Genomic DNA, 254,789 nt, shown 5'->3' with positions numbered 1-254,789 from the left:
ATTTGATTCAATTCCCAGAAATCTAAACAGTTACGGAGACCGCCATCTTTCTTCTACATGAAGGAGAACCCTACCGCCACAGGCGAAGATGAGGGTCTGGTATGTCCCTTCTCCAGACTCTCTGCAATTAAATCCTTCATGGCTTGTCCCTCAGGGCCAGAAAGATTATACAGTCTGGACTTTGGTAGTTTAGCTCCAGGGGTCAGGTTAATAGGACAGTCATATGCACGATGAGGAGGCAAATCCTGACACCCCTTCTTAGAAAATACGTCCTCAAAACCAGACAAAAATGGTTAAGCAGTTCCCATGGCAGTAATCTCCCCATTCAAGAATTTCTCTGGATTCCCAATCCACTATCGGATTATGTTTCACCAACCAGGGTAGACCCAGTACAATTGGAGTGGGAAGACCCTCCAGGACATAACAAGGAATTATCTCACAATGAACAGTCCCCACCCTCAGTCTCACATTATGTACAATCTGAGTCAGCTTTTCGTGAAAGTGACGCTGAGTCAATGGCATAAATAGGAATGGGCTTAGCTAAAGTACAGCAATCAAGCCCATGAGTTCTCATAAACTCAGCATCAACCAGGCTGACCCCAGCTCCACTGTCTACAAACACAGACATTTTTTCAGTCCTGCTCTCTAGCATCACCTCTGCTGTCAGGACAAACCGAGAACAGCAGGTTGACGACAAACACACCCCCTGATTATCCAACTCCAGACTACCAAGGGTTAATAGAGTTTCTTTTTGCTTAGGAATCAAGGGATAGGCCCCAATAAAATGTCCCTTTTTTCCACAAAAAAACACGCCCTTTCTTTTTGCGGATCTCAGGGTAAACATACAATGCAGAGGCACTCCCTAACTGCATGGGTTCTTCCACCTCCACCCGTACTGCTTCACCCCGGACCACACCTCCAACCCCCCTGGGGCATTACCCTGAAAAGAAGTCTCCAGAGAAGGTGGTCTCACCCACCTATCCCGCAGGCGTCTATCAACACATATAGCCAATGACATGGCCAACTCCAAGGACTCCGGGGTTTCATACACTGCCAAGGCATCTTTCAATCTTTCAGTAAAGCCTTGACAAAATTTGCTTCTAAGAGCCGGGTCATTCCATTTGGTATCATTTGCCCATCTGCAGAATTTGGAGCTATATGTCTCCACTGACCGATTCCCCTGCTGAAGGCGACACAGCCTGGACTCAGCCAAGTAGATTCAGTCAGGATCATCATAGATGAGGGCTAGAGCCCCAAAAACCCCTCTACTGACTGGAGGAAAACAGGCGCCTGTGGCTAAGAGAAAGGATTGAGGATCTCCTTGCAACAGTGAGATCACAATCCCCACTCGCTGCTTCTCATCTCCAGAGGAGTAAGGACAAAGTTTAAAATATAATATGCAAGCTTCATTGAATACAAAAAAACTTGCCCATACCTCCTGAAAACCTGTCCGGGAGGGCAATTTTGGGTTCAAGCTGGACCGACCTACCCGCAGAGTCCCCAACATTAGGAGTCTGCAGCCGCTGCTGCTGCTGAACCTCAGAGCAAAGGTCTGTCACCTCCAGTGACAGCTTGTGAACCTGGTATGCCAGCATTGCAACGGGATCCGTGAACCAAGGGAGAAGGAAAAAAAAAACACACAAAAAAAAGACGACGTGTCAGTTTTTTTAATGTATGGCCGTTGATAATGTCACGCAAGGTGAGGGAAGGAACAAGTGTACAATGACGGGAAGAGGGGGACGGGAGCCCAACAACTAGGGAAAGGGGGATTGGAGACCCCTAGGCAGATCTAATATCGTTATGACTACCCTATCGCCCCTAAATAGCTTCCGCACCTATCACCGAGCAGGAAACCTAATCCCTGAATGTCCCTAGAGCTAGGTAGCACTAGTCAGGCCCCACTATAACTAAAGACAACAAGGTAAACAAACAAAGGGGATATAGCTTGAGCAGACACCAGAGAGATCACACCAACTGTCCTCCAATGGACCCAAGAAGAAACTAGCCAACTACCAGTACTCCAAATCTGGACAAAGGAACAAAGAACTATCATCAGTGACTCCCGGGAGAAACTGAGAGTTTTTAACTACCAAGCAAGGGTGTGTCAATTAGCAGCATAAGGTGGAGGTCGCTGCTGATTCCTAAAGGGAGAAGGATATCACTACACTACAGAGGTGAGAAGATCAAGAAGGCGTCTGCAATACCAAGTGCAGTGACCTTCTACAGCCGGATCCAGAGCGACTGTCTGTCACACTTGATACACCCGTAACACAAACAGAACAAGACAAGTGTGAACACGTGCAAGCTGAGACGACAAAGTCAATTAAACTAAAAAAAAACAGCTGCACTCTGAAATGCTACACTTGTCTTGTTATTGTTATAATCTGCAACAAGTACTAAGGAAAGATAGGGGAAAGCTGTCCCTACAGTAAGACTAAGCTGAATCCCTACGATGTAGCGGGCTGCCTGTTCCTTGTGAACAGACCCGCCTTAGTCCTCGGCTAGTCTGAATGAAGACCTATAGAATTAAGGGAGGGGTCCCTAAATGAACTAAGGACTGGGACAAAAATGGGACACCTCCTAAACAGAAGTTGTTGCAGAGCACAAAAGACAAACTGACAAAAAGTACTAGAGGTCCCAGAGGACCAAGCGAACTGACAGAGATAGGCACCGAAGCACCTGGCTAGAAAGACAGTCAAACAACACTGAAGTCCAGCAAAGCCAGAAGGGCGGAGCTGGAATATATAGGCAGATGGTCACGTGACCGCAAAACACAAGATAGAAAAAACTAACAGGAGGGTTCTAACAGTACCCCCTCTTCTATGAGGATCCTCCGGATCCTCCAGGCCCAGGCCTATCAGGAAACCTCCTGTGGAAAGCTTTAACAAGCCTAGGAGCAGAGACATCATCCGTCCTTACCCAGGAGTTGTCTTCGGGACCGAAACCCTTCCAGGAGACAAGATACTGTAATTTCCCTCTATGCCATCTAGAATTCAAAATACGAGAAATTTCATATTCGCCGTCTTCCACCACAGGAGGAACTGTGACAGTGGCGTCCCTATTAGATACGTCAGCCTTTTTCAACAAGGAAACATGAAACACAGGATTAATCTTCCAGGAAGTAGGGACATCCCACCTAACAGCAGACGGGTTAACAACCTGAAGCACTTTAAATGGACCCACAAACTTAGGACCCAGTTTTTTAGAGGGAATCCTCAACTGCAGGTTCTTCGAGGACAACCAAACGATGTCACCCACAGTAAATAAAACCTCTTTACGTTTCCTGTCAAAATACTTCTTGGACTTCTTGTTAGCCTCTTGCAGGTTACAACGTACATTAGTCCAAACTCTCTCCAAATCACCGGAAAAATTCTCCTCCTCTGGCACCGCCGACCCCAATTTGGAGAACGAACCAAAAGACAGATGTCTCCCAGTACAACAAAACAAAGGAGAACACCCAGCAGAGGAGGATGTATGATTGTTAAGAGCAAATTCTGCGAGAGGCAGAAACTCAGACCACATCTCTTGATTGTCCGCCACAAAACAACGCAAAAACTGTTCAACATCCTGGTTCTTTCTTTCAGTCTGTCCATTCGACTCCGGATGATAACCAGACGAAAATGACAAATGGACTCCCAACCTGTCACAAAAAACACGCTTAAAGCGAGCCACAAACTGAGGTCCTCTATCAGAAACAATATCCGTGGGAACGCCATGGAGCTTGACAATCTCCTTAACAAATACCTTAGCGAGTGTCTTGGCGCAGGGCAACTTAATGAATGGAACCAAATTACACATCTTACTAAAACGGTCCACGACCACCCAGATGACAGTAAAACCCTCGGACACAGGAAGATCAGTAATAAAATCCATAGTGAGATGCGTCCAAGACGCACTAGGAACCTACAGAGGGCAAAGCAACCCCGCAGCAGGAGTATGTGAAGCCTTTGACCTAGTACACACAGTACACTGACGCACCCACTTGATGATTTTCTTCTGCCTTCCAGGCCACCAAAAACTGCGACTGATAAGTCTCTTAGTCTCCAAAACTCCTGGATGACCTGCCAACCGAGATTCATGACACTCCACAAACAAATCTCTCCTAAACGCTCTAGGCACGAGCAACCTCCCATGGGGAGTGTTAGATGGAGCATCATCTTGAGCATTCAGAATCCCATTCTCCAAAACGGTGTCCAAAGCCGCCACCACAACTCCTTTCTGGAAAATGCTCTCCTCCTCCTCGGCACAGACCGTAGGAGAGAAGCTGCGAGATAAAGCATCGGGTTTAACATTCTTAGTACCAGGGATATAGGTAACAGAAAAATGAAACCGAGAGAAAAAAAGTGCCCACCTAGCTTGACGGGCATTCAAGCGCTTGGCAGCATCCAGATAGATCAAATTCTTATGATCTGTGAAAACCTGAATAGGAAATCTAGCGCCTTCCAAAAAATGACGCCAGTGTTGAAACGCAAGTTTAATAGCCAGCAACTCCCGATTTCCAACATCATAATTCAATTCGGTTTCCGAAATTTTTTTCGAAAAGAAGGCACAAGGATGTACTCCACCCTTGTTCTCCTGAGACAAAACTTCTCCGACCCCCACTGATGAAGCATCGACCTCGACCAAAAAAGGCTTGGTCTCATTAGGCTGCAAAAGGATAGGGGCAGAACTGAACCTCTCTTTGAGATACTCAAACGCTTCAATGGCCCCAGTAGTCCACTGGGCCGTATTCACACCTTTCCTGGTGAGATCGGTTAGAGGTTTAACAATTACAGAAAAATTCTTAATGAATTTCCTGTAATAATTGGCAAAACCCAAAAATCTCTGTATAGATTTCAAACCAATAGGCCTAGGCAATTCCTGCACAGCCTGAACCTTCACAGAGTCCATCTCAAAGCCCTCGCTGGAGACAATGTAGCCCAAAAAACTAATTTTCTGCACAGCGAACTCACATTTCTCCAGCTTAGCAAAGAGTGAATTATCACTCAATAACTGCAAAACTTCACGTACACTCTGCCAATGGGACTCTAGATCTGGTGAATAAATCAAAATATCATCCAAATACGCAACCACATTCTTACCAATCAAAGGTCTCAGGATGTCATTAATAAGGTTCTGAAAAAATGCAGGTGCATTGGTAAGACCAAAAGGCATCAACAGATTCTCAAAGTGACCTACCGGAGTGCTGAAAGCAGTTTTCCATTCATCACCCTCCTTCACACGTAACAAATTGTGTGCCCCCGGAGATCAATTTTGGAGAACCACTTGGCTCCCACTAACTGGTTAAACAAGTCAGGAATTAACGGCAATGGGTAGGAATTGCGTACGGTAATCTTATTAATTTCACGAAAATCCAGACATGGACGTAAACAGCCGTCCTTTTTTTTTTAACAAAGAAGAATCCAACTGCCATAGGTGACTTAGAAGGTCTAATGTGACCTGCAGCCAGGATAGTCTGTATGTATTCCTCCAAGGCCTTTCTTTCAGGGATAGTCAGATTAAACAAGCGACTCTTGGGAAGAGTAGCACCCGGAACAAACTCAATGGCGCAATCATAATCCCTATGAGGAGGTAAAACTTGCGACTCCTCCTCCGAAAAAAAACCTCCAAAAATCTTGAATAGGTACCAGTAATTCCCCTTTTTCCACAGCCGCAATGCGACCATTACAACATTTATCTTAGCACTTCGGACTCCAAGACTTAATCACATTAGTAGACCAGTCCAATAAAGGATTGTGCAGTCTTAACCAAGGCAATCCAAGAACAACTGGAGAGGGCAAATTATCCAAAACAACCAAGTCCAAAATTTCTTGGTGACCTCCATTGATAGTGAGGGGAAATGCAGCAGTCTTGTGAGTAATACATTTCAAAGGAGTGTTATCAATTGCAACCACAGAAATAGGTGATGACAAAGGTTTGGATTTCAATTTAAAGTTTTCCAAAAACCCTTTCCCAATCACATTAAGTGTTGAACCACAATCCATAAATACCTGAAATTCAATCAAATCTCCCTGCAGAGTAGTACTCCCAGAAAGAAACACTCCTGCAGAGCGTAAACAGGCTATATGGGCGTAACTGACCCTTTTTTTCCTTTACTTAAACGACGCTCACAATACTTAATCAAATGGTCAGCTTTACCACAATAAAGACACAAACCCTCGGCGAATCTCCGATCTCTTTCCTGAGAACGGAGTGACATCGCCCCAACCTCCATTGGTTCTCCGCTGTCAGAGCAGATTTTCTGGGAACTAGGACCTGAAGTTACAGGAGTTTTTACATCATTAACCCTGGACCTCAGTCTCCTGTCCACACGAACAGCTAACTGCATAGCTTCCTGCAGAGTCTCAGGTGCAGGGAATGCAATTAGCAAATCCTTAACCCTTTCACTCAGACCAGCAAGAAATAAACATCTCAGCGCAGAATCATTCCATTTAACTTCTGAGGCCCATCTCCTGAAGTGTGTGCAATAATTTTCAACATCACCTGACCCTTGATTCAAACGCCTGACGAACATGCCCGGGGAATTGCTGGATGGGAGGCAGGCTTTTGGAATACAGGAGTGAGACGCGGAAATCTTCTCTCCCAGGTAGTCTCCTTGGCACGTTCCTGAAAACGGATGTCAATCCGGGTAGCTAATGACACCAGGTTGTCCAGGGTGGTAGGGATGTCACGACCGGCTAACTCATCCTTGATCCGTCCGGAAAGACCCTCCCAGAAGGTGGACACCAGGGCCTCGTTGTTCCAGGCAAGCTCAGATGGGTTCGAAAATGTATGGCATACTGGCCCACGGTGAGACTCCCTTGGTGGAGACGGAGAAGTGACGAGGCAGTAGAAGATTTTTGTCCAGGCTCATCGAAGACCTTCCGGAAGGCAATGAAGAAAGCCAGAAAATCGGACACCAGGGGATCCCCTCTCTCCCACAGAGGGTTTAGCCATGCCAATGCCTCCCCGGTGAGGTGAGACATGATGAACGCCACCTTGGCCCGGTCGGAGGGGAACTGATGTGCCAGGAGTTCAAAGTGCAGCGTGCACTGATTTAGGAAGCCCCAACATAAGATGGGGTCACCACCAAAAAGGTTGAGACGCAGAGAGCCGAGGTCCAGAGTCGGGTGCCATAGCGCCAGTAGGTTGAGGTGCCACCGGAGCGGATGCCACTCGGCTAGAGGTGGACACAGATGGGGTGGACAGCGTGTCCAGGCGGGAATTGACATTCCGCAGATAGGTCAGGATAGTCTCCTGGTACAGGTCAGAGAGCTAAGGAGCCTGGGGGCCACTGGGTTCCATGGTCCGTGCAAACTGTTATGGATCCGGGTGGTGGAACCTCTGTGCTGCGGTGCTGCGGTGCAAGGAGGGGCATGACTAAGTACCTACTCAGCCTGACCAAGGTTGCACGGCGACTCAGTCGACTCCGTGAACCAGGGAGGGACTGAGCAGGGGGACCAGGTGCCACTCTGGGACCGACCTTGTATGAGAGCAGGTGACTCCCATGGGTCAGATGACAGGAACAGACCGGTACAGCGGATAAGCAGGCTGATTCGGCTGATAGCCAGACGGGTGCTCCGGGTAGGCAGGCTGGTGGGCACAACGGATAACTGGCAGGTGATTCCAGGTAAGCAGGCTGGCGGACACGGCAGGTAACTGGCAGGTCCTTCCAGGTAAGCAGGCGGGCAGAGCCCATAGACCGGCTGGCGGACTGGATTGTAGACAGACTATCGGGCTGGATTGTAGTCAGACTGGCGGGCTGGACTGAAGAACAGACTGGCGGACAGGACTGACTTACAGAGGGACCTGAGGGCTGAAGCAACAGTAAGAACATAGAGCACTAACCTTGCATAGACACCTCCATATTGGAGGAGGTGCTTTAAATAGGGAAAGTCCTCCGGCCATTGGCCGGGGACTTTTAGGAAGGCGAGCGCGGCCCCTTTAAGAGGGAGGGAGCGCGCGTGCCCGCTCCCTAAGCACAGTGCCCGGGAAGCTGCGTGCACCAGCAGCAGCAGCAGGGAGGCCGGAAGACACCGGACCATGACCGCGACGGTAAGGGGGACGGCGTCTCTGCCTGGCAGGGGGCAGAGACGCTGATGCTACAGGCTGCAGGTAGGCACTAGGTACTACTCCTAGGCAGTCCCCAGTATTGCAGCTGCAGACACGGAGAGGACTAGTGCTCTGTTCAGACTAATAGGTTCTGGATCCTTTGCAGAACGGTTACTGACCCTGACTCAGGCTTCATTTAGATCAGACTACTAGGTTCATGATCCACTGCAGAACAGTTACTGACACGGAGACTCAGACAGGGCTGATTTAAAGACTGGTTGTAGCAGTCCAGATATATGGGGTACATGGATAGACATGTTAGTTAATCATAATCACTCTGAGTTCTAGGAAATGTAGAGGTGAGAATCTTGAGGGGTGTCAAGGAGGTTAAGACATTTACCATAGTGAGACAACTGTGAGCTGAGTTAGGAACAATGATGATTGCGTGGTGGAATCTGGCAACCAAACTGAGGTGACAAGGAGATAATGTCACCAGAGTAGGAGTGTGGTGGCCTCGGTGATTAAGAGTGGAGCCAACATCCAGCTATAAGATCTTCTGGGGGCAGATCTGATTTTTCTGTGGTCAGCTCAGGAGCATGTAATGCCACAACTGCTGTTGGTGGAGGTGGTGGAGGCTCAACAGTCCCCGAAAGCTTTTGTTGTGATAATGGTGGTGGTAAGTCATACCATGTGGGCATCTGACGTGTGTAAATTATCATTTGATTAACTAATCTAGTAGACAAAAGTCCTATAAATAGTGAACAAATATGTACACCTATGCATTTAAAAAGTGTTTTAAGGTCTTATTCACATGTCCATGTTTCACGTATGTGTGCTATCGTTTTTTTTTTCATGGATAGAACATGTACCTATTATAATCTATGGTGCTATTCACAGTTCCAGGTTTTTTCATTGACCTTGTGTCCATGCAAAACTCTCAGGCCTGTCTGTTTTTTTCCGATATCATGAATGAAAAGAGCCAAATACAAGTCTATAGGTCCATGAAAAATACGTACAGAACACAGATGGCATCTATGTGTCATCCATGTGCTGTATATTTAACATTGGAAAGGATAGGAGAAGCTTTTTAATTTATCCATCTATGAAAATCACTGATGACATACTGATGAAAAAATGGACTCACGGACTAAACCCTATGACACACTGATCCAAAACACTGATGACACCTGTACCATTTTTTCATGTACTGTATTTGTATAAACATGTGCATGAGGCCTAATAGTCTTACTAAAAGAAAATCTATTGCAGGTACATTTGAAAAGAACCTTTCACCAAATTTTTCATGATGAGCTGGACACACGATGTAATAATGGCTTCAGACCAGAATAAAAGTTTTTCTTTTTAATTTCACTTCTCCGTTGCGAAGATATTAGCAATCAAAGTATTTGGCACTTAAAGTGACAGTATAGCGAATCACAGTGGTCTCGGATCATGTCTAAATTGGTGACTTTCTTGCAGTGGCTGACGTGGACACAAGTATTCTTACCTTTAAGCTTAACAGACGTAGGTACAATTAGCTGCACATGATAATGGCCATCATATCTGGGTTCCAGACTCCTCCGGACGTGTCTCTATGTCACAATTCAATCTCTTGGTTAGAGCTTATGTGAATTTGGGTCCGGGACTGAAGAAAAAAATACAATGATGAATTATGTTAATAGTCACAGTCTCTCATATGATCTCTGAGTGTAGGATCTGTAACTGTTGTGGGAAGTACATTTCTGTTTTAGGCGCTTGACCAAAAAGCTCTTCATAGGAACTCAGTGAAGTTTTCCTATTGAGGGTAGTTTGTATTGAGTACAGGGGTATCGGAAGGCATTCAGGCCAGCAAAACTTTATTTCCTGTATAGTTTTTTGAAGCTTTGGTTTTATTGTTAATTGATCTTTTCCATGTTTTCACTACTCTGTGGTTGATATGGCGTGTGAAATGCTTGACTAATGCCTATTGCAGTCAAGGTTTCCTTTAAAACCTCTCCAGTGAAGTGTGTACATCTGTAGCTTTCAATCACCTTGGGTACTCCATACTTGTACACTACTTCAATCAGCAGTTTCTTTGCTGTATTCTTGCCATTAGCAGCATTCACAGGACAGGCATCCGGCCATCTTGAGCCAGAGAGGAGATCCATATATAGCAGGACAGTCTCATAATTACCCACCTTTGATAATTATATGTAGCCAATCTGCAATCTCTGAAATGGGCAGTCTGCCTGGGGTCTACACCGAGAAAGCATCTTCTCTGTTCTACAAGGGTTATTTCAAGCACAAATGACAAGCCTGCAAAAACCTTATTGCTGATTTGTTGAAACCTGGAGCCAACCAATGAGATGACACAATACAGCCTCCTTACCGGTATGAGTGGGGCCATGGACTAACTGGACCAAAGGGAGAGGTGGAAGGTGGAAGCTGCAGGCATCCACTAGACATGAAAGTTTGTCACCACTCCGCAGTGTGAGAGTGACATCAGTAGATTTACGGTGAAGTAAAACAGTACACCTCTCTGAACAGTGTCTGGGAGGCTGCGGTTGATGCTGCCCAAAGAGTTGATCGTCAACAAATTAAGAAACTGACCGACTCCATGCATGGAAGGCTTACTGTATGACTGTTATTGTTAATAATTAATGGGAAAGGAGTAATAGGAAAGGATGTGCATGTGCAAATATTTTTAAAATATAACTTATTTCTATTGATATCAAATTTATACTAACATTGGATAAAATACATAATTAGTAGCAGTATAGATAAATACCTTAACTGGTAAATTAAACCCAGTTTTAGTAGGAAGTCCCTGTTAGGATATCTTATTAATTCAGAGCAAGGGACAGATGTCTTAAATTGAATTATATCAGTTGTAGCGGCAGCAGAGTAGGGTTAACAGGTTTGACTATGCATTACTTGTTGTAATTTGAAAACATTCAACCCTGTCATTGCAGGCTGTCCTTATATCTGTAACCCATTTTCCATTAATTATAGGTATAATCAGTGGTGTACACTATTGTGAATGTTCACTGTGAAAGCATAGCAATCCTAAAAACGTAATATTACTATATTGGTCACGGTTTCGCTGATAATTTTTTTGATATGTTACAAATGTATTTTTGGACATTTTGAGTTGTTGTTTTTTTTTTTAATCACACTTTAACAAATTAAAATATACAACTGAGATGGGAAAATTTCCATTTTTCATTTAGTTGCCCAATAATTCTGCACACATTCTGTAGATATTCTCCAATGAAAGACAAAATTTCACTTTTACTTTTTTAAATAATCAAGTTTATTAACTTTTTGGACTGACCAACAGCACTCCAGTTGTTCAATAATAATCATCAAAAATACAAATTATCTAATAATTGTGCACACAGTATAGTAGACGGTACACAGCTGCCATCATTTAAAGTGAGTTTGATTAACCTCATATAAAGTTTCGCTGTTCTAATAGAAAAATCCTATGTTCTTAGTTTAATTTACAGCAAAAGCCATGGTCCCTAATCAGCTTACATCACAGCAAAGGGATCTCATTGTTCAAAGTTATCAGTCAGGAAAAGGGTACAAAAAAATTTCCATGGCATTAGGTATACCATGGATCACTGTGAAAACGATCATCAAGAAGTGGCTTAAATTTGGCACAACAGTAATGATTCGGTCGACAGGGGTAGGGGTACTCGGATACCGGGATGGATGGGTTACTTCTGTGGGGATCACGGTTGGTTGGTTTCCGGTTCCGTGCCCTGGACCGTCAGTAAAGGGATGGGGGTGAAGATGATGGGAGTATTGTGTCCTGACGCCTCCTGTGGTAACTGGTAAAATCGGTTACCAGCGCTGTGTATGGTTGCTGAGGTGATCGGCATACGGCTTGTACGAACGCTATAGGCAGTAATGTCAAAGTAGGCACACACACACATTAAGTCTTTGTTTCAGTATCTTTCTTTTACTGATGTCCGGTAACAGGTACAGTTCAGGAGGGTAACCAGGTTTTCGGTGCAGGTAGAGATATTCACCCTGGAGATTTGTGAGGCCTCCTCTAACAATGTGTGCGTTGTTTGGGATCAGTCCTGCCTTAACCTGAACCTGCCACCTTTTACTTTCTTTGGTGTCCTTCTCCACAACTCAGGGCTTCACTGGTCCTCAGCCAACAGCTCTCTGTGTCTCTCTCCTCCTTCACCCGTCTGTAGACTAACTGACTGCCGCTTTTCTCCCTGGAAACTGACTCCTCCCCTCAGACCTGGGGTGGAAGGTGTTGTGTGTGCCCAAGTGTACATCTCCCCCTCCACCTATGGATTCTGTGGTAATCCCCCGCAGTGGTGCCACAGTAACACTACCTAGAACGTCTCTCAAAACTCGATGAAAATATAAAAAAATTGGACTGGGAGGCTGCCAAGAGGCCTCCAGGAACATTAAACTAACTGAATTTATTTCTGGCAGGTACATACTGGTTGTGCCCTATATGTGACGACAATCTCCTGCATTCTTCATATATCTGGACTGTGGGGTAGGATGGCAAGACGGAAGCCTTTTTTTTTTTTACTAAGAACAACATCCCAGACTGCCTATCTGTCAAAAGCATGTTGGAAAACATGTTGTTATTGTCTGATAAGACAAAAGGTTGAACTTTTTTGGCCATAATTCCAAAAGGTATATTTGATGCAAAGCCAACACTGCGCATGACCAGGAGAATACTATCCCTACAGTGAAACATGGTAGAGGCAGCATTATGTTTTGGGGCCTTTTTTTCAGCAGCTTGAATTGGGGTATTATTCAAAGAGGAGTGAAATATGAACAGTTCTAAATACCAGTATATTTTTCAACAAAATCTTAAGGCTAAAAAGCTGAAGATGAATTTCACCTTTAAGCACAACAATGGCCCTAAGCGACCTCCAAATCAACAGAATAATGGCTTTTGTAGAAGAAGATCAACGTTTTGGAAACCCCAGCCAGAGCCCAGACCTGAATCCAATTGAAAATCTGTTGGATGACCTGAATGGGTAGCAGGACAAAGGAGATACTCAAGCATTCTGACAGATTTGGATCTACAGCAAGGACGAGTGGACATAGATTGCCAACTCTAGATGCGCCATGCTTTGTTTTTATTTTTCCACACAAAAAGATTTCAGTTTATTTTTCAATTGCATTGTACAGATTATGGGCAACATTAAAAGGTGGACAAAATTCTGAAATGATTCTTCTCAGTATGATTTTTTATTTACATCGCAAAAACTTAGCATTTTAAACAAGGATATGTAGACTTTTTATATCCACTGCACATGGCTGAAATCATATAGCCAGTGTCTGATACATGTTGCCCATGGTTTGAATAACATGTGTGCGGTGTCATCTTACCTTTAAGTGAGACAACTGTTGAAGGAAGACTGAGAAATAACTGTCCTTTCACCCTTTGGAGAAACAGGCTATTTCTCGAAAGTCACTATGCAGCAAATTTTGATATTTTAGGCTAATAAAACTAAAACACACTATTAAGCTTTAATTAAATTAATTTACTATATCAGTTTGTGCCAAGATACACTTTTGAAAACCTGTATTGTGAAGATAAGACTGATAGATCCCTGTTTTTTAAAGAGTAACTAAACTTTCAAGACATTTTTCATATTTGACAGGCAATTTAGTTACTGAATAGTGAGGAGAAAGCTCAGGAGAAAAAAGTGCTCAAATCTTCTCTAAGCACACAAAGAGCGGAGTACAGATTCAATGGAAAGCATAGGCTTCATAGGCTGTGCTTTCTATTGAATCCGTACTTTGCTCTGTGTATGCTTTCAGACAGGAGCCGAGTGCTCCTGTCTTCTGGACACTAAACTGTTCAGGGGTCTATTTAACGATCAATAGTGGTCTCAGAACCCAGATCCACTGATCTGAAGCAATTAAATCGCCTGACAATTAACAAAGCCTATTTTTTTTTTTATATATTTTTTTTTATTTGCTTCTCTTTATCTACTTTTAGTACTTGTGTGAAAATCGGATTTGGTTTAACATCACATTAATGCATATTTTATTACTGTTATTAATATATAAATATTTAATGTATATTTTCTGTATAGGTGTATTTGGATTTTATTTGATTTTCAATCATTTAGTGCACTTTCTCAGGTACACATGAGACTTCACGTCATAACTGTTGCATTTTTTCCTGGTCAATTTGTCAATAAATGAGTTTAGAAAAATGGCTACTTCCCTGAGTGATTTCTTTGAAGTTAAGAGGTGACTTTAATTCTGAACATGAATATTCTTTCTTCCGAGTGTTCATTCTTTGATGTACAATTAAAGTTACTTTCTGGTTTAAAAAAATCCCACATTAGGGGCATGAAATTGTCTTCTCCCCTGTGTGACCCTTCTGATGTTTAATAAGTTGTGATTTCTGAATAAAACATTTCCCACATTCTGAACATGAAAATGGTTTCACCCCTGTGTGAGTTCTCTGATGTGTAACAAGTTGTGATTTCTGATTAAAACATTTCCCACATTCTGAACATGAGAATGGCTTCTCCCCTGTATGAATTTTCCGATGTCCATAAAGAGTTGATTTATCTGTAAAACATTTTCCACATTCTGAACATGAAAATAATTTTTCCCCTGTGTGAATTCTTAAATGTTTAAAAAGATGTGATGTTTGATTAAAACGTTTCCCACATTCTGAACATGAAAAAGGCTTTTCCCCGGTATGAATTCTCTGATGTGTAATAAGATACGATTTAGTGCAATAACATTTCCCACACTCTGAACATGAAAATAGCTTTGGTCCTGCGTGACTTCTCTGATGCCTAATAAGATATGATTTACTGAAAAAACATTTCCCACATTCTGAACATGAAAATAGCTTCTCCCCAGTGTGAATTTTCTGATGTCTAAATAGGTATGATTTCTGAGTAAAACATTTCCCACATTCTGAACATGAATATGGCTTCTTTCTTTTGTGACCTCTTTTATGTTGAACATCTCTTCTGCTACTTTTCTTTGACTTAACAGTCTGCAATGGATAGGAAGACTCATATGTATCCGGTGGGACACCCTGATCATCTGCAAAGAATAAAACTGAAATTTTTTTTTTTTCAATAACAATTCTTTGAAACAATAATAATTATTCATACTATGTTAATATATTTTATAATATTTACATGCAAATTGTAGTAAACTCAATTATCAATGAAGACAGTGGCAGAAACAATACACCTTAAAGCAAGGACCAATAGAGTATGATGCACGCCTATTAAGTTGAGCTTTCAGTTTTTTCACTTCTCTATTGGAGCCAACTACTTCATAGGTTAATGTTTTTTGTGCCCATCACCAATCCTTTATTGTGAATCTTTTAGTGGACACTAATAAAAGGGGACTAAGTGAGTGCTATTAGGTGACCCACTCATCCACTCCCAAACCACTAGATGCACCCCAGCACAGAGCACAGCACAGGGCAAGAGCAGTGGGGTCATGTACAAGTACGTCATGAGTTTGGAGCAAGTGTAGAATTTAAGTTGCAAATACATTTTTTTCTTATTTTTGCAGAAGTTAAAAGTGGAAGGTTAGTTTTTTTATGTGAGAAAAGCTTATGAAAACATTGGCTTCCAGGACAAATATGGGAACACTGTGGAACTGAAAAAAGACTTTACAGCAGCAACCAATACAAGCCATGTCCATCATCTGACAAAAATCATAAAGACCATAAGAAGAAGCACTCAATTACAAGGCCTAAATCTCTGGAACTGTGTGGCAGATTTAAAAAAAACAAACGCCAGTGAATGAGTAGAATCTGTGACTTCTCTGCATTTAGTGGTTACAACTCACCTGAATCGCTGTCTGTAGGAATCTCCACTTTAATCCACTCCAAATCACTTCCATATGTACCAGTATTATCAATAAAGGTCAGATCTTCAGCCTAAAACAAAAATATTGTAAAAGCCACAGACAAATGAAGTCGTATGAAAATAATTAATTTACGATCTTTTCTTCTAACACGATGACCAAAAATGACATGACAGCCGTAGTTATCACACAGATGTAAGTCTCCTGTATAAATCCAACCCGTCGGCTCCTAATTCTAACCAACAGTCTCCATAACCAGATAATTGTGAGAAGATCCAGACAACATCTAATGTCTATGATCAGCTTTATCCTGTCGTCTCCACCAAGTATAAAATATACAATGAATGGCCACATTAGAGACACCCATCAAGTTGCACGTTGGGTCTCCTGTGGCCCTTTAGAATCTCAGAAATTCATCATGTCATAGATTCTACAAGGTGATGAAATTATTCTGCAGTTCTGGAGGTGTTCAGATAATGTTTCGCAAATTTACGCAGCCTCGTGACTCCTTTAATAATAGCGTCACTTTTCTTAATCAAGTTAATCCCACCAAATGAACAGCAGAAGATTAGGAAAGAACAATGCTTACTAAACAAATTTCTGTTGAAGAGGTTATTAATGCCATTAGATCTTTTAAATTACATAAATCTCCTGGCCCCAATGTTTTTGTTTAGACAAATTCTAAAACCAACACCCAAAACCTTCTTACGTTTTTTTTAAAGGGGTATTCTAAAGATGCCTCTTGAGCAGCTAAGACCAGTGCAGTTTCCTCACTTCCTAGTTTGTGACAGGGTGGGCTCTCTTCCTTCGGTAACAGTTCTGGTTAATAGCAGAGCTTTAGTATTAGTAAAACTATAAAGCTCAGCACAAGTTCTGCTGTAACACATTCAGCCATCAGTGGTTTGTTCTACATCTACATTTATATCATTAAGTTTAAACATAAAGATAACAAGACAGTTGGACAAGCACACTGCTAGAGCAGAGCCATGATTAGGCTGGCTATGAAAGCTGCTGGCGGGTGATGTTGCAATGGAGCCGAAACTGCTCCATAGAAATCAATGGGCTGGAGAGAGGTAGCTGGTATGTTAAGAGTTAAATTCTCTCCTGCAATGTAGCTACTGCACACTGTCAGCCAGGCTTTAGAGGCCGAGCTCCATGCAAAAGCGTTCTGCTGCTGTAAAAGATAAAATCTCTCATTGCAGGAGAATCAAAGCAGGTAGATAAAGCAAGTAAATTTCAAAGTTGCTCATTGCCATGCTGTATAACTAATTAAAGCAGTATAAGAACACCCCTTTAATTAAAGTTTTGATAATGAAACCATGTATGATTTCTATAACGAATCTCCCTATCCGTATTTCATTTTATTTATTATTTCTCTTACTCCCAGGGTCATATAGACCAATCTCTCTTAATGTTGATTTTAAATTAGTAACTAAAATTATGGGACTCCAACCTATTTTTCCCAGTATTGTAACATCTTCCCAGATAGGTTTTGTTGAAGGTCATTCTATTGCACATAACATTAGGTCAACATTTGTTGGAATCATACAAATCTTTAAAAAAAATTAAGAGATGACATTGTAATCAGCCTTAACGCACATAAGACATTTGATAGAAAAATATTTAGATTTGAGAGTCCTCAGTGGTTGATACCTTTTAATGGCCAAATGAAAAGATGGTAACAGGTTACAAGCTTTTGAGGCTACTCAGGCCTCTTCATCAGGCTAGTATAACCCAAAATCTGAAGAGTCACATATTTATACACATTAGGACACAGAAATAATGCAATAGATGAGACAGGTAACGTTAAGCAGAGGTATTACTGTGGGAGAAAGATAAATAGTTCTGGCTGTAAATATTGGATTGGTTCATAGATAAGGACTGTTATGATGACCCCAAAGCTCTGAGGAGCACATTCCTTAGTTGATGTAGAATTACATAAATCCATGCGACACATTCATTCCTGCTCTGAAGGTGTCAAAGGTCACCATTAGTTTATATTCTGAGACTCTTCTGTCTCTCTGAAATTTGAAGTTACCTTTTAATAAAAATAATTTCATGTCTGTGATGTTGTGATCAGGTTAACAAAAATGCTTGGCTACAGGTAGATCTATTTTTTCTTCTTTTATTGTGTGGCGATGATGATTCATCCTTGTCCTAATTTTTTGCCCTGTCTCACCTATATACAGATGGATATTTGTTGCATATAATTAAGTATACTACATTAGATGTGATATAGCCGAAAGTACCTGGGATCTTGTATTCCTGATGTGAGTTGGGTAGCTTTACCTTGTCTGTGGTCATTATAAATGGACAGGTTTTACATTTTTTTCTGGTTGCAGGGAAAGGTACTTGTAGCTGGTGGAGATGACAGGGAGCTTCTGACAATGATGCTTCTTAAATTTGGGGGTTGCCTGAAACACAGAAGTGGGGGATCTGGAAATATGGATTGTAATCGGGTATCTTTTTGTAGTAAGGGTTGTAGTTTCCGTGCAGCTCTCCTTGGCACCTCCAGATTTGGGTTGTAGGTGACTACTAGAGGCACCCGGTTGCTTTCTTGTTTAGTTTTGTAATGTGGGAGATGATTCCTTGATATTCTGGTGGCTCTTGTTATCTGGTTCTCAATTGTTTTAGATGGTAGCCCTGATTCAAAAAGGTCTTTCTGAGGCCACCAAGGTGTTTTTCTCTATCCATAGGGTTGGAACATATCCGATTGTATTTGATGGCTAGGCTGTAGACAATAGAGTTTTTTAATTTTTTCGGATGGAAACTGTCCCATTTAAGGTATGTTGGACTGTCGATTGGCTTCCGGTACAAGGATGTCTCTATTTCATTGCTCTGTAGCTTGATGATAGTGTCCTAAAAGTTAATTTCAGTACAGAAGTAGTTGAGTGTTAGATTGTTGGTGGGATGAAATCGATTAAAGTGTTCATGAAACGTCTTCAGCTGTTGCTCAGATCCCGCCCAGATGATTAAAATATCGTCAATGAAACGATAGTAGGTTAGAGGCCAGATGGGACATGAGGACAAAAAATCACTTTCAAGTTTGGCCATGAAAAGATTTGCGTATTGTGGAGCCATTTTAACTCCCCATCACTGTACCAGTCTCCTGTAGATATATGTTGTTATCAAATTCAAAGTAATTGTGGGTGAGGATGAATTTTGTAAATTTCACCACAGAATCGGCAATTCCTGTATTTTCCATTAAGATTTTTCATGCATTTAATCCATCCTGGTGTGGGATATTAGAGTGCAAAGATTACACATCCATGGTGGCCAGGATGGCTCCTTCTGGTAGAGGACCTACTGCTGATAGTTTATTCAGTAGGTCCGTCGTGTCCTGAATGTAGCTGGGGGTATTCTTTACCAGGGGTTTAAGAACACCCTCTACACATCCAGAAACTTGCTCAGTAAGGGTGCCCACACATGAGATAATTGGTCTTCCTGGATTACCAGATTTGTGGATTTTGGGGAGCATATAGAATGTCCCTATTATTGGACTCTCTGGTAACAGGTCATTGGCTCTTATGGATTAATCAGGCAGACAAGATACCAATTTGTTTAGTTCCTTGTAATAGTCCTGTGTAGGATCAGACTCCAGTTTTTTGTAGTAGCATGTGTCCATCAGTTGTCTGTTCGCTTCCTTCATATAGTCTGATGTGTTCATCATCACTATTGCACCACCCTTGTCAGCAGGTTTGATGATGATTTCTTTGTTGGTTTTCAAAGATTGTATGGCCTTTCTCTCCTGGGCACTGATGTTGGATGCTTGTCTCCTGTTTGTGTCTATGAAGGAGGATTTTATCATATGTCTGAAAGAGTCTATATATGTATCCAAATGAGGGTTGCGCCCAGGTGGAGGTGTCCAATCTGACCTCTTCTTGGTTGTCAAGATCCCTTTTCCTTCAGTTCGGGTCAGTTCTGAATCTTCTGTAGCATTGAAGTATTCCCTCAGGCGAAGTCTCTTGAAATAATTTTTCATATGACTGCAGAGTTCAGTTTTATCTAGGGCCTTAGTAGGACAAAATGAGAGTCCTCTAGAAAGCACGGTCAGCTCTGCTTTGTTGGGTGTATAATCTGAGAGATTGATGACACAGTTAGAGGCGTCTGTGTCTGGAATGGACTGGTTGTCCAAGTTGTCAGGTTTTGGCTTTGTTTTGTATAGGTTTGTATAGCGTCCTAAATTTAGGCGCAATCTGTATAGCTTCTTTTCCTTGTTATGAATCAGAAGGGTCCGTAGTTTGTTGTAGTATTGCTGTAATTTTTGCTATGTGTTTTCTGTAAGTATTTTCCTCAGCATTTCAAATTGCCCTTGGACTTTACTCTTGATGCTGTAGAAGGCATGCAAAATGTGGTTCCTTAGTCTCTCAGAAGTCCTGTGACAAAGGTTGTGTGCATAATGAGCATTGTAGGTATGAAGAATTGGGTTTGTAATCCAGAGTCCTTTCGAAATTAGATTCTCCTTTTTGCATTTAGATAAGAAAAAAATGTCGCTGTCCAATTGTGCACGTTTCTTCAGAAATGGCTTAAGTTCCATGAAGATGTGGTACATTCTGGTATCCTCCATTTTGATACAGGGAAAAAATATATATATTTTTGTACCGTGTTAGCCAGTAGATAGAAAAATATCAGTGGTTGATACCTTTTAATGGCTAACTGAAAAGATGGTAACAGGTTGCAAGCTTTTGAGGCTACTCAGGCCTCTTCATCAGGCTAGTATAATCCAAAATCTGAAGAGTCACATATTTATACACATTAGGACCCAGAAATAATGCAATAGATGAGACAGGTAACGTTAAGCAGCCATAAAGTAGCCATTATTAATTGGCTAATGTAACATACCTGGCGGCGTCCTTGCATAGTGGTCCATCTCCCACTGTGCAGGAGCGCGCACTTGATCTCCTGTCCAGAATGTCTCTCTGGCTTCCCTCCATGCTGTCTTGTTTGTGTCTGTGTCTGTTTCTGCTGCTTAAGGGCGGCGCCCGATCACTTCCTGCCTTTTGTACCTGCTGTGGGTCACACCCCTTGTGCGTCCTCAGCCTATCGCTGTCTGTCTCTTGGTATATAGCTCAGCAGCTCCCTTCTATCCCGGCCTGAGCATATGTGTTTCTTTCAGTGTGTGCTTGCACTCTGAAGGTGCCAGGTCCCGTCTTTGTTTCCCTGTCCGCCTTTCCTGGAGGCTTGTTTCCAGGCCTGTCTGAACTAAGTCCTGTATGTTTCCTGCCTTGCGGTGTCAGCTCCCGTGTCTGAACTGTGTCCTGTATGTCTCCTGCTTTACGGTATTAGTTCCCGTGTCTGAACTAAGTCCTGTATGTCTCCTGCCTGGCGGTGTCAGCTCCCGTGTCTGAACTGTGTCCTGTATGTCTCCTGCTTTACGGTATTAGTTCCCGTGTCTGAACTAAGTCCTGTATGTCTCCTGCCTTGCGGTGTCAGCTCCCGTGTCTGAACTGTGTCCTGTATGTCTCCTGCTTTACGGTATTAGTTCCCGTGTCTGAACTAAGTCCTGTATGTCTCCTGCTTTGCGGTATTAGTTCCCGTGTCTGAACTGAGTCCTTTCTGTGTATCTTGTCTGTCCTGTCTGAACACGCTCCTAGCCTGTTCCTCCCGCCTTCTAGGGGCCGATTACCTAGACCCGCTCCTGTATCTTGTCTGTCCTGTCTGAACACGCTCCTTGCCTGTTCGTCCCGCCTCTCTGGGGGCAGTATTCCCAGACCCGCTCCTGTATCCCGCTGCAGTGTCGGTCTCCTCCGTACACTCAGTTCCAGTCTGAACTCTCTCCTATCCTTTACCTGTTTTTCCTCTATGTCCGTTCCCTTCCTTTTTCTGCAGAGTCTGAACTCGTACCTAACTCCTGCCTGTTGTCTCTGTACTCCTGTTTGTGAGTTTGAGGTCCACTCGCTACTTCACTGCAAGTACCCTGTGGGTGTCTGGCTCTGTCTTTCCCTTCCTGTCTGTTCCGTGTGAACAGAGTCCTGTCCTGCCCTGCTTCTGCCCGCTGCTCCGGCAGTCCTGTCCTGCCCTGCTTCTGCCCGCTGCTCCGGCAGTCCTGTCCTGCCCTGCTTCTGCCCGCTGCTCCGGCAGTCCTGTCCTGCCCTGCTTCTGCCCGCTGCTCCGGCAGTCCTGTCCCGCCCTGCCTGTACCCTTCTGCCTGTATTGTTCCTGAGTCCCGGTGTGTACTGGGTCCTATCCCGCCTGTGTTCCTACCTGCTAGTGCCTCCCTGTCTGCACTCTTGCTGTGCTTGCCTATACCCCCCTGCCTGCTTACCCGCCTGCCTGCATACCAGTCGTGCCTGCCTATACCCACCAGTCAGTGTGCCAGCCTACCAGTCTGTTCCTGTATTCCCCTGTGTGGGTCAACAGCCGTGTCCGGGGTCTGTCCTGGAGTAGCACCTGGTCCCTCTGCTCGGTTCCTCCTTGGTGCACTGGCGTCGTATGCCGTCGTGCGACCCTGGTCGGATCGGGTGAATACCTAGTTACGCCCCTCCAGGCATTCACTCTCCGGCACGGTCCAGTGGAATCACTACCAATCACACGCACACGCCGCTTAGCCCGGGCGTGTGCATAACAGCTAACACGGTACAAAAATATATAAAGACATTTGATAGAATTTCCTGGTCACACTAAAATATTGTCTTTTTGGCATTCCCTGTATTAACATTTTGTGTACCATCTATTCTAGCCCACATCCTCCTCCTTGTGGATTAAGGAAAACAATCACATTTACTCTTTATCAAAGAATAAGACAGAGATTTCCGCTCTCCCCCTTTACTTCAATCTAGCTTTAGACCCGTTCTTTTAAAGGCATATCTATAGAGAACTGTTTTGAAGACTTTAGCTTTTGCGGATCATATCCACCTTTTTGTATCCAATCCTAGAGTAACCATGTCCGACATTATGTCAGCATTTGATAAATTTGGCCCTATATCACGTTTCAAACTTCATTGATCAAAATCTCAAGCCTTTGCAAGTATTAGGCAAATTACAAATGATTGGGTAGGGTAGGGAGGAGGTTTCCACTTAATTGGAAACAGATGCAATTACATACTTGGGAGTCAGGCTGATGGCAAACCCTCATTTATTCTATAAAGAAACATTTTATTTGATTTTCTCTAAGTTTATGCAGGAGATTCATTCTTGGGAACCTTAAATGATCACCCCAATTTGTTTCCCAAAACTAACCTAAGGTGGGTATGGAAAGTATTCAGACCCCTTTAAATTTTTCCCTCGTTGTTTCGTTGCAGCCATTTGGTAAATTCTCAAAAGTTCATTTTTTTTCTCATTAAAGTACACTCTGCACCCCATCTTGACTGAATAAAACAGAAATGTAGAAATTTTTGCAAATGTATTAAAAAAGAAAAACTGAAATATCACATGGTCATAAGTATTCAGACCCTTTGCTCAGTATTGAGTAGAAGCACCCTTTTGAGCTAGTACTGCCATGAGTCTTCTTGGGAATGATGCAACAAGTTTTTCACACGTGGATTTGGAGATCCTCTGCCATTCTTCCTTGCAGATCCTCTCCAGTTCCGTCAAGTTGGATGGTGAACAGCCATTTTCAGGTCTCTCCAGAAATGCTCAATTGGGTTTAGGTCAGGGCTCTGGCTGGGCCAGTCAAGAATGGTCACAGATTTGTTCTGAAGCCACTCCTTTGTTATTTTAGCTGTGTGCTTAGGGTCATTGTCTTGTTGGAAGGTGAACCTTCGGCCAAGTCTGAGGTCCAGAGCACTCTGGAAGAGGTTTTCATCCAGGATATCTCTGTACTTAGAAGCATTCATGTTTCCTTCAATTGCATTCAGTTGTCCTGTCTCTGCAGCTGAAAAACACCCCCATAGCATGATGCTGCCACCACCATGTTTCACTGTTGGGATTCTATTGGGCAGGTGATGACCAGTGCCTGGTTTTATGCACACATACTGCTTAGAATTATCACCAAAAAAGTTCTATCTTCATCTCATCAGACCAGAGAATCTTATTTCTCATAGTCCGGGAGTCCTTCATGTGTTTTTGAACTAACTCTATGCGGGCTTTCATATGTCTTGCACTGAGGAGAGGCTTCTGTCGGACCACTCTGCCATAAAGGCCCAAGTGGTGAAGGGCTGCAGTAATAGTTGACTTTGTGGAAATTTCTCCCATCTCCCTATTGCATCTCTGGAGCTCAACCACAGTGATCTTGGGATTCTTCTTTACCTCTTTCAACAAGGCTCTTCTCCCATGATTGCTCAGTTTGGCTGGATGGCCAGGTCTAGGAAGACTTCTGGTGGTCCCAAACTTCTTCCATTTAAGGATTATGGAGGCCACTGTGCTCTTAAGAGCCTTGAGTAATGCAGAAATTCTTTTGTAACCTTGGCCAGATATGTGCCTTGCCACAATTCTGTCTCTGAGCTCCTTGGGCAGTTCCTTTGAGCTCATGATTCTCATTTGGTCTGATATGCACTGTGAGCTGTGAGGTCTTATATAGACAGGTGTGTGCCTTTCCAAATCAAGTCCTATCAGTTTAATTAAACACAGCTGGACTCCAATGAAGGAGCAGAACCATCTCAAGGAGAATCACAAGGAAATGGACAGCATGTGACTTAAATATGAGTGTCTGAGCAAAGCGTCTGAATACTTATGAACATGTGATATTTCAGTTTTTCTTTTTATTAAATTTGCAAAAATTCCTACATTTCTGTTTTGTTTTCAGTCAAGATGGGGTGCAGAGTGTACTTTAATGAAAAAAAAATGAACTTTTGAGAATTTACCAAATGGCGGCAATGAAACAAAGAGTGAAAAATTTAAAGGGGTCTGAATACTTTCCGTACCCACTGTATATAAATTAATAAAATTTGACAAGCTGAGACTCTATAAATCCTTCATAACGCTTATTTGAAAGGGCAACTAAAGTAGCCATATTTAATTAAAACTATAGCAGTCCAAAATTTTAGCTGGCCGTAATATTGCAGCCATTATGAGAAATGCTATAGATTGGACGGGGCAACAGGTCTTTCACTGCTAACATACAAGTAGATGCTTGATTTTGAAATCTCATTAATCGTCAAGCATTTTTAAATATTAAAATGTCTAGTATCCTGGCATGCATCAAACATAACCCCTTTATCTGGAGCACCATACTAGCTTGGAGGGCCTGTAAGAAAACTTTGTAAACTATGAAACTATCCTGGCACCATTCATAGGAAACCATAGAGTTTCACATGGTCTGACAGTGACTGGGTGTGAAGGTGAGTTTGATATGTTAATTAGACACCTAAACAGAATATCGCATGAGGGGCCTAATAAATAGAGACAACCAGAAGACACACAGCCCCCCTAAAAAATACCTTTTATTAATAATCTCTAAAAAGGACCCGAAAGTCCATAGACAAACAACAATGATACTCTAAATGATAGGACATATAGAATCAGGTGATACACCGACCGGGAGGGAATACAAATTAAAGCTGTCCCTGTTATGTCCCTAAATCCTGTCCCTACCTGACAGCGGAGGTTGGCACCCTAATTTGTACTTTGTGGCGCCCCCGCTCAACGTCGGTATCCCTAATGTCCCTACAAGGACCCTTGTCTTAAATTAAACAAAACCACAATGGTGAGAAAGGGTAGAAAAAGTGAACGTACAAGTACAGAAGCCGATAATGAATCAATGGTTATAAATGGCCAAATTTATTTCAAAGAATAAACAGAATAAACAGCATGTGCAGCAATAAAGGCACCCCTAATTAATACTTGGTTGCACATCCTTTGGCATTGCTGACAGCCTCCAAACGTTTCTTGTAGCCATCTATAAGCTTCTGCCACTTCTCAGCTGGAATTTTCTCCCATTCTCCGTTTGCAGTTTGCTCAAGCTCTTGAATGTTTGCAGGGTTCTTTCTCCCAATGGCAGATTTAAACTCACCCCAAAGATCTTAAATGGGATTGAGATCAGGACTCATTGCTGGCCATTTTAAAACGGTCCATTTTTATTTTTTCAACCATTCCACTGGATGTGTGCTTTGGGTCCATGTCTTGCTGGAAAACACATGATCTTTGACTCAAACCAAGTTTTCTTATACTGGGTAGGATATTTCACTCTAAAATCTCTTGATAATTCTCTAATTTCATGATTCCTGTGATACAGTCAAACCTTCAGTACCAGACACAGCAAAGCAACCTCACAGCATTATGGATTCTACACCATGCTTAAATGTTGGTAAGGTGTTAATTTCCTTATAAGTTTCATTGCGCCCTTTGTAAACAAACTGTTGCTTTGCAATGTCAAAAAGCTCTATTTGTGTTTCATCTGTCCACAGAACATTTTCCCAGAGGGATTGTGGTTTGTCAAGGTACTCTTTGGCAAAGATCAGTTGTTCCTTTTTATGTCTTTTCTTCAGCAATGGTTTCTTCCTTGGCCTTCGCCCATAAAGCACTGCTTGGTTTAGTAAGTGGCATACGGTACTTGTTAAAACCATGACCCAAGACTGTTCCAGGTTGGCCTTCAGGTCTTTGGATGTTTGACGTGGTGTTTTTTCCACCATTCGCACCAACCTTCAAAGACATCTCTTGTCAATTTTCCTCTTTCCCCCATGTCCAGGGAGGTTCTTGATGGTTCAGTGCTTGGAAACTTCTTAATAACATTGCGCACTGTTGAAACTGGGATACCAATGTCTTTGGAGATGGCCTTCTACCCTTTGGAAGTCTTGTGTTTGCTAATAATACCAATTCTGATGTCCTCAGACAGCTTCTTTGTCTTCATCATTGTGACAAAAGAACAGGACTTACCATGTGGCAGGACTGTATAACTTTAGCCTTTGATTGTATTCATTGGATTTTTGCATTCCAGACTTTAAAAAAAATGTAGTTTTGCTAACTTCATTTTGGATGCAATCAAAGTGATATATATGCCACCGCCTTAACAGTTTATACCAACAATACCTTTTATAATTAACAGCCTTCAGCTCAATCTTGAGTCATGGCAACTTGACAGATGAACGATCTGTTGGAATATTGAACTTGCCTAGATAGGTCCACCAGGGTCTTCTCCGCCATTATCTTGATAGTATAAAGCCATCGGGTTGCTGGTCTTCCTCTTTGCTTTGTTCCTTCTATTCTTCGGACCATGATGTCCTTCTCCAGTGATTGCTGTCTTTGTATGATGTGTCCAAATTAGGCAAGTTGTAACTTAGTGATACTTGCTTTGACTTTGAAGGACATGTCTAGGTTGGTTTGTTTCAAAATTGATTTGTTTGTTATTCTTGTTATCCATGGTATTGATAACATCCTTCTCCAGCAACACATTTTGAAGGCTTGGATTCTTCTTCTGTCTTGTTTCTTTATCATCCAAGTTTCATATCCGTATGTTAAAACAGAAAAGACCAAACTACGTACGACTTGTGTCTTCATCGCCAGTGAAATGTTCCTCAATTTGAAGACATTGTACAGTGATTGACTTAATTATTGATATGCCCATAGCTATTCTCCTATTGAATTTCGTTGAACTCCTTTACAACTTAAAATTTGTCGCAGTCTGATATGTGCCCCATCGTACCTGACAGTAGTCAATATCTTTGTCTTCTTTGTATTGAGTAGAAGTCCCACGTTCGGGCTTTCCATCTTGACACTCCATAATAAAAGTCCTTCATTCCATCTACGCTTCTGCTATGAATGTTGTATCATCTGCGTATTTAAGATTGTTGATGATTTGTTCAGCAATTTAGATTCCTTCTTTTCCGGCAAGTCCAGCCTTCCGGAAAATAGTTTCTGCATATAAATTGAAGAGAAATTATGACAGGATGCCTTTTCTGACGCCTCACTGCACTTTGAACCATGCTGTGCCGCCTTGTTCCGTTTGGGCTGTTGCTTCTTGTTCGATGCAAAGGTTCCTCCTAATGAGCCTGGAAAGATGGTTCAGCACACCCATATCCTTCAAAGTTTCTGGTGAACAACACAGTCAAAGGCTTTGCTGTATTTGATGAAGCAGAAATAGATCTCCTTGTTGTATTCTTTAACCTTTTCCATTATCCATCTAATGTTAGCGATCACACCTCTTGTTCCTCTGCCTTTTCTGAATCCTGCTTGTTCCTCTGGCAGCATTTTATCAAAGTAAGGCAGTAACTGTCTTTGTAGGACATTCAGTAGTGTTTTGCTGGCATGAGGTATGAGAGCAAATAATTTCAACAGTGGGTAGCACCTCCTTTCTTCGGAATAGGAATAAACATGGATCATGTCTAGTCTTTGGGTCAGGTGTGTGATGACATCAACTGCTGCTTCAGAAAACTTTATTAGCTCTATAGGAATATTGTCACATCCAGGCGCTTTGTTTTTTGATAGAAGCTCTATCACAGCAACGACAGTCTTTCAATATGTTCAGTTCGCTATAATTTCCAGTGTTTGTTTCTTCCCATATCACCGAGTTGCTCTTGTAGAGGTGCTCCATGTATTTTTTCCATCTTTCCTTGATCTGTTCAGGCTTTGTTAGTTTGTTCCTGTTGGGGTCTTTCAACATTCCCACTCTTGGTTGAAACTTTCGTCATATCTCTTTGATCCTTTGGTATGCCTTCCACGTTTTGCCCTTCAGATGTTTGCTTTCTATCTCTGTACATATCTTTTGGCAATAAAGTTTTTTGTCTGCTCGATTGGTTCTCTTTAGTCTTTTACTGATGTGGTCTTCATCCTGCTTGTTACCTTTTGCCATTTGTCTTTCTTTGATGATCTTTAGGGTTTCTTCTGTTAACCATGGCTGCAGGGGCCATGGTTAGCAGAAGAAATGTCTGCCTTTTATTTATTTTCTTTCTGGCTTCTTCAGTAATATTAGTCTTTACTTATTACAGAGTGTCACAATGGAAATCTCAAACATGGGACTCCTACTTATTACAAGGAAGACAAAGATATTGACTACTGCCAGGTACGACATTTGAGATGGACAACGACAAACTGGAATTTGTAAAGGACTTCAACGGAAGTCAATAGGAGAATATGTATGAGCAAATCAACAACAAAGTCACTGGACCAGGTCTTCAAATTGAGGAACATTTCACTGGTGACGAAGACATGGCTCATACATAGTTTGCTACATAGTAGTAACATATGGATGCGAAACCTGGACGATAAAGAAACAAGACAGATGAAGAATCAACGCCTTCAAAATGTGGAGCTGGAGAAGGATATTATTAATACCATGGATGACAAGAAGAACAAACAAATCAATTTTGGAAGAAATCAAGCCAGACATGTCACTCGAAGCAAGGATCACAAGTTAAGACTTGTCTACTTTGGACACATCATACGAAGAAAGAAATCACTGGAGAAGGACATCATGGTCGGAAGAAGAGAAGGAACAAAGCGAAGAGGAAGACCAGCAACCCGATGGCTTGATACAATAAAGATAAAAGCGAAGAAGACCCTGGTGGACCTATCTAGGCGTGCACAAGATTGCTCTTCCTACAGAGCGTTCATCCATCAAGTCGCCATGACTGCAGACACTGAGGCCCCTGATCGAGTCAGTTGTGCATTTGGACAGATTTGTATTTGGCTGCAATTTGCATGTGCACTGCTGGTTCTCAGAGTGATTTTTACATCCTCCTAGGACTCCTTTCATTGACGAGTTGTTTATGTCAAAAAGATCCCATTTCATTGGATGTTTATTTTTGAGCCTAACATCCTCCATACACTCGCCACACTGTTACGGTTTTCAAAATACTGCTGCAGGCTAGTCTAGTAATAATGACCAAACAGCATCTCTTTTAAACTTGATTTTTAAATTCTAAAATTTATAAGGATCCTGAATAGGATCTGTACATAACATATACCCTATGGGAATAAACAAGCTACAAATAGGAGGAAACCACTGTGGCTAAATAGAGCTGTAAGGGGAGCAATAAATGCCAAAAAGAAAGCGTTTAGAGAACTAAAGCAAGAGAGGAGTGGCGAGGCATTAAAGGGGTTGTCCACTACTTTATATGATCCCCTAATGTATTCCCCCAGTGCCCATAAGTGTTTCTCTAAATACCTTGTGGTGCCTTTTTTGCCTCTGAGCGGCGCTATCACTGGCCGCTCACAGGCCTCACGTGACCCCCGGCTGCAGCCGGCTCTGACATCCGCTGATGCAACGTCAAGTTCCGGCTGCAGCAGGGGGTACTCACTTCTGCGTTCCACGGTGGATGCTGGGCTGTGGGCGGGGTTAACTAGCACGTCACACCCGGCATCCATCAAGCGCTCTCCCTCTCCTCATTCACTGGGAAAGCGCGCAGTAGATGCTGGGTGTGACGCATGGGGTAACCCCGCCCACAACCCAGCATCCACCGTGGGGAGCACGTCACTGATGTCACGCCTCACTTGACGTGACATCAGGGACGGGTCACGTGATGCCTCTGAGCAGCCAGCGATAGCGCCGCTCAGAGGCAGAAAAGGCATCGCTAGGTATTTACAAAAACACTTCTGGCCCCTGGAAGATACATTGGGGGTTCATATAAAGTAGTGGACAATTCTTTAAATAATTATAGAAAAAAAATTGTGTAAACATCAAATCAAGGCAGCAAAGAATGAGACTGAGAGACTCATTGCCAAAGAAAGTAAAAATAATCCAAAAATATTCTTCAACTATGTAAATAGTAAGAAACTGAAAAATGATAGTATTGGTCCCCTCAAAAATAGTCTGGGTGAAATAGTGGAAGAGGTGAGGGAAAGACCAATCTGCTAAACTCCTTTTTCTCTTCAGTATTTATACAAGAAAATCCCATGAGAGACAACATGATCAGGGATACCAGAAATCTCCATTAAATGTCACCTGCTTAACTCAGCAGGAAGTACGGCGCCACCTCAAAATCACTAAAGTAGACAAACCCATGATCTTCTGCGCAGGGGAGTCACTACAACTTCCTCCCATAGAAGACAGGAAGAGGTATGGATTGTGAAGGGAGTCCAGGGTGCAGGTGCTAGATTCCAGTGCCACAACTGCAAGTCACACAATACTGTGACATGCAGGGGAGTGGGTGGCATTATAATGAAGAGAGGAGGTGTGGATTCCTTCCAGGCCCCCTACGCCCCAGGGCCTGGAAGGAATCATTAGCATAAAGATATAAAATACGATTTCATAACAACAAGACCATTAATATGAGGCATACATGTAGGACTAGTTTAACATTTCTATCACCTGTATGCCCATATTAATAGGTTATATACGTCCCAGGGGGTGACAGATTCCCTTTAAAAGAGGCTCATATTGAGAACATAGTTTTGTCTCTATACAAGTCACTAGTGCGGCCACACTTAGAATACTGTGTACAATTTTGGTCAGAAGGATATAGCTAAAGTACAGCAGGTGCAAAGCAGAGCAACAAAGGTTATTAAGGGAATGGGTGGACTGCAATACCATGACAGGTTATTAAACTTGCCGTTATTCAGTTTGGAAAAACAAAAGCTTAGGAGCGATCTTATTACAATGTACAAATATATGAAAGGACAGTACAGAGATCTTTCTGATGATCTTTTTACACTTAGGCCTGCGACAGGGACAGAGTGGCATCCTCTATGTCTAGAGGAAAAGGTTTAATCATAATCACAGATGCAGATTCTTTACAGTAAGAGCAGTGAGACTATGGAACTCTCTGCCGCATGATGTTCTAATGGTTGATTCACTACTAAATTCATGAAGGGTCTGGACGCCTTTCTTGATAAATATAATATTTCAGGTTATGGGCACCAGATTCTGTGATGGGGCATTCATCCAGGGAACTAGCCAGATTTCCGTATGTAATCGGGATGGAATTTTTCCCTTAATATGGAGCCATTAATGTCTGCCCCATGAAGTTTTTGCCTTTTCTGGATCAAAATGTTAGGCTATAGGTTAGACTCGATGGACTTAAGAAATACTTCAACCAAGAAACTAAAATGTGGATTCACATTAAAACTTATGCACAGAAAACTGATCACTTAATTTTATGCTGAACTCCGGGGTCAGTGGTCTAATTTCTATACAGATGTATTATACACTAAATGGCCAATTTATTATAGACTAGGGGATAAAATTGAACACTGAAGACCTTCACAGCCTTCTGCACATCATAGGTTTCATGACAACTACCTGATGATCTTGAGGAACATTGGGATCTTCTTCTGTGCAGTCCTGTGGAAGAAGAGGACGGGGACATCTCTCTGGTGTTGTCCTCGTACAGGATAGAACTGGAAGAAACACATACAGGGACTGAATTCATGCATTACATACAGATAATTATAGGCCATGTGTATTTAGTCCTGTCCATTACCTGGTGATGTGAGGGGCTGGGGATCCTCAATCATGACGTTCTTGTACAGATCTTTGTGTCCTTCTAAATACTCCCACTCCTCCATGGAGAAATAGATGGTGAAATCCTGACACCTTATAGGAACCTGACACATACAATGATACCGTCATCCCCCAATCCCTTCATAGTGTTACTGTATAATGTCCCAGCATTCCCAGCAGTGTCACCTCTCCAGTCAGCAGCTCAATCATCTTGTAGGTGAGTTCTAGGATCTTCTGGTCATTGATGTCCTCATGTATCAGGGGGTGAGGTGGAGGCCCCGTGATTGGGCTCAGGGGTCTTCCCCATCCCTCAGACACAGGGTCCTGACAGCGCTCACTAGAGGTCTTCTTCACTACTGTGTAATCCTGGTTATGGAGAGACACATTAATAAATCTCACTACAGACATTTCCAGAGTCCTCACCTCTCCAGTTCTGTCCATCTGTTATTCCCATAGATAAGAATGATGTAATGTGACGTCATCAGAATCTCTCACCTCTCCAGTAAGCCGGAAGAGGATCTCTAGGGTGAGGTGTAATATCCTCTCCGCCATCTTGTCCCTGTCCCTATCCATCCTTGATGGGTCAATCAGGAAAATTCTCTTATATAGAAGATCTCCACTGAGAGGATCCGATATTGTAGGGACCTGAATGGGGAGAAGATGACGATGTAACATCATAAAGATCCCATGTAAGAAATCTCCGGAACTGTTACCGGCTTCACATGATCACTACATCCAGTCATGGCCCCGTCCTGCCCCCGGTATAACACACAATCACATTATAGTCACATACAGGGATTTATCACAGGCTCAGCACTGAGGGGGTTAATAGTAATGGGGAATCTCCACATACCTCCACCTGCAGAGCCGCACACTGGATATATGGCTGTTCTGTGCGCACAGGACCTGTGATGAGGTCACAGGAGGGGAGGAGTCAGGGGTCACATGATCAGGGGCCTCAGTGGATGCAGGACTCTGCTGTGCTGGTTGTCATGGTGCTGGATGAGGAGAAGTTTATGTGTGGGGTCAGGAGGGGTTTACAGGGTGGATGGAGCAGAGGCGTGTGTGTATGGTGTGTATGTAGCAGAGGCGTGTATGTACAATATGTACGGATCGGAGCCGCATGTGTATGATGTAAAATCATAAAAAATTCCATGTAAGAAACCTCTGGAGCCTGTTCTACCAAAAATTCAGAACAGAAGACATAAAGGTATAAAGTGCAGGGAACATCTCCAGAGATCGGGACGGCAGAATAGGGGATGTCAGTAGCCATACCTTTCAACTTTTGAAGAACAGAACGCCCCTGGCCACACCCCAATCCATGCCCATTTACCAGTTCTTTCTCCCCCGGTAGAAGATGTCAGAGGGGCGCTGGTAATGAAGGGCATTCAGCAGATGCCTGAAACTGCAGGGTGTAGACCCATATCCAGGACTCTCCGCTGTATCCGGGACAGTTAGAAATAGAGATGAACGGATGGATTCCCTGGTCTCTGGTCCAGCATCCAGGTCAGTGCTACCTGGTGATTGGACGGGAGGCAGTGAATATAGAGCTAGGCCCTAAATAGGAGAGGGACAGGGTGAGCACTAGTCAGGTCCCACTACAAACTAAAGACAACAAGGTAAACAAAGGGGATACACTTACAGTGCCGGCAAAAAAAATCTTTAAAAATTCAACGAAACCACAAAATCTTAACGTTCAAGTGTTTTATTGCGGATATTTTGTTACAATTAGTATTTTAATTAATTAGTATTGATATTTACATTTTACTAAGCCAGTTTTGCTATTATATAGTTTTTGATTATCTCCTTCATTGTGTGCACTTTTAAGAAGTGAAATCATGATGCGGATTTTACACGTAAAGTTTTTTTTTACTGCACAAATGTAAAGATTTTTTTTGCCGGCACTGTAGTTTGAGCAGACAAAAGAGAGATAATGCCAACTGTCCTCCAAGGGCACCAAAGACGAGGCTAACCGACTGCCAGCACTCCAAGTCTGCACAGAGGTACACAGAACTATCACTGGAGAAACTGAGAGGTTTTAACTACCAAGTAAGGGTGTGTTAATCAGCAGCAGAAGGTGGAAGTCGCTGCTGGGTCCTAAAGGAAGAAGGATAACACTATACTACAGAGATGAGAGGATCAAAAAGGCGTCTGCAATGCCAAGCGCAGTGACCTTCTACAGCTAGATCCAGAGCGACTGTCTGCAACACCTGACACACCCGTGACAGTGCCCCCCCTTCTACGAGTGACCTCCGGACAATCAGAGCCAGGATTCTCAGGACAAGAGGTGTGGAACAAACGAACCAGCCTAGGAGTATTCACCTCTGATGCTGAAACCCACATCCTTTCGTCTGGATTATAACCTTTTCAGTGCAAGTTCTTTAGGGAACAGCGCTAGAGATGAAAATCTACAATCCTCAAAATTTGAAATTCCAAATTACCGTCAACCATGATCGGGGGCGGCAGCAGGGGAGAGGACTTAAGAGGTTCTACATATTTCTTGAGCAGAGACCTGTGAAACACATTGGCCTGAGATAGCTCAAGATGAAACGCTATTGAGGTCCCAGCTTCCAGGAAGGAATCTTCAACTTGATATTCCTGGTGACAACCACACAATGTCATTCACACTTAGGTCCGGACCTGGCGAGCTTTTCCTGTCAGCCATACGTTTGTACCTGTCTCCCATGATCTTCAAATTACTCAGAACCCCCCACCACACAGAGGAGAGTGACAAAGCAAAACGTTCCTCCTCAGGAACTCCCGAAGCCCCTCCCCCACTAAAAGTACTAAACTGTGGATGGAAACCGTATGCGGGTATGCGATACTTTAGAATGCGCGCAAATAATACAAGCAGACACATGTTCAACCATATCCCTATGCAACTCTGGCCACCAAAAACAACGAGAATGGAGTTTGCCTTACCACCTGCATGACCAGCAAGCACAGAGTTGTGATGTTTCCTAATTACTTTACTGCAAAATCGGGCCAGGGTTCTCATGATCACCTCCACCAAGGAAGCTTCAGGACAAAGTATCAGCCTTGACGTTTTTGACTCCTGGATGGAAAGTGACAACAAAATTAAACCTAGTAAAAAACAGGGACCATCTGGCTTGCCTAGGGTTGAAATGTTTAGCTGATTGACGATATGACAGATTCTTATGGTCTGTGATAACAGTAATATGATGAACAGCCCCCTCCAACCAATGTCGCCATTCTTTGAACGCCAATTTAATCGCTAAAAGCTCCCTATTACCCACATTATAATTTCTCTCAGCTGAAGATAATTTCTTGGAAAAGAAAGCGCATGGACGCCATTTACCAGGGGACGGACCCTGAGACAACACAGCCCCAACCCCCACCTCCGACGCATCAACTTCAACGATAAAAGATTGAGAAACATCGGGATGACTGAGTATAGGTGCTGTGGTAAAACAACTCTTTAGGGAGGAAAAAGGCTGCAGGGCAACATTCCACCATATAGAAAAATCAGACCCCTTCCTTGTCATGTCACTGAGGGGTTTCACAATTACCGAATAATTTTGGATAAATTTCCGGTAAGAATTAGTAAAGCCCAGAAAACTATGTAAAACCTTCAGGTTCTTGGGATGGTCCCAATCAAGGAGAGCACGGATCTTCCCCGGATCCATCCGAAAACCCGAAGATGACAACAGATACCCCAAAAGCTGCACCTCCTGGACTGCGAAAACACATTTTTTTTAGTTTGGCATATAGTTTGTTATTCTTTAATATCTGAAGCACCTGTTTAACATGCCCCCGAAGTGTCTCAAAATCAGGTGAGTAAACCAAAATATCATCCAGATAGACCGCCACATACCTGCCCAACAAATGAAGGAAAATATCATTTATGAAATGCTGTAACACTGCATGTGCATTAGTCAGACTGAAAGGCATAACCAGACTCTCGAAATGCCCCTCAGGGGTATTGAACGCGGTTTTCCATTCATCCGCTTCTTTGAAACTAACCAGATTGTAGACTCCCCTTAAATCCAACTTGGAGAATACTTTAGCTCCCACAAACTGGCTGAACAAATTTGGAATCAGAGGAAGAGGGTATGGATCTCGGATGGTAATTTGATTCAGTTCCCGGAAATCTAAACAGGGATGGAGATCTTTCTTTTTCACGAAGAAGAACCCTGTTGCCATGGGCGAAGATGAGGGTCTCATAAGTCCCGTCTCTAGACTTTCTGCAATTAAATCCTTCATGGCTTGTCTTTCAGGGCCAGAAAGATTATACAGTCTAGACTTTGGTAGTTTAGCTCCGGGGGTCAGGTTAATAGGACAGTCATATGCACGATGAGGAGGCAAATCCCGACACCCCTTCTCAGGAAAAACGTCCTCAAAACCGCAGGTAAGGTCTTTGTAGAGACTGCAGAAAGGGAAATGTTTAAACAGTTCTCATGGCAGTAATCTCCCCATTCAATAATTTCTCTGGATTGCCAATCCACAATCGGATTATGTTTCATAAACCAGGGTAGACCAAGTACAATTGGAGTGGGTAGGCTGTCCAGGACATAACAAGGAAATATCTCACGATGAACAGACTCCATCCTCAGTCTTACATTATGTACAACCTGAGTCAGAGCTTTCTGTGCAAGTGGCGCTGAGTTGATGGCAAAAATAGGAATGGGCTTAGCTAAAGTACAGCAAGAAAGCCCATGAGTTCTCACAAACTCAGCAGTAACCATGCTGACTCCAGCTCCACTATCTACAAATATAGAAATGTTCTCAGTCCTGCTCTCCAGCACCACCTCTGCTGTCAAGACAAACAGAGAACTGCAGGTTTACGACAAACACACCCCCTGATTATCCAACTCCAGACTACCAAGGGTTAATCGAGTTTCATTTTGCTTAGGAAAGGAGGGACAGGCCCCAATAAAATGTTTCTTTTCTCTACAAAAAAACACATGCCCTTCTTTTTGCGGATCTCAGGGGAAACATACGATGCAGAGGCACCCCCTAATTGCATGGGTTCTTCCACCTCCACATTTCACCCTCAGACCTCCCCCTGGCTAAGGGGCATTACCCCAAAAAGAGGGCTCCGAAGAAGGTGGTCTCACAGACCTATCCCACAGGCGTCTATCAACATGTATAGCCAATGACATGGCAACCTCCAAGGACTCCGGGGTTTCATACACCGCCAAGGCATCTTTCAACCTTTCAGTAAGGCCCTGACAAAATCAGTCAGGCCCCACTACAAACTAAAGACAACAAGGGAAACAAACAAAGGGAATACACTTAGCTTGAGCAGACACCAGAGAGATAATGCGGTTCTCCAAGGTCACCAAAGACAAGACTAGCCGACTGCCAGTACTCCAAGTCTGCATTACTCTACATGAAACCTCATTTGCCAAGTGTTTGCCCATTCAGTCATCTTATCCAGATTGTTTTGCAATATTGTAAAGTCAAGATCAGATTTTAATATCCTACATAGTTTGGTGTCATAAGCGCAGACTGACACTTTACTGTCAATCCCATCCATAAGATCATTAATAAAGAGGTTAAAAAGAATCGGTCCTAGCACAGATCCCTGCAGTCTCCACTGCTGACTATATCCCATTTAGAGAAAGTTCCATCTATGACGACTCTTTACTTCCTGTCATTCCTTACCCATCTGCATATAGTTCCCCCAAATCCTTCCTTCTGTAGCTTCAGTATAAGGCTGCTATGAGGTACAGTATGAAATGTCTTTGCAAAGTCCAGATAAATCACATTAGCCACATTACTTACATCCAGATTTGCACTTACCTCCTCATAGAAACCCAACGTGTTGGTTAGACATGACTTATCTTTCATGAATCCATGCTGGTTGTCTTTTATTATATTATTCTCTGCAATATAACTCTGCAGGTCATCTCTTATGATGCCCTCAAAAACTTTGCAGACTACTGATGTCAGACTTACCAGATGGTAGTTACCTGGATCCACCTTCTTACCTTTCTAAAATATCGGTACCACATGAGCCATCCTCCAATCCTGTGGCACTGCCGCTGTTACCAGAGAGTCTAAGAATATGAGATACAGCGGTCTGTCCATTACTGAGCTCTGCTTTAGATGTATCGTACACATGTGGCTCTGCTCTGTACATTTTACTCACATGACTGCATTCTGGACATGTAGTACACATACGAATCCACTCTGCACACATCATAAAGGGAGAAGATTTGGGATTTGAGGGAAACACTGGGTGGCAGGGGATCTTGGTGAGAATAAAAGAGACAGTGGTTTTAGGGGATCTTGTTGGGGAATAGAGAGAGACACTGGTTGGCAAGGGATCTTGTTGGGGATTAGAGGGACACACTGGGTGTCAGGGGATATTGGTGGGGATTAGAAGGAGACACTGGTTGGCAGGGGATCTTGATGGGGATTAGAGGGAGACAATGGGTGACAGGAGCTATTAATGGAGATTAGAAGGGAACTCTTCCTGGCACAGGCTTTTGAGTGGAGGAGGGGCCACTGAAAAACTGATGTAATTGATATAACTACCTGTACAGAAAACAGGGAGGCAGTATCTGCATGTGCTCCATGAGGTCTATGTCAATTTACTTGGTAAAGCAACTGACCTTTGCAATCAGCTCAGTCATGCAGAGGAATCCATTTATATTGTCAACTGGGCTGTAAGGACTCCTTATGCTTCCCCTCTTCCTTCGGCAATGCAGACTAATTTTACTATTGGCCAGAGGGTCTGTGTTACAACACCAGAGGGAGGTAGCATTGCGATGCTGCCATTTATTGGACACAATGATGGGGAGGGACAAGGATAAGATGGCGGAGAGGATATTACACCTCACCCTAGAGATCCTCTTCCGGCTTACTGGAGAGGTGAGAGATTCTGATGACGTCACATTACATCATTCTTATCTATGGGAATAACAGATGGACAGAACTGGAGAGGTGAGGACTCTGGAAATGTCTGTAGTGAGATTTATTAATGTGTTTCTCCATAACCAGGATTACACAGTAGTGAAGAAGACCTCTAGTGAGCGCTGTCAGGACCCTGTGTCTAAGGAGATGACCAGCTGCCATGTTGCCACTGAAGACCTCAATGCTGCTGTGGTATAGAATGTGAATAATGTTTTGTTCCTGTTATGTTTCTTTGTGGGCTGCAGTATTAAAAAACGGCCACAAGATGTCACTGTCTAGAATGTAGGTGAAAGTTGAAGTTTGCCAGTAACATTGCAGGCATTTAGACAGTGTGAAAGTTAAAGGGGTTGTCCACTACTTTTATATTGATGCCCTATCCGTTGGATAGAGCATCAATGTATGATCGGCCGGGGTCCAGCACGTGGCACCACCGCCGATCAGCTGTTATTGGCCGCCGGCCGAAAGTCCTTACCTGCGGGTCTCGGCTGTCAAGTTTGCAAATCTCTGGGTAGTTTTCAGAAGCTGGAAGAAGTGAGTTCAGTCAGTGTTGTGCAGTACAGTGACAAGCCACCAGTAGCAGGCTCTCGTTAGGGTCTGCAAGGGACGTGAGCCTTGAATCCCAGGCAGTGGATCGCCAGAGAACCCGTCCGTACGATTCCCCTTAGCCAGCCTGGGAACCTCGAGCTAGACGTCGGGGCCTCGGGGCACATTCTGTCTACAAGGCTGCAGAAGAAGATATAGGACTCATACGCTCAGAAGGCGGAAATGGGATCCAGATATACTGTCAATGGTGTGGAAGTATCCCTAAGGCAAAGGAAAAGTGCAGAAGGGATGCTTCACCTTGATCGGGAACCAGGGCTGAAGGTGTATCCGGTACCTATGGGGAAGATGACAACCCATTGGGCCTTATCCTTTATACCTGCCTGTAAATACAGTATATACTGCCAGTTAAAGTTTTGGATGTTTTTATGAACTCTGTGTCCTATGAATTGATTGCTGCCCTGGTTCCAGAAGAAGGATTCCTAGAGTCAGAAGAGGCCTGCTGACCAGAAGTGGGAGACACCATATACACAGCAGCACACCAAGACATGGGACACACTTTGTCTATAGGATACCCAAGCGAATGGAAGCAACAGCTCGCCAACGACTACCTCACTTGGGAACCTTACATCTGAGGGATGGGGAAGACCCCTGAGTCCAATCACGGGGCCTCCACCTCACCCCCTAATACATGAGGACGTCAATGACCAGAAGATCCTAGAACTCACCTACAAAATGATTGAGCTGCTGACTGGAGAGGTGACACTACTGGAAACACTGTATGCTAACACAATGAAGGGATCGGGGGGATGACAGTATCATTGTATGTGTCAGGTTCCTATAAGGTGTCAGGATGTCACCATCTATTTCTCCATGGAGGAGTGGGAGTATTTAGAAGGACACAAAGGTCTGTACAACGACGTCATGGTGGAGGTTCCCCAACCCCTCACATCACTAGGCCTGTATCTGAAGGTAAAGAATGAATTCAGTCCCTGTATGTGTTTCCTCCAATTCTATCCAGTAAGAGGACAACACCAGAGAGATGTCCCCGTCCTCTTCTTCTACAGGACTGTAAACAAGAAAATCCCAGTGTTCCTCATGATCATCAGGTAAATGTAGAAGTTTCATTAAATCTTGCTTACGGAGTGTAGAAGCTGTGAAGATCTTGTCTTCAGTGGAGCTTTATCCACTAGTATTATACACTGAATTATGTAAGACACCGACTCTCTCCCAATTTTTCCTGTGTGGAAATTAGAACACAGAGAAGTAGAAAATCAAGTTTTCCATGAATCAGTTTCCATGAGAATCCACATTAGAATGGCATAATCACTGATACTAGGACCAGGACGGGTATTAAAAAAAAAAACCTGCCTACTTTGTGGGGTTTTTGCATTCTGTGTGCAAAAGAATTAAATCACTGAGCAGTGGAAATACAGTGATGCATCCAGATAGCTACTGCACAAAGGGATAATGATGTGAGGGTCAGAATTTGGCACAAGCATGTTTTTTGTATATTTTGTATATTTGAGTTTAATTAGTCATGCTAATTAATCATGTTACCGGTGGTGACACCAGAACAGGAAACTACTTAAACGCACTAGTTAATGGAATAGGTATCATGATTAAGGGTGCTGCGACACTAGAAACGTGTGGATGCCATAGCGATGCCAGCGCTAATTTAACATGATAGTTTTTCATATGCCCTCTGTATTATACTCTTCTGAATAAAGAAGATAGTTTTGCCCGTCGAGCTGGATAATTCCTTCTTCCTTGCTGATATTATCGTGCCGTTCTACAGCAGAGCCATTATCCGTGCTCCGGCATCATTAACAGTAAGCTGGAATCTCCTTTTCTATATGCCAAATATAAAATGATATGAATGAAAACACAAGCTTGCTATGCAAAACAGAAACATTAATACAGGACCACTGACATAAAAATAAAAAAAGAGTTATAGCCTCAGGAAATGGCAAAACAAGCCAAATTTTATTTTAAAAATTAAAAATGTTATTTTTCACTACGTCGATAAAAAAGAAACTATGCATGTTCAGTATCACCGTAATAGTAGTGACCTAGAAAGTCATGTTGCCAAGTCATTTTTATCACAAAATGAACGAACACAGTAAAAACAAAATGAAAAAAAAACGATGGCGGAAATGCATTTTTTTTACCATTTCAGTGCACTTTGAATTTTTTTTTCAGTTTTACAGTACATATAAGAAAAGGAATGATGTCAATTAAAACTATTATGCAAAAAGCATGCCCCTATGTGACTGTGTCAACAGAAATATAAAGAAAAATTGTGGAAAAAGGGGAGGAGAGAACGAAAGCACAAAAATAAAAACTAGCCACAGAGAAATTGGTTAAAAACCGTATGCATCTTTGATAAAGTTACAGATTGGGGCAGTTGAGTGCTGAGGCACACAGCGAATAAATATTAGCAAAGCTCTGCTGATTTAACTGCACTACCTGCACTTCTCAAAATCTCCTTTAAGCTTAAGGGAATATAGTACAGACCAAAAGTTTGGACTCACCTTCTCATTTATAGATTTTTCTGTATTTTCATGACTATGAAAATTGTACATTCACACTGAAGGCATCAAAACTATGAATTAACACATGTGGAATTATATACTTAACAAAAAAGTGTGAAACAACTGAAAATATGTCTTATATTCTAGGTTCTTCAAAGTAGCCACCTTTTGCTTTGATGACTGCTTTGCACACTCTTGGCATTCTCTTGATGAGCTTCAAGAGGTAGTCACCGGAAATGGTCTTCCAACAATCTTGAAGGAGTTCCCAGAGATGCTTAGCACTTGTTGGCCCTTTTGCCTTCACTCTGCGGTCCAGCTCACCCCAAACCATCTCAATTGGGTTCAGGTCTCGTGACTGTGGAGGCCAGGTCATCTGGCGTAGACCCCATCACTCTCCTTCTTGGTCAAATAGCCCTTACACAGCCTGGAGGTGTGTTTGGGGTCATTGTCCTGTTGAAAAATAAATGATGGTCCAACTAAACGCAAACCGGATGGAATAGCATGCCGCTGCAAGATGCTGTGGTAGCCATGCTGGTTCAGTATGCCTTCAATTTTGAATAAATCCACAACGGTGTCACCAGCAAAGCACCCCCACACCATCACACCTCCTCCTCCATACTTCACGGTGGGAGCCAGGCATGTAGAGTCCATCCGTTCACCTTTTCTGCATCGCACAAAGACACGGTGGTTGGAACCAAAGATCTCAAATTTGGACTCATCAGACCAAAGCACAGATTTCCACTGGTCTAATGTCCATTCCTTGTGTTTTTTAGCCCAAACAAGTCTCTTCTGCTTGTTACCTGTCCTTAGCAGTGGTTTCCTAGCAGCTATTTTACCATGAAGGCCTGCTGCACAAAGTCTCCTCTTAACAATTGTTGAAGAGATGTGTCTGCTGCTAGAACTCTGTGTGGCATTGACCTGGTCTCTAATCTGAGCTGCTGTTAACCTGCGATTTCTGAGGCTGGTGACTCGGATAAACTTATCCTCAAAAGCAGAGGTGACTCTTGGTCTTCCTTTCCTGGGGCGGTCCTCATGTGAGCCAGTTTCTTTGTAGCGCTTGATGGTTTTTGCAACTGCACTTGGGATACTTTCAAAGTTTTCCCAATTTTTCGGACTGATTGACCTTCATTTCTTAAAGTAATGATGGCCACTCGTTTTTCTTTACTTAGAATTTGTATTATGGCAAGAAAAAAGCAGCTAACAGTCTATTCAGTAGGACTATCAGCTGTGTATCCACCAGACTTCTGCACAACACAACTGATGGTCCCAACCCCATTTATAAGGCAAGAAATCCCACTTATTAAACCTGACAGGGCACACCTGTGAAGTGAAAACCATTTTTGGTGACTACCTCTTGAAGCTCATCAAGAGAATGCCAAGAGTGTGCAAAGCAGTCATCAAAGCAAAAGGTGGCTACTTTGAAGAACCTAGAATATAAGACATATTTTCAGCTGTTTCACACTTTTTTGTTAAGTATATAATGCCACATGTGTTAATTCATAGTTTTGATGCCTTCAGTGTGAATGTACAATTTTCATAGTCATGAAAATACAGAAAAATCTTTAAATGAGAAGGTGTGTCCAAACTTTTGGTCTGTACTCTATGTCAGTAGGATCAACCCTCCTAAGCCATCTATATGGGCATGTAGGTCAAAGGAAACTGAATAAAATGATACCTCGATATATGTAATTGAATGATTTACTCCAGAGAAATCCACATTTTTCTTAAATGTAAATGAGCTGTTAAGATCTATGGGGTGGACATAGATCTCCCTGAGAATCTGCCTCCAGAGTTTATTCTGTAACATACCTGGCGGCGTCCTTGCATAGTGGTCCATCTCCCACTGTGCAAGAGCGCGCACTTGATCTCCAGTCCAGTCTGCTAGCCTGGCTTCCCTCCATGCTGTCTGCTTGCCTCTGTTTCTGCTGCTTAAGGGCGGCGCCCGATCACTTCCCGTTTCTTGTACCTGCTGCGGGCACACCCCTTGTGTGTCCTCAGCCTATTGCTGTCTGTCACCTGGTATTTAACCCAGCTGCTCCAATGAATCCCTGCCTGAGCATTGTGTTTCATTCAGTGTGCTCTTTCACTCTGAACGTGCCAGGTCCCCTTCTGTGTTTGCTTGCCTGCCCTTCCTGGACACTGTATTTCCAGGCCTGTCTGAACTCGCTCCTAGCCTGTTCCTCCCGCCTTCTAGGGGCTGCATACCTAGACCCGCTCCTGTATCTTGCTACTGTGTCTGTTCTTGTCTGTATACTCTTCTAGCCTGTTTCCTGTGTTTCTCTATGTCCGTACCTTTCCTTTTTCTGCAGAGTCTGAACTCGTACCTAACTCCTGCTCGTTGTCACTGTACTTCCGTTTGTGAGTTTGTGGTCCACTCGCTACTTCACTGTAAGTACCCTGTGGGTATCTGGTTCTGCCTTTCCCTTCCTGCCTGTTCCGTGTGTACAGAGCCCTGTCCCCCCTGCTCTGCCTTGCTCACAGCTCCGGCGGTTCTAGCCTGCTCTGCCTTGCTCACCGCTCCGGCGGTTCTAGCCTGCTCTGCCTTGATCACCGCTCCGGCGGTTCTAGCCTGCTCTGTCTTTGCTCACCGCTCCGGCGGTTCTGGCCTGCTCTGACCCTTTGCTCACTGCTCCGGCAGTCTCGCTCCGCTCTGACCCTTTGCTCACTGCTCCGGCAGTCTTGCTCCGCTCTGACCCTTTGCTCACTGCTCCGGCAGTCTCGCTCCACTCTGACCCTTTGCTCACTGCTCCGGCAGTCTCGCTCCGCTCTTACCCTTTGCTCACTGCTCCGGCAGTCTCGCTCCGTTCTGACCCTTTGCTCACTGCTCCGGCAGTCTCGCTCCGCTCTTACCCTTTGCTCACTGCTCCAGCAGTCTCGCTCCGCTCTGACCCTTTGCTCACTGCTCCGGCAGTCTCGCTCCGCTCTGACCCTTTGCTCACTGCTCCGGCAGTCTCGCTCCGCTCTGACCCTTTGCTCACTGCTCCGGCAGTCTCGCTCCGCTCTCACCCTTTGCTCACTGCTCCGGCAGTCTCGCTCCACTCTTACCCTTTGCTCACTGCTCCGGCAGTCTCGCTCCACTCTGACCCTTTGCTCACTGCTCCGGCAGTCTCGCTCTGCTCTGACTACTCTTGCTCACCGCTCCAGGTGGCCTCGTCCTGCTCTACTCTTGCTCACCGCGCCAGGCGGCCTCGTCCTGCTCTACTCTCGCTCACCGCTCCAGGCGGCCTCGTCCTGCTCTACTCTCGCTCACCGCTCCAGGCAGCCTCGTCCTGCTCTACTCTCGCTCACCGCTCTAGGCGGTCTCGTCTTGCCCGCTCCGGCGGTTCTAGCCTGCTCTGCCTTGCTCACCGCTCCGGCGGTTCTAGCTTGCTCTGTCTTTGCTCACCGCTCTGGCGGTTCTGGCCTGCTCTGACCCTTTGCTCACTGCTCCGGCAGTCTCGCTCCGCTCTGACCCTTTGCTCACTGCTCCGGCAGTCTTGCTCCGCTCTGACCATTTGCTCACTGCTCCGGCAGTCTCGCTCCGCTCTGACCCTTTGCTCACTGCTCCGGCAGTCTCGCTCCGCTCTTACCCTTTGCTCACTGCTCCGGCAGTCTCGCTCCGTTCTGACCCTTTGCTCACTGCTCCGGCAGTCTCGCTCCGCTCTTACCCTTTGCTCACTGCTCCAGCAGTCTCGCTCCGCTCTGACCCTTTGCTCACTGCTCCGGCAGTCTCGCTCCGCTCTGACCCTTTGCTCACTGCTCCGGCAGTCTCGCTCCGCTCTGACCCTTTGCTCACTGCTCCGGCAGTCTCGCTCCGCTCTGACCCTTTGCTCACTGCTCCGGCAGTCTCGCTCCGCTCTTACCCTTTGCTCACTGCTCCGGCAGTCTCGCTCCGCTCTGACCCTTTGCTCACTGCTCCGGCAGTCTCGCTCCGCTCTGACCCTTTGCTCACTGCTCCGGCAGTTTCGCTCTGCTCTGACCCTTTGCTCACTGCTCCGGCAGTCTCGCTCCACTCACCCTTTGCTCACTGCTCCGGCAGTCTCGCTCCACTCTGACCCTTTGCTCACTGCTCCGGCAGTCTCGCTCTGCTCTGACTACTCTTGCTCACCGCTCCAGGTGGCCTCGTCCTGCTCTACTCTTGCTCACCGCGCCAGGCGGCCTCGTCCTGCTCTACTCTCGCTCACCGCTCCAGGCGGCCTCGTCCTGCTCTACTCTCGCTCACCGCTCCAGGCAGCCTCGTCCTGCTCTACTCTCGCTCACCGCTCTAGGAGGTCTCGTCTTGCCTGCTCCGGCGGTTCTAGCCTGCTCTGCCTTGCTCACCGCTCCGGCGGTTCTAGCTTGCTCTGTCTTTGCTCACCGCTCCGGCGGTTCTGGCCTGCTCTGACCCTTTGCTCACTGCTCCGGCAGTCTCGCTCCGCTCTGACCCTTTGCTCACTGCTCCGGCAGTCTTGCTCCGCTCTGACCCTTTGCTCACTGCTCCGGCAGTCTCGCTCCGCTCTGACCCTTTGCTCACTGCTCCGGCAGTCTCGCTCCGCTCTTACCCTTTGCTCACTGCTCTGGCAGTCTCGCTCCGTTCTGACCCTTTGCTCACTGCTCCGGCAGTCTCGCTCCGCTCTTACCCTTTGCTCACTGCTCCAGCAGTCTCGCTCCGCTCTGACCCTTTGCTCACTGCTCCGGCAGTCTCGCTCCGCTCTGACCCTTTGCTCACTGCTCCGGCAGTCTCACTCCGCTCTGACCCTTTGCTCACTGCTCCGGCAGTCTCGCTCCGCTCTGACCCTTTGCTCACTGCTCCGGCAGTCTCGCTCCACTCTGACCCTTTGCTCACTGCTCCGGCAGTCTGGCTCCACTCTGACCCTTTGCTCACTGCTCCGGCAGTCTCGCTCTGCTCTGACTACTCTTGCTCACCGCTCCAGGTGGCCTCGTCCTGCTCTACTCTTGCTCACCGCGCCAGGCGGCCTCGTCCTGCTCTACTCTCGCTCACCGCTCCAGGCAGCCTCGTCCTGCTCTACTCTCGCTCACCGCTCTAGGAGGTCTCGTCTTGCCCGCTCCGGCGGTTCTAGCCTGCTCTGCCTTGCTCACCGCCCCGGCGGTTCTAGCTTGCTCTGTCTTTGCTCACCGCTCCGGCGGTTCTGGCCTGCTCTGACCCTTTGCTCACTGCTCCGGCAGTCTCGCTCCGCTCTGACCCTTTGCTCACTGCTCCGGCAGTCTTGCTCCGCTCTGACCCTTTGCTCACTGCTCCGGCAGTCTCGCTCCGCTCTGACCCTTTGCTCACTGCTCCGGCAGTCTCGCTCCGCTCTTACCCTTTGCTCACTGCTCCGGCAGTCTCGCTCCGCTCTGGCCCTTTGCTCACTGCTCCGGCAGTCTCGCTCCGCTCTGACCCTTTGCTCACTGCTCTGGCAGTTTCGCTCCGCTCTAACCCTTTGCTCACTGCTCCGGCAGTCTCGCTCCACTCTTACCCTTTGCTCACTGCTCCGGCAGTCTCGCTCCACTCTGACCCTTTGCTCACTACTCCGGCAGTCTCGCTCCGTTCTGACCCTTTGCTCACTGCTCCGGCAGTCTCGCTCCGCTCTTACCCTTTGCTCACTGCTCCAGCAGTCTCGCTCCGCTCTGACCGTTTGCTCACTGCTCCGGCAGTCTCGCTCCGCTCTGACCCTTTGCTCACTGCTCCGGCAGTCTCGCTCCGCTCTGACCCTTTGCTCACTGCTCCGGCAGTCTCGCTCCGCTCTGACCCTTTGCTCACTGCTCCGGCAGTCTCGCTCCGCTCTTACCCTTTGCTCACTGCTCCGGCAGTCTCGCTCCGCTCTGACCCTTTGCTCACTGCTCCGGCAGTCTCGCTTCGCTCTGACCCTTTGCTCACTGCTCCGGCAGTTTCGCTCCGCTCTGACCCTTTGCTCACTGCTCCGGCAGTCTCGCTCCGCTCTGACCCTTTGCTCACTGCTCCGGCAGTCTCGCTCCGCTCTGACCCTTTGCTCACTGCTCCGGCAGTCTCGGTCTGCTCTGACTACTCTTGCTCACCGCTCCAGGCGGCCTCGTCCTGCTCTACTCTTGCTCACCGCTCCAGGCGGCCTCGTCCTGCTCTACTCTCGCTCACCGCTCCAGGCGGCCTCGTCCTGCTCTACTCTCGCTCACCGCTCCAGGCAGCCTCGTCCTGCTCTACTCTCGCTCACCGCTCTAGGCGGTCTCGTCTTGCCCTGCTCTCGCTCACCACTCTGGGCGGCCTTACTCTGCTGTGTTTGTCCACCACATCTGTGGTTCTGTTCCTGAGTCCCAGTGTGTACTGGGTCCCATCCCGCCTGTGTTCCTACCTGCTAGTGCCTCCCTGTCTGCACTCTAGCCGTGCTTGCCTGTACCCCCCTGCCTGCATACCCGCCTGCTTGCATACCAGTCGTGCTTGCCTATACCCACCAGTCTGTGTGCCAGCCTAACCAGTCTGTTCCTGTATTCCCCTGTGTGGGTCAACAGCCGTGTCCGGGGTCTGTCCTGGAGTAGCACCTGGTCCCTCTGCTCGATTCCTCCTTGGTGCACTGGCGTCGTATGCCGTCGTGCGACCCTGGTCGGATCAGGTAAATACCTAGTTACGCCCCTCCAGGCATTCACTCTCCGGCACGGTCCAGTGGAATCACACGCACACGCCGCTCAGCCCGGGCGTGTGCATTACAGCATGCTCAGGCCATGGTTCCCGTTGAGCCCCACGGCCTTCGCTCTCTGAGACGTTTTCCAGCGAATACGTGCATTAAAAATAAATAAAAAAATATATATGTATATATTTTTTTTTAGCTGAGTTCCAGGCGAATTACGCACCCGTCCTGATGGATCTTTCTGCACTCGTTCCTGCGGATCCGCCACGGTACTATGGGGATCCAAGACAGAGTCGTGCATTTGTGGAGCAATGCATGCTACACTTCAAGTTCTACCCTCTTTGTTTTCCCACCGATCGGGCTAAGGTGGGATTCATGATGTCTTACCTTGCGGGTGATGCCTTGAAATGGATCACCCCCCTATGGGACGCACAGGATCCTATCGTCCTGGACATAATGGCCTTCCTGGTGGCCTTTCTAATGGTCTTCGATGATCCTAACCCGGAGGCTCCTGCTGAAGCTTCACTTCCCAATATCCCGGAGCAGCCCCGATGGGTAATGTGTGTGGGTAGCGCACTAGTCCTCCTGCCCGAAGAGACTACTGCCCATCCAGAATCCACACAGGATGACTACGCTCTTCGGAATACTTCTCCCAACCTCAAGAGGCAGTCCAGACGTGCTAGGCGTAGAGGCAAGCCATCATGCCTGGGTCTGTCCTCCCAAAGACCTCCTGATCCCAACCTTGAAGTCCCTGCTGAAGCTTAATTTCCCTGTATCCCGGAGCAGCCCCTACGGGTAATATGCGTGGGTAGCGCACCTGTTCTCCTGCCCGAAGAGACTTCTGCCCACCTAGAATCCTCCGGGATACCACCTGATGACAAATGGAGAGAGACTTCCCTACACCCGGTACCCGATACTTCGTCCGCTCCGTCCTGGGGGCCTGACAATGGGTAACTCAAAGCGGTAGTTAACCCCGAGTCTCTACACCCCTCCGACCAGGCGGAGGACCTCCAGTTGTCTCCTGAACCCTTCGGGGTGCTACCTGGTAGCAAATGGACAGTCTTCCCTATACTCTGTACCTGATACCTCGCCTGCTTCGTCCAGTGAGTCCGACCTAGTGTACTCCGAAGCAGAGGTTATCCCCGAGTCTCCACACCCCTCCGACCAGGCGGAGGACCTCCAGTTGTCTCCTGAACCCTTTGGGGTGCTACCTGATAGCGAATGGACAGAGACTCTCCTATACTCTGTACCTGATACCTCGCCCGCTTCTTCCAGTGAGTCCGACCTAGTGTACTCCGAAGCAGAGGTTACCCCCGAGTCTCTGCACTCTTCCGACCCGGCGGAGGTCCCCCAGTTGTTTCCTGAATCCTCCGGGGTACCACCTGATAACAAAGAGACAGTGACTTTTCTACACCTTGTACCTGATACCTCACCCATTTCATCCTGTGAGCTTGACAAGATGTACCCCGAAGCAGAGGTTACCCCCGAGTCTCTGCACCCCTCCAACCCGGCGGAGGGCTTCCAGTTGTCTCCTGAACCCTCTGGGGTGCTACCTGATAATTAGTGGAGAGAGACTTCCTTGTGTGCTGTTCCTGGTACTCCACCCGTTTCATCTGTTGCTGAGGATGGCTGGATAGGAGGTAGCATCCAAGCTACCCAGAGGAGACCAGTTTTTCCGGTGGACAGTGGAAGTGATCTCCTTGAAGTGAAGGATTGGCCCTCGAATTCCCTGCGGAACATTCTGGCAGGCCTGAAGAAGAGGGGGCGTAAGGGGGGGTACTGTAACATACCTGGCGGCGTCCTTGCATAGTGGTCCATCTCCCACTGTGCAAGAGCGCGCACTTGATCTCCAGTCCAGTCTGCTAGCCTGGCTTCCCTCCATGCTGTCTGCTTGCCTCTGTTTCTGCTGCTTAAGGTCGGCGCCCGATCACTTCCTGTTTCTTGTACCTGCTGTGTATCCACCAGACTTCTGCACAACACAACTGATGGTCCCAACCCCATTTATAAGGCAAGAAATCCCACTTATTAAACCTGACAGGGCACACCTGTGAAGTGAAAACCATTTTTGGTGACTACCTCTTGAAGCTCATCAAGAGAATGCCAAGAGTGTGCAAAGCAGTCATCAAAGCAAAAGGTGGCTACTTTAAAGAACCTAGAATATAAGACATATTTTCAGCTGTTTCACACTTTTTTGTTAAGTATATAATTCCACATGTGTTAATTCATAGTTTTGATGCCTTCAGTGTGAATGTACAATTTTCATAGTCATGAAAATACAGAAAAATCTTTAAATGAGAAAGTGTGTCCAAACTTTTGGTCTGTACTGTATGTCAGTAGGATCAACCCTCCTAAGTAGTGTTGAGCCACCCCCGTAGTGTTCGAGTTCGGTTCGTCGAACACCCGTGTGTTCGCCGAACTGTTCGTCGAACTGTTCGTTGAACACCGTTAAAACCAATGGCAGGCAAACAAAAACACATAGAAACACATAGAAAACACCTTCAAAGGTGTCCAAAAGCTGACAAACTGCTCAGAAGACACAACTAACACATGGAAAAGTGACAAGTACATATAGTCATGCGAAAAGAAAAGAGGTGGAGGAGTAAAAGGAGGGGGAGACACAGATATAGGCATGTCATGCCCTTCTAAAATCCAAAAAGTGAGAAGCCGACACGTTCAGTCCGCTCCTGCCCGTGCCACCTCCGTGTCGCCGGGTTTGTGCCAGAGCCGCGGTGAACCCTGACGGCCAGCCCCCCTCTCCCAATACTGGTGCCTGTCCGCTGGTGGGTCGAGCGAGCCCCCCTGTGGTGGAGGCAGCTCTAAGCTTTTTAATTTAAATTGTCTCTCTAATTTGAATGAATACACTTTAAATCCATTTACAAGGATCTATTGGAGGGCAAGTCTCATGTCAGCAGCCGCGTAATTCCAGCTCCAGTAGCGTCCACTAAAGCTGCTGCAGTTAAAAAGCTTTTATAAGGATTGAGCTCGGCTGTCCACCGCAAGGCATCCTACTGCCAGTCCCAGCCCCTATGCCTTGGGGTGCCTCCTGATGCTCTTCACTGAGTATCCCGTGGTCCCGAAGCATTTCCTTTGAAAAAATTAAGTGTCCAAACTACAGGTGGTGTAGCTTGCTTAACAGCCGGGATAATCCGCTGACTAGCAGACACTGCTACTAGGCACAAAGTATTTCCTGGGCTAGATGCAGTTAAAAATTTGTAATTAGATACTCTCGTTGGATGCTGAGAAAGCATTCCATAGAGTCTCCTGGCATGCCATATATGATTCTCTTAAAAAGCTTGGGGTAGGGGTCTAGGGGACCCTTTTATAGCCAAAATTACGGCCCTGTATCACAGAACGTCACCTAGGCTGAAGATAAATGGAACTGTAGCACCCTGAGGGCTCGGTTGCTACAGAGGTATTGCACCTCACCCAGAGGTGTGATATCTCACTCTCAGGTAAGGATGGAGTGTGGATCAGGACCTGACACCTGCATGCATTACACCACATTGCCGTGGGGCAGGGCGACCAATATGCCTCTGAGATGGGCACGACAGTCCCTGTCCCTGGCTGGAGTGGGGGGAGGGAACACTGAGGAAGGGGAACCCTGTAGTGCAGGAGCAGGGAGGAAGCAGTTCCTGGGTGCATTGAGAAGGGAGTATAAAAGGTGGGCACCATCTTAGTTCAGTGCAGAGAAGTCTGAGCAGAAGTGGCAGGGAGCAGGGGCTCTGCATGAGCTCTGCTCCGGAGGCGGGCCTAGTAACAGAGGCCCAGGCCTGGAAGAGGGAGAAGGAAGGAAGAGGAGCGGAGAAGGCTCCAGGAATGAGGAATGAAGGGATCCCAGGGGTGCGGACGGGCGAGTCGCCATCGCACGCCCGAATCCACCTGCGTGGAGGGGTCAGGCCAAAGGGGGAGACCGGTCCCCGAAACTAGTGAAGGCAGGAAACGACCCTCAGCTAGAAACCGGAGGCTGTGACATTTTATGTGGCGCAGCCCCTCGCTACACCCGCTAGGAAGGCACCACATAGGGTCAGGGAAACTGGCGCCAAGTTTACCAAGAGGAGGCCCGAGGCAGCCGGACAGAAGGGTTGGTAAGAAAGGCCAGACAAAGGACACACAAAGGGGGTCCTGTGAAGCGCTCCAAAGTTATCTGGGAGTTGTCTAAGCCCCTCACCTGGTGAGCACAGTACGACGTGGGCAGCCGTTACCTGCAGACGTGGTCTGGATAATAAGAACTGTGAGTAAAGGCCCTGGACTGCATCACTGACTCCGTGTCGTTACTGCTGCTGCCCTGCACCATCACCCCCATCCTCCGCATACACTGCCCTGAGGCTATACTCCTCCCGTGGGGAGTTATGCTACGCTCTGCTGCACCCACAACACCAGCCTCAGCGGTCTGCCCTGCAGCGGCGGTTCACTCTGACCGCAATCCACGGGTGGCATAGTCGGACATTTAAACATGAAAACCACATAAATAGTTCCGCCACTGGTTTGACCACCCTGAGCCACGGAACCGGGTCGCCGCCACGAAGACTACAACCACCAGCATCCACCAAAAAGGGTCCGGCTCCGGGTGTCCCAAGGCCCAGGGGGTGCATCAGAACATTTTCATCACCTTTCACAATCACCAATGGGACAAGGCAGGGATGTCCTCTGTCCCCTCTCTTATACATCCTAGTGACGGAGCACCTGCTCTCATCAATTCGCCATAACCCCAATATTAGGTGGATTGAGGTGGGAGGCACCGAGTACAAGTGCTCTCTATTTGCTGATGATGTCCTAGTATATATCACTCAATCACATATATCCATCCATGCTGTTATGGCTGAAATAGATCACTTTGTTACATGGTCAAATTTTAAAATCAATGCAGCGAAGTCTGAGGCCCTCGATGTCTCCCTCCCCAAATCCATATAGGATTCCATCCAGTCCAACTTTCCCTTTGCCTGGCCCTCACAGGGTATCAAATACTTAGGAATTCCTATTCATAGAGACCTCTCCCATCTATGTTATCTTAATTTTGGGCCTTTTATTGAACAACTCCATACAGACCACGGTTGGCAAGTTAGAATTGTAAGATTCACTACGTGAACCACTGGTGTTTTGTGGAAAAGCACATGTACACTGTGTTCCAAATTATTATGCAAAAAGTGTTTAGGAGTGATAAGGGAAGAATTTGTTTGTTTGTCAGTTAAACTCATTGATGGTGATGTGTGTCAGGGCTCTTTATATCACTGTAAGCAATTGCAGACACCTGTGCTAATTAGTTTGGCAGGTGTGTCCAATGAAAGGCAAGACTACTTAAGAAGGCTGTCTCACATTATTAAGCAGCCTACATTTTCTGCCAAAATGGGAAAGAAAAAGGATGTGTCGGCTGCTGAGAAGCAACAAATTGTGGAGTGTTTAGGTCAAGGCATGACTACAATCAACATTGTGCGATGATCAGGATGAAGTGTCTTGGCAATCAAGAAGTATGTAGCTGATTCACAGTACACACGTGTGCGTGCTGATAAGGGCAAACTGAGGACTCTTTCCTACAGGCAATTACGTCAGGTTAAAAGAGCAGCGGCAAAAAAGCCTTGTCATAGCAGCAGACAAGTTTTTGAAGCTGCTGGTGCCTCCAACGTCCCCCGAACAACAAGATGCAGGGTCCTTCAGAGGTTTGCAGCTGTGCATACGCCATCCTGTCGACCTCCTCTATCCACTTCACACAAGCAGAAACGGCTCCAGTGGGCTAAACATTACATGAAGACTGATTTCAAAACTGTTTTGTTCACGGATGAGTGCCGTGCAGCGCTCGATGGTCCAGATGGATGGAGTGGAGGATGGCTGGTTGATGGACACCCCATGCAAACACGGCTACAGCGCCAACAAGGAGGAGGTGGAGTAATGTTTTGGGCTGGAATCATGGGGAGAGAGATTGTCGGCCCCTTTAGGATCCCTGAAGGCGCTAAAGATGAACTCCATAATGTATGTGGATTTTCTCAAACAGCACTTCCTGCCATGGTTCAAGAAGAAGAACCGTGTATTTCACAGCAAGATCATTTTTTTGCTTGATAATGCACCATCTCATGCTGCACATAAAACATATGCATCTCTAGCTGATATGGGCATAAAAGGGGACAAACTTATGGTGTGACCCCCATGCTCCCCTGACCTCTACCCCATTCAGAACCTCTGGAGCATCATCAAAAGGAGTGTCTATGATGGCGGGAGGCAGTTCACATCTAAGCAACAGCTCTGGGAGGGTATTCTGTCCTCATGCAAAACAATTGAAGCAGAAACCATCCAAAACCTGACAAATTCAATGGACGAGAGAGTTCAGAAGCTCCTTTCGAACAAGGGGTCCTATGTGAAAATGTAACATCACCTAGAATAAAGTTTTGAGTTGAAAACTGTTTGATTTCAGTTTCTAATAACCTGCTAATGCTTATAATTTCAAAAATGACAATTTTTTTGGTCTTTATTAAAATGAAAAGGTTGATCGAAAAGTTTGGGGGATCTAAGAGTGTGGCAACCCAGTAGTCATGATTACTTTGAATTCTGACAATATGAGGGTCATGTTGCAGGTAGTGCAGCAAGAAGGCACTTAATGTGTCTTGCGCATCTCGGAGCCCCAAAATTATTTTCCGGGCTAGATGCAGCTAAAAATTATTATTAATTTTAAATCTGGTGGAGCTTAGTATAGATGGCCTAATAGGATCAGTGCTGCACACTGCTACAAAGCCCAAATTATTTTCCAGCCAAGATACAGATAAACATGATTAGTAATTTTAAATCTGGTGGAGCTTATTATAGATGGCCTAATAGAATCAGTGCTGCACACTGCTACAAAGCCCAAATTATTTTCCAGCCAAGATACAGATAAACATGATTAGTAATTTGAAAGCTTAAAACGGTTGGTAGGGTGATTTTAACCAATCATCAAGCTTTTACTCTCCCCAGGATGACACAGGGGTAGAAAAGTCGTTTCGGATCCATGATTTGTTCATCTTTATGAACGTGAGTCTGTCTACATTATCAGTGGAGAGCCGCGTGCGCTTATCTGTCAGCACACCACCAGCAGCGCTGAACACACGTTCAGACAGAACGCTGGCTGCGGGGCATGACAAGATCTCCAAGGCGTAAGTGGCTAGCTCCGGCCATTTATCCAGATTGGAAGCCCAAAAAGAGCAAGGGTCCAGTGACACAGTCATGGCTTCAATGTTTACTTGGAGATACTCCTGTACCATCGTCTCTAGGCGTTGACTATGTGTCAGACTTCTTGTCTCCTGTGGCCTTGCAAAGGATGGGTTAAAAAAGTGGTGAAATGATTCCGCAAAATTGATGTTACCAGCAGATACTGTGGTTCTGTTACGGTTTGAGTGCTGAACACTTGACGGTCCCACGGTTGGCAAGTTGGAACTGTGAGATTCACTACGTGCACCACTGGTGTTTTGTGGAAAAGCACATGTAAGATTCTGCAACAGTCTCTGCTGATACTCCTGCATGCGTGCATCCCTTTCTATGGCAGGAATAATTTCGGCAAATTTACTTTTGTACCGGGGATCTAACAGTGTGGCAACCCAGTAGTCAGGATTATTTCTAATTCTCACAATTCGAGGGTCATGTTGCAGGTAATGCAGCAAGAAGGCACTCATGTGTGTTGCGCATCCAGGAGCACCAAGTCCCTGTTGTGTTGGTGGCGAGGTAACAATCATGCTTCCTTCCTCTGTCCTCTCCCCCCAACCTCGCACAACAGAAATGTGATCAAGGTCTCCCTTATCTGATGAGTCTTCCATCAGTTCGTCCTCCACTTCTTCCTGGGCTCCTGCACCTTCCTCACTAGTTTGGCTGCTACCATGCGCCCTGGTAAAACCATCTCCCCCACCCTCACATGCCTGCCGCCTTGGTGCTGCCGACCATCTGGACCTTGCAGATGTTAGCCCTTCCGCATACAACTGCTCCTCCTCTACTTCCTCCACCTCCTCTTGTGCCACCACCTGACTCCGAATTCTGTTTAACATGTGCTCCAGCATGTAAATCACCGGAATAGTCATGCTGATAATGGCATCGTCAGCACTAAACATCTTCGTCGCCATTTCAAAACTGTGCAGAAGGGTGCATAGGTCCCTGATCTGAGACCACTCCTCCAGCGTGATTCGCCCCACCTCTGGATCTCGTTGGCCCAGGCTATACGTCAGAACGTATTGCACCAGGGCTTGTCGGTGCTGCCACAGTCACTGCAACATGTGCAGAGTTGAATTCCACCGGGTAGGCACATCACATTTTAGCCGGTGAAGTGGCAGGCCCAACGACTTCTGTAGAGATGTAAGTCGCTGAGCTGCGGGATGCGAACGGCGGAAGTGAGCACACAGCGACCGTGCCCTCTGCAGAAGGCCATCTAGTCTGGGATAGTGGGCTAAAAATTGCTGGACAACCAGGTTCAACACGTGAGCCATACAAGGCACGTGTGTGACATTGCCCCGGCGAAGGGCCGCACCCAGGTTTGCAGCATTGTCGCACACGGCCTTCCCTGGTTTCAGGTCCAGTGGAGACAACCATTCATGAAATTGGTTCTCCAGAGCTGACCACAACTCCTCAGCTGTGTGACTCACATTTCCCAGACATTTCAAAGTAAAAACCGCCTGATGACGTTGAGCCCTACTGCCAGCATAGTAAGGAGGTGTGCAGGATCCCTTCTGCGCAGTTAGAAAGCTTGTGGCATGACCAGACAGGCTTTGGATGCAGGTGGAAGACCGAGAGGAGGTTGAGGAGGCAGAAGCAGTGGAGGAACTTTGACATAAAGAGGATTGACGCACAACTCGTGGGGACGGCAAGACTTGGACAGCAGCCCCTTGTCCTGCTGTCACCATAGTTACCCAGTGCCCAGTCAGCGACATGTAACGCCCCTGTCCATGCCTACTCGTCCAAGTGTCTGTGGTGAAATGCACCCTGTCACACACAGAGTTTCTCAAAGAAGCGGTGATGTTGTGTGCGACATGCTGGTGGAGCGCAGGCACACCTTTCTTTGAGAAGTAGTGCCGACTGGGCATCTGGTACTGGGGCACTGCGACGGACATAAGGTCTCGAAAATCCTCTGTGTCCACCAGGCGGAAAGGCAGCATTTCTGTAGCCAAGAGCTTGCAGATGGTGAAATTCAACCTCTTAGCTTTCTCATGGCTAGGAGGAAATGGTCTTTTACTTGTCCACATCTGAGGGACCGAGGGCTGGCTATTGTGCTTAGACGGGGTTGATAAGGGTGTCCCCGGCAAACTGCCGGTCTGTGAGGAAGATGCAGGCGGACATGTTAGGTTGCCTTGATCCAAAGGTGGTGCTATCGATGTCGGACAGCGCTCAACACCAGCTGGTGTTACCACCTCCAAAGAAAATGATGACCTGCCAATCACGCTGGCTGTTGCGGGTAAAGAGGTGGCAGGTCTGCGCCCCAAAACAGGTGTGACTGCTGTCCCCCCAGTCACAGAGGATGAAGAGGCCGCGGATGCACAAGATATGGCAGACGGTGGTTGGCCCGGCCGGCTAGGCCGCATTGTAGCACACTGAGCTTCCCACTGCAACTTATACTTCATGTCCATGTGCCTGTTCATGCATGAAGTACTCAAACTATGTATTTTTTGGCCTCTACTTAGCTTTTGCTGACAAATGTTACAGATAACACGAGTTGGGTCATCTTTATCGATCTGAAAAAATGCCCAGGCTATGCAAGGCTTAGCACCCATGCGACCTGAAGAGCCACCACGACTTGTGGTGAGAGGCAGAGTTGTGTTTGAGGATGCAGTTGTTGACGTGCTTCCAGTACTACGTCTCTGTCCAGGAAGGCGCAACCTGACCTCGTCGTCACTAGCATCTTCCTCCACCTCCTCTGCTGACCTCATCTCTTGGCTGACTGTGGGTTGACAGTAAGTGGGATCTCCAACCTCATCATCATCACCCTGTGCGTTATCACACCCGTCGTCCTCAGAGCCAACCTGTTCCTGCCCTGACAAAAAACTAAAGTTGTCGCTCCAATCAGGTATTTGAGTCTCATCATCGTCTTCCTCATTGTCTCCACCAACAGGAGTTACAGTTTGGGAATGAGGGTCTACATTATGGTCAGAACCTTCTGCGTCTGGTCCTGGATCCGACTCATAAAGATTCTGGGCATCAGTGCAGATCATTTCCTCGTCTGGATTCACAGAAGCGCTGGAGTCGACCTCTGATTCCCAGGCTATAGTATGAGTAAACAGCTCTGCAGACTCAACCATCTGTTCTACCTCATACTCAGACGGGCAGCTGGAGATTTGGGAGCTGTGAGGAAGCAAGTGCGATTGGGGTGACACCTTTGAGGACTGGAGTATTTGTGATGTTGAAGTTGATGTGGAGGAGAGCCCACTTAAAGGAGCACTTGATATCCGTTGAAGCACCTGCTGTTTTTGTGCCTCATCTGGAATTTGTAGCGATTGGCGTGGCCGTAAGAAAGGGATCTTATCACATTGTCCGCTAAAAGAAGTAGACATTTTAGTTTGGCTGGAAGATGGTCTTTCTTCTGCAGATGTTACTGTTGCTTTAACACCTACCCCACGGACACAACCTTTTTTCCCCTTCCCAACACGCCTATTCCCCTTTCCACCAGCAGCAGGCCTTTTTCCACTCATTTTGGTGGTTAACTAATTCACAACTCTGGAGTTGTTTGCACAAAAAAACAATGGATGGGAACCGAGCAGAGCTGAGTGGCCAAACTGTGGTATTAGGCCAAAACTATTGGCTGGGTTAGATGCAGAAAAAAATTATATTCAGTTTGTAACCTGATGGAGGTCAGTATAGATGGACTAATAGAACAAGTCCCACACACAGCTAGAAGCCCAAATATTTTTTCAGAGGTAGATGCAGATAAAAATTATTTTTAATTTGCAACCTGATGGAGGTCAGTATAGATGGACTAATAGAGAAAGTCCCACACACTGCTAGAAGGCCAAATATTTTTTCAGAGCTAGATGCAGATAAAAATTATTTTTAATTTGCAACCTGATGGAGGTCAGTATAGATGGACTAATAGAGAAAGTCCCACACACTGCTAGAAGGCCAAATATTTTTTCAGAGCTAGATGCAGAAAAAAATTATATTCAGTTTGCAACCTGATGGAGGTCTGTATAGATGGATTAATAGAACAAGTCCCACACACAGCTAGAAGCCCAATATTTTTTCAGAGGTAGATGCAGAAAAAAAATATATTCAGTTTGCAACCTGATGGAGGTCTGTATAGATGGATTAATAGAACAAGTCCCACACACAGCTAGAAGCCCAATATTTTTTCAGAGGTAGATGAAGAAAAAAAATATATTCAGTTTGCAACCTGATGGAGGTCAGTATAGATGGACTAATAGAGAAAGTCCCACACACTGCTAGAAGGCCAAATATTTTTTCAGAGCTAGATGCAGATAAAAATTATTTTTAATTTGCAACCTGATGGAGGTCAGTATAGATGGACTAATAGAGAAAGTCCCACACACTGCTACAAGGCCAAATATTTTTTCAGAGCTAGATGCAGAAAAAAATTATATTCAGTTTGCAACCTGATGGAGGTCAGTATAGATGGACTAATAGAACAAGTCCCACACACAGCTAGAAGCCCAAATATTTTTTCAGAGGTAGATGCAGATAAAAATTATTTTTAATTTTCAACCTGATGGAGGTCAGTATAGATGGACTAATAGAGAAAGTCCCACACACTGCTAGAAGGCCAAATATTTTTTCAGAGCTAGATGCAGAAAAAAATTATATTCAGTTTGCAACCTGATGGAGGTCAGTATAGATGGACTAATAGAACAAGTCCCACACACAGCTAGAAGCCCAAATATTTTTTCAGAGGTAGATGCAGATAAAAATTATTTTTAATTTGCAACCTGATGGAGGTCAGTATAGATGGACTAATAGAGAAAGTCCCACACACTGCTAGAAGGCCAAATATTTTTTCAGAGCTAGATGCAGAAAAAAATTATATTCAGTTTGCAACCTGATGGAGGTCAGTATAGATGGACTAATAGAACAAGTCCCACACACAGCTAGAAGCCCAAATATTTTTTCAGAGGTAGATGCAGATAAAAATTATTTTTAATTTGCAACCTGATGGAGGTCAGTATAGATGGACTAATAGAGAAAGTCCCACACACTGCTAGAAGGCCAAATATTTTTTCAGAGCTAGATGCAGAAAAAAATTATATTCAGTTTGCAACCTGATGGAGGTCAGTATAGATGGACTAATAGAACAAGTCCCACACACTGCTAGAAGCCCAAATATTTTTTCAGAGGTAGATGCAGATAAAAATTATTTTTAATTTGCAACCTGATGGAGGTCAGTATAGATGGACTAATAGAGAAAGTCCCACACACTGCTAGAAGGCCAAATATTTTTTCAGAGCTAGATGCAGAAAAAAATTATATTCAGTTTGCAACCTGATGGAGGTCAGTATAGATGGACTAATAGAACAAGTCCCACACACTGCTAGAAGCCCAAATATTTTTTCAGAGCTAGATGCAGAAAAAAAATATATTCAATTTGCAACCTGATGGAGGTCAGTATAGATGGACTAATAGAATGATGCTATGCCCAAAAGATTTTACTTCACTAGGTGCAGTAAAAAAATTGGTATTCTATACACAGGTGGTATATCTTGCAACACAGATAGGCTACTCCACTGACTAACACACTCTGCAATAGGCCAAAAAGGATTAGCTTTGCTAGATTCAGCCAAATGCTGTGAAAAAAACTTGCACAGCACTGGCACAGACCTGCCTGGCAAAAACTGATAGGAACTGATGTAACCTAGTCCTGAAAAGGACTGCAATTACAATTAGTCTTTACTCCCACAATCTATCTATTTAAGAGCACAGACCTGCCTGATAAAAGTCGTAGGAAATGCTGTAACCTAGTCCTTAAAAGGACTGCAATCACAACTATTCCCTACTCCCAAGCTATCTGTAGATTTGTGCGAAAATTGGCTTGAAATTAACAAGGTATAGCGCACACAGCAACAGCGGTGCCGTCTAACACGCAGCTGCAGCAGTGAGAAAATGGTGGCGACGGGGAAAATGGCTTGGTCTTATAGGGCAAGGACATGTGACATACACTGCCAATGACACATGCCCTTGCTTGTGTGAAAAACAGCAGTTCGCTCCGTGTGTGCGCTGCTGATAGGCTGACAGATTGCACCTCCCCACTGCAAATGCGGGAAAGAGAAAAAAAAATGGAGATCTTCATTATTCCTGCAGAGATCCATCCCCTGCCCCTCCCCCCACCCCGTTGTACACTCAAACTGCGTATTAACATTAATTTTCATCATTACTGAGAAAAAATCCAGTTATGATTTTGGTGCACGAACAGTTATCGAACATAACCTCGAACAGCCAAATTTTTCTCAAATCGTTCGTGTTCGCCGAACGGCTCGAACACCGCCCAAAACAGCTCGAATTTGAGATTGGCGAACAGTTCGAGTAGAACAACGCTCATCTCTACTCCTAAGCCATCTATATGGGCATGTAGGTCAAAGGAAACTGAATAAAATGGTACCTCGATATATGTAATTGAATGATTTACTCCAGAGAAATCCATATTTTTCTTAAATGTAAATGAGCTGTTAAGATCTATGGGGTGGACATAGATCTCCCTGAGAATCTGCCTCCAGAGTTTATTCTGTAACATACCTGGCGGCGTCCTTGCATAGTGGTCCATCTCCCACTGTGCAAGAGCGCGCACTTGATCTCCAGTCCAGTCTGCTAGCCTGGCGGCCTTACTCTGCTGTGTTTGTCCACCACATCTGTGGTTCTGTTCCTGAGTCCCAGTGTGTACTGGGTCCTATCCCGCCTGTGTTCCTACCTGCTAGTGCCTCCCTGTCTGCACTCTAGCCGTGCTTGCCTGTACCCCCCTGCCTGCATACCCGCCTGCCTGCATACCAGTCGTGCCTGCCTATACCCACCTGTCTGTGTGCCAGCCTAACCAGTCTGTTCCTGTATTCCCCTGTGTGGGTCAACAGCCGTGTCCGGGGTCTGTCCTGGAGTAGCACCTGGTCCCTCTGCTCGGTTCCTCCTTGGTGCACTGGCATCGTATGCCGTCGTGCGACCCTGGTCGGATCGGGTGAATACCTAGTTACGCCCCTCCAGGCATTCACTCTCCGGCACGGTCCAGTGGAATCACACGCACACGCCGCTCAGCCCGGGCGTGTGCATTACATATTCTAGGTGAAAGGGGCAGATTGTCAGTCATTACATATGCTTTTCCAACTTACAACTTTGTGATTTCTGTTTCGGTAGGACTGTTTCACAATGTATGAAGCATGGTCCATAAAGGCATGGTTGACGGAGTCTGGTATGGAAGAATTTAGTTGGTCTTCCCCAACCTCAACCATATTGAACATCTTTAGGATTAACTAGAAAGAAGATTGCTAGTAGGTGTCTGAATATTTCTACCCATATAATGCATATGCTATTGGCTTTATGGTACAGAATTTAGATCTGAAGTAATTTACCCACTTGTACACTCCAAACAATTGAGAGTTCTAGTTTTCGTTCATTTGTTGTGCTAGATCACATTACTGACCAATTACAAATGTTCCTAGAGTTACCCTTATCTTCCTCTAATAAGCTAGTATTAACCCTAAAATACATGGAGGACAATCATGTACCTTACAAAGGAGAATGAAAATATTTTTTTAAATACATTACAAAACCCATGATCAGGTGATCATCAAGAACTGATTTACCATTTAAACCTTTCCCACATCCTAAACATGAAAATCGTTTAGGATGTGGGAACATGAAAATTGCTGCTCTACTGTGTGAATTTTCTGATGTTTTAAAAAATTAGGTTTCTTTGTAAAACCTTTCCCACATTCTAAACATGAAAATGTCTTCTTCCCTTTGTGACTTATTTGATGTTTAGCAAGATCAGATTTCTTAGAAAAACATTTCCCACATTCTGAACATGAAAATGACTTCTTCCCTGTGTGAGTTTTCTGATGTCGAACAAGATTTGCTTTCTCATTGAAACATTTCCCACACTCTGAACATGAAAATGGCTTCATCCCTGTGTGAATTCTCAGATGTGTAACAAGATTTGATTTCTGATTAAAGCATTTCATACATTCTGAACATGAAAATGGCTTCTCCCCTGTGTGAGTTCTCTGATGTCTAACAAGATCTGTCATTCGTATAAAACATTTCCCACATTCAAAACATGAAAACAGCTTCTTCCCTGAGTGTGTTCTCTGATGTCTAGCAAGATCAGATTTCTGAGAACAACATTTCCCACATTCTGAACATGAAAATGGCTTCTCCCCTGTGTGAATTCTCTGATGTATAACAAGATATGATTTGTGATTAAAACATTTCCCACATTCTAAACATGTATATGGCTTCTCCCCTGTGTGAGTTCTCTGATGAGTAACAAGATTTGATCTCTGATTAAAACATTTCCCACATTCTAAACATGAATATGGCTTCTTTCTTGTGTGATCTCTTTGATATTGACTATTCCTTCTGTGATTTTTATTTTGCTTAACAGTTTGTGATGAATCAGTAGATAGAACCTGATGAAAAAGATCAGATGATAGATTTTTACTATGATTGGCTGGAGGTGTTTCTGAGATATTGGCATTCTCTTCGTGTTTAGCTGGTGCGATATCATGATCATCTGAAAGTTTCATATGTCCCTCTGAGTCAGCTGCAAAAAAATTAAACCATTATTATTATACAATAACAGTGCCTTGGAAGTATATTAATTCTAATAAATTATAACATATTTCATAATACTTCTGCAATAAAATATCTATATAATTTGAAGTAAAATTAGATTTTCAATGTATTAGGACAATGGCAGCAACAGAAGAACTTGTAATACAGCTAGAATTGTCAGTGGCTTACTTCTGACCTTCATCGTACCCCATTCCCTGCTTAGAAGCCCATCTTCTGTGTATGAACCAACTCAATCTTTTGACCATGTAGTACTAATAATCTGTAAATTTAGTCTTCAAATACCAACAACTTTATTAGTATTGGCCTCAGAGAAAATCCGGTTTAAGAGGGCCTAAAGGAACTCAGTTGTCTTTTTTAATCCTATATATTGGGGAGAACTTATTCTCAGCCAGCTTTTGTTTGAGCCACTTATTACTGAAGTCCTTAATATTCTGCCCTTCCACTTTCTCTGGGAAACCCAGAACTCTCAAATCTTTACACCGTGTGCGATCCTCCATGTCCTCAAGATGCTGCTTTGTCTCTTCACCCAAGCATTCTTCTTCCTCCATTACATTTTTCGGTGGTATCATAATTGTCTGGAAATACAGAAATTATTTTTGCCATCTCAGTTATTATTTCTCTTCTCTTGCCAAAAATCATGCTGCTGATGATCACTTCTTCTTTTAGCCTCCTATTTGCCCCGACAGGAGGCTAAAAGACATCATCTTTTAGCCTCCTAATTGCCCCGACAGCTCTTAATATGTTTTTAAGTTGGTCCTTGCAAATTCTTTAGTTTTTCCACAACTGGTTCATTTTTCTTGGTATTGTACCCTCCAGCTTTGTTTATAGACTTAAAGAGTAACTTTTAATTAAAGTGTGAGTGTCACAATCTTCTTTCTTCCCAAGTCAAATTTCACATCAATAAATGCCACATAAAAAGAAAAGACCTGCAACAGGTGCTGGGTTTATGGATGTCTACCTGTATACATACCTGGCTTTTTTTATTGCATTTTTTTGGGGGAAAGGTGGTTGAAATTTGGTAAAATGGGAAAATGTAGTTAAAAAAACTGAAAAAAATCTAGACATGTAACTATTTGTGTCTGTTTTTGTACACCTGTTTTACTAGTCCAATTCAACACCTGTATACGGCACCCCAATACATAATGCTTATTCTAACTTTCCTGCTGCCTGAGGCGAAACTGTAAATGGCGCCACTCCCTGCAGTAAAATTTAACCGAGGAGTGAATAGATACAATTACACTATTGTTTTCTGTTTTCTTTCACGGCATCAATTTTATGGTAAAATAAATTGACCTGTGAACATTGTGGATCCATTTTATCTTCTCAGTCCCCATGTTTATGCTCTAAATCTATCAGGTAGCACTTTTACACAGAACCCCCCTGCCCCGCAACACGTTTCAAGTGCCTAAGAAACTGAATAAAAACCAGACACCTAGACACATCTATCTCTAAATCCCACAAAACAGTTGCTTGCTTCTTGGCATAAAGTACTTTCTGCCAGGGGTGTACAGTGGGTATGGAAAGTATTCAGACCCCTTTAAATTTTTCACTCTTTGTTTCATTGCAGCCATTTGGTAAATTATAAAAAGTTCAATTTTTTTTCTCATTAAAGTACACTCTACACCCCATCTTGACTGAAAAAAACCCCAGAAATGTAGAGATGTTTGCAAATTTATTAAAAAAGAAAAGCTGAAATATCACATGGTCATAAGTATTCAGACACTTTGCTCAGACACTTATATTTAAGTCACATGCTGTCCATTTCCTTGTGATCCTCCTTGAGATGGTTCTACTCCTTCATTGGAGTCCAGCTGTGTTTAATTAAACTGATAGGACTTGATTTGGAAAAGCACACACCTGTCTATATAAGACCTCACAGCTCACAGTGCATAAGTTTTCAGATTGGGTGCTCACTATTTTATAGACGGTGCTCAGGAGTAATAGGGTATCACAAAAGTCAATAGTAACTCCGGTACTCAATAATTTTTGATATGCAAAATTTTCAATTTAGAATTTTTTATTCATATTAAACAATCGACCCATGAATGCAGATACATCAACGTTTCGGCCTACAATGGCCTTTTTCAAGGTATCTGTATATACAAGAAAGGAAACAAAAAATCAAAAATCAATATACAACAAGAAGACATAATGACCTACATAAAATCCATTTTTTTAAAGAAAATTATTTTCAACCATTTTTTACATATTTTTTACATATAGTATAACATCAGCTTACAATATGTCAATATAATAGAGAATATATAAGCAATATTGTATTGTACTACTAATTCAAAAATATAATATTACCTTTAATATTTAATTCATATCATTATATTATATTATTAGATCATATAGCACCAGCAATAGTAGGGATAGAGGTCAAAATTAACGATCAAATTCCCATCAACAAGAGTTTATCCAGAAAAATTCATCAGAAAAATCCAAAATTCATCAATAAAATATTCCTCTAAAGGTTTCTTAAATATCCCTAGGGAAGTCAAAGAATAAAGATTCTTAAGGGCATCCACTAGATAATTACAATATCTCCATATCAAAGAGCCCTCTGTATAGATAAAAGACTATCTCAGTGATATTCATTATACCCAGGTTTAAGAAAAAGATAATATCCAGAGCTAGAAATAGAGACAAGAGATAGGTAAATATATAAGATAAATGTAAGATATATCCTTAAGAGGTACTACTTGGTGGTAATAGGGTCCTGCAGTACGAGTGCGCAATCCAAAGGAAGCCCTGTACGAGCCCCTGTCCTCACCCCTATAAGTACGTGCTTTGAGGTGGGCGTGTGTGCTCATTTCCGGTGTGTGGACGAATCGAAAAGAGGTTAGTGCGCATGCGCGAGCAGACCTGTGACGGAAAGAGACGGAGAGAGTATAAGGAAGTAATGCTATCGCCGTGGACAGAAACAAGAGTAATTCCAGGACAGAAATGCATAGAGATGGAGAGGTATATCAAAGGGAAATAAAGGGGAGAAATGAAGACTAAGAATAAGAAAAAGAGTAGAATCTAGGGAAAGAAAAAAGACAAGAAAAATGAGAAAGGAAAAAGAATAAAGAAAAAAGGGAAAAAAAGAAAAGAAAGAAGGAACATACCAGGGATATATTATACCTGTTGAAATTGAAAATACATTACACCAGTCGAGGTTTTACTGGATAGTCTGAAAGAGATACACACATAAAAAATAATACATAGTAATATTATATATGGAGAATTCAAATGCCAATATCTGTCCATAATAATGATAATAGTAATGGACAAATTTTTTAACCAACAGACAGCAATTAATGATGAATATCGTACTCACGATTAAGGCCCATAGGGGATAAGGTTTGAAGAGTGTGAATCCAATAAGATTCACGTTCTTTAAGTTTTTTAATCCGATTCCCCCCTCTACGTAACAATGGAACCATATCAATAATTTGGTATTTTAATTGGACAATTGTATGTCCCCGGGAAATAAAATGGGCCGGAATAGGTAGCAAAGAACGGCCACATCTAATTGTGGACTTATGCTGAGAAATACGGTCTCGGATATGTTGGGTAGTTAACCACTTCGCGCCAGAGCCTGTTTTTGCCTTCGTGACCGGGCCAATTTTTTCAATTCTGACCACTGCCAGTATATGAAGTAATTACTCTGGAACGCTTCATCGTATTCCCCTGATTCTGAGATTGTTTTTTCGTGACATATTGTACTTCATGATAGTGGTAAAATTTCTTCGATATAACTTGTGTTTATTTGTGAAAAAATCGGAAATTTGGCGAAAATTTAGAAAATTTTGCAATTTTCAAACTTTGAATTTTCATGCCCTTAAATCAGAGAGATATGTCACACAAAATAGTTAATAAATAACATTTCCCACATGTCTACTTTAAATCAGCACAATTTTGGAACCAAAATTTTTTTGCTATAAGGGTTAAAAGTTGACCAGCGATTTCTCATTTTTCCAACAAAATTTACAAAAACATTTTTTTAGGGACCACATCATATTTGAAGTCACTTTGAGGGGTCTTTATGACAGAAAATACCCAAAAGTGACACCATTCTAAAAACTGCACCCCTCAAGGTGCTCAAAACCACATTCAAGAACTTTATTAACCCTTCAGGTGCTTCACAGGAATTTTTGGAATGTGGAAGAAAAAAATTAACATTTAACTTTTTTCACAAAAATGTTACTTTAGACCCAATTTTTTTATTTTCACAGGGGTAACATGAAAAAATGGACCCCAAATTTTTTTGTGCAATTTCTCTTGAGCGTGCTGATACCCCATATGTGAGGAAAAACCACTGTTTGGGCGCACGGCAGGGTTCGGAAGGGAAGGAGCGCCATTAGACTTTTTGAATGTAAAATTTGTCTGAATAATTAGCAGACGCTATGTTGCGTTTGGAGAGCTCCTGATGTGCCTAAACAGTGGAAACCCCCCACAAGTGACACCATTTTGGAAACTAGACCCCTTAGGGAACTTATCTAGATGTGTGGTGAGCACCTTGAACCCCAAGGTGCTTCACAGAAGTTTATAATATTGAGCCGTAAAAATAAAATTTTCACATTTTTCCCTCAAAAAATGTTTTTCATTCCCTAATTTTGTATTATCATAAGGGTAACAGGATAAATTGCACCATGAAATTTGTTGTGCAATTTCTCCTGAACACGCCGATACCCCATATGTGGAGGCAAATTACTGTTTGGGCACATGGCAGGGTTTGAAAGGGAAGGAGCGCCATTTGACTTTTTGAATGTAAAATTTGTTTGAATAATTAGCGGACGCCATGTCACATTTGGGGAGCCCCTAATGTGCCTAAACAGTGGAAACCCCCCACAAGTGCCACCATTTTGGAAACTAGACCCCTTAGGAAACTTATCTAGATGTGTGGTGAGCACCTTGCACCCCCAGCTGCTTCACAGAAGTTTATAATATTGAGCCGTAAAAATAAAATTTTCACATTTTTCCCATATGTGGAGGCAAATTACTGTTTTGGGCACATGGCAGGGTTTGAAAGGGAAGGAGCGCCATTTGACTTTTTGAATGTAAAATTTGTTTGAATAATTAGCGGACGCCATGTCACATTTGGGGAACTGAGCTTTTTTGAGGACTGAGTTGAAGCTTTTATTGGGAACATTTTACGTAACATTTATCCGGCGCTCTAGGCTGAGCACTTACATCGGGGTTTCCATCTAAATTTCCAAGTGATGTAATTCAGATGAAACCCCTGCAGGATCCATTCACTATAATGAGGCAGCAGAGTTACTCTGGACTCCGTCTGGCCTCTGTTTAGTGGTGTCCTTTTTTTCAGAAGTGCACAAAACTGTGGCCAACCGCACTTTTATGCACGCCTAAAACAAATGACACCGTGGGATCACAGGCCAGACGGCATCCACAGTGGCCTATATCTGCCTCATTACAGGGAATCTTCCATCATGGGTTCTGGCTGAATCACGTATTTCAGAGATTTACACGGAAACTCTGGTGTAAGTGCTCAGCGCAGAGCGCAGGATAAATGTGAGCAGAGCCTTACTGGGATCTTTGGGAGACATAATAAACAAATCAGTAGCAGGTGAATAATATTTGTTTTATTTATTTTTTATGCCGTTCCTAGTGTGATATAACTGATTAGATTACTTTATTCTTCGGGTCGGTGCGATTACAGAGATACCAGATTTATATCAGGTTTTTATGTTTGGCAGATGTCACACACTAAAATACGCTTTTTTTGCAAAATCTAGTTTTTGCATCACCATATTTTGAGAGCTATAATTTTTCCATATTTCGGCCGATAGAATCATGTGACGGCTTGTTTTTTGCGGGACGAGTTGACATTTTTATTGGAACCATTTTTGGGTACGTGACATTTTTTGATCGCTTTCTATTCCGTTTTTTGGGAGGTAAAGTTAACAAAAACAAACACTTCAAGAATTGTTTTTTGAGGGTTTTTTTATGCCGTTCTGCGTGTGGTAAAAGTGATCAGGCAGCGTTATTCTTCGGGTCAGTACGTTTACAGCGATACTACACTTACTGTATTTTTTTTATGTTTTGGCGCTTTTACACAATAAAACAATTTTATAGAAAAAAAAATATTTTTTTTGCATTGCTTTATTCTGAGCGCTATAACTTTTTTATTTTTCGGCTGATGGAGCTGTATGGCGGCTTTTTTTTGCGGAACAAGATGAAGTTTTCAGTGGTACCATTTTTATTTCTATTCTGCTTTTTGATCGCATTTTTTTCCACTTTTTGTTTGGCGATATGATGAAAAAGCATATTTTTTTGCTCCGTTTTTTATTTATTTTTATTACAGTGTGCACAGAAGGAGTTAATTAGTGTGACAGTTTTATAGCTCGGGTTGTTTCGGACGCGGCGATACCAAATATGTGTACTTTTTTTGGTTTTGTAATAATATACGGATTTATTGGTTTAATATTTTATTTATTTATTTTTATTTATTTTGTGATTTTTTTTTTTAATAGTTTAAAAACTTTTTTTTTACTTTTTTTTACATTTTTACTTAGTCCCTGTATGGGACATTAATTTTTATTTTTCTGATCACTGATCTCATGTAATGTAATAGACATATATTACATTACATGAGATTTTCGCTGACTGTTTCAGTCAGTCTCCTGTCTGGCATCAGCTACATACAGGCTGAAGCCAGACAGGAAGGACACCATATATGGCAGAGCTGGAGGCGGTCATGTGACCTCCAGCTGCCATAGCAACCCCAGGTCCTCAAACGAAACGGAGGTCTTCGGAGGTAAGTAAGACGACCCCCTCTCCTCCTGCTGTCTCCTATATGCCGCGATCACTATAGATCGCAGCATATAGAAAACAGCAAAGGGTTAACATCACTGGGACCTGATCTAATCAGGTCCCGATGATGTACCCTGTCAGAGCTAACGCTCTGCACCGGAATCGCAGTGCTTGCAGGACCCTGGGGGTCCTGAGCACTGCGAGACCACCCACCGTTTTTAAACGTCGGCGCTGCACAGAGCCTGGCAAGCGCCGACGTTTATCTACAGTGGGCGGTCGGGAACCGGTTAAAATGGATTTTATGTAGGTCATTATGTCTTCTTGTGGTATATTGATTTTTGATGTTTTGTTTCCTTTCTTGTATATACAGATACCTTTAAAAAGGCCATTGTAGGCCGAAAAGTTGATTCTATGTATCAGCATTCATGGGTCGATTGTTTAATATGAATAAAAAATTCTAAATTGAAAATTTTGCATATCAAAAATTATTGAGTGCCGGAGTTATTATTGACTTTTGTGATACCCTATTACTCCTGAGCACCGTCTATAAAATAGTGAGCACCCAATCTGAAAAGTTATTGACTACTAATTTTTGGAGTTGCTCCTGATATACCAGATGTCTTTTTCAACATTATCTTTTAACCAAGAATATGCCAACAGTATAATCTCTAAAGTAACTACCCCAGGTACTTTTCTACATACACCAACTGAGGAACTTCGATCCAGGGACCTGGAGAAGGACCTCAGGAGATTGACTGCCTTGGACTTACATAGTATAACATTGGCAGAATACCATAAAGTTCAACGTATTCCTAGGGGTTTGAGAGTTTCACTTCATCCGACTCTATTTTCAGAGAATTCTGATTACTGTACAAAATTTGAAAGTATATTGAATAAATGTTCTATGGACATTATTTTACTCACTATTGATTTTCTACAGAAGGAAATCACGGACCTTAGTACTAAGATTGCTACCACAGAACAGCAGTTGACTAATGCCATATTGGCTGAGGAATTGAACACCCTAAAATCTAATTGCTAAAAACATCTTGGAATTCCGAGAGACCCTACAATCAAAAAAGAAGATTAAATTTCTCATTGATGTGGATGATTATATGAACAATCAGGTATACAGATGGCGATTTTCCAGTACCTACAGAAACTATCGACCGGCCAAAGGTGGCTACAATACAACTTCTACAAGCTCAGACAGCGACCACAGTTCCTATCGTACGCCCCGTTTTTTAGAACGATGAACAAGGCCAAACAGAGGAAAACGAGGAGGGCGAAACGACACAGTAACAGAATATCCCAGGATGACGACCAGGTCACAGGTAGGCAACCTGACATTGTCTACAATATCTCATCAAAGAACCTTTCCCCATCCGAACTGACTCTACTCCAGAAGGGCCTTTCTTTTTGTCCGGTACCTAAATTTAACCACTTCGCACCAGAGGCTGTTTTTGCCTTCGTGACCGGGCCAATTTTTTCAATTCTGACCACTCTGACTTTATGAAGTAATTACTCTGGAACGCTTCAACGTATTCCCCTGATTCTTAGATTGTTTTTTCGTGACATATTGTACTTCATGATAGTGGTAAAATTTCTTCAATATAACTTGTGCTTATTTGTGAAAAAATCGTAAATTTGGCGAAAATTTTGAAAATTTTGCAATTTTCTAAATTTGAATTTTCATGCCCTTAAATCAGAGAGATATGTCACACAAAATAGTTAATAAATAACATTTCCCACATGTCTACTTTACAGCAGCACAATTTTGGAACCAAAATTTTTTTTTGTTAGGGAGCTATAAGGGTTAAAAGTTCACCAGCGATTTCTCATTTTTCCAACAAAATTTACAAAAACATTTTTTTAGGGACCACATCATATTTGAAGTCACTTTGAGGGGTCTTTATAACAGAAAATACCAAAAAGTGACACCATTCTAAAAACTGCACCCCTCAAGGTGCTCAAAACCACATTCAAGAACTTTATTAACCCTTCAGGTGCTTCACAGGAATTTTTGGAATGTGGAAGAAAAAAATTAACATTTAACTTTTTTCACAAAAATGTTACTTTAGACCCAATTTTTTCTATTTTCACAGGGGTAACAGGAAAAAATGGACCCCAAATTTTTTTGTGCAATTTCTCTTGAGCGTGCTGATACCCCATATGTGAGGGAAAACCACTGTTTGGGCGCACTGCAGGGTTCGGAAGGGAAGGAGCGCCATTAGACTTTTTGAATATAAAATTTGTCTGAATAATTAGCAGACGCCATGTTGAGTTTGGAGAGCTCCTGATGTGCCTAAACAGTGGAAACCCCCCACAAGTGACACCATTTTGGAAACTAGACCCCTCAGGGAACTTATCTAGATGTGTGGTGAGCACCTTGAACCCCAAGGTGCTTCACAGAAGTTTATAATATTGAGCTGTAAAAATAAAATGTTCACATTTTTCCCACAAAAACGTTTTTCATCCCTTAATTTTGCATTATCATAAGGGTAATAGGAAAAATTGCGCCATGAAATTTGTTGTGCAATTTCTCATGAACACGCTGATACCCCATATGTGGAGGCAAACCACTGTTTGGGCGCACGGCAGGGTTTGAAAGGGAAGGAGCGCCATTTGACTTTTTGAATGTAAAATTTGTCTGAATAATTAGCGGACGCCATGTTGCGTTTAGAGAGCTCCTGAAGTGCCTAAACAGTGGAAACCCCCCACAAGTGACACCATTTTGGAAACTAGACCCCTTAGGGAACTTATCTAGATGTGTGGTGAGCACCTTGAACCCCAAGGTGCTTCACAGAAGTTTATAATATTGAGCTGTAAAAATAAAATTTTCACATTTTTCCCACAAAAATGTTTTTCATCCCTTAATTTTGCATTATCATAAGGGTAATAGGAAAAATTGCACCATGAAATTTGTTGTGCAATTTCTCATGAACACGCTGATACCCCATATGTGGAGGTAAACCACTGTTTGGGCGCACGGCAGGGTTTGAAAGGGAAGGAGCGCCATTTGACTTTTTGAATGTAAAATTTGTCTGAATAATTAGCGGACGCCATGTTGCATTTGGGGAGCCCCTGATGTGCCTAAACAGTGGAAACCCCCCACAAGTGACACCATTTTGGAAACTAGACCCCTTAGGGAACTTATCTAGATGTGTGGTGAGCACCTTGAACCCCAAGGTGCTTCACAGAAGATTATAATATTGAGCTGTAAAAATAAAATTTTCACATTTTTCCCACAAAACCGTTTTTCATCCCTTAATTTTGCATTATCATAAGGGTAATAGGATAAATTGCACCATGAAATTTGTTGTGCAATTTCTCCTGAGTACGCCGATACCCCATATGTGGGGGAAAACCACTGCTTTGGTGTACGGCAGGGTTCAGAAGAGAAAGGAGCGCTATGTTGGCTGGGATAGGTGGCAGACACCATGTCACATTTGAAGAGTCGCTGACATGCCGAAACAGCAGAAACCCCCACAAGTGACCCCATTTTGTAAACTACACCTCTCAAGGAATTCATCTAGGGAAGTAGTGAGTATTTTTTAATTTTTAAATTTATACCATTGGACAGTGAAAAAAGCATAATTATATTTTTACCACAAAAAAATGTTTTACCCTCAGATTTTACATTTTCACACAGGGCAATGGGTAAAAATGGTGCCGAAATGTGTCACACAATTTCTTCTAAAAGTGGCAATACCCCATATGTGGCTGTATCGTACCGCTCAGCCATACGGCGAGATCTGGGGGGGACGGAGTGCTATTTGACAATTGGAGAACAAATTATTGTAGAATAGGCATTTGGATTTGGGAGCACAAAATTTTCTGAATTTCTTTTGGGGGGCAAGGGCCATTTCGCTTTTCCAGAGCCTTTCTGCTACCAGTAACTTGGAAGTCCCTTATATTTTTAACAGATGACAGACCTGAGTGGGGACTAGCTTTTTTTGAGGACTGAGTTGAAGCTTTTATTGGGAACATTTTACGTAACATTTATCCGGCGCTCTAGGCTGAGCACTTACATCGGGGTTTCCATCTAAATTTCCAAGTGATATAATTCAGATGAAACCCCTGCGGGATCCATTCACTGTAATGAGGCAGCAGAGTTACTCTGGACTCCGTCTGGCCTCTGTTTAGCGGTGTCCTTTTTTTCAGAAGTGCACAAAACTGTGGCCAACCGCACTTTTATGCACGCCTAAAACAAAGGACACCGTGGGATCCCAGGCTAGACGGCGTCCACAGTGGCCTATATCTGCCTCATTACAGGGAATCTTCCGTCATGGGTTCCGGCTGATTCACATATTTCAGAGATTTACATGGAAACTCTGGCGTAAGTGCTCAGGGCAGAGCGCAGGATAAATGTGTGCCGAGCCATACTGCGATCTTTGGGAGACATAATAAACAAATCAGTAGCAGGTGAAGAATTGGTTTTATTTATTTTTTACGCCGCTCCTCGTGCGGTATAAGTGATGAGATTACTTTATTCTTCGGGTCGGTGCGATTACAGAGATACCAGATTTATATCGGGTTTTTATGACTGACAGCTGTCACACACTAAAAGACGCTTTTTTTTGCAAAATCTAGTTTTTGCATCACCATATTTTGACAGTCATGTGATGGCTTGTTTTTTGCGGGACGAGTTGACATTTTTATTGGTACCATTTTTGGGTACGTGACATTTTTTGATCGCTTTCTATTCCGTTTTTTGGGAGGTAAAATTAACAAAAAACAACAATTCAGGAATTGTTCTTTGAGGATTTTTTTTATGCCGTTTTGCGTGTGGTAAAAGTGATCAGGCAGCGTTATTCTTCAGGTCAGTACATTTACAGCGATACTACACTTACTGTATTTTTTTTTATGTTTTGGCGCTTTTACGCAATAAAACAAATTTATAGAAAAAAATATTTTTTTTTTGCATTGCTTTATTCTGAGCACTATAACTTTTTTATTTTTCGGCTGATGGAGCTGTATGGTGGCTTGTTTTTTGCGGAACAAGATGACGTTTTCAGTGGTACCATTTTTATTTCTATTTTGCTTTTTGATCGCATTTTTTTCCACTTTTTGTTTGGCGATATGATGAAAAAGCATATTTTTTTGCTCTGTTTTTTAATTTATTTTTATTACGGTGAGCACAGAAGGAGTTAATTAGTGTGACAGTTTTATAGCTCGGGTTGTTTTGGCCGCGGCGATACCAAATATGTGTTCTTTTTTTGGTTTTGTAAAAATATACGGATTTATTGGTTTAATATTTTATTTATTTATTTTTATTTATTTTGTGATTTTTTTTTAACAGTTTAAAAACTTTTTTTTTTTACTTTTTTTTACATTTTTACTTAGTCCCTGTATGGGACATTAATTTTTATTTTTCTGATCACTGATCTCATGTAATGTAATAGACATATATTACATTACATTACATGAGATCTTCCCTGACTGTTTCAGTCAGAGTCTCCTGTCTGGCTCAGCTGCATGCTGAGCCAGACAGGACACCATATATGGCAGAGCTGGAGGCGGTCATGTGACCTCCAGCTGCCATAGCAACCCCAGGTCCTGGAAGGAATCGGAGGTCTTCGGAGAGGTAAGTAAGACGACCCCCTCTCCTCCTGCTGTCTCCTATATGCCGCGATCACTATAGATCGCAGCATATAGAAGGCAGCAAAGGGTTAACATCACTGGGACCTGATCCAATCAGGTCCCGATGATGTTCCCTGTCAGAGCTAACGCTCTGCACCGGAATTGCTGCGCTTGCAGGACCCTGGGGGTCCTGAGCGCTGCGAGACCACCCACCGTTTTTAAACGTCCGCGCTGCACAGAGCCCAGGCAGCGCGGACGTTTATCTACAGTGGGCGGTCGGGAACCGGTTAATTCGTTTCTATTAGATCAAGAATTGTATCGCTTTTTTCGTAATATACGGTTGAAAGTACACTTCTCGGAAAGTGACAAAAATATTGTAACAGATATCGAACCTTCTAATAGATGCTTTTCGCTCCATAAATTACAGATACGTACTCCTAGTAATTTTAATCCTCCCCACTCCCACCACCCAGTGGAGACTTATATTAATTTGGCTCGTAAGGATATTTCCAAAACAATACAGGAAATTGAAAAAGGTCATTTACGTATTAAAAATAATCTGACAACAGAGGAGAGTCAGGCACTTAGAACACTCAGTGAGAAGAAAGATTTAATTATAAAACTGGCCGATAAAGGGGGTGCCATTGTTGTGATGGACCGCACCTATTATATGGCAGAAATCTATTCCAATTAAAAGATAGGAACACATATACTCCGATTACATATAATCCTACATTCGAAATAGCGAGATCTATAGCCAATTTGGTCGAACACTATGTGAATTTAGAAGTGATAGATACTAAATTGGGTGAATTTCTCATAAATCAATACCCAGTAACCCCGGTGTTTTATACTCTACCTAAGGTGCATAAAAATTTACAAAGACCCCCAGGTAGACCTATCGTTGCATCTACTGACTCGGTGTTATCACCTCTTGCCATTACATTAGAGAGAATATTGAATCCATTTATTCTCCGGATAAATTCTTACCTAAAGGATACTAAAGATTTTCTACATTCCATACAGATGATCGGACGCATTCCCCGGGGGAGTATTTTGGTAACATTAAATGTTAATAGTACACCAGTATAGAGCATGAGATAGGCATCCAATCGGTATCTGATTTTTTGGCAAAAGAAACTACCTTTATTGACAACAAGATTCAATTTTGTATTGATATTCTAACATTAATTCTTACAAAGAATTTTTTTCTGTTTGAGGATCAATTTTTTTATTCAAAAGAGGGGAATAGCTATGGGGTCTAATGTGGCACCCCCATATGCCAACATCTTTATGGCCTATTTTGAGACTACTTTCGTCTATACCCACACTTTCTTTAAAAATTATGTTAGATATTGGAAACGATATTTGGATGATATTTTCTTAATCTGGTCGGGTGGTGAAGATGAACTTTTTATTTTCTTTGGGGATCTGAATACTTATCTCCCTGGCTTATCTTTCACGATCCACCATAACAAGTCTTCCATTCAATTTTTGGATACATTGGTTACTTTAAACTCTAATGATACTCTTGATACCGATTTATATATGAAACCGACAGACAAAAATAGTCTTCTCCATTATTCAAGCTGCCACCCAAGACATATTAAAAAAGCCCTCCCTCGATCTCAATATTGCAGGATTGATCGAATTGTCTCTGATGACTCTATTTGAACCACCAGATATGAAGAAATGAATCAGAAATTTAGAAACAGGGGCTACCGTGAGGATTTTCTAAAAATTACTACTCCCACTACTACAATGAGAGATAATGTACGAAGAATGGCATTTGTCAATACATATCATCCTTTCGGTAGAAAGATTTTCCAATGTATCCTTTCCCATTGGCCAGTACTTCAAAGATCATATCCTACTATATCGGAATTTAAAAATCGACCTCTCCTTTGTAATAAACGTCCTCCTAATATTCGCAATCACTTGGTTAGGGCAGATGTGGGATCCAGTAAACCCAATATTATGCAACTTACCCTGGCCCCTACTGGGAATGGCACATTTCCATGCTTAAGTTGCCTTCAATGTTCAAATATAAATAAAGGAGATTCATTTACTCATCCTCGATCGGGGAAACGTTATTTCATTAAAGGTAATTTTACTTGTGAATCTTCATTTGTGGTATACTTGATAAAATGTCCATGCGGTCTCGGATATGTTGGAGAAACTACCCAACATATCTGAGACCGTATTTCTCAGCATAAGTCCACAATTAGATGTGGCCGTACTTTGCTACCTATTGCGGCCCATTTTATTTCCAGGGGACATACAATTGCCCAATTAAAATACCAAATTATTGATATGGTTTCATTGTTACGTAGAGGGGGGAATCGGATTAAAAAACTTAAAGAACGTGAATCTTATTGGATTCACACTCTTCAAACCTTATCCCCTATGGGCCTTAATCGTGAGTACGATATTCATCATTAATTGCTGTCTGTTGGTTAAAAAATTTGTCCATTACTATTATCATTATTATGGACAAATATTGGCATTTGAATTCTCCATATATAATATTACTATGTATTATTTTTTATGTGTGTATCTCTTTCAGACTATCCAGTAAAACCTCGACAGGTGTAATGTATTTTCAATTTCAACATGTATAATATATCCCTGGTATGTTCCTTCTTTCTTTTTTTTTCCCTTTTTTCTTTATTCTTTTTCCTTTCTCTTTTTTCTTGTCTTTATTCTTTCCCTAGATTCTACTCTTTTTCTTATTCATAGTCTTCATTTCTCCCCTTTATTTCCCTTTGATATACCTCTCGATCTCTATGTATTTCTGTCCTGGAATTACTCTTGTTTCTGTCCACGGCGATAGCATTACTTCCTTATACTTCCTTATACGTTAATGCGCGTGTGCTACTTGATATCGGCTTTCTTCAGCTTTCTCCGTCTCTTTCCGTCACAGGTCTGCTCGCGCATGCGCACTAACCTCTTTTCGATTCGTCCACGCACCGGAAATGAGCACACACGCCCACCTCAAAGCATGTACTTATAGCGGTGAGGACAGGGGCTCGTACAGTGGTTTCCTTTGGATTGCTCACTCGTACTGCAGGACCCTATTACCACCAGGTAGTACCTCTTAAGGATATATCTTAAATTTATCTTATATATTTACCTATCTCTTGTCTCTATTTCTAGCTCTGGATATTATCTTTTTCTTAAACCTGGGTATAATGAATATCACTGAGATAGTCTTTTATCTATACAGAGGGCTCTTTGATATGGAGATATTGTAATTATCTAGTGGATGCCCTTAAGAATCTTTATTCTTTGACTTCCCTAGGGATATTTAAGAAACCTTTAGAGGAATATTTTATTGATGAATTTTGGATCTTTCTGATGAATTTTTCTGGATAAACTCTTGTTGATGGGAATTTGATCGTTAATTTTGACCTCTATCCCTACCATTGCTGGTGCTATATGATCTAATAATATAATATAATGATATGAATTAAATATTAAAGGTAATATTATATTTTTGAATTAGTGGTACAATACAATATTGCTTATATATTCTCTATTATATTGACATATTGTAAGCTGATGTTATACTATATGTAAAAAATATGTAAAAAATGTGTACAAAATGGTTGAAAATAATTTTCGTTAAAAAAATGGATTTTATGTAGGTCATTATGTCTTCTTGTGGTATATTGATTTTTGATTTTTTGGTTTCCTGTCTTGTATATACAGATACCTTGAAAAAGGCCATTGTAGGCCGAAACGTTGATTCTATGTATCTGCATTCATGGGTCGATTGTTTAATATGAATAAAAAATTCTAAATTGAAAATTTAGCTCACAGTGCATGTCAGACCAAAGGAAAATCATGAGCTCAAAGGAACTGCCCAGACTACTAAGAATCTCCAGGTCAGTGCAGGGAAGGAGACGGATGATGTGGGGGTTTATTAGAATTTTTCGATTTTTAATAACTTTTTATCTTTTTACCTTATTTTTTAGTCCACTTAACCATTGAACCTGTAATAGTTTTATCACTTTGTACATTACAGTTATCAAGCAAATCCACACATAATCAACTATTAACAAGAAAGCTGTCAATATATACAACTCATTGATTGATAAATATAGTCAGCCAAAATGTGAGGAATAAATTTAACATATAACTTTTACTATTGCAAATCCAAAATAGACCACGACTACAAACTACCAGGAATACCGCATATAAATGTTGCATCAAGTTGGCAACAGATTAATAATGGAAATCTATAAGTAGACTCAACCCTCCTAAGCCATCTATATAGGCATGCAGGTCATAGGAAATGTAATAAAATGATACCTTTATATTTGTGATCCAATATCGTATTCCAGAGAAATCCACGTTTTTCTTAATATGTAAAAGGGTATATCTTCCAAATCTTTTGCTTGTCTTTTAAAAATGTTAAAATCTGAGCAGTTTCTGTGAATTCTATGGTGGATTCCCACCAAAGCAAGGAATTAGGCCATTGGTATCCTATACGTTTGTATTATAAGGTCACCCTTACTTGTTTTCTTAATCAGAGCATCCAGGAGGGAAAGACTTTCCCAACTTCCCACCGCCTGCATTCCATTTCAAAAGAAAAGTGCAAATTCAGATTATTGTTGTTAAAGGGAATCTGTTACCGTGTTTGGCCGATATGAGATACGGCCATCACCTTTCAGTCCTGATATACAGCATTCTATAATGCCCCCGATCTGACCTGAAAGAGAAGAAAAAGAGCTTCTGAGGGGCGGCCCGGTTTGAGGAGTGTCGCTAGTCCTAGTCCGAAGCAGAGCCTCCCTTCTTCTTTCAATGCTGTCCTCCTTCTTGCTTCATGTGGATGATGCATCCCTATGTCATCCACACAGGATCCCCGGCATTGTGCTCCTGCGCAGGCGTACTTCTCTGCCCTGACAAGGGAAGAGGAAAGTACTACAGTGTGCAGGTGTCGGGAAAGGTCAAAGAGAAGGCGCATGCGCACTACAGTACTTTACCCTGCCCTAGTCAGGGCAGAGAAGTACGCAATCCCGGGGATTCTGTGTGGATTACATAGAGAAGCATCAGCCTCAGGAAGCAAGAAGGAGGACAGCAACGAAAGAAGAAGGTAGGTGCCTGTGCAAGACCAGCGACACCCCTCTGACCGGACCGCCCCCCCAGGTGAGTATAATAAAAGCTCTTTTTCTCCAATAACCCCCCACGACAGCACCAAAGGAGGAGGATGTCACCCCACCCTAATAGGGACAGGAAACACAAAGAGGTTAAATAGCCCCTCCCTCATCCTCCCTCCAGTGTTTTTCCTGTCCCTATTGGGATGAAGAGGTCATCCATGGTGCTCTGTGCCGGCGGCAGACACCCAGTATACCTTTAAGCCGGGCAGCTGGGACCGGGCTGTTTTTCTCCTCCTCCCCTTATGCTGCTCCCGTCTCCTCCGGACTCGGGACCCCTGTCCCCACCGAGTCCGAGCCTGCGGGTAAGGTCCGGTGGGTGTCGGGCTGGAGGCCTCCTCGAGCTCTCCAGCCCCGCTCCTCCCCCCTCTCAAGGCGGCCTCCGGCGGTCTCCATAGTGGAGAGACGCGCGGTGGATCCCGGAAGTGACGCGGACCGCCGATAACATCACTTCCGGTGTGCGTTCCACCCTGGAACGCAAGTACTTAGAAAGAGGCCGGAAAGTGACGTGGGACGCCGGAAAATGGTCCCCTAGGTCATTTCCGGGTCTCTCAGCAGTAAGAAAAGAAAAAAAAAAGGAATAATAAATAAATGCCCCCGCAGGTGATCCCAGGTGTTCCTGCTTCACCAATTGGAACAAGGGGGAGGAGCCTTGCCACCCACCTCCCCAGGAAAAGAGGGAGAGCGCTGAGTCCAGTCGCCTATATAAGAACCCTCGACTGAAGACATCTAAGGTAGGACCTAATCCTTTTTGTATTTTTACACTGGATGGTCAGGAATTTACCTTCTTCTTGTCTGCACAGCCCAGCGCAATTCCAGTCCCAGTAAGTCTAGGACTGGGGGTCCTTTCCTAGGTGCAGGTTAGAATTGATACATTAATTACCCTTCTCCCTCTTTTTTAGGGGGACAAGGATCCTGCACCAGGAAATAAATCTAGCCGGAAATGTGCTGTATGTTCAAAAAAATTATCTTCTTCAAGCAAAAGATATTTATGCCAGAAATGCACGGAGAAGATTATTAGGGAAGAGCAGCCGTCCCTCATAGACGAAATTAAAGGGATAGTCCGTCAGGAGGTTCAGTCTTCATTGGCCTCCTTTTCCCGATCCACTTCTGATTCGCCTCCAAAGGCCAAAAAGAGGAAGATTTCCCTGGAAGAAAAAAGAGACTCGGACTCCCAGGACGAAGTATCCCTTCCAGAAGACCTTATAGAGGAAGGTGAACTTAGTCCAGCAGAGGAAGGTCTGGAAGATAAGAAATATTATTTTTCAATGGAATTTATGGAAGACCTCCTCTCAGCAGTAAGAAGAACAATGGAAGTGGAAGAAGAGAAGCCCACTAGATCAGTCCAGGAAGAGATGTTTGGTGGTCTCCGCTCAAAGAAAAAGATGGTGTTCCCGATACATAAAAACATTAAGGATCTAATCCTGGATGAATGGGAAAATCCTGAAAGGCGACTGAATACACCAGTAGAATTGAAAGACAGGTTTCCGGTAGATGAAGAAACTTCAAAATGTTGGACCGAGATACCTAAGGTTGATATTCAGGTGGCAAGAGTCACTAAAAAGACAGTATTGCCATTCGAGGACTCGTCGCAACTAAAAGGATCCTCTGGACCGCAAGATGGACAGCCTTCTCAAAAAATCCTGGGAAACATCAGCAGTCCTTCTGAACACAAACGTAGTCTCCACGTGTGTTGCACGGTCCATGTCAAGATGGCTCAACCAGCTTGAGGAGCATCTGACTATGGGCACATCCAGAGAGGAGATACAAGCTTCCCTACCTTTACTGCAGAAGGCCACTGACTTCTTGGCGGATGCTTCAGCGGAATCTGTGAGGGTAACCGCCAGGGCCGCAGTCCTGACAAACTCCACAAGGCGAGCACTATGGCTGAAATCGTGGAACGGTGACGTGGCCTCTAAAATTAAAACTTTGTTCCATTCCCTTCAGGGGAGAATATATGTTTGGCCAGGCCCTCCTGGAGAAGGCGGCTGATAAAAAGAAATCCCTGCCTGAACCCAGACACTACAAGAAGACCCCCTTTCGCCCCCCTCGGGAACAGAATCCCCAGTACAAGGGGAAAGGCAAGTCCGGTTGATGGAGTTACCCCAAAGGGGGGAAAGATAGGAATATTTTTTTCCCAAAAGGACAGCGACAACAGAAGCGGTGACGCCAGAGTAGTGGGGGGACAAATCATGAAATACCTTCCCCAATGGCAAAAGATCTGCTCCAGTCAATGGGTCTTGAAAGTAATTCAAGAAGGGGTAAAGATCGAATTTTCCTCATATCCTCCAAGAAAAGTAAGGATAACTCGTCTAACCTCCCCGAGATTAAAGACCGCACTGATGTCCGGCCTAAAAAACCTACTATTCTTGGGGGCTATTTCACCGGTCCCAAAAACAGAAAGACACACAGGCCACTATTCACGCCTGTTTATGATAAGGAAACCAAACGGCACCTACAGAATAATAATAAATCTGAAACCCCTAAACCAATACATCATCTACAGAAGATTCAAAATGGAGTCCATCAGATCAGCAGTTCCCTTGATAGGAAAAGGATATGTGATGGCAACCATCGACTTACAGGACGCATACTATCACGTCCCTATACATCCAACATACCGGAAATTTCTAAGGTTTGCGGTGGTTCAAGAGGATCAGACGTTACATTTTCAATTCAACGTATTGCCATTCGGGATATCCTCAGCACCGAGAATATTTACCAAAATTATGTCAGAGGTAGTGGCTTCAATCAGAAAAGAAAAAATCTGCATAATTCCCTACCTCAACGACTTCTTACTAATAGGTCCCTCGGTGGAAGCACTCCAGGAAGATCTGCAGAGAACAATCCAAATCCTGACCACCCTAGGGTGGTTGATAAATCATCAAAAGTCAGACCTGGTCCCTGCCACAGAAAAAACGTTCCTGGGTGTTCTACTAGACTCCGCCAGACAAACCTCCTTCCTACCAAAGGACATACAGATACTTTTGAGATCCAAGATATCGAATCTGAAGACCCTGAACAGGGTGTCCCTAAGGTTTGCCATGTCAACTCTCGGCTCCATGACAGCCTGCATCCAATCCATAGCCTGGGCTCAGGCTCACACCAGGGTATTGCAAACCCATATTCTTGCACAGTGGGACGGATCCCCAGACTCCCTAAACAGGAAGATCATGATCCCTCATTACGCGAAAACATCCCTGTCATGGTGGCTCAGCCCAAGAAACCTAGGAACAGGGGTTCCATGGTCTCCGTTCCCTCTGATAACAATCACGGTAAACGCCAGCAAGACGGGATGGAGAGCTGTCATTGCTCAAACCCCTTTCCAAGGGGTCTGGACAGAAGAGACCAGCAGGAGATCCTCCAACTTCCGCGAGTTAAAGGCAGTGGAGGAGGCACTCAAAATGTCGGCTCCAATCATTACGGGCAAACATGTAAAAGTCTATTCAGACAACATGACCACCGTAGCTCACCTGTCCCATCAAGGGAGTACAAGATACGAGAATCTAAAAAGTATCTCAGCAAGAATATTCTTCTGGGCGGAAAGACATCTTCGTTCCTTATCAGGTCTGCACATAAAAGGCTCAGACAATATCCAGGCCAATTTTCTGAGCAGAAGGAATATCCATCCGGGAGGAATGGGAGCTGGACTCAGACATTTTCCACATGCTGACCAGACAATGGGGTCGTCCGGAGGTGGACCTCTTTGCAAGACGCCAGAACACCAAGGCAGAAAAATACTTCTCCCTAGATCCAGACGACGTATGCCTGGGGATAGATGCATCCGCTCACCCGTGGCGTTTCCATCTGGCTTACGCTTTTCCCCCAATTCCATTGCTACCCAGGACCTTACAGAAAGTAAGGACCGAAGAGATCAAAATAATTTTGATAGCCCCACTTTGGCCCAAAAGGAGCTGGTTCTGTGCACTGAACAGTTTAAGCATAGAAGGACCTCTCATTTTGCCAGCAATCAAAACCCTTCTCCATCAGGGTCCAATACTCCATCCAGATCCAGTGAACCTCCATCTAGCAGCCTGGCTTCTGAGTTCACAATCCTGAAGGCGAAAGGACTCTCAGACCGAGTAATTCATACCCTACAAAAAAGTAGGAAACAAATCACAAACTCCATATACAGCAAGATATGGAAGACCTTCCTAACATGGTATAAACCAAATGTACCAGATCTTCGGCATCCTGACATGACCCAGATCTTGGATTTTCTACAAGAGGGGCTGGAAAAAGGCCTTAGACCCAGCACCCTCAAGGTCCAGATCGCGGCGCTAAGTATCTATTTTGACAAGAGCCTAGGCGAACACCGATGGGTAAAAAGGTTCATGACAGCAGCTACTCGTCTGCGATCCAGAATAATCAACCACGTTCCCTCCTGGGATCTTAATATCGTCCTTAAAAGTCTGACACTACCACCGTTTGAACCTTTGGCCTCAATAGAGCTGGATAAATTAGCCTGGAAAACAACATTTCTAGTAGCGATTACCACTGCCAGGAGAGTGGGAGAAATCCAGACCTTCTTGGTGAATGACCCATATCTGAGAATCCTGGATGATAGGATTATTCTACAACTGGACCCATCTTTCTTGCCAAAGGTAGTCTCAGACTTTCATCGATCTCAGGAGATAATTCTGCCTTCCTTCTGTCAAAACCCAAAAAATAAAAGGGAAGAAGAATTCCATACTTTGGACGTAATGCGGTTTGTTCTTCACTACCTCCAAAAGACAGAGGCCTGGAGGAAGGATCAGAACCTCTTTATTCAGCCATCTGGTCAGAACAGAGGGAAGAAGGTCTCAAAGGTTACCATCGCTACTTGGATCAAGAAAGCAACTGTGGAATCATATCAGATCCAGGATCTCTCACCACCAGAGAAACTGAAAGCACACTCTACTAGAGCCATGTCCGTTTCCTGGGCAGAAAAGGCTAGCGCTTCCCTCGAGCAGATATGTAGAGCAGCTACATGGTCCTCGGTCCATACCTTCACCAAGCATTACAAACTTAATTTAATGTCCATTAAAGACTTGGCCTTTGGGCGGAAAGTGCTTCAGGCCATTGTCCCTCCCTAAACATGAGTCTTTGGTACTCCTCCTTTGGTGCCGTCGTGAGGGGTTATTGGAGAAAATAGAATTAGACTTACCAGTAATTCGGTTTCTAATAACCCACCACGACAGCACTGGTAATTCCCTCCCAGGCTTGGTTAGCCAATCATTTAATTCGAATAAATATAATTTGAAGCATCCATACTTGTGTGGTCCTTTATAAAAACACTGGAGGGAGGATGAGGGAGGGGCTATTTAACCTCTTTGTGTTTCCTGTCCCTATTAGGGTGGGGTGACATCCTCCTCCTTTGGTGCTGTCGTGGTGGGTTATTAGAAACCGAATTAACGGTAAGCCTAATTCTATTTTCTTTTCTTGCAGGTCGGAATGCTGTATAACAGGCCTGAAAGGTGGTGAGTGACCATATCTCATATTGGCCAAACCTGGTGACAGGTTCACTTTAAGCTTATTCACAAAATCAGAAAATAGTCCACCAGAACCCTTTGTGGATTCTCAATTATTTCATGTGTCCATCTTAGGTCATTAATCCTAAATCATTTCCCTAGATGTCCTTCTATTATCTCAGAGTCTTCTTGTGGTCTTAATTCAGTGTCCTATAGATTTTGGATATTAGAAGAACCAGAGTAAACTATTTTATCTCAAGTATTGGAAAAATAGGGTCCAGTGTACAATAATGTAATTAGGCATACTTACCTTATCGGTTCCCTGATGCTTCTCTTCCAATGTTGCCCAGGTGCCCCATCAGTCTTTGTGCTTCCACTTCTGGCCAAAAAATATGACCACTTGAGACAATTACTGGGGCAGTGACCAATACATCAGAATGTATGGAGATTGGCCCCATATTTTTATTATGAGAAACGTAAATTTTACCCATTGAAACTTTCCAATGACAATATGTTAAGAAATAAACACATAAAAAGACTGTGTAACAAAACCTAAAAATTTCAACACATTATTCTACAATCCATTGACAGTAGGATCTGGGACTTCTAGGCATTTAGTGGTCACTACTCACCTGTTTGGTTATCTGCAGGAATCTCCTCTTTACACCACTCATCACCCCTCACATATGTCTCTGTAGTATTAATGTGGGGCAGATCTTTACCCTGAAAGAAATATTGTAAAAGTCACAGACAGATGGATAAGCTGTAAGAATAGATTTCTAAGAACAGAAAAGATCTTAAATTAACTTAAAGCGGTATTCCCATCTCGAAGATCCTATCCCAATATGTAGTAGGTGTAATAATAATAATATTAGCAAATATCTCCAATTAGAAATGTAGTATAGTATTTTTGATTTGCTATGTCTCTTTCCTCATGCGCAGGCATTGCAGGACCTTAGGTATCCACGATTACGACCACTAGCAGCTAACTAACTATCTGTCACTTTATCAGTGGATGTAAGAATGGATACCTAAGGTCCTGCAATTCCTGCACATGACGAAAAGAGATATAGCGAATCAAAAATACTATACTACATTTCTAATTGGAGATATTTGCTAATATTATTATTATTACACCTACTACATATTGGGACAGGATCTTGGAGATGGGAATAGCCCTTTAACCAAAAAATGCTGCAGGTTGATAGGGATCTCAAACATTTTTGTTCAACTATAGTTATATCCCACCTGTGCTGAGGAATAACAAGTGCATTTGGCCACATTAGTTGAACACCAGCGTAGTATTCAGCTGCCATTGCATGACTGAGCACCTTCTGTTCCTCAGAACAAGTCTCAACATCCTTTTCAACTCTCACCAGATCCATGTTCTTTGGATGTTTTCCATAAACAGAACATTCTCAGTAAACTCTTGACACCATTGCATGTAACAGTAAAAAAAAAAAAAATCCCATAAAGTTGGCAGTTTCTAAAATATTGGGCCTAGTTAATGTACAACCGAGAACCATGCCTTGTTAAAAGCCAGTCAGATCACTCAATTTGTCCATTCTCATGTGGATTTACACCGAACCTCATTGTGAGAAAACAAATAACTTGATTTTATTCTGCACTCCAAGACCAGGGCCTAATTTCCATACAGAGAAGCTCCATTTGGGAGAGGTCAGGTGTCTCTAAAAAATTGTCCACTCAATGTATAATACTGGTGGATAAAACAAGACTGAACACAAGACCTTCACAGATTTCATGACACCTTCTTTCCATCTACCTGATGATCCTGAGGAACATCGGGATCTTCTTGTTTACAGTCCTGTGGAAGAAGAGGACGGGGACATCTCTCTGGTGTTTTCCTCTCACTGGATAGAACTGGAGGAAACACATACAGGGACTGAATTCATTCTTTATATACCGATAATTATAGGCCGTGTGTATTTAGTCCAGTCTATTACCTGGTGATGTGACGGGCTGGGGATCCTCCATCATGACGTCCTTGTACAGATCTTTGTGTCCTTCTAAATACTCCCACTCCTCCAAAGAGAAATAGATAGCGACATCCTGACACCTTATAGGAACCTGACACATACAATGATATCGTCATCCCCCGATCCCTTCATATCGTTACTGTATAATGTCCCAGCATTCCCAGCAGTGTCACCTCTCCAGTCAGCAGCTCAATCATCTTGTAGGTGAGCTCTAGGATCTTCTGGTCATTGATGTCCTCATGTATCAGGGGGTGAGGTGGAGGCCCTGTGATTGGGCTCAGGGGTCTTCCCCATCCCTCAGACACAGGGCCCTGACAGCGCTCACTAGAGGTCTTCCTCACTACTGTGTAATCCTGGTTATGGAGAGACACATTAATGAATCTCACTACAGACATTTCCAGAGTCCTCACCTCTCCAGTTCTGTCCATCTGTTATTCCCATAGATAAGAATGATGTAATGTGACATCATCAGAATCTCTCACCTCTCCAGTAAGCCGGAAGAGGATCTCTAGGGTGAGGTGTAATATCCTCTCCGCCATCTTGTCCCTGTCCCTATCCATCCTTGATTGGTCAGGAAAATTCTCTTATATAGAAGATCTCCACTGAGAGGATCCGATATTGTAGGGACCTGAATGGGGAGAAGATGACGATGTAACATCATAAATATCTTATGTAAGAACTCTCCGGAGTTGTTAACAGCTTTGCATGATCATCCAGAGACTAAAAGAGGCATTTAACTAGTTAACAGCCGCGGGTGGATTGGGATCCCACCCGTGGCTGTTGTGGGCACATGTCAGTTGTGTAGACTCATCAAGGAATTCATCTAGGGGTGTTGAGTTTGTTGAACCCATAGCTGCTTCAGAGAACTTTTAAAATGTGTATGTGAAAACGAAAATTTATTTTTTTGGGATAAAATTTGTTTAAGCCCCAATTTTGTAATTTTCACAATGGACAATGGAAGAAAATGGGGCCCGGAAAGAAAAGAGGACTACTCACTATTGTGAATGCCTTGTTGTATTTGCAGATCCCCTGACATGCCAAAACAGCAGAAACCCCCTACAAGTGACTCAATTTTGGAAACTAGACCCCTCAAGGAATTCATTTAGGGGTGTACTGAGAATTTTTAACCTACACGTGATTCACAAAACTTTATAACACTTAGATTGGAAAACAAAAAATTTAATTTTTGTCCACTAAAATATTGTTTTAGTACCAAATTTATCATTTACACAAGGGGTAATTGGAGAAAATGGACCCCATAATTTGTTAATCAATGTTTACCGAACGTGGTAGTACCCAGAAATGTGGTTGTACACTACTGTTTGAACACACGGCAGGGATAAGATGGGAAGGAGCGCTACTTAGGTTTTAGAACGCAAATTTCATTTGAATAGATTGTGGGTGCCATTAGCTGAGCCCTTGAAGAGCCAGATCAGCAGAAACCCCCACAAGTGACCCATATTGGAAACTTTGCTGTTTATGAAATTCGCCTAAGGTTGTAGTGAGTATTTTGAACTCACAGGTGCCTCTCAGAATTTTGTAACATTAGAACGTGGAAATATAACATTTTAGTGGTAAAAATGTAATTATTTTATTTGCTGCAAATTTGGCAGTTACACAAGGGTTAATAGGTGAAACTGGACCCCACAACTTGTTGAGCAGTTTCTCCCAAACGTGGTGATGTCCCATATATCAATATGATAGGAAAAGTCCAACTTAGTGTATGAGAAAACCTTCAGCACCAATAATGCAAAAAAAAAGTTTTCTTTGCCAAAAACTATTTTTTATTGGAATATTAGCGACCATGAAAAAGCTATAACCAAAGTTTCGGCTAAATGGAAAAATATCAATGAAAAAAATACAAAGAAAACAAATTGTTTAAATAAAAGACGGTCACCAATAAAGAACTGAACAATAAGAATTTCTTTGGGAGCATAATAGAAGTTTACATACATAAAGCTCATAAGTAAAGTCGCCATATGTAGAACCTTATGTGTAGAGACAGCGTTCATATTTAAGTGAGGATATTCCTGTAATATACAAAAATCATGAATATAACAGATCTAGGAGCACTTGCTGCCCAGAGAGCCAAAGGTATCATTCCTTATAAGAATATGAGTATCGTCACTAAGTTCATGGATGGGAAAAAAAGGTTGGTGAGAGGGGAGGGGAAGGGAGGAAGGAGAGACAGTTTTAATACTCATAAATGAAATCTAAAAGTGCATAATAAACTTACATAGTTTAGTCTTCGGAGTCCATAAAGTAAAGGGTGGGTCAGAGAAAACAGGTGTGTGTTGAACGCTGGTGTGTGGTATAGAGACTGGCGTCCCTCATTAAATACGTCCTGTGAGGGGAGGAGAATGTGGTGACGTTGGAGAGGAAAGGATGCATTAACTCACGGAGTAATATCTCCGTGACCGGAAGTGACGTGAAATCTGAAAACGAGGCCTGGTTTGCATTCCACCGTTGACCGGAAGGGACGCATCTGGAATGGTTGAAAACAAGGGGTAAGATTGCGTTCCACTTGTGTGCATGCGCAATGAAAAAATGGTACTAAAAGACAGTGCTAAATAGAGAAAATTATGTTGATGAACCTAAATATGTCAGTTATGAAGACAGTGAATAATAGGAATATAAGAATAAAGTCCGCAATAGACAATAACGGAACTGAAATGGAGAGAGAGAGAAATGGAGAAATATAAAAAAAGAAGGGGGGGAAGGGGAAGAAAGGAAAAAAAGAGAAAATAAGGAGGAAAATGAAAGGAAAGAGAAGGACAAATGTTTTTTGGAGCTCTAAGGAGCCTGTGAACAAAAAAAGAAAGTGGAACACATGAGTTACATTTTGTGAACTATGATACAACAACATCTAATACTTATTATTAGACTCATATGGCCATGTGCCGAATTAGGCTTATTAGACATAATAAAATAGAGAAACCAAAACTAGCTGACAACTAATATAGAACCTCATACTCTCTGTTGAGTCCATTAGGTTCCAACATATTTAACTTAAAAATCCAAAAGGCCTTCCTCTCTTTTAGCCTTAGAATTCGATTACCTCCCCATCTGGGCACTGGTATAGACTCCAATACTTGGAAGCAGCATTGAGCAACGTCTGGTATTTTCCTGCACTTAATTGTGGATTTATGTTGAGAAATGTGGTTCGGACTTGTTGGGTAGTCTCCCCAACATATCCGAGACCGCATGGAAACTTGATCAAGTAGACCACAAAGGAAGAATCACACGTATAAAAGCCATTAATCCGAAATCTCTTGCCTGATCTTGGATATGTAAAATGTTCACCTTTAGTGATATTGGAACACTGAGGGCGGTGGAGGCAGGGTAAATAGTCTGCTGATCAACTTTGGTACATGAGCCAACATCTGCTCTAACTAGCCAATTTCTAAGATACATTGGTCTTTTGTGACAAATCAAAGCAGGCACCGAAAATTCAGAGATTCCAGAATAGGAATTACATAACAAGGACCAATGTTTTCGGATTGCTTGATGGAATAAGTACATAAAGGGGTGATGAGTATTCACAAAAGCAATCCTAGATGTTTTTTCTTGGCTGGAACGGACAGAAGGTAATGGATATTGAAGTAAATTATCAGGATAGCCTCTCTCCCTAAATGTTATTCTCATTTCATCTAATCTTGTATTACGGATGGCCTCATCACTTACTATTTGCCCAATGCGGCATAATTAAAGGGAATCTCTCACCCCCATGGGACCTATCAGACCTCTAATATGGGCATACAGGTGATAGAAATGTGAATCTATACTTATCTGTATGTCCCATGTTAGAGGTCTACTTGCTTTGAAATACATTTTCAAAACTAATTTAATAAAAACATATTTCAAAGCAAGCAAACCTCTAATATGGGCCATACAAGTAAGTATAGATTCACATTTCTATCACCTTTATGCTCATATTAGAGGTCTGATAGTCCCCAGGGGGGTGACAGATTCCCTTTAAGAATGAGTTAAAGCCTTTTTGATATGTTTCGGATGGCTGCAATGTAATGCAGTAAACTATTTCTGTCTGTAGGTTTGACATATAAGTCGGTGGAAAGGGAGCCATTCTCGTTAATGATAACATTTGTGTCCAGAAAATTAATCTTAAATTTATTACAATGCATTGTAAATGTAATTTCAGAAGTTCTATTATTTATTTCCTGAACAAAAGAGGTAAGTGATGTCCCATATATCATCAGAAACTACTATAAGGCCACATGTCAGAGCGTTATTTGGCTTTTGGAGCACAGATTTAGCTAGAAAAGTTTGCAGGAGACATTTGTGAAGCCCCTAAGGTGCCAAAACAGCAGAAAAACCCCAAAAGTGACCTCACTGTAGAAATTTCACTTCTCAATGAATTCATCTACAGCTGCAGTGACTATTATGTAACAGACGGCAGGATGTTTTTCTGGAGAATTGCAAATCAGGCAGTTTAGTGCCCATACAGTGTAGAGGCCCCATACATTGTGCCCAACTTGTGCTTTGGGTGCCAAAAATGTGGCCGCTTACTGCGATTTAGGCACAGTGTGGATTAGAAGGAGGGGGCATTTGGGAGCACAGATTTCACTGGATTTTATTTGAGAGGATGAGAGCCGTGTCGCTTTTCCATAGTATTTGTTCTACCAGTACAAGGGACCCCTATATTTCTAGTGACAGATGACGGACCTGAGTATGGGCTGGCTTTGTGTGGGATAAATTAGGTTTTATTGGTAACATTTTGGGGTACATAACATTTTTGATCACTTCCAGAATAAGTCTGGGAACACGTTTTTCTGTTCTACACTGAGTACTTACGTTGGGGTTTCCGTGTAAATCTCACAAAAATGTGGTTCAGACGAAACCCCCGATAGGACCATGAACCACCCGACAGGACCACCCACCATACCAGTTACTTTGGACTCCGTTTGGCATCTGTTCCGGTGGTATCCATCTTTTTAGGCGTGCACAGAATGGTGGTCAACCCCACTTGTGCACTAAAAAGACACCTAATATAACATGACACCACCGGAACAGAGACCAGACGAAGTCCAAAGTGACTCCATCTGCCTCTTGTGTGTGTGGTTCCATCGGAGGTTTCATCTGAATTACATTTTTGGGATTTACATGAAGACCCGACATAAGCGCTCAGCGGAGAACACAGGATAAATGCGAACCAAGCCTTATTCCAATTTTTGGGGGTGGAATGAACAAACAGACAGCAGTGCAAGAATTGTTCATATTTTAAGTTTTGCGCTGCTCACCGTGCGGTATAAATGATTACATGACTTTATTCTTAGGTATGATTACAGCCATACCAGATTTATATAGTTTTTTAATGCTTTGCTTACAGACTAAAAACAATATTTATTAAAAATTAATTTGCTTTTGCATCGCCATATTCTGAGAACTGTAACTTTTTAAATTTTTTTTGCGGAATGAGCCATATTAACACTTGGTTTTCGCAGGACTGTTTGGCTTTTTTTATTTGTACCATTTATTTTTAAATATGACTTTTATCATTTTTTATTAATTTTTTTGAGTCTGTATGATGAAAAAGCAACATTTTGGGCTTTTTTTTTACGGTGTTTGCTGAATGGTATAAATAGCATAATAGTTTTATAGTACAGGCCATTACAGATGCGGCAATACCATTTTTTGGGGGTTTATTTTTTAATGTGAACAGCTTTTTGTGATGTATGCACTTTTACTTACACATTTTGTTTAACTTTTTTTTTTTAACTTTTTCACTTAGTCCCACTCTGGGACATGAAGATTTTTTACTTTGATCAGTGGTCTCATGTATTGCAGTGCCTGAGACCTCTCAGTTCCTCATTGACTTTGCCTGTTAGACTCTGCTAATAGCTGGGTCTAACAGGACACCATACCCTGGGGTCATCAGATGACATCAATCGGCACTCGCTATTATAATCTTGGTGGAACGATCCAGTCAAAGGGGGTCTTTTAACCATTTAGATGCCACTGTCACGATTAACAGTGCTATTTGAGGGGTCAATAGACTTCGATTGGTTCCAAACCAATTGCACTTACAGTGGGGCGCTATTAACTTATTCTTCAGCTCCGAGAAAAAGCTGAGGAATAAGGCCCTTAAAATGCTTATCAGTGATCATTAAGGGATTAATATCTCCTGATAGTGACAACATGGAGCAGGTGACGGCCATAATGGACACTGTACAGTAACAGAGCAGCGAGCGACGTCAGGAGGGAAGTGACCCAATCTAATCCAATACAGACAGATCCTGATATAGAGACACAGACGGGAACACGTTCTGTCTCCTGGAATGTGACCGCAGCACTGAGGGGGTTAATAGTAATGGGGAATCTCCACATACCTCCACCTACAGAGACGCCACCACATATATGGCTGTTACAGGACCTGTAATGAGGTCACAGGAGGGGAGGAGTCAGGGGTCACATGATCAGGGGCCTCAGTGTCTGCAGGACTCTGTTGTGCTGGTTGTCATGGTGCTGGATGAGGTGATGGGTGTGGGGTCAGGAGGGATTTATAGTGTGGATGGAGCAGAGCCATGTGTGTTTAAGAATAATAATCTTTTTATTTATATAGCACCAACATATTCCGCAGTGCTTTACAATTCAGACAATATCAGCACTGTCCCCATTGGGACTCACAATGTAAATTCCCTATCAGTATGTATTTGGAGTGTGGGAGGAAACCAAACAACCTGGAGGAAACCCACGCAAACATACCGACTCCTTGCAGATGTTGTCCTTGGTGTGATTTGAACCCAGGACCCAGTGCTGCAAAGCAACAGTGCTAACCACTGAGCCAACGTGCTGCCCCAACAATGTGTATGGAGCGGAGCTGTGTCTGCACATTAAATATAGAATGTTAAAGGGGTTGTCCACTACTTTTAAATTGATGCCCCTACGGATAGGGCATCAATGTATGATCGGCCGGGGTCTTGCAGGCGGCACCCCCATCAATCAGCTGCTATCGGTGCCAGCAGCTGCCACCGGCCAGAAGTCCTTACCTACGGGGCTCGGCCATCAAGTTGTAGTTGCCGCCGTGGTGTACTGCATATCTGCCTCCCATTCAACTGAATGGGAGGCGGATGTTCAGTACCCCGCAGCCGCCACTACAGATGGACTGCCGAGCCCCGCAGGTAAGCACTTACGTCCAACGTCATCCGCCGCCGGCACCGAAAACAGCTGATCAGCGGGGATGCCACCTGCAAGACCCCGGCCGATCATACATTGATGCCCTATCCTACGGATAGGGCATCAATGTAAAAGTAGTGGAAAACTTCTTTAATTATATATTTATTCGTTCTTCTCCATGTATATCTTATCAGCCTATTATAGTCTGAGGGCTGCATAGTCATCTTTCTCTACTTTATGGGGCAGCGAAAAGATTTCAGCCACTTTGTGTCGTACTAATATGGCATTGGTACTTACTGTATGTGTTGGCTAAATAATGAAATTTTCATATATACTCACTTTTAGAAATGCTCATTATTCCTTTTCTGTGTAGTGTTACCCCCTTCCATCTCCACACACACACATCAGACCCATGCCGCCCATACACCGCTCACATATCAGAGACATGCAGCACCCATACACATCGTTCACATATTAGACACATGCAGCACACACATATCAGAGACAACTAGCACACACACACCGCTCACATATCAGACACATGCAACACAAACACACCGCTCACATATCAGACCCATGCAGCCCATACACCGCTCACATATCAGACATGCAGCACACATACACACCATTCACATATCAGGCACATGCAGCACACACACACCGCTCACATATGAGAGTCATGCAGCACACATACACACCGTTCACACATCAGACACATGCAGCACACACATATCAGAGACAACTAGCACACACACACCGCACATATCAGACACATGCAGCTCATACATATCAGAGACAGCTAGCACACACATACCGCACATATCAGACACATGCAGCACACACATATCAGAGACAACTAGCACACACACCGCACATATCAGACACATGCAGCACACACATATCAGAAACAACTAGCACACACACACCACACATATCAGACACATGCAGCACACACACCGCTTACAAATCAGACCCAAGCAGCACACACACCATTCACATATCAGACATATTCAGCACACACACACCATTCACATATCAGACACATGCAGCACACACACATCGCTCATATACCAAGACATATGCAGTACACACACCGCTCACATATCAGACACATGCAGCACACACACTGCTCACATATCAGACACAGGTATCACACACACATTGCTCACATATCAGACACATGAAACACACACACACACACCGCTCATATTTCAGACCCTTGCAATAGACATACACACCGCTCACATATCAGACCCATGCAGCACACATTATGCTCATAGGGCATACACACACTCCACTCACATATCAGACACACGTAGCACACACACACCGCACATATGAGACACATGCAGCACACACATATCAGAGACAACTAGCACACACAGACCACACATATCAGACACATGCAGCACACACACTGCTCACAAATCAGACCCATGCAGCACGTACACAGCTCACATATCAGACGTAGTAGCACACACACACCACTCATATATCAGACCCATGCAGCACACACACATCGCTCATATACCAAGACATATGCAGTACACACACCTCTCACATATCAGACACATGCAGCACAAACACACCGCTCACATATCAGACCCATGCAGCACACACACCGCTCACATATCAGACAGAGGTATCACACACACACTGCTCACATATCAGACACATGCAACACACACACACACACCGCTCATATTTCAGACCCATGCAACAGACATACACACCACTCACATATCAGACCCATGCAGCACACATTATGCTCATAGGGCATACACACACTCCACTCACATATCAGACTCATGCAGCACGCACACTGCTCACATAGACACATGTAGCACAAACACCGCTCACATATCAGACACACGTAGCACACACACATCACTCACATATCAGACCCATGTAGCGCACTGACTGCTCAAATATCAGACACATGCAGCACACATACACTCACATATCAGACCCATGCAGCACACACACCGCTCACATATCAGACACATGTAGTACACACATTATTCACAAATCAAACATATGAGTCACATACACCACTCACATATCAGACACATGCAGCACACACAACGCTCACATATCAGACATATCCCGAACTAACCAACAATTTTCAAAAACTTTTAAATACAGTTATTGCTGAACAAATGGGTCACAGCAGACACTGAAAGCAAAAGTTCACATACTTTTGCAACTCACTGCCATGTCATATTGGATCATTTTCTTCATTTATAAATGTAAAGTCTAATACTTTGACTCATTTCTTTGGTTCTCTTTGTCCACTTTCAGGACTTGTGGGGAATGAACAGGCTAAATACCTAGGCTAAATACCTAGGCTATATTGTCAGTAGGGGCAAAATCAAGGTATAAGAGAATAAAATGGAGGTGATCCAAAATTGTCCGCAACCAGTCTCCAAGAAACAGGTTAGGGCGTTTCTAGGAATTGTGGGTTACTATCGGCAGTTCATCCCAAATTTCGCCATTTGGGTCACATCTCTGGCTGACCTCCTTAAAGGCACAAAGTCGTCAATGTCCAAGTGGACTTCCAAAATGGAAACTTCTTTCCAGGAGTTGAAGCTAGCCCTGTATAAACAGCCGGTCTTGGTCTCAAGGAGTTCGTGGTCCAGATGGATGCTTCAGATGTTGGGTTGGGAGCGATGTTGTCACAGGAAATAAGTGGAGAGGAACTTTCCTTCTGTGAGAAAAATTATGCCATCGTGGAAAAAGAATGCTTGGCCATCAAATGGGGGATTGACACTTTGAAGTACTACCTGCTGGGCCGAAAGTTCAGGTTAGTATCAGACCATGCACCCCTGAGAGGAATGAGGGAAAAGAATGGAAAGAATGCCTAGATGACAAGGTGGTTTCTGCCACTCCAGGACTTCAGCTTCCATGTGCAGCATAGGCCAGGGAAACTACACGCTAACACAGATGCCCTGTCGAGTCTTTCCTGTTTAGTAATTGAAGGTGCCAATCCCCCCCCCCCCCCCCGGCTTTGGGCAGAGGGGAATATGTAAGACGGTCACTGGTAATGTTCTAGAGGGGAGATATGATTCACTGAGGTTATTAGCTTCAGTGATATAAACCTGGAAGTTTTGCCCAACATGTTATGTGCTGAGGGGGTTAATCGGCCATGACAGGCCCAGGTCTATTATGAACCATATCACCATATCTTCATCTTAGGGAGGGATCCAGGAGGTAAAAAGTGAAGTCTTTGGACTTAATGATTGCTCTGTGTACTCTGGAGGGGAGTTGACCTCTTGACCTGGGGTCTTGGTAAACAGAGCTGAAACCTGTTTCCTGTGCGGCGAACCCAGCAGTTATAAGGAATATAGTGAGTGCTTTTTGATTTATGCCAATAAGACTTAATATGTCTGTTTCTTTTGTTTGGACTGGTTTATGAAGCCTGTTTTAATAAACCAGGTGAAAATTTAAACGAGAAGCATTTTTGTGACTACCTCGTTAAGTAGCCGAGTGAGCCGATCTACCACAGATGGTTAACTGGACCTCTCTGTGACCAGATGTCAAGGATCTTCATAGGAACCACTGAACAAAAAAAAACACAATAAGTAACCCTTTGTGTTGCAAAAGTTTGTGTTTTCTGGTGATCCGAGATGGGTACATAGTGGTCCTACAAAACCATTCTGATCAAACCTCTGCCAGTGTTTGGATTTTGGGTATATCATTGAAATAATAGAGTTATATTATAATTTGTGGTCTATTATATGTTTCAATGTGTTTTTAAATGTAGAACTGACGATGGAATGAAATTAGAATTTAAGAGGTACAGTTTTTTTTGTAGATTTCAGGAGTCAAAGGATTGTTATATGTTGTCTTCATTGTCTATATGACTGTTATGTCTAGAATGATACTGCTGTAATCTCTGGGGATCCTTGAATGTGGGACTGATTGTTCTTTGAGTGAACAATAAGGGACTACGGTCTCTGATTGTTAAGGGATCCCATTAGGTGTGTTCCTTCACATGTGGTGAAGAGAAATATTGGTCCTCAACAGGATCAGGGAACTGTGACTGTCTATAATAGAGGAATCCTTCACGGTAAAGTAGTACTCTGAGATTATAAGTTCTCCTGTAAATTGATAAGGACTTGTGGCGTCCCTGAGGGTTCAGTCGCCACAGAGTACTGCACCTCACCCAGAGGTGTGGTATCTCCTTCTCTCAGGTAAGGATGGAGTGTAGCCCCCTGTTAGGCAGAGACGCCGTTCCCCTCACTTCTCTGCTCCGTGCCTGGCGTCCTCCTCCCGCGCTGCTGGCAGCGCGCGCTGCTTCCCAGGCACTGTGCTTAGGGCACGCGCGCGCTCCCTCTCTCTTAAAGGGGCCGCGCGCGCCGTCCTAAGGAGTCCCTGGCTAATTGCCGGAGGACCTCTCATATATAAGGCACCTCCTCCAAAATGGAGGTGCCCGAGCAAAGTTGTTGCAAAGCCTCTTACCTCTGCTTCAGCCCTCAGGTCCCGTTGCCAGTCAGACTACCAGTCCTGTCTACCAGCTTGCCTTTCCTCCGGCCCGACAGTCTGCCTTCCAGCATCCGCCAGTCTGTCTATGGGCCAGTCCACCTGCGGACCAGGAAGCACCAGTTACCTGCCTGCTACCTGCCAGCCAGCTAAGAGACTCTTTTCCGCTCACCTGGGAGCGCTCATCTGCTACCCGCCTGCTAGCCTACCTGGAGGCTCTGCTGTCACTTGCCGTGACCACCTGCCAGCCTGCCAAGAGACTCTTACCCGCTCACCTGGGAGCGCTTACCTGCCACCCGCCTGCTAGCCCACCTGGGGGCTCTGCTGTCACTTGCCATGACCACCAGCCAGCCAGCCAAGAGACTCTTACCCATCCTGCCGTCACTTGCCGTGACCACCTGCCCGTCTACCCAGAGACTGTCCCCGTCACTTGCCGTGACTACCTGCCTGCCTTCCCAGGGAGACACCTGCTTCCTTACAAGGACTTCCCCTTTGTATTGCAGCTCAGAGGTTCCACCTCCCAGACCCGTTACATGGAGTACTGCCCGGGACCCCAACACCTGCACTCAACACTACAGTACTCCAGGCCAGCTGGAAGGGCAATATGCACTTTGATTTGCTGCCCTGTTCCTGGCTGGAGAAGGGGGAACCAAAGAGAGGGGGAACCAGATAGTGGGTATGGGTGGAGGACGTAGTCAGGGGAGCACTATAGTAAAAGATATAAAAAGAGAAGCCATCTTGAGAGGTGAGGAAGAAGAAGAAGAAGACAGTCAGAGGAGGAGGAGTAGAAGGAGCAGAGTCTCTTTAGGAGCTCTGCTCCAGAGTGGGGCCTAGCAAGGAAGGCCCAGGAGGGGAGCAGAGGAGTAAGGTTCCAGTAAGGCAGGGGATCCCAGGGGTACGGAAGGAGCAGGAAGCCACCCGTACGCCCGAATTTGCCAAGTGTCAGAGGGATCAGGCCGCAAGAGGGGAACCGGTCCCCGGCCTGGCCGAGTACTTCACGTCTCAGCCAGAAAACCGGAGGCTTCTGCACTTCCAGGGTGCAGTTGCCATACTCTCACATCTAAGTCACCGAAAAGGGCACCAAGTAGGTCCGGGAACTCCAAGTTGCCCAGAGGGATCACAGAGTACCCGTTCGGGACTTTACTAGGAGGCGCAGGGCAGGAGGGAGAAGACCCAGCACGGGAAGTCGGTCTAGAGAGGAACATATAGAAAGCGGGCTCCCGTCAGGCGCTCCTGACATACTTGAGAAAGTGCTGAACCCCTGTCTGGTGGACACAGTGCGACGCGGGAGGCTGACACCCGTACAGTGTACCTGAGGAACTTGGAACAGAACTGTGAGTAAACTTGGATGACTGCACTTCACTGTCTCTGCCAGTTATTTCCTCTGCGCCATCTCTCCTGCACCACAAGTCCCAGCATCACCACCTACAACCATCCTACACTGCTCTGGGGCCTGCTCCACCTGTGGGGAGCCGTTCTAACCCAGCTGCCCTATCAACTGCCCCAGAGGTCTGCAGCAGCACTGGTACCTATTACCAGAAACCACAGGTGGCGTCACGAACACAAAAACTTTAATCCCTTGTAAATAATCCCCTTTTTGTTGACCGCCCTGGGCCACGGACCGGGTCACCGCCACTGTGACATATCTTCCCCAAGCAATGACTAGAGGCCCGGCACCGAGTATCCCACTGCCCTGAGGGGACGTCATCTCCCCTCTCCTGAAAGGGGAGCTGAATGCAGCCTTATCCCAAATACAGAAGAAGGAATTATATCAGCGACTGTAGAGTATGGATTGAGTGACTGATGTATTGTGAAATAATTCTGATGAATTATCGTCTTTGGTGTCTGTGTTGTATAAACTCAAGAGAGAAAATGTCATGATAGGAGTTGTAGTTCTTAACCAGCCAGTATATTCAGACCTGGAAACAGTAGTCAGAGAGGGAAGACATAATACACATTTAATTGTAAAGCTGTGCCCCCTACAGGACATTGAAGGGAACTCCTTGTTTGAGTAGTGAAAACCTGACATTATGCTCTGATCTGGATAATCCCACCTCTTTTTGTGCTAGACGTAATCTGTTTAAATCAGAGGAGGTGGATAAAGGTTTTGTAGAGAAAGACTAAATTTTCCCATGATATGTTATTTTGACAAGTGAAAGTAATTGCAATAACTATTGGTAGTATAGTCTTTGGATTGTTATTTTGTCTGGTTGTGTATCAAAATTGCATGGGCACAAAGGGCTTGCCACCTGATATTGATATTTCTTAGAAATTATTCTCTTGTGAATACAGTGGTTTTGGGAGTAGAAATTATTCTCTTGCGAGCAAATAAGGTGCTGAGAGGAGAAAAATTAGAGCGGTTAAGACTCTATTGCCCATTTCATTTCTTCGGATAATTGTGGGCATTTCAGGCATGAGGGCTAGCAACTGTAAGGAAGTGAGCAACGTTAGAGGTACTACCCTTGTCCCTGCATGTGATATAGTAGAAAGACTAAGAAGGAATTTGAGAAGTATATTTGCAGTTGGAAAGAATGGTTGAAAGATAAGGGAAAACATGAACAGGCTAGGATGTGGTTAAAAGTAACCAAAGCATCTGTCAATGAGTGACATGAATTTGGGTGCTTTCACATGTCTATTGGAGGAAATTATAAAAGGTAATAGCAAGAAATGTAATAAAAAATAGCCTACCACAAGCTAAAGAATGGTTGGTTGAGGCAAATAAGAAAAAGCAGAGTCAAATTAAAAAAATTACAGTGAGAAGTGACATCTGACACCCTGCAGCTGCCCACCATCTGTGAGTATTATTAGATATTAGAGGTGTGATACCTGTTCATCCTGGGCATCCTGGTTCATGGATATAATGCCATTGATGCAGGATTGTCACAAGTGATGATCACAGGATTTATTAATGCCATTGATTCACCTGTTTGTGCCCGTTCCACATTTATTCTGAGCCTCCTGCTTTATGATACGCATGCCAGAGCTGTAGTCAAAATTGACACAGGCAACACAGCAGGGGAAGAGATTGCATGGATAGATTTTTCTTTGCATCCTGAACAATTTTCCTGGCAGTTGTGGCCGAAATTTTTGTTGGTCTACCTGACAGTGGTTTGGTTTTTACAGAGCCCCTGATTTTCCATTTGTTAATCACAGTTTGAACACTGCTGACTGGCATTATCAATTCCTTGGATATCTTTTTTATGTCCCTTTCCTGTGTTCTACAGTTCAACTACATTTTCCCATAGATCCGTTGACAATTCTTTTGCTTTCCCCATGACTCACAATCCAGAAACGTCAGTGGCTGGATGAAAGATGCAAGAGTCTGTCTGGATCCCAGAAACTCACTCAGCTTTTATGAACACACAAAGATTAGAGGCAAACAGGTCACAAGTGAGGATGTTACCTTTAGCAGCCATCCAAGTCCATTTGGGTCAAAATTCTGTGCATGTTATCAGGCCAAAATCACCAGGGTATGTGAACTTTTGATCAGGGTCATTTGGATGTTTTGGTTGTCATTAAGATTTAAAAAGAGAAAACACAGTAGTTTGACAATAAATGGCTTCACCCAACCAATAAGCATGAGTGGAGAAAAAGTTTTTTTATCATTCATATTCTCTGAAACAATGCCAAGAAAGCAAAAATTCTGCCGGGGTATGTAAACTTTTGAGCACAACTGTAGCTAGAAAAAGATTAACCATTTATGGATACCTAGAATATATACAGTACACATACAGTACAGACCAAAATTTTGGACATACCTTCTCATTTAAAGATTTTTCTGTATTTTCTTGACTATGAAAAATGTACATTCACACTGAAGGCATCAAAACTATGAATTAACACATATGGAATTATATACTTAACAAAAAAGTGTGAAACAACTGAAAATATGTCTTATATTCTAGGTTCTTCAAAGTAGCCACCTTTTGCTTTGATGACTGCTTTGCACACTTTTGGCATTCTCTTGATGAGCTTCAAGAGGTAGTCACTGGAAATGGTCTTCCAACAATCTTGAAGGAGTTCCCAGAGATGCTTAGCACTTGTTGGCCCTTTTGCCTTCACTCTGCGGTCCAGCTCACCCCAAACCATCTCGATTGGGTTCAGGTCTGGTGACTGTGGAGGCCAGGTCATCTGGAGTAGCACCCCATCACTCTCCTTCTTGGTCAAATAGTCCTTACACAGCCTCGAGGTGTGTTTGGGGTCATTGTCCTGTTGAAAAATAAATGATGGTCCAACTAAACGCAAACCGGATGGAATAGCATGCCACTGCAAGATGATGTGGTAGCCATGCTGGTTCAGTATGCCTTCAATTTTGAATAAATCTCCAACAGTGTCACCAGCAAAGCACCCCCACACCATCACACCTCTTCCTCCATGCATCACGGTGGGAACCAGGCATGTAGAGTCGATGCGTTCGCCTTTTCTGCGTTGCACAAAGACACGGTGGTTGGAACCAAAGATCTCAAATTTAGACTCATCAGACCAAAGCACAGATTTCCACTGGTCTAATGTCCATTCCTTGTGTTCTTTAGCCCAAATAAGTCTCTTCTGCTTGTTGCCTGTCCTTAGCAGTGGGTTCCTAGCAGCTATTTTACCATGAAGGCCAGCTGCACAAAGTCTCCTCTTAACAGTTGTTGAAGAGATGTGTCTGCTGCTAGAACTCTGTGTGGCATTGATCTGGTCTCTAATCTGAGCTGCTGTTAACCTGCGATTTCTGAGGCTGGTGACTCTGATAAACTTATCCTCATAAGCAGAGGTGACTCTTGGTCTTTCTTTCCTGGGGCTGTCTTCATGTGAGCCAGTTTCTTTGTAGCGCTTGATGGTTTTTGCAACTGCACTTGGGGACACTTTCAAAGTTTTCCCAATTTTTCGGACTGACTGACCTTCATTTCTTAAAGTAATGATGGCCACTCGTTTTTCTTTACTTAGCTGCTTTTTTCTTGCCATAATACAAATTCTAACAGTCTATTCAGTAGGACTATCAGCCGTGGAGAACTCTACCAGCCGCTATACAGCGTTGGGTGGGGCAAGGAGACCCGGGCACTCTAGACCAGGCGGTTGGCCTGATCGAGTGGTACACGGTCACACAAGACTTTATATGGGACTCTGTTCCATTGAGGCCTTCCTCACCACCAATGACCGCACCACGGAGAACTCTACCAGCCGCTATACAGCATTGGGTGGGGCAAGGAGACCCGGGCACTCTAGACCAGGCGGTTGGCCTGATCGAGTGGTACATGACCACACAAGACTTTATACGGGACTCTGTTCCATTGAGGTCTTCCTCACCACCAATGACCGCACCACGGAGAACTCTACCAGCCGCTATACAGCATTGGGTGGGGCAAGAAGACCTGGGCACTCTAGACCAGGCGGTTGGCCTGATCGAAAAGTACAGGGCCACACAAGACTTTATACGGGACTCTCTCTGACACGCTGGACCCTGCAAACCCAGGAGCCAGGGAAAGGGTCACGTCCCTCTGCTGGGGACAGTCAGCACCGAGCCCATATAGAGCGGGTACGCCAGAGTGAGAGTGGCAGGAGACCTGTTTCCCCTAAAACAGGCTCAAGGACTAATAGAGCCTTTACTGTTAGGTGCTTGCGATGCCAAGGGCCCGGATATGTGGCTTCTAACTGCCTCCTGACTGTAGAACCCATGGACTTCGGGTTTCCCCACCAGGTGTCCATGTATGCCCAGACAGTCTGCACCACGAATGCAGACACGACGTGCAGTGAACCCCAACTGTGCCAGGTACACGTCAACGGGTACCCGATGGAGACCCTCTTGGACTCAGGGAACCTGGTGACACTTGTTCATGCGTCGTTGGTTACCAATGACAGCCCCAATGGTCAGAAAGTTGGGGTTGTTTGCATACATGGGGACCTCCAAGAGTACCCAACAGCGGAGGTTAATTTTTACAGCCCGTGTGGAGAGATGAAACATGTGGTGGGAGTGGTGAAGACCCTTCCCTATGGTACTGTGCTGTGAAGAGACCTGCCCCTGTTCTGGTCCCAGTGGGAGAACAAAATGAACCCTCCCATGGTAAATGTCATTCCTTGCGCAGAACCCGAAGATCCCAAGTCAGGGATACCTGCCGTAGGGGTCGCCAACCTAGGGACAGAGTGTAACCCCGATAGGTTTCCTCTAAACGTGTTGGCAGGAGAGCTCGAGGCGATCCCATCGATTACAGAGCTGGAAGTGTCCCCTGGTACATTTGGGACAGCTCAGCTCCAGGATCCCACTCTACCCCGGGCACGAGAAAGGGTGGTAGAAATAAATGGGGTGCCTCAGCAACCGGGTGCAGAGGCCTTATTTCCCCACATGGCTGTCAACCAGGAGTTATTATAGAGTTGATAAAATCCAGGGTGAAATAGTGGAACAGCTGGTAGTGCCCCAGTCGTACCGTTGGGCGGTGCTGGGTCACTTGGGTGTAAAGAAAACACAAGAACGTATTCTGCAGCTGTTCTTGTGGCCCAGGATTTATGCCGAGGTGCAGAGGTATTCTGAGTCATGTCCCGAGTGTCAACTTACCACACCCACTGCAAATTTCCGGAGTCCATTGGTACCTCTGCCCATTATAGAGATACCATTTGAGTGGATTGCTATGGATCTGGTGGGGCCCATAGTAAAATCCGCCCGTGGCCACCAACATATTCTGGTGGTAGTACATTATGCCACCCGGTACCAAGAGGCAATACCCCTTCGCCACACTTTGGCAAAACGTATTGCCCGTGAGCTGTTTTGCAATGTTCTGCCGCCTTGGGCTACCAAAGGAGAGCCTTACAGATCAGGGGACTCCTTTTATGTCCAAGGTGACAAGGGAGTTTTGAAAGCTGTTTCAGGTTAAACAGTTGCGCACATCTGTGTACCACCCGCAGACCGATTGGTGGTGAGATTTAATAAGACTCTTAAATCTATGCTAAAAAAGGTGGTCTCCAAGGACGGGAGACATGTTACTGTCCTACTTGATGTTTGCTGTCCGCAAAGTACCACAGGCTTCCCCTGGCTTCTCACCCTTTGAGCTATTATATGGCAGGCATCCTAGGGGGTTGCAGGACGTAGCCAATCAGACGTGGGAACAGGAGCCAACTCCACATAGGAGTGTAATTGAGGACATGGAAAGCTTGCAAGATTGGATCAAGGCGGTCATGCCTATAGTAAAAGAGCATCTAATGGATGTCCAGGCAGCGTAGAGTCGCACATAAAATAAAAGAGCCATGGTCAGGTCTTTTAAAGAAGGGGATCGGGTGTTAGTGCTAGTGCCCACAGCAGAGAGTAAACTCATGGCCAAGTGGCAAGGGCCATATAAAGTACGGGAAAAGGTGGGGGAGATGAATTACCAAGTGTACCAGCCCGGAAAGAGAAAACCGAAACAACTGTATCATGTGAACCTGCTAAAAGCCTGTAAAGACCGGCAATGTTTGGTTACGGATGTGACTCCGGTCGTACCATTGAGGAACCCTCTGACACCAGCCAGGGACGTGGCCTGGGGTGAGGTTAAGATAAGTGATGCTCTCACTAAGCAGCAGCGACGGGAGGCTCGGAATCTGGTGCAGCAGAATACTGACGTATTCTCAGAACTGTCTGGCCGGACTTTTATGATCTGGTATGACATTGTCACCGAGCCTCGGGTAAGGGTACGAATGAAACTGTACTGTGCCAGAAGCCTGGAGGCAAGCCATCACGACTAAAGTAAAGCAAATGCTCCAGTTAGGAGTCATCGAGGAATCCAAGAGTGAGTGGGCTAGCCCCATTGTGCTGATTCCGAAGCCAGACGGGTCATTACGATTCTGTAATGACTTCCGAAAATTGAATGGAGTGTCAAAGTTTGACCTTTATCCAATGCCTCGGGTAGACGAGCTAATTGAGAGACTGGGGCAGGCCCAGTACTTCACCACACTCGATCTTACCAAGTGTTACTGGCAGGTGCCCCTGACAGAATTGGCAAAAGAAAAGACCGCCTTTATAACACCAGAGGGTCTCTATCATTATGTTGTCTTGCCTTTTGGACCACATGGGGCTCCAGCCACTTTCCAGAAGTTATTGACATAGTGTTAGAGCCTCACCAGAAGTACGCGTCGGCATATTTAGATAATATCATCATCTTTAGTACCGACTGGAATACCAACCTGTCCCAGGTACAAGTGGTGCTTGTTTCACTCGGTATCATGGGGTTAACAGCGAACCCCAAAAAATGTGCGATAGGTCTCAAGGAAGCCCGGTACTTAGGATATGTGATTGGCCGTGGGGTTATTAAACCCCAAATAAATAAGATTGAGGCCATTCAAAACTGGCCCCGGCCTCTTACTACTAAACAGGTAAAATAATTCCTCGGCATCTTTGGGTACTACCGTCGGTTTATACCTAATTTTGCTGGGAGATTGGCACGTCTAACCGATCTGTTAAAGGGTAAGAAGTCGATTATGGTACAGCGGAACCCTCAGGCGGAGTAAGCGTTCCAGCCCATGAAGTTGGCGTTGTGTGGACAGCCGATCCTCATCAGCCCCAATTTGAAGAAAAACTTCATCGTGCAAACAGATGCCTCTGAGGTAGGCCTAGGAGCGGTACTGTCGCAAGAGGTGAACGGAGAAGAACATCCGGTCACCTACTTAAGCAGGAAACTTCCCCAGGCGGAGAAAAATTATAGCGTAGTGGAGAAGAAGTGACTGGCCATTAAATGGGCCTTGGAGTCCCTACGCTATTATTTGCTCGGGCGACAGTTTCGTTTGGTAACGGACCATTTGCCCGTCTGGATGAGAAACACAAAGGAGAGAAATGCTCGGGTCACCAGATGGTTCCTGTCCCTACAAAATTTTAGATTTTTGGTGGAACCTCAGGCTGGGATGTCGCAGGGAAATGCGGATGCCTTGTCACGGGCACCCTGTATGGAGACAAGTGTTCAATCCCACAAGTTTGAACAGAGGGAAGATATATGAGGCAGTGAGAGGGGTCATATGCGAGGGATGGTATGTTTCTGCTAGGATTTGCATAGAGGCATATTAAACCCGCTGGAGTACATTGCAATCACAGACACAGCTGTGATTGCAGTGCAGAATAAAAGTAAAGTTTGACCTTGGTCAAGCTATTTGGTTAAGTTCGATTTAGGAAAACCTGGCATGGGCTTTTATTCTTGGAGTGGACTACAGGAAGGCAGTGTGGTGGTCCACACCCTCCAGCCGGGTCTTACAAGTGGCTCATGGCCACAGATTCCTTTTAAAAATCCTGCAGTAAAGGTTTGGGTTTGTCAGTGTTGGGATTGCTAGCAGCAGAGCAGGAAAGCTCTGCAAGCTTGTGTGAGGCTGAACCCAGGCCTGTAAAGGCAACGTATCTGACGCACCGTAAATGTCACGGTGCGGCTGTCTCCCATGGCGACAGGGTTATACGAACTGTGTGGATAACCCGGCTGCGATCCGGAGGACAGTCTTTGCTTTGGAGTGTGAGTTTTTTGCTGAATAAAGCCGTGGATTTTCCTTGGGTCACTGCCTCATTACTGCACAGTGTGAACACCGCCGCACTACATTATGTAGAAAGCCATTGGTAGACTTTTTTCATGGCCGTCCATGCTTAATGATATTAAAGAATTTGCATCCGCTTTTGAAGCTTGTGTGCATTCTAAAGTCCGTCATAACCGTTCGGTCGGGAAATTGACTCCATTGTCAATTGCAGAAAGGCCATAGAGTCATCTGTCCATGGATTTCATCATGGACTTGCCTCTGATGGGGAAACTGCTATTTGGGTGGTAGTTGACTGATTCAGTAAACAAGCTTTGTCAGGATCACCTAATGGAGAGACACTCTCTAGGTTGTTTTTTTCTCATATTCAAGGAATCTGGGCAGGAAAAAGACTGGGACAAAAGGAGTGCTACCTGAGCGCAATAAATAAATTCAAATGTAGGAAAAAAATATAACATGTATATGCTCACCTGAGCTGGCTGTGCTAGACAAGGCACAACTCTGGTATAAGTTTTGTATCTTGGATGGGGTCGCCAATGATGGTATGCAGCTCATCCAGGAACTGTGGTAATTCCCTTGCTCTTGCCTGACAATGGACTCCACGTGTAAGAAGGTGAAAATAGAAATCCTGGAGGCGCTCCCGTGTGGATATATGGAGGTCCCCGTACCAAAACTTGATTTTTTTTTTAATAAAGGTTTTTAATAAAAAATAAAAACATTTTTGATAAAAAATAAAAACATTTTAAAAGTCATAATGAACAGATGACTATTATATGGTCGCACAACGAGTTTCTGCTCGTAAGACCCTTCATCAGGTGCATGGTACTATACAACTTAGAAACTTTATATACCCATTGCCATTCATTAGAAGGCAGGATTTTCTCCTCTCATAGTTCATTTAGAACAGCTGATGGCCTCTCTGGGTGATATACACACCTACCATTGTATTATTCCCCATGTCACCCAGCATACAATATCTATTTTGGAACATAATATATTTTCATTTCAGGAAACACTCTATCTCCAGCGGTACGGGGCCGCGATGGGGACTCGGGTCGCACCCAGTTTTGCAAACCTGTTTATAGGGCGATTCGAGTCCCTATTACCCCGTCAGCTCCCAAATACACAAAACACATGCGCTATTATCGGAGATACATTGACGATTTAATTATAATCTGGAAAGGCACAACAGAGGAAGCATTGTCATTTGTGGAGGAGATGAGCAAAGACAACAATTTTCACTACTAATGTATCAAGCGACAAAATTGTATTTCTAGATCTAGAATTATATATAGAGGAACAAATGATCCAAAGTAGAACATGCTTCAAACCAGTGGACACAAATGGTTATCTAGATTTTTCCAGCGCGCACTATCCAAAGTGGAAAAAGGACATTCCCTCTAGCCAATTTTGTCACTAATAGATTTTAAGGAGCATTTTGATGTCGAGGTTTACAGAAAAAGGATATCCAGACACCTTGGTTATATCTACCTATCAAAATAATCTTATGCTCACACAGAATGATTGTCTGGTAAAAAAAATGATACGAAAGAATATGGAAAACAATAGACCCAATTGGAAACACAGTTTCAGTACAATGTACAATAGGGATAATCGGAGTGTCCGTAGTATTCTGAATACTGGTATTTAGTCAGAAAGGATCCTATTTTGAAAGATTTAGTTCCATCAAGACGTAATATTGTCTTTAAAAGAGGCAAAACGTCGAAGAACAATATAGCACCCAGTCAATTAAGAACTTTGAATAAAAAGATCAGTATCACACAGAGCAAAATCAAAAAGAGAGTGGGAGTTTTTAAATGTGGGAATAAGAAATGCTATTGCTGCAGAATTATCAATTGCAGCAATAATCCCCTAAAAGTAAGGAACTCCACTTTTGTTCTCAAACCAACACAAGAGTTTACGAGTCTGTGTTACGGATCCCGGTGGTGGAACCTCTGTGCTGTGATACAAGGAGGGACCAGAGGGGCGTAACTACCCAGACTGACACTGGCCACACGGCGGCTTAGTCGACTCCATGAACCAAGGAGGGACCGGGAAGGTGAACCAGTTGCCACTCTGGGACCGACCTTGTGTGAGAGCAGGCGACTGATGGCTGAGGCCGACAGGCACAGCAGATTAGCACGGCTGGTAGGCAGGCAGGTGATGCGGGTAGGCAGGCATGACTGATAGACAGGCAGGCGGGCGCGGCTGATAGGCAGGAGAGCACGGCTGATAGACAGGCTGGCAGGCACTGGAACCTGAGGACAGTGGAGAGTGTTAGCAAACAAACAACATTGTTGCACATGCACCTCCATTTTGGAGGAGGTGCCTTATATAAGGGAAGTCCTCCAGCCACTGTCTGGGGATTCTTTAGGACGGCGCGCTCGGTCCCTTTAAGAGGGAGCGCAAGTGCCCTAAGCACAGTGCCCGGGGAACTGCGCACGGTGCGCGCACCCCGGGCAGGCGCAGGAGGGGAGCTGGAGGACGCCGGACCGGGACCAAGGCGGTGAGGGGATCGGCGTCCCTGCCCGGCAGGAGGCAGAGACGCCGACGCTGCAGTACCCCCTCCCCCCTTTTACGTCCCCTCTTCTTTAGGCCTGCAAGAAATTTTTCTAGAAGATGGGCATGAATGTTCTCCCTGGGCTCCCAGGACCTTTCCTCAGGACCAAACCCCTTCCAATCCACAAGAAAGAACGTTTTTCCTTTTACCCTCTTGATGGCCAAAATATTCTCTACCTCAAAGACTTCCTCAGCGGAGACTGGAGCTGGAGTGGTTCCTGGATCGTTAGAGAAAGGATTAAGGACAACAGGCTTGAGGAGAGACACATGAAAGGAATTGGGAATCTGTAAAGAGGCAGGGAGTTTCAGCTTGTACGCCACTGGATTTATTTGGTTCAAAATCTCGAAAGGACTGATGAACAGCGGGCCCAACTTGTAAGATGGTATCTTGAGACTGACATATTAGGAGGAAAGCTAGGCCTTGTCTCCCGGATGAAACAGAGGCGGATCCAGACGTCTCTTATCAGCATGCTTCTTCATCTGCTTGGAGGACTGAAGAAGCGCAGATCTAGTGTCTTCCCAAATCACTGAAAAGTCACTCACGAGAGACTCCGTGGCAGGATTGTTCACTGAAGAAGAGACGGGAAATGGAATTCGGGGGTGTCGACCATAAACCACAAAAAACGGAGACTTAGTAGAGGACTCACTCACATGGTTGTTATAAGAAAACTCGGCCCAAGGCAGAAGTTCTACCTAATTGCTATGGTGAGCATTGACAAAGTGTAGATGAAAACTGGTAAGGATCTGTTTAATATGTTCCACCTGACCATTGGACTGAGGATGATAGGCCGAAGAGAAATCCAAAGTGACATCCAGTAGTTGGAACGTGGCTCTCCAGAAGCGTGAAGTGAACTGAACTCCTCTGTCCGAGACAATGTGGAGGGGTAAGCCGTGGAGACGAAAGATGTGACAGATGAAGTCCTTAGCCAGCATAGTTGCGGACGGAAGACCAGGCAAAGAAATGAAGTGAGCCATCTTGGAGAAGCGGTCAGCGACCACCCATATGACGGTAGAACCAGCAGATACCGGAAGATCAGTGATGAAGTCCATAGCAAAGTGTTGCCAAGGAGCAGAAGGCATGGGGAGAGGAAGAAGACGACCAGCTGGAAGGTGCCTATGTATCTTGTTATGGGCACAGGAGGAACAAGCCGTGACAAAATCCGCAACATCCTTGCGCAGAGGGTGCCACCAATAATGTCGGACAATGAGCAAAAGCGTCTTCCTCTGGCCGGCATGACCAGCCAGTTTGGACAAATGACCCCAGAGTAAGACCCTCTTCCGATCCTGAGCCACTACAAAAGGTCTTACCAGGAGGTAGATGAGACAAGTCAAATGGAGCAACTGTCATTATTCTGGAGGAGTCAATGATGTGTAGAGGCTCCTCCTCTTGGTCGGTAGACAGGAAAGAGCGGGATAGAGCATTAGCTTTAATATTCTCGTCTGCCGGGCGGTAATGGAGAGTGAAACTGAAATGAGCAAATAACAAAGACCATCTGGCCAGACGTGGATTTAGTCTTTGGGCGGTCTGCAAGTAAGTGAGGTTTTTATGGTCAGCGTAGATGACCACTGAATGCATAGCCCCCTCCAGCAAGTAGTGCCACTCCTCCAGCGCTAATTTGATGGCCAGCAATTCTCGATCTCCTACGGAGTAATTGTGCTAGGAGGAAGAAGAGAGTTTGGAGAAGAAGTCGCAGGTCACCATTCGCCCGGACGAGAATTTCTGGGTGAGCACTGCTCCGGCCCCGGAGGAAGAGGCATCAACCTCTAGAAAGAACTGTTTATTGCTATCTGGACAATGTAGCACTGGAGCAGAGGAGAAGGCTTGTTTAAGAGAGACAAAGGCACTTACCGCCTCGGAAGTCCATTCCCCGGGATTTGCTCCTTTACGGGTGAGAGCAGAGCTGGCAGCAGTCCGGGAGGAGAAATGAGGAATGAAGAGGTGGTAATAGTTGGTGAATCCCAGAAACCGCTGAATAGCCTTAAGCCCCTCAGGTCGGAGCCACTTTAAGACAGCAGACACCTTCTCGGGATCCATCCGCAGTCCGGTCTCAAAGATGATATACCCCAAAAATGGCAGGGAGGTCTGCTCAAAGAGGCATTTCTCGTACTGTGCATACAGGTGATTCTTCTGGAGCCTCAGCAGTACCTGGCGAACATCCCTCCGGTGAAAGGGCAGATTAGGGGAGAACACCAATATATCGTCCAGGTACAACACCACGCAGGAATACAGGAGATCTCGGAAGATGTCGTTCACTAACTCCTGGAAGACGGCTGGAGCATTATAGAGACCGAAGGGCATCAAGCGGTACTCGTAGTGACCATCCCGACTGTTGAATGCAGTCTTCCACTCGTCTCCCTGGTGAATCCGGGCTAGATTGTATGCCCCATGAAGATTGAGCTTAGTAAGAATCTTTGCACCTTTTAGGCAGTCAAACAATTCCGAGATGAGAGGCAGGGGGTACTTATTTTTTATGGTAATCTGGGTTAGGCCCCTATAGTTGATATATGGACGAAGAGAGCCGTCTTTCTTTTTGATGAAGAAGAATCCTGCTCCAGCCAGAGAGGTGGATTTCTGGATAAATCCCCTAGCAAGATTCTCTTCTATGTACTCAAACATAGCACGGGTCTCGGCCAGCGACAAGGGGTAGATTCGCCCTCGAGGAGGTGAAGCACCAGGTATTAGGTCGATGGGGCAATCATATGGCCTATGAGGTGGTAGTGTCTCTGCCTCCTTTTTATCAAAGATGTCCGCATATGACCAGTAGGGTGCCGGCAGGCCAGGTAGGTTACCTGGAGTAGATGGAGGTCAAGCAGGACAAACCAGAACCAAACAGGACTTATGACATTCCTGACCCCAACGGAGCACCTCACCTGAGCTCCAATTCAGGACGGGCTCATGTCTCTGTAACCAAGGCAGGCCAAGCAAAAGGGGATGAGAGAGACCAGACAGTACGTAAAAGGAGATCCTCTCCGAATGTAGCATTCCCACCTAAAGAGTTACAGGCTCAGTGATGAACAAGATGGTCTCAGAGAGAAGCTTTCCATCCACAGAGGAAACCGCTAAAGGATCATCCAGACGTATGGTAGGAATCTGATATTGCTCCACAACGGCCTGTTGAATGAGGTTCCCAGTGGCTCCGGAATCCAGATAGGCAGTCTCGAAGAAACGGATCTCACCACAGGTAACCAAAACAGATAGAGTCAAGGGCGGAGAGGAAAAACTTTTGCCTAGGACGACCTCTCCGAGCGGTCCTAGACACTGGAGTTTCCCGGTCTCACCAGACAGGAGCGGATAAGATGCTCTGCACTGCCACAGTAGAAGCAACTCCCCTCGGCACGTCGGATCTCCTGGCGAGAACTTGACCATCTTAACTTGGTCTATTTGCATAGACTCTGGAGAAGACAAAGGGGGAGATGCTGGTTGCGAGACTGGACTTTGGAAGGTTGGTGCGAGGCGCAGGAGTCTTCTCTCACGGGTTGCCTCCTTAGAACGCTCCTGAAAACGGATGTCAATCCGTGTAGCTAATGACACCAGGTCGTCCAGAGAGGGAGGTATGTCACGACCGGCTAGCTCATTCTTGATCCGTCCAGAAAGGCACTCCCAAAAGGTGGACACCAGAGCCTCATTGTTCCAGGCAAGTTCAGATGCAAGGGTGCGGAAACGCACGGCATACTGTCCCACAGAGAGACTCCCTTGGCGGAGTCGGAGAAGAGAGGAGGCAGTCGAACAATTTTGTCCAGGCTCATCGAACACCTTCCGGAAAGCCACGAGGAAGGGCTGGAGATCAGACACCAGAGGATCCCCTCTCTCCCACAGAGGGTTAAGCCACGCCAACGCCTCTCCGGTGAGGTGAGACATGATGAATGCCACCTTGGCCCGGTCGGAGGTGAAGTTGTGTGCCTGGAGCTCAAAGTGCAGCGTGCACTGATTTATGAAGCCCCGACATAGGGCAGGGTCACCACCAAAACGTGGAAAGCCGGGGTCCAAAGCCGGATGCTACAGCACCACTGGGTTGAGGTGCCTGCCGGAGCGGGTGCCGCTCGGTTAGAGGCGGACACAGTCAGGGTGGACAGTGCGTCCAAGCGGGAGTTGACTGTCCGCAGATAGGACAGGATAGTATCCTGTTGGGATCTCTGGCGAGAGACCTCTTGGTACTGGTCTGAGAGTGAAGGAGCCTGAGTGCTGTTACGGATCCGGGTGGTGGAACCTCTGTGCTGCGATACAAGGAGGGACCAGAGGGGCGTAACTAAGTGCCTACCCGGACCTACCCTGACCACACGGCGGCTTAGTCGACTCCGTGAACCAAGTTGGGACCAGGAAGGTGAAACAGGTGCCACTCTGGGACCGCCCTTGTGTGAGAGAAGGCAACACCCACGGGACTGATGGCCGAGGCCGACAGGCACAGAAGATGAGCACGGCTGGTAGACAGGCAAGTGATGCAGGTAGGCAGGTACGACCAATAGACAGGCTAGTGGGCACAGCTGATACACAGGCAGGCACGGCTGACAGACAGGCTGGCGAGCTTGGCTGATAACGGGCGGGCGCGGCTGATAGACAGGCTGGTGGGCACTGGAACCTGAGGACTGAGGAGAGTGTTAGCACACAAACAACAATCTTGCACAGGCACCTCCATTTTGGAGGAGGTGCCTTTTATAAGGGAAGTCCTTCGGCCATTGGCCGGAGACTCTTTAGGACTGCGCGAGAGGCCCCTTCAAGAGGGAGGGAGCGCACGTGCGCCCTAAGCACAGTGCCCGGGGAACTGCAGGCGCAGGAGGGGAGCTGGAGGATGTCGGACCGGGACCAAGGTGGTGAGGGGATCGGCGTCTCTGCCCGGCAGGAGGCAGCGATGCAGACGCTACATTCTGAATATGTAATTTATGTGGCTACATGTAGCTGTGGATTAAATTATGTGGGACGTACCACTCAAACGTTGTGGAACCATATGAATAGCCACAGGCACAATGTCAAAATAGGATTTGTAAAACAGAGCCTATCCAAGCATATCACAATGTTTCATAATAAGTATTTCAATTCGGTAATTGTCACTCCCTTAGAACAGATTCCATTAAATACTAGAAACAAGTGGCACTTAAAGAAGTTGTCCACTACTTTTACAATGATGCCCTATCCGTATGATAGGGCATCAATGAATGATTGGTCCCGCACGTGGCACCCCCGCCGATCAGCAGTTATCAGTGCCGGCTGGAATTGCTCACCTACGGGGCTCCGCAGTCAAGTGGTAGTGGCCACCGCAGTGTACTGCAGATCCGCCTCCCATTCAACTGACTAGGAGGTGGATGTGCAGTACACCGCAGCGGCCACTACCACTTGACAGAGGAGCCCCGCAGGTGAGCACTTCCGGCTGGCGGTGGCCCCAATAACAGCTGATCGGCGAGGGTGCCGCGTGCGGGACCCCGTCCGATCATACATTAATGCCCTTTCCTACGGATAGGGCATCAATGTAAAAGTAGTGGACAACTTCTTTAAATAATGTCATCCTTGTCTTGGAAACTCTATAGGTTTGGTTTCACATAGTGCATTTTTTATAGTGAAGGTATATAAATATGGGAGATAAGCTGCAAATACCCCAAAATAACCTTAGGGAACATAATGATGTGTAATTATGGGAATCTATGGGCAAAGGGGAAACCTATTTTTTAAAAAAAAAAATTTAAAAAGGTTTTTTTTTTTTGTAGAGAGATGGAATAGATTAAACAAAGCGGAATTAGTACCCCCCCCCCCCCCATTCCTCTTCTCAATAAGCAAGAAAGGAGAAAAAAGCCATTAATATGATACCTTAAATCTACTTGAACCTTAGCTGTTCTGGGTTTAGGCTTAGAACAATTCATTCATTCCATCCCACTCCTAACGTGTCCGTTGTACCCCCCGATTTGTGGAGACATGGGGTGGGGTGGTGCTGGGTGTTTAAGGGGAACATAGCACTGTAACATCCCTGGCGGCGTGCTTGCATAGTGCACCACCTCCCACTATGCAAGATCGCAATCTTACCCTTCAGTTCAGTCTGCAAGCCTTGCTCCTGTTCATGCTGTGTGCATGCCTCTGGTCTGATTGCTTAGGGCGGCGGCCCGGTTACTTCCTGATTCTTATAGCTGCTGTGGGCACAATCCTAATGCGTCCCCAGCCTATTGCTGTGAGTCACTGGATATTTAAACCCACTCCACCCTGAAGGAGGTGCCTGAGTAACACTATCATTCAGTGTGCTCCTTCGCCTCTGAGTTGCCAGGTCTTGTTCTGTTTCTTGTCTGTTTCGCCACTCTGGGGGCCGTATACTCAGACCTGTCACCTGTGACTTCTAGTCTCTTTCTGACATTCTGGGGGCAGTATGCCCAGGCCCGTTATCTGTATCTGTGACTTCTAGTCTGTTTCCGCCACCCTGGGGGCTGAGTTCCCAGGCTCGTTCCTTTACCTTGTTCCTGGTTCAGTCTCTGTCTGAACAGTGTCTTAGCTTGTTACCTGTTTGTCTCTATGTTCGTACCTTCCCTTTTCCTGCAGTGTCTGAACCTGCCCCTAACTCCAACTCGTTGTCTCTGTACTTCTGTTTGTGAGTTTAGAGTCCACTCGCTACTTCATTGTAAATACCTTGTGTGTATCTGGTTCTGCTTGTCCCTTCCAGTCTGTTCCATGTGAACAGAGCCCTGTCCTCTCTGCCTGCACCTTCCGCCCTGCTCTGCCTTGTCCACCGCACCTGCAGTTTCGCTCTGCTTGCTCACCGCTCCAGCGGTTCCCCTCTGCTCTAGCGGTTCCCCTCTGCTCTGCCTTGTCCACCGCACCTGCGGTTTCGCTCTGCTTGCTCACCGCTCCAGCGGTTTCGCTCTGCTTGCTCACCGCTCCAGTGGTTCCTCTCTGCTCTGCCTTGTTCACCGCTCTGGCGGTTCCTCTCTGCTCTGCCTTGCCCACCGCTCCTGCGGTTCCTCTCTGCTCTGTCTTGTTCACCACACCTGCGGTTTCACTCTGCTTGCTCACCGCACCAGCGGTTCTGCCTTGCCCACCGCTTCGGCAGTTCCTCTCTGCTCTGCCTAGTCCACCGCTCTGGTGGTTTCGCTCTGCTCTGCCTTGGCCACCGCACCTGCGGTTTCGCTTTACTCTGCTAGTCTACCGCATCTGCGGTTCTATTCCTGAATCTCAGTCTCACTAGTGAGTCCATGTATTACATGCAAACAGCATGGATTTATATAGTGTGACCTTTAGAATGGTTAAAAATAAAAAAATAAACCTTGATACTTACCTTCCGATGGCCCGGGGTGTGCTGCTGTGCTCGTTCCTGGCTGCCGGGATATCGCGATGCCCTGTACTGAAGGACCTACCGTCACATGACTGTGACGTCACCGCAGGTCCTACAGTCCAACGCGATGTGCCGGCAAAGGAGAAGGAGCGCAGCGCGGGCCGCCAGAAGGTGAATATAATCTTTATTTTTTATTTTATTCTTTTTTTTACAGTTTCTATGGTACCTGGGTGTGGAGGAGAGTCTTCTCTTCTCCACACTCGGGTACCATCCGCACATTAGAACGCACCAATTATGCAAGTACAGATGCAGTCTTGCGGAATTGGCGCGCTCTAATGCAAGTCAATGGCGGCGAAAATGCTGCGCTTCCGCAAAATTAATGGACATGCTGCGGTTTTTTGAGCGCAGCATAAACGCTGTGGAAAAATCCGCAGCATGGGCATTGAAAGTGTGGAATTGCATAGGGGACCATGGCAGAAGGCTTACCATGTGTTTATCATGAATTTACGCTGCGGAAATTTCCGCACCAAAAACGCATGAAATACGCATCGTGAGCACACAGCCTAAATGTAGTGCTCCAGATTCTCAACTAGCTCAAAGTAAGGTCAATTTTATAGCTTCTCAAATCAGCCATTTTCAGCTGGGCTAACATACTTGTGCAAGGGTTTTCTAGGGTTTTCTAAACATCCATTAGTCTTCTTACACAGTTAGAAAACACAATGTACCATTAAAACACTGGAGTGGTGGTTGTTGGAAATGGGCCTCTATACACCTATGTAGATATTGCAATAAAAACAAGACGTTTGCAGCTAGAATGGTCAGTTATCACATTAACAATGTATAGAGTGTATTTCTGATTCATTTAATGTTAGCTTCATTGAAAAAAAAAAGTGCTTTTCTTCAAAAATAATGAAATTTCTAAATGACCCCAAACTTTTGAACGGTAGTGTACATTTTTTAAAATAACCAATAATACCACATACAAGGGACAAATACCACCACATTATGATCAGACCACATATTACCACCACATAGTGACCTAATAATACCACATACAAGGGACAAATACAGCCACACAATGACCGGACCACATATTACAACCACATAATGACCGAATAATACCACATACAGGGGACAAATACCGCTACACCATGATCAGACCACATATTACCACCACATAGTGACCTAATAATACCACATACAAGGGACAAATACAGCCACACAATGACCGGACCGCATAATACCACCACATAGTGACCTAATAATACCACATGCAAGGGACAAATACCGCTACCTCATAACCAGACCACATATTAGCACCACACAGTAACCAAATAATACCACATACAAGGGACAAATAGCGCCAGATCATGACCAGATCAAATATTACCATCACATAGTGATCGAATACAATACTGATCATTAATAAAAAACAGAACTGTTACTACCATATAAAGTACCATTATACACAGGATCTCTGTATATAGTATACAGTGTACAGTGTCAGTGTACAGATAACACACTGACTCACCAATGGCGTCTGTAGATGAAGCCTTTCATCTTCACTTTTTCTATTCATCCAGAGCAGAGGGCCATAACTTCTTCCAGCCAGAACTCGTCTCTGCATAAAATAAGTTATCTAGAGCAGCTTACAGAGCACATTCCCCAATTTTTCTCAGCTTCTACACTACACCAGATGAAGAAAAAATGGACATAGTGTCACCCTGCACAGTAACAGGACCCCCCCCCCCACTGAAAACAGTATCCTCAGAAATAAAATACATCACAGCAGTAATAATATCCTTTAATTAGCCCCTACAGTAATAATGTTCCACATCTTGCCCCCCTTGTCTCCGCAATTAGCCCCTACAGTAATAATGTCCCACATGCTGGCCCATGTCTCTCCAGCCTGCCCCCATATTTCCCATTCTGCCCCCATGTCTCTTCACCCTGCCCATGTCTCCATTCTGCCCCACGTCTCTCCTTCCTGCCCTGTTTCCATTCTGCCCCATGTCTCTCCTTCCTGCCCCGTTTCTATTCTGCCCCAATGTCTCACATTCTGCCCCCATGTTTCCATTCTGCCCCCAATGTCTCACATTCTGCCATGTTTCCATTCTGCCCCAATGTCCCCCATGTTTTCATGCTGCCCCCAATGTCCCCCATGTTTTCATAATGCCCCAATGTCCTTTATTTTTTTTATCCTGCACCCAATGTTTTCATCCTGCCCCCAATGTCCCCCATGTTTTCATCCTGCCCTCATATTTTCTGCCTTCAATGTCCCCCATGTTTCCATCCTACCCCCATGTTTCCTCCCTCCAATGTCCCCCATGTATCCATCCTGCCCCCATGTTATCTGCCTCCAATGTCCCCCATGTTTTCATCTTGCCCCCATGTTTTCTGCCCCCAATGTTCCCCATCCTGTCCCCATGGTGCGACTTTAAAAAAAAAAGTCTCTTCTTACCTTGTGGTGCTCCCACAGTGTCCTGCTCTGCCTTCGCCGGGCCCCATACACCAGTAAGGGCAGTAATGCCCTGATGGCGGCCCTGACAGTGTATAGTGCAAGTGTACAGGTGTTATGCACTTTGCAGAGGGACCCAGCAAGACCGACACCAAACCAGCAAAGGCGCAGCCACAATGCACTTGGTACAAGCTACCCAGCTAGGCGAGCCCTTGAGGGCCAGGAATACTCTTCATCCAGCTCCGAGTAAATGTAAGGGGGACTTGCAGAGAGCCCTTCCCAGAGCACTATTGCAGGCTAGTGCCTAGTCGAGGACCAGGTGAGTAACTCTGCAAGAACCCCAGGAAGTGAAACCAGAAGAGAAAATGAGAAAACCCCTAAAAAGATAGCAAAACCTAATGCTAGCACCATTCACCACCAAACACATAGGGTACTGCAATAAACAGCAAAGGACTGAGCAGGGAGCAGTATTATATAGCCCGCCTAATGATCAGGTGTTGATTACCTCCTAATTATCCCAAGACAGCCACTCCCTGCTAGCTTTAGCAGCAGACTGAACATACTCCCACCACTGCTTAGTATCAGACACCACAGCATCCTGTGTTGCCTGGCAACTGGGGAAGACAGCATCCCATCTTCCCCCGCAGAGATATCAGTGAGAGACATGGCATCCCGTGTCCTCACACATCCTACACCAGAACGCGAAGCTCCACAAGATTAGGACCATTTCCCTGCACATGTAGTAGCTCCGCCTCCAGGGTCAGGACAATGGCGGCGCTTGTGACCGGAGTAGCATAGCACTGGACCTGTTCCATTCCCAGGTGGGAGCACAGAACCATGATTCGTAACAGTAACAGTATCCCTCTCCCTAGGACAGACCTTCAGGCACTTACCACCCACCTTGTCCGGAAACCTCTTATGGAACACAGCGATGAGACGATTAACATGTATATTACCTCTTGAGGTCATACCCATTCAAATACTGAATGGAGTTCCGAACTCTGCGAGAGTCCACAATACTTTCTATCTCAAATTCTTCAGTATTGTCAACCTGAATAGTAGGAGAAGGATCCTGGGTCACAAGCGGAGTAACCACCTTCTTTAATAACGTCTTGTGAAAAACATTGGGAACCCGCATAGAGCAAGGCAGACCTACCAGAAAAGCCACTTTATTGATAACCTCAATAATGGGAAATGGTCCTATAAAACTGGGTGCAAAATTAGGAGAAGGAACCTTAATCTTAAGATTCTTAGTAGACACAAAAACTCTGTCCCCCACTCTTGAGTTTGCAACCTGGCTGACAACGCTTATCAGCCTGCCTCTTCATGCTCTCCCCTGCTTTCTTTAGATCTTCCCTCCAAACCTTCCGGAGGCGGTGGATAGTAGCAGAGACTGCCGGAAGGACATTGTCCCGTCCCTCAAAACAAGGGGACCTAGGATTGGATCCTAGATTACAAAAGAAGGGAGACAATCACAAACTCTCGTGTTGTCTTTTGTTTAGGGCGAACTCTGCCAAGGCTAAGTATGATTCCCAATCATGCTGAGTATGTGAACAAAAACATCTTAGATAGGACTCAAGACACTTGTTGGTTCGCGCCGTTTGCCCATTAGTTTGAGGATGGTATGAAGATGAAAATGAGAGTTCCGACCCAAAGCGTTTACAGGAAGCCCTCCAGAATCTGGAGATAAACTGGGACCCATGATCAGAGACAATATTCATAGGAACCCCATGTAATTTTACCACCTGAACAAGGAACAAATCTACAAAGTCCTGCACACTGGGCAACTGAGGCAAAGGAACCAAATGCCATTGTTTAGAAAATCCGTCCACAATAACCCACACCATAGTCATACCCTTGGAGTCATGGAGATCAGTGTTGAAGTCCATGGATATGTGAGACCAAGGACGTACAGGAATGGGTAAAGGGATACGTTTCCCTGCTGGGGCGACATGAAGCACCTTGTTCCTGGCACAGATCTCGCATGCCTTAACATAAGCTTCAACATCCTTACCCAAGCACGGCTACCAATACTTTTTGCTCAACACGTGACCGGTCCCCTTAATGCCCGAGTCATGACACTTTCTGAGTAAGCCCAACTGTAACTGCACCGGAACGAATAATTTATCATGAGGTGTCCTGAGCCTTAACCACCTCCCAAGCTAAATTGACAGAAGAGACTTCAATGCACTTTGGAAGAATGAAATCAGATTCCGTAATTTCAGACTCACTAAGACAAAGACTCCGAACATTCTTGGTCCCAGGGAGGAAAGAGATAGAAAAAAATTGAATCTGGTAAAAAACAAGGCCCATTGGGCTTGTCTCGAGTTCAGCCTCTTAGCATTCTCCAAAAAAAGATTCTTATGGTCAGTAAACACTGTAACTGGATGCTTAGCTTCCTCAAGGAGATGCCTCCACTCCTCCCAGAGGTAACTTTATGGAAAGAAGTTCACGATTGCCGATGTCGTAATTGAGCTCTGGAGGAGAGAATTTTCGAGAAAAAAAATTCACAATGCCTCAAATGCGTTAGAGTGGTGGAACCCTGGAAGAGCACCGCTCCCACCCCTACCTCAGAGGTATCCACTTCCACCACAAAAGGCTTATTGAAATCAGGCTAGACCAAAACTGGAGCAGAAGAAAAGGCCTTCTTAAGTGTATTAAAGGCATTAATGGCCTCCAGTCCCCAATTAGACATGTCTGCCCCCTTACGGGTAAGATTAATGAGAGGTTTCCCCACCTTGGAAAAACCCTTAATAAACTTCAGGTAATAATTGGGAAAACCCAAGAAACGTTGCAATCCCTTGAGGTTAACCGGTTGTGTCCACTCCAACCCCACCCTCACTTTCTCGGGGTCCATCCGAAACAGTGAGAGACACGGCGTCCTATGTCCTCACACATCCCACAACACCAGAACGCGACACTCCACAAGATTGGGACCATTTCCCTGCACGTGTTGTACCTCCGCCTCCAGGGTCCGGACAATGGTGGCGATTGTGACCAGAGTAGCATAGCATTGAACCTGCTCCATTCCCAGGTGGGAGTACACAACCACGATTTGTAACAACAGGGACATTATATACAGGAGCTCTGTATATATTATAAAGGTAATACAGTGATCACCAGTGACATTATACAAAGGAGCTCGGTATATAGTGTACAGGTAATACATGGACTCACAAATGACATTATACAAAGGAGCTCTGTATTGCGTATACAGGTAATACAGTGATCACCGGTGACATTATACACAATCGCTCTGTATATAGTGTGTGTACAGGTAACACAGTGATCACCAGTGACATTATACACAGGAGCTCCCCATATACTATATACTGTATAGTGCAAGTGTACATTTAATACAGTGACATCTCTAGTTGAAGTCCTTCATCTTCACTTTTCCTCTTGATCCAGTGCAGACCACCATCACTTCTTCCAGCCAGGACTCATCTCTGCAGAAAATAACACACAGTAATGTAGAGCACCGCCTTTAAAGAACGTTCACTGCTTTTTCCCCAACTTCTACACTATGCCAGGTGAAGAAAAAGTCGACATAGTGCCGCCCTTCACCCCACCTCAATTCATAATTGGCTCTCCACCACCCTCAATTCATCATTTGCTTTTGCTCTCCCTGTACCCCATCATCAAGTCAACATTTGCTGTACCCCACCCCCAAGTCTCAATGCATAATCATTAGCTGTGTCCCACACCCTAGTCTCAATTCCTAATTATTTACTCTTCACACACATCTTTATTTGTTCTCCTGCACCCTCAATTCATTATTTGCTATTCCCCACCCACCAGTCTCAATTCATAATCATTTGCTCCCCCCCCCCAACCTTCAATTCATCATTGGCTCTCCCCCACCCCCAATTCATTAATATTTGGGCTCCTTCGCCCTCAGTACAGCATCATTTGCTTCCCCCACAACCATATAATTAATTTCATAAAAAAAAAAAAAAGTTTTTCATACTTAACCTTCTCATAAGATCTTCTGGTATCCAGCACATGTACATGTTGGCGCCGGCATGGGGACGTCATCGCATAAGCGTAGTCACCAGCGTGTCACAAAAAAGGTGGATGGAGCTCCCTTGGAGCTGTGCTTCCTTTCTGTTTCGATGGCCTTGGAGCTCCAGGAAAGCTCCTTGCGTTGAGATGTGCACCACAACCCACCTAGGCCACTGGGGCCCGGTGAGCAGAATAAAAATAGGAGGGGGTGCCGGACTGGGTCCGGGCTCCCTTTCTTTGCTACTGTTCACCGGGTCCCATACATCAGTAAGGGTAGGATGCCCTGATAGCGGCCCTGCTATGTACCAACAAGTAACTATTAATGAAGTAGAAGAATACACAGATTTAGACATTTCAAAGTGCTCTAAATGAAACTCGAAAGAAATGTTAAGTGTGGATAGATTTGAGCAAAAGAAAGTTTATTAGGTGTGTTCTCAGTATAAAAAGAGGGGAAATATAAGAATAATTTTATACTATGTGTCAATTTAAGAGTTAACTTGCGGCTAAAAAGACTTAGGTAACAAAAGTTGGCTCTGAATAAGAGATAAGTAAAACTGTTGGAATGTTGAGGGAGGGGCGGCAACCTGTGGGGTGAGAACATGTGACTCCCTCTTACGACTATATAACCTTCGTATTACTCAATTATAGCCATACAACACTTTACAATTGTATTATCTCCTTGCAGCAAGCAACAAATCAACTTTAATCCAGTAATTCTGCACCCGCGTAAAATTTTTTCAACAGTAAAAATTTATTACTGACATTTTCCACATTATGAACATGAAAATTCTGTGTGAATCATTCTCTTCTGTGTGAATTGTTTGATGTTTAGCAAGAAAAGACTTTGAAGAATAACATTTCTCATATTCTTAACATGAAAATTGCTTCTTCTCTGTGTGAATTTGCTGATGTCTAACAACAGCAAATTTCTTTGCAAAACTTTTCCCACATTCTGAACATGAGAATGGTTTCTCTCCTGTGTGAATTTTCTGATGTCCAGAAAGAGTTGATTTCTCTGTAAAACATTTTCCACATTCTGAACATGAAAATGGTTTCTCTCCTGTGTGAATTCTCTGATGTGCAATAAGTGTTGATTTATCTGTAAAAGATTTCCCACATTCTGAACATGAAAATGGCTTCTCCCCTGTGTGAATTCTCAGATGTATAACAAGCTTTGTTTTATTTCTAAAACATTTCCCACATTCCAAACATGAAAATGGCTTTTCCCCTGTGTGAATTCTCTGATGTGCAATAAGTGTTGATTTATCTTTAAAACATTTTCCGCATTCTGAGCATGAAAAAGGCTTCTCACCTGTGTGATTTCCCTGATGTCTAACCAAACATGATTTCTCTTTAAAACATTTCCCACATTGGGAACATGAAAATGGCTTCTCCCCTGTGTGAATTCTCTGATGTATAACAAAACGAGATTTGTCTGTAAAACATTTACCACATTGGGAACATGAAAGTAATTTCTCCCTGTTGTGAATTCTCTTATGTTTAGAGAGACTTGATTTAGCTGTGAAACTTTTCCCACATGTTAAACATGAAAATAGCTTATCTCTTGTGTGAAATCTTTGAAATTCATGAGAAATTCTGTTATTTTCATTTTGTGATGAAGCAGTAGACAGAACCTTCTCAAAAGCATCAGAGGACAGGCCATTATGGTGTAGGTCTGGAGGTATATCTTGGACAATGGCATGCTCTTCATATGCATCTGGTGCAATATTATGATCATCTGCTTTAAAATCTGAAAATATTACATTTTTCTCTGAGCTTCTGGTACAGTCATCTGCCAAAAATGAAATAAATTTTATTATTTTTCAATAATATTCCTTGAACGTATATTAGTTCATATATAATACATAGCATTGCAGTATAAATGTCTATACAATTTATAGTGACATTCACTTTTTAACTGACTAGGACAGTGGCATCAAAAGTATAATCACTACTAGAAATTGACATAGGCTTGCTCCTTGCCTCATCTACTCTTAACACATCCACTCCGCAATGGGTTCAGAAGGGGAAAAAAGGACAATAGCCAACCAAACTGACGCCGATAGGAACCATTTAAATTCTTCTGTTATAGATTGTTTTAAATGGTTAAACAGCAGCAATAGGAGCAGACTTCGTTGTCAGTTTTTAGACAGGTGCCAGCTGTATAGTAGATTTCTAGTGGAATGATTCTGGAATCTGATGTAAATTTCTTCTAGACACCATTAAGAATACGATGATGTGTTATCCAGCTGTGGACTCACTGTTGACTGCTATGACTTTACTCCCAGACTGAATTGTTTGTTTTATAAACTTCCCTTTTAAATGTCATTAACTTTTTCTTTAGAATGGGGGAAAATGTCTGTGCCACCAGCTAATGAATCAATGCAGATTGGAGTTACACACTCCTTCCAATGTATCACAATATGTATCAGACTCCATAATGAGCTAGCAGACAACTCAATAAGTGACCATGTCTGACGGCTCAGGTCTCAAGCTCTTATCTCTCTTCACTTGAACAATCATCTAAGCTGATTCATGATGAACTCAAAGCTTATCCTCTCTCCTCTTGAAGTTTTTATTCATGATGCTGCCGATTATGATTGTGTGAATACTATTTGGTAGTCTGGTATTATACAAAACAAAGCAGCTAACTGTAGGCGATCCATGGGTCTCTCCTTAAATTTAGGATTAAATATTCTCCTCAAACGTATATATAAAATGTGTCTTGATGTTCTCAGTATTTGGAAACCATGATGGACATTGTCATGTGCCTTGGGCTTGGTAATTCTCCATCTGTCTTTGTCAATCACATAGTTTGAAAACCTCATTGTTGCTCCAGAATGATCCTACAGTCTTTTCTAATCATTTGGACTCCCATTCGGAGCATGTTTCTGTTGTCTTTTAGTGGCTTTCTTAGAACTTTTGCAGAGCCTCTGACAGAGGTGCATACTTTGCATTAAGGTTTTGGCATGTGCTCTGTGAATAATTACAGGTCAAGGTATCTTTAAATTTTAGATTCCCACCCTCAGTCTAAAGGCCAAATTGGACAAGTCAATTAGTTGTGGCCTGGGGACAGTGGCTGACTACCAGCCAAATCAAGCAGGTCGCTACAATCTGCACATTTCAACGTTTCTTCATATTTGTTTTGTGTGTCTTGTCTTAGCCCACTAATTCAAAATTAGCTACCCGTTATCTCATAATCTTCTCCTAAAATTGGTGCCAGAAATTGTTAGGAAAAGAGGAGATCCTGAGTAACAGTATTTTATATCAGAGTGAAAAAGCTATGGTCCAGCATGTATTAAAATAATAAAGCATACGCCACCTCATCAATCCCCTGATGCTCCTCTACCAAGGTACTTCGGTAATCTCTGTGCTCTTTCTTTTTGCCAAACACTGATGTAATTGCACCAGCCACTGACTTGAGTAGAATCTTTGACTTCTCAGCACTTAGTGGTTACTACTCACCAGAATCGCTGTCTGTACATATCTCCACCTTAATCCACTCATCATCCCTCACATATGTCTCTGTAGTGTTAAGATGTGTCAGATCTTCACCCTAAAACAAAGATTGTGAAAGTAACAGAGAAATGAAGTAGTCACATGAGGTGATTTAAAAGACGATAAAAGATCATAAATAAACATGAGGGCCAAAAATGCCATGACAGCAGTTATCACATAGCTGCAGGTCTCCATAACCAGAAAATTGTGAGAAGATCCAGACAACATCTAATGTCTATGATCAGCTTTATCCGGTCATCTCCACCAAGTATAAAACATATACTGAATGGCCACTTTATTAGAGACACTCATTGGCTTGTAGAACCTTAACAATTTGTTATGTCACACATTCCAGATAAAGGTCCTGGCTTACTCCTAAAGGCACTTTTTACCACGACCTAGAGATGGGTGTCTGCCCCCAGCCCGCGAGCCGTAAGTGTGCTTTTCTCCGGCCCCCGGGGACCTCTGTGCTCGGGCCGACTCTGGCTACCAGCCCTTTAATTGCTCCTGACGTTCAGTACTGAATGCTGCAGTGCGTGCAATGAAGACTTACGTCCTGACGCTGGACAGGTCCAGAGTGAGGAAGTACTTTGTTGGTGGAGTCAGCGCACTCTGCAATCCAGTCCCACCAATGAAAACAATAGCATCAGTCACTTCTGTGATATATGTACCCCCAATCCCTCCAGTGATACGTGACCCCAGCCCCTGTTGTGATCTATATGCCCCCAGCACCAGCGTCTCCTGTGATTTATATGCCCCAGTCTTTCCTGTGGTGTACATTCCCCCCAGCCCCTCCTGTGATATACATTTCCCTAGCATTTCCTGTAATGTATATGCCCCAGCATATTCTATATGATGATGTTATGGTAAATATACTTTAATTATCATTTTGACAATTTATATATCTATAAATCTTTGATTTTGTGTGTTTGAATTAGTTTTGTAAGTGTTATTCATAAAAGCAATAACACAGGGCGATGTCTGTGATATAGAGGCGTCTTTGTGTTAAATTTTATTTGTTAGGCATAGTAAACTGGGTAGAGCCAGTCTGAAGGAATTCAGCAGAATCCATAATTTACGACTTGTTTTTCCCAACTTGCATATCTTTTTCTTTAGCCATTCCCGCTCCTTCTGTGGATATAATAAAATACTTGTATCTTGGGGTTTGAGGGCAGACAAGAATTGCACACTGATAGGCACTTGCTGTGTGTTTTTTGTTGACTCCGATGCATCGTATTTATTTAATTGAAAAATTAATGGCAGATTTGGAGATTGTTTTTATTTCAACCATAATTAGCTCTCCTTGGAAAGGGTTAATGATGCAATGTATATGCTCCAGTCCCATAGTCTCCTGTGTAATGTATATGCTCCAGTTCCATAGTCTCCTGTGTAATGTATATGCTCCAGTCCCATCGTCTCCTGTGTAATGTATATGCTCCAGTCCCATCGTCCCCTGTGTGATGTATATGCTCCAGTTCCAGTCTCCTATGTAACGTATATGCTCCAGTTCCATAGTCTCCTGTGTAATGTATATGCTCCAGTTCCATAGTCTCCTGTGTAATGTATATGCTCCAGTCCCATAGTCTCCTGTGTAATGTATATGCTCCAGTCCCATAGTCTCCTGTGTAATGTATATACTCCAGTCCCATAGTCTCCTGTGTAATGTATATGCTCCAGTCCCATCGTCTACTGTTTAATGTATATGCTCTAGTCTCATAGTCCCCTGTGTGATGCATATGCTTCAGTCCCATAATCTCCTGGGTGATGTATATGCTACAGTCCCATCGTCTCCTGTGTAATGTATATGCTCCAGTCCCATCGTCTACTGTGTAATGTATATGCTCCAGTCCCATCGTCTCCTGTGTAATGTATATGCTCCAGTCCCAGCATATTCTGTGTAATGTACAGTACAGACCAAAAGTTTGGACACACCTTCTCATTTAAAGATTTTTTCTGTATTTTCATGACTATGACAATTGTACATTCACACTGAAGGCATCAAAACTATGAATTAACACATGTGGAATTATATACTTAACAAAAAAGTGTGAAACAACTGAAAAAATGTATCATATTCTAGGTTCTTCAAAGTAGCCACCTTTTGCTTTGATGACTGCTTTGCACACTCTTGGCATTCTCTTGATGAGCTTCAAGAGGTAGTCACCGGTAATGGTTTTCACTTCACAGGTGTGCCCTGTCAGGTTTAATAAGTGGGATTTCTTGCCTTATAAATGGGGTTGGGACCATCAGTTGTGTTGTGCAGAAGTCTGGTGGATACACAGCTGATAGTCCTACTGAATAGACTGTTAGAATTTGTATTATGGTAAGAAAAAAGCAGCTAAGTAAAGAAAAAAGAGTGGCCATCATTACTTTAAGAAATGAAGGTCAGTCAGTCTGAAAAATTGGGCAAATTTTGAATGAGTCCCTAACTGCGGTTGCAAAAACCATCGAGCGCTACAAAGATACTGGCTCACATGAAGACCGCCCCAGGAAAGGAAGACCAAGAGTCACCTCTGCTTCTGAGGATAAGTTTATCCGAGTCACCAGCCTCAGAAATTGCAGGTTAACAGCAGCTTAGATTAGAGACCAGGTCAATGCCACACAGAGTTCTAGCAGCAGACACATCTCTTCAACAACTATTAAGAGGAGACTTTGTGCAGCAGGCCTTCATGGTAAAATAGCTGCTAGGAAACCACTGCTAAGGACAGGCAACAAGCAAAAGAGACTTGTTTGGGCTAAAGAACACAAGGAATGGATATTAGACCAGTGGAAATCTGTGCTTTGGTATGATGAGTCCAAATTTGAGATCTTTTGGTTCCAACCACCGTGTCTTTGTGCGACGCAGAAAAGGTGAACAGATGGACACTACATGCCTGGTTCCCACCGTGAAGCATGGAGGAGGAGGTGTGATGGTGTGGGGGTGCTTTGCTGGTGACACTGTTGGGGATTTATTCAAAATTGAAGGCATACTGAACCAGCATGGCTACCACAGCATCTTGCAGCGGCATGCTATTCCATCCGGTTTGCGTTTAGTTGGACCATCATTTATTTTTCAACAGGACAATGACCCCAAACACACCTCCAGGCTGTGTAAGGGCTATTTGACCAAGAGGAAGAGTGATGGGGTGCTACCCCAGGTGACCTGGCCTCCACAGTCACCAGACCTGAACCCAATCGAGATGGTTTGGGGTGAGCTGGACCGCAGAGTGAAGGCAAAAGGGCCAACAAGTGCAAAGCATCTCTGGGAACTCCTTCAAGATTGTTGGAAGACCATTTCAGGTGACTACCTCTTGAAGCTCATCAAGAGAATGCCAAGAGTGTGCAAAGCAGACTCCCACTGCTTGAGTTGTAGAAATGTTACATAAGCAGTGATGAATTTTCCACTGTGAGGAGGCCTGCAATGTAATATACATCTGTGTTCAGAACTTACTGCTGGAAACAATTCATGACTATACGACCATTATGGCATAGTGCATTGTCCTTTTAACATGTGAAAACCCCGTTAGGTTTGTAATTTTGAAATACTGGTCCTGGTTAACTTAGCACAAATGACCTTGCCTTGTTCAAATTCTTTCTGGTCCCTCAACTTTTACATTCTACTTCGGATTCACACTGAAATCGGATTACTCCGGGGTCACTGGTATAACTACACAGTAGCTTCAATCAGGAAAGTCTGTGTATCTAATAAATTTTTCATTCAGTGTATAATACTGGTGGATAAAACAAGACTGAACACAAGACCTTCACAGCCTTCTACACAACATAGGGAACATCTCATGAAACCTTCTCTCCATCTACCTGATGATACTGAGGCACATTGGGATTTTCTTGTTTACAGTCCTGTGGAAGAAGAGGACGGGGACATCTCTCTGGTGTTGTCCTCTTACTGGATAGAACTGGAGGAAACACATACAGGGACTGAATTCATTCATTACATACAGATAATTATAGGCCGCGTGTATTTAGTCCAGTCTATTACCTGGTGATGTGTGGGGCTGGGGAACCTCCATCATGACGTCCTTGTACAGATCTTTGTGTCCTTCTAAATACTCCCACTCCTCCATGGAGAAATAGACGGTGACATCCTGACACCTCATAGGAACCTGACACATACAATGATACCGTCATCCCCCTGATCCCTTCATAGCGTTACTGTATAATGTCCCAGCAGTGTCACCTCTGCAGTCAGCAGCTCAATCATCTTGTAGGTAAGTTCTAGGATCTTCTGGTCATTGATGTCCTCATGTACCAGGGGGTGAGGTGGAGGCACCGTGATTGGGCTCAGGGGTCTTCCCCATCCCTCAGACACAGGGTCCTGACAGCGCTCACTAGAGGTCTTCTTCACTACTGTGTAATCCTGGTTATGGAGAGACACACTAATGAATCTCACTACAGACATTTCCAGAGTCCTCACCTCTCCAGTTCTGTCCATCTGTTATTCCCATAGATAAGAATTATGTAATGTGATGTCATCAGAATCTCTCACCCCTCCAGTAAGCCGGAAGAGGATCTCTAGGGTGAGCTGTAATATCCTCTCTGCCATCTTGTCCCTGTCCATACCCATCCTTGTAGGGTCAATCAGGAATATTCTCTTATATAGAAGATCTCCACTGAGAGGATCGGATATTGTAGGGACCTGAATGGGGAGAAGATGACGATGTAACATCATAAAGATCACATGCAGGCCCGGCGCCAGCACCCGGCGCACCCCGCCGCGCTATGGGACCCATGAGCGGAGGAGAGAGGTACCAGCGCCCACTTCCCCCCACTTTCTCAGGGCCCCGGCAGCCGGCACAATACTTACTCCTCCCTGTGCCTCCGCAGCAGCTCAGGTGTCTTCCGCGTCCTCTGACTGTGACGTCTTTACACCGCGCTCTCTCCTGAGCCGTCACAACGCAGACCAGGAAGACGCTGAGGAGTCCAGAGCAGCGGCAGCAGGTGAGAAGTGAGGTATTTGATTTTTTTTTTTTTGATGTATGGAGGCATGGGGCATTATATAGGGGGGGGGACAGTCGGTATGGAGTGTTATATGGGGGGTGACAGCCTGTATGGAGCGTTATATGGGGGCCAGTATCCTGTATGGAACGTTATATGGGGGCCAGTATCCTGTATGGAGCGTTGTATGGGGGCCAGTATCCTGTATGGAGCGTTGTATGGGGGCCAGTATCCTGTATGGAGCGTTATATGGAGGCCAGTATCTTGTATGGAGCGTTATATGGGGGCCAGTATTCTGTATGGAGCGTTATATGGGGGCCAGTATCCTGTATGGAGCGTTATATGGGGGCGAGTATCCTGTATGCAGCGTTATATGGGGGCGAGTATCCTGTATGGAGCGTTATATGGAGGCCAGTATCCTGTATGGAGCATTATATGGAGGCCAGTATTCTGTATGGAGCGTTATATGGGGGCCAGTATCATGTATGGAGCTTTTTATGGGGGCCAGTATCCTGTATGGAGCGTTATATGGGGGCGAGTATCCTGTATGGAGCGTTATATGGAGGCCAGTATTCTGTATGGAGCGTTATATGGAGGCCAGTATTCTGTATGGAGCGTTATATGGGGGCCAGTACCCTGTATGGAGCTTTTTATGGGGGCCAGTACCCTGTATGGAGCTTTTTATGGGGGCCAGTATCCTGTATGGAGCGTTATATGGAGGCCAGTATTCTGTATGGAGCGTAATATGGGGGCCAGTATCCGGTATGGAGCGTTATATGGGGGCCAGTATCCTGTACGGGGCGTTATACAGTGGTGGCCAAAAGTATTGGCACCCCTGCAATTCTGTCAGATAATACTCAGTTTCTTCCTGAAAATGATTGCAATCACAAATTCTTTGGTCTTATTATCTTCATTTAATTTGCTTGCAAGGAAAAAACACAAAAGAGAATGAAGCAAAAATCAAATCATTGATCATTTCCCACAAAACTCCAAAAATGGGCCAGACAAAAGTATTGGCACCCTCAGCCTAATACTTGGTTGCACAACCTTTAGCCAAAATAACTGCGAACAACCGCTTCCCGTAACCATCAATGAGTTTCTTACAATGCTCTGCTGGAATTGTAGACCATTCTTCTTTGGCAAACTGCTCCAGGTCCCTGATATTTGAAGGGTGCCTTCTCCAAACTGCCATTTTGAGATCTCTCCACAGGTGTTCTATGGGATTCAGGTCTGGACTCATTGCTAGCCACCTTAGAAGTCTCCAGTGCTTTCTCTCAAACCATTTTATAGTGCTTTTGGAAGTGTGTTTTGGGTCATTGTCCTGCTGGAAGACCCAGCTTTCTCACACTGGGCCCTACATTATGCTGAAAAATTTGTTGGTAGTCTTCAGACTTCATAATGCCATGCACACGGTCAAGCAGTCCAGTGCCAGAGGCAGCAAAGCAACCCCAAAACATCAGGGAAGCGCCGCCATGTTTGACTGTAAGGACCGTGTTCTTTTCTTTGAATGCCTCTTTTTTTTCCTGTACACTCTATGTTGATGCTTTTTCCCCAAAAAGCTCTACTTTTGTCTCATCTGACCAGAGAACATTCTTCCAAAACGTTTTAGGCTTTCTCAGGTAAGTTTTGGCAAACTCCAGCCTGGCTTTTTATGTTTCGGGGTAAGAAGTGGGGTCTTCCTGGGTATCCTACCATACAGTCCCTTTTCATTCAGACGCCGACGGATAGTACGGGTTGACACTGTTGTACCCTTGGACTGCAGGGCAGCTTGAACTTGTTTGGAGGTTAGTCGAGGTTCTTTATCCACCATCCGCACAATCTTGCGTTGAAATCTCTCGTCAATTTTTCTTTTCCGTCCACATCTAGGGAGGTTAGCCACAGTGCCATGGGCTTTAAACTTCTTGATGACACTGCGCACGGAAGACACAGGAACATTCAGGTCTTTAGAGATGGACTTGTAGCCTTGAGATTGCTCATGCTTCCTCACAATTTGGTTTCTCAAGTCCTCAGACAGTTCTTTGGTCTTTTTTCTTTCCTCCATGCTCAATGTGGTACACACAAGGACACAGGACAGAGGTTGAGTCAACTTTAATCCATGTTAACTGGCTGCAAGTGTGATTTAGTTATTGCCAACACCTGTTAGGTGCCACAGGTAAGTTACAGGTGCTGTTAATTACACGAATTACAGAAGCATCACATGATTTTTCAAAGGGTGCCAATACTTTTGTCTACCCCCTTTTTTAGGTTTGGTGTGGAATTATATCCAATTTGGCTTTAGGACAATTCTTTTTGTGTTTTTTCATTGAAGACAAATTAAATGCAGATAATAATACCAAAGAATTTGTGATTGCAATCCTTTTCAGGAAGAAACTGAGTATTATCTGACAGAATTGCAGGGGTGCCAATACTTTTGGCCACCACTGTATGGAGCGATTCGCCGGTTTCTGAGCAATTGCGGAATTTACAATAGATATCACTCATGTAATGTAAAAAGTGAAACTTTGCATTGTACTATATATATAATTCTCTGCGGTATCTGTGCATCATGAATCGTGGTATGTGCTAAAGGGGCCCACTGAGACTCTTTCGCCCGGGGCCCAGAAAAACCTGGAGCCGGCCCTGATCCCATGTAAGAAATCTCCGGAGCTGTTACCGGCTTCACATGATCACTACATCCAGTCATGGCCCCGTCCTGCCCCCGGTATAACACACAATCACACTATAGTCACATACAGAGATTTATCACAGGCTCAGCACTGAGGGGGTTAATAGTAATGGAGAATCTCCACATACCTCCAACCTTGGTAGAGACTAAATCCAAGTCAGCTAAAGGACCTCTGGTGACGTCATGCCCATGTGACCATGCAATTTGATGATGTCACCGGAAGGGACGGGGCCTCATGCTCCATTGCATACCTGATACAGGAAGGCCGCTCTGCTGCTGCTGAGGCTGTGCTGATTACACGGGGAGCTGAGGGGTTTTGGAGGCGCAGATAAGTGGATGTTCCTGCATGAGCGCTGCACAGGGGGGTTTTGTACGTGTCGGGAAGGAGAGGGGACTGTTACTTGCATGGGGCTGCGTGCTGGGGGTCTGCATGGAGAAGGAGGGGGCACTGTTACTTGCATGAGGCTGGGGGTCTGCGTGGGGAAGGTGCATGGGGCTGCGTGCTGGGGGTCTGCACTGGGAAGGAGGGGGCGCTGTTACTTGCATGGGGTTGGGGGTCTGTGTGGGGAAGGATTGGATGCTGTGACTTGTATGAGGCAGGGGGTGTGCATGAGGAAGAAAGGGGTGTGCTGGGGAGCTGCATGGGGAAGGAGGAGTACTGTTACTTGCATGGGGGTCTGCGTGGTGATAGGGGTCTGCATGGGGAAGGAGGGGGTCCAGCTATTTGCATGGGGCTGCGTGCAGGGGGTCTGTCGCCCTCCCCTTTCTCCCCCCCCCCCTCCCGTGTCTGTCGCCCTCCCCTTTCTCCCCCCCCCCTCCCGTGTCTGTCGCCCTCCCCTTTCTCCCCCCCCCCCTCCCGTGTCTGTCGCCCTCCCCTTTCTCCCCCCCCCCCCTCCCGTGTCTGTCGCCCTCCCCTTTCTCCCCCCCCCCCTCCCGTGTCTGTCGCCCTCCCCTTTCTCCCCCCCCCCCCTCCCGTGTCTGTCGCCCTCCCCTTTCTCCCCCCCCCCCCCTCCCGTGTCTGTCGCCCTCCCCTTTCTCCCCCCCCCCCTCCCGTGTCTGTCGCCCTCCCCTTTCTCCCCCCCCCTCCCGTGTCTGTCGCCCTCCCCTTTCTCCCCCCCCCTCCCGTGTCTGTCGCCCTCCCCTTTCTCCCCCCCCCTCCCGTGTCTGTCGCCCTCCCCTTTCTCCCCCCCCTCCCGTGTCTGTCGCCCTCCCCTTTCTCCCCCCCCCCCTCCCGTGTCTGTCGCCCTCCCCTTTCTCCCCCCCTCCCGTGTCTGTCGCCCTCCCCTTTCTCCCCCCCCCCTCCCGTGTCTGTCGCCCTCCCCCCCCTCCCGTGTCTGTCGCCCTCCCCCCCTCCCGTGTCTGTCGCCCTCCCCCCCTCCCGTGTCTGTCGCCCTCCCCCCCTCCCGTGTCTGTCGCCCTCCCCCCCTCCCGTGTCTGTCGCCCTCCCCCCCTCCCGTGTCTGTCGCCCTCCCCCCCTCCCGTGTCTGTCGCCCTCCCCCCCTCCCGTGTCTGTCGCCCTCCCCCCCTCCCGTGTCTGTCGCCCTCCCCCCCTCCCGTGTCTGTCGCCCTCCCCCCCTCCCGTGTCTGTCGCCCTCCCCCCCTCCCGTGTCTGTCGCCCTCCCCCCCTCCCGTGTCTGTCGCCCTCCCCCCCTCCCGTGTCTGTCGCCCTCCCCCCCTCCCGTGTCTGTCGCCCTCCCCCCCTCCCGTGTCTGTCGCCCTCCCCCCCTCCCGTGTCTGTCGCCCTCCCCCCCTCCCGTGTCTGTCGCCCTCCCCCCCTCCCGTGTCTGTCGCCCTCCCCCCCTCCCGTGTCTGTCGCCCTCCCCCCCTCCCGTGTCTGTCGCCCTCCCCCCCTCCCGTGTCTGTCGCCCTCCCCCCCTCCCGTGTCTGTCGCCCTCCCCCCCTCCCGTGTCTGTCGCCCTCCCCCCCTCCCGTGTCTGTCGCCCTCCCCCCCTCCCGTGTCTGTCGCCCTCCCCCCCTCCCGTGTCTGTCGCCCTCCCCCCCTCCCGTGTCTGTCGCCCTCCCCCCCTCCCGTGTCTGTCGCCCTCCCCCCCTCCCGTGTCTGTCGCCCTCCCCCCCTCCCGTGTCTGTCGCCCTCCCCCCCTCCCGTGTCTGTCGCCCTCCCCCCCTCCCGTGTCTGTCGCCCTCCCCCCCTCCCGTGTCTGTCGCCCTCCCCCCCTCCCGTGTCTGTCGCCCTCCCCCCCTCCCGTGTCTGTCGCCCTCCCCCCCTCCCGTGTCTGTCGCCCTCCCCCCCTCCCGTGTCTGTCGCCCTCCCCCCCTCCCGTGTCTGTCGCCCTCCCCCCCTCCCGTGTCTGTCGCCCTCCCCCCCTCCCGTGTCTGTCGCCCTCCCCCCCTCCCGTGTCTGTCGCCCTCCCCCCCTCCCGTGTCTGTCGCCCTCCCCCCCTCCCGTGTCTGTCGCCCTCCCCCCCTCCCGTGTCTGTCGCCCTCCCCCCCTCCCGTGTCTGTCGCCCTCCCCCCCCTCCCGTGTCTGTCGCCCTCCCCCCCCTCCCGTGTCTGTCGCCCTCCCCCCCCCCCGTGTCTGTCGCCCTCCCCCCCCTCCCGTGTCTGTCGCCCTCCCCCCCCCCCGTGTCTGTCGCCCTCGCCTTTCAACCCCCACCCCGTGTCTGTCGCCCTCGCCTTTCAGCCCCCACCCCGCGTCTGTCGCCCCCCCCTTTCGCCCCCTCCGCGTCTGTCGCCCCCCCCTTTCGCCCCCTCCGCGTCTGTCGCCCCCCCCTTTCGCCCCCTCCGCGTCTGTCGCCCCCCCCCTTTCGCCCCCTCCGCGTCTGTCGCCCCCCCCTTTCGCCCCCTCCGCGTCTGTCGCCCTCCCCTTTCGCCCCCTCCGCGTCTGTCGCCCTCCCCCTTCGCCCCCTCCGCGTCTGTCGCCCTCCCCCTTCGCCCCCTCCGCGTCTGTCGCCCTCCCCCTTCGCCCCCTCCGCGTCTGTCGCCCTCCCCCTTCGCCCCCGCCGCGTCTGTCGCCCTCCTATTGCCAACCATTTAGGGGACACTGCGTTGTTTCACAACTCCTGAATCTTTTCTGGTTAGCAATATGCGCCCTCCTGAGCCCATTTTTTCCATGCACCACTTCATCTTGCAGGGAGCCCCACAGGCCGCATCCTGTGGTCATTTCAGCTTGGGGGGACATCTCTCCTTCAGGGAGATCTGGATGACTCATATGGACACCACCTCCCTGACCCTGGTATATCTCGGGGTTACAAGATGGAATGCCCTCTAGTGGTCGGGCATATACTCAAACTCTTGTGTCCGCTAATGTTTTCAACTAGAAAGGAATTTTATGGTAAATACAGAAATCACATTTTTCAACAATTTTTACAATTAAATTGCTGGGGACTTGGGTGCAAAAGGTTTTTGTTTTCATTGGCCCTAATGTCCAGCGAGGCTTAATTCTACTTATTGATCTGTAAAGTTGATTGTTCTACATTTGAATGCATAAATATATTTATATCTGTTTCCTTTTTGTTATATAAATAATTCTGTGTTTTAATAAAAACTTTTTGAGAACTATGGGCTGAATTTTCTTTTCTATAATTATGAATCTTGGTGTGATATTAGTGAAGAGAAACTGCAGGTGGATCTGGGCGTGTTCACACGTTGCGATTTGTCGGGGAAACAATCTGCAGCAAATTTCTCACATGTAGACCCGCACTAAATCCTTCAGATCTCACCGACAATTTATTTTGTCTTTATCAGCAACCTTTAACCCCTTTCCGACATGCAGGGCCGTGGCGTCTGTAAGCCAAACCTCCGACTCCTCAATTTCCACGACTCCGACTCCCTCATACATGGCTGATGTTTAAGTGATAAGTTTACTGTAGCACAGATTAATCTTAGCTAAAAGTCTAGACCCTTAGATCAGGAATAGGACAGACATTTATAGGACACTTCATAACTTTCCCAAATTCTTATGAAAAAAATGTTCCCCACAAACTGCAGTGAACTACTGTACCCAAATTATTATATATATTTGGGAGTTGGAGTCGGTCCATTTTATACCGACTCCACAGCCCTGCCGACATGGGCCGGGCGCACCTTTCTGGGCACGTAAAAGCTGATCTGTCATGTGCCCCTAACAGCTGCGGGTGGAATCGCAATCTACCCTCAACTCTTAACATGTTTAACTCGCGTTTACAGGAAGCGTGTCACTAATGCCGCCTATGGGCACCCGTGTCACATGACTGCAGGTCGCCGATGCAGGAGACCCCTGTGGTTGTCATGTCTCAATTGCTATGAGCACCCACCCAGGGGTCGGCGCTCATAGCAGGTGAGCATTTCTGCTAAACACAGGTGATCTGATCATCACCTGTGTGTAGTAGAGGCGATCAGATAATTGCAGCTTCTAGTCTCCCATAGAGACTATCGAAGTATGCAGAAAGTAAAAAAAAAAAAAAAGTTTTGAAAAATATAAAAGTTTAAATCACCCTCCTTTTGCCCCATTCAAAATAAAACCATAAAAAAAATGAAATATACACATTTGGTATCGCCGCTTTCAGAATCGCCCGATCTATCAATATATAAAAAGAATTAATACAATTGGTAAATGGCGTAACAAGAAAATAATTCAAAACGCCAGTTACGTTTTTTTTGGTTGCCGCAATATTGCAATAACGAGCAATTAAAACATCGGATGTACCCCAAAATGGTATCAATAAAAAAAAGTCAGCTCGGCGTGCAAAAAATAAGCCCTCATCCAGGTTTCAAAAAATGGAGATGCAACAGGTCTCTGAAAATGGGGCAATTTTTTTTCCTAACAAACTTTGGATTTTTTTTCACCACTTAAAAAAGAACCTATACATGTTTGGTATCTGCAAACTCGTAATGACTTGGAGAATAATAATGGCAGGTCAGTTTTAGCATTCAGTGAACATGGTAACAAACCACTGTGGAATTTCACTTTTTTTTGCAATTTCACCGCACTTGAAATTCCTGTTTTCCATTACACTATATGGTAAAACCAATAGTGTCGTTAAAAAGTACAACTCGTCCCGCAAAAAAGTAAGCCCTTACATGGCCATATTGATTGAGAACAAAAAAAAAGTTATGGCTCTGGGAAGAAGGGGAGCAAAAAGTGAAAACTGAAAATAGCCTGGTCATGAAGGGGTTAAAAAAAAAAAAACCACTCGCTTATGTAACTTGGCTTTCCATGTGGCCCATACAGTCTGATTAGCCGTCCAGGTCATATATGGGGCAAAACATTTTTTGACAGATTTTTTTTTTGTTTATAAAGAGGCATTTTCGTAACGTTGCTTTTCACTGAGGGTTTGACTGCTGGTGCTGCCGCTGCTCCATAGGACAGAATCTGACAGAGGTCACATTACATATTTTACAGAGCGGTAAAAGTGCGCCTCTTACAAATTGTGAGTATTTTTAGCTAAGGAGGAGGACCTAATTTGCAGTAACTCAAATCTAGAGTACATGGATAGGTATACATAATACTGTTTCATCTGATCAATAGTATCTTATGAGAAATGCTATCAAGCATGAGTAGAGAGAACTTGTTTTCACAGAGTAACCCCCTTATTGCCCATCCTATCCGGCACAATGCAGCACTTTTATCTCTTGTAGAATTTAGCAGCCATGCACATGCTCAGTCTGACCTCCATTACCACCCTATGGGACTCTCAAGCGATGCTGTTTTTTTTCTGGCAGCCACATAGCAATACTTCTTAAGGTGCGTTTCAGACGTCCATGTTTCCAGTACGTGTGTTGTCCGTTTCCACACGTACTGGAGACACTGACACGCGTAGACCCATTTTAATGAATCGTTCTGTGCACATGTGTGTTTCCTCAGACCGTGTGTCAGCAGGCAAAACTCGCTGACATGTTCGTTTTTTCTCGTAGCACTGGCTGCAAAACGTCCCGCACACATGCATAGTGATGACACAAGGATGACTTCCGTGTGTCATCAGTGTGACACGTACTGGCGCCTGGGAATCCACGGTACAGTTAGCGCTGTTCCCAAGTGCTGAACACTGCCACCATTGTCCCCTACCTGTGCTGCGATCAGCGCTAGCAAGGGACAATGATGAGAGTAGTATTCAGCCCCCGCTGTGTCTAGCAAGTGTAAAAATAAGAATAAAATAAAAAAAATCCTTATACTTACCTGTCCTAAGTGTCCCACGCTGTAATCCACCTGACCACTAACAACAAGGAGCGAGGGAGAGCCTTGGACCTCCGCTGAGTTCTGGAGTGACAGGACACCACTTGTTGAGGTCAGCGTAGGTCTGGGGCCCGCTTGCTGCAGCGAGTCATTCTCCCCAGCGTGAGCGGTCAGGTGGATTACAGCGGGGGACTTCTTCGGACAGGTGAGTATAAGGATTTTTTTTATTTTATTCCTATTTTTACACCCGGACACAGCAGGAGGGGAATACTACTCACTATTGTCCCTTACTAGCGCTGATCGGAGCGCAAACAGGAGACAATGATGAGGGCAGCGTTCAGCACCCAGCGCTTGGGAACAGCGCCAACTGTACGCTAATTCCCAGGCACCGGTACATGTGATACTGATGTGGTACATGGTTGCCACACGTATCACACACGGATACTGATATCTCCAGTACTGGTTTTATATCTGGACTAGTGATGAGCGAGCGTGCTCGGTACTCGCCTAAGCATCTCACTGCTCAAGATGCTTGGTGGGTATTTCCGGGATGCTTGGGCGAGAGCTCGGGTCCCGGCCCTGCATGTTTAGCACTCTTTAGAGAGCCAATGAACATGCAGGAATTGTCTGCCACTCACTGTAATGTCGTAGCCATCTTGGTTGTGGCATTACAGTGATTGGCTGGCCACATAGCTTCATCTGTTCTATATATAAGACCTGGTGACCCTATGCTCATCACATTGTACCCTGGAAACAGGTAGAGTAGGGAGAGCTGCTGCTGTGTGAGGGACAGAATTGGCGGTGTAATAGTTAGTATAGGTATCCCACAGCAAGATACATATCCATGTGAACTAACAGTCCTTCTGAGGACTAATCTAGCTGCATATATTCAGTGGTGATAGCAGGAGTTAGGCAGGCAGAGATTGTGGACACTATACAGCACAATAGGGTCCATTGCACGTTCTGTCTGGTGCTGCCTGGTACAGATAGCCATTGGACTAGATATCAGGGCTTTTTTTATGGCTCTTAATCCTGATTAATTTCTTAAAAAGCAATATAGTCCAACATTTTACTCCTTCATTTGCTTGTTAGTAGTGATAAGCGAGCATGCTTGTTACTCGAGATTTACGAGCATGCTCGGGTGTTTTCCGAGTATCTTCGGCGTGCTCGGTTGTTACGTTTGAGTCACTCCGTGTGCATAATTTGCGACTGACTGCTTTAATACCTGTGAGGAATGCCTGTTTCTTAGGCATTCCTCACATGTATTAAAGCTGTCAAACAGTTGCAAATCATGCACACGGAGTGATTCAAACATAACACCCGACCATGCTGAAGATACTCGGTGAGCACCCTAGCATGCTCGCCGAAAGGGTTAACAGAACATGCTCGCTCATCACTACTTGTTAGCCTTGCAGAATACAGCCAGATCTTTTCCATCATCAGATGCGATCCCATATTACTGCTGTACAAATCCATTTGTAGGAAACGTGTAAAATATTCTACTCCATTTAAAGTTTTGCAAAAGTGTGTTGGTGAAGCTATTTACATATGGTCGCTGCCAATAATAGTAAACTACAAGGGCAGTATTTAAAACCGTGGGTGTCCGTCAGACGTGTCACATACTACTGCGGTACAAATCCAGCAATTTATAGGGACCCTGCAAAATATCCTTCATTTAAAATGGGCAAGGCACGTGGCATGGGATGGGGAAGTGGATGTGATTGTGATGGTGCATGCAGAGGTTGAGGCCATGGGCAAGCTGAAATTGTGTCACAACAAGCATCCACATCTTGTCATCCTACCTTCCTGTCAAAATTACTAGAAGACCGCAACGCACCACTATTGAACCCAGAGCAGTGTCAAAAGGTTGTTGGTTGGATAGCAGATAATGCTTCCAGTCACTTTGCCACCACCACCACCCTTTCTTCCACACGGTCAAGTCTCAGTAGTCGTGAGTCTGGATCGCATAGTCCTCACACTGATCCTCCTTCCTCCCACCATGCCGAGTGCCCGTTTTAGAAAGTCAGCTACAGCTTCCGCTGCCCTTGCTGTGGTTCAGCAGCGTTTGTAGCTTCCAGCTCACTGACTGGTGTGCGATGTTCCCACACGTTGAAACTCAACATTGCATATGTTGAGAAGGATTTGTGAGGAGCATAGGGCAGTTGTTGAGTACCAGCTTCAAAATGCCTGTCGGTATTCAGGTCAGCCTCTGCACATAAGAGCTCAGGAGTGGGCATGGATGTCAGACATCTGTGCCGTCCTCCAAAACTTTGAGGACTCCACCAAGATGGTGAGCGCCGATGATGCCATAATTAGCATCACCATCCCGCTTCTCTGTCTTCTGAAATGATCGCATCTCATAATTAAAGAGGAGGCATTGCAGGCGGAGCACGATGAGATGGAGCAAGGAACCATACAGGGTGATTTCACACAGCCTAGCCTCATCTCATCCCAACGTGGATTGGGTGACAATGATGAGGAGGAAGAACAGGAGCTAGTTTCCTGCGCTATAGATGGTACTACCCACACAAGTGTCATACAGTCTGTTCAGCATGGATGGCCTTAGGAGTGGGAGGAGGAGGAGGATGATAGCATGGTCAGTCACCCTCTTGGTGAGGACACAGAAGTCTTGCCTGTTAGCAGTCTGGCACACATGGCTGAGTTTATGTTATACTGCCTTTCCTGTGACCCTCGCGTTCTCCAAATTTTGGGTGACAGTCATTGCTGGTTGCTGACACTTCTAGACCCATGATACAAGGAGAACTTTCTGTCTCTCATTTCCGTGGCGGACAGGTCTACTAAAATGGTGCAGTACCAGAAGGCCCTTGTTGCAGAATTATTAAAAAAAATTCCCATCTGAAAACGCTGACGGCAGAGGTCAATTCGTTGGACAACCAAGGAGTACAGGCGAGAGAGACACAAATACGATCCAGCAGAGGCAGGGGAACACTGTCAAAGGGCTGGGAGAGTTTTCTCAGACCCTCCCATCACAGAGGCCCTGATGCGCGTAGTCTCACAAGGAGGGATAATTTTTCGAAGATGCTGAAGGAGTACCTTGCCGACCGTACTAACGTCCTCTGTGATTCCTCTGTGTCCTAGCTGGACACGTGGCATGAACTGGCTCTCTACGCCTTGGAGGTCCTGGCCTGCCCTGCCGCTAGCGTTTTTTCAGAGTCTTTTTTAGTGGCGCTGGGGGCATTATAATTGATAGGCGCATCTGCCTGTCAACTGAAAATGCTGACAGGCTGACTCTTATAAAAATGAACAAGTGTTGGATTGGGCCAGACTTCTCAACACCACCGAATGATAGCAGCGGAACATAAACTCAAATCCAGTGTCTTTTTTTGGGAGGTCTATTCCCAAGCACCTCTTCACACCCAGACATGGGTATACGCTTCCTGATTTTGTCTATTTTCTGTTGCCCTTCTCCTCAACAGAAGGAGAATCTCTTATAACCAGGGTGACCATGATGCAACACCCACATCATTTTTTTAAACGTGTTTATCATGCTCGTAGGTAATTTTTTTTAGAGGCCTACCTCTAACATTCTGTATGATATACAGTATGTTCATGTATACCCCCCAGAGGTAAATTGTTACGGATCCGGATGGTGGAACCTCTGTGCTGCGGTGCAAGGAGGGACCCAGAGGGGCGTAACTAGGTATCAACTCGGAGCGACCTAGGTCGTTCGGCGGCTCAATCGACTCCGTGACCAGAGAGGCTCCGAGCAGAGGGACCAGGTGCTACTCTGGGGACAACCTTGTAAGGGAGCAGGAGACTCCCACGGTACAGATGGCAGGGACTGACCGGTATTGCAGATGGGCACAGCTGGCAGGCTGACGAGTTATCCGGGTGGATGGACTGGCAGACACGGCAGGCGACAGGCGGGAGCCTCTAGGTAGGCTGTCAGGTGGTCACGGCAGGTGACAGGCAGGAGCCTCTAGGTAGGCTGTCAGGTGGTCACGGCAAGTGACGGGCAGGAGCCTCCAGGTAGGCTGACAGGTGGTCATGGCAAGTGACGGGCAGGAGCCTCCAGGTAGGCTTACAGGTGGTCACGGCAAGTGACAGGCAGGAGCCTCCAGGTAGGCTGACAGGTGGTCACGGCAAGTGACAGGCAGGAGCCTCTAGGTAGGCTGTCAGGTGGTCACAGCAAGTGACGGGCAGGAGCCTCCAGGTAGGCTGACAGGTGGTCACAGCAAGTGACAGCAGGAGCCTCCAGGTAGGCACGGCAGGTAGCAGGCAGGTGCTTCCAGGTAAGCAGGCGGGCAAAGTCCATAGACAGACTGGCGGACTGAACGGAAGACAGACTGGCGGGCTAGAGAGTAGTCAGGCTGGCAGACTGGACTGATAGTCAGGCTGGCGGGCAGGACTAGTAGTCAGGCTAGCAGCGGGACCTGAGGGCTGAAGCAGAGGTAAGTACACTGTGCATCAACTATTGCTCGGGCACCTCCATTTTGGAGGAGGTGCCTTATATATGGGATTACCTCCGGCAATTGGCCGGGGACTCCTTAGGGCGGCACGCGCGGCCCCTTTAAGAGGAGGGACGCACGCGCCCTAAGCACAGTGCCCGTGAAGCTGCGTGTGCCGGCAGCAGCAGGAAGAGGAGCGCTGGAGAACGCCGGGCGGGGAGCGGGGCGGTGAGAGGGACGGCGTCTCTGCCTGGCAGGGGGCAGAGACGCCGATGCTACATAAATGTTTTTCAGTCCATGCACTTAGTGCATGGGCATTATAAGTGCATGGGCATTACCAGTATAGGAGAGCCACCCCTTATCAATGGTAACAATTTTTTAATGAGGACCCCTTCTACATCTCTTCAAAGGGGAATTGGGATGCGTCCAAATTTTTGGCAGAACTTGCATTCACTGCATATGCAATAACAGTACAGGAGACCCGCTCCTTTATAATCGGAACATTTTGTTACTCAGGTCCTCCTCTATGTGTCTTTAAATTGGTATTGGGGTTTCTCCTAAATTTAGGCAGCCATTGTAGTCACTGCATACGCAAAACTGTACAGCAGAACCCCTCCTTTATATTGGGAACATTTTGTTACTGAGGCCCTCCTCTATGTGTCTTTAAATTGGTATTGGGGTTTTTCCTAAATTTAGGCAGCCGTTGCAGTCACTGCATATGCAAAACTGTATAGCAGAACCGCTCCTTTATATTGGGAACATTTTGTTACTGAGGCCCTCCGCTATGTATCTTCAAATGGGTATTGGGATGTGTCCAAAATTTAGGCAGCCGTTGCAGTCGCTGCAAACACAATAACTGTGTAGCAGAACCGCTTCTTTATAATGGGAATATTTTGTTACGGAGGCCCTCCTCTATGTGTCTTCAAAGGGGTATTGGGATGCGTCCAAAATTTAGGCAGCCATTGCAGTCACTGCATACGCAATAACTGTATAGCAGAACCACTTCTTTATAGTGGGAACATTTTGTTACTGAGGCCCTCCTCTATGTCTTTTCAAATGGGTATTGGAGTGTGTCTTAATTTTTGGCAGCCTTTGAAGTCACTGCATACGCTATAACAGTATAGGAGACCCACTCCTTCATAATGGGAACAACAAAGCATAGCCAGTTGATGGCCCTCTAACAATAGTAAGGGCCGCCTGATGGACCTATAAAAATAGGCTTTGTGCATTTCAGAGTCCCTCCTTCATAAATGAAACAGGATGTGTCTGATCATGTCTCACACACCACATGGCCAGATAAGGTAGTAAAATATTAAAATGACATTTACCAATAAATGTATTTTTCACAGCAGAAAGCAATGCAAAAGTGCAAAAACACATAAAAAACGCTGCTTGTGAACATAACCCAAGGTGTTGAGGAGCATTTTTGTTTTTGGTTATTTATTTTACCTTATATACAAGTCATTACCCTGGAAAGGATGTTCCTTAACATTTTTCCCAAGAAAATCCATTTTGGTTTAGTTTTTGGTATGTTTTATTGAGAGTCCGTAAAAGTGGCGTAATACTCTGACAACATTGTTCATAGCAGTGATGTGGGAGTCAGAGATGCAACGAGCACCCGAGCATTTTAGTGCTCCATCATCACTAATCCGGACGTGTGAAAGAGGCCTACTTCTGTAACCGGGATAAAAATTCACCATTTTTCCAAGCAGTGTGAGTCGGATACTCACTGATCAACAAATTATCACTTGTCTCTTGGATCGGTGATAACTTGTTTTCACTACACAAACTCTTTAAGGCCCATAAACATCCATTCCCTACAATCCTATGGTTGACAGCTCTCTCATAACTATCATACAGGCATGGTTATCCAAACGTTCTTGTGCTCTCTATTAGAGAGCAGGTGTTGAGCTCCACTGGTGGCAGCTTATCTTCAGAGAGAACAAGAGGATCAATTACTGGAATTCCAACACGCCAGATCTTTCTCTCCCCTGACATCAATTATCAATGGAGAGGTGGGAAGCCCCAATACACGTCAGATTGTTAGCTGATCCTGCCAACTTTAGCTTTGTGTGTATGGAAGCTTTAGTGTAATCTGTATAAAGACTCATTCAGACGTCCAAGCACCTCGGTCTGATCTCAGAACGCAATGAATGGACTTGACAAGGCTCTGCTAACTAGAGCGTGATAGCCTCATAGAAATATATGAAGCCTCATGCTTCTGTCACGAGACCCACGGCCAGTACGTGCATTGCATTCTGAGATGTGTATGGATGTATGATTGAGCCATGATAGACAATACTGGCGGAGCAGAAATCATGAACCTCAGTGCAGTAACTCCGATCTAGTCATCTCTGTAGTGAGACAGATACAATGGAGTTGCTGTACGGAAGATGTCCTTATACTGTGTGCCCAGAAATCATGAGCCTCAGTACAGAAACTCCGATCTAGTCATCTCTGTAGTGAGACAGATACAATGGAGTTGCTGTACGGAAGATGTCCTTATACTGTGTGCCCAGAAATCATGAGCCTCAGTGCAGAAACTCCAATCTAGTCATCTCTGTAGTGAGACAGATACAATGGAGTTGCTGTACGGAGGATATCCTTATTCTGTGTGCCCAGAAATCATGAGCCTCAGTGCAGAAACTCCAATCTAGTCATCTCTGTAGTGAGACAGATACAATGGAGTTGATGTATGGAGGATGTCCTTATTCTGTGTGCCCAGAAATCATGAGCCTCAGTGCAGAAACTCCAATCTAGTCATCTCTGTAGTGAGACAAATCACAAGAAAAAAAAACAAGTTGAGCCGATAGTAAGTAAGTAAATTATTAGTAATAGCACACTATTTATTTACATAGTTACATAGGATGAAAAAAGACCTAAGTCCATCAAGTCCAACCTTTCTCCACCAATTATACATTTTTGTCACTAAATACGGTATATACTCAATATTTTTATCTTGTGTTTTCTCTCTGGAATGGCCATGGTGTGAACATGTTCTTACACTTTCCACGTATATTATTTTATGCTTCGGCTCATTTACTTGGTTTTCTGTAGTGAGGCAGCTAGAATAGAGTTGTTGCACTGAGGACATCCTAATACTCCAGGAACCCTGTACATTTCTGGAGTAATTCACATTGTTATTCTGTTGTAAATTCTGATGACTATCGGCTTCTCTCCGTTACGCTTTTCCCCGTAAAGCTCCTCACACTGTTGTGTGGTGCTGCCGGCCAGCACTGGTCTACATTCATTAAAAGTTGAATTTGGGACAAACTGAACAATCAGCACCGCGTGTAATTATTTGTATAATAAAATTGCTAGTTTTGTTCATCACAAAAAAACAACATTTTGCTGATTTTTTTGGCTGCATAGAAATACATAAAAAATATAAAACGATATGAAAAATTAATGTACAACTTTGGATGTTTACTCACTTAAAAAATCAATTTACTTCAAATATAAACACCATGAAATTAACCGCTGGGATTTAGTTTTCTTATATAAAGCAGGCTAAATCCTAGAGGGAGGAAGGATCTGGTCCATTAGCCTGCTAGGTCTAGTATTAAAACCCTCACAGGGACCTGGTCCATTAGCCTGCTAGGTCTAGTATTAAAACCCTCACAGGGACCGGGTCCTTTAGTCTGCTAGGTCTAGTATTAAAACCCTCACAGGGACCGGGTCCTTTAGACAACTAGGATTTAGCTTTCTCATAGAGAACACGCAAAATCCAAGTTGGCAGAAGGACCTGGTCCATTAGCCTGCTAGGTCTAGTATTAAAACACTCAAAGGACCTGGTCCTTTAGCCCACTTGGATTTAGCTTTCTTATATTAAGCAGGCTAAATCCTAGAGGGAGGAAGGATCTGGTCCTTTAGCCTGCTATGTCTAGTATTAAAACACTCTCAGGGACCTAGTCCTTTAGACAACTAGGATTTAGCTTTCACATAGAGAACACGCAAAATCCAAGTTGGCATTAGGACCTGGTCCCAGGGCCGGCGTCAGCACCCGGCGCACCCGGGCAAATGCCGGGGCCCTGAGCAGGCAGAGGGGCCCACTGGCGGTCGCGCACCCCGCTGGGCTATGGGCGGAGGAGAGCGGTGTCAGTGCCCGCCTTTCTCCGTCGCTTGCTCAGGGCCCCGGCAGCCGGATACTTACCTCTCCCCGTGCCTCCGCAGATCAGCTGTCTTCCTGCTCTGCGCTCCCTGTGACGTCTCAGGTCAGAGGGCGCGGTGACGTCTTTACACCGAGCCCTCCCCTGAGCCGTCACAGGGAGCGCTGAGCGGGAAGACGCCGACAACGCTGGAGTTCGGACCCGAGCAGCGGGCAGCAGGCAGCAGGTAGCAGGTGAGGAGAAAGGAGGTGAGTATTTGATTTTTTTTTTTTAATGTATGGAGGCATGGGGCAGTATAAAGAGAAGGGGGGGTGGCATCCTCCATGGAGCATTATAAAGAGAGGGGGGGACAGCCTGCATGGGGCATTATAAAGGGGGGGGGGCAGCCTGCATAGTGCATTATAAAGGGGGGGCAGCCTGCATAGTGCATTATGTGGGGGGGAACAGCCTGCATGGAGCATTATAAGGGGGGGGCAGCCTGTATGGGGCATTATGTGGGGGGTAACAGCCTGCATGGAGCATTATAAGGGGGGGACAGCCTGTATGGGGCATTATGTGGGGGGTAACAGCCTGCATGCAGCATTATATGGGGGCCAGTATCCTGTATGGAGCGTTATAAGGGGACCGGTATCCTGTATGGAGCGTTATAAGGGGACCGGTATCCTGTATGGAGCGTTATATGGGGGCCAGTATCCTGTATGGAGTTTTATAAGGGGACCAGTATTCTGTATGGAGTGTTATATGGGGGCCAGTATCCTGTATGGAGCTTTATAAGGGGACCAGTATCCTGTATGGAGCCTTATATGGGGGCCAGTATTCCGTATGGAGCCTTATATGGGGGCCAGTATTCCGTATGGAGCCTTATATGGGGGCCAGTATTCCGTATGGGGCCTTATATCGGGGCCAGTATTCCGTATGGGGCCTTATATGGGGGCCAGTATTCCGTATGGGGCCTTATATGGGGGCCAGTATTCCGTATGGGGCCTTATATGGGGGCCAGTATTCCGTATGGGGCCTTATATGGGGGCCAGTATTCCGTATGGAGCCTTATATGGGGGCCAGTATTCCGTATGGAGCCTTATATGGGGGCCAGTATTCCGTATGGAGCCTTATATGGGGGCCAGTATTCCATATGGAGCCTTATATGGGAGCCAGTATTCTGTATGGAGCTTTATATAGGGGCCAGTATTCCGCATGGAGCCTTATATGGGGGTCAGTATTCCGCATGGAGCCTTATATGGGGGCCAGTATTCCATATGGGGCCTTATATGGGGGCCAGTATTCCTTATGGGGCCTTATATGGGGGCCAGTATTCCATATGGGGCCTTATATGGGGGCCAGTATTCCGTATGAAGCGTTATATGGGGGCCAGTATTCCGTATGGAGCCTTATATGGGGACCAGTATTCTGTGTGGAGCGATTCACCGGTTTCTGAGCTATTGTGGAATTTACAATAGATATCACTCATGTAATGTAAGAAGTGAAATCTTTGCATTGTACTATATATATATATATATATATATATATATATATATATATATATATATATATATATATATATATATATTTTTCCGCCGTATCTCTGCATCATGAATCGTGGTATGTGTTAAAGGGGCCCACTGAGACTCTTTCGCCCGGGGCCCAGAAAAACCTGGAGCCGGCCCTGCCTGGTCCATTAGCCTGCTAGGTCTAGTATTAAAACCCTCAAAGGGACCTGGTCCTTTAGCCAACTGGGATCTAGCTTTCTTATATAAAGCAGGCTAAATCCAAGTTGGCAGAAGGACCTGGTCTATTGGGCCAATAGTTAAGGTATTATCTCATTCACAACATGATGCAGTTATGTCACATTTCCATAAAAAATATAAGAAAAAGGTCTGAGCTATCAACATATAAAATAAATTAACATAATCGCTAAATGGTATAACGAGAAAAAAAATCGCAAAGCCATAATTACGTGTTTTTGATCACCGCAACATTGAAATAAAATGCAGTAAGAGGCGATCAAAAAACGGTATCCATGTCAAATAAAAAAATTCCCGCCAAAGCAAAGCCCTCAACGGCGATGTGGATGGAAAAATAAAAAAGTTATGGGGAGGAAAAAAATGAAAATGAAAAAATGGAAAAACACTCCTAGGTACATGCATGGAAAAAATCTGTGGTCGTATGATCTACAAAAAATGATCACCAGTAAATGAAACGGGATGTGGATGTGATTGGCGCAGGAGATTGTACAGACGGGAATCAGGGGGAAAATTCTTGCGCATAAACGTCACCTAAATATAAATATCTGTAATCAGACTTCATATCTAGTCCGCGGCTCATTATTACTGTGAAATATAACATGACAGGATTCATATATATCTATATACAATAAGTGTCCTTATGTCTACTGGGATTTAGCATTCTTATATAGAGCAGGCGAAATCCAAGTCAGCTAAAGGACCTGGTCCCACTGCCAACTAGGAAATAGCCGGCTCTGTGTGAGAAAGCGAAAGCCCAGTGCACAGAAGTACAGTGTCCATTTTAGGACATGATCAGATATCAAAATCAAACATCAGAATGATGTCAGTTTGAAGCTAAATACCCTGTCTGAGAACTGATTCTGACAAGTGATTTTGACAAGTGACTTTTACATCTGTAATAACAATAAAAAAATATTCACTGATGGGACTTGAACCCAAAACTTTACATCTAGAACCACTGAGCTACAAACTCAATTGAGAATAGCTAAGCGTTCTATTTGGTTATATGATTTTCAGTGCAAACCTGATTGAAACTCATTGGGACTTATGCACAGACTGCAAGCAAGCCAAATTCAAATGATGTCTGATTCTGATGTGTGACTTTCTTCAAACATCAGAATCAGAATCACAATGACTTTTAGTCACCCTGAGTATTTTCATGGTTTATCTCATAAGACAAGAAAAGCTCCTAGTCAGTATCTCTTGACTGGATAGCTCAATGGTAGAGCATCAGCCTCTGAAACTACAGTGGCTCGGTTCAAATCCCAATAGGAATGTTATTATTATTTATTTTTATTTTTTTAATTATTCCTATTTAGCACACAAACTACAGGGACATCATATTATATAGGGGCTGCGAAGGGCGTCATACTGTATAGCGGCTGTGGTGACCATATTGTATAGTGGACATCATACTGTATAGGGGGCTATGATGGAGATGATACTAGGGACTGTGGAGACATCATACTTTACAGGGGCAATGGAAGGCATCATACTGTATAGGGGGCTCCCTTGCAGTACTGGAGAGGATCTGCAAGGAAAAATGGCAGAGGATCCCCAAATCCAGGTGTGAAAAACTTGTTGCATCATTCCCAAGAAGACTCATGGCTGTACTAGCTCAAAAGGGTGCTTCTACTCAATACTGAGCAAAGGGTCTGAATACTTATGACCATGTGACATTTCAGTTTTTCTTTTTTAATAAATTTGCAAACATCTCTACATTTCTGTTTTCTTCAGTCAAGATGGGGTGAAGAGTGTACTTTAATGAGAAAAAAAAGAAGAACTTTTTAGAATTTACCAAATGGCTGCAATGAAACAAAGAGTGAAAAATGTAAAGGGGTCTGAATACTTTCCTTACCCACTGTATATCTCTGAGTTTCCTTTTATGTTATTTACATGTATTAAAGCTTTTCAAGTATTATCAAATATATATATGTATTATTATTAGCAGCATCTATTGCGCTTCTGATTCTTCTGTAAGTAACGTCTTCATCTTTGTATTTGTTGTGCACATTAATATTGGCAGGTCATTGTATATTTCTTTTTCTGGCTATATCTGTATATTAGATCTTTATCACTACTCCAGCACCACCTATTTCTCATTTCTTGGTGCTGTTGTGCATGGCTGTGGAGCCCGCATTCATCTACCATGTCTCTCCCTGCTTTAGGCACCTGTAGCTTTATGCCTTTTCCCATGGTTCATCCAGGGGCGTTCTCTAGTCCTTTTGGTACCCATTTTTTGAATTCTTAAATTATTAATTATTCTGTCCTGGTTGTTGTTTTTTTATCCAGTGCTGTGGTTCTTCCGAGTAAGAGGTTGTTCCAACTTTGAAACATAGAGAATAAACTGCATGAACCTTTCATTGGTGTTTCCTGAATTCTGACATTTCACAGCAGCAATGTGGACTATCACCCCAATTCTCCCATCTACTGAGATTACAACAAATACACATCTAACTTCTCACATTTCCAGCACTGTCCCCAGCTTTTCCCAACCTGCACAAACTCCTCATCCTACCGATACCCCAAATCTGAGCTGCTGCTTCCATAAGTGTCCATATTACTTCAAATGCTGTGTGGCACAAAAACAGTGATTTCTTACTGCCCACCACTGTGCCTCTTAAGTAAAATGCCTCCTTTAGATGATAATATTACCCCCTTGCAAACACTTATGCCATGTGTAAATGCAGTGTCCACATTTTGCCCCAGAAAGTAATAATGGCCCCATGCACCTCTGAGTGCCCCTATAACAATAATGCTTTTTAAGTGCCCGCTTAACATTTAATAGTGTTCCGAGTCCCCCAATGTGCAGTTCCATTATACAGTATGATAGACCCACAGCTCCTCTATACACAGTATAATGGGTCCACAGCTCTCTTATACATAGTATGATGTCCCCTATACACAATAGATTGCCCCCACAGCTTCCCTATACACAGAATAATGCCCCTACAGCTCCCATATGCACAATATGGTGGTTCCACAGCTCCGCTATACACAGTATGATACCCACACAGCTCCCTAATATATTGTATGATGTTTCCACTACTCCACCAAAACAAAGTATGACCCCCACAGTAGCCCTCACACTGTACAATTTCCCTTACAGTAGAACTCACGCTTTATAATCGACCCCCCACATAGTACAATGGCATCTACAGTAGTACACACACTTTATGACGGCCCCACAGTAGCCCTCAAACTGTATAAAGGCCCCCGCATTAGCTCCCACACTGTATAAAGGCCCTCACAGTTGTCTCCACACTGTAAGATTGCCCCCACGGTAGGCCCAAAACTGCATAATGGATCCACATTAGCTCCCGCGCTGTACAATGGCCCCCACACGTTATGTGCCCCCCCAAAGATGTTTCTATAATGCATGAGGGGACCAACCACAGTATGATAGCCCTCCACACTGTATGAGGGTCCACCATACTGTAGAATGGTCTTCCACAGTAGAACCCACATACTAAGATTACCCCCACAGTAGGACCCAAACTGTAATGGCCCCCACTGTATAATAGCCCCCACACAATATAAAGGCACCACACTAACACACACACACACATTAACTTAAACTGATTTTTATGAGCAGAAACTCACCAAATCCTCTTCATAATCTCACATCTCTAAATTTTGAGGATTTTTAGTTTTTAACAGTCATAAAGCATGTTATGGATTGCTACATGTGCACAAGATTAGTACATGACCGTTAGTACATGAATGCAGGGCGAGAAGCACCATCAGTTCATGATTGCAGGGCCATATCCACTGTCAGTACATAAATGCAGGGCCAGAAATACCAAACACCATCAGTACATCTATACAGCACCATGCTTAGTACAGCGATAAATTTCAATGTAAGATCATCCCCATAAGCAGTTGTATCACATTATTATTATTTATTGTTATAGCGCCATTTATTCCATGGCACTTTACATGTGAAAAAGGGGTATACGTAGCAAAAACAATTACAATAATCTTGAACACAATGTGACAGCGACTGGTACAGGAGGCGCGAGGACTCGCAATCTACAATCGCATGAAAATTCATCCTTTGATATGAGTATGGGTAAACCCAGGGGTAATGAAGATGCCCAAGACTGGGGATCCCATCTAAGCAAGGAAATAACAAGACCCACCCGAGTACCTTTATTCCCGGATGAAATAGGCGAAATTGGAAATATAATTTGCACCCCTCCTTAAAATTATTAAACTGTTTCCGATCTCCCCCAAAAAATTACGAGGGAGCACCTTAGGTTCTATAGAAATGACCCCCCACTGTAGGACTGGAGTTAAAACGTGTCTGTGTCGGGGGGACCCTCTGTGCCAGGGTCTGGCTATGCTGGTTCACGGTGCCCGCCAAATACTGGTGTTATGTTCTGCTACCAAAGCTAAGGAAAGAGAGGAGATCTGTCCCTACTATAAGACTCAGCTGAATCCCTACGATGTAACAGGGAACCTGATCCTGCGATCAGACCTGCTAAAGTCCTAATCTAGTCTGTACGGAGACCTATAGATTTGGGGAGGGAATCCCTACAAGTACTAAGGACTGGGAGGAATATGGGACACCTCCTAACAGAAATAGCAGCAGACAGACGAACAAACAAAATAGATAGAACCTAGAGGTCCGTAGACCAAGCAAACTAACAGAGTTAGATACAGAGCACAGGCTAGCTAGAAAGTAGATATACAATGAAGTCCAGCAAAGCCAGAAGGGCGGAGCAGGATTAAATAGGCCAACAAGGTCATGTGACCAGCAAAGGAAAAAAAACCTAACAGCAAGGTTCTAACAGTACCCCCCCTTCTAAGAGGATCCTCCGGATCCCCTAGGACCAGGCTTATCAGGAAATCTCCTGTGAAACGCTCTGATAAGTCTGGACGCGGAAACATCATCTGACCTCACCCAAGAGTTATCCTCGGGTCCGAAACCTTTCCAGGCCACAAGATACTGCAAACTACCTCTATACCGTCTAGAGTCAAGGATGCGAGAAATTTCATATTCCCCGTCCTCCACCACCGGAGGAACAGAGGCAGAGGCGTCACCATCCGACACAACAGCTTTTTTTAACAGAGAGACATGAAAGACCGGATTAATTCTCCAGGAGGTAGGAACCTCCAACCTAACAGCAGATTGGTTGACAACCTGAAGCACCTTAAAGGGCCCTACAAACTTGGGACCCAATTTCTTAGAAGGAATCCTCAACCGCAGATTCCTAGAGGACAACCAAACCATGTCACCAACAGCGAACAAAACCTCCTGTCGTTTCCTATCAAAGTAGTCTTTAGATTTTCTGTTGGCCTCCTGAAGATTACCACGCACATCCGTCCAAACTCTTTCCAAATCACCGGAAAAACTCTCCTCCTCAGGCACGGCAGATCCCAACTTGGAGAACGACCCAAACGACGGATGTCTCCCAGAACAACAAAAAAAAAGGCGAACAACCAGCAGAAGAAGATGTATGATTGTTCAGAGCAAATTCGGCAAGTGGCAGAAACTCAGACCACCCCTCTTGATTGTCTGCCACAAAACAACGCAAGAACTGCTCAACATCCTGGTTTTTCCTTTCTGTCTGGCCATTAGATTCAGGATGATATCCGGACGAAAACGACAAATGAATTCCCAACCTGTCACAAAAGGCACGCCAAAAACGAGCCACGAACTGAGGACCCCTATCAGAAACAATGTCAGTAGGAACGCCATGAAGTCTGACAATTTCCTTGACAAAGGCCTTAGCGAGAGTTTTAGCGCAGGGCAGTTTGACGAAGGGAACCAAGTGACACATCTTGCTAAAACGGTCCACGACCACCCAGATGACAGTAAAACCCTCAGAGGGGGGAAGGTCAGTTATAAAGTCCATAGCCAAATGTGTCCAAGGAGCACTGGGGACCTCCAAAGGACAAAGCAACCCCGCAGCAGGAGTATGTGAGGACTTAGATCTAGCACATATAGTACATTGGCGCACCCACTTAATGACTTCCTTCTGCCATCCAGGCCACCAAAAACTGCGACCCACCAGTCTCTTGGTCTCAGAGATTCCGGGATGACCTGCCAACCGAGATTCGTGACACTCAACAAACAAATCTCTCCTAAAGGTCCCAGGCACAAACAACCTCCCATGAGGAGTGTTAGATGGGGCATTCTCCTGAGCTTTAAGAATCTCATCTTCCAAAACGGAGTCTAAAGCAGCTATCACAACACCTTCTTGTAAAATGTTTTCCTCTTTCTCAGCACCGACTATGGGAGAAAAACTGCGAGACAAGGCATCCGCCTTAACATTCTTAGTACCAGGGATGTAAGTAACGGAGAAATTAAACCGCGAGAAAAACAGTGCCCACCTAGCCTGACGGGCATTCAGGCGCTTGGCAGCGTCAAGATATATCAGATTTTTATGATCCGTAAGAACCTGAACGGGAAATTCCGCACCTTCCAAGAAGTGGCGCCAGTGTTCAAATGCGAGTTTAATAGCCAATAATTCCCGATTACCAATATCGTAATTCAATTCAGTCTCCGAAAATTTTTTTGAAAAAAATGCACAGGGATGTAATCCATCCCCGTTATCCTGAGACAATACTGCGCCAACCCCCACAGAGGAAGCATCAACCTCAACCAAAAACGGCCTAGTAACATCAGGCTGCATAAGGATGGGAGCAGAGGTGAACCTCTCCTTGAGATACACAAAAGCTTCAATGGCCTCAGAAGACCACTGAACCGCATCAGCACCTTTCCTGGTGAGATCAGTCAGAGGTTTGACAATACTAGAAAATTTTTTTATGAATTTTCTATAGTAATTGGCGAAACCCAAAAACCTCTGTATTGATTTCAAACCAATAGGCCTAGGCCATTCCTGCACAGCCTGAACCTTAACCGGATCCATCTCAAAACCTTTGCTGGAGATAATGTAGCCCAAAAAACTAATTCTCTGTACAGCGAACTCACATTTCTCCAGCTTAGCAAAAAGCGAATTGTCCATTAATAACTGTAATACCTCACGCACGCTCCGCCAATGAGACTCCAGATCTGGCGAATAAATCAAAATGTCATCCAAATACACAACCACATTTTTACCGATCAAAGGTCTAAGGATGTCATTAATCAGATTCTGAAAAAATGCAGGAGCATTAGTAAGACCAAAAGGCATAACCAGATTCTCAAAATGACCCACAGGAGTGTTAAAAGCAGTCTTCCATTCATCACCCTCCTTCATGCGCAACAGATTGTATGCCCCCTTAAGGTCAATTTTAGAGAACCACTTGGCCCCCAATAACTGGTTAAACAGATCAGGAATCAATGGCAGTGGGTAAGGATTGCGTACCGTAATTTTGTTAATCTCACGAAAATCCAGACAAGGACGTAAACCGCCGTCCTTTTTTTTTACAAAAAAAAATCCAACCGCCACAGGAGACTTAGAGGGCCTAATGTGACCGGCGGCCAAACTTGTCTGTATGTATTCCTCCAAAGCCTTCCTCTCAGGAATAGTAAGTTAAATAAACGACTTTTAGGAAGAGTCGCTCCAGGGACAAATTCAATAGAACAATCATAGTCTCTATGGGGAGGCAAAACCTGCGATTCTTTCTCAGAAAAAACTCTCCAAAAATCCTGAATAGGAACAGGCAATTCTCCCCTATCCAAAGCTGCAATACGCCCGTTACAACACTTGTCATAACATTTATGGCTCCAGGATTTAATTTCACTGGTAGACCAATCCAGTACAGGATTGTGAAATTTCAACCAGGGCAAACCCAATATTACTGGAGAAGGCAAGTTATTCAACACTACCAAATCCAATTTCTCATGGTGAACACCATTAATAGTGAGAGGAAATTCACTGACCTTGAGAGTAATATTCTTCAAAGGGGAGCCATCCACAGAAACCACAGCAATGGGGGATGATAAAGGTTCAGGTTTTAAATTGAGTTTTTCCACGAATCCCCCATCAATAACATTCAGTGTAGACCCGCAATCAACAAACACCCGAAATTCCATTAATTTTTCCTGAGCAATCGTGGAAGCAGCTAAAAATATACCCTTGGAATTTAAACAGGCAATACGGGCGTGACTGACCATTTTTTTTTCTTTCTTCATACGAAGCTCACAGCCTTTAATCAAATGACCAGATTTTCCACAATAGAAACACAAGCCTTCTGAAAAACGACGGTGTTTTTCTTGAGAGCGAGGTGCCACCGATCCAATCTCCATCGGTTCACCACTGTTAGTACACACATTATCATAACCAGAAACTGACATAGCAGAGGATTTGCTCTCATTAACCCTAGCACGCAGTCTTCTGTCCACCCGTATAGCTAATTGCATAGCCTGTTGCAAATCCTCAGGTGTAGGATAAGCAATTAGCAGGTCTTTAACCTTTTCACTGAGCCCAGCAAGAAATAGACTTTTCAGAGCAGAATCGTTCCACCCTGTTTGAGTGGACCAACGACGAAAATGTGTACAATATTTTTCCATATTACCTGATCCTTGTTTTAAACGTCTCAACTCAGTCTCAGCTGATGCCACACGGTCAGGATCATCATATAATAGTCCTAAAGCAGAAAAAAAACTATCCACTGATCTGAAGCATGTATCACTAGGTTGCAAAGAAAAGGCCCACTCCTGAGGCTCTTTGCGCAAAAGTGACATTATGAACCCTACGCGCTGGGATTCATCCCCAGAGGACTTGGGTCTCAAACGAAAATACAATAAGCAAGCATTTTTAAATGAAAAAAATTCTCGATGTTCACCAAAAAATAAATCCGGCAAACATACCTTAGGCTCCAAGAAATATGCTCCAGGACAGTTACTCACGTGCTGACGGAGCTCGGCCACTTCCAGAGAGAGTCCCTGCAGGTGTTTAGCCAAATCCTGAACCGACACCATGATGGAACAAAAAAAAATCTTTCCTTAGAGAATTTACAGGCTGGACTTACTGTTATGTTCTGCTACCAAAGCTAAGGAAAGAGAGGAGATCTGTCCCTACTATAAGACTCAGCTGAATCCCTACGATGTAACAGGGAACCTGATCCTGCGATCAGACCTGCTAAAGTCCTAATCTAGTCTGTACGGAGACCTATAGATTTGGGGAGGGAATCCCTACAAGTACTAAGGACTGGGAGGAATATGGGACACCTCCTAACAGAAATAGCAGCAGACAGACGAACAAACAAAATAGATAGAACCTAGAGGTCCGTAGACCAAGCAAACTAACAGAGTTAGATACAGAGCACAGGCTAGCTAGAAAGTAGATATACAATGAAGTCCAGCAAAGCCAGAAGGGCGGAGCAGGATTAAATAGGCCAACAAGGTCATGTGACCAGCAAAGGAAAAAAAACCTAACAGCAAGGTTCTAACAACTGGAGCATTACCAAAAGACCCTGCATCTGATCAGTAAGCTGCTTGACCGGATCCTTTTTTTTTTTTTTTTAAATATATGGCTGTTTATTCTGTTATGCGCTTTGCAGAGGGACCCAGCAAGACTGACACCAAACCAGCAAAGGCGCAGCCACAGATGCACTTGGTACAAGCTGCCCAGCTAGGCGAGCCCTTGAGGGCCGGGAATACTCTTCACCCAGCTCCCAATAAATTGAAGGGGGACTTTCGCAGAGCCCTCCCAGGCCCACTGTCGCCGGACAGCTAGTGCCTAGTGTCGAGGACCAGGTGGGTAACTCAAAAAGAACCCCAGAAAGTTAAACCAGAAGAGAAAATGAGAAAACCCCTGAAAAAATAGCAAAACCTAATGCTAGCACCACTCACCACTAAGCACATAGGGAACTGCAATAAACAGCAAAGGACTGAGCAGGGAGCAGGATTATATAGGCCACCTAATAATCAGGTGTTGATTACATCCCAATCATCCCCAGACAGCCACTCCCTGCTAGCTTCAGCAGCAGACTGAACATAATCCCACCACTGCTTAGTACCAGACACCACAGCGTCCTTTGTTGCGTGGCAACCGGGGAAGACAGCGACACCTCTTGCCCAGGCAGAGAAATCCGTGAGACACGTCGTCCAACAAGATTGGGACAGTTTCCCTGCACGTGTACTACCTCCGCTTCCAGGGTCAGGACAATGATGACGCTTGCGACGGGAGTAGTGTAGCATTGTACCTGCTCCATTCCCAGGTGGAAGCACACAACCACGATTCGGAACAAGGACATTATATACAGGAGCTCTGTATATAGTGTACAGATAATACAGTGATCACCAGTGACATTATACAAAGGAGTTCTGTATAGTGTACAGGTAATACATGGACTCACCAGTGACATTATACAAAGGAGCTCTATATTGCATATACAGGTAATACAGTGATCACCGGTGACATTATACACAATCGCTCTGTATATAGTGTGTGTACAGGTAATACAGTGATCACCTGTGATATTATACACAGGAGCTCTGTATATAGTGTCAGTGTAGAGGTAATACAGTGATCACCAGTGACATTATACACAGGAGCTCTGTATACAGTGTCATTGTACAGGTAATAAAGTGATCAACGTTGACATTATACACAGGAGCTCTGTATATACTGTATAGTGTAAATGTATATTTAATACAGTGACATCTCTAGTTCAAGTCCTTCATCTTTGCTTTTCCTCTTGATCCAGCGCCGACCGCCATCACTTCTTCCAGACAGGACTCATCTCTGCAGAAAATAACATACAGTTATGTAGAGCACGGCTTCCAGAGCACATTCACTACTTTTTCCCCAACTTCTACACTACGCCAGATGAAGAAAAAGTCGACATAGTGCCGCCCTGCACCCCACCTCAATTCATAATTTGCTCTCCACCACCCTCAATTCATCATTTGCTCTCCCCTGTATCCCACCATCAAGTCATCATTTGCTGTTCCCCACCCCCAGTCTCAATTCATCATCATTAGCTGTACCCCACCCCCCAGTCTCAATGCATAATCATTTGCTGTTTCCCACCCCCAGTCTCAATTCCTAATTATTTACTCTCCCCAACACCTCATTATTTGTTCTCTCGCACATTCAATTTATCGTCATTTGGTATTCCCCACCCTCAAGTCATCATTCATAATCATTTGCTCTCCCCACCCCACCTTCAATTCATAATTTGCTGTCCTCCGCCCCAACCCTCAATTCATCATTTGCTCTGCCCCCACCACCTTCAATACAGCATCATTTGCTCTACCCCACCCCCAATTCATTCAACATTATTTGCACTCCACCACCCTCAATACATCATCATTTGCGGTCCCCCGTCCCCCATCCTCCATCCTCAATACAGCATTATTTGCCCCCCCCCCCACAACATATAATTGATTTTATTAAAAAATAAACGTTTTTCATACTTACCTCTCATACGATCTCCTGCAGCTCCACTTCTGGTATACAGCGCTCTTACATGACAGCGCCTGCATGGGGATGTCATCATGTAGGCACAGTCACTAGCGTGTCACAAAAAAGGTGGATGGAGTGCCCCTGGAGCTGAACTGCCATTCTGTTTTGATGGCCATGGAGCTCCAGGAAAACTCCTTGTGTTGAGATGTGCACCTCAACCCACCCAGGCCACTGGGGCCCGGAGAGTAGAAGCTACTGAGCTACTGCTCACCGGGTCCAATACACCAGTAAGGGTAGAATGCCCTGATGGCGGCCCTACTATTTACCAACAATTATCGACTATTAATGAAGAAGAAGAATACACAAATTTAGATGTTTGAAAGTGCTCTAGATGAAACACAATGAAAATCTAAAGAAATGTTAAATGTGGATAAGTTGAGAAAAAGAAAGTTAAAAGGGGGTAAATGTAAGAATAATTTTATATTGCGAGTTGCTTTAAAGCCCCCGTCTCACATAGCGAGATCGCTAGTGAGATCGCTGCTGTGTCACGGTTTTGGTGACGCAACAGCGACCTCACCAGCGATGTCGCTATGTGTGACACTTTGCAATGATCAGGCCCCTGCTGTGAGGTCGCTGATCGCTGCAAAGTGTCCTGGACCATTTTTTGGTCGTTGCTCTCCCGCTGGTCAGCACACATCGCTGTGTGTGACCAGCGGGAGCAGAGATCAGGCTGGTAACTATGGTAAACATCGGGTTACTAGGGGCACACGCGCACCTAGTAACCTGTTGTTTATCATGGTTACGAGCCTGCTAAAGTGAGCGGTAACCTCCCGCTCACTGTAGCAGAGTGGTAACCATGATAAACAACGGGTTACTAGGAGCGCGTGTGCCCCTAGTAACCCCATGTTTACCATAGTTACCAGCCTGCTCCTGCTTCAGCAGGCTCGTAACCAGGACATCGTGGAAAGATTCTTTCCACGATGTCGCTGCTCCCCTGATCGTTGGTGAGCCTGCCTGTTTGACAGCTCACCAGCGACCACATAGCGACGCAGCAACGATCCCTGACAGGTCGTATCGTTGTCGGGATCATTGCAGCGTCGCTAAGTGTGACGGGGCCTTAAGAGTTAACTTTCTTAGATGTGCTATCAGCTAAAAAGACTGAGGTAACAAAAGTTGGCTCTGAATAAGAGATAAGTAAAACTGTTGGAATGTTGAGGGAAGGGGCGACAACCTGTGGGGTGAGAACATGTGACTCTTCCTCTTATGACTATATAACCTTTGTGTTACTCAATTATAGCCAGACAACACTTTACAATTGTATTGTCTTATCTCCTTGCAGCAAGCAACAAATAAACTTTAATCCACTATTTCTGAACATTGAGTAAAATTTTTCCGACAGTAACAATTAATTTATTACTAACATTTTCCACATTATGAACATGAAAATTGCCTCTCTCCCGTGTGAATTGTTTGATGTTTAGCAAGAAAAGACTTTGAAGAATAACATTTGTCACATTCTGAACATGAAAATGGTTTTTCCCCTGTGTGACTTCGCTGATGTCTAACAACAGCAGATTTCTTTGCAAAACTTTTCCCACATTCTGAACATGAGAATGGTTTCTCCCCTGTGTGAATTTTTCGATGTCCAAAAAGAGTTGAGTTGTCTGTAAAACATTTCCCACATTCCAAACATGAAAATAACTTCTCCCCTGTGTGAATTCTCTGATGTGCAATAAGTGTTGATTTATCTGTAAAAGATTTCCCACATTCTGAACATGAAAATGGTTTCTCGCCTGTGTGAATTCTCAGATGTATAACAAGCTTTGTTTTATGACTAAAACATTTCCCACATTCCAAACATGAAAATGGCTTTTCCCCTGTGTGAATTCGTTGATGTCCAACAAGGTTTGATTTATCTTTAAAACATTTTCCGCATTCTGAGCATGAAAAAGGCCTTTCATCTTTGTGAATTCTCTGATGTCTAATCAAACATGATTTCTCTTTAAAAGATTTCCCACATTGAGAACATGAAAATGGTTTCTCCCCTGTGTGAATTCTCAAATGTGTTAGAAGATTTGATTTGTTTGAAAAACATTTCCTACAATGGGAACATGAAAATGGCTTCTCCCCTGTGTGAATTCTCTGATGTCTAACAAAACAAGATCTGTCTGTAAAACATTTACCACATTGGGAACATGAAAGTAACTTCTCCCCAGTGTGAATTCTCTTATGTTTAGAGAGACTTGATTTAGCTGTGAAACTTTTCCCACAGGTTAAACATGAAAATAGCTTTTCTCTTGTGTGAGATCTTTGAAATTCATGAGAAATTCTGTTATTTTCATTTTGTGATGAAGCAGTAGACAGAACCTTCTCAAAAGCATCAGAGGACAGACCATTATGGTGTAGGTCTGGAGGTATATCTTGGACAATGGCATGCTCTTCATATGCATCTGGTGCAATATTATGATCATCTGCTTTAAATTCTGAAAATATTACATTTTTCTCTGAGCTTCTGGTACAGTCATCTGCGAAAAATGAAATCAATTTTATTATTTTTCAATAATATTCATTGAAAGTATATTAGTTCATATATCATACATAGCATTGCAGTATAAATGTCTATACAATTTATAATGACATTCAGTTTTCAACTGACTAGGACAGTGGCATCAAAAGTATAACCACTACTAGAAATTGACATAGGCTTGCTCCTTGCCTCATCTACTCTTAACACATCCACTCCGCAATGGGTTCAGAAGGGGAAAAAAGGACAATTGCCAACCGAACTGATGCCGATTGGAACCAATTAAATTCCTCTGTTATAGATTAACCATTTAAAACAAACAGCAGCAATAGGAGCAGTTTTTAGACAGGTGCCAGCTGTATAGTAGATTTCTAGTGGAATGATTCTGGAATCTGGTGTAAATTTCTTCTAGACACCATTAAGAATACGATGATGTGTTATCCAGCTGTGGACTCACAGTTGGCTGCTATGACGTTACTCCCAGACTGAATTGTTTGTTTTATAAACTTCACTTTTAAATGTCCCTGGCTTTTTCTCCTGAATGGGGGAATATTTCTGTGCCACCAGCTAATGAATCAATGCAGATTGGATTTACACACTCCTTCTGTCTGAAGCTCCCGTCTCACATAGCGAGATCGCTACCGAGATCGCTGCTGAATCACGGTTTGGTGACGCAACAGCGACCTCACCAGCGATGTCGCTATGTGAGACACTTTGCAGCGATCAGGCCCCTGCTGTGAGGTCGCTGATCGCTGCAAAGTGTCCTGGACCATTTTTTGGTCGTTGCTCTCCCACTGGTCAGCACACATCGCTGTGTGTGGCCAGCGGGACCAGCGATCAGGCTGGTAACCATGATAAACAGCGGGTTACTAGGGGCACACGCGCACTTAGTAACCCGCTGATTATCATGGTTACCACTCTGCTACTGTGAGTGGTAACCTCCCTCTCACCCTAGCAGAGTGGTAACCATGATAAACAGCGGGTTACTAAGTGCGCGTGTGCCCCTAGTAACCCGCTGTTTATCATGGTTACCAGCCTGCTCCTGCTTCAGCAGCAGGCTGGTAACTAGGAGCAAGACATCGTGGAAAGATTCTTTCCACGATGTCGCTGCTCCCCTGATCGCTGGTGAGCCTGCCTGTTTGACAGCTCACCAGCGATCACTTAGCGACGCACCAGCGATACCAGCCAGGTCACATCGCTGTCGGGATCGCTGGTGCGTCGTTATGTGAGACGGTACCCTGAGGCTCAGGTCTCAAGCTCTTATCTTTCTTCAATTGAACAACCATCTAAGCTGATTCATGATGAACTCAAAGCTTATCCTCTCTCCTCTTGAAGTTTTTATTCATGATGCTGCCGATTATGATTGTGTGAATACTAATTGGTAGTCTGGTATTATACAAAGCAAAGCAGCTAACAGTAGGCGATCCATCGGTCTCTCCTTAACTTTAGGACTAAATATTCTCCTCACACGTATATATAAAATGTGTCTGGATGTTCTCAGTATTTGGAAACCATGATCGACATGAGTATATTGTCATGTCCCTTGGGCATGGTAATTTTCCATCTGTCTTTGTCAATCACATAGTTTGAAAACCTCTTAGATGTTAGTGTTGCTCCACAATGATCCTACAGTCTTTTCTAATCATTTGGACTCCCATTCAGAGCATGTTTCTGCTGTCTTTTAGTGGCTTTCTTAGAACTTTTGCAGAGCCTCTGACAGAGGTGCATACTTTGCATTAAGGTTTTGGCATGTGTTCTGTGAATAATTACAGGTCAAGGTAGCTTTAAATTTTAGATTCCCACCCTCAGTCTAAAGGCCAAATTGGACGAGACAATTAGTTGTGGCCTGGGGACAGTGGCTGACTCTACTAGCCATATCAAGCAGGTCAATGCGGTGTGCTACAATCTGCAAATTTCAACATTTCTTCATATTTAATTTTGTGTGTGTAGCATCGGCGTCTCTGCCTCCTGCCGGGCAGAGACGCCGTTCCCCTCACCGCCGTGGTCCCGGTCCGGCGTCCTCCAGCTCCCCTGCTGCTGTTGCGCGCACCGCTCTCTGGGCACTGTGCTTAGGGCGCGCGAGTGCTCCCTCCCTCTTAAAGGGGCCGCGCGCGCTGCCCTAAAGAGTCCCCGGCCAATGGCCGGAGTACCACTCCTATTTAAAGCACCTCCTCCAAAATGGAGGTATTTAAAGCACCTCCTCCAAAATGGAGGTGCCTGTGATAGACTGTTGTTTGTGTGCTAACACTCTCCTCAGCCCTCAGGTTCCAGAGCCCACCAGTCTGTCTATCAGCCGTGCCCACCAGCCTGTCTATCTGCTGTGGTGCCTGCTAGCCTGTCTACCTGCTATGCCCGCCGGCTTGCCTACCCGGATCACCTGTCTGGCTACCTGCCGAGCTCATCCGTAGTACCTGTCAGCTTCAGCCATTTGACCAGTGGGAGTCGCCTGTTCTCACAGAAGGTCAGTCCCAGAGGGGCACCTGGTTCACCTGCCCGGTCCCTCCTTGGTTCACGGAGTACGGAGTCGACTAAGTCGCCGTGTGGCCAGGGTCGGTCCGAGTTGGCACTTAATTATGCCCCTCTGGTCCCTCCTTGCACCGCAGCACAGAGGTTCCACTACCCGGATCCGTAACAGTGTGTCTCGTCTTAGCCCACTAATTCTGAATCATTTCTCTGAGCCACCTGTTATCTCATAATCTTCTCCTAAAATTGGTGCCAGAAATTGTTAAGAAAAAAGATCCTGAGTAACACTATTTTATCTCAGAGTGAAAAATCTATGGTCCAGCATGTATTAAAATAATAAAACATACGCCACCTCATCCATCCCCTGATGTTTTTCTACCAAGGTACCTCGCCAATCTCCGTGCTTCCTCTTCTAGCCAAAAACTGATGTAATTGCTCCAGCCAGTGACTGAGTAGAATCTTTGACTTCTCAGCACTTAGTGGTTACTACTCACCAGAATCGCTGTCTGTACATATTTCCACCTTAATCCACTCATCATCCCTCATATAGGTCTCTGTAGTATTAAGATGTGTCAGATCTTCCCCCTAAATCAAAGATTGTAAAAGTCACAGAGATATGAAGTAGTCACGTGAAATGATTTAAAAAAAGATAAAAAGATCATAAAAATGATTTTAAAATCCGAAATGTTGGCCTACTGAAAGGTATGTTCAGTAAATGCACTCAATACTTGGTCAGGCTCCTTCTGCATCAATTACTGCATCAATGCGGCGTGGCATGGAGGCGATCAGCCTGTGGCACTGCTGAGGTGTTATGGAAGCCCAGGTTGCTTTGATAGCAGCCTTCAGCTCGTCTGCATTGTTGGGTCTGGTGTCTCTCATCTTCTTCTTGACAATACCCCATAGATTCTCTATGGGGTTAAGGTCAGGCGAGTTTGCTGGCCAATCAAGCACAGTGATACTGTTGTTTTTAAACCAGGTATTGGTACTTTTGGCAGTGTGGACAGGTGCCAAGTCCTGCTGCAGAAAGAAATTTCCATATCCAAAAAGCTTGCCGGCAGAGGGAAGCATGAAGTGCTCTAAAATTTCCTGGTAGACGACTGTGCTGACTTTGGTCTTGATAAAACACATTGGACCTACACCAGCAGATGACACGGCTCCCAAACCATCACTGATTGTGGAAACTTCACACTAGACCTCAAGCAGCTTGGATTGTGGCCTCTCCACTCTTCCTCCAGACTCTGGGGCTTTGATTTCCAAATGAAAATTGGAACTCTGGGACCTTGTGGAGTGTTTCAATGACTGCCTTCTGGACATCTGTCAAGTCAGAAGTCTTCCTCATGATTGTGGAGCCTACTGAAACAGACTAAGGGACCTTTTTAAACACTTAGGAAGCCTTTGCAGGTGTTTTTTGTTAATTATTTTAATTTACTGAGATAATGACTTTTGTGTTGTTTGACTGGCTGTAATCCATAATCATCAACATTAACAGAAATAAACACTTGAAATAGATCACTCTGTTTGTATTGACTCATATATTATATAGAGTTTCACTTTTTGCATTGAAGAACTGAAATAAATTAACTTTTTGATGATATTCTAATTTTGTGAGATGCACCTGTAGAGCAGTCTCAGTGTCTCCTATGTGATGTATATACTGCAGACCCCCACTGCTTGAGTTCTAGAAATGAAACATAAGCAGTGATGGATTTTCCACTGTGAGGAGACTTGCAATGTAATCTACATCTGTGTTCAGAACTTACTGCTGCAAGTTCTTTTCAAAATTCATCGCAAAGAGTCAACAGGGCTCTAGACCGAGGCAAATCTGGAAAAACAGTTGCAAGTAGCAACATCATCAATACCACCTAACATTACATGGTATAAATATCCAAATGGCCCCTGGCAGAAAAAAAGTTCCCTACCCCCACTCTATAGGATTACAATCTAAGGACTCGGAAGCAAGAAAAACATTGCTGTAATTTTCTTGGAAACAATTCATGACTACAACCCCTGGCAAAAATTATGGAATCACCGGGCTCGGAGGATGTTCATTCAGTTGTTTAATGTTGTTGAAAAAAAGCAGATCACAGACATGGCACAAAACTAAAGTAATTTCAAATGGCAACTTTAGGGCTTTAAGAAACACAAAGAATTCAGGAGAGGATTATCAAACTCTTAAAAGAAAGTAAATCATCACGCAATGTTGCAGAAGATGTTGGTTGTTCACAGTCAGCTGTGTCTAAAATCTGGACCAAATCCAAACAACATGGGAAGGTTGTTAAAGGTAAACATACTGGTAGACCAAGGAAGACATCAAAGCGCCAAGACTGGAAACTTTAAGCAATATGTCTCCAAAACATGAAATGCACAACAAAACAAACGAGGAACGCATGGGAGGAAACTGGAGTCAATGTCTGTGACTGAACTGTAAGAAACCGCCTAAAGGAAATGGGATTTACATACAGAAAAGCTAAACATAAGCCATCATTAACACCTAAACAGAAAAAAACAAGGTTACAATGGGCTAAGGAAAAGCAATTTTGGAATAAGGATGATGGTATGGAAGTCATATTCAGTGATGAATCGCGAATCTGCATTGGGGAAGGTGATGATGCTGGAACTTTTGTTGGGTGCCATTCCAATGAGATTTATAAAGATGACTGCATGTAGAGAACATGCAAATTTCCACAGTCATTGAAGATATGGGGCTGCATGTCAGGTAAAGGCAATGGGGAGATGACTGTCATTACATGCCCAAGTTTACATTGATATTTTGGACAGTTTTCTTATCCCATCAATTGAAAGGATGTTTGGGGATGATGACATCATTTTTCAAGATGATAATGCATCCTGCCATAGAGCAAAAACTGTGAAAACATTCCTTGAAAGAAGACACATAAGGTCAATGTCATGGCCTGCAAATAGTCCGGATCTCAATCCAATTGAAAATTTTTGGTGGAAGTTGAAGAAAATGGTCCATGACAAGGCTCCAACCTGCAAAGCTGATCTGGCAACAGCAATCAGAGAAAGTTGGAGCCAGATTGATGAAGAGTACTGTTTGTCACTCATTAAGTCCATGCCTCAGAGACTGCAAGCTGTTATTAAAGCCAGAGGTGGTGTAACAAAATACTAGTGATGTATTGGAGTGTTATTTTGTGTGTTTGTTTTTCATGATTCCATAATTTTTTCCTCAGAATTGAGTGATTCCATAATTTTTCCCTCTGCTTGGTCTGAAAAAAATTACCCTTACTGAGTACCACATTTTTGTATCTTGATTTCTTTTAGTATTTCTTAAAGCCCTAAAGTTGCCATTTGAAATGACTTTAGATTTGTACCATGTCTGTAATCTGCTTTTTTTCAACAACATTAAACAACTGAATGAACATCCTCCGAGCTCGGTGATTCCATAATATTTGCCAGGGGTTTTATATGACCATTATGGCATAGTGCATTGTCCTTTCAACATGTAAAAAAACCGTTACGTTTGTAGTTTTGCAATACTGGTCCTGGGTAACTTAGCACAGATGACCTTGCCTTGTTCAAATTCTTTATGATCACTCACCTTTCACATTCTACTTAGGAATCACAGTGAAATCTGATCACTGGTCTAATTTCCATACACAGTAGCTCTAATCTGGAAAGTCGTGTCTCTAATAAATTTTTCATTCAGTGTATAATACTGGTGGATAAAAAAAGACTGAACACAAGATCTTCACAGCCTTCTACATATCATAGAGGAGATCTCATGACACCTTCTCTCCATCTACCTGATGATCCTGAGGAACATCGGGATCTTCTTGATTACAGTCCTGTGGAAGAAGAGGACGGGGACATCTCTCTGGTGTTGTCCGCTTACTGGATAGAACTGGAAGAAACACATACAGGGACTGAATTCATTCTTTATATACAGATAATTATAGGCCGTGTGTATTTAGTCCTGTCTATTACCTGGTGATGAGAGGGGCTGGGGAACCTCCATCATGACGTCCTTGTACAGATCTTTGTGTCCTTCTAAATACTCCCACTCCTCGATGGAGAAATAGACAGCGACATCCTGACACCTTATAGGAACCTGACACATACAATGATACAGTCATCCCCCGATCCCTTCATAGCGTTACTGTATAATGTCCCAGCATTCCCAGCAGTGTCACCTCTCCAGTCAGCAGCTCAATCATCTTGTAGGTGAGTTCTATGATCTTCTGGTCATTGATGTCCTCATGTATCAGGGGGTGAGGTGGAGGGCCTGTGATTGGGCTCAGGGGTCTTCCCCATCCCTCAGACACAGGGTCCTGACAGCGCTCACTAGAGGTCTTCTTCACTACTGTGTAATCCTGGTTATGGAGAGACACATTAATAAATCTCACTACAGACATTTCCAGAGTCCTCACCTCTCCAGTTCTGTCCATCTGTTATTCCCATAGATAAGAATGATGTAATGTGACGTCATCAGAATCTCTCACCTCTCCAGTAAGCCGGAGGAGGATCTCTAGGGTGAGGTGTAATATCCTCTCCACCATCTTGTCCCTGTCCCTATCCATCCTTGTAGGGTCAATCAGGAAAATTCTCTTATATAGAAGATCTCCACTGAGAGGATCCGATATTGTAGGGACCTGAATGGGGAGAAGATGACGATGTAACATCATAAAGATCCCATGTAAGAAATCTCCGGAGCTGTTACCGGCTTCACATGATCACTACATCCAGTCATGGCCCCGTCCTGCCCCCGGTATAACACACAATCACATTATAGTCACATACAGGGATTTATCACAGGCTCAGCACTGAGGGGGTTAATAGTAATGGGGGATCTCCACATACCTCCACCTGCAGAGTCGCACACTGGATATATGGCTGTTCTGTGCGCACAGGACCTGTGATGAGGTCACAGGAGGGGAGGAGTCAGGGGTCACATGATCAGGGGCCTCAGTGGATGCAGGACTCTGCTGCGCTGGTTGTCATGGTGCTGGATGAGGTGATATGTGTGGGGTCAGGAGGGATTTACAGTGTGGATGTAGTATCAGGGCCGGGACACGGTGTAGGCATATTAGGTACCCCCCTAGGTCGCTACCTTTTGCCTCCCTGAGGGGGGCGCACTTTGAAGAAAAATGACATTGCTGAAATCCTGCAGCCGCCGATGCCTTCCTCTGGCCGCTGGTATCCAGCACTCTGACGGCCGGGGCCACAGGCACTCAGGTGAGCGGTGTCGGTGAGTCACTAGCATCGCTCACCCCGGTTGTCGCTCGCTCCCTGCACTCAATTATATTTGTGGCTATCAAGTGCGAATACAATTGATGCGAGCGCCGCCCAGAACAGGAGCAGAGGAGCTCTAATCAGACCCCTGCTCCACCGGGCTGTCCAGCAGAATGCAGGCTACTTCCCACCTGCGCCCTGTTGGAGAAGGTTTATGCATTGTTGGATGGCACGACAATGTCACTGCATTGCACCATCCAGTGCCCACGGGATGGGAAGCCTGGGTTAGGAGTTGACCTGTGGGAGACATCACAAAAGCAGCTGTGGGGGACACCACAAAACACGCTATGAGAGATATTATACTTGGGCTGTGGGGGATATTATAATGGGGGCTGTGAGGGACATCATATTATATGGGAGACTGTGGGGTACATCATATTATTTGAGACATCATTATATAGGGGCTGTGGAGGGCATCATACTGTATAGGGACTGTGGTGACCATATTGTATAGTGGATTGTGATGCACATCATACTGTATAGGGGCCATGAGGGACATTATACTAGGGGCTGTGGAAACATCATATTTTATAGGGGCTATGGAGGGCAACATACTGTATAGGGACTGTGGTGACCATATTGTATAGTGGACTGTGGTGGACATCATACTGTATAGGGGGCTGTAAGGGACATTATACCAGGGGCTGAGGAGACATCATACTTTATAGGGGCTGTGGAGGGCATTATTATTTATTATTATAGCGCCATTAATTCCATGGCGCTTTACATGTTTAAAAAGGGTATACATAGCAAACAAGTACAATAATTTGAACAAAAACGAGTCAGCGACTGGTACAGGAAGAGAGAGGACCCTGCCTGCGAGGGCTCACAATCTACAAGGGATGGGTGAGGCTACAGTTGGTGAGAGTAGAGCTGGTCGTGCAGTGGTATGGTGGAGCGAGGGTTACTGCAGGTTGTAGGCTTGTCGGAAGAGGTGGGTCTTCAGGTTCCTTTTGAAGGTTTCCACTGTAGGCAAGAGTCTGATATGTTGGGGTAGAGAGTTCCAGAGTAGGGGGGATGCACGGGAGAAATCTTGTATGCAATTGTGGAAAGAGGAGATAAGAGGGGAGTAGAGAAGGAGATCTTGTGAGTAAACGGAGGTTGCATGCAGGTAAGTACCGGGAGACTAGGTCACAGATGTATGGAGGAGACAGGTTGTGGATGGGTTTATATGCCATGGTTAGGGTTTTGAACTCTTGTCTCTGGGCAATGGGGAGCCAGTGAAAGGATTGACTGAGGATTGATTGAGAGAGGAGAGGCCGGGGAATAGCGGGGGGACAGGTGGATTAGTCGGGCAGCAGAGTTTAGGATAGATTGCAGGGGTATAAGAGTGTTAGAAGGGAGGCCACAGAGCAGGAGGTTGCAATAGTCGAGGCGAGAGATGATGAGGGCGTGCACTAGGGTTTTTGCAGTTTCATGGTTGAGGAATGTGCGGATTTGGGAAATATTTTTGAGCTGGAGTCGCCAGGAAGTGGAAAGGGCTTGGATATGAGGTTTGAAGGAGAGATCAGAGTCAAGGGTTACCCCGAGGCAGCGAGCTTGCGGGACTGGGGAGAGGGGACAGGAATTTACTTTGATAGATAGATCAGATGGGGGGGTTGAGCGAGATGGTGGAAAGATGATGAATTCAGTTTTATCCATATTAAGTTTTAGGAATCTAGCAGAGAAGAAAGATGAAATAGCAGACAGATCTTATGGGATTCTGGTTAGTAAGGAGATTATATCAAATCCAGAGATGTAGATCTGTGTGTCCTCAGTATAGAGGTGATGCTGAAAGCCGTGAGACCCTATGAGCTGTCCCAAGCTGAAGGTCTAGATAGAGAAGAGCAGGGGTCCTAGAACTGAGCCTTGGGGAACACCGACAGATAGGGGGCGAGATGAGGAGGTGTGTGAGTGTGAGACACTGAATGTCCGGTCTGTTAGGTATGAGGAGATCCAAGATAGGGTCTACTGTGTCAAAGGCAGATGACAGGTCCAGAAGGAGAAGGACAAAGTAGTGTCGCTTGGTGATGGCTGTGGCTGTGGTGGACATCATAGTGTATATTGGGGGGGCTGTTGGGAATATCATACTGTATGGACAGTGGTGGTGACTATCATGCTGTGTAGGGGGACAGTGGGACGTGGGGGTACAGTGTGGAGAGGACATTATGGTGGGTAGTATGAGGGCATAGTGTGAAGAGGGGCACAGAATGGATATCTAGAGGGGCAGCGTGAAATAGAGGAACAATATGTTGAGAGGTTAGCATGGCAGGGGAGGAAAGTGTGGATAGAATGTGTAAGGGAAACGGTAGAGAGGGGACAGCCATGGTATAGGCCGTGGTTAATAAGAGCAGATGTTGTGGTGGTTATAGCTGATAATGGTAGAAAGTGGTGTGCTTATACTCATAAGAGCAGATAGTGTGGTGGTAATAGCTCATTAAGGTGGACTGCGTGCTGGCCATATACCATAGGAAGCTTATTTAGGTCTTAGTAAAGACAGATAAATGTATGCAGAGGGCATTTTAATAACACTCTTATTTTTACGGGCACCATGTGGGGATGTGCTGCAAAAGACCAGAGGAGAGGGAATCTGCAGAGAAGAGCTGTGGATTTGAAAAGCCAGCATGGCACTTAGACAAGATGGAGACAAAAAGAAAGAGACTTCTCCTTTCAAAGAAATAAATACAACTGCTGTTGTATTTATTTACTGATGGTGGTTCTCGTGATGTATTCATGTACTGATTGTAGTTCTGGTGATGCATTAATGTACTGATGCTGGTTCTGGGTGAATCATTCATGTATCGATAGTGGTTCTGGTGACACATTAATGTACTGATAGTGGTTCTGGTGATATAACTATGTACTGATGGTGGTTCTGGGGCTGTGTCCGTGTAGTGAAGATTCTGGTGACATTTTTTTTACTGGTGATGGTTCTAGTGCCATATTTATGTACTATTGATGGCTCTGGTGTTTTCTTTATGTACTGATGAACCACTATCAAAAAAAGAGTATATCATCAAAACCACTATGCATACAGGAATATGACACCAGAACTACCATCAGTTTTGTTGCAAGCGGCATTTGGTCGCATGTTGGACCCAAAAACCATCATATGTATCCCTTTATCTAAAATGGGGTCTGTTTAGTTTCCATTAGGGTCTCAAACATTCGACACCTTAATTTAAACCCTGGACAACACAAAAAAATCATCAGCAAAGGTAATATGTCTGTTTTATGGACTTTGATGTGCTGATTCTAAAAATATGCTTAGTTTTGCTCTATCACATACATTTTCTGATATAGAAGCATTTTGTTATTACGTTATTTCTACATTTTCAATGTATGTGTTTTTTCTATGTTATTCCCATTTCTTTGCTTGTCGCACTTAATTGTGAATTTTCTTACAGGGACATCAGTTTTTAGTGAGTTTTATGGGAAGGATAATTGACAGTGCAGTCAGCCAATGACTGCTTCTCGGAAAGTCACATGTTATGGGGAGGAGCTAACTGTTATGAAGTGGTAAGATTTTAGTCAGTCAGAAAAGGATGGTGATGGCAGCAAGGACTGGTATGTGAGACTGTGACAGGAGACCGGCCTCTACAGACCTCTTACACTGTGGTGTAACTGAGTGAGGGTCTCCACAGAGAGAGAACCTGAAAGCAGCCAATATCACACTGAGAAACTGCCTGTCTGCAAGTGTTCATCTGTAAGGAATAGGCTGACCCGTTTACCTCACACCTGTATATAGTTATCTACCAGATTACCTCCAGTAAAATCAGTTCTAAATACAAGCTGCCCCTGTCATCTCTGGGGAAATATCTACATACTGGGACATCACATTTTTTTTTTGTTTGTCACCGCCATTGAACTGAACTTACTCTACTGTTTGTTCTGATTTAAAGGAGAAAAATGCCCCGACAGTGTATCAATCATCAGGACAGATTCTTCTATGTGTGTGATTCTTTTACACCAAAAGGCCAAGTACGTTCAATCACTCATGATATTAGAATCATGTACCAGATGTACTTTAACGGTCCACTTGTTGATCAAGACAAAAGCTGGGCCCCTCGTGATATGCTCAAGTTGTTCAAATGGTCTTCGTGACTGGTTGAATATGAGGAAAGTGGCTATGCCATTTGCTGTTCCCATGATTTGGAGAGAACCCAAAAATCATAGTGATGACTGCTACTTTTGTTTTGTCAAACTGAAGGGCTTTTCTACAAAGAACAATCATAAGATTAATTACCCTGAACTTGAATCTGTTATTAGGCCAGTTCCACATGATGATACCTTACCAGTTCCTGTACCACCATTGTCTGGATTGGATGAAATTGAAGTAGAATATGGAGCTGAAGCTACTAGCGAAGGCATGGAGACCTCAAGTCAAGATGAGTATGTACCTGATGGAGCAGTCGAGTAGCCAGAACGCTTTACTGAACATGAATTAAATGATCTCATCAGAGACCTGTCATTGTCCAAAGATAAAGCCGAACTTCTTGCATCTAGGTTGAAACAGAAGAATCTTCTTCATGATGATGTCAAAGTGTGTTATTACCGAGACAGAAATAACAGTGTAGCACAATTTTTCACAGTTAATGAACCAATGGTGTACTGTAACACTGTGAATGGCCTCTTTGAAGAACTGAATCAAGAGTATTTTGTTGCAGATTGGCGATTGTTTATTGACTCATCCTAGAGAAGTTTGAAAGCTGTGTTGCTTCACAATGGAAATATTAAACCATCACTCCCTATTGCTCACTCATGTCATCTAAAGGAAAGTTATGAAAATCTGTCAGTTGCTATACAATATAAGCATCATCAATGGAATATCAGTGGAGATTTGAAAGTGATTGGTCTGCTAATGGGAATGCAAGGAGGTTTCACAAAATATTGCTGCTTCTTGTGTTTATGGGACAGTAGAAATATAGTAGAGCATTATGTTCGACGTGATTGGGGACAGAGAAACATCTATGCTCCAGGTAGACACAATGTACAGCATAATCCTTTAGTTGCTCCAACAAAAATCTTTCTTCCTCCACTACATATAAAGTTGGGATTGATTAAAAACTTAGTGAAAGCCATGGCAAAGACAAATTCACTTTCTTGAAGGAACTCTAAATGATAAGGAATTGAGAGCTTGGAAAAGCTTCAAGTGGATCTGTGAAAACTTCTTAGCAAAAAATAAATCTCCAGAATATGTTGATGGTGTTGAGGAACTGCTATAAATGCATACCAGTGTCTTGGATGTCGCATGTCTCTGAAAATGCACTTTTTGCATTCACAATTAGATTTCTTCCCTCCAAATCTTGAGGATGTAAGCGATGAACAAGGCGAGCGGTTTCACCAGGACATTAAAGTAATGGAACACCGCTACCAGGGTTTTTGAAATGACTCAATGATGGCAGATTACTGTTGGATGTTATATAGGGACAACCATGAAAAATCATATCAACGATAGTCTAATGTCAAGCACTTTAATTTTTGCTCATATTTTGGTTTCTATTTTACATGTGAAATTATTTTGGTTCAATAAAAACTGTTTTGTAAGGTCAAGCATTTTTTTCTGATATGTAGATTACTGTGTTCTTAATGTCGCCAGTATATTTCTTATACCTTATAATAATGGTGGTGCTTCGTGGAAACTATACCTGCTACAGAAAAACTATATACATTTTTGAAATCAGAACAAAAAATTGATTCAGAAAAGTACAAGGTCAACTGCGATGATTACAAAAAAAATATTTTTTTGTAGACCTGTGTTATAGTTAAGGGATATTAGTTTTCATAACTATCCTTTGCGCTGACATTTAAAGTACAGGATGTCAGGGATGAATATCGCTATTTGTCCCTGGTTTTGTGTAAACCGTCCACAAACAATGAATGATTCTACATCTGACTGTGAAATTGCTCCCACTTGAGCCTCACCCCTAACGTACACCACTTTATTTTATACTTTTGCTGGTACTTTTTGGTTAAAAAGGTAACAATTCTAGTCTGGTGGTCATCAGAGCTTTATACCTGACCCATCGGAGGGGGAATGCATTAGGGCTCCTGTTACCTTAGTCTCTGACCCAATGCTTTACTCAGGGGCTGTGGGGTGATGGAGGGTGGGGACGCTATCTATATAAGGCACCAAAATATGTTGTATTAGCCCTGTGTGTGTACACATGTGTCTATGATGTGTACAAAGCAGAGCGGAGCTGTATACATGCAATGTGTGATTAATTTCCGTCAATCACTTGTGCTTCCTAGTCTGATTCTTCTGTAAGTAACGTCTTCATCTTTGTATTTGTTGTGCACATTAATATTGTATATTAATGCAGGTCATTGTATATTTCTTTTTCTGGCTATATCTGTATATTAGATCTTTATCACTACTCCAGCACCACCTATTTCTCATTTCTTGGTGCTGTTGTGCATGGCTGTGGAGCCCGCATTCATCTACCATGTCTCTCCCTGCTTTAGGCACCTGTAGCTTTATGCCTTTTCCCATGGTTCATCCAGGGGCGTTCTCTAGTCCTTTTGGTACCCATTTTTTGAATTCTTAAATTATTAATTATTCTGTCCTGGTTGTTGTTTTTTTATCCAGTGCTGTGGTTCTTCTGAGGAAGAGGTTGTTCCAACTTTGAAACATAGAGAATAAACTGCATGAACCTTTCATTGGTGTTTCCTGAATTCTGACATTTCACAGCAGCAATGTGGACTATCACCCCAATTCTCCCATCTACTGAGATTACAACAAATACACATCTAACTTCTCACATTTCCAGCACTGTCCCCAGCTTTTCCCAACCTGCACAAACTCCTCATCCTATCGATACCCCAAATCTGAGCTGCTGCTTCCATAAGTGTCCCTATTACTTCACTTGCTGTGTAGCACAAAAACAGTGGTCTTCTTACTGCCCCCCACAGTAATGCCCTGCCAGTCACTGTGCCCCTTAGGCTGCGTGCCCACTATGCGTTTTTCAAGCATTTTTTTCAAGCGTGCCTCATGGCCCCCAATGATAATCAGCATGTGCTGTGCACATGCTGCGGATTATCATTGCGAAAAAATACGCAGCATGTCCATTAATTTTGTGGACACGCAGTGTAAGGCTATGTGCCCACGATGCAGAAATACTCCGGATTTTTCCTGAGCGTTTCTGCATCTCCCTGGCAAAAAAACGCATCCGGATTGTACATGCGGATTGTGCATGCATTTTTCCTGCCAGGGACAAGCATAAGTGAAGCGTTTTTCAAATGCGATTTCGCATGCGGGTTGTCAAGCGCTTTCCAAACGATTTTAGCATCACTTGGAAAGTGCTTGACAACTTGGTTACACTATATAAATCCATGCAACCGGCATGGATTTATATAGTGTGACCAAGTTATAGTAAAAGAATGGTAAAAAATAAACATTATACTCACCTTCCGATGGCCCCCGGTCCCCTCTGGTGCGTCCGGTGTGTTGGGCACCTCGCGGTGGTCTAAAAGAACCTTCCATGACGTCATTTAGTCATGTGACAGGTCACGCGACCGCCTACGTCGGCAGTCGTGTGACCTGTCACATGACTAAATGACGTCATGGAAGGTCCTTTTAGACCATCGCGAGCTGCCGGGGAGCTAGGATGCATCGCTATAGAGACCGGGGGCCATCAGAAGGTGAGTATAATGTATTTTTTTATTTTAAATTCTTTTTTTTTTACAGGTACTATGGTACCCAGGTCTGGATGAGAGTCTCCTCTTCTCCAGACCCGGGTACCATGCGCACATTGAATCGCTTAATATCCGCATGTGCACATGTAGTCATGCGGACATTAAGCGATTCAATGCAAGTCAATAGCGGCGAAAACGCCGCGATTGCACAAAATAATTGGTAGTGCTGCAGATTTTTCCGCAATGATAATCCGCAGCGGAAATTTCCGCAGCATGTGCACAGCACATGCGGATTATCATTGGGGAACATGGCAGACCTTCTACCAAGCGTTTTTTAAGCGCGGAATTGCAGCTGCGGAAACGCTTAAAAAATGCATAGTGGGCACACAGCCTTAAGTAAAATGCCTCGTTTGAGCCCTCTAGATGATAAAATTTCCCCCTTGCAAACACTTATGCCATGTAAATGCACAGTGTCCACATTTTGCCCCAGAAAGTAATAATGGCCCTGTGTACCTCTGAGTGCCCCAATAACAATAATGCTTTTTAAGTGCCCGCTTAACATTTAATAGTGTCCCGAGTCCCCCAATGTGCAGCTCCTTTATACAGTATGATAGACCCATAGCTCCTCTATCCATGGCTCCCTTATACATAGTATGATGCCCCCCAGCTCCCCTATACACAGTATGATGGGCCAACAGCTTCCCTATACACAGCATAATGCCCCTACAGCTCCCTTATGCATAGTATGGTGGGTCCACAGCTCCGCTATACACAGTGTGATACCCCCACAGTTCCCTAATATATTGTATGATGTCTCCACAGTAGCCCTCACCCTGTACAATTTCCCTTACAGTAGAACTCACACTGTATAATAGCCTCCCCCCACACAGTACAATGGCCTCCACAGTAGTACACACACTTTATGAAGGCCCCCACAGTTGCCCTCAAACTGTATGACCCCCGCATTAGCTCCCACACTGTATAATGGCCCCACAGTCGTCTCCACTCTGAAAGATTGCCCCCATGGTAGTCCCAAAACTGCATAATGGATCCACATTAGCTCCCACGCTGTACAATGGCCCCCACACGTTATGAGGCCCCTCACAGATGTTTCTGCAATGCATGAGCGGCCCAACCACAGTATGATAGCCCTCCACACTGTATGAAGGTCCACCATACTGTATAATGGACTTCCACAGCAGACCCCACACTGTAGGATTGCCCCCACAGTAGGCCTAAAGCTGTAATGGCCCCCACATTAACTTCCACACTGTATAATGGCCCCCACACTTTAAAAGGGCCACCCACAGTATTCCCTACAATGCATGAGGGCACCCCTCATTGTTTCAGGGTCCCCAACAGTAACCCTCACACTGTTTCAGGGTCCCCCAACAATAATCTCCACACTCTATGAGGCTCCCTCATTGTTTATGATGCCCCCATAGTCACACCACAAGTTTTAATTAAAATAAAATACTCACCTAATCTAGGATCCTGACATGTCCACCGGCAAGGCCTAGGCAAACCAACATGCTGATGTCATAATGCCGACGAACACACTGGACTTCAAAGTTCACCACCGTGACAGGACTCTGACATCCTGTGTGTGCGCCAGTGCCTCGGCCTATGCATCACCCTGCAATACTGTAGACTGCATGCATAAACTGACCTGCGGTCTCCACAACGGGGAGCGGTAGTGCAGGGAGATCATATCTCCCTGCTCTACCGTACTGCTTAACTATATTGGGGTGCTGAGCACGCTGACAGTTAAGAGTAGTTGTAGCTCCAGGCACCTACGCTGCTGAAAAGAACTGTGGAATGTAGTCCATCTTGGGCTGGAATATCTATTCGCAGGTGTTAGATGTTAGTTCACTCCATGCCACACAGATGTAAAGCAGGTATCGGTAATAAAAGTTATACAGCTAAATATTAGCTCAGTGATTAACAGAAAAGCAAAGTTTGGAAACAAATTTCAGTTTATACTGCAATTATTCGAGTTTATGCAGACACTGCTATTTTCTGAGCAGCCTATTATTCTTTTTTCTTCATTTTTTTTTAGTTAGAAAATTGATATTTGTCCATGTTTTTATCTGGAATTGAATGTACAGCTCCCAGTGCCTTTGCGTATATGGAAGTAAATGCTATTAATTAGGATTTAGCTTTCTCTCAGTTGTTTTAACCCCTTCATGACCGAAGCATTTTCCGTTTTTTGCTCCCCTTGTTCCCAGAGCCATAACTTTTTTATTTTTCGATCAATATGGCCATGTGAGGGCTTATTTTTTGCGGAACGAGTTGTACTTTTGAAAGACATCACTGGTTTTACCACATCGTCTACTGGAAAATGGGAAAAAAATTCCAAGTGCGGTGAAAATACTAAAAAAGTGCCATTCCACAGTTGTTGTTTTTTTTTACCATGTTCACTGAATGCTAAGACTTACCAGTCATTATTATTCTCCAGGTCATTACGAGTTCGTAGACACCAAACATGTATAGGTTCTTTTTTATTTAAGTAATGAAAAAATATCAAAAGTTTGCTAAAAAAAAAAAAAAAAAAAAGGCGCCATTTTCCGAGACCCGTAGCATCTCCATTTTTCAGGATCTGGGGCTCGGTGGGAGCTTATTTTTGACTCGCTGAGCTGACATTTTTATTGATATCATTGTGGGGTAGATCCGATGTTTTGATCGCCCGTTATTGCAATGTTGCGGTGACCAAAAAAACGTATATCTGGCGTTTTAGAATTTTTTTTCTCGTTACGCCGTTTACCAATCGGATGGATTTTTTTTTATATTGATAGATCGGGCGATTCTGAACTCGGTGATACCAAATATGTGTATGTGTGTTTTTTTTATTGTTTTATTTTAAATGGGACGAAAAGGGGGGCGATTTAAACTTTTATATTTTTTTAATTTTTTAAATATTTTTAAAAAGTTTTTTTTTTACTTTCTGCTTGCTTTAATAGTCTCCATGGGAGACTAGAAGCAGCAATTACCTGATCGGCTCTGCTACATACAGGCGATGAGCAGATCGCTTGTATGTAGCAGATTTGCTCACTTGCTATGAGCGCCGACCACTGGGCGGTGCTCATAGCAATCTGGCCATCACCACAACAAGGGTCTGCTGCAGACCCCAGGTTGTCAGGTCAACCCATCGGTGACCCGTGATCACGTGACGGGTTCACCGAGGGGGGGAGTAAGTGACGCGCTTCCGGTGCGGCTCTGTTAAATGCCACTGTCAGAGATTGACAGCGGCATTTAACTAGTTAACAGCCGCGGGTAGATTGCGATTCCACCCGCGGCTGTTGCGGGTACATGTCAGCTGTATAGATCAGCTGACATGTGCCCGGTTCAGCGCGGGCGTACTATAACATACCACGTCATAAAGGGGTTAAACACACTGGTATTATTTTGCACATAACTAGATGTCTCATAGTTTTTACATCTCTGGCAGGGGTGCACAACATTTTTTGATCCAAGGGCCACACTGTCATACTGAACCAATTCCAAGGACCGCAAAAAAATTTAAAGGGGTAATTACATGAATACATCACTAGTACGACCGTTAGTACAGTAATACATCTCCAGAAACAAGTATTGAGTTTTTGAGAAGGATTTGGAGAGTTTCTGCTATAAATACAAAAATCTGTGTGAATACACATTAACTTAAACTGAGTTTTTGGAGCAGAATCTCACCAAATCCTCCTCATAATCTCAAATATCTAAATTTTGAGGATTTTTAGTTTTTAAAATAGCCATGAAGCATGTTATGGATTGCTACATGTGCACAAGATCAGAACCACCGTCAGCACATGAATGCAGCACCAGAACCACCATCAGTACATGAATGCACTGCCAGAACTACTGTCAGTATATGAATACAGCGCCAGAACCACCATCAGTACATGAATGCAGGGCCAGAATCACCGTCAGTACGTGAATGCAGAGCCAGAAACACTATCAGTACATCCATACAGCACCATGCTTAGCACAGCGATCAATTGGAATGTCAGATCACCCCCATAAGCAATTGTATCGCATGAACCTACAACTTTCAGTATGTCCTTAATCAATGGTAAGGAGATGCTGGAAGTTGTTGTTACCACTCATTATCAGACTGCGAACCATACAGGAACCACAGTACTGATGAGACGCAGACAGTATCACAAATATTTACATCCAGGTACATTATAGGTGACGTCTGTTCTGATTGAAGTTGTTCTTCTTTTCTTCTCCATTTAGTCTAGACGCCAAGAAGAGAGTTCATGCCCAAAGCTCGTCTTTGCAGACTTCCCTGTTCTATGTCTTCAGCAGCACACGGTTCTGATAAAAATAAAAGTATCATTATACTGCCCCATAAATATAAATATCTCCTATATGCTGAACCCCTGAATAAATAATTGCCCCTCATATTGCTTCATGCACAAAATTTCCCCCCATACTGCTCCTTTCTATAATATACCCCCACACAGCCCATGATATCCACCCACAGACCCTCTCTATAATATACCTCCACACTGCCCCTCTCTACAATATATCCCCACACTGACCCTCTCCATAATGTCACTCCAAACTGCCTCTTTCCATATCTCCCTCACAATGCCTCTCTATTGTCCCCACTGCCCCTCTCTATACTATGCCCCCTTTCACAATCTGCCAATTGCCCCATAATATCCTCCATTGACTCATTATGTACCCCATAATGTCTTCCATTGCCCCTTTATGTGCCTTCACAGTAAAACCAACCCTTACCTTCCCCCGGCCCCCTCATCTAAAATGAAAGCACACTTCTTCAGCTCCTCCATGGAGCGCTTACCTGTGCCCGAGGTCTCCTCAGCCTGTGCTGCCCCTGCAGCAGTGTAATGATTTCAGCAGAGAGCTGACCTCATCAGGCTGCAGCATGTCGGAGCTGGGACTGAAGTGCACTGCTCTGCCCCAGCGTTGCAGCGCTGAAACTTATTCACGTCTCAAACACGCAAATACGTTTAGATACAGTAAGAAGGGAGCCAAGTCTCCCGGACAGCTGAGTGGGCGGCACAGCATCGCTTGGCTGGCCGCTATGGGCCATATGTTGTGCAGACCTGATCTATGGGATTACTGATCTACTTTGGGGGCGATTCAAAATGAAAGCTTTTTTGCCAAATTTGTGGATAAAAAAGTTTTGAAATGTCGTTTTTTTCCGTGTAAATGTGAGGTTGCGCAACAGAACCAACTTTTGCATGTTCAAGCCATTCTAGCCCTACCTCCGACAAAGTGGACAGGCTGGATCAGAGCAGAGTGAGCAGCAGCGTTTGCTATGCCACATATCCTACTCCAGCACTGGCTCACCTGATCCATGGTACTATCCTTGTATTTTTTTTTATATATTGCCTATATTTGTTTGTGGGCTTATAGCTGGTGTATTCTTTTTATAAGAAGTGTACGGAGCAGAGCCATGCACATAAGAGGTTAATGGAGTAGAGCACAAATGATGTGTATGGAGCAGAGCTGTATGTGTACATAGCAGAGCAGTTCGCCTATGATGTATATGGAGTGGCGCCGTGCATGTAGGTTTTGTGTGGAGTGGAGCTGTGCACAAACGATGTGCACGGAACAGAGCTAAGCGTGGTATTCCCTGTGCAAGCGGACTGTCATGTGACCTCATGTATTCGATTTGCATACTTGTAGTCACATGCCAAATAGATTTCTGCGCTTTTCTCAATAGAAATTGAAAGGATCTGGTTGGTGCATGACCCCATGTATACAAATCACATATGTGTGGTCATGTGTCCAACTGCTCGCAAAAGGAATACCAGGTAATTGTGACAACGTGTGCGCCTCGAACTGCCACCATTCAGCAGTCATGTAGAGTGAAAGCAGAACTTTTGTCCCAAACTTGAACAATCCCTTTCATGCTCACAAGTCCATCATTAAAGGAAACCTGTCAGCAGGAATATCTATGTTGAACTAAAGGTATGGGCAGTATGGCGCTGTCATGCTGATTTAATACATACCTTTAGTGTTAAAATCTGCAGCCTGGTTTTCGTTAAATCATAACGATAAATTTTGGTTTCCTCAGTGCTTCGGGGCGGGACTGTTGGTAGGGTCTTTGGCTCACAGGGCTCAGCTATGGCCCCTCTGCTGCCTCTGTAGTATTCATTTAAATTTTGGGGTTGGTGCTGTGGGCGGTGCTCTCGCTAGTGGTAGTCTTCATGGAAATGGCGCATCCGCAGATCGACCTCAGGTGGCATTCAGGAAAATGGAGCCGAAGGTGGCGCATGCGAAGAATGAGATCTCGACTCATCATTGAGTCGAGATCTCATTCTGCGCATGCGCCACTCCGGCGCCATTTTGCTAAACTCCGCTGGAGGTCGATCTGCGTATGCGCCATTTTCATGAAGACCGCCACCAGTGAAAGACAGCTAAGACAGCGCCAAGCACAAAATTTAAATGAATGCAACAGAGGAAGCAAAGGGACATGTTTGCAAGGAGATGTAATCCTAGATTGATTTTTAAACCATTACTTTTCAAAAAGTAATGCAGTCTGCAGTTTACTAAAGATCACCTGCACGAGCCAGATGACTATTAAAACAAAGTTATTTGGATGGATGGGACCAAATTAGCACTTGTTTGAAATGAGAAGCATTTGGTTTGGAAAAAGAAAAACTCAGCAGTACAGCATAAAAACCTCATACCATCTGTGAAACAATGTGGTAGTACATGGCTGAGGCTTGTTTTGCTGCATCAGGGCCAGGACAGCTGCCATCATTGATGGAACAGTAAATTCTGAATTATACCAGCAAATTTTAGGTAAAAGGTCAGGACATCTGTCTATCAGCTGAACCTCAAGAGAACATGGGTCAATCAGCAACACAATGACCCAAAGCAGACAAGTCTTTCTACAAAAGAGAAGATAAAGAAAAATAATGTAAATGGAGATGTCAGATGAAAACAAGCTATCACCTATCCATGGGATATTGAACAGTGGGGATCCGACAGCTGGAACCTGCACAGATCTGCAGAACAGGGAGCTTTTATCCCTTAGGGTTCACTCACAGCACCGTATAAATCAGACGAGGGCTATCTGATTTTTTATCAGATAGCACTCAGCTCAGTGTTATTCAATGGGGCAGTGCTGATGAGCAATTTCATTCACTGACAGAATCTGTCTGTGAAGAAAATCGCAGCATGCCGCAAATTCACTCTGAAATTGGATGAGACTCACCCAAGTCTATGGGTGAGAGAAAAAAAATCGGATGCCACAGTCTAGCATCTGATTTTTATGGACACGTTGCAATTCTGTAACATAGGAAACTGTAAATGATTTTGTAAATGACTACTTACTGCTACTGTAAAAAAACGGATTGCATATGGATGACAAGTGAGAAAAATAAAATAGTCCCACTTTTCTGGATGACAATCAGAGCGATTTTTTCTACTGTCGTGTGACCCTAGTCTTACGGTGGTTGAGCAGTGAAAATGCTTGACTTGATTCTTCATTTATTCCTTATTGATCTTCTGAGCGCTGCGCTTAACTTTTCCCAGTGGCCACATACAGAATGAATGGAGCAACAGTCAGGCATCCAACCAGCCGCTACATTTTGTAAACAAGGATAAAAGTGTCCCATCGGGGATAAAAAAGAAAACAAAATCTTCATTCTATTGATCAATGTGGGTCCCACTGATCAGTAAGTTATCACCTATGGATAGTAGTAATCAAGCTTATGTGCTGGGCTAACCAACAATTATCAGAAACGTTTAGGTACAGCAGATACACAAAGCATGAGTGAATTCTCACATGTGTAACAAGTTTGGATTTCTCACCATGACATTTACCATGTTTTGAACAGTAAACTGGCTTCTCAGATATCAAACACAATTTTTCCCACATTCTGAACATGAAAATAAATTCTCACCACATGTATTTTATCTGTAACAAGTCCAAATTTATTACTAACATTTCACACATTATGAACATGAAAATTGCTTCTCTCCTGTGTGAATTGTTTGATGTTTAACAAGAACAGACTTCGTAGAATAACATTTATCACATTCTGAACAGGAAAATGGCTTCTCCCCTGTGTGAATTCTTTGATGTCTAATAACAGCAGATTTCCGTGCAAAACATTTCCCACAATCTGAACATGAGAATGGCTTTTCCCCTGTGTGAATTTTCCAATGTCCAAAAAGAGCTGAGTTATCTGTAAAACATTTCCCACATTCTGAACATGAAAATAACTTTTCCCCTGTGTGAATTCTCTGATGTGCAACAAGTGTTGATTTATCTGTGAAACATTTCCCACATTCTGAACATGAAAATGGCTTCTCCCCTGTGTGAATTCTCTGATGTATAACAAGCTTTGTTTTCTGACTAAAACATTTTCCACATTCCGAACATAAAAATACCTTTTCCCCTGTGTGAATTCTTTGATGTTCAACAAGATGTGATTTCTCATTAAAGCATTTCCCACATTCTGAACATGAAAATGGCTTTTCCCCTGTGTGGATTCTCTGATGTCTAACCAAACATGATTTCGCTTTAAAACATTTCCCACAATGGGAACATGAAAATGGCTTCTCGCCTGTGTGAATTTTCAAATGTGCTAGAAGATTTGATTTGTTTGAAAAACATTTCCTACATTGGGAACATGAAAATGGCTTCTCCCCTGTGTGAATTTTCTCATGCTTAGCAAGATTTGATTGAGCTGTAAAACGTTTCCCACATTGCAAACATGAAAATAACTTCTCCCCTGTGTGAATTCTTTGATGTGTAACAAGATTTGATTTATCTTTAAAACATTTTCCACATTCTGAACATGAAAATGGCCATTCATCTTTGTGAACTCTCTGATGTCTAACAACACATGATTTGTCTGTAAAACATTTACCACATTGGGGACATGAAAATGGCTTGTCCCCTGTGTGAATTTTCTCATGTTTAGCAAGATTTGATTTAGCTGAAAAACTTTTCCCACATGTTAAACATGAAAATGGCTTATTTCTTGTGTGAGTTCTTTGATATTCATTATAAATTCTGATATTTTTATTTTTCAATGAATCAGTAGATAGAACCAGTTTAAAAGTATCAGATGACAGACCATTATGGTGTAGATCTGAAGTTATATCTGGGACAATGACATGCTCTTCATATGTATCTGGTGTAATATTATGATCATCTGCTTTAAATTCTGAAAATAATTTTTCTGAGCTTCTGGTACAGTCATCTGCCAAAAATGAAGACAATTTAATTATTTTTCAATAAAACGCATTGAAAGTATATTAATTCATATATTATATAGCATTTCTATATAAATGTACAATACAGACCAAAAGTTTGGACACACCTTCTCATTTAAAGATTTTTCTGTATTTTCTTGACTATGAAAATTGTACATTCACACTGAAGGCATCAAAACTATGAATTAACACATGTGGAATTATATACTTAACAAAAAAAGTGTGAAACAACTGAAAATATGTCTTATATTCTAGGTTCTTCAAAGTAGCCACCTTTTGCTTTGATGACTGCTTTGCACACTCTTGGCATTCTCTTGATGAGCTTCAAGAGGTAGTCACCAGAAATGGTTTTCACTTCACAGGTGTGCCCTGTCAGGTTTAATAAGTGGGATTGTGACTGATACTGTGCGCACTATTAAAGAAAATGAATATTCACTCCTCTCCACTCACATGGGCGTGGAGAAGAGTGAATATTAATTCTCTTTAGCAGCGGGTACACGTGGTAGCTGCAGCAGCCGGCTACTGCATGTGCACCGCTCCTCCGCTGCCACAATCCCCCCCACCACGTTCCACAGCTGGAATGCAAGTATATACTCGAGTATAAGCCAAAGGGGGCTTTTTCAGCAGAAAAAAAATCTGCTGAAAAAGTCAGCATATACATGAGTATATATGGTACCTTCATAAGTCACATGCTTAGTGGAAGGAATTCCACCTGTGTGCAATCTAAGTGTCACATGGTCTGTCAGTATATACAGTTGAAACCAGAAGTTGACATACACTATATAAAAAGACACATATGCATGTTATTCTCAATATCTGACATGAAATCAGAATAATCCATTCCCGTTTTAGGTCAATTAGGATTACCATAATTTTTAATATTTGCCAATGCCAGAATAATGAGAGAGAGAGAATGTTTTAAGGCATTTTTATTATTTACTGCAAAGTCAGAAGTTTATATACATTTAATTAGTATTTGGTACCATTGCCCTTAAACTGAATGACTTGGGTCAAATGTTTGGGATATCCTTCCACAAGCTTCTCACAATAGTTGGTCGGTATTTGGGCCCATTCCTCCTGACAAAACTGGTGTAAAGGATCCAGGTTTGTAGGTCGCCTTGCTCGCACCTGCCTTTTCAGCTTTGCCCATAAATTTTCAATGTGATTGAGATCAGGGCTTTGTGTAGGCCACGCCAAAACATTGACTTTGTTATTCTTAAGCCACTTTGTTACCATTTTGGCAGTATGCTTCAGGTCATTGTCCATTTGGAAGACCCATTTAAGCCCAAACTTTAAAGAAGTTGGCCACTACTTTTTATGATTGGGGCAATCGATTGACCCTGTGCCCTTAAGTGTTTTTCTAATTGCCTCCTGCTATCCTTCTTGCCTGTGAGCGGCACTATCGCTGGCTGCTCACAGGCATCACATGACCCCCGGATGCAGCCGGCTCTGACATCTGCTGATGTCATGTTTCCAGATGCAGCCGGGGGGTGATTCACTTCTGCATTCCACAGTGGATGCTGGGCTGTGGGCGGGGTTACCCCGCGCGTCACACCCAGCATCCACCGTGCGCTTTCCCTCTCCTCATTCATTGGGAAAGCGTACGGTGGATGCTGGGTATGACGCGCGGGGTAACCCCGCTCACAGTCCATCAGCCACCGCAGGGACTGCGTCACTGATGTCACTCCTCACTTGACGTGACATCAGCGCGGGGTCACGTGATGCTTGGGACGGTGTTCTTAGGCTTCCAAGCTTCTCCCTTTTTCCTCCAAACATAACGATGGTTGTTATGCCCAAAAAGTTAAATTTTAGTTTCATCAGACCACAGGACATGTCTCCAAAAATTAAGGTATTTGTTCCTGTGTGCATTTGCAGACATTAATCTGGCTTTAGTTTTTTATGTTTCTTTTGGAGTAATGGCTATTTCCTGGCAGAGTGGCCTTTCAGCGCATGTTGAAACAGTACTTGTTTCACTGTGGTTACTGACACAATCTTACCAGCTTCCGTCATCATCTTCACAAGGTCTTTTGCTTTTGTCCTTGGGTTGATATGCACATGTCGGACCAAAGCATGTTCATCTCTGGGACACAGAACCCGTCTCCTTCCTGAGCGGTATGATGGCTGGACATTCCCATCTTGTTTGTACTTGCGTATAATTGTTTGTACAGATGAACGAGGCACCTTTAGGTATTTTGAAATTTGACCCAAGGATGAGCCAGACTTGTGCAAGTCCATAATTCTTTTCCTGATATCTTGGCTGATTTCTTTAGACTTTCAAATGATGTTACACAAAGAAGCAGTGTGTTTCAGGTGTGCATTAAAATACATCCACAGGTTGGTCTCTAACTCAGATGTTGCCAAAAAACCTATACCTATCAGAAGCTTCCAAACACATGACATCATCATATGGGCAGTCCAAAATTGTTTAATGGCATAGTAATCTTAGTGTATGTAAACTTTGACTTTGCAGTAAGTAATAAAGATGTCTTAAAACATTCTCTCTCGCTCATTATTCTGGCATTTGGCAAATATTAAAAATTATGTTAATCCTAATTGACCTAAAACGGGAAAGGTTTATTCTGACTTCATGTCAGATATTGAGAAAAACATGCATATGTGTCTTTTTATATAATGTATGTAAACTTCTGGTTTCAACTGTACACACCTTTTCTGAAAGGCCACAGAGGCTGCAATAGCATTAAGAGGCAACACTAACCAAACACCATGAAGATCAAGGAGATCTCCAAACAAGTTAGGGACAAAGTAGTTGGGAAGTACATATCAGGGTTAGGTTATAAAAAAAAAAAAAATCTGAATCTCTGATGATCCCATGGGGCACCTTCAAATCCATTCCATCAAATGGAACAAACATAATACCACAACAAACCAGTCAAGAGAGTGCCATCCACCAAAACTCTCAAACTGGGCAAGCAGGGCATTAACCAGGGAGGAAGCACGGAGACCAAAGGTAACCCTGAAGGAGCTGCAGAGTTCCCAAGCAGAGACTGAAGTATCTTGTCCATATGACCATAATAAGCCGTAACCTACATAGAGGTGGCCTTTATGGAAGAGTAGGCAGAAAAAAGCCTATACTTCCACACAAAAATTGTAAGGCTCCTTTTGAGTTTGCTAGAAGACATGTCGGAGACTGCCCAAATGTATAGAGGAAGGTGCTGTGGTCAGATGAGACCAAAATTGAAAAAAGGTTTGGAGGGCAAAGTTTTGGAATCTGGCAACCCACAGCAAGATCTCCATGAATTATGGATATATTATATTCATGTGTGGTATGTATAAAATGCTTGAAGGATGTTCGGCAAGATCACAGTCATATTGTTTCTCTAGGAGGTTCCTAGTGAAAATAATGACAGACAGTAGAAACATGGCCTAAAACTAGATTTGATTCTAATCCAATCAGCTTTCCTACTCTTACTTCATTTAAGGAGGGAGTGAGGGGTCTGGAAACCCTTTACAACATCTCATCTACCAAATACCATTGTCAGGCACCAGGAGAAGCAACGAGAATTGCAAATTTGTCCATATTTCCTGGGGCGTTCTACATCAGAAGCTCTCATGGATCTAATTCTTAAGTATCGTCTGTATTTTATCCCTTTCATTTTATACTGTTTATGCTTTTATGTCTTTTTGTTTTTTTCCCTTTTGAAACCTTTTTTGAGCACTGTACTCTTTGTATATTCACTCTAAAATGTTATATGTTTGCTCCTTACTGCTCTAAATGAACCCACAAACCCAGAAGAGAATGAGAAGAGCTTTATTGTGTTACCCTGTGTTGTGTTACCCTTTGCCAGAGTGCAAAAAAAGTCGCTATCAGGTGCTTGGAAAAGCTGGGTGTGCAAGTGTGTAACCCAGTGCAGGCTTATTGCTGGCCTATCAAAACTGGTGGCAGCGAAAAGTGTGGTGTAGATGTGAGAAGTGGCAGTGGTGTGCACTTAGCTCATTGTCAGATTACTGAGATAGGTCAATGGATGATTGAGTGTAGGAAGAGAAGTCCACATTTACGGTAGCACCCGAAGCATGTGTGTGGCATTTCATTGGTGTTCGTAGCAAATTGTTGTAAGCAATAGGTTGGAACTGTTCCAGACAGTGTGAATACAATTTGGTTTGAACTACAGCGAAATGGAAGAGCCTGGTAACCAGGGCAGTGGAGTTGGATTTGTAGTTCATTTTTGTGAAGTCGGAGTTGGGGTCGTTATAAAATGGACCGACTCTGACTCCTAAAATATATGATAAATTGGGTTCAGTAGTTCAGTGCAGTAAGTGCTGTAAATGTTTTCATAAGAATGTGGGAAAGTTATGAAATGTCCAATAAATGTCTGCTCTATTCCTGATCAAAGGATTTAGGCTTTTAGTTGAGATGAATCTGTGCTGCACTTTATGTACATGTTCAGAAATGAGGAGTCGTGGAGTCGGTGGTCAGTGAAATTGAGGTGTCGGAGTCGGTGGTTTGGCTTACTGACTCCACAGCCCTTCCAGTAACACACAAAAGAAAGCAGCTAACAGTAAGCGATCCACGGGTCTCTCCTTTAACTTAGGAATAAAGGTGTGATTGTTAAGTTGAAGGATGACACCACAAAATTTAGAACTCATATATACAGGCCCATATAAGGTTTAATGAAATAATTAATCTTACTTTCTGTCTCCAACTTCTTGATTCTTTCAAAATTTCCAATGTATTTAATAATTCATTGATTATGCAATCTGATTTGGCTAGGTAAGATGCTCTGGACCCAGAGGAGCATGCATGGCTTTAAGTCTCCTCATTCTGACATGCCAGGCTTTGCTTGTCACTCTTCACAAGGAGAAACGTTATCCCTTAGACCCCAGTCCAGAGCCTCTCTCCTAGCCAGATCAGATCTCATACTTTGCACTGAAAAACCCCGAAACACTGTCTGCAAATTTAGATTATGGTTTGATTTTTACCCTAAGTCATATTGCAAGGCTTGTTAAAGAGTAGATATTGACTTTTAGTATCGTTGCTTCCAATAGTTGGTGCTAGAGTTCTAGGCCTCTTCCTCTCTGAACAGACAATTTGCATATTTAATTTCCCAGAGGAACATGCATGGTTTATAAGTCTCCTCACTCTGACATGTCATGCTTGGTTTGACACTCTCCACAAGGATAAATGTTACCTGTTATAACTCATTGTTCAAACTCTTTTGCTTCTCTGTATATAAAGCTAAGACTTCTCCAATTATTTTTGATCATCATCAGGAATTTGATATTCAACAAAACTTTGATTCTACTAGAGAAACGGTTCTCTCTACACTATTTAGTTCACTAGAAAGATTCTTAATTATTTTGTATGTCCACTAATTGTAAATCATTTCCCTGGGTGTCCCCTTGTTATCTCCGAATCTTCTAAAATCTGTGCCAAAATTTTTTTGGATGAAAGGAGATCGTGAATAACACTATTTTATCTCAGAGTGAAAAACTATGGTCCAGCATGTATTAAAATAATAAAGCATACACCACCTCATCCATCCCCCGATGCTCCTGTTCCTAGGTACCTCAGTAATCTCTGTGCTTCCTTTTCTAGCCAAACACTGATGTAATTGCACCAACCACTGACTGAGTAGAACCTGTGACTTCTCTGCATCTAGTGGTCACTACTCACCTGTGCGGTTATCTGTGCAGATCTCCACCTTAAACCACTCATCGCCCCTCACATATGTCTCTGTAGTATTAGTATGGGTTAGATCTTCACCCTGAAATAAATATGGAAAGAGTCATAGACAGATGGTGAAGTCGTATGAAATGACTTGGAAGAAAAGATCGTAAATTAACAAGATGAGCAAAACTGACATGACAGCAGTAGTTACCACATAGCTGCAGATCTCCTGTATAGATCCAACCTGTCGCCTCCTAATTCTACCCAACAGTCTCCATAACCAGAAAATTGTGAGAAGATCCAAACAAAATGTAATGTCTATGATCAGCTTTATCCTGTCATCTCCACCAAGTATAAGACATAAAATGAATGGCCACTTTATTACGGACGCCTATCTGGCAGCACTTTGGCCTTTAGAACCTCAGCAATTTGTCACATCCCACGTTCCAGATGAAGATCCTGACTTGCTCTTAAAAGCCCATTCTACCTCCACCTAGAAAAGCTCTATAGGATTAAGATCTGAGGACTGTGAAGACTGGAGAAGCAAAAAAAGAAAAAACACTGTATTTTTCCTGGAAACAAGCCACGACTATGCGACCACTATGGAATAGTGCATTGTCCTTCTATCATAGGCTCAAAAGCAGCCAAGAAGTGATTTTTTTCCCCAACAAGCTGTTTACAAACATGTTATCTCATTTCATTACATATAGTGCAGAAAATAAGTATTTGATACATTGCCGATTTTACAAGTTTTCCCACGTACAAACAATGAAGAGGTCTGTAATTTTTATCATAGGTGCACTCCAACTGTGAGAGACAGAATCTTAAAAAAAAAAGCATGCGTTGACAACCCGCATGCGAAATCGCATGTTCAAAACGCTTCTACCTGGCAGAAAAAACGCATGTAAAATCCGCATGCGTTTTTTCTGCCAGGGAGATGCAGAAACGCTCCGCAGCATTTCTGCATCGTGGGCACTTAACCTATCAAATACTTATTTCATGCAATAAAATGCAAATTAATTATGTAAAAATCATACAATGTGATTGTCTTGATTTTTATTTTTGGATTCTGTCTCTCACAGGTGAAGTGTACCTACGATAAAAATTACAGACTTCTCCATTCTTTGTAGGTGGGAAAAATCGGCAGTGTATCAAATACTTATTTCCCCCACAACATATTTCTTCAATCACAACATTTTCTATACACTCTTGACACCACTGCACATGAAAACCTCATGAGGTTTGTAGCTTTGAAATGCTGGTCCTGCCTAATCTAGGACCGATGGTCTTGCCTTCTTCCAATTCACTCAGATCACTCTACAATACTTTCACATTCTACACAGGATTCACACTGAAATCTGATCATTTCATTTTATGCTGCACTCCGGGGTCACTGGTATAATTATACAGTAGCTCCAATCAGGAAAGAGCCGGTGTCTCTAATAAATTGTTCATTCAGTGTAAAATACTGGTGGATAAAACAAGACTGAATGCAAGTCCTTCAAAGCCTTCTACACATCATAGGGGAGATCTCATGACTCCTTCTCTCCATCTACCTGATGATCCTGAGGAACATCGAGATCTTCTTGTTTACAGTCCTGTGGAAGAAGAGAATGGGGACATCTCTCTGGTGTTGTCCTCTCACTGGATAGAACTGGAGGAAACACAGAGGGACTGAATTCATTCTTTACATACAGATAATTATAGTCTGTGTGTATTTAGTCCTGTCTATTACCTGGTGATGTGAGGGGCTGGGGAACCTCCATCATGATGTCCTTGTACAGATCTTTGTGTCCTTCTAAATACTCCCACTCCTCCATGGAGAAATAGACGGTGACATCCTGACACCTAATAGGAACCTGACACATACAATGATACCGTCATCCCCCGATCCCTTCATAGTATTACTGCATAATGTCCCAGCATTCCCAGCAGTGTCACCTCTGCAGTCAGCAGCTCAATCATCTTGTAGGTGAGTTCTAGGATCTTCTGGTCATTGATGTCCTCATTTATAAGGGGGTGAGGTGGAGGCCCCGTAATTGGGCTCAGGGGTCTTCCCCATCCCTCAGACACAGGGGCCTGACAGCGCTCACTAGAGGTCTTCTTCACTACTGTGTAATCCTGGTTATGGAGAGACACATTAATAAATCGCACTACAGACATTTCCAGAGTCCTCACCTCTCCAGTTCTGTCCATCTGTTATTCCCACAGATAAGAATGATGTAATGTGACATCATCAGAATCTCTCACCTCTCCAGTAAGCCGGAAGAGGATCTCTAGGGTGAGGTGTAATATCCTCTCCGCCATCTTGTCCCTGTCTCTATCCATCCTTGATGGACAATCAGGAAAATTCTCTTATATAGAAGATCTCCACTGAGAGGATCCGATATTGTAGGGACCTGAATGGGGAAAAGATGACGATGTAACATCATAAAGATCCCATGTAAGAAATCTCCGGAGCTGTTACCGGCTTCACATGATCACTACATCCAGTCATGGCCCCATCCTGCCCCCGGTATAACACACAATCACATTATAGTCACATACAGGGATTTATCACAGGCTCAGGACTGAGGGGGTTAATAGTAATGGGGGATCTCCACATACCTCCACCTGCAGAGCCGCCACCACATATATGGCTGCTCTGTGCGCACAGGACCTGTGATGAGGTCACAGGAGGGGAGGAGTCAGGGGTCACATGATCAGGGGCCTCAGCGGATGCAGGACTCTGCTGTGCTGGTTGTCATGGTGCTGGATGAGGGGAAGTTTATGTGTAGGGTCAATCAGGAAAATACTCTTATATAGAAGATCTCCACTGAGAGGATCCGATATTGTAGGGACCTGAATGGGGAGAAGATGACGATGTAACATCATAAAGATCCCATGTAAGAAATCTCCGGAGCTGTTACCGGCTTCACATGATCACTACATCCAGTCATGGCCCCCTCCTGCCCCCGGTATAACACACAATCACATTATAGTCACATACAGGGATTTATCACAGGCTCAGCACTGAGGGGGTTAATAGTAATGGGGGATCTCCACATACCTCCACCTGCAGAGTCGCACACTGGATATATGGCTGTTCTGTGCGCACAGGACCTGTGATGATGTCACAGGAGGGGAGGAGTCAGGGGTCACATGATCAGGGGCCTCAGTGGATGCAGGACTCTGCTGTGCTGGTTGTCATGGTGCTGGATGAGGTGATATGTGTGGGGTCAGGAGGGATTTACAGTGTGGATGTAGTATCAGGGCCGGGACACGGTGTAGGCATATTAGGTACCCCCCTAGGTCGCTACCTTTTGCCTCCCTGAGGGGGGCGCACTTTGAAGAAAAATGACATTTCTGAAATCCTGCAGCCGCCGATGCCTTCCTCTGGCCGCTGGTATCCAGCACTCTGACGGCCGGGGCCACAGGCACTCAGGTGAGCGGTGTCGGTGAGTCACTAGCATCGCTCACCCCGGTTGTCGCTCGCTCCCTGCACTCAATTATATTTGTGGCTATCAAGTGCGAATACAATTGATGCGAGCGCCGCCCAGAACAGGAGCAGAGGAGCTCTAATCAGACCCCTGCTCCACCGGGCTGTCCAGCAGAATGCAGGCTACTTCCCCCTGTTGGAGGCGACACATGCAGGGAACATTGGACAGCACAATGACCTCACTGCATCGCGCCGTCCTGCGCCTACTGTTGTATCAGACAGAAGAGGTGATGGAGGCTGCGCTGGTTGGAAATCCTGGGTTAGGTGAGTATGAGCTTTTTTTTTGTTCTTATATTTTGCCACAAAAGGAGTGGTCAGGGACATCATGAAAGGGGATTGTGGGAGATACTACAAAAGGAGTTGGCCTGTGGGACATCACAAGAATCATGCCTCCCAATCTTTGAAGAACAGAAAGCGGGAGAAATTATGTGTAGCGCACCACTGCAAACTTTAGTCACGCCCTTGGCCGCACCCCAATCCACACCTATTTACCATTTCCTACTTCCCTGGCAGGAGATGTCGGAGGGCAGTAAGGGACATTCAGCAGACACCCAAGGCTGCAGGGCGTAGACCCAAATCCAGGACTGTCTGCTGTATACAGGGGACTCCAGTCCAGCATTCAAGTCAGTAGTACCTGGCAGCTGGATGGGAGACCGCAAATCTCTTACCTTCCGTTGTCCCCGGCGCGGCTTTTGATTACCAGGGTAGCGCAACGTCATCTAGTTGGGACCTGTGAATTTATTTTTTGTTCATTCCCCAGAACTTTCTCATTTTTATGTAACTTCACTATATGACATCTGGCTTTTCTGTGTCTACAAGGCCAAGTTCACACATTGCAGAAATACTATGTTTTCTGTTTTCTGCAGGATGCGTACCAAACTACTCAATAACAATATTCTCCCTCGTACCTGTGCATTTTTAATGCAGATGTGAAGCCATGTTTTTATTGTTTTTTATAGTACAGAAAAGCTTTGATTCTGCACTTAAAAAAGTACCTGCATTTTTTTTAGGCTCCACACCAGAGGCATAGCTAGGGGTTTGGTTCAGAGGGGGCAAAACTTCTGAGTGGGCCCCTAACCATGTAACCCTGATTACAGCTATGGTGGCGCACCCGAATTGTGGATGTAGGAGAACCTCAGCAGTTACTAAAAGAAATTTCTTATACAAAGACCAACGCTGATATTATCACCATATGGTGACCACATAGTGGTAGATACGAGTCCTGTAGAACATATAAGAGATTACAGTACATTTATAGATGGTAACTTACAGTTGATGATCTTTCTGGTGGAGTTATTCACTTTTCCTATCTTTTCTATCTGGCCCAGACGGACAGGCCAACTTCTTCCAGCTAGGACTCGGCTGCAGAGATTACAACAAAGACACATCTAACTTCTCACATTTCAAGCACCTTCTCAATTTATCCCGAACCTGCACAAACTCTTTATCCTGCTGATACCCTAGAGATATCAGATGCCAAGGAAGAATGATGGGGGCGGAAGCGTCAACTGTATCAGCAGATACCGATACAGTTAAATGTTAAACATGCGGGGGAGGGGGGGGGGGCAGCTCACAGGTTCAATAGCGGCAGTGCAGGGAGATCGGGGCTCCCCGCACGGCTGCAGAGTTTAACCTTTTTGCTGACTTGTGATGTTTAATATTTAAAAAAAATGCATTAAAAATGATTTTTTTCATTATCAAGTGTTTTTATTATTATTTTTTAGTAATTTTATAGGATGAAAAAATCTCTTATTCTCCCTCTAGAATACAAATACATAGAAATACCCTGCTGTGTACAATGTATCAGTACAATCTGCCTGTGGAGTTAGAGCCTGCAATACAGATCAAGTACACAAAATTCTCCCCATTACATCATCAGAGCTTGTGGCTCATCAGCTTTAGCTCCTGCCTGTAATGTTTAGGTTGTTTTCCCTGTATCTAGTGCCTTTCTTATTGATGTATCTCTGCCTGACCTTGGACCTCCTTCTGACCTTCCTTTTGCTCTGATCCACTATCCTCCTGGTACTTTGATCTTTTTGCCATTGACAACACACCATTAGCCCGGAATTTGGTCTAAAGGTTAACGGTGGATTTCATGCTCCAATTGGGAGCGCGTCACTCAGAATCAATCTCCTGTTTTGTTTTGGATAACTTGCCTGCTAGGTTGGTACTGGGCCTTCCATGGCTGCTTCTTCACAATCCTGTTATTGATTGGAGTCAGAAGGAAATTGTTAAATGAAGACCCAATTGTTACAGGAAATGTCTAAAATTGGTACAAATATGCTGCGCTAGATTGAAGGGTCTGCGGGGGTACCTGAAGGACTTCGGAAATGTGCTCTCGGAAAAATAGGCGGAGATACTACCTCTCCATATGATTGTGCAATTAATCTTGCTCCTGATGCCAAATTACCTAAAGCTTACCATTTCAATATGTCTGGGCCTGTCGGACCACTATGAAAGAATATGTTAAGGAAAATTTACAGAAGGGTGATATCCTTCCTTCCTCCTCCCCTGTAGCTGCCGTATTTCTCTTTCTGAAAAAGAAAGATGGCAGCCTCCTTCCTTGCCTCGATTTCCGAGAACTAAACAAGATCACAGTATATACCCAATTCCACTCATCACCGACCTATATATTCAACTTTTGGGGGCTAAGTAGTTTTCTAAACATGATCTTAGAGGGGCTTACAAATTAATACGCATCCGAAAGGGTGATGAGTGGAAAACAGCATTCTTAACGTCAGTGGGACTATTTGAAAATCTTGTCATGCCATTTGAGTTATCCGATGCACCTTCTGTTTTTCAAAATTTTATGAATAATATTTTTTCTGATTGCATTGGAATATTTGTTGTGATTTACCTGGATGATATTTCTCACCCGATTTGGACTCCCACCAAGAACATGTCCATGTAGTACTACAAAGGTTGAGGTTTGTTTGCAAAATTAGAGAAATGTGTTTTTTTTTTTCTGTTGAGGAAATTTCACTCTTAGGATTTATCTTGTCAGCACAGGGGTTTAAGATGGACTCTGGGAAGGTGCAGGCCATAATTGATTGGGTTCAACCTTGTGACCTTAAAGCTTTACAATGTTTTCTTGGAATCACCATCTATTATTGGACATTTTTACAGGGTTTTTCTCAAATTGTTAAACCTCTTACTGACATTACACGTAAGAGGACAAATCTCAAGGTTTTGTTGCTGGATGCTATCAGGGATTTTGAAAAATTAAAAGTATTTCATGTTTGCTCCCTTTTTAATCCAACCTGATCTCCAAAAACCATTAATTGTGGAAGTGGATGCGTCAGAGGTCGGATTACGGGCCAATTTATCGCAGGGGCCCAAAACTCTGACTAACCTGTGTCCATGTGCTTTTTTTTCTAAAAAAAAAATTGCATCTACGCAAATAAATTATGATGTCGGGAATAGTCAGTTACTCGCTGTTAAATTAATCTTTAAGGAATTAAGCCATTTTTTGAAGGGGGCGGTTCATCAAGTTACTGTGGTCACTGATCACAAAACTCTAGCTTACATTGAATCAGCTAAACGGTTAACCTGACAGGCCAGATGGCCCTTGTTTTTCTCTAGGTTTAATTTATCTATCACATTCAGGCCGGGGTCCAAGAATGTGAAAGCTGACGCACTATCAGATTCCGTTTCTCCTCCAGAACCTTTTTTCTTCCATTCTTCCTAAAGGTATTTTGGTTTCTATGGTAGCCTCGGAGTTGTAAGACGAGTCCAGTAAAGTCCAAACGTGGGTTTCTCCTGCTACTCCAGGGTCCAAATTATTTGTGCCTGTGTACCTAAGATTGCGTCTGTTACAGGACTTTCATGATTTTGTCTTGAGTGGTCATCCTGGGGTTACTGCTACACAGAAAGCCATCGCCAGTTTTTTTTTGTGGCTGTCCGTGCATAATGTAATAAAAGATTTTGTATCCGCTTGTGAAGTCTGCGCACACCCCAAACTCAGTCATAACCATCTGGCCTGGGAATTGGCGCCATTGCCAATTCCAGGAAGACTGTGGACTCATCGGTCCATGGATTTCATCACTGATTTGCCTTTGTCTGGTGGGAAAACTGCTATTTGAGTGATAGTTGACTGATTGAGCTAACAAGCTCATTTTGTTCCTTTGTCAGGATTACCTAATGCAGAGACACTTTCCAGGTTGTTTAATTCTCACATTTTAAGGCTACATGGGGTCCTTCTTAACATTGTGTCTTATAGGGGAGTGCAATTTGTCTCTAAATTCTGGAAAGCTTTTTGTTGTAAAATGGGGATTGACTTGTCATTTCCCTCTGTTTACCACCCTGAAACCAACAGTCAGACGGAGAGAACAAATCAGTCTTTGGAACAAATTTTAAGGTGCTTTGTGGCAGCCCGGCAGGAGGACTGGTCTTCGTTTTTACCTCTTGCTAAGTTTGCTTTTAAGGCTGCGTGCCCACTATGCGTTTTTCAAGTGTTTTTGCTGCGGAATTTCTGCAGCGAAAACGCTTAAAAAACGCTTGGTAATACATGCCAATGATAATCCGCATGTGCTGTGCACATGCTGCGGAAATTTCCGCTGCAGATTATCATTGCGGAAAAATACGCAGCATGTCCATTAATTTTGCAGACACGCAGCGTAATTGCCGCCCTTGATTTGCATTGAATCGCATATTATCCGTGTCAGCACATTTGCACACACGGATAATATGCGTTTCTATGTGCGGATGGTACCGGGGTTTGGAGAAGAGGAGACTCTCCTCCAGACGCAGGTACCACAGAACCTTATAAAAAAAGAATTTAAAATAAAAAATAAAGATTATACTTACCTTCTGATGGCCCCCGGCCTCCTCAGTGATGCGTCCGGTCTGTTGTATGGGTCGCGGTGGTGTGAGGACCTGCCATGACGTCATTTAGTCATGTGACAGGTCACGCGACCGCTGATGTCGGCGGTCGCGTGACCTGTCACATGACTCAATGACGTCATCGCAGGTCCTTTCACACCACTACGACCAATACAACAGACCGGACGGAGCGGAGAAAATACCAGGGGCCATTGGAAGGTAAGTATAATCTTTATTTTTTACCATTTTATTCTTTTTTATTAACTATTACTTGGTCACACTATATAAATCCATGCCGGTTGCATGGATTTATATAGTGTGACCAAGTTGTCTAGCACTTTCCAAGTGATGCTAAAATTGCTTGGAAAAGCGTTTGATAACCCGCATGCTGAAATGCATGCAAAAACGCTTGACAAACGCTTCTACCTGGCAGGAAAAACGCATGTAAAATCAGCATGCGTTTTTCCTGCCAGGGAGAAGCGGAAAAAATATGCAGCATTTCTGCATCGTGGGCACATAGCCTAACAATCGTGTAAATCATTCCATTGGATCCTCGCAGTTTTTCTGTAATTATGGTTTACTGGAGAACTGATGGTTGTTCTAGTGATATATTTTTTTTTTTACTGGTGATGGTTCTAGTGCCATATTTATGTACTATTGATCGCTCTGGTTTTCTATTTATGTACAGTGGCTTGCAAAAGTATTAAACCCCACCACCCCCACACCCCTTCCTTGCCATTTTTCATATTTTGGTTTTCTTTTTGTTGTGAAGAAAACAACAAATAGAACAAAATAACTGTAAACTTCAGTGTGCATAACTATTCACCCTCCTAAAGACAGTACTTTGTAGAGCCTCCTTTTGTGGCAATTACAGCTGCAAGTCGCTTTGGATAAGTGTCTATGAGCTTTCCACATCTTGCCTCTGGGATTTTTGCCCATTCCTCAAGGCAAAACTGCTCCATGCTCCTTCAAGTGAGAAGGTGTCTTCTGGTGTAGAGCAATCTATCTTTAAGTCTGACCACAGATTCTCAATTGGATTAAGGTCTGGGCTTTGACTAGGCCACTCCAAAACATTTACACGTTTCCCCTTAAACCATTCGAGTGTTATAACGGTAATTGCTTGCACAAGAAATTTTTAGGAGCTTCATAGCAAAAGGGGTGAATACATATGCGCATGGCAATTTTTAGTTGTTTGATCCCATAAATTTAATTTATGCCTATATTTTTCTCACTTCACTTCATCAACTTAGACTATTTAGTGCTGATGCATCACACAAAAATCAGATTACAAAAATATTTAAATACATTACAAAGTGTAACAAAATAGGTAAAAGGGGGGTGAATGCTTTCACAAGCCACTGTACTGATGATGATTTTGGTTTTGTATTCATGTACTGATGATAATTCTGGTGATGACTATGTCACCCGAACCATGATCACTAGATGACTACATCACCATAGCCATCAGTAGTACATGAACAACCATCACAACATGAATACGCCAGTAGAATCACTATCCGAAAAGTAATACATCACCAGAACCACTATCTGAAAAGGAATATGTCACCAAAACCACTAAACCTACAGGAATACAGCACCAGAACCACTGTCAGTTTTGTTTCAAACTGCATTTGTCGCATGACGGACGCAAAAACCATCATAGGTATCCCTTCATCTACAGTGAGGAAAATAAGTATTTGATACACTGCCGATTTTGCAATTTTTACCTCCTACAAAGAATTGAGAGGTCTGTAACTTTTATCGTAGGTACACTTCACCTGTGATAAACAGAATCTTAAAAAAAGATCCAGAAAATCACACTGTATGATTTTTACATAATTAATTTGCATTCTATTTTATAAAATAAGTATTTGATGCAATAGAAAACAGAACTTACTATTTGGTACAGAAACCTTTGTTTGCAATTACAGAGGTCAGACACTTTCTTTTGTTTTAACCAGGCTTGCACACGCTGCAGCAGGGATTTTGGCCCACACCTCCATACAGATCTTCTCCAGATCTTTCAGGTTTCAGGACTGTTGCTAGGCAACATTGAATTTCAGCTCTCTCCAAAGATTTTCTTTTGGGTTCAGGTCTGGAGACTGGGTAGGACACTTAAGGACCTTGAAATGCTTTTTACGGAGCCACTCCTTAGTTGCCCTGGCTGTGTGTTTCGGGTCATTGTCATGCTGGAAGACCCAGCCACGACCCATCTTCAATGCTCTTACTGACAGGAGGTTGCTGGCCAGAATCCGGTGATACATGACCCCATCCATCCTCCCTTCAGTACGGTGCAGTCGTCCGGTCTCCTTTGCAGAAAAACACCCCCAAAGTATAATGTTTCCCCCCCATGCTTTACTGTTGTACGGTGTTCTTGGTGTTGTACTCATCCTTCTTTCTCCAAACACAGTGAGTGGAGTTGATACCAAAAAGTTTTATTTTGGACCCATCTGACCACATGACCTTCTCCCATGCCTCCTCTGGATCATCCAGATGGTCATTTGCGAACTTCAAACGGGCCTGGACATGTTCTGGCGTGACTAGGGGGACCTTGCGTGTCCTGCAGGATTTTAATCCATGATACTAACTGTTAGTTACTACCGGTGTTGTGTAAACAGTCCACAAACAATGAATGATTCTATATCTGACTGAAAGTATTTTTTTGATGAAAAAGGTAACAATTCTAGTGAGGTCGTCATCAGAGCTTTATTCCTGACCCATTGGTGGGGGGATGCATTAAGGGTCCTGTTACCTTAGTCTCAGACCCATCCCTCTACTCGGGGGCTGTGGGGTGATGGAGGGAACGGAGCTGTATACATGCAATGTGTGTTTAATTTTCTCTAAATCAATCAGTTTTGTTGTTTTTTTTAGTTAATTATTTACTCACATTTTCTCTGTACATGTACATCACTGGTATTCACATCTTTCCTTTTTTATTATTTACATGTATTATAGCTTTTCATTTATTATCCAATATATATAATATTTGTATTAGATAATCATGTATTATTATTAGCATTTATTGTGCTTCCTTGTCTGAGCAATGTCTTCATCTTTGTATTTGTTGTGCACATTAATATTGGCCGTTAATTGTATATTTCTTCCTCTGGTTACATCTATATTAGATCTTTATCACTACTTCAGCACCACCTGCTGTTTCTCATTTCTTGGTGCTGTTGTGCATGGCTGTGGAGCCCACATTCATCTACCATGTCTCGGACTTTTTAGGCAACCATAGCTCTATGCCTTTTCCCATGGTTCCTCCAGTGGCGTTCTCTAGTCCTCTTGGCGCCCTTTTCTTGAATTATTAAATCATTTTTTTCTGCCCTAGTTGTTTTTTTTTTTATACAATACTGTGGTTCTCCTGAGGAAGAAGTTGGTCCAACTTTGAAACGCATAGAGAATAAACCGCATGAACCCTTCACTGGTGTTATCTGAATTATGACCTTAAACATCGTCAATGCGGACTATCACCCCCACTCTCCCATCTACTGAGATTACAACAAAGACACATCTGACTTCTCACATTTCCAGCACTGTCCCGAACTGTTGCCAACCTGCATAAACTCCTCATCATACCGATACCGCAAAGCTGAGCCACTGCTTGAAGAAGTGTCCCTATCACTTCACCTGCTGTGTGGCACAAAAACTGTGATCCTCTTACTACCCCATATAGTAATGCCCAACACTGTGCTCCTTACAAAGTAAATGCCTCATTTGTGCCCTCTAGATGGAAAATTGCCCCCTTGCAAATGCGTAGTGCCCATATTTTGCCCCAGAAATGAATAATGGCCCCTGTGCACCTCTGAGTGCCCCTATAACAATAATGCTTCCTAATTGCCCACATAACATTTAATAATGTCCCGAATCTCCCAATCAATGTACAGCTCCTTCATACACAGTATAACGGACCTATAGTTCCTCTATACACAGTAACAATGTCCTCACAGCTTCCTTATACACAGTATGGTGGGCCCACAGCTCCTCTATACACAGTACAATGGGCCAACAGCTGCCCTATACATTGTATGATGTCCCCACTGCTCCCCTATATTCAGTATGATGGTTCCACAGCTCCCCTATACACAGTATAATGCCCCTACAGCTCCCTTAAGCACAGTATGATGGGCCAACAATTCCGCTAATATACAGTATGATACCCCACAACACAATATAATGACCTCACAGTATCCCACACACACTGCATAATATCCTCCACAGTAGAACCCACACAGTATAATCGCCCCCACACAATACAATGGCCTCCACAGTAGTCCACACACTTTATGAAAACCCCCACAGTAGCCCTCAAACTGTATAATGGCCCCCGCATTAGCTCCCACACGTTATGAGGGCCCCCCCCACAGATGTCCCGACAATGTATGAGGAGCCCAACTACAGTATGATAGCCATCCACAGTAGTCCCCACACTTTATGATTGCTCCCACAGTAAGCCCCAAACTGCATAATGGCAACCATATTAACTCCCAGGATGTATAATGGCCCCAACAGAGTATGATGGGCTCGCATTAGCCCCCAAACTGTATAATGGCTCCCACATTAGCCCCCAAATTGTGTAATAACCCCCACATTAATCCAGAAAATCACACTGTATGATTTTTACAGAATTAATTAGCATTTTATTGCATGAAATAAGTATTTGATACAATAGAAAAACAGAACTTAATATTTGGTACAGAAACTTTTGTTTGCAATTACAGAGGTCAGACACTGCCTGTAGTTCTTGACCAAGTTTGCATACACTGCAGCAGGGATTTTGGCCCCCTCCTCCATACAGATCTTCTATAGATCTTTTAGGTTTTGGGGCTGTCACTGGGCAACATTGAGTTTCAGCTCTTTCCAAAGATTTTCTATTGAGTTTAGGTCTGGAGACTGGCTAGGCCACTCCAGGACCTTGAAATTCTTCTTACGCAGCCATTCCTTAGTTGCCCTGGCTGTGTGTTTTGGGACATTGTTATGCTGGAAGACCCAGCCACTACCCATCTTCAATGCTCTTATTGAGGGAAGGAGGTTGCTGGCCAAAATCTTGCGATACATGACTCCATCCTCTCTGCAGAAAAGCACCCCGAAAATATGAGGTTTCCCCCACTATGCTTCACGGTTGGGACGTTCTTGGGGTTGAACTCACCCTTCTTCCTCCAAACAGAGAGTGGAGTTGATACCAAAAAGGTCTCTTTTGGTCTCAGCGGACCACATAACCTTCTCCCATGCCTCCAGATGGTCATTGGAGAACTTCAAACGGGCTTGGACATGTGCTGGCATGAGCAGGGAGACCTTGTGTGCCCTACAGGATTTTAATCCATGACGGCGTAGTGTGTTACTAACAGTAATGTTTGAGACTGTGTTCCCAGCTCTCTTCAGGTCATTGACCAGGTCCTCCTGTGTAGTTCTGGGCTGATTCCAGACCTTTCTCAGAATCATCCTTACCACACGAGGAGAGATATTGCATGGAGCCCCAGACAGAGGAAGACTGACAGTTATCTTGTGTTTCTCCCATTTTCTAATAATTGTGGCAATAGTTGCTGCCTTCTCACCAAGCTGCTTGTTTATTGCCCTGTAGTCCATCCCAGCCTTGTGCAGGTCTACAATTTTGTCCCTGGTGGCCTTAGATAGCTCTTTGGTCTTGGCTATGGTGGGGAGGTTGGAATGTGATTGATTGAGTGCATGGACAGGGGTCTTTTATTCAGGTAACGAGTTCAAACAGGTGCAATTAATACAGATAATGAGTGCAGAGTAGGAGGGCTTGTTAAAGAAAAACTAAGAGGTCTGTGAGAGACAGAATTTTTGCTGGTTGGTAGGTGATCAAATACTTATTTCATGCATTAAAATGCAATTTAATTATTTAAAAATCATACAATGTGATTTTCTGTTTATTTTTAGATTCTGTCTCTCACAGTTGAACTGGACCTACGATAAAAATTACAGACCTCTCCATTCTTTGTAGGTGGGAAAACTTGCAAAATTTGCACTGTATCAAATACTTATTTTCCCCAAAGTGGTATCAGACACATGCACACATACACAGCGCTCACATATCAGACACATGCAGCACACATACACTCACATATCAGACACATGCAGCACACACACCGTTCACGTATATCAGACACATGCCAAACTAACCTACAATTTCTAAAAATGTTTCTGTACAGTTATTGCTGCACAAAGACCTCAAAGCAAATACTGAAAGCAAGGGTTCACATATTTCTGCAACTCACAGCCATGAGATATTGGATCACTTTCTTTATTTGTAAAGGTAAAGTCTAATATTTTGAATTATTAATTTGGTTCTCTTTATCCACTTTTAGGACTTGTGTGAAAATTTGATGTTTTAGCTCAAATTTATGGAAAAATATGGAAAATTTTGGAGGGTTCACATATTTCAACACCATTTTAAATCATTATTCAGTGATTTAAATCACTTTACATTTATCTTGTATGACAATTAGCTTAACTGTGATATTTTTACTTCTTGTACAATTTGCTACCTCCCTCAACAATATTAAATTCATAGCTGGAACATATTCCACATTCTGAATATGAAAATTAGTTGTCCCCCATGTGAATTTTCTAATGTGTAACAAGATTTTACTTTTTTTTTTAAATCATTTCCCACTTGCTGGACACTAAATTAGTCTTTACAATGCGTGAATTCTCACATGTGTAACAAGTTTGGATCTCTCACCATGACATTTACCACATTCTGAATAGTAAATTGTTTTTTTAGATATCAAACACAATTTTCTCTTCCAATTAAAAAATATTTCCCACATACTGAACATGAATTCTCACCACGTGTATTTTATGATGTGTAACAATTTTTAATTTATTACTAACATTTCCCACATTATGAACATGAAAATTGCTTCTCTCCTGTGTGAATTGGTTGATGTTTAGAAAGAGCAGACTTTGTAGAATAACATTTATCACATTCTGAACATGAGAATGGCTTCTCCCCTGTGTGACTTCTCTGATGTCTAATAACAGCAGATTTCCGTGCAAAACATTTCCCACATTCTGAACATGAGAATGGCTTTTCCCCTGTGTGAATTCTCTGATGTCCAAACAGAGTTGATTTATCTGTAAAAAATTTCCCACATTCCAAACATGAAAATAACTTCTCCCCTGTGTGAATTCTCTGATGTGTAACAAACTTAGTTTTCTGAATAAAACATTTCCCACATTCAGAACATGAAAATACCTTTTCCCCTGTGTGAATTCTTTGATGTTCAACAAGATGTGATTTCTCTATAAAACATTTCCCACATTCTGAACATGAAAATGGCTTCTCTCCTGTGTGGATTTTCTGATGTCTAACCAAACATGATTTCTCCTTAAAACATTTCCCACATTGGGAACATGAAAATGGCTTCTCGCCTGTGTGAATTTTCAAATGTGCTAGAAGATTTGATTTGTTTGAAAAACATTTCCTACATTGGGAACATGAAAATGGCTTCTCCCCTGTGTGACTTCTCTCATGCTTAGCAAGATTTGATTGAGCTGTAAAACGTTTCCCACATTCCAAACATGAAAATAACTTCTCCCCTGTGTGAATTCTTTGATGTGTAACAAGATTTGATTTAGCTTTAAAACATCGCCCACATTCTGAACATGAAAATGGCCATTCATCTTTGTGAATTCTCTGATGTCTAACAAAACACGATTTCTCTGTAAAACATTTCCCACATTGGGAACATGAAAATGGCTTCTCACCTGTGTGAATTCTCTCGTGTTTAGCAAGATTTGATTTAGCTTTAAAACTTTTCCCACATTTTAAACATGAAAATAGCTTATTTCTTGTGTGAGTTCTTTGATATTCATAACAAATTCTGTTATTTTCATTTTTCAAGGAATCAGTAGTTAGAACCAGTTTAAAAGTATCAGATGACAGACCATTATGGTGTAGATCTGAAAGTATATCTGGGACAATTGCATGCTCTTCATATGTATCTGGTGTAATATGATGATCTTCTGCTTTAAAATCTGAAAATTTCTCAGAGCTTCTGGTACAGTCATCTGACAAAAATGAAGACAATGTTATTATTTTTCAATAAAATTCCTTGAAAGTACATTAATTCATATATTCTATATAGCATTTATATATAAATTTGTATACAATATATAGTGACATTCAAGTATCGAACAGACACTGATTAGAACCATTTAAATGCCTGTTACAGATTCCCTTTAAAACAATCTGTCACCCCCTGGGAGATAATGAGACCTCTAATATGGGCATACAGGTTATAGAAAAGTAAATCTATACATACCTGTATGGCCCATTGTAGAGGTCTGCTTGCATTGAAATGGAGTTTTATAAAATCAGTTTTCACATGCTTGGCATCCCCCGGATGCCAAGAAATCCCCGCCTATCTCTTTAGCTAGCCCAGAAATCCCCGCCAATCTGATTATTTATAATGTTCCCCCCCTTCCCCTGCATGTCACAGGGCCCTGTGATGTGCACTGGTCTAACTAATTTCCAGCGCATGCGCAATGCGACGCTCACATCAGGAGCGCTTAGTTTCCTTCCGGTTGTCTCTGCACTGTTCCGCAGTGTTCTGGTGCGCAGGTAGGGACGCCAAGCATGTGAAAACAGATTTTATAAAACTCCATTTCACTGCAAGCAGACCTCTACTATGGGCCATACAGGTATGTATAGATTTACTTTTTTATAACCTGTATGCCCATATTAGAGGTCTCAAACCTCCCAGGGGGTGACATATTCCCTTTAAATGGTTAGACAGCAGCAACATATGCAGGCTTTATTGTCAGGTTTTAGACAGGTGGCAGCTGTAAGGTGGATTTCCACTGTAGTGATTCTGGAATCTGATGTGAATTTCTTCTAGACCTAATGAGACACCATTAAGACTATGTTGATTATGATGATGCATTATCCAATCATGACTTTACTTCCAGACGGAATGGTATTTTTAGAGACTTCACTTTGAAATATCCCTAGATCTTCTCCTGAATAGCGGAAGGTTTTGTGCCACCAGCTGATGAACCAATACAGATTGGAGTTACACACTCCTTCCGATGTATCACATTATGTACAGTGGCTTGCAAAAGTATTCACCTCCTTGGCTTTTTACCTATTTTGTTACATTACAACCAGGGCTGTGAAGCTGGAGTTGGAGTCAGTGTCCATTTTGGTGGAGTCGGTATAAAATGGACCAACTCCGACTCCTAAAATATATAATAAATTGGGTACAATAGTTCAATGCAGTTTGTGGGGAATATTTTTTCATTAGAATTTGGGAATGTTATGAAATGTCCTATAAATGTCTGTCCTATTCCTGATCTAAGGGTCTAGACTTTTAGCTGAGATGAATCTGTGCTGCAGTTTATGTACATGGTAAGTAGTGAAGCTCCTCCTCTATTGATAAGGGGAAAAAAAAAACCCAGGTAAGGAATGCCTGCACTCATCTCAGAACTTCTGGAGTGAACAGGAAAGCAGGATTAAGGTAAGTACTTCTTAAAGCATATCTAAACTTTCAATAAACTGTGCAGAAATCTTTAGTCCAGTATATGTTGTCTCTGTTTGCTTGATGTTTTAGTTTGTTTTTCCTCTTTGCTCATAAATATATTTTATGTTCTATGTAAATGGTTTGATTATTGTGTCATAATAATGATTAAAAGCCTAATGTTACCATTTTACTACAGTAAATGTATCACTTAAACTTAAACATGAGCCATGTATGAGGGAGTCAGAGTCGTGGAGTTGGAGTCGGAGTTGGTGTCATGGAAATTGAGGAGTCGGAGGTTTGGCTTAATGACTCCACAGCCCTGATTACAACTACTGATGAGCGAACATGCTCAGATAACGTGTTATCCGAGCATGCTCGGATGTTATCCAAGTATCTTGGGTGTGCTCGGATAATATGTTCAAGTCCCCGTGGAGGCATGCTTTGCAGCTGTTAGACAACCGCAACAGATTTGTTAGGAAATACCCGCTTGTGTTGCGGCTGTGTAACAGCCGCAAAACATGCAGCTACAATCTGCCACATGGTCTTTCAGTAAATACACACCTTTTCTGAAAGGCCACAGAGGCTGCAACACCATTAAGCAAGAGGCACCGCTAACCAAACAACACCATGAAGACCAAGGAGATTTCCAAACAAGTTAGGGACAAAGTTGTTAAGAAGTAAATAAGTAAATAAATAAAGTACAAGTCAGGGTTGGGTTATAAAAAAATATCCCAATCTCTGATGATCCCCCAAAGCACCATCAAATCCATTATCATCAAATGGAAAGAACATGGTACCACAACAAACATGCCAAGAGTGGGTCACCCATCAAAACTCTCAGCCCAGGCAAGGAAGACATCAGGGAGGCAGCACAGAGACCAAAGGTAACCCTGAAGGAGCTGCAGAGTTTCCAAGCAGAGACTTGAGTATCTGTCCATACGACCACAATAAGCTGTACACTCCATAGAGGTGGCCTTTATGGAAGAATGGGCAGAAAAAAAACCTTTACTTACACACAAAAATTGTAAGGCTCATTTTGAGTTTACCAAAAGACATGTTGGAGACTCCCCCAAATGTATGGAGGAAGGTGCTGTGGTCAGATGAGACCAAAATTTAACTTTTTGGCTACCAAGGTAAACGTTATGATTGGCGCCAAACCAACACAGTGCATCACACCAAAAACACTGTCCCCACAGTGAAACATAGTGGTGGCAGCATCATGCTGTGGGGAGAAGAAAAATGGTCCGAGTCGAGGGAAAAATTGATGGTGATGTTAGTGATTTGAGACTGGGACGGAGGTTCACATTCCAACAAGACAATGAACCAAAGCACACTGCTAAAGCAACACTCGAGTGGTTTAAGGGGAAACATGTAAATGTTTTGGCGTGGCCTAGTGAAAGCTCACACCAATTGAGAATCTGTGGTCAGAATTGAAGATTGCTGTTCATCACAGGAAACCATCTAACTTGAAGGAGCTGGAGCAGTTTTGCCTTGAAGAATGGGGAAAATAGCCCAGTGGCAAGATGTGGAAAGCTGATAAGAGACTTATCCAAAGCGACTTGCAAGTTGTAATAGCCACAAAAGGAGGTACTGACTTTAGGGGGGGTAAATAGTTATGAGTTTTCAGTTATTTTGTCCTTTTTGTGCTCAATGAAGAATCTGCAAAAACACTAGTGCACGCCCTCATCATCTCCCGCGTCGACTACTGCAATCTCCTGCTTTGTGGCCTCCCCTCCAACACTCTCGCACTCCTCCAATCTATCCTAAACTCTGCTGCCCGACTCATTCACCTGTCCCCCCCCGCTCTGTCAATCTCTTTACGGGCTCCCCATCGCCCAGAGACTCCAGTTCAAAACCCTAACCTTGGCATACAAAGCCATCCAGAACCGGTCTCCTCCATACATCTGTGACCTATTTTCCCGGTACTTACCTGCACGCAACCTCCAATCCTCACAAGATCTCCTTCTCTACTCCCCTCTTATCCTCTTCCCACAATCACATACAAGATTTCTCTTGTGCATTCCCCCTACTCTAGAACTCTCTACCCCAACATATCAAACTCTCCCCTACCGTGGAAACCTTCAAAAGGAACTTGAAGACCTACCTCTTCCGACAAGCCTACAACCTGCAGTAACCCTCGCTCCACCATACCGTGGCACGACCAGCTCTACCCTCACCTACTGCATCCTCACCCATCTCTTGTAGATTGTGATCCCTCGCGGGTAGGGTCCCCTCTACTCCTGTACCAGTCGCTGACTTGTATTGTTCAAGATTATTATAATTGTTTTTGCTATGTATACCCCCTTTTTCACATGTAAAGCGGCATGGAATAAATGGCACTATAATAATAAATAATAATTTGTTCTATACATTAACTGATGCAAACCCTCAAAAGAAAGTGAAATTTCAGATTGTGAGGAAGCAAAACACAAAAAAATGCTAAGGGGGTAAATACTTTCACAAGCCACTATGTAAGACTTCACTTATTGAGTTGTCTTCTAGCTCATTCTGATCATGTCCGACAGATCAAGTCTAAAGCTCTTATCTTTCTTCACCAGAACGATCTTCTAAGCGGATTCATTATGAAATCAAATTTGAATATCCCTCATCTTGAATTTTTTTACATGATGCTGCTGATTATGGTCATGTTTGTCATAAATGGAGCTATGAGTTATAGAATTCAAAGGCTGGGGGCATTGGATCACTGCCTGCACCCCCCGCTGTGAACAGGTAATTGAAGCAGGTCATCTGTTCGAGAACAGACACTGATTAATTAATAAGTAGCTGAGAGTTGTTGGAAGGTCAAAAGGTGACTGTGTACATCCTCATTAATAAAGAGGTGCTAATCAATACAATGTGAAGATACCTGCCCCTAAAGCCCCCGTCTCACATAGCGAGATCGCTGCTGAGTTACGGTTTTGGTGACGCAACAGATACCTCACCAGCGATGTCGCTATGTGTGACACTTTGCAGTGATCAGGCCCCTGCTGTGAGGTCGCTGATCGCTGCAAAATGTCCTGGACCATTTTTTGGTCTTTGCCCTCCCGCTGGTCAGCACACATCGCTGTGTGTGACCAGCGATCAGGCTGGTAACCATGATAAACAGCGGGTTACTATGGGGAACACGCGCACCTAGTAACCCGCTGTTTATCATGGTTACCACTCTGCTACGGTGAGCGTGAGGCTACCGCTCACCGTAGCAGAGTGGTAACCATGATAAACAGCAGGTTACTAAGTGCGCGTGTTCCCCATAGTAACCCGCTGTTTATCATGGTTACCAGCCTGCTCCTGCTTCAGCAGGCTGGTAACCAGGAGCAGGACATCGTGGAAAGATTCTTTCCACGATGTCGCTGCTCCTCTGATCGCTGGTGAGCCCGCCTGTTTGACAGCTCACCAGCGATCACATAGCGACACAGGAACGATCCCTGACAGGTCGTATCGTTGTCGGGATCGCTGTAGCGTCGCTAAGTGTGACGGGGCCTTAAGTCAGACTGTACAGCTCCATATCAAGACACCTCACATGCAATGGAAGTACAATATTTTTCATGTCATATCTATAAAATCCGAGTTTGCCACAATCCATGGATACAGCCATGATTGGGAGATTATTCACATCTCTGCGAAAAGTTACAAAAGTTTTTGTAGCTGGCAACCCACAGCGAGATCTCCCTGAATTATGATTACATCATATTCATGTGTGGTATGTATAGAATGCTTAAAGGATGACTGACAGCAGAAATATGGCCTAAAATTGGTTTTGATACTAATCCAATCAGCTTTCCTCCTCTTACCTCATCTAAGGGAGGAGTGAGGGGTCTGGTAGACCCTTTACAACAGGGATGTCAAACAGAAACACCCAGTGGGCCAAAATGAAAAACTTGGACAAAGTAGAGGGCCAACCAGTATTCAGTAAAATGGGCCCCACACAGTCCTCCCTACAGAATAATGGGCCCCACATAGTCCTCCGTACAGTATAATGGGCCCCACATACTCTTCTTTATAGTATTATGGGCCCCACATTGCATTCTATGCAGTGTAATGGGCCCCACAAAGTCCTCCATACAGAATAATGGCTCACAAATGGGTGGTGGTTTTCGTGTCGCGGGCCAAATGTAATCACCCTGTGGGCCAGATTTGGCCCACGGGCCAGACATGTATGCTTTACAACATCTCATATACCAAATACCATTGTCAGACATCAGGAGAAGCCACGAATATTACAGATTTGTCCATATTTCTTGGGGCGTTCTCCACCAGAAGCTCTCATGGATTCAATTCTTAAGTATCATCTATTTTTTATCCCTTTCATTTTATACTGTTTTTGCTTTTATGTCTTTTTGTTATTTCCCCTTTTGTAACCGTTTTTGAGCACTGTACTCTTTGTATATTAAATCTAAAATTTAATAAGTTTGCTCCTTGCTGCTCTAAATGTTCTGACAAGCCCTGAAGACAGTGAGCACAGCTTGATTGTGTTAACCTGTGTATGCCAAAGAGCAAAAAGAGTACCTACAGTGAGGAAAATAAGTATTTGATACAATGCCGATTTTGCAAGTTTTCCCACCTACAAAGAATGGAGAGGTCTGTAATTTTTATGTAGGTACACTTCAACTGTGAGAGATAGAATACAAAAATAAAAAACATAAAATCATATTGTATGATTTTTACACTCAATTGCATAATATTGCATGAAATAATTATTTGATACAATAGAAATACAGAACTTAATATCTGGTACAGAAATCTTTGTTTGCAATTACAGAGGGCAGATGTTTCCTGTAGTTCTTGATCAAGTTTGCACACACGGCTGCAGGGATTTTGGCCCACGACTCTATACAGATCTTCTCCATATCTTTCAGAATTCGGGGCTGTCCCTGGGCAACATTGAGTTTCAACTGTTTTCAAAGATTTTCTATTGAGTTCAGGTCTGGAAACTAGCTAGACCACTCCAACACCTTGAAATGCTTCTTTAGGAGCCACTCCTTAGTTGCCCTGTCTGTGTGTTTCTGGTCAATGTCATGCTGGAAGACCCAGCCATGACTCACCTTCCATGCTTTTACTGAGGGAAGAAGGTTGTTGACCAAAATCTCACAATACATGACCCCATCCATCCTCCTTTCAATACAGTGCAGTCGTCCAGTCCCCTCTGCAGAAAAGCACCTCCAAAGTATGATGTTTCCCTCACCATGCTTCACGGTAGGGATGGTGTTCTTGGGGTTGTACTCATCCTTCTTCCTCCAAACACAGCGGAGTGGAGTTGATACCAAAAAGTTTTATTTTGGTCTCATTTGATCACATGACCTTCTCCCATGCTTCCTCTGGATCATCCAGATGGTCATTTGCGAACTTCAAACAGGCCTGGACATGGGCTGGCGTGCTCTGCAGGGTTTTAATCCATGACGGTGTAGTGTGTTACTAAAGGTAATGTTTGAGACTGTGGTCCCAGCTCTCATCAGGTCATTGACCAGGTCCTCCCGTGTAGTTCTCGGCTGATTCCTGACCTTTCTCAGAATCATACTTACCCCACGAGGCGAAATCTTGCAAGGAGCCCCAGACCGAGGAAGATTGACAGTCATCTTGTGTTTCTTCCATTTCCTAATAATTGCGCCAACAGTTGTTGACTTCTCAACAAGCTGCTTGCCTATTGTCCTGTAGCCCATCCCAGTCTTGTTCAGGTCTACAATTTTGTCCCTGGTGTCCTTAGACAGCGCTTTGGTCTTGGCCATGGAGGAGAGGTTGGAGTGTGATTAATTGAATGAGTGGACAGGTGTCTTTTATACAGGTAGCAAGTTCAAACAGGTGCAATTAATATAGGTAATGAGTGCAGAGTAGGAGGGCTTCTTAAAGAAAAACTAACAGGTCTATGAGAGCTAGAATTCTTGCTGGTTGGTAGATAATCAAATACTTATTTCATGCAATAAAATTCTATTTAATTATTAGAAAATCACATTGTATGATTTTTAATTTTATATTTTTAAATTCTGTCTTTCACAATTGAAATGTACTTATAATAAAAATTACAGACCTCTCTATTCTTTGTAGATGGGAAAACTTGCAAAATCGGCAGTGTCAAATACTTATTTTCCCCACTGTATCAGGTGCTTGGGAAAGCTGGGTGGCGTGTGTGCTAGTGTGTAACCCAGTGCAGACTTATTGCTGCCCTATCAAAACTGGTGGTAGCGAATAGTGTTGTGTGGATGTGAGAACTGGCAGTGGGGTGCACTTAGCTCATTGTCAGACTACTTAGATAAGTAAATGGACAAGTGATTGTTGGAAGAGGAGTCCACATTTACAGCAGCACCCGAAGAACATATGTCGTATGCGATTGGTATTTGTAGCAAATTGTTGTAAGCAATAGTGCTGTTCCTGACTTTGTGAATACAATTTGGTTTGAAATACAGCGAAATGAAAGTCTGATAACACACAAAAGAAAGCAGCTGACAGGAGGCGATAAATGGGTCTCTCCTTTAACTTATATATAATAAAGGTGTGATTGTTAACTTGAAGGTTGACTCCTTAAACAATTAACAAATTTAGAACTCGGTATGTAGGCCCATATAAAGTTTAATAAAATCATTAATCCTGATTTCTGTCTCCAACGTCTTGATTCTTTTAAGATTTCCAATGTATTTCATAACTCATTGCTTATGCAATCTGATTTGGCTAGGTGAGAGGCTCTGGGCCCAGAGGAGCATGCATGGCTTATACGTCTCATCACTATGATATGCCAGGCTTGGCTTCTCACTGTTCTCAAGGAGAAACGTTACCCCTTAGACCCCATTCCAGAGCCTCTCTTCTAGCCAAATCAGATGTCATACTTTGCACTGATGAGGGGCAACACCATGTCTGCAAATTGAGATTCTGGTTTGGCTTTTATCCTAAGTCATATTGCAAGGCTTATTGAAGAGTTGATATTAACTTTTAGTATTGCTTCTTCCAATAGGTGATGCTAGAGTTCTAGTCCTCTTCCTCTCTGAAGAGACAATTTGCATATTTTATTTCCCAGAGAAACATGCATGGCTTATACATCTCACTTTGACATGCCAGCCTTGGCTTGTCACTCTCTACAAGGAGAAAAGTTACCAGTTATAACTCATTGCTCAAATTCTTTGGCTTCTCAGTATATCTAGCTTACAACTTCTGCAATTATTTTTGATCATCATCAGGAATTTGATATTCAAAAAAACTTTGATTCTAGAAGAGAAACGGTTCTCTCTACACTATTTAGTTCACTGGAAAGATTCTTAATTATTTTGTATGTCCACTAATTCTAAATCATTTTCTCAGTCTCCCCTTGTTATCTTATATTCTAAAATCTGTGGCAACATTTTTTTGGATGAGAGGAGATCCTGAGTAACACTATTTTATCTCAGAGTGAAAAAACTATGGTCCAGCATGTATTAAAATAATAAAGCATATGCCACCTCATCCATCCCCCGATGCTCCTGTTCCTAGGTACCTCGCCAATCTCCATGCTTCCTTTTCTAGCCAAACACTGATCTAATTGCACCAACGACTGACTGAGTAGAATCTGTAACTTCTGTGCATCTAGTGGTCACTACTCACCTGTGCAGTTACCTGTAGGAATTTCCTTTTTACACCACTCATTACCCCTCACATATGTCTCTGTAGTATTAATATGGGTTAGATCTTCACCCTGAAATAAATATGTTAAGAGTCATAGACAGATGGTGAAGTCGCATGAAATGACTTAGAAGAAAAGATCGTAATTACCACAATGACCAAAGATGACATGACAGCCTTAGTTATAACATAGCTGCAGGTCTCCTGTATAAATCCAACCTGTCGGCTCCTAATTCTACCCAACAGTCTCTATAACCAGAAAATTGGGAGAAGATCCAAACTACATGTAATGTCTATGATCAGCTTTATCCTGTCATCTCTACCAAGTATAAAACATAAACTGAATGGCCACTTTATTACAGACGCCCATATGGCAGCACTTTGGCCTTTAAAACCTCAGCAATTTGTCACGTCCCACATTCCAGATGAAGATCCTGACATGCTCTTGAAAGCCCATTGTACCTCCACCTAGAGAAGCTCTATAGGATTAAGATTTGAGCACTGTGAAGACTGGTGAAGCAAAAAAAAAAAATCAATGACTATACGACCATTATGGCATAGTGCATTGTAATTGTAGAATAGGATCAACAGCAGTCAAGAAGTGATTAACTTAGTTGGCCAAAAAAGTCCTAGTGTTGAAAACTCCATCCAAAGGAATCAAAGATGCCAGAATGTGCCAAGAAAACATTCCCCTCATCATTACTCTACTTCCATCACCTAAAATGTTGACTCCTGACAGGAAGGGTACATTGATTCAGGCTGCTTGCATCCAATTCTGACCCTGTCCTGAGCATGGTACAACAGAAATCCCAATGTTTTTCAATGTGCAGTGATATAATTTTGTGTCTTTTGTTCAAGTTTTTCCTTTCCTTTTTCTTTAAACAACAACAACTGAATGGAAGCTGCAATTTGCAAGATTGGGCGTCAGTTGCGTCTAAATTTTTTTCCCCCTACAAGTTGTTTACAAACATGTTATCTCATTTCATTACATATATTTCTTCAATCGCAACATTCCCCATACACTCTTGACACCACTGCACATGAAAACCTCACGAGGTTTGCAGATTTGAAATGCTGATCGTGACTAATCTAGGACTGATGGTCTTGCCTTCTTCAAATTCACTCAGATCACGCTACAATACTTTAACATTCTACTCAGGATTCACACTGAAATCTGATCATTTCATTTTATGCTGCACTCCGGGGTCACTGGTATAATTATACAGTAGCTCCAATCAGGAAAGAGCCGGTGTCTCTAATAAATTGTTCATTCAGTGTAAAATAGTGGTGGATAAAAGAAGACTGAACATAAGACCTTCACAGCCTTCAACACATCATAGGGGAGATCTCATGACACCATCTCTCCATCTACCTGATGATCCTGAGGAACATTGGGATCTTCTTGTTTACAGTCCTGTGGAAGAAGAGGATGGGGACATCTCTCTGGTGTTGTCCTCTTACTGGATGGAACTGGAGGAAACACATACAGGGACTGAATTCATTCTTTACATACAGATAATTATAGGTCGTGTGTATTTAGTCCTGTCTATCACCTGGTGATGTGAGGGGCTGGGGAACCTCCATCATGACGTCCTTGTACAGATCTTTGTGTCCTTCTAAATACTCCCACTCCTCCATGGAGAAATAGATGGTGACATCCTGACACCTTATAGGAACCTGACACATACAATGATACCGTCATCCCCCCGATCCCTTCATATCGTTACTGTATAATGTCCCAGCATTCCCAGCAGTGTCACCTCTCCAGTCAGCAGCTCAATCATCTTGTAGGTGAGTTCTAGGATCTTCTGGTCATTGATGTCCTCATGTATCAGGGGGTGAGGTGGAGGCCCCGTGATTGGGCTCAGGGGTCTTCCCCATCCCTCAGACACAGGGGCCTGACAGCGCTCACTAGAGGTCTTCTTCACTACTGTGTAATCCTGGTTATGGAGAGACACATTAATAAATCTCACTACAGACATTTCCAGAGTCCTCACCTCTCCAGTTCTGTCCATCTGTTATTCCCATAGATAAGAATGATGTAATGTGACGTCATCAGAATCTCTCACCTCTCCAGTAAGCCGGAGGAGGATCTCTAGGGTGAGGTGTAATATCCTCTCCGCCATCTTGTCCCTGTCCCTATCCATCCTTGATGGTCAATCAGGAAAATTCTCTTATATAGAAGATCTCCACTGAGAGGATCCGATATTGTAGGGACCTGAATGGGGAGAAGATGACGATGTAACATCATAAAGATCCCATGTAAGAAATCTCCGGAGCTGTTACCGGCTTCACATGATCACTACATCCAGTCATGGCCCCGTCCTGCCCCCGGTATAACACACAAGCACATTATAGTCACATACAGGGATTTATCACAGGCTCAGCACTGAGGGGGTTAATAGTAATGGGGAATCTCCACATACCTCCACCTGCAGAGCAGCACACTGGATATATGGCTGTTCTGTGCGCACAGGACCTGTGATGATGTCACAGGAGGGGAGGAGTCAGGGGTCACAAGTAGATGCAGGACTCTGCTGTGCTGGTTGTCATGGTCCAGGATGGTTGAGGTGAAGTTTATGTGTGGGGTCAGGAGGGATTTACGAGGGGCATTCATTAAAGGGGTTTTCCCATGAACAAAAGTTCATTTTAAAAATTGGCTGTGCCTAACCGTGTACGGTACACACCACATCTCCTGGGCAGAGGAGGAATGAAAAGAGTATACAGACATTACATCCGGGGATCACAGAGGATTCATTTTGTGAGGTAAAATATTGTTTAAAAACAGGCAGTGAAATATTTTACCTCATAAAATGAATCCTCTGTGATCCCCTGCTGTAATGTCTGTATTGTCTTTTTCTTCCTCCCCTGCCCAGGAGATGTGGTATGTTCTGTACACGGTTAGGCTGAGTGCACACGATGCGTTTTTCATGGAAATTCCGCAGCGGAAACGCATCAAAAACGCAGCGTTTCTGCAGCGCTCATAAATCCGCAGCATGTTCATTAATTTTGCGGAAGCGCCGCCATTGACTTGCATTGAGACGCATAGAATGCGCGTCTGTACATTTGTACAAGCGGATATCATGCGACTCAATGTGCGGATGGTACCCAGTTCTGGAGGAGAGGAGACTCTCATCCAGACCTGGGTACCATTGTACCTGTAAAAAAAAAGAATAAAATAATAAATAAAGTTTATATTCACCTGTCCGGCGGCCCCTGCAGCGCTTACCTTCCAGGACCTGAGATGACGTCGCGGTCATGTGACCACAGGCTGTCTCACGAGAGCCCGGCAACCAGGAAGTAGCCAGGACGAGCGCGACAGCACACGCGGCGGCATCGGGGGTGAGTATAGCTTTATTTTTTTTATTTTTACAGTCACACTATATAAATCCATGCTGTTTGCATGGATTTATACAGTGTGACCTAGTTGTCAAGCACTTTCCAAGTGATGCTATCGCCTGGAAAGTGCTTGTCAGTCCGCATGCGGAAACACATGCGTTAACGCATGTGAATCCGCATGTATTCCGCATGTATTCTGCAGGAAAAAAGCATGCACAATCTGCATGCTTTTTTTCTGCCAGGGAGATGCAGAAATTTTCTGCTTCATTTCTGCATCGTGGGCACATAACCTGAGGCACAGCCAATTTTTAAAATTAACTGTTGTTTGTGGGAAAACCCTTTTAAAGATTTCCCCTGACCCACTTCTATTTATCACAGGACGCTGACCCTTCACATGTGTAATGATATAAGTCTCTATAGGTTACGTGCCAAGTTGTAACTCAGAACTGATAACAGTCTTGATTTTCCAGGTGCTGAAGTGATGTAAGGTTTGATAATGGACCCAGTGGAATACAGAGCAGTCATCAAGCTCCTTTACTTGAAAGGCCGCACTCCAAAGGAGACGTTCCATGAGATGAAAGAGGTTTATGGTGATGATTCCCCATCATATGATGTAGTCAACAACTGGCATCGGCAATAGAAATGTGGTCAGACTTCGATGCAAACAGCTCCAATTCCAGGGCGACCCCACTCTGCTATTGATGAACACACCATCCAGCAAGTAGAGGTCGCCATTTTGGGAAATTGCTGCATAACCATTCGCCACCTAGCCCATAATGTCATGATTAGTGTATGGTCTGTGGAAAAAAATCACCCAAGACCATCTTCACATGCATAAGGCATCCGCTCGCTGGGCTCCCCGGATGCTCACACCTTTCCAGAAGCAAGAACGAGTCGAATTGCTCTCAGGCTCTATTGATGATGTGCCATGGAAACCAGGAGGACTCTTTCAACAGACTGGATGGCACTACACTAATTAAGGAAAGTGCCACTGACTGCAGTGCCCCTCATCTCCTTTTGAGATGCTTCATGCTGTCTACCTCCCCACCCCTCTATTATCTCAATGAGTGGTATGTTCCCTCTAATGTGGCCAATGTAGCAGAACCGTGTGTGTATAATGTGTATGTAGCAGAGTCGTGTGTGTATGATGTGTATGTAGCAGAGCCCTGTGTGTATGCTGTGTAAAGAGCTGAGCCGTGTGTGTATGATGTGTATGTGTATGTAGCAGAGCTGTGTGTGTGTGTACGATGTGTGTGGAGCGCCGATGGGACATAGTCAAGTGGCCCATCATAATTACAACAACTTTGGAGCGGCTCCAGACCATCTTCTCCTACCTCTGCCCTATGTTTCTCCCCTGCATCTATATAGGGAGAAACCTATTAACCCACTGGATTGGGGCAGGAAGAAGCTCGCTGGGGGCCACGATGGACTGGTCAGGTCACTTCCTACTGTCCCCATTCAGCTTTTCAAATTAGGTTTTCAAGGAAACATCACAGCTGCAATTGCGCAGCTCGGCTCCGATTGGTGCTGCAGTGGTTCGGGCAGCATGACTCAAGATACAGGTTGCCTTTATTTGTATCTGGCACCAGCAAATCTCTAAAGATTCTTGCGATATCTGGCACCAGATCCTTTGCGTCCTGTAAGTCACCTAGTGTGGCCTCTATGGATTGAACTTGTTTTTCTGAACATTCCAGACTTGAGTTACTAATGAAAATATGATCAACTCCTTCCTTCTTTATGTAATGTTGCACGGGGCGGTACCCGTGGGCGAAATGCTCATCTGTGGCGCCCCGGCACGTTACATAAAAATGGGAGTCCTGGCTAAGTATGTGGACTTGTGGGGTAGTGAACATTAGTTTTAGCTGTTAGTAGATCATTATAGACTTTAGTAAGGGCAGTTTCAGTAGAGTGTAAAGTGCGGAAACCGGATTGTAGAGGGTCAAGAGAGTGATCTGAGAGATATAGATGGGAGTAGACTAAGCATTTCAGGAGTTTAGAGATGAAGGGAAGATTAAAGACAGGTCTATAGTCAGGAGCACAGATTTGGTTGAGGGATGTTTTTTTTAAGCATGTATGCTGGCATGTTTAAATGAGGAGGGAAAGATACCAGATGAGAGAGAGAGGTTAAATATTTTAGTTAGATGAGTGGTGACAGCTGGGAAAATGGACTAGAGGAGATGTGAGGGAATAGGGTCACTGGTGCAAATAACAGGGTGAGAAGATTCAAGGAGCCTGATCACTTCTTCATCTGTGATCGGTTCAAAGACAGAGAGTGAGCTAGATGCAGTGGGGGAGAGGGGACAGTGCATGGTATGAAGGGATTGGGAGAAAATTTCCCATTGGATATGGTAAATTTTTTCTTTTAAATAATTGGCCAGATCGTCAGCGCTGAGATCGGTGATCGTCCTGAGCAGGGTGAAAGTTTTTACCAGAGAATGAAAGAAGGTTGTGGTCAGAAAGCGGGAGAGAGAGGTTAGTAAAATCATGCACTGAGCACAGCCGGTAGAAGATCAGGTGTTTTTGTCTTCAATTGTAGGAGTGTTAGTAAGCTGTGAAAGGCCAAAGAAGGAGGTTAGAGATAAAAGATGAGTAGCAGATGGGGTGCGGAAATCACCAATAGGGATGTTACAGTTCCCCATGATGAGGGTAGGGATGTCACAGGATAGAAAATGTGGCAGCCAGGTGGCAAAGTGATCCAAGAACTGATGGGAGGGACCGGATGGCAATACACAACTGCCACTCGCAGGGAGAAGGGTCGGTAGAGTCTGACAGTGCAGACCTCAAAAGAAGGGAAGATAAGTGAGGGTACTGGGGGATAGCCTGAAAAGTACATTTGGCTAATAGGAGCAGACCAACACCTCCACCTTGTCTGCTGTCAGGTTTGGGGGTATGTGAAAAATGTAGGCCACCAAACGAAAGAGCAGCAGCAGCGTTGCTGTCCGACTGATGGATCCAGGTTTCAGTAAGAGCCAAAAGGTTAAGGGAATTTGAAAGGAAAAAGTCATGGCTGTAGGAGAGTTTATTACACGCTGAGCATGAATTCCAGAGGGCACAGTTAAAAGAGACAGAAGGCATGCAAAGAATATTAAAGAGATTCGCAGGGTTTCTCAGTGTAGTGGAGGAGGGGTTCCACTTACTATTACAATAAGGGTCGGGGTTGAGAGAAATGTCTCCTGCGACTAGGAGAAGGAGAATAGAGAGAGTGAGTAGATGGTTAAGTGATTTGTGAAAGCATCTTTTGTGTTGTATGGTGGGAGTGAATGGATATGTGCAGTTTAGGATTGTGAAAAAAGAATGAGTGCTGTACATATGGAGAGGAGAGAGGGGCTGATATGGATGGAGTGCAAAGAGTTTGTTCAAGGACAGTGGATGTGAGTGAATGCAGCAGACAGGATATAAATGATACAAATACATATGGTGAATAATTGTTGCAATCCAAATGTTTTGGAAGTAGGTTTCTTTGAATGTCTTACCTGTCTCCTGCCCTATCTAACTGTCATGTAAAACTGCCAGGCACTTTGAAAAAATGCACTTGGAATAAAATGTACATAAATGCCCCCTATATAAATGCTTCCCTAAAGCTGTCTGAATATATAGGAGGTTTCTTCTTAGATCTATCACTAATTTGACTCGTTAACAGTCAATCAACTAAATTAAGACAGCAGGAGACAATAAGGCTATGTGTACACTGTGCGTTTTTGGTGCCTTTTCGAGCGTTTTCTCCACATGGAAATGAGCCAAACTGCTAGGTAATCCATGTGCCAGCTAATGCAATGAAAATCCTGAAGTGCTGTACACATGATCAGGAATTTTACTGTCAGGATTTTCATTTTGTTTAAATCTGCAGCATATCAATCCTTTGTGCATTTATGCAGCGTTTTTTACCCATTGACTTTAATTGAATCAGTCAAATCCGCAGCAAAAATGCAGGTATAAAAATATTTGCGTATTTGACTGACTCAATTCAAGTCAATGAGTCAAAAACGTGGCAAAACCACACAAAGAATTTCCTGCGGGAGGCTACTTTTCCCATCATCTGACGGCCGCTCCCATTAACAATCTGGCCAATACCTCTAAAATATGGGCCCCCATTGCCAATAGACCATCTCTCCTACTCATTCCTTGATTCACTTATATTATTTAGGGGGGTTTGCTTTGTCATAAACACATATTTTGACTGGTTGTGCCGTGCTATTTATAGCCAGGGTTGCTTAGTTGGTCTACATTAATCGAATGTTATATAAGTGATGTAAAATATACCTGTGGCACATAACATAGTGGGGTTTATTGCTATTTTTATGCATATTATCATGAATTCCCCCATATGAAGATTGCACATGTTTTTGTCTGTTTTAAATGCTTTTAAAAATTTTTTCTTTTGTTGTCTAAATGTAATCATGTAATAAAGATTTTTTTCACTTTTCCAACATTGGGTGTGCATGGTTATATATCCTGAGTCTTTTTCTTCCGAATAATAGAGGAAGCAGGCGCGGCTGAGGGGAGAAAACGTCTCTTCAGCCGGCCTCTGTGCGTTGTGTAAAAAAAAAAGTTAAAATAAAAAACACCTTATTTTACCTGTCCGTCGTCCTCCCGATGTCCCACGGCGATCCATCACCCGGCAGTGATTACACTCCTGTCAGTGTATACAGTGCTGTCTTCTACAACAGTCACATCAGTGATTGCTGATGTGGCTGCTGTAGAAGTGACCCAGATCATCGTGGGACACTATGGATTATGTCATGACGGCAGACAGGTGAGGGATATTGTTGTTTTTTATTTTTACAATAAATTAGAACCGTGTGAAATTTTATTTCAATAAAATACTTTATTCTGGCCGTGTCGTTATTTAAAAATTTTTACTACGGGGTTAGACGCCCTCCATTACTAAACTGGGCTTCATGTCAGCCGCCAATTCAAGGCTGACATGAACCCCAACCCTATGACCCCACTTGCCACCACACCAGGGCAAGTGGGAAAAGCGGAGGCTAAGCGCCTGATTTGGTGCATCTTATGGATGCGCCAGTTCTGGTGCTGCTGAGGGCTAATATTATTAGCCTCGGAGGGGGCCAAGACCCACGACCCCTTCCTTGGCTATTAATATCAGCCCGCAGCTGTCTGTTTAGTCTTTGCTGGTTAGATTTTTTTAGCGGGGCCCTATGTAAAATTTTTTCTGGGGTCCCCCTGTAATCTTGCCAGTCAAGGTTAAGCAAACAGCTGTGGGCTGTTATTAATAGCCATGGAACATTTTTGACTAATGGCCCCTTCCCCGGCTAGTAATATCAGCCCCCAGTTGTTGACTTTCACTCTGCTGTTTATGAAAATGACATGGGAGCTCACGCCATTTTTTTAATTTTAGGCTATGTGCCCGCGATCCAGACGTAGAGGCGCTTTGGATGCAGCATATTTTTGCTGTGTCCAAAACGCTGTGTTCTATTGAACACAGGTAAATCCGCATGTGTTCACTGAACCATGTGGATTTACCGCATTCAATACATTTTAGTGGTCAAATTTCTGTTGAGGAGATTAGCGACTCCGCAAGTGAATTTGACATGCTGCGGTCCTGGAAGACGCGTCACATGTCAGTGTCCACGGGTGATCCGCAGCCTCAGATGTACGCATAGTGGACATGGGATTTCTAGAAATACCATCCACTATGCTGTAACATCTGGCCGCTGCAGGTTTGACGCTGCATAAACACACAGCTTCAAACCCGCAACGGCTCCTGATCGTGGGCACGTACCCAAACTCACCCGCAGCATGTCAATTTCTGTAGCGGAAACGCTAGTCTCCGCTGCAGATTTTGACCGATTGAAATGTCATTACATGCGGTGGATCCATATGTAGTGACAAAAAAAGTGTGGCATTAGAACACAGCACTTTGGATGCAGCTAAAATACGCTGCGTCCAAAGCCCTGCTAGTTGCTGATCATGGAGACAAAGCGGCTAGCCAAACAGCTGTGAGCTGTTATTAATAGCCAGGGAACATGTTTGCCTAATGGCACATTCCTAGGCTAAAAATAGCAGCTCTCAGCTGCCCCAGAAATTACATGAATGGGAATGCTAATGGGATTAAGGTTTATGGGATTAGCTGACACCTAGCACTTTGTTTAGCAATGAAGAGGTGTCAATCAGACACCCTCATTACTAAACCTAAGTAAAGTAAAGAGTTAAATAAACACATCTCAGAGTAAAACCCTTTATTTGAAATACAACAGACACATTATTTAATCATTTAAATTAACCAATATACTCACCCCAGGTCTGACGGTAATCCAAGGTTTTTTTTTTCTTCAAATATCTTTATTTAGCTCCAAAAAGCATTCATTGATGTACAAAAACGCATCAAAAACACATCAAAATCGCAGTAAAACGTGTTTTTGCTGCCGAGAGATGCAGAAGCGTTGCAGAAATTTCTGCAATCAAATCCTGAACGTGCGAACATACTCGAAATGTACAGATAAACAAACAAGTTTGCAGGCCAACATGGATCATAAAACTCTTTCAGCTAGTGGGATGACATTACAGCATCAGAGAATAGCTCAATAAGATGAATGAAATATATACCATTAACAGTCATACGTGAAAAATCACTGATGGCAAAAACTGACATTGACCAAACACTTTTGGATCCAAATACCCCAAAAATCACAAACGTCTGAACGAGACAAGAACAGAACAAAGGCTGATACCATCATTTTGGCCCAATATAGCATCATGTTGTCCGCAGCACATCTCCTGCTTACATGGGGCAACTTTCATTCAACTGGATAAGTTGGATGATGTAGAACGCGTCACCCCCCATGAAGCAGGGCAGGAGGATGGCAATTGCGGGGAGAGAGGAGGCACTGAGCAAGACCAGCGATGCCCATCGGACCATACTTATAAAGGGTATTTTTTTTCAATTTATAGAAGGGGTTGGGGACTCATATGCAGGTTGTTGGACTGCTGTAAAAGAGGGGGTAAAGGTGGTGGTCGTAGTTTATATTGGGAAAACCTGGTGACAGGTTCTCTTTAAAACAATAGCTGCAGAAAAGTGGCAGCATGGACCATCACAAATTACGACAGGACTAAATTCTTGTCACTGTTAGTAGGCTACTGGATGGTTACTATTTTGGTTGTGATCAAGAGCGATGTTGCTGGGAATAATGATAAGCTATGGCAGACCTGGGCAAAGTGTGGCCCTCTGACTGTTCCAGTGTGGCCCACGGACTAGGACACCCAAAGGGAGTTATGCAGCGGTGTGCCACACCACGTGGCTGTATCCGCCTGACATCTCACTTTCACTGATATCTGCATCCTCAGGATGGAAATACCGATGAATGCAATGAAGGAACAGGGAGCCGTCATCTCCTTGTTCCATCATTGTGCTGAGCATCTGGGAGAGCAGCAAGCACAATAACGTCACTACATGGCGACAGTGGTGCTTGAGTACACAGCACAGACTGGAGCTGCAGTGGCCCCTTCATGTGCCCTTAACAGCCGCGAGTGGAATCATCGATCATGTTTGGAACTTTTTTTGTTTGCATATGAAAAAGATTAACACCTCTCCTGCTGTAGAACCACTTGAATTAATGACACAATGTTCCTGGGCTGAGGTCTCCCTGTCGGCTCAGATCTGCAGTGATGAGTACAGTCAGGGGTGGATTAAGAGTAGCAAGGGCCCCGGGCAGTTTAGAAGGCGCTCCCCCCCACACACACACACGCACACACCTGATGTATCACATGTCACTTGATCCCCTGTGATAGATCATGTGATAGTTCATGTGAAATTAATTTGGCACAATATTAATTATAATCATTTTTTTTAGGCTGTGTGCCCACTATGCGTTTTTTAAGCAATTCCGCTGCAGAAACGCTTAAAAAACGCTTGGTAGAAGGTCTGCCATGTTCCCCAATGATAATCCGCATGTGCTGTGCAGATGCTGCGGAAATTTCCGCTGCGGATTATCATTGTGGAAAAATCCGCAGCATTACCAATTATTTTGCGGAAGCTCTGCGTTTTCACCGCCATTGACTTGCATTGGAACGCATGTAATCCGCATCACTGCATCTGTACATGCGGAATACATGCGTTTCAATGTACAGATGGTACAAGGGTTTGGAGAAGAGGAGACTCTCCTCCAGACCCGGGTACCATAGTACCTGTAAAAAAAAAAAAAGAATAAAATAAAAAATAAATATCATACTTACCTTCTGATGGCCCCCGGTGTCTTTATCCGATGCGTCCTGACTTGCCGGCAGCTCACGATGGTCTGAAAAGGACCTGCCGTGACGTCATTTAGTCATGTGACGGGTCACGCGACCGCTGACGTTGGCAGGCCATTAGAAGGTAATTATATATTTATTTTTTACCATTCTTTTACGGTCACACTATATAAATCCATGCCGGTTGCATGGATTTATATAGTGTGACCAAGTTGTCAAGCACTTTCCAAGTGATGCTAAAATCGCTTGGAAAAGCGCTTGATAACCCGCATGCAGAAATGCATGTGAAGAACTCTTCACTTCCGCTTGTCCCTGGCAGGAAAAATGCATGTAAAATCCGCATGCGTTTTTTTCTGCCAGGGAGATGCAGAAACGCTCAAAAAAAATCCGGAGCATTTCTGCATCGTGGGCACATAGCCTTATATTAATTGTATGACTCAATATTGAGCACACGTAGCCATCTATACACGGCGGGAGGCCGCACGGCGCCATCTATACACAGCGGGAGGCCGCACGGCGCCATCTATACACAGCGGGAGGCCGCATGGCGCCATCTATACACAGCGGGAGGCCGCACGGCGCCATCTATACACAGCAGGAGGCCGCACAGCGCCATCTACACACAGCAGGAGGCCACATGTAGCCATCTATACACAGCGGGAGGCCGCACGTAGCCATCTATACACAGCAGGAGGCCGCACGTAGTCATCTATATACAGCAGGAGGCCGCACGGCGCCATCTATACACAGCGGGAGGACGCATGTAGCCATCTATATACAGCGGGAGGCCACACGGCGCCATCTATACACAGCGGGAGGCCGAACGTAGCCATCTATACACAGCAGGAGGCCGCAAGGCGCCATCTATACACAGCGGGAGGCCACACGGCGCCATCTATACACAGCGGGAGGCCACACGGCACCATCTATACACAGCAGGAGGCTGCATGGCGCCATCTATACACAGCGGGAGGCCACACGGCGCCATCTATACACAGCGGGAGGCCGCACGTAGCCATCTATACACAGCAGGAGGCCGCACAGCGCCATCTATACACAGCGGGAGGCCACACGGCGCCATCTATACACAGCGGGAGGCCGCACAGCGCCATCTATACACAGCGGGAGGCCGCACAGCGCCATCTATACACAGCGGCCCCCCCAGAGACAGCGGGAGGCCGCATGCAGTCACGTGCACACAAACATATACAGACATACACGCATAAACACATTTGAAACACAAAAATACATATAAACAGACATCACGCAATGATATCTGCCTGCACACACACACACACACTCACTCACTCAATCACACATACACACTCTCTCTCATACACACACTCTCACACACAGACTCACCATCTCCCGGCTCGGCTCCAGTCCTCCTGCTGCTCCTCTCCGGTGGTAAGTAGCACTGCAGGCCGGGCGCGCACTGCGTGACGTCACAGCTAGGAGACACGGCCGCGCACAGGGCCGTGTCTCCTAGCAGTGACGCGGCCGGGCCAGCACAGGGAAGTTAACAGCTGCAGTGCTGGCCCGGCCGGAGAAGCAGCGTCCGTGCGCCGCTGCTGGGGGAGCGGTCCGGGGGCCCCCCCGCCACTGTCTACCAGTATGTGCCGCAGCGCCGCACATATAATGAGGGCAATCTGGCCATAGACACCCCGGAGCCCCGGGTCCCCTGGAGGCCCGAGGCCCCAGGCGGTAGACCGGATTGCCCTCATTATAATCCGCCTATGAGTACAGTACATGTAAATATCATAGGGTACTTGGTTGATACTATTTTGTTAAAAAAAGCTTAAAAGTCATCCCAACGTAACAAGGTATACCCAATCAGGATGGTCCTTAATTCTAGTAGTTGACCTCACTATGTGTCAGCAGACCTTAACCCCTTAACAACCTTGCGTTTTTCCATTTTTGCTCCCCTTCTTCCCAGAGCCTTAGCCTTTTTATTTTTCGGTCAATATGGCCATGTGAGGGCTTATTTTTTGCTGGGACAAGTTGTACTTTTAAACGCCATCACTGATTTTATCATATCGTGGGCTGGAAAACAGGAAAAAAATTCCAAGTGTGATGAAATTGCAGAAAAATGCAATTCCACGGTTGTTTTTTTTACCACGTTCACTGAATGCTAAAACTGACCTGCCATTATTATTCTCCAGGTCATTACAAGTTCGTAGTCACCAAACATGTATAGGTTAAGTGGTGAAAAAAAATCCTAAGTTTGCTTAAAAAAAAAAAAAAATGGCGCCATTTTCCAAGACCCGTAGCCTCTGCATTTTTCGTGATCTGGGGCCGGGTGAGGGCTTATTTTTTGCGCGCTGAGCTGACGTTTTTATTGATACCATTTTGGGGTAGGTCCGATGTTTTGATCGCCCGTTATTGCATTTTATTGCAATGTTGCGACGACCAAAATAAGTTATTCTGGCGTTCAGAATTTTTTTCTCGTTACGCTGTTTACCGATCGGATTTTTTTCTTATTTTGATAGATCGGGCAATTCTGAACGCGGCGATACCACATACGTGTATATGTTTTTTTTTATTATTATTTTACTTTGAATGGGGCGAAAGGGGGGTGATTTAAACTTTTATATTTTTTTAAAAACTTTTTTTTACACGTTCAGCAAGCTTCAATAGTCTCCATAGAGAATAGAAGCTGCAGTTATCTGATTGCTTCTACAGCATACAAGCGATGAGCAGATCACCTGTATGCAGTCGAAATGCTCACCTGCTATGAGCGCTGACCACTGGGTGGCGCTCATAGCAAGTGAGACATGACAACCACAAGGGTCTGCTGCAGATCCCGGGTTGTCATGCCAACCCATCGGTGACCCGCGATCATATGACGAGATCACCGACGGGCGGGGCCTAGGACGCGAGTTAAATGCCACTGTAAGAGATTGACAGCGGCATTTAATTGGTTAACAGCCGCGGGTGGATCGCGATTCCACCCACGGCTGTTGCGGGCACGTCAGCTGTAAGAATCAGCTGACATGTGCCCGGTTCAGTGCGGGCTCAGCGCCGGAGCCCGCGCTGAACCGGGGATGATAGCCTATAGCGTACTAATACATCATAGGCTATAAAGGGGTTAAAATATACTGGGGCAGAGCAGGACCCAGACCTGACTGTTCTGCACCTGTCCGTGGAAAGCTTTGCAGACAAGATGGCAGTCCAAAAGTGCACAGTCACACCCCGGTATGTACAAAGTACAAAAAAATAAAGCAAACCCAAATAAATAAGCCAGAACACATGTTGGTATTAGTGCAATGTGTAGGTGCACGTTCACACTGTGGCCATTTAAACAAATAAAACCTTGAACAAAAACAAAATGAGCAAATATTCTGCAGTAAATAAATACATAAATAGTAAATGACATGGGTGACTTAGCTGACACTATTTTGATCAAAAAAGTGTAAAAGACACTTGATTGCGACAAGGTGTACCCAATCGGGATGGTTACTAACTCTTGTAGTTCACCTCATTATGTACAGTGGGTACGGAAAGTATTCAGACCCCTTTAACCGCTTCCCGACCGCCCACTGTAGATAAACGTCCGCGCTGCCTGGGCTCTGTGCAGCGCGGACGTTTAAAAACGGTGGGTGGTCCCGCAGCGCTCAGGACCCCCAGGATCTTGCAAGCGCTGCGGGAGCGGTGCAGAGCGATAGCTCTGACAGGGAACATCATCGGGACCTGATTGGATCAGGTCCCAGTGATGTTAACCCTTTGCTGTCTTCTATATTCCGCGATCTATAGTGATCGCGGCATATAGAAGACAGCAGGAGGAGAGGGGGTCGTCCACTTACCTCTCCGACGGCCCCCTTATACCTTCCAGGACCTGATGTTGCTATGGCAGCTGGAGGTCACATGACCGTCTCCAGATCTGCCATATATGGTGTCCTGCCTGGCTCAGCCTGCAGCTGAAGCCAGGCAGGAGACTGACTGTGAAACAGTCAGGGAAGATCTCATGTAATGCAATACATGTCTATCAGTGATCATAAAATGTAAAAAAAAGTAAAAAAAATGTTTTTAAACTGTTAAAAAAAAATTACAAAATAAATAAAAATAAATAACTAAAATATGAAACCGATAAATCCGTATATTTATGCAAAAATAAAAAAAGTACACATATTTGGTATCACCCCGTCCGAAACAACACGAGCTATAAAACTGTCACACTAATTAACTCCTTCTGTGCAAACCGTAATAAAAATAAATAAAAAACGGAGCAAAAAACTATGCTTTTTCCTCATATCGCCAAACAAAAAGTGGAAAAAAATGCGATCAAAAAGCAAAATGGAAATAAAAATGGTACCGCTGAAAACATCATCTTGTTCCGCAAAAAAACAAGCCGCCATACAGCTCCATCAGGCGAAAAATAAAAAAGTTATACCTCTCAGAATAAAGCAATGCAAAAAAAATATTTTTTCTATAAAATGGTTTTATTGTGTAAAAGCGCCAAAACATAAAAAAATATACTGTAAGTGTAGTATCGCTGTAAACGTACTGACCCGAAGAATAACGCTGCCTGATCACTTTTACCACACGCAGAACGGCATAAAAAAAACCTCAAAAAACAATTCCTGAATTGTTGGTTTTTGTTAATTTTACCTCCCAAAAAAACGGAATAGAAAGCGATCAAAAAATGTCACGTACCCAAAAATGGTACTAATAAAAATGTCAACTCGTCCCGCAAAAAACAAGCCGTCACATGACTTTGTCGACCAAAATCTGGAAAAATTATAGCTCTCAAAATATGGCGATGCAAAAACTAGATTTTGCAAAAAAAAAGCGTCTTTTAGTGTGACAGCTGTCAATCATAAAACCCAATATAAATCTGGTATCTCTGTAATCGCACCGACCCGAAGAATAAAGTAATCTAATCAGTTATATCACACTAGGAACGGCGTAAAAAATAAATAAAAACCAATTCTTCACCTGCTACTGATTAGTTTATTATGTCTCCCAAAGATCGCAGTAAGGCGCAGAGCCTTACATTTATCCTGCGCTCTGCGCTGAGCACTTACCCCAGAGTTTCCGTGTAAATCTCTGAAATATGTGATTCAACCGGAACCCATGACGGAAGATTCCCTGTAATGAGGCAGATATAGGCCACTGTGGATGCCGTCTGGCCTGTGATCCCACGGTGTCATTTGTTTTAGGCGTGCATAAAAGTGCGGTTGGCCACAGTTTTGTGCACTTCTGAAAAAAAGGACACCGCTAAACAGAGGCCAGACGGAGTCCAGAGTAACTCTGCTGCCTCATTACAGTGAATGGATCCCGCAGGGGTTTCATCTGAATTACATCACTTGGAAATTTAGATGGAAACCCCGATGTACAGTCATGGCCAAAAGTATTGAGAATGAGACAAATAGTAATTTTTCCAAAGTTTACTGCTTCATTTTTTGTAATGGCAATTTGCATATACTCCTGAATGTCAAAGAGTGATCAGCTTAACAGCAATTACTGTACTTGCAAAGTCAATATTTGCCCAGAAAATGAACTTTAACCCCAAAAACACATTTCAACATCATTGCAGTCCTGCCTTAAAAGGAGCAGCTAACATCGTTTTAGTGATTGATCCATTAACACAGGTGTGGGTGTTGAGGAGGACAGGGCTGGCGATCAATCAGTCATGATTAAGTAAGAATGACATCACTGGACACTTTAAAAGAAGGCTGGTTCTTGTTATCATTGTTTCTCTTCGGTTAACCATGGTTATCTCTAAAGAAACACGTGCAGCCATCATTGCACTGCACAAAAATGGCCTAACAGGGAAGAGTATCGCAGCTACAAAGATTGCACCTCAGTCAACAATCTATCGCATCATCAAGAACTTCAAGGAGAGAGCTTCCACTGTTGTCAAAAAGGCTCCAGGGCGCCCAAGAAAGACCAGCAAGCGCCAGGACCGTATCTTAAAACTGTTTCAGCTGCGGGATCGGACTACCAGCAGTGCCGAGCTTGCTCAGGAATGGCAGCAGGCTGGTGTGAGTGCTTCTGCACGCACTGTGAGGCGGAGACTCTTTGAGCAAGGGCTGGTTTCAAGTAGGGCAGCAAACAAGCCACTTCTCTCCAGAAAAAACATCAGGGACCAACTGATATTCTGCAAAAGGTACAGGGAGTGGACTGCTGAGGACTGGGGCAAAGTCATTTTCTCTGATGAATCCCCTTTTCGATTGTTTGGGACATCTGGAAAACAGCTTATTCGGAGAAGAAGAGGTGAGCGCTACCACCAGTCTTGTCTCATGCCAACTGTAAAGCATCCTGAAACCTTTCATGTGTGGGGTTGCTTCTCAGCCAAGGGAATCGGCTCACTCACAGTCTTGCCTAAAAACACAGCCATGAATAAAGAATGGTAACAGAATGTCCTCCAAGAGCAACTTCTCCCAACCGTCCAAGAGCAGTTTGGCGCCCAACAATGCCTTTTCCAGCATGATGGAGCACCTTGCCATAAAGCAAAGGTGATAACTAAATGGCTCATGGAACAAAACATAGAGATTTTGGGTCCATGGCCTGGAAACTCCCCAGATCTTAATCCCATTGAGAACTTGTGGTCAATCATCAAGAGACGGGTGGACAAACAAAAACCAACAAATTCTGGCAAAATGCAAGCATTGATTATGCAAGAATGGACTGCTATCAGTGAGGATTTGGTCCAAAAGTTGATTGAGAGCATGCCAGGGAGAATTACAGAGGTCTTGAAGAAGAAGGGGCAACACTGCAAATATTGACTTGCTGCATTAACTCATTCTAACTGTCAATATAACATATTGGTACTCATAATATGATTGCAATTATATTTCTGTATGTGCTATAAACATCAGACAAACACTGATAAAAACCAGAGGCCAGCAGATCATATGAAAATATAATTTTGGTGTCATTCTCAAAACTTTTGGCCATGACTGTAAGTGCTCAGCCTAGAGCGCCGGATAAATGTTACGTAAAATGTTCCCAATAAAAGCTTCAACTCAGTCCTCAAAAAAAGCTAGTCCCCACTCAGGTCCGTCATCTGTTAAAAATATAAGGGACTTCCAAGTTACTGGTAGCAGAAAGGCTCTGGAAAAGCGAAATGGCCCTTGCCCCCCAAAAGAAATTCAGAAAATTTTGTGCTCCCAAATCCAAATGCCTATTCTACAATAATTTGTTCTCCATTTGTCAAATAGCACTCCGTCCCCCCAGATCTCGCCGTATGGCTGAGCGGTACGATACAGCCACATATGGGGTATTGACACTTTTAGAAGAAATTGTGTGACACATTTCGGCACCATTTTTACCCATTGCCCTGTGTGAAAATGTAAAATCTGAGGGTAAAACATTTTTTTGTGGTAAAAATATAATTATGCTTTTTTCACTGCCCAATGGTATAAATTTAAAAATACTCACTACTTCCCTAGATGAATTCCTTGAGAAGTGTAGTTTACAAAATGGGGTCACTTGTGGGGGTTTCTGCTGTTTCGGCATGTCAGCGACTCTTCAAATGTGACATGGTGTCTGCAACCTATCCCAGCCAACATAGCGCTCCTTTCTCTTCCGAACCCTGCCGTACACCAAAGCAGTGGTTTTCCCCCACATATGGGGTATCAGCGTGTTCAGAAGAAATTGCACAACAAATTGCATTGTGCAATTTTTCCTATTACCCTTATGATAATACAAAATTAAGGGATGAAAAAACGTTTTTGTGGGAAAAATGTGAAAATTTTATTTTTACAGCTCAATATTATAAACTTTTGTGAAGCACCTTGGGGTTCAAGGTGCTCACCACACATCTAGATAAGTTCCCTAAGGGGTCTAGTTTCCAAAATGGTGTCACTTGTGGGGGGTTTCCACTGTTTAGGAACATCAGGAGCTCTCCAAACGCAACATGGCGTCTGCTAATTATTCAGACAAATTTTACATTCAAAAAGTCTAATGGCGCTCCTTCCCTTCCGAACCCTGCAGTGCGCCCAAACAGTGGTTTTCCCTCACATATGGAGTATCAGCGCGCTCAAGAGAAATTGCATAAAAAATTTGGGGGTCCATTTTTTCCTGTTACCCCTGTGAAAATAAAAAAAATTGGGTCTAAAGTAACATTTTTGTGAAAAAAGTTAAATGTTCATTTTTTTCTTCCACATTCCAAAAATTCCTGTGAAGCACCTGAAGGGTTAATAAAGTTCTTGAATGTGGTTTTGAGCACCTTGAGGGGTGCAGTTTTTAGAATGGTGTCACTTTTGGGTATTTTCTGTCATAAAGACCCCTCAAAGTGACTTCAAATATGATGTGGTCCCTAAAAAAAATGTTTTTGTAAATTTTTTTGGAAAAATGAGAAATCGCTGGTCAACTTTTAACCCTTATAGCTCCCTAACAAAAAAAAGTTTTGGTTCCAAAATTGTGCTGATGTAAAGTAGACATGTAGGAAATGTTGTTTATTAACTATTTTGTGTGACATATCTCTCTGATTTAAGGGCATGAAAATTCAAAGTTTGAAAATTGCAAAATTTTCAAAATTTTTGCCAAATTTCCAATTTTTACACAAATAAACACAAGTGATATCGAATAAATTTTACCACTACCATGAAGTACAATATGTCATGAAAAAACAATCTCAGAATCAGGGGGATCCGTTGAAGCGTTCCAGAGTAATTACTTCATAAAGTGACAGTGGTCAGAATTGAAAAAATTGGCCCGGTCACGAAGGCAAAAACAGGCTCTGGTGCGAAGTGGTTACATTTTTCACTCTTTGTTTCATTGCAGCCATTTAGTAAATTCTAAAAAGTTCATATTTTTTTCTCATTAAAGTACACTCTGCACCCCATCTTGACTGAAAAAAAAACAGGAATGTAGAAATTTTTTCAAATTTATTAAAAAAGAAAAACTGAAATATCACATGGTCATAAGTATTCAGACACTTTGCTCAGACACTCATATTTAAGTCACATGCTGTCAATTTCCTTGTGATTCTTCTTGAGATGCTTCTACTCCTTCATTGGAGTCCAGCAGTGTTTAATTAAACTGACAGGACTTGATTTGGAAAGGCACACACCTGTCTATATAAGACCTCACAGCTCACAGTGCATGTCAGACCAAATGAGAATCATGAGCTCAAAGGAACTGCCCAAGGAGCTCAGAGACAGAATTGTGGCAAGGCACAGAGCTGGCCAAGGTTACAAAACAATTTCTGCATTACTCAAGGTTCCTAAGAAAACAGTGGCCTCCATAATCCTTAAATGGAAGAAGTTTGGACCACCAGAAGTCTTCCTAGACTTGGCCGTTCAGCCAAACTGGAAACCGTCCAGCCAATCGTGGGAGAAGAGCCTTGGTGAGAGAGCTAAAGAAGAACCCCAAGATCACTGTGGCTGAGCTCCAGAGATGCAGTAGGGAGATGGGAGAAAGTTCCACAAAGTCAACTATCACTGCAGCCCTCCACCAGTCGGGCCTTTATGGCAGAGTGGCCCGATGGAAGCGTCTCCTCAGTGCAAGACATATGAAAGCCAGCCCACATAGAGTTTGCTCAAAAACACATGAAGGACTCCCAGACTATGAGAAATAAGATTCTCTGGTCTGATGAGACGAAGATACAACTTTTTGGTGATAATTCTAAGCGTTATGTGTGGAAAAAAACAGGCACTGCTGCTCATCACCTGCCCAATACAATCCCAACAGTGAAACGTGGTGGTGGCAGCATCATGCTATGGGGGTGTTTTTCAGCTGCAGGGACAGGACGACTTTTTGCAATTGAAGGAAACATGAATGCGGCCAAGTACAGAGATATCCTGGATGAAAACCTCTTCCAGAGTGTTCTGGACCTCAGACTTGGCTGAAGGTTCACCTTCCAACAAGACAATGACCCAAAGCACTAGAGATGAGCGTTGTTCGACTTGAACTGTTCGCCAATCTCAAATTCGAGCTGTTTTGGGTGGTGTTCGAGCCGTTCGGTGAACACGAACGATTTGAGAAAAATTTGGCTGTTCGAGGTTATGTTCGATAACTGTTCGTGCACCAAAATCATAACTGGATTTTTTCTCAGTAATGATGAAAATTAATGTTAATACGCAGTTTGAGTGTACAGCGGGGCGGGGGGAGGGGCAGGGGATGGATCTCAGCAGGAATAATGAAGATCTCCATTTTTTTTTCTCTTTCCCGCATTTACAGTGGGGAGGTGCAATCTGTCAGCCTATCAGCAGCGCACACACGGAGCGAAGTGCTTTTTTTCACACAAGCAAGGGCATGTGTCATTGGCAGTGTATGTCACATGTCCTTGCCCTATAAGACCCAGCCATTTTCCCCGTCGCCACCATTTTCTCACTGCTGCAGCTGCGTGTTAGACGGCACCGCTGTTGCTGTGTGTGCTATACCTTGTTAATTTCAAGCCAATTTTCGCACAAATCTACAGATAGCTTGGGAGTAGGGAATAGTTGTGATTGCAGTCCTTTTAAGGACTAGGTTACAGCATTTCCTACGACTTTTATCAGGCAGGTCTGTGCTCTTAAATAGATAGATTGTGGGAGTAAAGACTAATTGTAATTGCAATCCTTTTCAGGACTAAGTTACATCAGTTCCTATCAGTTTTTGCCAGGCAGGTCTGTGCCAGTGCTGTGCAAGTTTTTTTCACAGCATTTGGCTGAATCTAGCAAAGCTAATCCTTTTTGGCCTATTGCAGAGTGTGTTAGTTAGTGGAGTAGCCTATCTGTGTTGCAAGATATACCACCTGTGTATAGAATACCAATTTTTTTACTGCCCCTAGTGAAGTAAAACCTTTTGGGCATAGCATCATTCTATTAGTCCATCTATACTGACCTCCATCAGGTTGCAAATTGAATATAATTTTTTGTCTGCATCGAGCTCTGAAAAAATATTTGGGCTTCTAGCAGTGTGTGGGACTTGTTCAATTAGTCCATCTATACTGACCTCCATCAGGTTGCAAATTCAAAATAATTTTTTGTCTGCATCTAGCTCTGAAAAAATATTTGGGCTTCTAGCAGTGTGTGGGACTTGTTCTATTAGTCCATCTATACTGACCTCCATCAGGTTGCAAATTAAAAATATTTTTTTGTCTGCATCTAGCTCTGAAAAAATATTTGGCCTTCTAGCAGTGTGTAGGACTTGTTCTATTAGTCCATCTATACTGACCTCCATCAGGTTGCAAATTGAATATAATTTTTTGTCTGCATCTAGCTCTGAAAAAATATTTGGCCTTCTAGCAGTGTGTGGGACTTGTTCTATTAGTCCATCTATACTGACCTCCATCAGGTTGCAAACTGAATATAATTTTTTTCTGCATCTACCTCTGAAAAAATATTTGGGCTTCTAGCTGTGTGTGGGACTTGTTCTATTAGTCCATCTATACTGACCTCCATCAGGTTGCAAATTGAATATAATTTTTTCTGCATCTAGCTCTGAAAAAATATTTGGGCTTCTAGCAGTGTGTGGGACTTGGTCTATTAGTCCATCTATATTGACCTCCATCAGGTTGCAAATTGAATAGATTTTTTTTCTGCATCTAGCTCTGAAAAAATATTTGGGCTTCTAGCAGTGTGTGGGACTTGGTCTATTAGTCCATCTATACTGACCTCCATCATGTTGCAAATTGAATATAATTTTTTTCTGCATCTAGCTCTGAAAAAATATTTGGGCTTCTAGCAGTGTGTGGGACTTGGTCTGTTAGTCCATCTATACTGACCTCCATCAGGTTGCAAATTGAATATAATATTTTTCTGCATCTAGCTCTGAAAAAATATTTGGCCTTCAGGCAGTGTGTGGGACTTGTTCTATTAGTCCATCTATACTGACCTCCATCAGGTTGCAAACTGAATATAATTTTTTTCTGCATCTACCTCTGAAAAAATATTTGGGCTTCTAGCTGTGTGTGGGACTTGTTCTATTAGTCCATCTATACTGACCTCCATCAGGTTGCAAATTGAATATAATTTTTTTCTGTATCTAACCCAGCCAATAGTTTTGGCCTAATACCACAGTTTGGCCACTCAGCTCTGCTCGGTTCCCATCCATTGTTTTTTTGTGCAAACAACTCCAGAGTTGTGAATTAGTTAACCACCAAAATGAGTGGAAAAAGGCCTGCTGCTGGTGGAAAGGGGAATAGGCGTGTTGGGAAGGGGAAAAAAGGTTGTGTCCGTGGGGTAGGTGTTAAAGCAACAGTAACATCTGCATAAGAAAGACCATCTTCCAGCTAAACTAAAATGTCTACTTCTTTTAGCGGACAATGTGATAAGATCCCTTTCTTACGGCCACGCCAATCGCTACAAATTCCAGATGAGGCACAAAAACAGCAGGTGTTTCAACGGATATCAAGTGTTCCTTTAAGTGGGCTCTCCTCCACATCAACTTCAACATCACAAATACTCCAGTCCTCAAAGGTGTCACCCCAATCGCACTTGCTTCCTCACAGCTCCCAAATCTCCAGCTGCCAGTCTGAGTATGAGGTAGAGCAGATGGTTGAGTCTGCATAGCTGTTTACTCATACTATAGCCTGGGAATCAGAGGTCGGCTCCAGCGCTTCTGTGAATCCAGACGAGGAAATGATCTGCACTGATGCCCAGAATCTTTATGAGTCGGATCCAGGACCAGACGCTGAAGGTTCTGACCATAATGTAGACCCTCATTCCCAAACTGTAACTCCTGTTGGTGGAGACAATGAGGAAGACGATGATGAGACTCAAATACCTGATTGGAGCGACAACTTTAGTTTTTTGTCAGGGCAGGAACAGCTTGGCTCCGAGGACGACGGGTGTGATAACGCACAGGGTGATGATGATAAGGTTGGAGATCCCACTTACTGTCAACCCACAGTCAGCCAAGAGATGAGGTCAGCAGAGGAGGTGGAGGAGAATGCTAGTGACGACGAGGTCAGGTTGCGCCTTCCTGGACAGAGACGTAGTACTGGAAGCACGTCAACAACTGCTTCCTCAAACACAACTCTGCCTCTCACCACAAGTCGTGGTGGCTCTTCAGGTCGCATGGGTGCTAAGCCTTGCATAGCCTGGGCATTTTTTCAGATCGATAAAGATGACCCAACTCGTGTTATCTGTAACATTTGTCAGCAAAAGCTAAGTAGAGGCCAAAAAATACATAGTTTGAGTACTTCATGCATGAACCGGCACATGGACATGAAGCATAAGTTGCAGTGGGAAGCTCACTGTGCTACAATGCGGCCTAGCCGGCCGGGCCAACCACCGTCTGCCATATCTTGTGCATCCGTGGCCTCTTCATCCTCTGTGACTGGAGGGACAGCAGTCACACCTGTTTTGGGGCGCAGACCTGCCACCTCTTTACCCGCAACAGCCAGCGTGATTGGCAAGTCATCATTTTCTTTGGAGGTGGTAACACCAGCTGGTGTTGAGCACTGTACGACATCGATAGCACCACCTTTGGATCAAGGCAACCTAACATGTCCGCCTGCATCTTCCTCACAGACCGGCAGTTTGCTGGGGACACCCTTATCAACCCCGTCTAAGCACAATAGCCAGCCCTCGGTCCCTCAGATGTGGACAAGTAAAAGACCATTTCCTCCTAGCCATGAGAAAGCTAAGAGGTTGAATTTCACCATCTGCAAGCTCTTGGCTACAGAAATGCTGCCTTTCCGCCTGGTGGACACAGAGGATTTTCGAGACCTTATGTCCGTCGCAGTGCCCCAGTACCAGATGCCCAGTCGGCACTACTTCTCAAAGAAAGGTGTGCCTGCGCTCCACCAGCATGTCGCACACAACATCACCGCTTCTTTGAGAAACTCTGTGTGTGACAGGGTGCATTTCACCACAGACACTTGGACGAGTAGGCATGGACAGGGGCGTTACATGTCGCTGACTGGGCACTGGGTAACTATGGTGACAGCAGGACAAGGGGCTGTTGTCCAAGTCTTGCCGTCCCCACGAGTTGTGCGTCAAACCTCTTTATCTCAAAGTTCCTCCACTGCTTCTGCCTCCTCAACCTCCTCTCGGTCCTCCACCTGCACCCAAAGCCTGTCTGGTCATGCCACAAGCTTTCTAACTGCGCAGAAGGGATCCTGCACACCTCCTTACTATGCTGGCAGTAGGGCTCAACGTAATCAGGCGGTTTTTACTTTGAAATGTCTGGGAAATGTGAGTCACACAGCTGAGGAGTTGTGGTCAGCTCTGGAGAACCAATTTCATGAATGGTTGTCTCCACTGGACCTGAAACGAGGGAAGGCCGTGTGCGACAATGCTGCAAACCTGGGTGCGGCCGTTCGCCGGGGCAATGTCACACACATGCCTTGTATGGCTCACGTGTTGAACCAGGTTGTCCAGCAATTTTTAGCCCACTATCCCGGACTAGATGGCCTTCTGCAGAGGTTACGGTCTCTGTGTGCTCACTTCAGCCGTTCGCATCCCGCAGCTCAGCGACTTACATTTCTACAGAAGTCGTTGGGCCTGCCACTTCACCGGCTAAAATGCGATGTGCCTACCCAGTGGAATTCAACTCTGCACATGTTGCAGCGACTGTGGCAGCACCGACAAGCCCTGGTGCAATACGTTCTGACGTATAGCCTGGGCCAACGAGATCCAGAGGTGGGGCAAATCACGCTGGAGGAGTAGTCTCAGATCAGGGACCTATGCACCCTTCTGCACAGTTTTGAAATGGCGACGAAGATGTTTAGTGCTGACGATGCCATTATCAGCATGACTATTCCGGTGATTTACATGCTGGAGCACATGTTAAACAGAATTCGGAGTCAGGTGGTGGCACAAGAGGAGGTGGAGGAAGTAGAGGAGGAGGAGTTGTATGCGGAAGGGCTAACATCTGCAAGGTTCAGACGGTCGGCAGCACCAAGGCGGCAGGCATGTGAGGGTGGGGGAGATGGTTTTACCAGGTCGCATGGTAGCAGCCAAACTAGTGAGGAAGGTGCAGGAGCCCAGGAAGAAGTGGAAGACGAACTGATGGAAGACTCATCAGATGAGGGAGACCTTGATCACATTTCTGTTGTGCGAAGTTGGGGGGAGAGGACAGAGGAAGGAAGCATGATTGTTACCTCGCCACCAACACAACAGGGACTTGGTGCTCCTGGATGCGCAACACACATGAGTGCCTTCTTGCTGCACTACCTGCAACATGACCCTCGAATTGTGAGAATTAGAAATAATCCTGACTACTGGGTTGCCACACTGTTAGATCCCCGGTACAAAAGTAAATTTGCAGAAATTATTCCTGCCATAGAAAGGGATGCACGCATGCAGGAGTATCAGCAGAGACTGTTGCAGAATCTTACATGTGCTTTTCCACGAAACACCAGTGGTGCACGTACTGAATCTCACAGTTCCAACTTGCCAACCGTGGGACCGTCGAGTGTTCAGCACTCAAACCGTAACAGAAACACAGTATCTGCTAGTAGCATCAATTTTGCGGAATCATTTCACCACTTTTTTAGCCCATCCTTTGCAAGGCCACAGGAGACAAGAAGTCTGACACATAGTCAACGCCTAGAGACGATGGTACAGGAGTATCTCCAAGTAAACATTGAAGCCATGACTGTGTCACTGGACCCTTGCTCTTTTTGGGCTTCCAATCTGGATAAATGGCCGGAGCTAGCCACTTACGCCTTGGAGATCTTGTCATGCCCCGCAGCCAGCGTTCTGTCTGAACGTGTGTTCAGCGCTGCTGGTGGTGTGCTGACAGATAAGCGCACGCGGCTCTCCACTGATAATGTAGACAGACTCACGTTTATAAAGATGAACAAATCATGGATCCGAAACGACTTTTCTACCCCTGTGTCATCCTGGGGAGAGTAAAAGCTTGATGATTGGTTAAAATCACCTCACCAACCATTTTAAGCTTTCAAATTACTAATCATGTTTATCTGTATCTTGGCTGGAAAATTATTTGGGCTTTGTAGCAGTGTGCAGTACTGATTCTATTAGGCCATCTATACTAAGCTCCACCAGATTTAAAATTACTAATCATGTTTAGCTGTATCTTGGCTGGAAAATAATTTGGGCTTTGTAGCAGTGTGCAGTACTGATTCTATTAGGCCATCTATACTAAGCTCCACCAGATTTAAAATTAATAATAATTTTTAGCTGCATCTAGCCCGGAAAATAATTTTGGGGCTCCGAGATGCGCAAGACACATAAGTGCCTTCTTGCTGCACTACCTGCAACATGACCCTCAGATTGTCAGAATTCGAAGTAATCCTGACTACTGGGTTGCCACACTCTTAGATCCCCCACACTCTTCGATCAACCTTTTCATTTTAATAAAGACCAAAAAAATGGTAATTTTTGAAATTATAAGCATTAGCAGGTTATTAGAAACTGAAATCAAACAGTTTTCAACTCAAAACTTTATTCTAGGTGATGTTACATTTGCACATAGGACCCCTTGTTCGAAAGGAGCTTCTGAACTCTCTCGTCCATTGAATTTGTCAGGTTTTGGATGGTTTCTGCTTCAATTGTTGTGCATGAGGACAGAATACCCTCCCAGAGCTGTTGCTTAGATGTGAACTGCCTCCCGCCATCATAGACACTCCTTTTAATGATGCTCCAGAGGTTCTGAATGGGGTAGAGGTCAGGGGAGCATGGGGGTCACACCATAAGTTTGTCCCCTTTTATGCCCATATCAGCCAGAGATGCAGATGTGTTATGTGCAGCATGAGACGGTGCATTATCATGCATAAAAATGATCTTGCTGTGGAATACACGGTTCTTCTTCTTGAACCATGGCAGGAAGTGCTGTTTGAGAAATTCCACATACATTATGGAGTTCATCTTTACCCCTTCAGGGATCCTAAAGGGGTCGACAATCTCTCTCCCCATGATTCCAGCCCAAAACATTACTCCACCTCCTCCTTGTTGGCGCTGTAGCAGTGTTTGCGTGGGGTGTCCATCAACCAGCCATCCTCCACTCCATCCATCTGAACCATCGAGCATTGCACGGCACTCATCCGTGAACAAAACAGTTTTGAAATCAGTCTTCATGTAATGTTTGGCCCACTGGAGCCGTTTCTGCTTGTGTGACGTGGATAGAGGAGTTCGACAGGATGGCGTATGCACAGCTGCAAACCTCTGAAGGACCCTGCATCTTGTTGTTCGGGGGACGTTGGAGGCACCAGCAGCTTCAAAAACTTGTCTGCTGCTATGACAAGGCTTTTTTGCCGCTGCTCTTTTAACCTGACGTAATTGCCTGTAGGAAAGAGTCCTCAATTTGCCCTTATCAGCACGCACACGTGTGTACTGTGAATCAGCTACATACTTCTTGATTGCCAAGACACTTCATCCTGATCATCGCACAATGTTGATTGTAGTCATGCCTTGACCTAAACACTCCACAATTTGTTGCTTCTCAGCAGCCGACGCATCCTTTTTCTTTCCCATTTTGGCAGAAAATGTAGGCTGCTTAATAATGTGGGACAGCCTTCTTAAGTAGTCTTGCCTTTCATTGGACACACCTGCCAAACTAATTAGCACAGGTGTCTGCAATTGCTTACAGTGATATAAAGAGCCCTGACACACATCACCATCAATGAGTTTAACTGACAAACAAACAAATTCTTCCCTTATCACTCCTAAACACTTTTTGCATAATAATTTGGAACACAGTGTACATGTGCTTTTCCACAAAACACCAGTGGTTCACGTAGTGAATCTTACAGTTCTAACTTGTCAACCGTGGTCTGTATGGAGTTGTTCAATAAAGGGCCCAAAATTAAGATAACATAGATGGGAGAGGTCTCTATGAATAAGAATTCCTAAGTATTTGATACCCTGTGAGGGCCAGGCAAAGGGAAAGTTGGACTGGATGGAATCCTGTATGGATTTGGGGAGGGAGACATCGAGGGCCTCAGACTTCGCTGCATTGATTTTAAAATTTGACCATGTAACAAAGTGATCTATTTCAGCCATAACAGCTGGGATGGATATATGTGATTGAGTGATATATACTAGGACATCATCAGCAAATAGAGAGCACTTGTACTCGGTGCCTCCCACCTCAATCCACCTAATATTGGGGTTATGGCGAATTGATGAGAGCAGGTGCTCCGTCACTATGATGTATAAGAGTGGGGACAGAGGACATCCCTGCCTTGTCCCATTGGTGATTATGAAAGGTGATGAAAATGTTCTGACACGCCCCCTGGGCCTTGGGACACCCGGAGCCGGACCCTTTTTGGTGGATGCTGGTGGTTGTAGTCTCCGTGGCGGCGACCCGGTTCCGTGGCTCAGGGCGGTCAAACCAGTGGCGGAACTATATATGTGGTTTTGATGTTTAAATGTCCGACTACGCCACCCGTGGATTGCGGTCAGAGTGAACCGCCGCTGCAGGGCAGACCGCTGAGGCTGGTGTTGTGGGTGCAGCAGAGCGTAGCATAACTCCCCACGGGAGGAGTATAGCCTCAGGGCAGTGTATGCGGAGGATGGGGGTGATGGTGCAGGGCAGCAGCAGTAACGACACAGAGTCAGTGATGCAGTCCAGGGCCTTTACTCACAGTTCTTATTATCCAGACCACGTCTGCAGGTAACGGCTGCCCACGTCGTACTGTGCTCACCAGGTGAGGGGCTCAGACAACTCCCAGATAACTTTGGAGCGCTTCACAGGACCCCCTTTGTGTGTCCTTTGTCTGGCCTTTCTTACCAACCCTTCTGTCCGGCTGCCTCGGGCCTCCTCTTGGTAAACTTGGCGCCAGTTTCCCTGACCCTATGTGGTGCCTTCCTAGCGGGTGTAGCGAGGGGCTGCGCCACATAAAATGTCACAGCCTCCGGTTTCTAGCTGAGGGTCGTTTCCCGCCTCCACTAGTTTCGGGGACCGGTCTCCCCCTTTGGCCTGACCCCTCCACGCAGGTGGATTCGGGCATGCGGTGGCGACTCGCCCGTCCGCACCCCTGGGATCCCTTCATTCCTCGTTCCTGGAGCCTTCTCCGCTCCTCTTCCTTCCTTCTCCCTCTTCCAGGCCTGAGCCTCTGTTACTAGGCCCGCCTCCGGAGCAGAGCTCATGCAGAGCCCCTGCTCCCTGTCACTTCTGCTCAGACTTCTCTGCACTGAACTAAGATGGTGCCCACCTTTTATACTCCCTTCTCAATGCACCCAGGAACTGCTTCCTCCCTGCTCCTGTACTACAGGGTTCCCCTTCCTCAGTGTTCCCTCCCCCCACTCCAGCCAGGGACAGGAACTGTCGTGCCCATCTCAGGGGCATATTGGTCGCCCTGCCCCACGGCAATGTGGTGTAATGCATGCAGGTGTCGGGTCCTGATCCACACTCCATCCTTACCTGAGAGTGAGATATCACACCTCTGGGTGAGGTGCAATACACCTCTGTAGCAACCGAGCCCTCAGGGTGCTACAGTTCCATTTATCTTCAGCCTAGGTGACGTATTGCGATACAGGGCCGTGATTTTGGCTATAAAAGGGTCCCCTAGACCCCTACCCCAAACTTTTTAAGAGAATAATATATGGCGTGCCAGGAGACTCTATGGAATGCTTTCTCAGCATCCAACGAGAGTATCTAATTACAAATTTTTAACTGCATCTAGCCCAGGAAATACTTTGTGCCTAGTAGCAGTGTCTGCTAGTCAGCGGATTATCCCGGCTGTTAAGCAAGCTACACCACCTGTAGTTTGTACACTTAATTTTTTCAAAGGAAATGCTTGGGGACCACGGGATACTCAGTGAAGAGCATCAGGAGGCACCCCAAGGCATAGGGGCTGGGACTGGCAGTAGGATGCCTTGCGGTGGACAGCCGAGCTCGATCCTTATAAAAGCTTTTTAACTGCAGCAGCTTTAGTGGACGCTACTGGAGCTGGAATTACGCGGCTGCTGGCATGAGACTTGCCCTCCAATAGATCCTTGT

The 254,789-nt window shown here is 44.3% G+C and overlaps 3 protein-coding genes across 3 annotated transcripts; all 3 read right to left on the bottom strand.

The window, feature by feature from the left end:
* Nucleotides 1–11,410: 11,410 nt before the first annotated feature.
* LOC141271464 (uncharacterized) lies at nucleotides 11,411–175,267 on the bottom strand. The gene is made up of 29 exons (XM_073681535.1): nucleotides 175,208–175,267; nucleotides 174,850–174,999; nucleotides 174,541–174,720; nucleotides 174,335–174,458; nucleotides 174,154–174,251; nucleotides 170,884–170,974; nucleotides 166,842–167,927; nucleotides 143,729–143,745; nucleotides 134,611–134,754; nucleotides 134,302–134,481; nucleotides 134,104–134,227; nucleotides 133,923–134,020; nucleotides 130,092–130,182; nucleotides 127,501–128,418; nucleotides 123,578–123,773; nucleotides 92,350–92,572; nucleotides 89,774–89,866; nucleotides 89,465–89,644; nucleotides 89,259–89,382; nucleotides 89,078–89,175; nucleotides 87,927–88,017; nucleotides 63,374–64,308; nucleotides 62,876–63,016; nucleotides 32,603–32,737; nucleotides 32,294–32,473; nucleotides 32,088–32,211; nucleotides 31,907–32,004; nucleotides 15,838–15,928; nucleotides 11,411–15,090 (listed from the first exon to the last, which is right to left on the bottom strand). Exons 2-29 carry the CDS (start codon nucleotides 174,925–174,927, stop codon nucleotides 14,354–14,356), a joined length of 6,675 nt encoding a protein of 2,224 aa, XP_073537636.1. The 5' UTR covers nucleotides 174,928–174,999; nucleotides 175,208–175,267; the 3' UTR covers nucleotides 11,411–14,353.
* Nucleotides 175,268–191,194: 15,927 nt separating this feature from the next.
* LOC141271463 (uncharacterized) lies at nucleotides 191,195–200,481 on the bottom strand. Its single transcript, XM_073681534.1, has 6 exons — nucleotides 200,340–200,481; nucleotides 200,031–200,210; nucleotides 199,825–199,948; nucleotides 199,646–199,743; nucleotides 198,096–198,186; nucleotides 191,195–192,450 (listed from the first exon to the last, which is right to left on the bottom strand). The coding sequence occupies exons 1-6, from the start codon at nucleotides 200,415–200,417 to the stop codon at nucleotides 191,195–191,197; spliced, it is 1,827 nt and encodes a 608-aa protein (XP_073537635.1). The 5' UTR covers nucleotides 200,418–200,481.
* A 10,663-nt stretch (nucleotides 200,482–211,144) lies between these two features.
* Nucleotides 211,145–225,949, bottom strand: LOC141270738 (uncharacterized). The gene is made up of 7 exons (XM_073680834.1): nucleotides 225,884–225,949; nucleotides 225,527–225,675; nucleotides 225,218–225,397; nucleotides 225,011–225,134; nucleotides 224,830–224,927; nucleotides 223,440–223,530; nucleotides 211,145–214,425 (listed from the first exon to the last, which is right to left on the bottom strand). The coding sequence occupies exons 2-7, from the start codon at nucleotides 225,602–225,604 to the stop codon at nucleotides 213,257–213,259; spliced, it is 1,740 nt and encodes a 579-aa protein (XP_073536935.1). The 5' UTR covers nucleotides 225,605–225,675; nucleotides 225,884–225,949; the 3' UTR covers nucleotides 211,145–213,256.
* Nucleotides 225,950–254,789: the final 28,840 nt, after the last annotated feature.

The sequence above is a fragment of the Phyllobates terribilis genome, unplaced genomic scaffold, assembly GCF_046119375.1.
Source record: "Phyllobates terribilis strain yellow unplaced genomic scaffold, ASM4611937v1 Scaffold_5__5_contigs__length_657084704, whole genome shotgun sequence".
NCBI lineage: Eukaryota > Metazoa > Chordata > Amphibia > Anura > Dendrobatidae > Phyllobates > Phyllobates terribilis.
The sequence above is the reverse complement of the archived record's forward strand: the minus strand, read 5'-3'. Positions and strand labels throughout refer to the sequence as shown.

Excerpts from the sequence above, each read along its gene's own strand:
- LOC141271464 (XM_073681535.1), bottom strand. The coding sequence starts at position 174,927 with ATGGATAGGGACAGGGACAAGATGGTGGAGAGGATATTACACCTCACC. Across the intron at positions 174,252-174,334 it reads CCAGCCCCTCTCATCACCAG|TTCTATCCAGTAAGCGGACA; the intron begins GTAATAGACAGG and ends TGTTTCTTCCAG. Across the intron at positions 15,091-15,837 it reads TCCTACAGACAGCGATTCAG|TTTTATTCTTTGCAGATGAT; the intron begins GTGAGTTGTAAC and ends AAAAAATTTCAG.
- LOC141271463 (XM_073681534.1), bottom strand. The coding sequence starts at position 200,417 with ATGGATAGAGACAGGGACAAGATGGCGGAGAGGATATTACACCTCACC. Across the intron at positions 199,949-200,030 it reads TTGAGCTGCTGACTGCAGAG|GTTCCTATTAGGTGTCAGGA; the intron begins GTGACACTGCTG and ends TGTATGTGTCAG. Across the intron at positions 192,451-198,095 it reads CTGCACAGATAACCGCACAG|ATGACTGTACCAGAAGCTCA; the intron begins GTGAGTAGTGAC and ends CATTTTTGGCAG.
- LOC141270738 (XM_073680834.1), bottom strand. The coding sequence starts at position 225,604 with ATGGATAGGGACAGGGACAAGATGGCGGAGAGGATATTACACCTCACC. Across the intron at positions 225,135-225,217 it reads TTGAGCTGCTGACTGGAGAG|GTTCCTATAAGGTGTCAGGA; the intron begins GTGACACTGCTG and ends TGTATGTGTCAG. Across the intron at positions 214,426-223,439 it reads TCCTACAGGTAACTGCACAG|ATGACTGTACCAGAAGCTCT; the intron begins GTGAGTAGTGAC and ends CATTTTTGTCAG.